This window comes from Pleurodeles waltl, chromosome 1_2 (genome assembly GCF_031143425.1).
Source record: "Pleurodeles waltl isolate 20211129_DDA chromosome 1_2, aPleWal1.hap1.20221129, whole genome shotgun sequence".
Taxonomy (NCBI): domain Eukaryota; kingdom Metazoa; phylum Chordata; class Amphibia; order Caudata; family Salamandridae; genus Pleurodeles; species Pleurodeles waltl.
The window spans coordinates 1,232,833,990-1,233,122,347 of record NC_090437.1 but is presented as its reverse complement, the minus strand read 5'-3'; the positions used below and the strand labels follow the sequence as shown (position 1 = coordinate 1,233,122,347).

Below are 288,358 nucleotides of genomic sequence, written 5' to 3'. Positions count from 1 at the left end.
AGCCCAAATGGCATATGCTTGAATTTGAACACACCATCTGCCGTGACAAAAGAAGTAAGATGTCTTGAGTCTGGGTGTATAGCAATTTGGTGGTATGCCGACGACAAGTATAGAGTGGAAAATAATTTTGCCCCTTTGATTGTCGTCAACATCTCCCCAATATTGCCAATATTGGGTGATGGATGTCTGTCTACCCAGATAGCCTTGCTGAGGTACTGCAAATTCCTAAACACACCTGGGGACATCTTCTTGGTTTACTATGTGAACAGATCCTTTTAATTTCCTAAAAATTCCACCTTCCTTCCCTTTACAAACTCTTGCAAAGTGTCCTTTGCCCTTACATTTTCTGCACATCTGGCCAACAGCAGGGCAATTAGCGTCAGAGACTGTGTGCCCTTTAAGACCACACTTATACCAGATGTTTCTTTTTTTATCCATCCAACTGCTATGTGAAGGTACTGTCTCCTTTCTAGTCTTCACCGGTTGGCATGCACCACATCCACTTTCCCAGCATTGTTCATTGCCATTTATTTTAGTCCTTCCTTAGTGTTTTCTTCTCTTTTAGCAGTGTCAATGGCTTTTACCAGCATTAGTTTATCTGTGTTCAATAGCTTTTCCTGTGTACATTTGTCTCTAATTTTTTGCACCAACTGGTCTTGCAGTATCTCATCCACAAAACGTTTATAATTGCATGAGGATGCTAACTTCCTTAATGCCGCCATGAAATTATCGATTGATTCTCCTGGCATTTGTGCTCTTTCTGAAAATCAGAATATCTGCCACCTCATTTTTTTTCTTGCTCTAGTTTAGATTAGTCTTTTTAAAGCTATTTCGACATTGCCATTGTCAGATTCTTCTTCATCTCCATCTGGAGCAGGTGGTAGATGTTTTAATACTCAATGTAATTCGGCCCGTGAGCAATGCTTCAATATGGCTAGTTTACGGGATGCAGTACATATGTCCCCCCCAATAGCTTCCACGTATGCTTGAAAGCCTTCCTTCCAATCTTCCGATATGACTATTGGTTCACCGGGCATATTTACAAATTGTGCGGGTGCTGACATGCCTTGCATTTTGGTTTTCGTTAAAATTTATAAGATTTATTTTGAGAATTGTTCAGTCATAAGCCTCCACCTCTACTATGATTGGCAGTTTTTTACAAATCAAATGCCAATATGAGTTTGAGCATTTCATGGACATATTACTTTCCCCACTTGCATGTGCTCTGTATATTAGATTCAGAATAGGGTCCCTTCCCTTGTGCATCCTAACTTATAAATGGTCTAATACAACCAATAAGTCCAAGACATGCCCAATGGATTGTGAGAATGAAGAATCTTTGATCCATGTTCTTTTTCAATGCCTTGCATATGCTAAGCAGAGGGCCCTTAGGATTATCCCCTTATGCAATCGTATGGGCCTCAGGAATTGTATACCGGTCTTGAGGATATTCAAATCGGACCCATCTGTGTTACTGGTGTGCTCCGTGGCAAAATTCCTTGAATCTATTTGGCACTTTAGACTTGGAATCTTAAAAGCTAAAATTCAGCCACAGATATTAGTAGCAGGTAATGCAGTCTTATAGTTGTGTAATACAATGTATGGTTATTACTATATCCTAGATAATGCACAACTATTATTGTATGCCTTCACCACATTTGCACATTTAGGTACATTTTTAGGCACTTCATTCTGTCTTTTAGTTTTTAGGACTTTAGAGTACTATTTTAAATTTTAATGCTTTTAGGTTTCATTCTTATCTTTTTAAATGTTTTGTATTGTGCTTTTATGGTATATTTTTACCGGAATAAAGCAGATGATGATGATGATAAGATTTATTTTGAGAACTGTTCAGTCATATTCACTATTTGGTTAATTCCAATTTTGTTTTCACTTAAATTCAGGTTTGCATTTTCTTTTACTTATTTTTTTTATAATAAATCTCGTTGCTTGGGAATATATGGAATCCTCTGTTAATTTTGTTTTTGATATTTACTGTGGTATTTAACTGAAAGGTGTGTGCTTTACTGCAATAAAAATGTTCAGAAACCAATATATGTGGCTCTTTACCAGTTAGAGGTGTGCGCGTCACCGCACTATATATTTTCTTTTCCAATGTCTGCACACCTAGGGTGTTGCTATATAATGGTACACACTTCCTCAACAAAATGGTGGTGTGCATGTCACCGTGCTGGCCACGCTAGGGCTACTAAACACTGCTAGGCAACAATGTGTCTCAACAAAATGGTGGTGTGTGCGTCACTGTGCTGAACACATTGAGGCCACAGAGCACTCCTGGGCAACAATGTGCTTCCCATGTGATGTCGCTCAGTAGAGTGTGCACACTCACACTTGCGCTGCAACTGTAGATGCCCCCAATCCAGGACAAAATGCCCACTAACCTTCTATTCCAGTAAAGCCAAAGTCTCCATGCACTCGGCTGGGTGCTCAATAACAGCAATAACAGCTTCAGCCCACCGTAGGGCAGCACCATGTTGCAATTGTCCTTCAGCGCGCAACACAAGACAAATGCTGCCGGCTCCCTTCACCAGGTGCTCTCCTCTTCACTGGCCACCCTCGTCACCAGTGAAGAAACGAAGGTGACAAGTAAGTCGTTTTAAATGGGTTTTATTTGTTGACATGCAGTAGTGAAGAGGGAGATGCTGGCCAGAAGTTGCTATTTCTCCCTGTCCGTTCCTCTCCTCTTGCACCTCGCATTCTCGAATAGAAACCGCCCTTGTGTCTCTCGCCACAGTGTGTGGCTCGAGACACGAGCACGGGGAACACAACACAACTACTGCAGAACCTGTGTGCAGTCTCACTGCCATCTCGACTTGGAATTTAAAACCTCTTGCCAAGCCCATGTCAGTAAAAGGCAAGACATATACTTTAATGTTTTTTCATGTCCTGGTAATGAAAAACTCCCAAAGTCATTTTTCAGTAGTGTGAGGCCTGCCCCTCTCATGGGCCAGCATTAGGAATTTCTTGAAATAATTTTTAAGCTGTAGTTTGTTATCTGAGAGGAGTAGCTGCATCATGTTTAGCATCATTGGAATGGTAATGATAAACCCTCTTTACTGGTAAAGTCGTATTTATTATTACTATTTTTAAAATGCCACTTTTAGGATGGTGGCATTTCTCTGCTCTCACTGTCCTGTGTGCCTACAGCCTGCTTCAAATACACATCTGACCTGGGCTAGGTGACATTGTTTTGCTTTTCACTAATGACCGAGCTGACAAAAATCTCTGGAATGCACTTCATAGTCCAAAGAAGACATTTATTATTTCACTACGCAAGGTTCCTAAAAGGAGATAACCATGTTGAAAGCACACGTTTAAAAATAGTCACAGCAATGAAATGAAAAGATACCAAAATGATTCTCTAATGCAATATACACAGAAAATATATCTATATTATAATGCAAAGCAAATAATGAATTCAAAATGCATCAAAGTAGGGCCTGTCAGGTGCTTCATCTTTCTTATGCCAACAAGCCGATGACCCCGTTTGACTGAGAGAAAGAGAGATCTCCGCCTTCACGGGAAATCTATATCAGGCATTCTACATCTGAATCCTGATTGAGGCCTCTAACTCTCTCACTGTCGCACTGGGTCTGTTTTATATCTTAAAGAAAACAAAGGAGCTTTCTGGAAAAAACCCTCCTGTTGCGATTCAAACATGCTGGCTAGTTTAGGTATGCTTTAAAAATAACACGTTGGGGTTTGGCCACAATCCCAAGATGTCAAGTCAAAGCAATGCCATTCCCTGCCGTCTGAGTACATCCTTATCAACCAAAGCCCTTGGTGAGAAAAAGCACGAAAACAAGACAGAATGCACAGTTTACAATGTGGAAAATTACGGGCAGCCTTTAACATGGCAGTGTCCAATGCTACGATAAAGTCAATAGGCAGAATAAATCTAAGGCTAAACTGAATAGTCTGTAACTGGTGAACACTGATATGATGGTGGGCAGCTAAGCCAAGTGCAAAGTGGTACAACACAACGTCAGTGGTCAAAACACATTTCACTACAGACAGCTACACTTGTGCATTCCCTCCAGATACCCACAACACAGGATAATCAACTGCATCTGCATTCATCTGCATACTGATGGATCTTCCTGGGGAGGAGGTTTGGAAGGGCTCACACTTACACTTCAAAGGGTAGAGACCAGAGTCCACACAAAAGGGCTGATCACCTCCCACTGATAGTTTGGAGCCGGGCTGAGCTGAAAGGTGGACCTGTGCACTTCACAGAAACCTTCTGAAGCCATTCCCACATGAAAGGCACTTTTTAGTGTTAGCACTGGGTCTCTGACCCACTCAAATGAGGACATTTCTGGACACAAGAAGACTGCTGGATTAAAGACTGCTGTATTCCAGGATCACCACTCTGCCAGAACTGAATATTGCCAGGAACTGTTGCTCTGCCCTGTTGTGCTGTCCTGCTACCTGTTGATCGCTGCCTTGCAACCCAAGAACCAACAACCAACCACCCCCAGTGTGTCTCCATGGCCTTGCTGGCTTGCTGGCTGTTTTTCCACGAAGTCTCAGGGACACCAAAGACCTCGTAAGCTAAAGAACTGCACACCCCTAATGTTGTGGATCCTGCACCTTGTATTGTACTCTGCACAACTTGCCAGGGTGCCAAGACTAGAGACTGGACAGAACAACCTGCATGTCGCAGCCCCTCCCCCAGCTTGGGGAGCCAGCCGGTGGTGTTTGCAAGGTACCAGATGCATTCATCTGGCAGCCCCCCTCCTTGCAGCAGCTGGCCCACCCAACAGTTGCTCAACAATCCCCTTGGATTACCTGGAGGCACATCAGTGCTATCTCTGGCTGGTGTCACGGCATTCCAGGCAACGGCCACTTCAATCCCGTGCCACATGTAGAGTTCTCAGCAGAACCGTATTCCTTGTAGTAGAGGCGCACCAACTTGTCTGATCAACCAACCCCAGGCAATCTACAGACTTCCACTTGCATCTAAGGATCCTCTTGTTTCATCCTCTTGTTTTACTCAGGACCAGGCTGGTCCAGATGACACTATGCTGCTCTTCACACAGCTAACCCCATACAGTTGGCCTGGCCAAGCCTGAGCACCCCAGACAATTTATTTTCATTCCGATCCTCATAATGTATTCTCAAAGGTACCGTAAAAGCTCTAAAATGAGCCCTGCTTCAAGCACTGCTTTGACGTATTGTTAAGTGAATATTACTCGACATCCTGATTGGATTTTTGTTGTTTTTGGTCTTGAATTACTCAGATAAATAATCTCTATTTTCATAAAACCAGTGTAGAGTCTTTTGTGGTATTTGTACTGTGGGTACTGTGTGTGTGTTGCACAAATACTTTTTTTTAAAATGTATTTATTTGGTTTTCAGCATAACAATTAAAAGTTATACAAACAATCAGACAGCATGTCACAATAAGCAATGTACCTTAATCAGTCATTTAGACAGCGTGCATCCCAGCCCGCACCCCTTGATAGTAGAATTTCATCCGCTGAGTGGTATGCAGCGCCTGTATCTGTATTTCTTCCCAAATGCACAAACGTTCATCCATAAACATGTCCCCTACTACATGGATTTCCAATTCTCTCAGTGCTAGAATGGCTGCCCGCTCTCTAGACAATGGGAGCCATGCACTCCAGGACAGGGGCATCTTTGTAGAATATAGCAAAGATCCCGCCTGCCTCTCTCAAAATCTATTCCATGCGCTTAGTGTTGCATTCAGACAGTCTAGAGCTATGTATTTCCAGATTGGATGCTCAAAGAAGAGACTCAGCAGTCTGCACTATGCCACCATCCCAACCTCCCACCCTCCCATCTGACATGTGGAAGTTCCTGCGGAACGTGCACCCAATAATGTGTGAACTGGGCCTGTGCAACTAGATAATATAGTTCCAGGTTGGGTGCACCAAAACCTCCCTTGTCATATGTGAGCGTTAGGGTCCTCCAGCCCACTCTGGGATGTCCACCCACCTGTGCCAATCTGCACAAAATAGTCCGCAGATTATCAAATACTGCCCATGTGACAATTATCGAGCTGTTCTGAAATAAAAATAGAAAACAGGTCAATACAACCATATTCATGATAGCTACTCACCCCAGCAGCTTAAGTGGCAATTTATTCCAATGTTTCATGACTTCAGTGAGATGCTGTATCACTTTTTCATAGTTGTCTCGCAATACACCTTTTGCAGGACTGGAGCCAAATTGTGCTCTGGATATACAGCAGTGTGTCGTCTGCATAGCTCGGCAACCAAGGCATACAGGAGAAGGGAGAGGGGGCAATCTTGACTGGTCCCTTTTTCTATGGAAATGGGAGCAGTCACCCGGCCATTCAGGTGGAGACGCGCCGCGAATCTTACATAGAGTACCGTAACCAATTGAAGAAACGTGTCTGCAACTCCTACTCGGCGCAGAACCATTCTCATTAAGCCCCACTCCATGGAGTCAAAGGCTTTTTCTATATCAAGAAAGAGCGTCAAAGAGGTTCCGGAGGTTGAAGGGCAAACTCTGCCCAGGCACAAAGCCTTTTTGCTCCATCCCAACCAGGCCAGGCAGGGGAGGAGCCAGCCGGTTTGCAGAGTTTTTGCGAACAATTTAGTGTCCACATTCATCAAAGACAGTGGTCTATATGACGAACATGGGTCCGTCACCTTTCCCGGCTTAAGTAGGACAACCAATAAGGCCTGACACAAAGGGGGTTATTCTAACTTTGGAGGAGGTGTTAATCCGTCCCAAAAGTGACGGAAAAGTGACGGATTTACCACCAGCCGTATTACGAGTCCATTATATCCTATGGAACTCGTAATACGGCTGGTGGTATATCCGTCACTTTACCGTCACTTTTGGGATGGATTAACACTCCTCCAAAGTTAGAATAACCCCCTAAGTGTTCGGCATACATCCGTCAGCTGCAATCTCCTCAAAGAGGGCTACTAATTGAGGGATAAGTATATCCTGATATGCTTTATTGAAGGCAACGGTCAACCCGTCAGGGCCCAGGACTTTGCCAGATGGCATGTCAATTTAGTGCATGTTTGATCTCAAGGGGGTCAACTGGGGCCATTAAATGCTCCCTTTGGTCATGAGAGAGCTATGTGTGTGAGGTAATCTGTAACCACAGCCTCATCAAACTGTAATCATGACCTACATAGGTCTGCATAATAGTTGCAAAATCGTTCCATTACCTCCTTTGTGCCACTCAGAACCTGACCAGTATCATCTTGTACCTGCAAGATTACATAGTCCTCCCTTTTGGGGCGCAGTGACGCCACAAGTGTAGCTACTCGCTGTTCCCCTTGTCCATAAACTCGTGCCACCGCATATTTTCCCATATATGTCACCTCATTCTGAGCTGTCTCCTGGAATCGTACTAGCTTGCTTTGAAGAGAACTTAGCTAAGCGTCTTCCCTCCCTCCCTCCAATCTAGAGCCATAGGTGTTAATGGTTTTGCATTACCTAATTTGTGAATTCCTCTTAGGCATTCACAAATTAGGCAATGCAAACCCCAGGGTGCTGGGGGCCCAAGGCCCCCTTTGATGCATCCCCCAAAAAATATTTGTGGACATGTAAAGCGCACACATGCCCAAGGGGCAACATGTCATTTTTAAAAATGCATTTGTTATACATTTGAAAAAACTGCACATGCTTACCACGAAAGTTGAGTTTGTGGTAATTGCATTTCCTAAATGCCAAATTTGCATTTAGGAAATGCATGATACATGTGAATAGGTAATCGCAAATAGGTATTCCCTATTTGCGATTACCTATTTAGGGAATCGCACATCGCGATTCCCTAATCGGAGTCACAATTTTAAGGAATCGGTGTTTTTGCAATTCCTTAAAATTGCACTGCAAATTCCTTTCATAAATCATGAAAGGTGATTTTGCATTCGCAAACGGAGGAATTTTGCGATGCGCACCTTTGCGAATGCAAAATCCTTTGATACATCTGGCCCATAATCTTTTATTTCGGTCTCCAAATGGCCAAGCCGGGCATGCAGCGACCGTAAAACTCCAGCATGTTTTGCCATTGTGACACCCAGTATGTAAACTTTAAGGGCTTCTCTGACTGTGGCGAATTTCGCCACCGTACCCACATTCCGTGTGAATTATTCCTCAATGTCTTGGCCTAGCTGAGCCTGGAATGCCTCATTTAGAAGTGAATTGGGAAGGAATCGCCACAAGAAGGTAGGAGGAGGGGAAACAGCACGATCCAGTTCCATAAGTATAGGGAAGTGGTCTGAGTATGAATAGGGGAGCACCTCACATTCCCTGATGCACGGGGCCAACCCTCCAGATATCAGCCAATAGTCAAGGCAGGTATGTACGTTGTGAACGGTGGAATGGTGTGTGTAGCATGATATCTCCAGAGACCTATAAGGCCAAACATCTATCATACCCATGCGTTGCATGATGTCAGTAATAGCACGCCGAGGGCCACCTCGGAGGGCCTTTTGATCTCTCCCATTCAGGATTAAGAACAGAATTAAGACCCCCCCCCCCCATAACTGGGGCAAATTGTTCCATTGACTAAGTTTAGCATTTAGCGCAAAGTAAAAAACAGGTTTGTCATAATCAGGGCCATATATTCTCACCAATAGCATTGCCTGCCCGTCGATATAGCACTCAGCAATGACATAGCGCCCATTCTGAGCCACACATAACTCCTGCAAATAGATCCCTGCTCCCTTTCTTGCCCAGATAAGCACCCCCCCTTGCATATTAGGTGAACCCTGCCATACATATTTGCCCCTGCACTCTGCGCTGCAGCCATTCCTTGCAGTCAAGGGCAAGGTGGGTCTCCTGTAGTATGGCCACATCTACCATATGTCTTCACAAATAGGCCATCACTCCTCTTAACTTCCGGGCCTTCGTTTAGCCCCCTGACATTCCATGTAAGCTGACGTACCTTTGCAACCTTATCCAGTCCACTCATATGTACCTATCCCGGGTAACCTTGTGAGACATGTGATGTGCATCGCATATCAAACAGTAGGCAATACGCTCTATGCAAAAATTGTAATTGGACATGCTGCTGAAATCCCATAACCCAACCAAACTCCCCTCACCCGCACCACACTACCCACAACTTGCGCAGCTTAACAAACACTTGCCCTAGCCTGCCGTGAAAACCCCTCAGTAACCTCATATGCCATACAAGTGGTTCACACGTGGGGACCGAGATGCCAAGCGATTCATACTTTACAAAGGTGTTACAATGACCTAAAGAACATATATACACTTATATTGCATCCTATACAATACCCCCAGCACAACCCTGTGTTGTGCGCTGAGATGGTGCAACTGGAAATCTTATAAGTACCCCTCGCCATTGTTCGTTAAAAGGCCACGCGAACACTCCAACCATCAGAGTGTAAACATAGCTAAGTCATGTATTAGTGAACTAGTTGCCTCCACCAAAGCCCAACAACGATGAGTTGTATGTAACAACGTTCTTTCCACCACTGGGTGTAGGAGAAGATAGCGCCTAGAATAAGTAGCCTTATTCTACGCCATCCATGGCTATATCCTGTTCAGCTCCTCCCAATGGCTACCGCAGCTATTGCCGCCCCTGTGCCTCTCTTTTCGCGAGGAATTGCTGCAGTTTCTTCAGGTCCACAAAAATCAAGGCTTTACCATCTATCAATACCTTGAGGTGAGTAGGGTACAGCATATTGTACTCAATATGCAACTCCCAGAGTCGTTTTTTACCCTGCAAAAATTTGCGCCTCGCCTCCTGTACCTGTTGAGTAAAGTCTGTAAATAGCAAGATCTCTGCTCCCTCATGCCTCAAATTCCCCAGCTCTCATGCCCTCCAAAGAGTTGCAACTCTGTCCCTGCAACTAAGCAATCTTGCAACAATGGAAAGCGGAGGGGCACCAGGAACCGGGCACGGCACCAGGGAAAGATGTGCGCGTTCTACCACAAATATTGTCGAAAAGGTGTCTCTGCCCAACAACTCAATCAGTAATTGTTCCATGAATTGCTCCATGTTGTCCATGTGGGTAGACTCCGTCACCCCTACGATTCTCACATTGTTTCTATGGGAGCACGCTTCCAACTTCTCTGTTTTGGACCATAGTGCAAGGAGCAATTTGTCTGCCTTTTTCTATGCTGCCGTCAGCGTATTCTGTTCATCTTCGGCCTCTGAAACCCTCCGTTCTACTATATCAAGTCTCTCCGCCTGCTTGTCCATCCTCTCGGACATGCGGTCCACCCTGTTTGTGAGAGCTTCTATCTTCCCATCTATTTTTGTTAGGCTGTGCTGCATTACAGGCAATATTTGCTTTAAGTCTGCATCCAGCCTCTCAGCAGCTCCCACCTGTGTCTCCTCTGGGGCTAGCAACCCTTCACTGCAGGCCTTTGGTGACTTCCGCTGGTCAAACTGCAGTTTGGTCTAGACCCTGTCCTCTTTCCCCATGTTTGCGACTTTTCCCGGCACTTATAGTCTTGTCGCAGCCATGTGCTTCACAACGTTTTTATGTTGGCACTCCCCAAAAGTGCAGTGCAGGTTCCTACTTTAATTCACAGCAGCATCATACATGTATTTTCACCATTCTCACTGCCCCAGTACGGGGGGCCTCCACACACCAAACTTTAGAGGCCCCACGAGGCCCAGCGACCAGCCACCTATCCACACCTGGTGCTAAAGATGTCCACCAAAAAAGCAGGCCATTCCACGCTCTCACCACCTCTCATCAGCCGTTTGTTGTCCTGGCACATACAACAAACTGTGGACTCCTGATCCAGATTACTATGGGAGTGGCCACAACGCTCGGCTGACGCTCGGACTGTTATTAAAGATTTGCGAGTCTTTATCAGTACATCTGCAGTTGCAGCTTTCCACTCAGACCAGGGCCCTGCTTTCACCTCAAGGGTATTCAGGGACATCATGGCTTTGTTAGGGGTCCAACTCCATTACTCGTCTCCATTTCATCCCGAGAGAAATAGTGTCATGGAGCGACTAAACCGTGATTTAAAACGGTCTTTAACAGCCAGAGTCTTAGGTACAGGTCGTAGTTGGCTTAATCACCTGTATGAAGTCCAGAGAGCACTTAACAATCCATCTGCCTAGAAGGTCCCTGGGGGGGTCGTACTTCATATGAGTGCCTGTTCGGAACTCAAGTGTATGTTCCAGATCTTGATGGTCCTGGTGCGGAGGAGGCAGAAACACCTTTTGACATAAATGAACGTGTCACTATCTTACAGGAATTGCAACAGTTCCGTGACTACAACACTTCTGGCAGTGCTGCCTCCACAGGAATTAAGAATGTGCCAGTAACACCTACCGGCTGGATTCCTAAAGTTAGGGATCTAGTATGTGAAAAGGTCACTGTGAAAAAGGAGTTTGGTCCTTCTTATCGTGCAATGGTCCCAGTCTTGGGAATACACGGTACCAGAACTGTCATTCTACCACCGTTGACTAGTGCTAAAGAGAACCGCTTTGTATCTATCGACAATGTTAAGTTACAACATGTGGCCGATCCTGCACAGCAGACCAAGAGGAACAGCCAGTAGTCCCCGAATCCCTCTCACTACTGGTCAAGAAGTCCCTCTACAAGTTCTAAGCAGCAACACGGACACCTCTCCGAGCTTGGGGAGGGTGGAAAATGGTCTTGCCTTGGTTCCACTGACATCTATTTCAACAAACAATACAGAAATAATTGATCGATTTGACACAACTTCAACACAGACGGATAGCGTCATTTATTCTGAACCACTACAGGAAACACCGACTAGTTCTCCATCTACAAACACGGCTCCAGCTTTTGCACGAACTGCTTCTGGAAACTTTGCCGACATCAACGACACCGTTTTGGACTCATTCGCCTCTTCTACATCTGAACTGTCAAAAACACGGAAGCTGATTAACTGGCTTAAAGCAACTTACTTTATTCTCCCATGAAACTATCTGTGGCTTTCCTTAACTATATTGGCTTTCCTACTTTGGATTTCTTTTGTCATAACATTCTTTCTATTCATATAAGGTCATTTTCTTCCTGAAAAATCAACCATTGAACTGGTGGATGAGGTCCTAAAACCACATTTTTCTTCTCACAAGGTCCGCAGAGACTTGTCTTTTGTGAACATTTCCGCTATACCAATTCCTGATGGGATTGTTTGGGCTAAAGTAACATTTGATATATATGGCCCCACAGAGGTAATTCAAATACTATATGTGTTTAAACTTTCAATGAATGATGTAATAATACCCGGAGTTGTTTCTGATAATTGGGATGTGAAAACAGTTGATTCTGTGATGACTTAATTGCAGTATTATACTGTATTTGAAACGAAAATGTTTATCAATCTAAAGAGAACTATGGTGATATGTTTTGCTATAATTATTATGGGCACCATTTCATTCACAGAGCAAGTACCCCAAAGACTGTTTTTAATTACACACAATGGGAACATTGCCCAACTCCACCACAGGGGAGTTCTAAAACAAATTCTTCAAAGTTTGCATATTTCTCTAGGCACAATGTTAAAAATGTTGAGTCATATTATTTTAAATTGCCGTCAATGGAAAATGTACACATATTATTAACAGATACAAAATGTATTTATTCTGATTCTTTTGTTTCCCAGTTGGCTATAGAAGGCTATGAATATTGGCTGAAGTCGATTGACTTAAAAAGTGTATGGGGAACACGTAATTGGCAAATAAGGGAGAAGGAAGCTTTATTTAGACCATGCCTGATACCTGTTCAAATGATATAGTTGTTTAGGCTTAGCAATGCGCTCAGTATTCCTGCCCCTGCAAAATTTCATAAATGGCAAAAATATATAAATGCAACTGAAGATCAGCTCGATGAATGGGTCCAGAAGGGCATGTTTAATGCTTCACTGTCATGTCCTGGTGGGTGGTTATTGTGGCCAATAGATACCAATGGGTGTCATAAATGTTTTATAAACTCCACTGGGATTTAAGAACTAGTAGGCCGGACCCTCGCTATATATCATCCGAACATGCGGGTATAGTAACAACACACAGTGTAGGGAAACTATGCCAGCAATGGTTAAAGAGTTCTTCACTAGATGCGGTTAGAGAACACCTCAGTCTCCTGTCTAATAACACTGATTCACAGGACTTTCTGTTAGGCCCTAGAAAATAATGCAGAAAGCGCTTCTTATATGAAGTATATAATGAAATTTGGAAGATTTCCCAACAAGAAGCTGCTGCCCGGTTAAGGCAAATAGACCAGGAAAACCTATAGAAGGCATTAGCTGTTGTAGATAATGGTATTAATACCCTGTCCGACCAGATATACATCCTAAATAACATTGGTGGTCATTACAACCCTGGCGGACTGTGTTAAAGCAGCGGAAATACCGCAAACAGGCCGGCGGACAAAAAAAGGGAATTATGACCCTGGCAGAAACCGCCCAAAAAGACAGCCACTTTAACACTTCGCCCGCCACGGCGGTACAGACAAGCAGCGCGGCGGTAAACGCCAACAGACAGGCGGAAGACAATGTACCGCCCACACTATTACAACCCGCCAATCCGCCACCTTTTCCGGGGCGGATTCACAGTGGATAAAAACACGGCGGAAACAGCTTTTGCTATGGGAAAACGCTCACCTGAGCATATCCCACGAGGAACAAGGAATCAATGGAGCCGGAAGTCCAAATACTCCCTGCCCTTGTGTTTCTGCTCTTCTACGACCAACAGCTACGTAGGCGCCGCAGACAAAGGTGAGTACTGCACCTACGACATGGGGGAGGGGGGGGCAAAAGTTAGGGGGACACCCACCAAACACCCCCACCCCCACCCTCGCATATTACAACATACACACCAATGCATTCACAAAAATCACAGTAACAACCCACAATCCCCCCGGAGGAATGAATACACAAAGCGACAATCGGTCAAACAATGTAATGTGCCAATATAGATGTCATACAAAAATATACAGATATCTATTTGAAAATCAGCCATAATTTTATACAATACGAGAAGTAGTGCATTTATGTTCATAACAATGTCCGTGCACCATCAGTCCAAAAATACATGGGCGAGGCCCACAAACGATACCTGACCACAATCGGAGAGAACACTGTCGGGGCATCTGATAGAAATACTACAGGTACCTCAGGGGGAAGGGAAAGGGGGGCACCTCAGCCAGATGATTGCAAAGCCAGATCCACGACGGGGCTCCATGCCCATTGATGTATCCTGGGGAGTGCAAAGCCACAGTCTCTCAAGTCTCTACAGCGGGTGGCTTGCCCACTGTGCCATCCTGGGGAGTGCAAAACCACAGTCTCTCAAGTTGATGCAGGTCCCTACTGGTACTGGGGGGGACTGGTGCCGAGACTGGATTGGATGAGTCTCCCCGTGAAAGGTAGTGTCCTGTCACTGTCCCAGCTGCACATGGGATAAGGATGCCTGATGTGGCGGGCCATTCATTCCTACCCGGTGCATTGCCCTGTTCAGCGGTGCTTTGCCATGGCAGTCTTTGCCCTGTTCAGCGGTGCTTTGCCATGGCGGTCTTTGCCCTGTTCAGCGGTGCTTTGCCATGGCGGTCTTTGTCCTGTTCAGCGGTCCTTTGCCATGGCGGTCTCTAGACTGTTCAGCGGTCCTTTGCCATGGCGTTCTTTGCCCTGTTCAGCGGTCCTTTGCCATGGCGGTCTCTGGACTGTTCAGCGGTGCTTTGCCATGGCGGTCTCTGTACTGTTCAGCGGTGCTTTGCCATGGCGGTCTCAGGACTGTTCAGCGGTGCTTTGCCATGGTGGTCTTTGCCCTGTTCAGTGGTCCTGTGCCATGGCGGTCTCTGGACTGTTCAGCGGTGCTTTGCCATGGCGGTCTTTGCCCTGTTCAGCGGTCCTTTGCCATGGCGGTCTCTGGACTGTTCAGCGGTGCTTTGCCATGGCGGTCTCTGGACTGTTCAACGGTCCTTTGCCATGGCGGTTTAGGACTGTTCAACGGTGCTTAGCCAGGGCGGTCTCTGGACTGTTCAGCGGTGCTTTGCCATGGCGGTCTTTGCCCTGCTCAGCGGTCCTTTGCCATGGCGGTCTCTGGACTGTTCAGCGGTGCTTTGCCATGGCGGTCTCTGGACTGTTCAGCGGTCCTTTGCCATGGCGGCTCAGGACTGTTCAGCAGTGCTTTGCCATGGCGGTTCTGATAAGGACATTGGTGTGTGGCATGACGTTCTATACACTGGACATTGGTGTGTGGCATGACGTATTCTACACTGGACATTGGTGTGTGGCATGAAGTTTCATCATTGCCCAGCGGGGCTGTGGCAGCCGGGGCACTCCAGGGCACTGACTCCGGCAGTGGTCTCCTGACCAGTGACGATAGTGGGGCCCTCCTGGGCACTGACTCCGGCGGTGGTCTCCTGACCAGTGACGATACTCGGGCCCTCCTGGGCTGTGACTCTGGTGGTGGTCTCCTGACCAGTGACGATAGTGGGGCCCTCCTGGGCACTGACTCCGGCGGTGGCGGTGGCCTCCTGACCAGTGACGATACTCGGGCCCCCCTGGGCTGTGACTCTGGCGGTGGTCTCCTGACCAGTGACGATAGTGGGGCCCTCCTGGGCACTGACTCCGGCAGTGGCGGTGGTCTCCTGACCACTGATGATACTCAGGCCCTCTTGGGCTGTGACTCTGGCGGTGGTCTCCTGACCAGTGACGATAGTGGGGCCCTCCTGGGCACTGACTCCGGCGGTGGTGGTGGTCTCCTGACCAGTGACGATACTAGGGCCCTCCTGGGCTGTGACTCTGGCTGTGGTCTCCTGACCAGTGACAATAGTGGGGCCCTCCTGGGCTGTGACTCTGGCGGTGGCGGTGGTCTCCTGACCAGTGACGATACTTGGGCCCTCCTGGGCAATGACTCCGGCGGTGGTCTCCTGACCAGTGACGATAGTGGGGCCCTCCTGGGTACTGACTCCGGCGGTGGTCTCCTGACCAGTGACGATACTTGGGCCCTCCTGGGCTGTGACTATGGCGGTGGTCTGTGGACCAGTAACGACGGTGCTGGCGGTTGTGTCTCGACCGCCGGAAATGATGGCGCACTTTCCGCCGTTACACTCACAACAGGCTGGGCAGACTTCCTCTGGCCCTTCCCCACCTTTGGTGGAGTTACAGCTGACTCTCCAATCCCCTTGGAACCCATGTCAGTTGTTTTCCCACCAGGAGTCTTAACACGGTCCCGTCGTCCACTCTCCAATTTTAGAGCCTTTACAGGGGATGGGCTGCCAGTGCCGTGGCTCTGGGTCCTACTGCCTGCCCTGGTGGCCAGTGCACTCCAAAAACCTTGAACAGGCACCACTGGTATTGGAGGCTTTTTGGCTGAGGCACTACGACGGGACTGATGAATTGGAGGGGGGGTGGGGGCAAAAAGGTCAACTTTACAGAGGGACAGTTTCTGACGAACACTGGGATGGGTAGCTGCAGGGGGTCTGGGAGTGGAGGAAGAGGAGGTGGTTGTCGGAGGTGTAACTTTAGGTGTTTTGGGTGCAGGTACTGGAGGCTGTCGTGAGGTGGATGGATGTTGGGTGAGTGATTGCCGGTTTGTGTACTTTGGGAGGGGGCGTCACAGACACACTGGGAGAGGACACAGGGGACGTGTAAATGGCAGTGGAGGTGGTGAGTGCAGGTGAGCGGCTTGTGGTGCTGGGTGTCCTGGTGCGATTCATGGTGCCTGTAGATGTGGTGCATGCAGGTGTGTGTGTAGACGACACTGGGAGGGAGGAGGGAGAAGAGGAGGAGGGGGACACAGTGGAGGCAGTGGATGTTGTTGTGTCTGTATGTGGCTGAGGCTTGTGTGAGTGCTTGTGGTGTGTGTGGTGCCTATGTTTGCTTGAGCTACTTGTGTGTGTTGACTTGTGTGCATGCTGGTCTGTAGGTGTGCTTGGGATGGGCTGGGGTACAGGAGATTGGGTCTGGGTGGAGGAAGTTGGAGGGGGGAGGCTAGACACAGGGACAATTGCTGCCATCTGTGCTGAGGCCAAAGATTGCAGGGTTCACTGAAGGACAGCCTGACCAGAATGAATGCCCTCCAGGAATGCATTACCGTGTTGCAACTCGCGTTCTACACCCTGGATGGCATTCACAATGGTAGACTGCCCAACAGTGAGTGACCTGAGGAGGTCAATGGCCTCCTCACTGAGGGCAGCAGGGGTGACTGGGGCAGGGCCTGAGGTGCCTGGGGCGAAGGTGATGCCCACCCTCCTGGGTGAGCGGGCACGCGGCGAATGCTGAGGGGCTGCTGGGAGGGCGGTGCTGGTAGGGGAGGTGGCGGCTGTACCTGTAGAGGTGGGGGGCACAGATGGTGCCACCACCACAAGGGAGCCCACATCGTCGAACGAGTCCGTGTCGCTGCTTGGTGATCCGGTGGCCGACGTGAAGCTCCCCTCGCCCTCCGTCCCACTGGTGCATTCAGAGTCCGTGGTGTGGCCCTCCATGGCCATGTGGGATGCAGCTCCCTCGTGCTCTGGTGCCACTCTACCTCCACCTGTTGATGCTGATGTACAAAAGGACAGGGAGAGCAGACAAAGGGGGGGGAGACAGAAGAAAGAGGGTTTTAGTGCATGGCATACCGCTACCGTTGGCAGACAAGACAAACGCAGATGCCCCCTGCATTATGCCGTGCTCCTGCCCTCTGCACATGCAATTTCTGGGATATGGCCTATATGGCAATGGTGGACATCGGCGCACATGGATGCCACAGGGGCAACTATACCTCGACTTGGCACTCTGCTGAGGTGGGGTAGAGTGCCACATGGCCTACATTACGGAGGGGCCTTGCCTACCGAACTCGCCCTGGCCTAGGGACACTCACAGCCCACCTCCACCACCCCTACACCTCCACTGCACGCAAAGTCCGCAGAATGAGGTTGTACTCACCCCCTTGTGTCTGCTGTGATGCCCTCAAGCGCCCATCCAACTCCGGGTAGGCCACCGCCAGGATCCGGAACATCAGGGGGGTCATGGTGCGACGGGCACCCCTCCCACGTTGGGAAGCAATTCCCAGCTGAGCCTTCGCAGTCTTCTTGCTGCAGCGGCAAATGTCCTCCCATCTCTTACGGCAGTGGGTGCCCCGTCTCTGGTGGGCCCCCAGGGTCCGGACCTCCTTGGCGATGGCACGCCAAATGTCCCTCTTCTGGTGAGCGCTGACCTACATGACATGCACAAGGAAAGAGGAACAGTCATTACCAACTGCACCGTCGTTGTGAGTGGCCCCCTCCCTACTCTGGCCATGTGGCCCATACATTCCCATGCATTAATGTTCTATGGACTCTGCCCCCTTTCCTCTTCCAACCAGCCCTCTCCACCCAGGCCCAGCCCTTCCAATGTGCTCCCTGTGTACTAACCTGTTGGTCTGGAGGACCGTAGAGTAGCGTGTACTGGGGGAGGACCCCGTCTACCAGTTTCTCCAACTCCTGTGCAGTGAAGGCAGGGGCCCTTTCCCCAGACGCAGCAGCCATCGTCGCTTCCAGACCGTGGTCACAGCAGCACTTGCAGTGTAGGTCCTCTCCTGTCGAAGGTCAGGTATCTAGTGATTGAACAGCACCGCCAGCGCACCTGTTCATTGGCTCCTGGGACCCATAGGGTCCAATGTTAGCCAATGCAGCATTGCGCCGCGGTCTACGACCGCCTACCGCGATGGTGTGTGACGCCAGCGCTGTTACCCCACAATCCCATTGTCCCACTTTAGAGGTCAGGCAGCCGCCATTTCAGGGGCCCACATGGCTCTATTCACTTCTGCGTCACACATAGCTAGGCCTACACTCAACACACATACAGGAAGGGTTTTGTGAGTGGTGTTGTCTTGTGTGTGACTGTGGGTATATACCTGGATGAATTATGACTGGTTCTTCGCTGTTGTCCTTCGTAGGCACCGTCTGCTGGGACATATGAGAAGATGGCGGAATCCTCCGGTGTACCGACCGCTGGTGGACCTGTTGACAATGGAAGAGCGACATGTCATCGTAACCTACCGTTTTGACCGTGCCACAATCCAGGAACTATGTACCCAGTTGGAGCCAGACCTGATGTCACCAATCCGCCATCCGACTGGAATCCCCTCTGACGTGCAGGTGCTGTCAGTGCTCCATTTCCTTGCAAATGGGTCTTTTCAGACAACTGTGGCCATGGCATCAGGGATGTCCCAGCCTATGTTTTCCAACGTGTTGTCCAGAGTGTTGTCTGCCCTGCTGAAACACGTAAGGAGATACATCATTTTCCCTGAGGTGGAGGATTTGCCTACAGTGAAAGGTGACTTCTATGCCCTTGGACATATCCCCAACGTCATAGGTGCTATTGATGGGACCCATGTAGCTCTGGTCCCCCCCCCACAGGAGTGAACAGGTGTACAGGAACAGGAAGAGTTATCATTCCATGAATGTACAAATGGTCTGTTTGGCATCTCGCAGGTAAATGCTATGTTCCCTGGCTCAGTGCATGACGCCTACATCCTGTGGAATAGCAGCATCCCTGATATGATAGGTCAACTCCAGAGGCACCGTGTATGGCTATTGGGGGACTCTGGTTACCCCAACCTGTCCTAGCTATTGACTCCAGTGAGGAATCCCAGGACCAGGGCAGAGGAACGCTACAATGAGGCCAATGGGCGGACTAGGAGGGTGATCGAACGCACCTTCGGCCTCCTGAAAGCCAGGTTCAGGTGCCTCCATATGACAGGTGGATCCCTATTCTACTCACCGAAGAAGGTGTGCGACATCATCATCGCTTGCTCCATGCTCCATAATTTGGCTTTGCAACGCCAGGTGCCTTTTCTGCAGGAGGATGATCCAGATGACGGTGTTGTAGCAGCTGTGGAGTCTGTGGAGCCTGTGGACAGTGATGAGGATGAAGCTGAGGAAGAAGATAACAACAACAGGGAGTCAGTCATACAGCAATATTTCCAGTGAGACACCGGTGAGAACATTTTCGTTTTTAGCATTACATTAGCTTTCACACGTCTACCTCTATCCTGTTTTTCGATTTGAGTCAACATTTGGTAACTGAGTTGTACCCTTCCATTAAGGTTTCACACGTGTGGTTACCTACGTGTCAACTGCTTGCATCCTTCAAGGGCTTGTGATGTGTGACATAGGTATGCTAGCTTTAGAATGGTACACCCATTATGACACTGTCATTGATAATACATTTTTACTGAATCACAGACTGACTCCAGATTGTTTTGTGTTTCAAGGGTGTTTATTGAAGTGCTCAGAAAATGGGAGGGGGTTGGAAAATGGTGATGGGTGATGGTGGAGGAATGTCCATGGCAGAGTCCAGTCTATTAGTCTCACAGGTGCACTGCCCATCTGGGCATAGGAAGTGGAGCTGGGGCAGTTAAAGTATGGACAGGGTAACAAAGTGGGACAGTGTGGGGACAATCAGGGTGGTCTCATTTCCAGGCGGAGTCTTGCCATCTTGCTCTGTCCTGTTCCTGGATCTCAGGGACCGCTTGCCTGATGGTTGTCCGTCTGCAGGGGGTGGGGTGCTGGTGTGGTGGTCCTGTAGCGGGGCGTCCTGTCCACTAGCGCCAGCGGAGGTGGTGGGCAGTTCATCGTCCTGGCTAGTGTCAGGGGCCCCTTGGAGTGCCACGGTGTCCCTCAAGGTCGTCTGTATGTCTTTCAGCACCCCTGGGATGGTGCCCAGGGCAGAGCTGATGGTCCTGAGCTCCTCCCTGAACCCCAAATATAGTTCGTCCTGCAGGCGCAGGGTCTCCTGCAACTTGTCCAGAACCGTCGCCATCGTCTCCTGGGAGTGGTGGTATGCTCCCATGATGGAGGATAGGGCCTTGTGGAGAGTGGGTTCCCTTGGCCTGCCGCCCCCTGTCGCACAGCAGCCCTCCCAGTTCCCCTGTGTTCCTGTGCCTCCGTCCCCTGGACCGTGTGCCCACTACCACTGCCCCCAGGTCCCTGTTGTCGGGGTGGTGGGTTACCCTGGGTGCCCTGTAGTGGTGGACACACCGCTGATTGACCTGTCCTGGGTAGGGAGGTTTGGGCCCGCTGGGTGTGTGCTGTGCTGGTGTTACCAGAGGGTGGAAGGTCGGTGTTGGGCTGTGCCTGTGCAAGGGGAACCAACTGTCCCGAGGCCCACGATGGTCCGGGCTGGTCATCAGGATCCAGTAGGGCAGAGCTGCTCTCGTCACTGTGGGCCTCTTCTGGGGGTGGAGTGGTGTTGTCTGGACCCTCTGGTGTGGTGACGGTCCTTCGGGTTCCTGCAGGGGCATAAGAGCATGATTATTGCATGTGTGTGTGTCTTGGTGTGCAGTGGGTGGGTGTTTGTGTACCCCAGTGCAAGCATTCCGGTGTGTGGGTTTGTGTGGTGATGGTTGGGGGGGTGTACTGGGTATGTGCAGTGGGCATGCTTTAGTGAGGGGTGTCCATGCTTAGTTGTGTCATGCGGGGCTTGGTGTTGGGATGGGTGGTTGGTGTCATGGGTACATTAGTGAGGAGTTGTAGTGATAGGGGAGGGGGTGAGGAAGGGTGTGTGTGATGGCATGCAGGTAGGGTGGGGGATATGATAGTTACGAATTGACTTACCAGTGTCCCATCCTCCACCGACTCCTGCGAGGCCCTCAGGATGCAAGATGGTCAAGACTTGCTCCTCCCATGTTGTTAGTTGTGGGGGAGGAGGTGGGGGTCAGCCGCCAGTCCTCTGTACCGCGATGTTGTGCCTGGAGACCGTTGAACGCACCTTCCCCCGTAGGTCGTTCCACCTCTTCCTGATGTCCTCCCTATTTCTTGGGTGCTGTCCCACGGCGTTCACCCTGTCTACTATTCTGCGCCATAACTCCATCTTCATGGCTATTGATGTGTGCTGTACCTGTGAGCCAAATAGCTGTGGCTCTACCCGGACGATTTCCTCCACCATGACCCTGAGCTCCTCCTCGGAGAAGCGGGGGTGTCTTTGGCGTGACATGGGGTGGTGTGTGTGATGTGTGGGGTGGTGTATGTGGTGATGGTTGTGGTGAGTGTAGTGGTGTGTGGTGTTTTGTGCGTGGATGTTGTGTGGGTGATGGTGTTGTGTGCCTTATGTAGTGGGGTTGTCTATTCTGTGCTCTCTCTCTGGCCTTCGTGACAAATTTTTGGTCGTAGGGGTTTGTGGGTGATGTGGGTGTGTGTTTTATATTGTATTGGGTGTGTGGGAGTGTTGTTTGTATGTGTATCAGGTGTGTGTATTTGTAATTGTCCAATGTGGCGGTGTTTTGTAGATGTGTGTGTATTTGGAGCGCGGCGGTGTGTACCGCCAATGGAATACCGCGGTTGAAAGACCGCCGTGTGGATTCGTGGGTCGTAATAGCATGGGCGTGTTTCTGTTGGCGTGGAGGTGCAGGTTTTGTTTCCGCCAGTTTATCACTGACCTTTGGTGTGGCGGTGTTGTGTGGGTGTCTGAATTTCGGCGGATTCCAAGATGTGGGTCATAATAGCTGTGGCGGAATGCCGCCGCGGCGGCAGTGTATTGGCGGTCTTCTGCACAGCGGTAAGTGCCTTTTACCGCCAATGTTGTAATGACCCCCATTGTCTCCTCTGCAATAGACATAATACAAAGTGATAAGTCTTCTTTACACCATGGACAGAGTCAGCAAAGGTCCATTATGCAGTTGGGTTGGACACATCAAACATTGAAGGTGGGTCACGTTCCCTGGCAACCCGTCAGGTCAAGAGACATATTTTCTACATTTAATTTAACGCGACAACAGCAGTTAATGGCTAAGAAAGAAGAAACGTATGTCATGCTAAAGATCGAAAAGTTAGAAAAGTTGCCTTTTACTGTGGCTGAAATACCATCTGCTGAGTGGTTAATACACAGGGTCATTAATCTACCTATTTCAACACTTCAATTCACATTCTGTTTAAAACACGTTCCAGTAGGCAGATATGAAAGGCTGGGAGATAGTTACATCCATGAGGTGTGGGAGCTGCCCGTCTCGTACAAATGTCTCAGTGGCATGAAAGAGGTCTTTCTTAGCTGTAGTGAATGCAACACTTCTGTCAGCCATTCGATGGTTTGTAAACAGCTGTCCTTGCACGGGGCGTGTAACTCTTTGGCAGCAAACCTGGCTTGTTATCTGAAGGGAGTTACAGTCCCCTTGATTAAACCTACGTTCCAGGGGCATTCAAATGGCAGCTATTTTCTCTTCAATAGTGAAGACTGTTGTGGGATGCGAGCCGCAATAGTTTATGTTGTTTCGGTCTCTAAGATTGTTACATGCTGCGGGAACGTACTTTTTCCTCCCACTAGACAAAAAGAGGTAGCTGATATCTGGCCCCATATTGCTACGTCTAGTTGAGCAGACTCAAGGCTTTATTATTCCAAAAACACATGGCGATCACATCTGCACGCGAGACCTACGCGCTTCAGGTGGCAAGGTCATCAACTGAAATACAGTCCCTTTTAAGTACCAACTTTCCGAGACACTTTGGTGAACTCGTGGGACGAATATTTCATGCGTCCATTACTGGAATCGCAAATTGTCTTAAGGCTGTTAGTTCTGGTTTCGTTCACACCTTCTCCTCATATTCGGTTTCATACCATCAGCCATCCACTCAATATTCTCCAATATTTTTTAGGGATTTCCAATAACTTTAGCTATAATAGTTGGCATATTGCTACTGCTACTGCTACTTTTTCTGCATAATGGCAGTCCCGCCGCAACAAGGAGGGGTGAAAGCGCTCCCACCAGCGCAGCTGTGTCGTGAACGCATGATGCGACACATGACCAACACTCCTGGAGAAATTGGAGTGTGATTGGTCTCTGTCATTCAGACCGGTTTTGCATTGTGTGCAGACCGTGTTTCGGTGCCTTTGGTGCTCGTCCGAACATGCACTGAAAGTTTGTCTTTCTACGCAGCGCTTGCTTTCGTTGGATGCTGATCTGTTGATGTTCTCACTGAGGGTTCATTACCGGATATGCGTGTTGAGGGTGTGTTTGCTATGGGAAGCTGCTTATGAGCTGCCCTTCCTGGAGGATGCAGCTCTGAACTCATTTCTGGGCACACCACGGAATGCTTCTACCTTGGCTGAGGCTCAGGCTATGGAACACAAATGCTCCTTCTTGGCGATGCATTTCCAACTTTAACACCTGCCGAAGTGAAAGATTTCCTGTCCTCCATTGTCCCGGATTCAATTGGCAACTTCAAATTTGGCTTTTTTTTACGCCACAAGTTAGCATTTTAAATTGTCATTTTATATATTCTCATGTGTCTTTTTAACTCGTCATTATTGACATTTTTACATATATATCTTAGGTTGTGTTTTAGTAACTTTTATACATAATTGGGCTTTGAACCACCTTGAACCGGCAAGGGGAGGGTGTTGTGCAGCCATTTTAGTTTTAGCTCCATGCACGTTATTTTAGCACTCTAGGCCTTCCGCTGTGCACTTTAACCTAGATTTATTTTACTCAGCTTCGTTTATTATTTTAACAATAGCCACTTCTGCGGTCTTGTTTTATTTCTCTCTATCTAGCTGTTCTTGCTTAGGCCAGCACTACGTTCTCAAACAAGACATTCTTGTTCACTCTGTGCGTCTTTCAAGGCTGTAGTAAGATAGGTTGCCGGTGAACGTGGTAAAAGATTTGTCTCTGGTATTCATAGAAAAACACAAGTCCTTACGTAGGGACATTTTCTCAGAGCATCAGCTGTTTTATTATTAAAACACTTCCCTGCCCCTTACACGTTAGAGGGAGATTCCAGCCACAGGACCACGACTGTATGCTGATTGCTGAACGCTTCGCTACAGCTGCTTATGCAGACTTCAGGCCTTTGCTCAGGTATGGGGGATGATGTCTTTCCAGGGGAACCTGAAGGGCAGAACTAGAGCTTAACATGCTGTGTTCTAATCTAGGTAGAAATTAGTCTACTTGACTCTAGTGACAATATGGAAGTGTGATTCCTATGCTTTACTCTCCTTGTCACAATTCTAATTCCGTCAAGCTTTATCATCCTGATTATTGCAATACATGCTTTATTGTCTAAGATACAGTTGCTTCATTAAAACCTTATTGAAACATATACTGCTTCTGTTTGTCATTTGTATATGTGAGACTAATGTAACTGAGAGAAACGGATGAGACCTGAGTAACCACAATTTCCTTGAGAAGTCAATTGTGTCATGATCTCGGCTGCTCAATCATCCCTGCCTTGGTTAGAGATGAGGCACTGCTAGTTAGCCGGAGCAAACCCCGGATTAGGGCAACAGGTGTCACCTGTAGTGGGTTAAGACTCAGTCTCCCACACTGCAGGCGATTCTGCCGCTCAAATTCAGTAGTCTCATTAGAATAATGAGAGCCTACGCAACACTTCTTTTCCGCTACACTCCTGCGCCACGCCAAGCAGGCCCTCCACTGCACCTGTCAGGCGTTTCTCTGGCTCAGCCAAACCCAGCCTGCAGGCCGCGATCAAATTCCAGGCACTTCCAAATCGATGGGGAGTGGGCTTCCCCGCTACACACAGGCGGCAGCTCTGCCCACCCCGTGGTAGCCACCAGTCAGCGATCAGCACGGCGCAACTCCGAGCAGCGCCAACCCCAGTGGCCTGACCTGGGCCCTTGTACCTTGAGAGGCCAACTGGCTCTGGGCTACCTCCTGGCACGGCAGGCCGCGTCTCTTCTTGGGCCCACTGTACAGCCCTGTTCTAAGGGCGTACGCCCCAACCGGGGGCCTGTAGTGCCGGGTGGAATTCCAGGAGCCGTTGTAAGTGTGCATTGTGTCTAGGATGCCAGGATTGTGAAGGACCTAGTCCTCAACCTGAGAAGCGATTGGCCTATGGGGCCATTTTCTTCGTTCAGCCGGCTCCGTCCCCATGTTGTACAAATACTTAACACATGGCCTTCTAAGTTAAGTCTGTCTGATTTGTGCAAAGCTACCAGAGGGTGAGCACAAGTTAAATTAGCTTGTGTAACTGACTTACCCTGGCTGCTAGGATTGCGGTCCCTACTTGGACAGGGTTCATACCTCTGCCAACTAGAGATCCAATTTCTAACAGCCAAAAAGTTACAAAAGAATATTCAGGCTCCCAGATCAACAATATAGGACGGGTAAGGAGAATGACAAAACGGTAAAGGGAGAGGGGACATGAGATTAGGGAAAAGGACTCGGTTATTCCTGGGCAATCTTCATTCCTCTACATATCATTTTGGCACACCTTAAACACAATGCTACAGTTGCAATACAGTATTGTGCATCAATTCCCTCCAGAGGAGTTTGACAATAACAAAACAGAGGGTGGTTGAGTCCGAAGATAGAGACAGGAAAAGAAACCCTCCTGAGTAATGTCACGACCATGTGTGGCATAGGAGAATGGGGGTGGACTAACAGCTGGGACAGTGCAAGGTGATGCTAAACATTAGGAATGACACCCCATACTCTATCATACACCTCTAATTTATCATTAAGTATGTAAGTGTTGCACTCATGGAGCACCACCCTGTATAATTCTGTGAACCATTTCTGCGCCGTAAGGTGATTGGGTTGGTGCCAGTGGTGTAGCATGCACACTGGCCTTCGCCACAGATGTTGCCAACCAGTGATGGGTGTGGCCACCCAAGTCAGGAGTGCCAACCATGTAGTGGATGAACATGAGGTAAGGTGAGGGGAAAAATGTTAGGGGGAGTGTAAAGTTGCATTTGGGCCCATACAGGAGGATTGGAGAGTCAAACAGGATCAAAGGATATGATAAAGATCATAGTTATCAGCCCTACATTGCCAACATTGGGCATGTTGATGGAGCCGTGCATGCAAAGCTTCTCCAGTGTCCAATTCCATTAGTGTATGACTTTGAAAAATATAATTTTTCCAAAGGACTCTATATGTGATTGAGAAGCAACTTTGCACAGTTTTCAGGAGAGTAATCTTTGTCCAAAAGGACCTGAAACTGAAGTCTAGGTGTATTAAGGGAGGGGTCTGAGTGCAAAGACTTGATCCAAACCCCATAAAAACCCAAACAACCTCCTGAATCGACTCCAGAGTATTATGTATTGGTAATGGGGGACACCGACAGAAATTTCGGCAAAGTCCAAATACTGTCTAGAGGCAGTGGGTCAATTAGCTGTTTGTTGTAAGTGCATTTATATGATAACTGCTTCTGTGTATGGCTGGCGCCAGGATACTTGTTACGGTGCCAGAGTGCTTTACAAAACACAGATACATACATATGATTGCCAATATTCCCAATGAGCTATTGTCGGGAGATTAAACTGTTCTCTGAAAATCTGGTAGGGTTTAAGGACCTCATCCTGATTCATTTGATGTATCTTATCCCCTCATCATGCTAAGGTGCCGGATAAAATGGTTTGTTACAGTGCTTAATTTGAAAATAAAAATGTGCCGGTGACCAAAGCTCTCTTCTTAAACACACGGCTGCTGTAATTAAATGTGCAAATACAGAATACTGAGGCAGCGCAACCCTGAAGCCATCTAGGGCCTCTTCAATCCAATTACAGCCGCTCCCTGCCCTTTCAGATCACTCTTGCAGCTTTCTGATTTCGCCCATTGTGACGCTTTTTCTTTTTTCTCTTCCTCTGTCTTTCCCATATGTGTCTTATTCTCAACGCAGTGACGCCCAGAAGCTTATGCACAGTGAGTAGAATACCGGGATACCTTTCCTTGTCAAACTAGAAAGTAACAGCTGTCCCGCCCCCGAACTGACGTCACATCCGTTATCGGGACTTCAGGTGCCCCTGAGAGTCTGCCCCGGAACTGACGTAGGTGTAGGGGGTCACGTGTGTTGTGACATCATGTGATCACGTGTTAGTCGTGTGCCTGGGTGCTAACCCTAGAGTCGAGGTCTAAGGGCTGTGTAAAATGGGGCCCTGCTGGTGTGCACCCTGTTTCTGAACCTAAGAGTAAATGTCTGGACATATCAGAGAGTCAGGACCATGTGGCTGCTGGGTGTCTCCTCACAGGGCGGAGCTTTGGAATTGTAAGGCCAAACCTCCACACTGCTGGCTAATCCAAAAAGAGAGACTGGGCAAACGTTGTTTTTGTTAGAGCCAGTCAGTCAATTTAGAAATGTAAACCTAAAACAGATGCTTGCTCCAAAATTCGCAGGAATAGGACTTAAACGTGATTAGCAAAGGTCAAAGTATAAAGTGGCCAGGCAATTTAAAAAGGTTTTGAAATAGACAGAGGACAAGCAATGCAAACCAGGCCCAAGCAGGCCCTCCACTGCACCTGTCAGGCGTTTCTCTGGCTCAGCCAAACCCAGCCTGCAGGCCGCGATCAAATTCCAGGCACTTCCAAATCGATGGGGAGTGGGCTTCCCCGCTACACACAGGCGGCAGCTCTGCCCACCCCGTGGTAGCCACCAGTCAGCGATCAGCACGGCGCAACTCCGAGCAGCGCCAACCCCAGTGGCCTGACCTGGGCCCTTGTACCTTGAGAGGCCAACTGGCTCTGGGCTACCTCCTGGCACGGCAGGCCGCGTCTCTTCTTGGGCCCACTGTACAGCCCTGTTCTAAGGGCGTACGCCCCAACCGGGGGCCTGTAGTGCCGGGTGGAATTCCAGGAGCCGTTGTAAGTGTGCATTGTGTCTAGGATGCCAGGATTGTGAAGGACCTAGTCCTCAACCTGAGAAGCGATTGGCCTATGGGGCCATTTTCTTCGCTCAGCCGGCTCCGTCCCCATGTTGTACAAATACTTAACACATGGCCTTCTAAGTTAAGTCTGTCTGATTTGTGCAAAGCTACCAGAGGGTGAGCACAAGTTAAATTAGCTTGTGTAACTGACTTACCCTGGCTGCTAGGATTGCGGTCCCTACTTGGACAGGGTTCATACCTCTGCCAACTAGAGATCCAATTTCTAACAGCCAAAAAGTTACAAAAGAATATTCAGGCTCCCAGATCAACAATATAGGACGGGTAAGGAGAATGACAAAACGGTAAAGGGAGAGGGGACATGAGATTAGGGAAAAGGACTTGGTTATTCCTGGGCAATCTTCATTCCTCTACATATCATTTTGGCACACCTTAAACACAATGCTACAGTTGCAATACAGTATTGTGCATCAATTCCCTCCAGAGGAGTTTGACAATAACAAAACAGAGGGTGGTTGAGTCCCAAGATAGAGACAGGAAAAGAAACCCTCCTGAGTAATGTCACGAGCATGTGTGGCATAGGAGAATGGGGGTGGACTAACAGCTGGGACAGTGCAAGGTGATGCTAAACATTAGGAATGACACCCCATACTCTATCATACACCTCTAATTTATCATTAAGTATGTAAGTGTTGCACTCAGGGAGCACCACCCTGTATAATTCTGTGAACCATTTCTGCGCCGTAAGGTGATTGGGTTGGTGCCAGTGGTGTAGCATGCACACTGGCCTCTGCCACAGATGTTGCCAACCAGTGATGGGTGTGGCCACCCAAGTCAGGAGTGCCAACCATGTAGTGGATGAACATGAGGTAAGGTGAGGGGAAAAATGTTAGGGGGAGTGTAAAGTTGCATTTGGGCCCATACAGGAGGATTGGAGAGTCAAACAGGATCAAAGGATATGATAAAGATCATAGTTATCAGCCCTACATTGCCAACATTGAGCATGTTGATGGAGCCGTGCATGCAAAGCTTCTCCAGTGTCCAATTCCAGTAGTGTATGACTTTGAAAAAGATAATTTTTCCAAAGGACTCTATATGTGATTGAGAAGCAGCTTTGCACAGTTTTCAGGAGAGTAATCTTTGTCCAAAAGGACCTGAAACTGAAGTCTAGGTGTATTAAGGGAGGGGTCTGAGTGCAAAGACTTGATCCAAACCCCATAAAAACCCAAACAACCTCCTGAATCGACTCCAGAGTATTATGTATTGGTAATGGGGGACACCGACAGAAATTTCGGCAAAGTCCAAATACTGTCTAGAGGCAGTGGGTCAATTAGCTGTTTGTTGTAAGTGCATTTATATGATAACTGCTTCTGTGTATGGCTGGCGCCAGGATACTTGTTACGGTGCCAGAGTGCTTTACAAAACACAGATACATACATATGATTGCCAATATTCCCAATGAGCTATTGTCGGGAGATTAAACTGTTCTCTGAAAATCTGGTAGGGTTTAAGGACCTCATCCTGATACATTTGATGTATCTTATCCCCTCATCATGCTAAGGTGCCGGATAAAATGGTTTGTTATAGTGCTTAATTTGAAAATAAAAATGTGCCGGTGACCAAAGCTCTCTTCTTAAACACACGGCTGCTGTAATTAAATGTGCAAATACAGAATACTGAGGCAGCGCAACCCTGAAGCCATCTAGGGCCTCTTCAATCCAATTACAGCCGCTCCCTGCCCTTTCAGATCACTCTTGCAGCTTTCTGATTTCGCCCATTGTGACGCTTTTTCTTTTTTCTCTTCCTCTGTCTTTCCCATATGTGTCTTTTTCTCAATGCAGTGACGCCCAGAAGCTTATGCACAGTGAGTAGAATACCGGGATACCTTTCCTTGTCAAACTAGAAAGTAACAGCTGTCCCGCCCCCGAACTGACGTCACATCCGTTATCGGGACTTCAGGTGCCCCTGAGAGTCTGCCCCGGAACTGACGTAGGTGTAGGGGGTCACGTGTGTTGTGACATCATGTGATCACGTGTTAGTCGTGTGCCTGGGTGCTAACCCTAGAGTCGAGGTCTAAGGGCTGTGTAAAATGGGGCCCTGCTGGTGTGCACCCTGTTTCTGAACCTAAGAGTAAATGTCTGGACATATCAGAGAGTCAGGACCATGTGGCTGCTGGGTGTCTCCTCACAGGGCGGAGCTTTGGAATTGTAAGGCCAAACCTCCACACTGCTGGCTAATCCAAAAAGAGGGACTGGGCAAACGTTGTTTTTGTTAGAGCCAGTCAGTCAATTTAGAAATGTAAACCTAAAACAGATGCTTGCTCCAAAATTCGCAGGAATAGGACTTAAACGTGATTAGCAAAGGTCAAAGTATAAAGTGGCCAGGCAATTTAAAAAGGTTTTGAAATAGACAGAGGACAAGCAATGCAATCCTAAAACAGATGTAGTCCTAAGAGTTCCCAGGCCTGGGTTCAAAGGGGTTCAACAGATCACAAAGTATAAAGTGATAAGGCAATTTAAAACAGTTTTGAAATAGAGAGAAGACAAGCAATGCAAACCTAAAACAGAGATAGCCCTAAGAGTTCCCAGGCCTCGGTTCAAAGGTGTTCAGCATATGCCAAAGTATAAAGTGACCAGGCAATTAAAAAAAGTTTTGAAATAGACAGAAGACAAGCAATGCACACCTAAAACAGATGTAGCCTAAGAGTTCCCAGGCCTGGGTTCAAAGGTGTTCAGCTTATGTCAAAGTATAGAGTGACCAGGTAATTGTTTTTAAAAGAAAGTTTGAAACAAGCAGATGACATGCAATGCACACTTAAGATGTCTATTTCTGGGCCCCACCTACCACAAAGCCTAGGCATAATTAGCACAATGGGGCTGGTAATAAAGCCCCCCACATTCACAAACCTCTTTTTTCTGAACTACATATTTGAAGTCTGCAGAAAGCAGGTACCATCAGGACCGTCAAGGCTGAAAACATGAAGGGAAGAGCACAGACTGGTGATGCTAACCCTTTTCTACCTAAGGTAAATAACTATCTGTTGCATGTATATTTTGTATAGTAGTTTCACCTTGACGCTACCCCCAGCCTTTCCAACTAAGCCCCATGAGAGCGTAATGCCTGTGTTTTGCACAGAGTTATCAGAGATATACGTTTATATTGTGTTGAAACCGTTGTTTAATTTATAGAGGTGTACAATATTTTGAAAGTAAAAAGAAGAGGATGGTATAAATAGAAGGCCTAAACTTATAGTACAGTAAACATGATAATTAAATGTTTTTCAATATTGTAATCCCTAGCTATGTAATTTAGGCCCACACAATTTTATTACTCTGATGTTTTATAAAATAGGTTTATCAAAGGGTGTTAGAAGGGCTGTCTTTAGGACTGTGCAAGAGGTGTTGAGGCAACGGGTGATGCTCTTGATGGGTCGGCGCTGGCCGAACTGGGTAGCTATGTTTAGCAATAACTTATGAAACTAACAATGTAAAAATACATACTGAAAACTTCCATGGTCCTCCAGCCTTCAGGAAGAATTTATAATGTTGTGATACCTCTTGTAACATTTATGCTTCAGAGATAGAGATGGGTGTTTTGTCTAGATGCAGCTTTGACTTGCCATAAAGTAGCACAGAGGAAATAATATGTAAGCTGCAAAGAACAGCACTATGGCCCTCATTCTGACCTTGGCGGGCGGCGGAGGCCGCCCGCCAAAGTCCCGCCGTCAGCTTACCGTTCCGCGGTCGAAAGACCGCGGCGGTAATTCTGACTTTCCCGCTGGGCTGGCGGGCGGGCGGGCGGTCGCCTTCAGGCCGCCCGCCAGCCCAGCGGGAAAGAGGCTTCCACGATGAAGCCGGCTCGGAATCGAGCCGGCGGAGTGGAAGCTGTGCGACGGGTGCAGTTGCACCCGTCGCGTATTTCACTGTCTGCGCAGCAGACAGTGAAATACATTTAGGGGCCCTCTTACGGGGGCCCCTGCAATGCCCATGCCAGTGGCATGGGCACTGCAGGGGCCCCCAGGGGCCCCGCGACCCCCCCTACCGCCATCCGGATCCCGGCGGTCGGACCGCCGGGATCTGGATGGCGGTAGGGGGGGTCGGAATCCCCTCGGCGCCGCAGCAAGCTGCGCCGCCGTGGAGGATTCAATGGGGCGGCGGTACACTGGCGGGAGCCAGCCAGTGGTGCCGGTCCGACCGCGGCTTTACCGCCGCGGTCGGAATCCCCATTGGAGCACCGCCGGCCTGTCGGCGGTGCTCCCGCGGTCCTCCGCCCTGGCGGTCTTTGACCGCCAGGGTCAGAATGACCGCCTATATGTTTATAGGGTTAGCTGCGTGGATTAGTAAAGCAAGCCCTGACAAGCACAGTAATGTAATGGTGGCCTTGGGACCCGAGCCGTGCGTGGTCCGGGTCCCCAGGCTGCCATTACAAAAGTGTTGTTAGGGAGGGGTCCCCAACCCTGCCCTAACTGTGCATCTGTAATGGTGGCTGAGCACCTTTCCCCAGCAGCCATTACAAAAGTGTTGTTAGGGCCGGGTCCCCAACCCCGGCCCTACATGTACATCTGTAATGTTGGCTGAGGACCCGGGCCTCCTCAGCCACCATTACAAAAGTGTTGTTAGGGCCAGGGCCCCTACCCCGGCCCTAACTGTGCATTTGTAAAGGAGGCCGGCTACCCAGGCCGCGTGCTGACCGGGTCCCCACCTCCATAAAAGTGTTGTTAGGGCTGAGTCCCCAACCCCGGCCCTAACTGTGCATCTGTAATGGTGGCTGAGGACCTGGACTGCCCGCGGCTTGGGTCCCCAGCCTCCATTACAAAAGTGTTAATAGGGTAGGGGCTGGAGAACCGGCCCAATCACGTCCCTAATAGGCATGTATGCAAGGGTGGCCGGGGACCCGGACAGCGCGCAGCCCGGGCTCGCGACCGTCCTTACATAGAGGCCTGTCAGGGCCGGGGTGAGGACTAGGGCCACGTGTTGTCCAGGTCCCCGCCCTGCATTATATACGAATTGTTAAGGCAGGTCAGAGACTCCAACCGGCCCTAACAAATCATTTGTAATGGTGGATGGGGACCTCAACAGTGATTGGTCGGGTCCCTGCCCCAACCCCACCCCACCAATAACACACAGAGCTCCCGCTCACCACAAAGTATGGGTCTAAATATATCATTTAAGCCCCTGTAGGGGCTGGCATGAGTTTTTAATTGTTCCTCTTGGAGTGGGCTTAAAAACTAGACAGCAGTGGGGGGCCCCACAATGGGGCCCTTTTACATACCTGGGCTGCAGCAGTGAATTTGATAGCAAATGGGGTCCCTCAGACGTGTGGGTCCTAGTGGTCTCCATGGGATTGAGGAGACCAGCAGTAACTCCACATGTGTGGAGGAGCAAGGGCTGTGCCTCAGCTGCCCCCTCCCCCTCCTTCCTTCCTAGCAAGACAGGCCTACAGCACTGTCCCCATATGGCTGCGAGCATGAGGAGTGAGAGCAAAAACACGGGACGGATCCTAGGATCAGGCACCAATGCCATTGTGTGTGTGTATATATATATATATATATATATATCATATATATATATGTACATTTAGCTTATTGCTTCAAATTGTTATGCGATGTGTGGTATATTATTTATAAATATTGTAATTCTGTGATATTACAAAGACTGTAAATGATATAGTAATGCTTGTATATATTGCTGTAAAAGTTCTGGAACCATTCAAATAAGGTCATATTAAGAGTTTCCTAGATCTTATGTTATGCATCAGCGCCGCCATGTGTTCCTTTTGATAAACAGCAAGGGTGTTTTAGAAATGTGAACAATAGTTTTTTTCTTTATTGTACTTTCAGAACCTATGTATGGCTTGATAGGATACTTAACAGTTACAAACATGAGAGAGATTGCTTAAAATTAATTTTATTTTAATTGTGTATATAAAAATTATTTTGAAATACAACATGTGTTAGTATATACCTCTGAAAGTATGTGGAACATGTATTCAAACTATGCGCTTGTAGCTCCGAGAAAATAGTGTAAAAGACATTTGTAATCAGACCTTTACGTTTATTTGTGGGGTTTTACTCACCAGCAATGTCTCTAGGAATGATTGTTTATAGGATGTTGAGTTATGGTTTCAGTATTATATTATGCACGCCTAGTATATAATTTAAAATGAATGTCTGGTCTGTAATTATGAACGTAGCGTAAAAAAGCATTAGGGTCTAAAAGTCATCTGTGTCTCTTCTGTACGTAGGATCCCCAAGAGCTAAAGCTGTCCCGAGACGAAATAGATGCCATGCAACAAGGTATATGTAGCTAGAGATTTATAGTTCAGAGAAAATTGTCAGCATCCATCCTAAACAAAGTTGTCTTGATTGTTATTTTTTTTTGTTGCCATTAACCCCTTCGCTGCCAGGCCTTTTCCCCCTTCACGCTTAGGCCCTCATAACTTTTTGTCCACATAAGCTACCCACGCCAAATTTGGGTCTTTTTTTCCAACATCCTAGGGATTCTAGAGGTACCCATACTTTGTGGGTTCCCCTGCAGGAGACCAAGAAATTAGCCAAAATATAGCGAAAATTTAATAATTTTTTTTAATGGGAAAAAGGGCTACAGAAGAAGGCTTGTGGTTTTTTCCCTGAAAATGGCATCAACAAAGAGTTTGCAATGCTAAAATCACCTTCCTCCCAGCTTTCAGGAACAGGCAGACTTGAATCAGAAAACCATATTTTTCAACACAATTTTGGCATTTTACTGGGACATACTTCATTTTTACTATGTTTGTGTGCTTTCAGCCTCCTTCCAGTAAGTGACAGAAATGGGTGTGAAACCAATGCTGGATCCCAGAAAGCTAAACATTTCTGAAAGGTAGACAAAATTCTCAATTCAGCAAGGGGTAATTTGTGTAGATCCTGCAAGGGTTTCCTACAGAAAATAATAGCTGAAAAGAAAAGATATTGAAATTGAGGTGAAAAAAACAGCATTTTTCTCCACGTTATACTCTGTAACCTTTTCCTGTGATGTCAGATTTTTGAAAGCAATATACCTTTACGTCTGCTGGACTCTTCTAGTTGCGAGGATATATAGGGCTTGTAGGTTCATCAACAACCCTAGGTACCCAGAGCCAATAAATGAGCTGCACCTTGCAATGGGTTTTCATTCTATACCGGTATACAGCAATTCATTTGCTGAAATATAAAGAGTGAAAAATAGGTATCAAGAAAACCTTTGTATTTCCAAAATGGGCACAAGATAAGGTGTTGATAAGCAGTTGTTATTTTCACATTTCTGAATTCCGGGGTGCCCATACTAGCATGTGAATTACAGGGTATTTCTCAAATAGACGTCTTTTTTACACACTGTCTTACATTTGGAAGGAAAAAATTTAGAGAAAGACAAGGGGCAATAACACTTGTTTTGCTGTTCGGTATTTCCCCAAGTCTCCCGATAAAAATGGTACCTTACTTGCGTGTGTAGGCCTAATGCTCGCGACAGGAAACGCAACATGGGCACATCACATTTTTACATTGAAATCTGATGTGTTTTTTGCAAAGTGCCTAGCTATAGATTTTGGCCTCTAGCTCCGCCGGCACCTAGGAAACCTACCAAACCTGCACATTTTTTAAAACTAGACACCTAGGGGAATCCATGATGGGGTGACTTGTGGGGCTCTCACCAGGTTCTGTTACCCAGAATCCTTTGCAAACCTCAAAATGTAGCCACAAAAACACGTTTTCCACACATTTCGGTGAGAGAAAGTTCTGGAATCTGAGAGGAGCCACAAATTTCCTTCCATCCAGCGTTCCCCCAAGTCTCCCGATAAAAATTGTACCTCACTTGTGTGGGTACGCCCATGACAGGAAATACCCCAGAATACAACGTGGACACATCACATTTTCCCAAAGAAAACAGATCTGTTTTTTGCAAGGTGCCTTGCTGTGGGTTTTGGCCTCTTGCTCAGCCGGCACCTAGGGGAACCTACCAAACCTGCGCATTTTTTTAAACTAGACACCAAGGGGAATCCAAGATGGGATGACTTGTGGGGCTCTAACCAGGTTCTGTTACCCAGAATCCTTTGCAAACCTCAAAATGTAGCCACAAAAACACGTTTTCCACACATTTCGGTGAGAGAAGAGAAAGTTCTGGAATCTGAGAGGAGCCACAAATTTCCTTCCAGCCAGCGTTCCCCCAAGTCTCCCGATAAAAATGGTACCTCACTTGTGTGGGTAGACCTAGCACCCGCAACAGGAAATGCCCCAAAGTACAACGTGGACACATCACATTTTCCCAAAGAAAACAGAGCTGTTTTTTGCAAAGTGCCTAGCTGTGGATTTTGGCCTCTAGCTCAGCCAGCACCTAGGGAAACCTACCAAACCTGTGCATTTTTGAAAACTTGACACCTAGGGGAATCAAAGATGGGGTGACTTGTGGGGCTCTCACCAGGTTCTGTTACCCAGAATCCTTTGCAAACCCTTAAAATGTGGCCAAAAAAACACTTTTTCTTTTCATTTCGGTGAGAGAAAGTTCTGGAATCTGAGAGGAGCCACCAATTTCCTTCCACCCAGCGTTCCCCAAAGTCTCCCGATAAAAATGGTACCTCACTTGTGTGGGAACGCCTACGCCCACGACAGGAAATACCCCAAAATACCACGTGGACACATCACATTTTCCCAAAGAAAACAGATCTGTTTTTTGCAAGGTGCCTAGCTGTGGGTTTTGGCCTCTTGCTCAGCCGGCACCAAGGGGAACCTACCAAACCTGCGCATTTTTTAAAACTACACACCAAGGGGAATCCAAGATGGGATGACATGTGGGGCTCTCACCAGGTTCTGTTAACCAGAATCCTTGGCAAACCTCAAAATGTAGCCACAAAAACACTTTTTCCTCACATTTCGGTGAGAGAAAGTTCTGGAATCTGAGAGGAGCCACAAATTTCCTTCCACCCAGCGTTCCCCCAAGTCTCTCGATAAAAATGGTACCTCACTTGTGTGGGTAGACCTAGCACCCGCAACAGGAAATGCCCCAAAATACAACGTGGACACATCACATTTTCCCAAAGAAAACAGAGCTGTTTTTTACAAAGTGCCTAGCTGTGGATTTTGGCCTCTAGCTCAGCCAGCACCTAGGGAAACCTACCAAACCTGTTCATTTTTGAAAACTTGACACCTAGGGGAATTAAAGATGGGGTGACTTGTGGGGCTCTCACCAGGTTCTGTTACAAAGAATCCTTTGCAAACCCTTAAAATGTGGCCAAAAAAAACACTTTTTCTTCTCATTTCGGTGAGAGAAAGTTCTGGAATCTGAGAGGAGCCACCAATTTCCTTCCACTCAGCGTTCCCCCAAGTGTCCCGATAAAAATGGTACCTCACTTGTATGGGTAGGCCTAGCACCCCGACAGGGAATGCCCCAAAACACAATGTGGACATACCACATTTTCCCAGAAAAAACAGAGCTGATTTTTGCAAAGTGCCTAGCTGTGGATTCTGGCCTCTAGCTCAGCCAGCACCTAGGGAAACCTACCAAACCTGCGCATTTTTGAAAACTTGACACCTAGGGGAATCAAAGATGGGGTGACTTGTGGGGCTCTCACCAGGTTCTGTTACCCAGAATCCTTTGCAAACCTCAAAATTTGGCCAACAAAACACTTTTTCTTCTCATTTTGGTGAGAGAAAGTTCTGGAATCTGAGAGGAGCCACAAATTTCCTTCCCCCCAACGTTCCCCCAAGTCTCCCGATAAAAATGGTACCTCACTTGCGTGGGTAGGCCTAGTGTTGCCCCAAAACATTATCTGGACACATCAAAATTATCAAATACAAAACTACCTTTTTTTGCGGGGGCACCTGCGTTTTTGGTCGTGGGCTCAGCAGCCAACTAGGGAAACCTACCAAACCCAGACATTTCTGAAGACTAGACACCTGAGGGAGTCCAGCGAGGTATGACTTGCGTGGATCCCCCAATGTTTTCTTACCCAGAATCCTCAGCAAACCTCAAATTTAGCTAAAAAATAAATCATAATTTTTCCCACATTTCTGTGTGGGATCACTGTACCAGGACAAATTTCCTACCACCCAATGTTCTCTTCAGTCTCCCGGTAAAAATGATACCTCACTTGTGTAGGTGGGCTAAGTGCCTGTGACAGGGAAGAGCCAAAAACATGTTGAAATTGAGGGGGAACCAAAGCGGGTCCCAAAGGGCAGTTTGAAAAAACAAAATTTTAGGATGACAAGTACAGCAGAATTTTTATTGGCATAGATGAGACAATGTTGGGTGGTAGGAATTTTGTGGATTCCTGCAGATTCTAGAAGGTTCCATCACACCAATGTGGGGAAAATGTGTGATTTCCAGCAAAGTTGGAGGTTTGCCGGGCATTGTGGGGAAGAAAAAGGTGCGGGTGCATGTGAAGCACACCACCCTGGAATCAACCAGATGTTTCATTTTCACATGTGTCTAGGTCTTGTGGATTATTCTACATGGCAGCGTCCCAAAGTCCAAAAAGTGTAGCCCTCACCATTCCAAGAGGGATTTTGAGAGTTAGCCAAGCTCTCATGGCCCAAATGTAAAACCAAAACCCAAAATAATCAAATATCCTCTTGCTTGCCGTGGGATAAGATGTTTTAGTGTTCGGGGGGAGAGCTGAAAGACTGCTACCCCCTTCAGTTGGGGTGGGGGCATAACCAGGCCCATACTGGTTGGTAGCCTCCACCCCACTATATTTAGGGGGTCATTCTGACCTCGGCGGTAAAAGGCCCTTACCGCCGGTCAGAAGTCCGCCATACTACCGCCGCGGCCGCGGTAGACCGCCACGGGCATTCTGACCACCAACTGTGAAACCACCAAAAATCCGACATCCAAGGAAGGCCGCCACATCAGCGGGCCGCGGAAAACTGGAGATGACCAAACCTCCACCGTCACGCCAACACAAACACGCCCATGCCATTCTGACCCACGAATCCACGCGGCGGTCTTTCAACCGCGGTATTCCATTGGCGGTACACACCGCCGCGGTCAAAATACACACACAGCTCCAAAACACTGCCACATTGGACAATTTGAAATACGCACACCTGACACACATACAAACAACGCTCCCACACATCCAATCAACTATAAAACACACACCCACATCACCCACAAACCCCCACTAGTTGGAAATCGGAGCGAAGGCGAGAGCGAGAGCGAGAGATAGCGATAGCGAGCACAGCATTAGAAAACCCCAACACACACAGGAACACAACTTCATCACCCACACCACATCTACGCACACATCACCACATAGCACCACGCACATCACCACAAACACCACCCCACACCTCATCCACAGCACCCCATGGCACCCCAAAGACACCCAAGGTTTTCGGACCAAGAACTCCGGGTCATGGTGGAGGAAATCATGAGGGTTGAGCCCCAGCTCTTCGGCACACAGGTGCAGCACACCACCATAGCAAGGAAGGCTGAACTATGGCAAAGGATCGTAGACAGGGTCAACGCTGTGGGACAGCATCCCAGAAATCGGGAAGATATCAGAAAGCGATGGAACGACCTACGGGGGAAGGTGCGCTCGATGATCTCCAGGCACAACATCGCTGTGCAGAAGACTGGCGGTGGACCCCCACCCACCCCACCCCAATTAACAGCATGGGAGCAAGAGGTGGTAAACATCCTGCATCCTGATGGCCTCGCTGGAGTACAAGGAGGAATGGTCTCTGGTAAGTAGAATCTCAACTACTTCACCCCCCCCCAAACACCAGCATGCCAACCCCCCCCCCCACCCCCAATCTCACCCCCCAGCACATAACCTCCCTGCCAATGTCTCACCAGCACAACCCACCCTAAACAACACCAACCCCTGAATGCCAACACAAACCATAGACAGCCACCACCAAAGCATGACCATTGCACATACCCATACACCCCCCCCAAACCCTCACAACACCTCCCACAAGGGAATCCCAGCACTGGGGGACAAGGGCACCCAAAATGCACGCCATGGCACACACAGAAACAATAACCATACTCCTTTACCCCTGCAGGGCCCGAACGACAACACACCGCCACGGAGGGTCCAGAGATGTCCATCCCACCCCCAGAACAGGCCCCCAGCGAGGACAGCAGCTCTGTCGACCTAAAACCTGACGACCAGCCCGGACCATCGGGGACCTCTGGACAGTCGGTTCCCCACACACAGACACAGGCCACAGCAGACCCAAACCCCTCTGGGAACACCAGCACAGCTCCCACCCAGCGGGCCCATGCCTCTGTCCCGCGGACGCGTCAATCAGCGGTGTGTCCGCCACTACAGGGCACCCAGGCTGACCCAACACCCCAACAACAACAGGGACCTGGGGGCAGTGGTAGTGGGCACACCGTCCAGGGGACAGAGGCCCGGGGAAACAGGGCAACTGGGAGGGCTGCTGTGCGACAGGGGGGGGGAGGACAGGCCCAGGGAACCGACTCTCCAAGAGGCCCTCACCACCATCATGGGAGCGTATCATCACTCCCAGGAGACGATGGCGACTGTACTGGCCAGGTTCACCGAGATCCAGGCACAGCGGGAGGAACGGAACATGGGGTTCAGCAATGAACTCCGGGCCATCGCTACCACAATGGGGACCATAGTCCAGGCCCTCAACCGCATTGAAACCACATTGCGGGACCATGTGGCACCGCAAAGGGCCCCTGTCACTAGCCAGGAACAGCCTACCACCTCCGCCGGCGCTAGTGGTCAGGAGGCCCCCACAGAACGACGGCCACCAGAACCCCACCTCCTGCTGAAGAACAACCACCTTCCAAGAGGAACCTGAGATCTCAAAGGAAGACAGAGTAGGATGCCAAGACCCCGCCAGTCTAATATCCCCCCGGATGTCATTCCACTGTCCCACAGTGTCACCCTGTCCAACCTTGAACTGCCCCTGCTCCATCCTTCCACTGCCATATGAACAATGCACCTGTGCGACCGAGAACTGGACTCTGCCATGGACAAAACTCCACCCTCACCCTTCACCGTTTTAATATCATGTACCAAAATATAGCACTAAAAATAAATCACTCATTGCACATAAATCATTCTGGAGTCAGCCTGTATTATTTACAAATGTATAACACATTACTTATCAATAATGTTCTGTTATATATGTGTGGACAACATACCGATGTCAATAAGCATTAGTCCATGGGCTAACCAGGCAGAAGTCACGCAGTGGGTCATAGAGCACTGAAAAGGGAAGGGAAAAGTAAACTTCAGCTTAAAAGAACTGGGGGGAAATACACAAAGTAAAGATGCAGGGGGCATTCACTAAATGGTAAATGGCGTGGGTGATTCCTACCTGTGTGCTACTGAAAATACTGTAGGATAACTCTGTCCCTGTTGTCTGGGTCGTCCTCTTCGTCTTCCTCCTCTTCACTCTCCGCAGGCTCCACAGCTGCTTCAACACCACCATCTGGACCATCCTCCTGCAGGAAGGGCACCTGACGTCGCAATGCCAGATTGTGAAGCATACAGCAGGCCACGATGATCTGGCACACCTTCTTTGGTGAGTACATCAGGGATCCCCCTGTCATATGTAGGCACCTAAACCTGGCCTTCAGGAGGCCAAAGGTTCTTTCAATGACCCTCCTAGTTCGCCCATGGGCCTCCTTGTACCGTTCCTCTGCCCTGGTCCGGGGATTCCTCACTGGGGTCAATAGCCAAGGCAGGTTGGGGTAACCAGAGTCACCAATTAGCCACACACGTTGTCTCTGTAGCTGTTCCATCACATAAGGGATGCTGCTATTTCGCATCACATACGCGTCATGCACTGACCCAGGGAACATGGCATTCACATGGGAGATGTACTGGTCAGCCAAACAGACCACCTGAACGTTCATCGAATGGTAACTTTTCCTGTTTCTGTACACCTGCTCATCGTCTTTTGGGGGTACTAAAGCCACATGGGTCCCATCAATGGCACCAATTATGTTGGGGATATGTCCAAGGGCATAAAAATCACCCTTCACAGTGGCCAAATCAACCTCCTCAGGGAATACAATGTAGCGCCGCATGTGTTTCGTCAGGGCAGACAACACTCTAGACAAGATTTTTGAAAACATAGGCTGAGACATTCCAGATGACATGGCCACTGTTGTCTGGAATGAGCCACTTGCCAAAAAATGGAGGACTGACAGAAGCTGCACTAGAGGGGGAATTCCTGTGGGTTGGCGGATGGGGGACATCAGGTCTGGCTCCAGCTGGGCACACAGTTCATGTATAGTGGCTCGGTCAAGTCGGTATCGTAGTATGATGTGGCGTTCTTCCATTGTCGACAGGTCCACCAGCGGGCGGTACACGCGAGGATTCATCCTTCTCCTCGCAAGTCCCAGCGGACGGTGCCTAGGAAGGACAACATGGAGCACAGAGTCAAGCAAGTCACAGGTACGTTCACCACTGCATGCACAGTACACGAAAAGGTATGGATGGCTATGTTTGGATGTGTGGCAATGCAAGGCCTAGGCCTGTGTGACGCAGTTGAAATTAAGCCATGTGGGCCCTTGAAATGGCGGCTGCCTGACCGGTGAAGTGGGACAATGGGATGTGAGGTCAATGCGCTGGCGTGGCACACCGTGGCGGTAGGCGGTCGAAGACCGCTATACGAACCCGTATTGGTTAACATTGAACCCTATGGGATTCAGGAGCCAATGACGATGTGCGCCGGCGGTCGCGGTACGCCCCGCCGCGGTACGCACCGCCGCGGGCGTGACCGCCATTTTCTATCTGCCTAATCACTCGATACCTGATCATCCACAGGAGAGGACCTATACTGCAAGTGCTGCTGTGACCTCGGTCTGGAAGTGACAATGGCTGATGCGACTGGGGAAAGGGCCCCTGCCTTCACGTCTGAAGAGTTGGAGAAACTAGTGGATGGGGTCCTCCCCCAGTATGCGCTACTCTACGGTCCTCCAGACCAACAGGTGAGTACACTGAGTGCACATTGAATGGGTTATGCCTGTGTGGAGTGGGGTGGATGTAAGTTGTTGGGGTGGGGAGAAAATTAGGACTGCAACGCACGACAGATGAGAGAATGGGCCACATGGCAAGGTTGGGGAGGGGGGGGGGCATGTACTCCAAACATGCCGAAATTTCACGTATTCTCTTTCCCACCCTGTACATGTCTAACAGGTGAGCGCCCATCAGAAAATCGACATTTGGCGTGCCCTGGGGGTCTACACCAGACGGGGCACCCACTGCCGCAAGAGGTGGGAGGACATCCGCCGCGGAACCCGTAAGACCGCCGAGTCACTGCTGGGGATGGCCTCCCGACCTAGGAGGGGTGCCAGTCGTACCCTGACCCTCCTGATGTCCCGGATCCTGGCGGTGGCCTACCCTGATTTGGATGGGCGCTTGAGGACATCACAGCAGACACAAGGGGGTGAGTACCTGCACATTCTGCTATCCTTAAGCGCAGTTGAGGCGTCTGGGTGGGGGAGGAGGGCCGTGGGTGACACTAGGCCAGGGCGCTTTCTGTAGTGTAGTCCCCTCCCTTAGACATGGCCCTGTGCCCCCGCCCCCCACCTCTGTAGGGTGCCAAGTACAGCTATCCATGGTCCTGCATCACCCATGTGCGCGGCTGTTGTCCCTAGACCTGTTGGCCTAGTCAGAAGTACTGAGTAGTGTACCCCAATTTCGCGGCTTAGTGCATGAGGCACCTGTGTCTGTCCTCTCCGCCAACGGTATTGACAAGGCATACACTCAACTTTGTATTATTTCTCCCCCCACCCTTATTCTTTGTCTTCTTGTGCATCAGCATCATCAGGCGGAGGAGAATTGGCGTCAGAGCACGAGGGAGCTGCAAGTCACAATGCCCCGGTGGGCACTGGAACAGACACCGAGGGCACCAGTGATCCGGAGGGCGAGGGGAACACCACAACAGGGACCGGTGAAGACACCAGCGACACGGACACGTCCTCGTTTGGGAGCTCCCTAGCGGTGGCGGCAACATCCGGGCCCCCCGCCTCCACAGGTACAGCCGCCACCCAGCGCTCCAGCTCCGCCCTCCCAGCAGCCCCTCAGCCTTCGCTCCGTGCCCGCTCGCCCAGGAAGGCGGGCGTCTCCTTCGCCCCAGGCACCTCAGCCCCTGCCCCAGTTACCCCTGCTGCCCTCAGTGCGGAGCTCATTGACCTCGTGAGGACGCTCATTGTTGGGCAGACTACCCTTTTGAATGCCATCCAGGGGGTGGAAAGGGAGGTGCATCGGAGCAATGCCTACCTGGAGGGCATTCATTCGGGTCAGGCTGCCCATCAACGATCGTTCACTGCTCTGGCCTCAGCACTGATGGCAGCCATTGTCCCTGTCTCCAGCCTCCCTCTTCTAACTGCCTCCACCCTTTCTCTGTCTCCTGTCCCTCAGCCTATCCCATCCACACCATCAGACCAGCCTGCACACACCTCAACACCCAAGGCCAGATCATCCAGACACAAGCACCACAGGACACACAAGCATTCACCCCAGCAACACCCAGATGCAGACATTCCAACAGTCACTACCACCTCTGTGTCCCCCTCCTCCTCGTCTCCCTCCTCCCTCCCTGTGACGTCTACACTCACACCTGCATGCACACCACCATCAGCCAGTGCTTCCATCACCAGCACACCCTCCACTACAGTCCTCACACGTGCAGTCACCACCCCCACTGCCATCTACACGTCCCCTGTGTCCTCTCCCACTGTGTCTGTCACCCCCTCTTCCAAGACACATAAACGCAGGCAGACACCCAAACAACAGCCAACCACCTCACGACAGCCTACGCCTCAGTCACCTGCACCCAAACACAGCACACCTGACTCTCCTACAACCACATCCTCTTCCTCCACTTCCATCACCACTACTCCTACCCTTTACCTTGGTTCTAAGAAATGTTACCTCTCTAATCTTAACCTCTTTCCCTCCCCTGACCCACCCCCTCCATCGGTTAAGAGTCCCAAGAGCAACTCAGCCACCACCAGCCCAGCTTCGAGTGTCCAAGTGGTGAATGGCTTCTGGAGTCCACCCTTTGGCGGCAGTGACACTTCACTGAGCAGCAAGGGGACATCCAGCCCACCCCCAGGCAAGAGGACACGTAAACTGAAGGGCCGCCGTGAGAGGACTGAGACGGCTGCCCCCAAGGAGCCAACAACGGCCACTTCACCTGCCACAACAGCCAGGGGAGGCAAGGGCCCGAGAGCCCCATCTAAGGAGCGAAAGGGCAGCAGGGCGGAGAGGTCATCCATCAGGAGCGCGGAGCTGGAGGGCCCCGCAAGCCCCATCCCGCCTGCAAGGGACGACAGCAAAGGGCCCAGGACTCCGTCCCCAAAGGGGCCTGCCACTGCACAGTCGGAGGGCGAGTGATCAGGGTGTCCAGCCCAGGTCTGGCTCCCTAGACTTCCTGGAAGAGCACCGCTGAAGAGGGCACCGCCGTGCAGAAGAGCACCGCTGAACAGGGCCCCGCCGTGCAGAAGAGCACCGCTGAACAGGGCCCCGCCGTGAAGACAGGCACCGCTGAACAGGGCCCCGCCGTGAAGACAGGCACCGCTGAAGAGGGCCCCGCCGTGAAGACAGGCACCGCTGAACAGGGCCCCGCCGTGCAGAAGAGCACCGCTGAACAGGGCCCGCCGTGAAGACAGGCACCGCTGAACAGGGCCCTGTCGTGCAGAAGAGCACCGCTGAACAGGGCCCCGCCGTGAAGACAGGCACCGCTGAAGAGGGCCCCGCCGTGAAGACAGGCACCGCTGAACAGGGCCCCGCCGTGCAGAAGAGCACCGCTGAACAGGGCCCCGCCGTCTCAAGCACCGCTCCGCTGGGCCCTTCCTGTCAAGCACCGCTCCGCTGGGCCCCGCCGTCTCAAGCACCGCTCCGCTGGGCCCCGCCGTCTCAAGCACCGCTCCGCTGGGCCCCGCCGTCTCAAGCACCGCTCCGCTGGGCCCTTCATCTCAAGCACCGCTCCGCTGGGCCCCGCCGTCTCAAGCACTGCTCCGCTGGGCCCTTCCTGTCAAGCACCGCTCCGCTGGGCCCTTCATCTCAAGCACCGCTCCGCTGGGCCCCGGCGTCTCAAGCACCGCTCCGCTGGGCCCTTCCTGTCAAGCACCGCTCCGCTGGGCCCTTCATCTCAAGCCCCGCTCCGCTGGGCCCCGCCGTCTCAAGCACCGCTCCGCTGGGCCCTTCCTGTCAAGCACCGCTCCGCTGGGCCCCGCCGTCTCAAGCACCGCTCCGCTGGGCCCTTCCTGTCAAGCACCGCTCCGCTGGGCCCCGCCGTCTCAAGCACCGCTCCGCTGGGCCCTTCATCTCAAGCACCGCTCCGCTGGGCCCTTCCTGTCAAGCACTCCCCAGGATATGGCAGTGGGCAATCCAACCACTGTAGAGACATTGAGAGACTGTGGCTTTGCACTCCCCAGGATATGGCAGTGGGCATGGTGGCCCCTTCGTGGGTCTGGCGTCGTGGACTCATGTGGCTGAGGTGCCCCCCCTTCCCTTCCCCCTGAGGTGCCTGTAGTTTTGTCATCAGATGCCCCTGCAGTGTTCTCTCCAAAGGACTCAGGTCTCGTGTGTGGGCTTTGCCCTTGTGTTGCTACACTTTGGCCCACGGACAAATCGTTACTACGTAAAATGTGCAGGACTGATTTCTGCAGTTGTCCACTGCTGTGTATATAGACTTTTTAAATGTAAATATTCTGGCTAGTTGACCAATACTTATCGGAGGCTATTTTGGACATAAATATTTATTGACAATTTTGAAATGTCATTGCATTTTTTACGGGGGTTTGGTTGGTGTCACTGTGACTTGTTGCTCTGCATTGGTGTGTACAGATTGGGGGGGGGGGAGGGGTTGCATATGTGTGTGCCCGTAACCTTTCGTCCTCCCCCCTCCCGTGTGTCGTAGGTGCTGTACTCACCGTTGACGTCTGCGCCGGAGTTCGTACTCGTGGTAGATGAGCAGGTAGACGAGAGCAGGTATGATGTTCAATTCGGGTTCCATGCTGTCCTCCGTACTCGTGGAGTGCGTAGAGGTGAGCGTTTTCACATTCGTAGTCTGTTTCCGCTGTGTTTTTATCGGCGGGGCTCCCGCCCCGGAAAAGGTGGCGGATTGGTGGGTCATGATAGTGTGGGCGGTACATTGTCTGCCGCCTGGCTGTTGGTGGTGACCGCCGCGCTGTTTGTCGGTCCCGCCGTGGCGGTCGGAGTGTTATTGTGGCGGGCTGTGTTGGCGGTTCCCGCCAGGGTCAGAATTCCATTTTTTGGACCGCCGGCCTGTTGGCGGTTTGGCCGCCGCTTTATCACCGACCGCCAGGGTTAGAATCACCCCTTTAGTTTTTTTTTTAATTCCCTGGAATCTAGTAGACTTTCTGACCCCCCCTCCCCCGGGGTGTGCATCGGGGGTATTTGCTTAATCTGCCCACTGGTGGGCAGAACAACTTTGGCCCCATTTATTTGGGGTGGGGGTATGGCCCTCCAGTGATTGGAAGAGAAATGCAAAAGCATTTCTCTTCCGATCTGTGCTGAGGCAGGCCACTGATGAGGTCAGCACGCACGCTGACATCATTAGACACCACAGGGGGGCAGGAGGGGCGGGAGTGGAAGGGGAAACGATTCCCCTTCCAACCCTGACCTGGGGGGGTGGGAGGTGGCCCTTGGGGTCACCAATGGTTACGTCCGTGGTGCCTCAGAGGCGCAGCCACGGACATAACCATTACGTCCGTGGCGTACAAGGGGTTAATGGTTTCCTATGTTTGTGTGCTTTTACAGGCTATAATGCTGAACTACAGCTGGCGGTTGGTGCTGTACAACAAATCCTCAATGCTCAAGGTGGCCCAGGAACACTGGCTCAGAATGCAGCTTTAGCGGGTAAATAAAATGAGTCCTTGTGTAAACACTGTGAAAACCTTTAAAAAAGGAAAACTCCATAAAAACCCTGTAGAAGGTACCCCTCAGAGAGCATGTATGGTCAATGTATTATATTGTAAATGTGACACTTCATTCTTTGTTTTTTTTCTCCAGACCCCCAGGTGGTACAAGTGGACCAAATGCCTGTGATGCAGAATGTGGTAGGGGTCGTTAAAAAGACGGTCTGTAAAAGGAAGTCCCCATCGCCAAAGGACGGCCCACCGATAAAGATAGCCCCTCACATCAGAACACAGCAGGTGCGTTTTAGAAACTGTAGAGCCAGATAAATTCAATCCTTATTTTCTCTGAAACCTGTTTCGCCTCTAGGATATCACTGCTTTAGCAATACCTAATATGTATTTTGTTATCTTTACATCATAGAGTCAGCACAAAAGAGCTCTGGAGGAGGCAGCGGTAAGGCTAAGCAAACGGCAGCTCCTTTAAAGGAGAACACAGTGACCCTTCAAAACACAAAGACTTCAGCAGCATCCGTGATCAACACAGGGCACCAGGACAAACCGTGCAGCGGCTCTACAGACAGCTGTCATAGACCAGATACAGCCCTTAACTACACCACACCATCAGTAACAAAGGCTATGCCCAGAACCGTGAACACTTCTACAGGAACTACATATGTGCAAGGGTCTGGACACTAAGACAGTGGAGCACTTACAGCCTCAGACACACAACACCATGGAATGTGTAGAACAAATGGATGGGACCCAAACCAGCGCAACAAGCCTAAAATAAATTGGTTGTCCTTAAAAAACCGCAAGAAGAAGCTGGCGACCCCTGAGCTACAGGCCATGCCTTTAGACCTGTCTTTTAAAAATACTGTTAAGGCTCGGACTGTTCCACAAAACCCTCCGAGTTATAAATGCTTAACGTTTGTGGTGCTTAATATAGAGGGGCCTCTCACCGCCCTAGCACCAATACCCTGTATAACTAACCCCCCTAGTTTACGGTACACACAATTGGAAAATGATCACCCCATAGTGGATCCTTATTCTGGTTGTATTAGACTTCTTAAGGCACTAGCGGGTATGGTAGACAGTTCTGAACCAGCAGCCGTAGCAAAGCCCAGTGGCACTTCTAACGCAACCCGTGAAGGGCTGCAGTCAACTGACCCTCAATCGCCAGCACCAAGCCACAGCGATTCCTATGCCTCGGAGGATTTGAGTTATTATGACCAACATTTAACATCCCCATATCTGATGTCACCAATTACACCCCCGGGGGCGTACAATCCCACCAGCCTGACATCAAGTGCATGAGCGCATTGGTCTTCACCCTCCTGCTCAACATACCCAGACAGCAGTACAAGCGGTAGCTGTTCACAAAATCAGAGTATTGGAACCCCGTCTAGCAAGGATCAGGCCTCCGAAGCACCAGGGTGTTCACATTAGGGCCCTGTTTTTTTGGCCCGTCCCGACCCCCCCCATTCAAAATGGGCTTATTGAGGTTACAAGTGATCATGCCAATAGGGGTGTCCAGGGGTAATATGCACCACACAGCTAATGACACACATAGTGGCTCAAACTATGGTGCAATGCCTCCAACAGGGTTTTGGAAATATATCTGAAAGAAATACAGCATGCCGTTAGGAAACTAAAATCACTCCTGACCGTCAAGACCTCAAAACTGGGGAAGGCAGGGTGCAATACTGGGTCCTCCAGACCCTCCCAGAGAGCGTTAATCCTGCGGCTAGCAAGGTGTAGAACGGAGCTGGTACTAGCTTGTGAATCAGCTGCGGTAGACATAGACAATATATCAGCATGACTAGGCAACTGTGTCCCCCTGAGGAGTGTAAGATCCGCTTTTTGTAATAAGGGTGTCCAGAGGTCTAAATATAAACAAAAAACCCTAGACATACTCACTAAGGATCTACGGCTCTAACGCGCACTCAAAAGCAAAAGGCCGATGGAACCACCCAACAAATCCTTAAAAGCCCTAAAATCCAATACCTTGACATATAAAATGACCCCTTCTAGGCCTCAAGACATAAAGGGCCTGATTCTAACTTTGGAGGACGGTGTTAAACCGTCCCAAAAGTGGCGGATATACCACCTACCGTATTACGAGTCCATTATATCCTATGGAACTCGTAATACGGTAGGTGGTATATCCGCCACTTTTGGGACGGTTTAACACCGTCCTCCAAAGTTAGAATCAGGCCCAAAGTCCGTAGGGAACAGCACAAACATCGGGTGCTTTAGGGCCTAAAGGGCCAGTGTTCAGAGACTGGTAGTCCCTCAACACCCTGAAGGGTCCTTAGCCATGGCTGTCGTAGCTAAAGTTGCAGGCACATAGCCCATAAATACAACTCCTGCTGTTCAAATAGGCTATGGGCGCTTACTTAAAACCAGGTGGTCTTGTAACAAGCAGAAGTGGGCTAGTAGTGCTAGACAACATAGGTGCCTAGTAAGGAAATTAAAGAAAGCCAAACTGTCTGTTACAAGGAGGCTTAAAAACACACCAGCACAGATCCTTAGTTTGCTTCCCCAGAATGACACTCAAGATATTCCACAAGCGAGTTGTGATCCTCAAGTTGAGGATTCAGAACCTGTGTTTTTAGAAAGTGTTAGAAGGTACAGTTGTAATACAGAACAGTTTAGTGCTACAGAAGATTACGAGGAATTCCGGTTTGTTAAGACTGTATAAATTCCTCCGTTCATGTTTTTTTAGCCATCCACCAAGTGTACAAACGCCAATAGAAAGGTTTGTTACACGATGTGGGTCCTAATGATTACTTCCAACTGCGTTTCTGGGGGAAGGGTATTGAAAGTTCTTTTTTCACACGTAGAACACCCAGGGATGTGTTTGACGTTGTTGAATTTCTAGAGAATCTCTGTAATTTGTTGCAGAGTAAGGCAGGAATAGTAGCATACGGGACCTTTAGAGTTATAGCCCTCATTGTCCAGGGCCGCGAGGGTGGTGTTTCCAGGCCTTTAAAGAGTATCTTGTATAGTCAGATCATTGGTAAGAAACAACAATGGTTTCTCAATTTCAGCACAGGAGCAACCAACACCTGTTTGGCTGCCAGGATACCGGGGATCGTACTACGCCCGATGCTCATATTATGTCAAGAGCTGTTGAAGCACACAGGACTCTTAAAATACCACACGACAGAATGGTCGGTTTCAGGGACATAGGGCTTTTTGAGAACTATTTTGTAGTTACGCTGAAAGTTCTTCACCACAATGGTTCCTGGAAGTACTTCACAACAGGAGAGAGTGCGAAAAACAAGACCATTTATGTTCTTCATCATGAAAACCACTTTTATGATATTTTGAACCTGAAGGGTTTTCTAGTAGCCAAGTACGTATGGCCCCACTGCAACCATATCTACAACACACAGGCAACTCATCAGTGTGAAATGCACAGTAAAATGGGTCAGAGGGATGGTTGTATTGATGCCGCTGAGCAGAAGGTCCAGTGCCGCATGTGTAATCTGTTTTGTCGCTCAATTGAGCATACACACCAGACTTGCGTGTTGCTTCCCTAAAATAGACTGTAGGGTTTGCAGACGTTACATCCTCTATCAGCATTAATGTAAAGGCATGAAATGTCCCAGGTGTAATGTGTATTTTCAGGCTGGGACAGAGCACAGGTGTTACATGGTTAAAGGGCGACCTCAGACCAAAACTGAGGACTACATAGTGTTTGATATAGAGTGTACACAGGAGACCGGTGTACACCAGCCTAATTAAATTTATGCTCATCATCTAACTTCTGATGACAACTGGGAATTTGAAGGGTGCAAGTTCGTGAGCGACTTCATCACCACGTTCATGCAGCCTAAATTCAAAGGGTATACTATGCTGGCTCACAACTCTAAAGCGTATGACTCCATGATTGGTGAAAAGATGGCTGTAGAACTCATAACCCAGGGCTTCAAATTGATGCTGTTAACGGTGGTGCCTTTTCAAAAAAGGTTCATTGATACCCTAGATTTTCTACCTATGAAATTGAGTAAATTATCCAAAGCCTTTGGTTTCCCAGGCTGCAAAGGTTATTTCCCCACTTTTTCAACACATGGGCCAACCAGAATTATGAGGGTCCCATGCTTCCACCCTCCAGCTACAGTGTTGAGTATATGATGCCTGCTGAGAAAGAGAGCTTTCTACAATGGGACGGTGAAAACCGTGAAAATAATATGTGAGCCATCCTGACATTAGTCGACACAAGGAGTCTCAACTGTTATTTTCTAGTAGTATCAGTAGGAATTTTTAGTAGGAATTTGTTGCCCTCTATATGAACAATAGAGATTGTATAAGCTTATAGAGCCTTTTTTTTTTAGCTGAAATCTGATAGGCTTCTTGTTAAAGTGCCCTATATCTAAATGGGAACTCTATTTGTTTTTTGGATTGACGAGGGCCAGGTCTTACGGGAAAATAACTGCACACATTGGTATGTTAGACAAAGTTTTATATCCTAGCTTTTATCTTTTTTCTCTTAACATTTTTAGCCATGTCTTATTTATTGTACTTTTTATCTATGATCAAATACTTAGTCCTGTTGATTTTATTGTTATACTGTCCTGATTATTATTGTTTTTTATATTGCTATTACGTTTTTTTAACAAATATTATCTATCATGTATGATTGTTATCTTTGTTACTCTAAATGGTCTAGATTTCTAGACCGAATGAACTCAAATAAATACATTTAAAAAACTTTCATTTTCAAACCGAGTTGAAAGCGTACTGTCAGGCCGATGTAATGATCTTGCCAAAAGCCTGCAACCTTTTCAGAGATGTAGTGGTGGAGATGACCAAAAAGGTGAAGGTTTTGAAGCCCAACACGCCCCAGATTACAAAGACTGTAGAATACATAGACTCTTTCCAGAATATCACACTGGCTTCCATGTGTATGTCTATCTACAAACACGATTTTGAAACCGTACAGCATCGCCCTAGTACCGCCAGACCCGTATAATGGTAAACAGAAGCGTTATCCAACCACCTCGATCTAGTGGCTCATGTATATCTCGGACATAGAAATATAGCCATTCAACATGCGTTATAAAGTGGTGAATACCGATTGGGGCCTTATTATCTTGACGGTTATGCCATAATTAATGGTGTGCCAACTGCCTTTGAATACAATGGGTGTTTTTACCATGGTTGTCCTCGTTGTTATAAAGCCCATGAGTTTAACAGGCTGTAGGGCACCAAGTTTGAGCACTTTCACCGTCGTACTCTGATGAAGGCGCAATATGTTAAAAACTGCAGCTTTGTAATGAGAACCCTTTGGGAGCATGAATGGTTAGATATGTTAACAACAAATGTTGAGCTTGCGTCTTTCATTAAGAGTCACAAGTTACCAGAGCCTATGGAGCCTCGCAACGCCTTATTTATACAGCTGTACAGGGCTGCGGGCGATGGTGAGAAAATACACTATTACGACTTCAGAAGTCTGTATTAGTTTATGAACAAGCAGAAGTTATACCCTGTAGGTCACACAACCATCATATACAGAGACTTTAAGCCCATTGGCGAATACTTTGGGCTTATTAAGTGCCAACTCTACCCACTCCGCCGTCTTTACTTCCCTGTACTACCGTACAGAGTCGACGGTAAGCTAATGTTCCCACAATGCCGTACATGTGCTGAAAGTAAAGAGATTAGCGTGTGTAGTCACAGTGAAGAGCAAAGGATGCTGACTGGAACGTCGTGTAGCACTGAGGTACAAAAGGCTCTAGAGAAAGGATACAGGCTTGGTAATATAGTGGAAATATGGCACTTTGAAAGGACGACAACACAACTCTTTTCTAACTATATCAACCTGTTTCTAAGAGACTGACAGGAGACTTCTGGGTTTCCAGAGTGGTGTGTTGATGAGGCCTCTAAGCAAAAGTACATAGATGACTACTGCACTCACGAGGGTATACGCTTGAGACCCAAATTGATCGAGGACAACCCAGCCCGCCACCAGTTACCCAAACTATGCCTAAACTCCTATAGGGGAAATTCGCACAGCGTACAAACTTGTCAAACACGACCATAATGGCAGGTCCCAATGAGTTGTTTCAGTACCTTTTGCCCCAGGTTATGAGGTGTCCAATTGCGAGTTTATCGATGATGAGACCGCTGCTCTGTGTTGGAAGTACACTAAAGAGTACCCCACAACGTGTAACAATATAAAAAGCTTCATAGCATGTTTAACAACCACTCACACCCGTTTAGAGCTTTACAGAGCGGTAGATAAACTGCAGGACAGATGTCTGTATCATGATACAGACTCTGTTACATTTGCGAGTAAAGTAAGTGATGAAGACCCTCCATTAGGTGATTATCTAGGTGATTTGACCAGCGAACTACAAAAAGGTGAACACATAGTGGAGTTCACCTCATCAGGTCCTAAAACCTATCCGTATAAAACCTCAAGCAATACAGTGTGCATGATAGTCAAAGGTATCATCTTAAATGTCAACAATACAGTCAGAATGAATTTTAACAGTCTTAAGGATCTGGTGAGCAAATACGCTATGTCCGACACCCGTGAAAATAATAAAATAATTGTTGTACCTCAGCCTCGCATAGTGCTGTCCAGAAAGAGGTGGGAAATTACAACCCAACCTTTACATAAAACATTAATTGTAGTGTTTGATAAAAGGGTCCTGACTGAGGACTACAAAACCCTATCGTATGGTTATTAAAAGGCATTAGATTCTCGAATCCCCACGACTATGGGCACCTGCTTGCAGCATCCGTTCTCCTGCGTTCTATCAGGTCCCTCAAATTGCGGTAAAAGTTATTTTATAAAGAAGTTGTTAGAAAATGCACCCCATGTTCTATACCAAAACCCAAACAATATTGTATGGCTTTATTCATACTGGCAAGATCTTTATATGGAACTATCCCTAAGGTTCCAGCACATCAGATTTATAGAAGGCATATCTGGTAATCTCAACGGCGATGCACTGTTACCTACACACCTCGTAAACATGGTGATTGTAGACGATCTCATGCGTGAGGGTGGGGATCATCCAGAGATAGAAAAAGCTTTTATCCAATATTCACACCATCGTAACCTGAGCATATGCTACATTGTGCAGAAATTGTTTTACAAGGGTAAGAGCAGTTGTTCTATAACTCTGAATGCCTCATACATTGTTTTATTTATAAACCCCAGGGACAAACAACAAATATTGATCATTACTAAGCAGATGTACCCCGGAAACACTCAGTTTTTCCTTAGAAGCCTTTAACGACGCCACCGCTAAACCTCACGGTTACCTGGTGGTAGACTTAAAACACAAGACTCTAGAAGACTACAGACTACGTGTTGATATTTTCCCACCAGATCTCCCTGTAGCTTACACCCATAGAACTAGACCCAAGGCGTATAAAAAGAATTACTAAAAAGACTTTTGTAACATTTACTTTCTAAACCTTATAATATAAGGTGTTGAACATGTCTGCACGTGTAGGCCGTAATTTAGCACTCCTAAAAATGCTGGTCACAGCTAGACCCCAACAAAGAAAGGCCATCCTTTGCTCGGCTTTGGACGACCTAGGGGCCAGATGTAGCAAAGAAACATTTTGCGACTTGCAAATAGCGAGTCATAGCGACTCGCTATTTGCAACTCGCAGAATGTTATGCAGAACGGTGTCTCAGACACCGTCTGCGAGTCGGTATGGGGTCGCAATGATCCACCTCATTAATATTAATGAGGTGGGTCGCAAATTGCGGCCCCATACCGACTATGGGCACTCGCAAACATGGAGGCCTGCTGTAGTCAGCAGACCTCCGTGTTCGTGACTGCTTTAAATAAAGCAGTTTTTTTTTTTCTCTTTGCAGCCCGTTTTCCTTAAAGGAAAACGAGCTGCAAATAGAAAAAAATACCGAAACCTTTTGTTTCGGGTTTTTTCAGAGCAGGCAGTGGTCCATAGGACCACTGCCTGCTCTGAAAAAATAATTTTGTGAGCATTCACAAAGGGGAAGGGGTCCCTTGGGAACCCCTTCCCCTTTGCGAATGAGTTACCATCCACTTTAAGTGGATGGTAACTGCGAGTTGATTTGCGACCGCTTTCGCGGTCACAAATCAACTTAAATCGCGGTGCGAGTCGCAAATAGGAAGGGAACACCCCTTCCTATTTGCGAGTCGGAAACACATTTTGCGAGTCGGTTCCGACTCGCAAAATGTGTTTCTGCATCGCTTGAGGGCTTTTGCACCTCGCAAACGGCGTTTTTCGCCGTTTGCGAGGTGCAAAAGCCTACCTACATCTGGCCCTTAGTGACTGCTATTTCAGAAATTGCCCTCAACACCCTAAAAGGCACTCCTGTGTGCTGAAGAAGAAGCATAACCTTATCAAAAAGCTTAGTAACAAAAGGGCCTCCCTCGTTTATAAGAAAAAACTTGCAAAACAGTTGGGCAGTTTCATAATAGTGCTTCTAGGCATAGCGAGTCCTTTAATTACAAACCTCCTACCCAAGAACTAATGGATCACGCCCAAGAGATATACTTGGTACCGGGCCAACAACTGGAACAGTTGGGCCCTTCTACGAGTGACACTTGAGATATACGAAAAAATAAAACACTACCCATAGATGCCGAAATTAAAAACATTTTAAACTGAACTGATTTAAATTTTTTAAACCTTATGACAAAGCCGATCTTTACTCCAGAGTTTTTCAAAACTTTCCACATTATTACAAGCAATGGCAGTCAGAAAAAAACATACTAACTCTATATAACCCCGTCTCTGATCCGCCACCACCAGCCCTTGCCGTGCCTCAGGCTCAACAGCCCCCACATCCAGTGGTCCTATCACCACCGCCCACAGATGTCTTTCTTGAAGAACTTTAAAAAAATGTAAGTCCGAGGTACAGAGGCGCAGCGCAAATCCTACTAAGTACCATGACTGCTTCTAAAGATCTAACCTCTTGGAATGAACGGGGTGGATTCCTCTACTAAGGGCAAACAGTTGTTTGGTCTCATATGTACGATCTCATCAAAGGTTTCACACACCCCAAAGCCCTACCGCTCCAGAAAGTGCCTAGAGGATGGGATCAGTTTCTACAGGCTGCTGAAGAACTCAACATTCCTTCTACGCTTGTTGGTAATACAGAACACTGTAGGCTGCTTGAAAGTTTGAAAGATCCTACTTACAGCCCGCCAAGTACGCCATCAGCGTTTGTTTTGAAACTGTCTACCCCCCAAACTGTCCCCCTCTTGGAACACCCCCTCTACCTTCAGCGGCTAAAAAGTTGTTGTCAAAAAAGAAAACGTGGTTAAATGTGTGATACTTGTGATCCTATGTATTTTGTTTTACAATGTTTGTGTGTGTATAGTTCTACAGCAGTTAATATATTGGTTGGTTTTCTTTCATCATTTATTTTCTTTAGTATGTTTGTATACTTATTGCTTGTACTAAAATTATGTGTAACAGACACTTTTTTTAACTGATTCATTACTCTTATGTCATTTTTAAAAAAAAAAATAAATATCTTTTTTTTAATGTGTCTCTTGGCGGCTGAATGAAAATGTATAGTCTGATTTTGAGCTTAAATTCTTTTATTTTCGACATTTAACGTTACACGTACATATGCATTACAAGGCCTTACACTTTTGACAAACGGCGTATTCTGTTTGAACAGAGTTTGATGTAGACCTCGCGTTTTCTTTTACATATTTCACAACAATACTATCATTGTTTACTAGATCACTCAAATACAGATTTAGAAAATTTCGAAACATCATACCAGCAGACATTTTACTCAGAAAATATATACAGTGCTCTCTACATGCGATGGCTAGAGGATCCTGCACCCACATCTTATTATACTCGACCTCAATAGCCACTTTCTTTAGATACTTGAATACATGTTTTGTGTAGGTGCTATGCTCTGGGAAAGCTGCTGAAAGGCCAAACACTGTAACCTTGTCGTTATCCAAAATCATTCCCACCCAGTGTGTTCCACCCTTGTAATGTGGATCTGTGTTAAAGACTAGCAATCGAGGTCTTTCTACGCCCATTTCCGAGGGTAGCCCATTGCTTGGGGAAACATCTAAAAAGTATTTCTTTGCATATTTATGCCGTCTTAAGAACTCATGTATCTGTGCAGTGTCCATTGTACAATGTTTTAAGATAGTTAAACATAATCTGGCGGGTGTGGTTGACCTGAATGATGCTGTCAAACTCCGCAAATACAACCATGTTCACATTGGTAGCCAAGGGTTGACTGAAACGTATTTCAGCTTTTAGATTTCTGTTTTTTAACAGATTATAGTGATCCCCGTCTTCCATGTTGGGCGTCAGATCAAAAGCGAAAAGGGTGTGGCCTTCCCTATATCCTTCTCTTGATACGACTCCCGAGTCCCTCAGATGTTTTCCTGTTATCAACACCAGGCCGAGATATTCCCTGATAAAATTAGATGTTCCAAAACTAGGCGTGTATGGCTTTGTAGGAATCACAGCACTCTCATGTACCACTGCCGCGTAGTTGATGTCGTAGTGTTTGAAATTGAAAGGGTTTGCGGTATACAGCCCGGTAAAAGCAGTGTTGTCCACAAACCCTATGATAATACGTTTCAGTAGTTGACCCAGAAATATATTTTGCTGTTGGGTTAATTGGGTACCGGTGGGTATGCTGAATATCTTCAGAGCCACTTTTTCCACGGCATACTTGGCGTTTGATAGCTGTAGCCTCTGCATCAGCCAGTCTGACGCTTGGTGACACTTTCACTCTCTTTACAAACAAACTGGCAGACAGTATAACAAGTTTATACTGTTCCGCATCCCCACTGATAAGACAGAATGAGCCCTTGTTGCGGATTAGTTTGATCTTATGATTGATACCACTGACAAGCAGTTTATCTTGGTAGAAAAGGTCTGAATGTATGCGGCCTAGGAGGTCAAACTGCCTATTACCAGCGTTGAAGTTTGCTCTTTTTATAAAACCCTGATTGTGACCATCCAACGCCGTAGCTTCGAAATGCCCATAAGTATCTTTGTAGAGGAGTCCGTCTGAAAGCTGAGTGACCAGGGCATCGCAGCTGTAATTCATAATACTCTTTATGTATGCCATATACGTGTACATGTTATCACTCTGCGTGATAATCCGATCCCGAGGGTGATGTCCACCTAATTAAACATGGTTGCTACGGGATAAGCGATCGTTGCCACTTTAGCGTCGCTCTCTATGTTGGAAACATCTGCTTTTACAATTTTACAGATGAGGTGCAGCAGTATATTGTTGAGATCCAGATACTTATCCATGGGCCCTGACACATAAAACTCTATTGGTGCCAAAGGCATTAAAGCGGCTAGCGGCGATACCTCCATGAAAAAAAAAAATTGATGCTAGTCTGCGTGGTTTTTAGAGAAAACAGTTCTAACTCCGATTAAGCGCATTCACCCGATGCACAATGTACGAAGGCCATGTTTGCATAGTGTTCAGCTTTTAAAAAAATATTTACGTTAGCACCCCTTCTCTTCCTCTTTTTCGTAGCCCTCTCCCTACTTACGGACCCTCAATACTATCATTGTTTACTAGATCACTCAAATACAGATTTAGAAAATTTCGAAACATCATACCAGCAGACATTTTACTCAGAAAATATATACAGTGCTCTCTACATGCGATGGCTAGAGGATCCTGCACCCACATCTTATTATACTCGACCTCAATAGCCACTTTCTTTAGATACTTGAATACATGTTTTGTGTAGGTGCTATGCTCTGGGAAAGCTGCTGAAAGGCCAAACACTGTAACCTTGTCGTTATCCAAAATCATTCCCACCCAGTGTGTTCCACCCTTGTAATGTGGATCTGTGTTAAAGACTAGCAATCGAGGTCTTTCTACGCCCATTTCCGAGGGTAGCCCATTGCTTGGGGAAACATCTAAAAAGTATTTCTTTGCATATTTATGCCGTCTTAAGAACTCATGTATCTGTGCAGTGTCCATTGTACAATGTTTTAAGATAGTTAAACATAATCTGGCGGGTGTGGTTGACCTGAATGATGCTGTCAAACTCCGCAAATACAACCATGTTCACATTGGTAGCCAAGGGTTGACTGAAACGTATTTCAGCTTTTAGATTTCTGTTTTTTAACAGATTATAGTGATCCCCGTCTTCCATGTTGGGCGTCAGATCAAAAGCGAAAAGGGTGTGGCCTTCCCTATATCCTTCTCTTGATACGACTCCCGAGTCCCTCAGATGTTTTCCTGTTATCAACACCAGGCCGAGATATTCCCTGATAAAATTAGATGTTCCAAAACTAGGCGTGTATGGCTTTGTAGGAATCACAGCACTCTCATGTACCACTGCCGCGTAGTTGATGTCGTAGTGTTTGAAATTGAAAGGGTTTGCGGTATACAGCCCGGTAAAAGCAGTGTTGTCCACAAACCCTATGATAATACGTTTCAGTAGTTGACCCAGAAATATATTTTGCTGTTGGGTTAATTGGGTACCAGTGGGTATGCTGAATATCTTCAGAGCCACTTTTTCCACGGCATACTTGGCGTTTGATAGCTGTAGCCTCTGCATCAGCCAGTCTGACGCTTGGTGACACTTTCACTCTCTTTACAAACAAACTGGCAGACAGTATAACAAGTTTATACTGTTCCGCATCCCCACTGATAAGACAGAATGAGCCCTTGTTGCGGATTAGTTTGATCTTATGATTGATACCACTGACAAGCAGTTTATCTTGGTAGAAAAGGTCTGAATGTATGCGGCCTAGGAGGTCAAACTGCCTATTACCAGCGTTGAAGTTTGCTCTTTTTATAAAACCCTGATTGTGACCATCCAACGCCGTAGCTTCGAAATGCCCATAAGTATCTTTGTAGAGGAGTCCGTCTGAAAGCTGAGTGACCAGGGCATCGCAGCTGTAATTCATAATACTCTTTATGTATGCCATATACGTGTACATGTTATCACTCTGCGTGATAATCCGATCCCGAGGGTGATGTCCACCTAATTAAACATGGTTGCTACGGGATAAGCGATCGTTGCCACTTTAGCGTCGCTCTCTATGTTGGAAACATCTGCTTTTACAATTTTACAGATGAGGTGCAGCAGTATATTGTTGAGATCCAGATACTTATCCATGGGCCCTGACACATAAAACTCTATTGGTGCCAAAGGCATTAAAGCGGCTAGCGGCGATACCTCCATGAAAAAAAAAAATTGATGCTAGTCTGCGTGGTTTTTAGAGAAAACAGTTCTAACTCCGATTAAGCGCATTCACCCGATGCACAATGTACGAAGGCCATGTTTGCATAGTGTTCAGCTTTTAAAAAAATATTTACGTTAGCACCCCTTCTCTTCCTCTTTTTCGTAGCCCTCTCCCTACTTACGGACCCTCAATACTATCATTGTTTACTAGATCACTCAAATACAGATTTAGAAAATTTCGAAACATCATACCAGCAGACATTTTACTCAGAAAATATATACAGTGCTCTCTACATGCGATGGCTAGAGGATCCTGCACCCACATCTTATTATACTCGACCTCAATAGCCACTTTCTTTAGATACTTGAATACATGTTTTGTGTAGGTGCTATGCTCTGGGAAAGCTGCTGAAAGGCCAAACACTGTAACCTTGTCGTTATCCAAAATCATTCCCACCCAGTGTGTTCCACCCTTGTAATGTGGATCTGTGTTAAAGACTAGCAATCGAGGTCTTTCTACGCCCATTTCCGAGGGTAGCCCATTGCTTGGGGAAACATCTAAAAAGTATTTCTTTGCATATTTATGCCGTCTTAAGAACTCATGTATCTGTGCAGTGTCCATTGTACAATGTTTTAAGATAGTTAAACATAATCTGGCGGGTGTGGTTGACCTGAATGATGCTGTCAAACTCCGCAAATACAACCATGTTCACATTGGTAGCCAAGGGTTGACTGAAACGTATTTCAGCTTTTAGATTTCTGTTTTTTAACAGATTATAGTGATCCCCGTCTTCCATGTTGGGCGTCAGATCAAAAGCGAAAAGGGTGTGGCCTTCCCTATATCCTTCTCTTGATACGACTCCCGAGTCCCTCAGATGTTTTCCTGTTATCAACACCAGGCCGAGATATTCCCTGATAAAATTAGATGTTCCAAAACTAGGCGTGTATGGCTTTGTAGGAATCACAGCACTCTCATGTACCACTGCCGCGTAGTTGATGTCGTAGTGTTTGAAATTGAAAGGGTTTGCGGTATACAGCCCGGTAAAAGCAGTGTTGTCCACAAACCCTATGATAATACGTTTCAGTAGTTGACCCAGAAATATATTTTGCTGTTGGGTTAATTGGGTACCAGTGGGTATGCTGAATATCTTCAGAGCCACTTTTTCCACGGCATACTTGGCGTTTGATAGCTGTAGCCTCTGCATCAGCCAGTCTGACGCTTGGTGACACTTTCACTCTCTTTACAAACAAACTGGCAGACAGTATAACAAGTTTATACTGTTCCGCATCCCCACTGATAAGACAGAATGAGCCCTTGTTGCGGATTAGTTTGATCTTATGATTGATACCACTGACAAGCAGTTTATCTTGGTAGAAAAGGTCTGAATGTATGCGGCCTAGGAGGTCAAACTGCCTATTACCAGCGTTGAAGTTTGCTCTTTTTATAAAACCCTGATTGTGACCATCCAACGCCGTAGCTTCGAAATGCCCATAAGTATCTTTGTAGAGGAGTCCGTCTGAAAGCTGAGTGACCAGGGCATCGCAGCTGTAATTCATAATACTCTTTATGTATGCCATATACGTGTACATGTTATCACTCTGCGTGATAATCCGATCCCGAGGGTGATGTCCACCTAATTAAACATGGTTGCTACGGGATAAGCGATCGTTGCCACTTTAGCGTCGCTCTCTATGTTGGAAACATCTGCTTTTACAATTTTACAGATGAGGTGCAGCAGTATATTGTTGAGATCCAGATACTTATCCATGGGCCCTGACACATAAAACTCTATTGGTGCCAAAGGCATTAAAGCGGCTAGCGGCGATACCTCCATGAAAAAAAAAAATTGATGCTAGTCTGCGTGGTTTTTAGAGAAAACAGTTCTAACTCCGATTAAGCGCATTCACCCGATGCACAATGTACGAAGGCCATGTTTGCATAGTGTTCAGCTTTTAAAAAAATATTTACGTTAGCACCCCTTCTCTTCCTCTTTTTCGTAGCCCTCTCCCTACTTACGGACCCTCAATACTATCATTGTTTACTAGATCACTCAAATACAGATTTAGAAAATTTCGAAACATCATACCAGCAGACATTTTACTCAGAAAATATATACAGTGCTCTCTACATGCGATGGCTAGAGGATCCTGCACCCACATCTTATTATACTCGACCTCAATAGCCACTTTCTTTAGATACTTGAATACATGTTTTGTGTAGGTGCTATGCTCTGGGAAAGCTGCTGAAAGGCCAAACACTGTAACCTTGTCGTTATCCAAAATCATTCCCACCCAGTGTGTTCCACCCTTGTAATGTGGATCTGTGTTAAAGACTAGCAATCGAGGTCTTTCTACGCCCATTTCCGAGGGTAGCCCATTGCTTGGGGAAACATCTAAAAAGTATTTCTTTGCATATTTATGCCGTCTTAAGAACTCATGTATCTGTGCAGTGTCCATTGTACAATGTTTTAAGATAGTTAAACATAATCTGGCGGGTGTGGTTGACCTGAATGATGCTGTCAAACTCCGCAAATACAACCATGTTCACATTGGTAGCCAAGGGTTGACTGAAACGTATTTCAGCTTTTAGATTTCTGTTTTTTAACAGATTATAGTGATCCCCGTCTTCCATGTTGGGCGTCAGATCAAAAGCGAAAAGGGTGTGGCCTTCCCTATATCCTTCTCTTGATACGACTCCCGAGTCCCTCAGATGTTTTCCTGTTATCAACACCAGGCCGAGATATTCCCTGATAAAATTAGATGTTCCAAAACTAGGCGTGTATGGCTTTGTAGGAATCACAGCACTCTCATGTACCACTGCCGCGTAGTTGATGTCGTAGTGTTTGAAATTGAAAGGGTTTGCGGTATACAGCCCGGTAAAAGCAGTGTTGTCCACAAACCCTATGATAATACGTTTCAGTAGTTGACCCAGAAATATATTTTGCTGTTGGGTTAATTGGGTACCAGTGGGTATGCTGAATATCTTCAGAGCCACTTTTTCCACGGCATACTTGGCGTTTGATAGCTGTAGCCTCTGCATCAGCCAGTCTGACGCTTGGTGACACTTTCACTCTCTTTACAAACAAACTGGCAGACAGTATAACAAGTTTATACTGTTCCGCATCCCCACTGATAAGACAGAATGAGCCCTTGTTGCGGATTAGTTTGATCTTATGATTGATACCACTGACAAGCAGTTTATCTTGGTAGAAAAGGTCTGAATGTATGCGGCCTAGGAGGTCAAACTGCCTATTACCAGCGTTGAAGTTTGCTCTTTTTATAAAACCCTGATTGTGACCATCCAACGCCGTAGCTTCGAAATGCCCATAAGTATCTTTGTAGAGGAGTCTGTCTGAAAGCTGAGTGACCAGGGCATCGCAGCTGTAATTCATAATACTCTTTATGTATGCCATATACGTGTACATGTTATCACTCTGCGTGATAATCCGATCCCGAGGGTGATGTCCACCTAATTAAACATGGTTGCTACGGGATAAGCGATCGTTGCCACTTTAGCGTCGCTCTCTATGTTGGAAACATCTGCTTTTACAATTTTACAGATGAGGTGCAGCAGTATATTGTTGAGATCCAGATACTTATCCATGGGCCCTGACACATAAAACTCTATTGGTGCCAAAGGCATTAAAGCGGCTAGCGGCGATACCTCCATGAAAAAAAAAAATTGATGCTAGTCTGCGTGGTTTTTAGAGAAAACAGTTCTAACTCCGATTAAGCGCATTCACCCGATGCACAATGTACGAAGGCCATGTTTGCATAGTGTTCAGCTTTTAAAAAAATATTTACGTTAGCACCCCTTCTCTTCCTCTTTTTCGTAGCCCTCTCCCTACTTACGGACCCTCGTTTGTGAGTGCTTTCAGAAGATCGGCGTCTTTTTTTATACGGGGCAGGCGGACCCCTGCGCTTTGAAACACAACGCTTCCTTTTAACGTGTGTGCGAGACTTGTACACCGACCCGCTCCTTCTTGGGGGTGTTTATTCATACGTTCAACAACCGCAGATGTCACTGAACCCACAACATCCTACGCAATGTTCGTAGCAGCCGCTTTGACGTGTGGTTTTACAATTCATATCCTCTTCTCAAGAACAGCATACCTCTTCTGAACACACTACGGAAGAAACCCCACCAACCCTGCCCCATACATAACAGGGGCCTCTTGAAAGTACGGGTTTGGGGCTCCATATCCTGCCTGGTTTCTGTAATAATCCCTATACATAGAGGGGTCCCCGTATGTTTTCATAATCACGATGATGACTCGAAAATAGTCGCTCTTGCGTCGCGGTCTTAAATTAAGCTTAACAATAACTTTCCCATAGTTAAAGGACACCGGCTCAACCTGATCGTCGTAGATCATGAATGTTATGGTGTCAAAATGGTTTTTAGAAATTGATACATAGGCCCTCATTCTGACCCTGGCGGTCGGTGATAATGCGGCGGCCAAACCGCCAACAGGCCGGCGGTCCAAAATATGCAATTCTGACCCTGGCGGGAACCGCCAACACAGCCCGCCGCATTAACACTCCGCCCGCCACGGCGGAACAAACAAACAGCGCGGCGGTCCCCGCCAACAGCCAGGCGGCAGACAATGTACCGCCCACCCTATCACGACCCACCAATCCGCCACCTTTTCCGGGGCGGGAGCACCGCCGATAAAAACACGGCGGAAACAGACTACGAACGGGAAAACGCTCACCTCTACGCACTCCACGCGAGATTCCGGCAGTATGGAACCCGAGCTGCAGGTCATCCCCGCACTCCTATACCTGCTCATATACCAGGAGCACGCCCGGCGGCGCGGAAGACATCGGTGAGTACTGCACCTACGACACAGGGGAGGGAAAAGATTACCGGCACACACCCACCCACCCACACCCACTACAACACACACATCAATGCATTCCCACAGATCACTGTCACAACCCACAAACCCCCCCCCCCCGAAATAATGCAAAGACCAAAAGAAGAGATCATAAACGGGCAGATATATTGAAATATGGACACCAGTAATCCCAATAAATAAATAAACTATGTACAAAATATATACAGCTACTAAATGTAGTCCAACCACTGTCCGTGGACCACAGGGGTCCTGTGCAAAGGGGCAAGGCCCAGTCCCACGACAAGAACTCCACGGAGAGAACACTGCAGGGGCATCAGAAAGAAAATAGGACAGGCACCTCAGGGGGAAGGGAAGGGGGGGCACCTCAGCCACTTGAGTACACGACGCCAGATCCACGAGGGGACTCCATGACCACTGGGCCATCCTGGGGAGTGCAAAGCCACAGTCCATACAGTCCATACAGTGGGTGGCCTGCCCACTGGGCCATCCTGGGGAGTGCAAAGCCACAGTCCATACAGTCCATACAGTGGGTGGCCTGCCCACTGGGCCATCCTGGGGAGTGCAAAGCCACAGTCCATACAGTCCATACAGTGGGTGGCCTGCCCACTGGGCCATCCTGGGGAGTGCAAAGCCACAGTCCAAACAGTCCATAACAGACCCCACTGCCACTGGAGGAGGCATGTTGGCCAGAGGACATCCTGCAGCCCTGCCCGAGATAGATCCTGCCCTGCCACGTCTGCCAAAGGGCCAGCGGTTCTTGCCTGGAAGGGCCCAGTTCAGCGCCTCTTGCCTTGAAGGGCCCAGTTCAGCGGGTCTTGCCTTGAAGGGCCCAGTTCAGCGGTTCTTGAGACGGCGGGGCCCAGCGGAGCGGTGCTTGAGACGGCGGGGCCCAGCGGAGCGGTTCTTGAGACGGCGGGGCCCAGCGGAGCGGTGCTTGAGACGGCGGGGCCCAGTTCAGCGGTTCTTGAGACGGCGGGGCCCAGTTCAGCGGTTCTTGAGACGGCGGGGCCCAGTTCAGCGGTTCTTGAGACGGCGGGGCCCAGCGGAGCGGTGCTTGAGACGGCGGGGCCCAGCGGAGCGGTGCTTGAGACGGCGGGGCCCAGTTCAGCGGTTCTTGAGACGGCGGGGCCCAGGGGAGCGGTGCTTGAGACGGCGGGGCCCAGTTCAGCGGTTCTTGAGACGGCGGGGCCCAGTTCAGCGGTTCTTGAGACGGCGGGGCCCAGTTCAGCGGTTCTTGAGACGGCGGGGCCCAGTTCAGCGGTTCTTGAGACGGCGGGGCCCAGCGGAGCGGTGCTTGAGACGGCGGGGCCCAGCGGAGCGGTGCTTGAGACGGCGGGGCCCAGTTCAGCGGTTCTTGAGACGGCGGGGCCCAGGGGAGCGGTGCTTGAGACGGCGGGCCCAGTTCAGCGGTTCTTGAGACGGCGGGGCCCAGTTCAGCGGTTCTTGAGACGGCGGGGCCCAGTTCAGCGGTTCTTGAGACGGCGGGGCCCAGCGGAGCGGTGCTTGAGACGGCGGGGCCCAGTTCAGCGGTTCTTGAGACGGCGGGGCCCAGGGGAGCGGTGCTTGAGACGGCGGGGCCCAGTTCAGCGGTTCTTGAGACGGCGGGGCCCAGTTCAGCGGTTCTTGAGACGGCGGGGCCCAGTTCAGCGGTTCTTGAGACGCCGGGGCCCAGCGGAGCGGTGCTTGAGACGGCGGGCCCAGCGGAGCTGTGCTTGAGACGGCGTGGCCCAGTTCAGCGGTTCTTGAGACGGCGGCCGGTCTATGGCCAACTGCTCATTGCCTGGTGGTGCCCTCCTGGGCAGCGGGGATGGTGCTCCTTCAATGCCCACCTGGGCTGTGGGTGGTGGGGCCCTCCTGGCCAGCTGCCAGCTGGGCTGGGTCCTCCCTGGGCAGCGGCTATGGGGGTGGTGGGCTCCTCCTGGGCAGCAGGCCTGCTGCCTGACCTCTCCGACTTGCTGCCCTTGCCCTCCTTAGTCGGGAGTCTGTGGCCCTTTCCTCCCTTTGGAGCTGTGGCTGGTGACTGTCTCTGGGTGGTGTCCGGGGGGGATGTAGAAGCCGGGCTCCTGCGGCGCCCTTTCCGCCTTCTGCTCCTCTTCCCAGGGGGTGGGCTGGCTGTCCCCTTGCTGCTGGGCGAAGATCCAGACATGCGGGCTGGTGGGCTCCAATACCCCTGCACCCTTGTCAAGGGGGCTGCAGGGCTGGTGGTGGCTGAGGTGCTCTTCTTACCCCGACGAGAAGGAGGGGGGGGGCTCAGGGTCAGCAAAGAAGTTAGCAGTGGCGAGGAAGAGTTTCTTGGGACAATGGAGAGTGGTAGGTACAGTGGGAATGGGAGTGGAGGGAGAGGATGTGGTTGTAGGTGAGTCACGTTTGCTGTCTTTGGGTGCAGGTGCAGGAGGGATAGGCTGTCGTGAGGTGGATGGCTGTTGGGTGGGTGGGTGGCTGCGTTTGTGTGGTGTGGAAGAGGGGGTGACAGACACAGTGGGAGAGGACACAGGGGACGTGTAAATGGCAGTGGGGGTGGTGACTGCACGTGTGCGGACTGGAGTGGAGGGTGTGCTGGTGATGGAAACACTGGCTGATGGTGAGGTGAATGGAGGTGTGAGTGTAGACGTCACAGGGAGGGAGGAGGGAGACGAGGAGGTGGGGGTCACAGAGGTGGTAGTGACTGTTGACATGTCTGCATCGGAATGTTGCGTGTGTGAATGTCTGCGTGATCTGTGGTGCTTATGTTTGGATGAGCTTCTCTTGGGTGTTGAGGTGTGTGCAGGCTGGTCTGATGGTGTGGGTGGGACAGGCAGAGGAACAGGAGACTGGGAGGAGGGAGTTAGTAGAGGGAGGCAGGAGACAGGGACAATGGCTGCCGTCAGTGCTGAGGCCAGAGCCTGGAACGATCGCTGATGGGCAGCCTGACCCGAATGAATGCCCTCCAGGTACGCATTGCTGCGATGAACCTCCCTCTCCACCCCCTGGATGGCATTCAAAAGGGTAGTCTGCCCAACAATGAGCGTTCGGAGGAGGTCAATGACCTCCTCACTGAGGGCAGCGGGAGTAACAGGGGCAGGGCCTGAGGTGCCTGGGGCGAAGGAGATGCCCGGCTTCCTGGCAGAGCGGGCACGGGGCGAACGCTGAGGGGCTGCTGGGAGGGCGGAGATGGTGCGCTGGGTGGCGGCTGTACCTGTAATGGCGGGGGGCACGGATGGTGCCACCCCCGCAAGGGAGCTCCCTTCCGAGGACGTGTCCGTGTCGCTGCAGGCTCCAGTCGTCCCCGTCGTGGAGCTCCCCTCGCCCTCCGTCTCACTGGTCCAGTCTGACTCTGTGGCATGGCCCTCCTGGGCCATGTGAGATGCAGCTCCCTCCTGCCCCGATGCCACTTCTCCTCCGCCTGATGATGCTGATGCACACAAGCACAGAAAGACAAACAAAAAGGGGGGGGGAGAGAGAAATAAAGGGATATTGAGTACATGGATCTCCGGTACAGTTAGCGGACATGACAGACACAGATTCCCCCTGCACTAAGTTGCGCACTTGGGGTCCGCTACGCATTCCGTGGAACATGCCCTACACGCCTAGAGTTGACAACTGCACCCATGGATGACACGGCCCAGGGATGGCTGTACTGACAAACTACTGAGGGTGGTGGCTGGGGACACAGGGGCTTACGGGGGTGCCCAGCCTACAGATATCGCCCTGGCCTAGGGGGACCCACAGCCCTCCTCCCCCACCCAGACACCTCCACTGCGCGACAACAGAGTAGATAATGCTTGTACTCACCCCCTTGTGTCTGCTGTGCTGCCCTCACGCGCCCATCCAAATCAGGGTAGGCCACCGCCAGGATCCGGAACATCAGGGGGGTCAGTTGACGGCAGGCACCCCGCCTACGTTGGGAGGCCATCCCCAGCAGAGACTCGGCGGTCTTCTTGGTCCCGCGGCGGATGTCCTCCCACCTCTTGCGGCAGTGGGTGCCCCGTCGATGGTGGACCCCCAGGGTCCGGACTTCCTTGGCGATGGCACGCCAAATCCCGATCTTCTCATGGGCGCGGACCTATGTGACACGTACAGGGAGGGAGAAATACCACGTTCAAGTTTGTCTGCATTTTCCTTGCCAGTGGCCCAACGCCCCCATCCCCGCCAGGCCCCCCGCCATGCCCCCCGCCAGGCCCAACATGCCCCCCATCCCCGCCAGGCCCCCCGCCATGCCCCCCGCCAGCCCCAACATGCCCCCCCATCCCCGCCAGGCCCCCCGCCAGCCCCAACATGCCCCCCCATCCCCGCCATCCCCCCCGCCATGCCCCCCGCCAGGCCCAACATGCCCCCCATCCCCGCCAGGCCCCCCGCCAGGCCCCCAAGCCGGCCAGTGGCCCCAAATCCATATTGAATTAAACTCACTTGTTGGTCTGGAGGACCGTAGAGTAGCGCATACTGGGGGAGGACCCCATCCACAAGTTTCTCCAACTCCTCTCCAGTGAAGGCAGGGGCCCTTTCCCCAGTCGCAGCAGCCATTGTCCCTTCCAGACCGAGGTCACAGCAACACTTGCAGTATAGGTCCTCTCCTGTGAAAGTTCAAGTCGCAAGTGGATAAGTAGATAGAAAATGGCGGTCACGTCCGCGGCGGTGCGTACCGCGGCGGTGCGTACCGCCACCGCCGGCGCCCTTCGCCATTGGCTCCTGAAACCCATAGGCTTCAATGTTAACCAATGCGGCTTCGCGCCGCGGTCTTCGCCCGCCGCCCGCCGCGGTGTGCCACACCAGCGCATTGACCTCACATCCCATTGTCACACTTCACAGGTCAGGCAGCCGCCATTTCCAGGGCCCACATGGCTCAATTTCAACTGCGTCACACAGGCCTAGGCCTTGCATAGCCACTCAGACACGCCATTCACTGCATAGAGAATCGTTTACTGTGCTAGCTGTGAGTACGTACCTGTGGGTTGCTTGACTGTGTGCTCCATGTTGTCCTTCCTAGGCACCGTCCGCTGGGTTTGGCGAGGAGACGGATGAATCCTCCCGTGTACCGACCGCTGGTGGACCTGTCGACAATGGAAGAACGCCACATTATCCTGACCTACCGTCTTAACCGTGCCACTATACATGAACTGTGTGCCCAGCTGGAGCCCGACCTGATGTCCCCCATCCGCCAACCCACAGGGATTCCCCCTCTGGTGCAGGTCATGTCAGTACTCCATTTCTTGGCAAGTGGTTCATTTCAGACAACAGTGGGAATTGCTTCTGGGATGTCTCAGCCCATGTTTTCAAAGGTGTTATCCAGAGTGTTGTCTGCCCTGATGAAATACGTGAGGAGCTACATCATTTTCCCTGAGGTGGGCGAATTGGCTACAGTGAAGAGTGATTTCTATGCCCTTGGACATATTCCCAACGTCATTGGTGCCATTGATGGGACCCATGTGGCTTTGGTTCCCCCAAGAGACAGGGAGCAGGTGTACAGGAACAGAAAAAGTTACCATTCAATGAACATCCAGGTGGTGTGTTTGGCTGACCAGTACATCTCGCATGTAAATGCCAAATTCCCTGGGTCAGTGCATGACGCCTACATCCTGAGGAATAGCAGCATCCCTTACGTGATGGAACAGCTAGAGAGACACCGTGTATGGCTAGTGGGGGACTCTGGGTACCCCAACCTGTCGTGGCTACTGACCCCAGTAAGGAATCCCCGGACCAGGGCAGAGGAACGGTACAATGAGGCCCATGGGCGTACTAGGAGGCTGATCGAACGCACCTTTGGCCTCCTAAAGGCCAGGTTTCGGTGCCTGCATATGACAGGTGGATCCCTAATGTACTCACCTAAGAAGGTGTGTCACATCATCGTGGCCTGCTGCATGCTTCACAACCTGGCTTTGCGCCGCCAGGTGCCTTTCCTGCAGGAGGATGGTCGAGACGGTGGTGTTGTGGCAGCGGTGGAACCTGAGGAGAGTGACGAGGAGGAAGACGACGGGGCTGAAACAGACAACAGGGACAGAATCATTGAACAGTACTTCCAATAGGACACAGGTAACAATTCAAAGATAATTTAGTAAATGTGAACTACTCTCCTGCATCTCTGCTGCCTGTCTATTTGCCCCAGTGTATGATGACTGAGTTGTGGCTTTTCCCTCCCTATTTCAGATCTGGGGTCCCCACTACGAGTCCTGTGCTTCGTTTCCCCATGGACTACAGCTTTGTGGCAGCTGTTTGTTGACTTCACCATGTACAAGGACATATTTGCACTGTCATGTCAATTACAATATATTGAAATCACAGCCAGACTCCAGATAGTTTTGTGCAAAATAGGTGTTTATTTAAGTGCTCAAAATGGGATGGGTGGTTTCAAGTGGGTGGGGGCTATGGTGAAGGAATGTCCATGGCAGAGTCCAGAGTAACAGTCACACAGGTGCATTGTCCAGAGGCCTGTGGAGAGATGGAGCATGGGCAGTTCAAGGATGGACAGGGTGACAATGTGGGACAGTGGGATGACATCAGGTGGTATCCATTGCTGGCGGGGGTCTTGACATCCTACTCTGTCTTCTTGCGAGATCTCAGGGCCCTCTTGTGGGGTGGTTCTTCTCCTGCAGGAGGTGGGGGTCTGGTGGGCTGCTGCTGTGCGGGGGCCTCCTGTCCACTAGCGCCGGCGGAGGTGGTTGGCTGTTCTTGGTCCAGGCTAGTGGCAGGGGCCCTTGGGTGTTGTTGAGTGTCCGTCCTGGTGTTGACGAGGTCCTGCAGCAGCCCTACCATGGTAACCAGGGTGGAGGTGAGGGCTCTGATGTCCTCCCTGTACCCCCGATAGTGTTCCTCCTGCAGTACCTGGATCTCCTGGAACCGGGCCAGTACCGTCGCCATCGTCTCCTGGGAGCGGTTGTATGCTCCCATGATGGTGGTGAGGGCCTTGTGGAGAGTGGGTTCCCTGGGCCCGTCCCCCCCCTGTCGCACAGCTGCCCTCCGAGTTGCCCTGTTTCCCTGGGCCTCTGCCCCCTGGCCGGTGTGCCCACTACCACTGCCCCCAGGTCCCTGTTGTTGTTGGGGTGGTGGGTTATCCTGGGTGCCCTGTAGTGGTAGACACACCGCAGATTGACGCGCCCTGGAGACAGAGGCATGGGCCCGCTGGGTGGGAGCTGTGCTGGTGTTCCCAGAGGGGTTGGGGTCTGTAGTGGCCTGGGCCTGTGTGAGGGGAACCGACTGTCCAGAGGTCCCCGATGGTCCGGGCTGGTCATCGGTGTCCAGGTCGACAGAGCTGCTGTCATCGCTGACGGCCTCTTGGGTGGGGGGTGTGGAGAATTCTGGGCCCTCCGCGGCGGTGTGTTGACGGTCGGGTCCTGCAGGGGTATAGAGGTATGGTTATAGTTTCAATGTGTGGCATATGGGTGTATCTGTGGGTTCCCGTGTCCCCAAGTGCTGGCATTCGTGTGTGGGGGCTTTGGTGAGGGTGGCTTGTGGGGGGGATGTGTATATGCATTCGGCATGCTTTGGTGATGGGTGTCCATGCTTAGTGGACGCATGCAGGCCTAGGTTTTGGGATGTGTGGGTTGTGATGGTGAGACATTGGCAGGGAATAGGTGTGCTGGGGGTGGGGGTGAGGATGGTGGTGGGGGTGAGGGTGGGGGTGAGGATGGTGGTGGGGGTGAGGATGGTGGTGGGGGTGAGGGTGGGGGTGAGGATGGGGGTGGGGGTGAGGGTGGGGTTCGAGGATGGGGGTGAGGGTTGGGGTATGATTTGGCATGCAGGTGGGGGGGAAGCAGTAGTGAAGCTTCAACTTACCAGTATCCATTCCTCCGCCGACTCCTGCGAGGCCGTCAGGATGCAGGATGTTCAAGACTTCCTCCTCCCATGATGTAAATTGTGGGGGTTGAGGTGGGGGTCCTCCGCCAGTCTTCTGCACGGCGATGTTGTGCCTGGATACCATGGAACGCACCTTCCCCCGTAGGTCGTTCCATCGCTTCCTGATGTCTTCCCGATTTCTGGGGTGCTGTCCCACAGCGTTGACCCTGTCGACAATCCTCTGCCATAGCTCCGTCCTCCGGGCAATGCTGGTGTATTGTATCTGTGTGCCGAACAGCTGGGGCTCTACCCGAACGATTTCCTCCACCATGACCCTGAGTTCTTCGTCTGAGAAGCGGGGGTGTCTTTGGGGTGCCATGGGGTGGTGTGTATGATGTGTGGGGTGGAGTATGTGTAGTTAAGTGTGTTGAGTGTGGTGGTGTGTGTTGTTTTGTGTGTGGATAGTGTGTGGGTGATGGTGTGGAGTGGCTGTGGCTGCTAGTTTGTGGATGGTGGTGTCTCGCTCTGGCCTTCTTTCAGAATTTTTTGGCGTAGGGGTTTGTGGGTGATGTGGGTGTGTGTTTTATATTGTATTGTGTGTGTGGGAGTGGTGTGTGTATGTGTATCAGGTGTGTGGGATTCAAATCGTCCAATGTGGCTGAGTTTTGTTCGTTTGTGTGTATTCTGACCGCGGCGGTGTGTCCCGCCAATGGAATACCGCGTTTGAATGACCGCCGCGTGGATTCGTGGGTCGTAATGGCATGGGCGTATTTCTGTTGGCGTGACGGTGGAGGTTTTGTCACCTCCACTTTTCCGCCGACCGCTGGTCTGGCGGTCTGTTGTGGCTGTCGGATTTTCGGAGGTTTGCCTTCTGCGGGTCAGAATGACCGTGGCGGGTTTCCGCGACCGCGGCGGGATTATGGAGGATTTCTGACCGGCGGTAGGCGCCTTTTACCGCCGAGGTCAGAATGACCACCATAGTCTGGTTTGTTGTAATGGATATTAACCATTGTGTTATTTTTACCCTTTACCTGGACCCATCTCGGCAATGGTGAATAACTATCCCCTATCCTCTGTGACTCTACGATATCGCTATACACGTAGAGTGCATAGAAACAGCCGTTAATATCGGTGCACGACTGGTCCAGTTCTAAATGACTTTTGATATGCTGCACTGTTCCTAAAACTCTTTTTAATTTTCCCGCACAGTTAAACACCGCCTCGCGATTTAGATCTTCAAGAAACACCTTCCGTCTAATGTTATCTAACACTAACTGAATATTCGTAGACACCTCAATGTTGGCTATGGTTTTGTTGATGGCCGCGACCACCGATGACACAGATGGGTAATAGCCATGAGGAAACCCAGTACTGATGGTCAAGGCGTCCTGAGCACGGTTTATATTAAATACGGCGTCATACATTGAAAGCGTATTCCACGTTCAGGGTATTGGATTTCTGTAAGGGCTACCTCCCAATCACCTTTCAGGTCTACAGGTTTAGCCAATTTCACTGTATAGTTAGAAATTCTATTGTCAGGGAACATGTCCATTGAGGCGTTGGACGGCAAAGTGATATAAAATGGAGCTGTATCCATCTAAGTGTCCACAGCGATCCCCCGTCGTACTCACACAACCTGCACGGAACTGGCCAGTACCCAACTGTTAAATTTCTTGGGCCACCCCTGCCATTTGACAAAAATGTGGCAGTTAGCGCTGCTACCTTTCCTTTTCATAATCTTTTCAACCCTGTACACCCTGTGCGGATCATTAGGTACCTTCTGTAGCTCCTCCTTGTAAAAGACACCCAACACCTTTTCCAAATCATAGTCCTTTAGCCTGTAAATATATACATCATCTTTAAGCTCTGCAATTTCCACTATGATTATCTCGTCACTAAAAATCTGTTGGTAGCCCTTCGTAAAGACCCCTTTCAGTTTTGAAACCCTAAAATAGTCACCTTCTTTTAAAAGTGGCTTCTTTACATCTGCAGTGATCCGACTCCTGTACACAGTTCGCCACACCTTTAACGAGTTATCCGATGTTATATTTATGGGTGACGTTTTGATGGTTCTGTGGTAAGTGGCGTTATAAACGTCTATAAAAGCCTGTAGAACATCCACGTAGCGGTGTTATATGCCGTGAAATATCTCCACAGCTTAGACTTTAAGGTTCTATTAAAATGCTCTATAATGGAAGCTTTTACCTCAATGTGCATTACAAAATGTTTAATATTGTGCTGTTTTAGTAATTTCTAAAACGTTTGGTTTAAAAACTCTTTTCCAGCATCTGTTTGTAGTTTCTGAGGTGTTCGCTCCCAATTTTATCGAATAAGGTTTCTGCATATGCGTACTTAGATAAGACATCTACGACTGCTAATATATATTGAGTACCGTTATTGTGTTTTGCTAAATCTTGAGGACTGATTATGTCCGCCTGCCATTGATAATCTACTTGAGCGTTAATGATTGTAGGTCTTCTCTCAAACAGCTTCCGGGCGGGCTTATGGAGTGAATACGCCTCTTCCCCTGATAACCACGTCTTCACCTGGGCTCTGTTTACTGGCTCATTTTCAACTAGAGCCCTTCTAAACAGTGCTTTGGAACCCCCGAAGCTACCAACACCACTTGTATCGTACTAAAGCTTCCTTAACCCGCCGTCACTGGATATGTTATCAGCTGTTACAATCCATAAACTGAAAGACAAATGTGTTGTGTGAGGCCATTTTATTAAAAATACAGAATATTAGCACAGCATAAACACAACATACTTTACAGTTTCTAGCTATTGGTCTTATGGGAGGCATTGCTGTACGTTATGTTGACTTTTCACTACGCGTACATAGTATGACACATGTTATGATTACTAGGACCCCACCGCTACTCAGGTCTCAGCGTCACCAGTTTTGCTATTTTTATAGATACACAGTCAATAGCTCTAGACCTGACTTCCCTCTCACCCGGCCTATAACTTTGTACACTCAGGATACTGACAGCATTCATAAGCTCGTACAGTTCTAGGCCTGACAATACAACACCCTTATTTGTGAAATAATCATCATTCAGAAGCTCCAAAGCTGTGCATAACACGGTTGTCGGCAAACGTCTTAACTCACGCATACACCCTTTGTACACACTCCAGTATTTATCCGCTGAAGGCATCCACGTGTTGATATACCATCTGTTTAAACATTCAAGAATGTCGCACAGCTCCGTAGTTGAAGACTCAGAAATGTTCAGATACTGCAGTGTTACAGGGTGTATTTCAGCTATTCTTTCTTTAAGCAGCACATATATCATTCTGGCAATGTATATGTATCCAGGGTGTATCTTGCACTGTTTGCAGTCAAGTATGGTCATCATACAGTGGACAGGGCTTCTATTGGCTGTTACTACGATATGTTTTCATTCCCATTGGCTATTCTTTGCTAAGCTACATGGGAATTGTAGTTTTCTTGACTGCTGCTATTTAATTAAAGCAAGACTAGAGAAGCATAACAGGAGCCTTGGGTCTTGACATAAAATGCCTTGCAACCGCTGCTATTACCTGTTTTTGCATGCGCTGCTTCATTTGCTATGTGCATGCTGCGCTTTAACTAATTTGGGTGCCTGATTGTATTTTTATTCTCTTCCTGGTCTGCTTGCACCAAAAGTAAGACATTTTTACTCTACCTTGCTGTGACGCTACTGTTGTCTTGGTATGCATTATTGTTGGGGTCAATGACTGTCTTCCCCACCCCTTTTTAAACTGAACTCTGGCACGCCGAAGTGCTAAAGGCAAGTCCGTCTGTGCACTTCAGTGTCTGGATCACATCCAGTGCCACCCATGCTGCCAAATGCACCAGTGAATCTTCTGGTAAAATCAGTTATGAAGGTAATAAACTAGGAACTTTTAATCATTATCTGTCATACTCTCAGGAGCTGAATGCTAGTCTGGGAGTGAATGCAGCGTAACTGCATTAGCTCAACATTCTGTGATTCTGGGCAAATCACTCTGTGCCTAATTTTTTTTTTTTTAAACGTAATCTGCCCTTGTGTAATGTAACTGGTGTGCGTATAAAGCGATCCAATACCTTTGGGCCAAGTTTCCGCTATATTAAAAAAATGCAAAAGAAAAAGCTGTAGGCATCCACGTGTTAATAGTCAGCCCTTTTTCTTATATTCACTGTTTAAAACTTTCTTTTAGTTTTGCCTGTTCAGGCGCGTTGATATGCTGTCCCCCTGGATATGCCATGAACTTTGCCAATAAGCTGATGGAAGCACTGGCTCCAAGCTGCCTTTAATTTGCCAATTTCACTGTCATGAGTGATTTTAATATACATGTGAAAACCACAGATTGCCCCCAGGCATGCCAGATTATTTTAGCTCTTGCAGCCCTCGACATATTTTAACTTGTAACGGGTCCCACTCAAGCTGAAGGACACATCTTGGACCTTGTTTTTTTCCAACTATGCATCAAAAGAGGGCTCCTATCTCTCTGACCTGGACAGACCTCTTTCTAACACCTTACTCCATTAAATTTCCTTCTATATTTTGGAAGAACAATGTTAGCTTAAATATTTTGCACATTTGGTAGCAGTCTATCTTGTGTGTAATGCAAGTTTAAAATAATGAATTACATATTCACAGTGCTTTCTATCACAGGCTGTGACCTTGTGGCACTAAAAATACACAAGTCACTTTTCTCCACTGTACCAACCAAGGCTTAATTCTGTGGCTCTCTGATTACACGCAGACCACTGCAGTGTATTAACTAAAAGAGGTTTCATAATGCACTACAGCGCATTTCCCAAAGAGTAACAACTCTTTTTTTAAGCTGCATGTTATTCTATATGTAGCTACCTGATGGTGAAAGTCCACATAAAAGTACAGAATCCGCACCCCACTTGATGCGGCATCACAGTGACAGTTTCCATACTTTCAATGCACTTCGACAGCTGGCCTAAACATTGATCTCCTAGGGGTTACGGTCACCTTTAACCCTAACATCTACTGAACGTCTCCTGATCCACTCTTTATCCCTTTACCATACTAGCCTCGCCAATGCAGCCAACCAACACTACCAAAACGGCTACAGAAAAGGGCGTTGCTGAAAGCTAGACTGCGCATGCCTACATCTAACCCATTATCCAATAGTGACGGTAAAGTCGCGGTGGTGGACGTGCGCATGCGTGCTCGCCGCTAGTTACGTGCTTGCGTCCATTGCGTCAATGGCTGCGTCGTCACCGCCGATCGTTTCTTGCAATAGGAACGAGCCGCCTCCGTGTTACAGTCTGTCAAACATGGAGTCGGAGGGGGCGGTGACGATCCCGCAGCTAGTGGAGAGTTTAAGTCAAGCCCCCCCGGCACCGGCAGGGCAGAGGGGCAGTAATAGTAATGTACACAGCACTCACAGCCATAAAGGTGAGTCCCGTCTACAGGCTGGCAGAGCCTAGAGTGTCCCTGATCCCCGGACCGTCCGAGTCGAGAAAACCAGGAAGAGCCGGGGACACGGGTCCCGGGGGATGGGTGCATGGGGAGTAGCAGGCAGGGGACACGAGCACAAACAGCTGGGGGAGCCTAGGCTGCTACGCAACCTCAAAGGTAGTGGAAGACCCTTGGGTGAAGCGGAAGCCCGGACCCAGGGGGGTAGCCATTTATACACTGAGCTAGCTACACGGTTGGAGAGCCTCATATCCGTAGGGATCCAATTACCGGGTAAAATGACTTATTTTTTACCTGTGGGAGCAAGGAAGCAGGCAAATGTCTACCAGCAGATGTTCAGGGACGGGGGTCAGGTAAAAAAAAAAAAAAAGTTACGTTTTAACTAAACGGGATTTCTTCGGCGCGCGCTGTAGCAGTCTGAGGGGAGAGAGGTGCTTTATGTGCTGAGATCAGGCCAAGGGAGCGATTATCTGCGGATGCAAACATGGCCGAACCTACATATTTGCGGAATAAAGGGACATAACGAAGAAAGAGGCCAACCGATAACTAATTCAGAGAGCAATAGGAACATAAAGGGAGAGTTACGAAACCACAAGTGTACATACAGACGAAAGAGTAAAGTACTTTCAATCCACAGGGACCTACAACTAGGGCAGAGAGGCGCACCTCATGGGCAGTGCAAATTAGACGCACTTTTTAATTGGGGAAAATAATGGGACAATCGAGAGCTCTCCAGGAAAGGGTAGTAGAGCAGACGAGGATACGCTTTTTGTCAACGAGGACAAGGGAGAAGGTAACAAAAAGGCCTTATAGATAGATACAAGAGTACAGTTGAAGGTATTGGCAGGTACACTGAAAATATGCAGCAGTGGATGGCCAAATTGTGCGGCGGGGCTGACTCGTGCATCACTTTAAGTGGTAGTATTCGATATTTTGTCACTAATACATTAATACTGTCTCTTCTTCGGGTACCAGTTGAGCTCCTGGATACAGTAATCAGCATCTGAACGCTTACAATTTAATGTCTGCCATTGAACAGTACTACACATGGCCTTTGGGATAACTTTTATTACATTACACGCTACAAACAAAATTGTTTTGTTGAAATCTGCGCCAGGATGTGATCGGTCATGTGGCAAATGTGGTACATCCATAGTTATGGGAGAATTCTGCAGTCACAGAACTGTCTAATTTCAGTGTTGTTATCTACAGCGACATGGACTCTTTATCAGCATTGATTATGCACTTGGTGAGGTTGAGCCCGCAGCGCTGGATGACGCTCTAGTATTTTTTTTTACAAGAGTGCAAACCATGGAGAATTGTTTTTACACCGGCATTAGTGAGCAGGTCAAGGAAGAGCTTACAACCAAATGCTGAACAGGCACTGGAGAGCTCTAGACCCAGAGGTATAGGGATAAGCAAGCTATAGCTTCTTAAAGCACAACAACCTACTATTTTGACTAAATCTTAATCAAATACAGAAGGCACGTGAGAGCTACAGATAAACAAGAGTTAGGGACTTCATACACAAAGAGGGACCCCTCTAATATCACAAAAGGAATATTTGAATAAACAATTCACATTGAAAACTAATTGTACATATTAGTCCATATACAACAGAAAGGTCCTAAATTCAACCAAAATGATAAGTCCAAAGTTTATTCAGATTGTGATTACACATTAGACAGTCCAAAATCCAAAGAAATTTGTGGTTCCAGCCAACACGTGTTTTGTCTTGGGAAATGTTTATATCCCTAACGACTTCTTCATGGCTTGTTATCCACTAGAGCTTGACCAACCAAGCTGTAATGCCAAATGTAATCCAACATGTAACTTATCCAAATGGAGTTTTGATCTGCCCGATCTTCAACAAATAGTATCTGTAATCCGAAACCGGCGTCACCGTGTGCGGACGCTTAGCGAGTGCGCTGACCATGCGCACATGAACACGGAAGTAAATAAACTCCCGGGTTACCACGATCCTTCAAAAAATATAATATCTGTGATCCGAACACAGCGTCTCCGTGTGCGGACGCCTAGCGAGTGCGCTGACCACAAGAGTTAGGGAGTTGTTTTTGATCACAAGGAGGGAGCATGGCTCCAAAGTGTTTCCATGCCACTGGGGCACAAGATTAAAGAAAATAGGTTCTTACCCACACTAAAGAGTTACTCATACACGTGAATAAGGAAGAAGTCAGAAAATAAGCTATTCCTCCGGGCAAAAGGTAGCATTTTGTTGATCAGGAAATGGAGCGCACCATAACGGTAGGCTGGGGTGTATCGAGAGGTCCACAAGATGTGTGCCTTGGTAAACCATCGGCACACAGACGCAGGAATAGTGAGAACAATCCCCTTCATTGGATCTCTTGTCTGAAGTTGTACAGAGTAGGCAAGTGAAATCTTAAGCCAAAGACACACATGTATGAAGGGCAATTGGTGAGATACTTTACCATAGCATAAAGAGAGCTGTTTAAGGGAGAGTGTTTATCCGAAATACTGAGCAGACCAAAGGAGTCTGTGTTATCCACAGGAACATCATAGCACGGAAAACAGATATATTTTTTTTTTTTACAAATGAAACGTATTGAGGGAAAACTTTGATTCCCAAGCAGAATGTAATGTGAAATGGGCAGAGGTAAGCAAGTGAAGGACAAGATAGGTCGTAAAGGAGGATGTCTAATCTAGAGAGAGAAAGCAGAGTGCAAGAGAAAGGAGCACGTCTTATGCAGAAGGACATTAGAACATGCAGAGCCCAAAACTCCGGAACTATTCAAGACGGTTAAAATACTCTCTAATCTGGATACCCCTAATACTCTGATGCCCAGTCTATGTGCCACAGCATTGCAACTTTTGTTCAAGAAAATGTTCAGGAAATATATTGTAAACTCAACACCTGCCAGGTCTCTAACTTGTTGGTTAATGGTCTGGATTGGTTCCAGACATTACAGGCCACGGTTCAGGAGTTCCCTATGCTGAATGTGGATAAAGTTAAATTGCTTATTGAGTCCACCGAATCTGGCTCTCCATCAGATCCCTGCCCACCAACCATCAGCAACTAATACAATTTCAGGTTGCCTCACTATACTTATAAACGTTATTATTCAAGCAGAAATTTTTCCAACTGATTGGAAGAAAGCCTCCTTTCTTCCTTTATTGGGGGAAAAAAAGACCATCAATTGACCAAAAATGAGTTTAAAACCTATAGACCCATCTCTCGTCTTCCCTTTACAGCAAAAATACTGGAAAAACATCTTAACTCTGAACTCTCATCCATTTTGGATGCCAATGACTTAGATGCTGTGCAGTATGGTTTTGGGAAAAAACAGTATAGAGTCAGCATTGATTGCGGCCGCAGAAGAAATAAGAATAATCATGGACAGTGGAGGGAAAGCAGCATTGATTTTATGCAATCTATCTGCCGCTTTTAACACTGTCTCACATACAGTGCGTACCAAATGGCTGGAAAACATAAGTATCAGTGTGTCTGCACATGAGCTTCTAACATAATTTCTCTCAAATAGATAAACATCTGCCTTTGGTTTCTTTATATCAACATCTTTCACTTTGTCATGTGAGGTCCCTCTGGTATCTTCCTTGAGCCCGACCCTTTTTAGATCAAGCGTGCAAGCGCTTTAACCTGTTATAATCTATCTGTGGGCCTTTTACCACTCTCACCATATGCCCATCACTATCAGTCGTTCATGGGGTTGCCTTTCAAAAATCCTTTATCATTGATAAATGCTTTACATATGTAATTGCATGTTTGCTGATACATTTGACTGCAAGCAAACTTCTTTTTCCTTTTGTGTCTCTCCTTCGCGTTCATGTCATGACGGACGTGGCACTTGGAATCAGCTTGCTTATGTCAACTGTTTTACTTACCATTTTCAATTTATGTGGCAAGAGAAGTCCAGTTAGGAATTTACAATCATAATAATAGCTCTAACTCGAGCAAATACGAGACCCACTGCATTGCAAATGCTTGTTAATATTTGTGATGCCATCGGCCAAATTGATTCAGTCTCGGGAGATCTATCAGGAAACACTAAACATTTCAGAAAGTGTATGCTTGAGATTGTATGCAGGATGGGGAAACAACTGTCTTAAGTTAAACTCTGAGAAAACAGAGGTCTGTCTTTTTGGGGAAGAAACAGGCCTTTGGAATCCTACTTTGTGTCCTTTTCGATTTGTGTCCTTTCTCTTCTCCTTTCTCTAAGGATAGAAATCTGGGCATGATTTTTGACAGCATATCTACCTTTTCGGAGCAGATAAATCAAGCCACATCCTGTTGTTTTTATCTTCTAAGGACATTGACAGATATTATTGAGTTTATCCCTTTTAGTTTACAGAAATCAGTAATCACTATGTCAGTCCTTTCTAATATTCATTTCTGCAATGCCCTCTATATGAAGGTGCGGAAAAGACAAATGAACAAATTGTAGCCTCTTCAAAATGCAGCAGCTCGCCTTCTGATGAGAATTCCAAAATTAACATCAGTTTCCTAAACCATCGGGTTACTTCATTGGCTCATGGTTAGAAAAAGAGTAACATTCAGAGCGCTTTGTTAAGCACACAAAGTGCTTCACGCCCTCTCTATTTGAGAAAGTTATTCTGTTGGTATATCCCCAGAAGTACCATCCGTTCTGGCGCCACTATATTAATGGGTAAGTCTAAAATTAGGAAAGCTTCCTTGGGCGGTAGAAGTCTTTCAGATGCAACTATTAAATTGTGGTTACTCTACCCTTATACCTCAGAGCATTACCCGCCCTTCTGCAGATTAGGAAACAACTCAAAACATGGCTCGTTCAACCAAGCCTGACTTAAGTACCACTTTTCTGTTTTATTTTTTTTCCATCTGTTTTTATATTCAGTATTTACGGACGCTAGTGCCAGGAGGCCCCAGTGCCAATTGAGCGCTTTACAAATTGTCAGTATCAATACCTTATTCACTAGTATACGAAGATCAAGTAGCCAATAAAGCACGTCTTATGCTCACGTCAAAGCTTAAAGAATGAAAATACTTGCTACAAGGGAAAAGCAGCAGGCAGTGGAAAACTTCTAATTCATTAGGGCAAGTAATTGCTTCTCATCCAAAGCGATAATGGAAGCAGCAAAGCAATAGTTTTATTTACAGCAACACAATAGTAGGGGATTCTTAACGGGTAAAAAGAGCGTGCAAGGGAGAGATTTTTATCGAAATGTAAGATTGTAGACATGGGTTAACTGAAGTCCAGAGGGGCGCAGAGGAGCCCTAGAGTTTGTTCTTCATGACCAGTGGCGAGCACATTTAGGGACAAGGAAACAACAAACCGGGCATAGCTCCTTGTACGTGAGGCGAAAATCCGACATGAGAGATGGAGAATGAGAATTTACTGATCTCGGGGGTGAGGGTTCTGGTGCAAAATGCTGCGTTTGCTGAGCGAGCAGCTGGCCCAGGAGAGATACTCATATTACCATGGGTTGACACAGGAAGTTTTATATGGCCCCCAATAGGGCGCTGCTTCTTTTCAATATTTGCAAGATATGAAAAGTGGGTGTCGTCACAATTGCATACTTTGAGCAAAGAGTGTTACAGTAAAAGAAGAGCTCAGGGAATGGTGCCATATCATACAGTTCAATAACTCCAACTAAGGTTGTCGTTTTTGTTTACACTACTTGTCATTCAAAGTGGGAAAAGTACACATATGTATTTTAACCATATGAAAGCACTTCCTCCACCTTTTCATATAGTAAGTATTGGGGGTTTAAACGAGAAACCGTACTCTAAAATGAAGTTGAGTTTCTTTCAGTTGTAAGTATACATACTTATTTAGTTGTTAAACACACATTCATTAGCAATTACTAACCTACCTCATCAACCTCTGTAGTCTAATGGAAAAAATATTTAATGGGCACGTGTCGGATGATATTTTCTCTGTTGCTTTTCATGTTGAGGATGTAAAAATCGTGGCCGGATTAAGTGACTTTTCTGCTTTGGTCACAGAGTTCGAGGAAAGGTGAATATAATCAAACATCATTTGGATATCAGATTTTCTAGAGCACACAACTGTACAGATTGGAGAGTGCAGTTAATATTAAGAGTGGAAGGGGATGAAGCTATAGGGTTGCCAGCCTTTTCGCCTTCAGAGTGAGATTTTATTTGTTTGCTTTCATACAAAGGAAATCTTAATCAGGATGACGAAAAGAATGATACAATAGACCTTTGTAACAACTGTCACTGAGTGGAATTATTGGCGATCACACAATATCTGAATGCAGTCTGTTGGTTGCGATATCAACAGTGACGTTCAGGTTTCATTAAATTGCATTAACATTTTTGTGCAGTTAATGCTTCATCATAAGTTTTCAATGCCCCTATTGACATTTAAATACCCTGCCAATTTAATAAGGTTAGCCACAGGGTGTACTTCAATACGATTTTACTGTTGTTTATGATTGTGATGACCATAGATGGGGCAGAGGGTGATCTGGGTACCTAGCCAATGATTTGGAAAATAAAAGAACTGAAATGCAATTGACCTTTTGTGTAGGTTGAATGACTAGTTGTAGCTAAGTCTTCTATTTTGCTAGTAAACATTCAACATCTGGCATGTAGATTTGTACGTTAAACACAGACGGTACTTTGTTTTTCATGCTGAATGATGTACACATAGATGGTACTTTACTCTAGCACTGTGTCTTGTGTAGTTTTTATACTCCTCGTCAGATGACTCCCACCCAAGCAAGAAACTGTGTGCATTCTGAGCTTGACATCCTAGCAACAGGGATTCCAGAACTGGAATGTTTCCTTTTGATGTCAGAGAATAGAAAAGGAAATGACACTTCTCACCTGTAATGTTCAATCCCTGAGCTCTGCTGTCTGTGATGTTACCATCACCTCGAATCACTCCTGACTGCGCAAAAGGAACACTAGTGCACACAATTCCAACTTATAACAATGACCTGATCCCTTTCCACCCAGGGTTGCAACAAACCCTTCTTTAAGTGTCACCAAAAGACGAGTAGTTCAGCGATGCTGTCAAAAGCAGTCAGACAGTACGTCATCAAATGCAGAAGGAGAAATGCTAAGGAGGCATGGTTGGCGCGAGTACAGACACGAGCTTGGGGATGCAGCATTACAGGTAGGTGTTGTTTCTTTTCTCACCCAACTATTGTTTTTGCTGGTTACGCAGCAGAATCACTAAAGTGGATTGAGATAATTGAGAAGAAACATTCTGTGTGTCAGGAAATATTCTGAAGAAGTTTCTAGGCACACCAGCATCACCTTGTTGCCACAATCAACATCCAAATTCACACTGTAATGTTTAATAAAACCATGCTCTGTACTCTAGAGGGACAGCTACAGAGACCTGCTCATGTAGAACTTGTGTGACTAATGCAGTGGAAGCAGTTTGCATCTCAGTGAATCAGTCCGAGATTTGTGAAGTGTGGCAAATAACCCCAGAGGGCCTCAAGGCTCTGGAGAGCCTGCTGCTTCATGGTAGACTGTTCATTCGAACAGCTAGGTCTTGAGTTATTTCCTGAATTGCCAGAGCGATGATGCAGACCTGAGGTGCACGAGAAGGTCATTCCAAGCTCTGGCCGCCAGATGTGGTAAGGAGCGCCCTCCGCTGTTGACTGCATATCTGTGGAGCCTCTGTGAGGAAGAGGGAGGTGAATCGAATGAGTCTGGTCGGTTGGTGGAAGGTAACACTTTGGTATGCTGCTTTGGTATGCTGGTCCTTTGTTGTGCAGGGCTTTGCATGCGTGGGTCAACATCTTGAAGTGGCATCACTTTTAGATTGGGAGCCATTGTAGTTTCTTGAGGTGGAGTATGATGTGGGCTTGTCTGGCAGGGTTGAGTAGAAGTCTGTCTGAGTTTTGTATTGTCTGTAGACTCTTCAGGGGGCGCACAGTGATCCTACATAGTGTGTTGCCGTGACCCAACCTGCTGGTGACAAGGGCTTGCAAGACTGTCTTTTGCTGTTGATTCAGTCATCTGAAGATCTTGCAGAGCATGCACAGGGTGTGGAACCAGGTGGATGAGTCTGCGTTTAGCTGTTTCTTCATGAATAGCTCATCATCCAAGATGACACCGAGGTTGCGGGCTTGGTCTGTCTGGGTCGGAGAGGCGCCAAGTTCATTGTCCCACCATGTTTCATTCCACAGTGAGGTTTTGTTCCCAAAGATGAGGACTTCTATCTTGTCCATTTTGAGCTTGAGGCAGTTGTCCTTCATCCAGTCAACCACGTTCATCATACATTTCTGAAAGTTGGCTCTGGTGGTGGAGGGGTCTTCTGACAATAGGATGAGGTGGATATTGTCCTTGTAGGAGGTGATGTTCAGTCCATGCAATCTGATGGTGTTGGCCGGGGGGTACTCTGGGTTCTTCTAGTGAGGAATGAAGCAATCCATTTGAAGGTGTTTCCCCAGATTCTGATTTGATGGAGTCTGTTGATCAGGATGTTGTGGGAGACAGTGTTGAAGGCAGCTGATAGGTTCAGGAGGATGACGGCTGCCGTTTCACTGCTGTCCAGGAGGGCTCTGCTGTTGTTGAGGCTGCGATCAGGGCCCTCTCAATGCTGTGGTTGACTCAAAATCCGAATTGAGAGGGGTCGAGGAGGTTGTTGTGTTCCAGGTGTTCTTTGACTTGCTGGTTGATTGCCTTCTCGAGGTCCTTTGCTGTAAAGGGGAGAAGGGAGATAGGCTGGGTAGTTATTTGGTTCTGCTTGGTCGGTGGATGGCTTCTTCAGGCATGGCCTTACTTCTGCTTTTCAGTCCTCAGGGAAGGATGACAAGTTGATGAAGGTGTTCAAGAACTTTTTAAAGTTTGTTGTCAATTGTCCTGCTTCTGAGGTTAAAGATATGGTTGGGGGTAGAGGGCCCATGGGTGTTCCAGAGTGTACAGAGTTCATGATGGAGATTGTGGCATGATTCGGGAGAGGATCCCAGTGGGTGAGCAGGTGTTTGGGATTTGTGTTTGTGGGTGTTAGCAGGCTGATGCTGTCTGCAGCAGAGGGTTGGGGATCAAAGTTTTTGTTGATGACTTAGAACTTGTAGTGGAAGAAGTCTGCCAGCATATTCCACAGTTCGCAGGAGGGGGTGATGTTGTTTCTGGTGGCTGCAGGTTTAGAGAATGCCCTCATGATGGCAAAGAGCTCCCTGCTGTGGTTAGAGCTGGTAGCGGGAATTGAGACTAACACCCCATGCTCTTAGATGTTTCCCAAAGACACTTATTGCACCATCAGACCTCAGAAAGAACCTTTTATAAAATGCTCTTCAGGAATATAGACACATTGCTGTCAAGAACAGTACATATCATAGTGCAGTTCAAGGCACGCTTCATTTGGAAGTGTTTCACTTACCTTCCCTAAATTGCAGCAGCTATGAAGGTTGTAGTTTAAGAAAATAGTTTATTCTACAGTATGTTGAGTCAAGGGCATCTTTTCAGCCAGTCTCCAAAAACAGAAATGGGTGCTGACACCTTATACGCAACATGGTCCTCTTTGGGTACATGTTTTTTTTCCGTTCTGTGTATCATAAGGTGTCAGATCTCCTGTAGGGATGAGCAGCCAGGAGGTTTCGTTTATCGGCAACCCTTTAAGCTTTTGTTGACTTTAATTAGAAGGATACTCCCACAAAATAACCCAGTCTCAATGTAGCTACAATTATATTGTGATGTTTTTTTTTTTTTTAATGAACAAATAATGGGACAGCAAAGATCTCATTACACAAGAAACCACACCTCATAGGGTGCTTTAAAATCCAATAGCTGTACATTCCCAAATATTACTATTCTGAAACGGCAACAGTAGAAGGACAGTGGAGTACATAATTGCAGTAACACATTTTATCTGTGTGGCAGTTGCCGCATTCTCCTAGCCACCAACACTTTCTTCCACCTTCCTCTAAACATGTAATAGTGGAAGAGATTAGCAATGTGTCTTGCGACTGGTAAAGCTAATCAATGTGGCTTGCATTTTTTGCTACTTATTATTGGGAAAGTTGTAGGGTCAAAGGAGGGCTCAATCTGTAGGCCATGTCTGCTGTGTTCCTTTCAGTGAAATGTTTAGTAGGGTCAGGTGTAAATCAGTTGCTCTCTTATAGTCATTCCATTTGGGTGCTTGAACTCCAGCTGTCATACTGACAGGACTTAAATCGGGAGACCCCGTAACTTACTTGGTTACTTTCAGGGAGATACAAGGTCTAACACAAAAGCCCACAAGTCAATAGAATCTCATTTCATACGGTTAAAGCTTGTCAGCAAAATTGAAATGGAATACAAAATTTTACGGCTGCAAGTCATTCAAAAAAAAAAAAATGAAGAAAACCAAAAGTAAGTGTAGATTCAAGGTCAACACACGGACAGCGTCTCTTTCCACACAAATCAAGGACACTATTGATCTGGGTACTCAAGACCTATGCTGTTCCGTTTCAGAACTTTTTGTTTAAAGGGGCTATGAACATACAAGCTTTTAGAAAGCTTCCTGGCCTATAAGTCGAGAGTGGAACACCTATCGGCAGGGAATCCATTTACAGGATATTCCTAAGATATCAAGTCTATTAATTCCAACTGAAGTCTTAACCTCGAAGTATACTGTAATAAAAGCACATTAAACAATTCATACTTTGAATTGGCATTGAATTTTGTTTGAGAGTGCTATCATCCCTACTTCAGGGTACATTGTTCATCACAACTACCTGGCATGGTCAGTCCTAGCCGGGATGTCAACACCTTCAATTAATAAGGAGCAACCTTTGACCCTGCTTCTGCAGGCAGGTCGCTCCCCGCTCCGCGCCACCTCTATCCCGTTTCCTTGCTGCTGTTTTCCCGCTGCTGCGGCCCCTCCCACCTCCCCCTCCTCACCGTTTCCTTGCTGCTGTTTTTCCTGCCGCTGTGTCCCCTCCCGCCTCCCCCTCCTTCTCACCGTTTCCTTGCTGCTGTTTTTCCCGCCGCTGCATCCCCTCTCGCCTCCCCCTCCTTCTCACCGTTTCCTTGCTGCTGTTTTTCCCACTGCTGCGTCCCCTGCGGCCCCACCCCCCAGCCCTTTCATATGCCAATCCCCCTGACCCCCCAGCTGCCACTCCCACCCTCCCCTCCTCTTATGGCAGCCGTGACGCGGAAAGGCAAGCCCGTCCGCGTACAGCGCCAGAACCCCTGGCCCCGGCAACAGCCACCCCGTCAGCATTCGCTATAACACCGACACCCTCTGCGCACCCAACACCAGCCGAGACACCACCTGCTTCCAGGCCTCTCCAAAGAGCACGCACGGACCCTTCTCCTGCCACAACTGCAGCTTCACCTGCTACAGAGCCCACAAACCTCCTAAGATCAAGACCAACCACCGCCGTTGCATACTCCTCAACACCCGCTCAGCATGCAAGCACGCCATCGAAGTCTGGGACCTGCTCGACTGCACCTCCCCGGACGTGGCCTTTCTAACCGAAACTTGGTGGAACGAGTCCTCAGCACCCGACATCGCCATAGCCATCCCGAACGGATACAAAGTCGCTCGCTGAGACCGCACCAACAGAACCGGAGGAGGCATAGCCATCGTCCACAAAGCCACCCTCGAAGTCAAAACCACCCTGGACGACTCCTTCAGCGCCGTCGAACTCCTTCACTTCCAAGTCAGCACCGACCCCAACACTACGCTCAGAGGAAAACTCATCTATAGACCCCCCAAGACCCAGGGCACCTTTCAGCAACGCCATCGCCGACCTGGCCAGCACCCACACACTCGCCTCCACGGACTACATCGTCCTCGGGGACCTGAACTTTCACCTCGAAAACAACAATGACACCAACTCCACCACCCTGACCGAAAACCTCGCCAACCTCGGCTTCACACAGCTCGTCAACACACCCACCCACCCAGCCGGTCACATCCTTGACCCCATCTTCTCCACAAGCAACCACGTCACCTTTAACCATACCACCAAACTCTACAGGACCGACCACCACTGCATCCACTTCACCTTCAAGAAACAGACAGAACACCACCTCACCGAACAACCACCACGCCGCCGATGGGGCAAAGTCACCGAATTTCAACTAACCAACGCCCTAGCCCAGAAACCGCCCGTCAACCCCACCGACCCTGACATCGCGGCACACAACCTCAAGCTATGGATCAACGACTGCGCCGACCGCCTTGCTCCACTCACAAAAACCCTCCAACAACCACATCAACAAAAATGCCACCTGGTTAACCGACGACCTCCAAGCCTCCAAACGCCACTGCCGAAAACTCAAGCAAATATGGCTACTCGAACGCACTCCAGACAACCACATGGCACACAAGGATGCCACACGCAAACACCACAAACTCATCAGGATAGCAAAAAGATCCTCCTTCAAAACCGCCTAGAAAACAACGCCCACGACTGTAAAGAACTTTTCAGCATCGTAAAATAACTCTCCAACCCAAACGCCACCGTCAACGACATCACCCCCTCCCAAGAACTATGCGACGCCCTAGCAACTGCCTTCCACCAAAAAATCACAGACATCCACGACAGCTTCAACTCCCCTCACACTCCTGACGCTCCTACCCCACCCACCACGAACTCCACCCGCTCCAGCCGACTGACCTCCTGGACCAACATCAGCGACGACGAAACCCGCAAGACCATGAACTCCATCCACTCCGGATCACCATTAGACCCCTGCCCGCACCACATCTTCAACAAAGCAGACACAGCCATCGCACCACACATACGGAAAGCCATCAACATCTCCTTTGAAACTGCAAGATTCCCAGAAAGCTGGAAACACGCCGAAATCAACGCCCTTCTCAAGAAACCAAAGGCGGACCCCTAGGACCTGAAAAACGTCCGACCCATCTCTCTGCTCCCTTTCCCAGCGAAGGTAATCGAGAAAATCGTCAACACTCAGCTCACTCGGTACCTCGAAGACAACAACATCCTCGACCCCTCCCAGTCCGGCTTCAGGCGCAACCACAGCACCGAAACTGCCCTCCTCGCCGCCACAGACGACATCAGAAGCCACCTCGACAATGGAGAAACATCAGCCCTCATCCTCCTTGACCTATCGGCCGCCTTTGACACCGTCTGTCACCACACCCTAAAATCCCGCCTCCACGCAACGGGAATCCAGGACCAGGCCCTCGAATGGACCGCATCCTTCCTCGCCGGCAGAACCCAAAGAGTCCGCCTCCCCCGTACCAATCCAAAGCCTTCAACATCATCTGCGGCGTACCCCAGGGCTCATCCCTCAGCCCGACGCTGTTCAACATCTACATGGCCCCCCTTGCACAAGTGGCCTGTCAGCACAATCTCAACATCATCTCTTACGCCGACGAAACCCAACTCATCCTCTCCCTCACCAGGGACCCGCACACCGCCAAAACCAACCTCCACGAGGGACTAAAAGCCATCGCCGACTGGATGAGGGACAGCCGGCTAAAACTGAACTCTGACAAAACAGAGGTCCTCATCCTTGGGCGCACCCCCTCCGCCTGGGACAACTCATGGTGGCCGTCCACGCTGGGTCACCCACCGACAGCGCACGAAACCTCGCCCTCACCCTCGACTCCTCACTCTCCATGTCAAAGCAGGTCAGTGCCATCTCCTCCTCCTGCTACAACACCCTCCGCATGCTTTGCAGAGTTTACAAATGGATCCCAACAGAAACAAGAAAAACAGTAACCCAGGCCCTCGTCAGCAGCAGACTCAACTACGACAACGCTCTCTACACCAGTATCCCATCCAAACTCCTCCGACGCATCCACAACGCCTCCGCCCGACTCATCCGCAACATCCGTCGCCACTGCCACATCACCCCCCACCTAAGAGACCTTCACTGGCTCCCCGTCAACAAGAGAATCACCTTCAAGCTCCTCACACACACACACACAAGGCACTCCACAACACCGGACCATCATACCTGAACAACAGACTCAGCTTCTACACCCCCACCCGGGATCTCCGCTCCGCTAACCTCGCCCTCGCCTCCATCCCCCGCATCAGACGCAAATCTTCCGGCGGCAGATCATTCTTGTACCTCGCCGCCAAGACCTGGAACACCCTCCCGCCGGATCTACAACAGACCCAGGACCTTCTTTCCTTCAGAAAACTTCTCAAGACTTGGCTCTTCGAGCAGTAGCAGCACCCCCCCCCCCCAGCGCCTTGAAACCCTCACGGGTATGTAGCGCGCTTTACAAATTGATTGATTGATAAGTAAGTTTCTTTTATAAAGAAGGGCATCTCTGTTCAAAGTTCCAGTGACACACTCTACATCACGCATCTTGAGATGCAAATTGGCAAGTGCAGATGCTTGTGAAGGGAAAGGCAGGCCAACCAGGAGGTGGTGAGCTGTGAATGTAAAATTACACATTTGCAAGTCAAATATAGTTCTGGTAAACTTGATTGTGTTGGAGGCAGAAAAAGGAGCGAAAGTAAAATAAACATGAATCCCAGGGAGTCCAGATAATCTCTCAAAACATTACAAGAAAACTAAATTGGCAGTTAAAAAACACCCCTCAAATCTATTATTTTAACAAAATTAAAATGTAAACTTAAAACCAAATACATTTTTCTGGTCATCAGTCTCACCAAGACGTGCTAAATGCAAAGTGCCAGCAGGCATTGATTGTATGGGCACTTTGGCACAGTGTTGTCAGTGTTTTCTATATGTGTATTAGTATATTTATAAAAGTAGGCTGCATTTTTTTTGTTTGGCTCCACCCCATTGTCCATACAGGATTACCAGTCCTGCGCGCATATAGAGCCTATTGACCTGTTCTTTAGACTCTCACATATAAGGAGAAAAATGCTGAGGCCTGGGAGATCTCAGGAGAGGCTGAATAGATACTTTACCTTAAATAGTTGAGAAGCAAAATGTAGTAACTTTTTCCTTTAGTAGAAGAGCGAGACCTAAGCAGGACCTGAGACCCTTAAGATTGGTTGAGGCTGACAAAATCTATTACTAGCTATTTGGGCCATCACTGAAAGTAAGATATTAAGATTGGCCCCATAAGTTTATCTTGTTCTTGGAAACAGGTTAGGGGGGTGGTCAAGAAACACCCACTTGCGTAACATCTTCTGTTTACAACAGAGTTTTCATACCTGTTTTCCCCACACAGACATTCACCATAAAGATAGCCCAAAAATGATGAGGAAAACAATCCGATCTGTGTTATTTTGGGGCCTTATATTCCATTGTTAACATATATGTTTTACAGTTAGAAATTAACTGTATGCAATTTGCTTTTGGTCCTGCCCAAAACCATCTATTTTCAACTGCTAGGCAATGCACCCCTCACGTGGGGTGGTAAGCAAACCAGATACGTTTCTGCCTTTAAATCCACAAGTGACACTCTAAACACACAGTGGATGGGCCTCACTTGAGAAGAGAGATTCACTTCGATAATGAAAACTCTAAGTTGATTGGCATCCGCGGGACTGCTACCTGCAATAAATGTTCTGACTTTTTTATTCTCTGTTGTCAGGGTCTGTAATGGTTAACACTGAGATAGTTTCCTGTGGCGGTCCCAAAATGTAGATCCTGCACAGCTGATTACGCCCTCAAGCCTCCACATCAGTTAGGGATGCATTCCTCCAGAAGTAGACTGTGGATGGGCTTCTGAACCATCTGAAATGATCCATATATATGTTGCTTAATATTTTGAGTACGAGTCCAAATTTTCATATTTGAGATGCTGACTGTATGAAACGGAGCAAGAGAAAAAACAGTGGCATAGGTGCTTAAATTAATCTTGACTGCTGACAGTGTCTCAGGCAGCATTGCAATACATTATGTTTTGCTCCCTGTGCCATTGTAGAGTAGGTCGGCCATGTGAAAATCAGTCTTGACCCTGACTCAAAGTGGACAGTCAAACCCAAACTGGTAAGCCATATTCCTTCCAACAATAACACAAATAACCAGAGTAATTACCTGAGGTTTACTGATTCAAGCCTTTTCATTGGTCACTTTTATGACATCCAAGTGAGCCACTTTAGGTGACACAAAGTTAGCCAGACTGGCACCTGAAGCTTGCTTTGCCACTGGGAGTGAAGCTGCGCACCACAGATGACTTTCATCCAAAGCTTCATCTAGACACTATTGTTCAGATATTCCCAAAACATTAACCCATTCCAGTAGTGGTTACCGGGTCCCTGTAAGCTTCCTATGAATGGCACATCTGAACTAGCTTATGGAGCATCCTCGGTTACTAGATTTCTGTATTGACGAGTGTCTTGCAATGTTAGCAAGACCTCTTTAGCACAAATCTGAGATGTTTCATGTGGGGAGGTCACACAATCAAAAATAAATTGACATCTTTAAGGCCCTCCGACTAGGATTCTTTTGAATCATAATGATGCTTCAGTTCTGTATATTTGGACATTCCCAGCTCCAAATGCGTGTTCTGCATTTCACAGCCCTGTCCAGGGTTGACAAATTTGTAATGTCTCCTGATCGATCTCCAGCACAACCGCTTAGGATCATTGCATTTTCAAAGGTCTGTATTTTGGTATTGCTTTGAAGGTCCTCCTCCATACTTCAGATAAAGCTACTTTCTAACATGCAAAGTAAGTTTACCTTGCCTTTCTTTCAGTTGAGTGATTATAATGACTGTATGTTATTTAAATAACATTGGCATTGACCATTCTCAACAATAGCCAGCATTATTACGCCTGCCTTGGGCAGCTTCTCAGTCACAGTGGGCCTCCACCTACGTTTCCTACTTTCTGTATGCCAGGGCAAAGCCTAGAAACTTGCCCCGTGCAGGTTCTTCTGGGGAGGTCACTTGGCATTCCCAGTGGGGTGCTGTTCCTTTTGTATGCAGTTATTTGTATCTAAAAACTCCACACAGGGGAAAAGAGCCCTTTCTCAGCAGAGAAATTATTTGTTCGATGGCGAATTCCTTTCCTCTACACCCTCACCAATTTGAAGGAGATCTGGAAAGGGATTGATCAAAGCCCTTGGCTAGAGTAAAGATCTGACCCTTTAGTAGGTGGGAGGAAAAAAACTTGTAAACGCTGACAAATGGGTGTTCACAAACGTCCATGGGTAACCACACCTTGGAAGGTCCTCTTTCCCACCCTATTATTGAGATTAACGGATACACCTCTGAATAGACTGATACCTGCCAGGAACCCATCACTAGGCTAATTCCCAGCAGGTGTTGGTATTTAAATTTGTATACATATGGTTACAACCAAATTTACTTTTGGGAATAGGCCCCATTTTCTCAATGAAGTGCAAAAACGGTGCTTACCCCTGTCTCTGGCACATTTGACTTTACATATTTCAGTCTGGAATTACGTTTATAGACATGGTACCCTATGGCAAAATAATGTAGTTTCCCAGAGGTGTCAGTTAATTTTTTCCATTCTCGATCGAGTTAATTTTTATATTTAGATTGGCAATGTTAATTCTATTACTTTTCCCCACATTTATTTATTTTTATGCTTCTCGTTTGGTTGTTTCCTGTGCGAATTTGTGCTTAGTTTAGATTCTGCTTCTTTATTTTTTAATTTCTTTCTCGTATCTGCCCATGTAGTATAGTGTGAGTGGAATATTGCTATGAATTGTTTTCTGATTTATATTTTGAAAAAAAAAAAACATTCCATGGCAGAAACATCTAACATTCCTTCTCTTCAGTTTTTTTTTTTTTACCAGCAACGTTTCTACTCTATTTTCACTGTACACCAGACTTTGAAAACATTCCTGTTGACTCTTGGGAGCAGAATACTCTGAACTACTATTTGTGTGTAATACAAAGTCAATAAATTAGATAACAACAGGCCCAGCGACGAAGACAAAGTAGATGATTTCCTTAAAACAAATTAAATGTAACTCACAATTTTAAAGCTGAGGACCTTGATGCTCAAAGCCATTTTGCAATTCAAAATCCTACGATTTTCCGAGTCACAAGATTTCTATCCTGCAAAATTGTTTTTTTCTACTTACTAAAACTCATTTTGCAAGTCGGAAAAGTCTTGTGGCTTATGAAATCGGTTTCTTGATCCATTACAGATAGACGTTGGGAGGGGTCATGAAAGTGCTCTTTCCTATTTGTGCGCTGTGGTATGTGTCAGTGGTTTGCAACTACACTTCTGCTTTTTGTAGTAGCACTGGTTGCTTTAAGGAGTATAGCCAGATTAAAAAAAGTCTCCTGTTTAGGAACGCAAACACAGTAATGGTGGTTTGTGTCCTTGCAAGCCAGCATCCCTGTATGTGCAGCCTATTGCAGGGGATCCCAAATAGAGACGTACATAGTCACTATTCATTAGACAGGTTGTTCTAACAGGCAACATTATAAAATTAAAGACTGGTGCAAAATGTTGGTGTGCAATATGTGACCAATATCCGCAATCAGTCTTTTGGTACATCTTGCCCTGAGATCTTTGCTTTTGAATAAGACAGGCTGCTTCATATCTTGTGCGTGAACAGCACTCTTGTAACCAGTTCAAGACTGGGGGCCTGATTACGACCTTGTCGGAGGCGATTACTCCATCCCAAATGTGACGGATATCCCGCCTGCCGTATTACAAGTTCTTCTATCCTATGGAACTTGCCACACGGCCAAGGTGGTAATCAGACCCTTGGTCTTGAGAAGTAGGGATGTATTCTGATATGAAATGGACAGGTCATACTCTGGTCAGATTGATGCATGTGATTACTTGTGTAACTCAGCATGGCAAACCTTGTTGTTTCCGGACAGCCTTATTTAAGAACAGGAGACCGGGCCCGAAATTAATCCCATTCTCCTACAGACAGTTGCTTACTTGATTGTAGGTGCAGGGGCTGATGTATAGAGTGAAGTTCTGGTAGCAAAATTTTTGAAATGCACTGACGTCTGAGATACTGCAAACCTGAATGAAATAACTAAACTGAAATATGTACTTATCAAAGCATCAATATGAATTTTAAAAGTCCCTTATCCCATGTGCTTCGGTGTTAAGAGGGATGATATATATTTTTCATTAAACACTGAATAATCACTGTACAAGTTTTGTGGGGAAACAAATGAATCAGAAAACAGGCTGCTATTCGGACTTGAAAAATACAATTACTCAGAAGTTTGCCTTTTGTCAAGTCTGCACTGGGTTATAAAAACGTTCTCTTCAGTACTCAAAATGGAGATTTATTAAGAAAAAATAGATATTCTGTGAACGTTACAATATTTTTGAAAGACTGGTGTATATTGTTTTTGGCAAAAATGCTTATGAATCTAAAAAATAGAAATTATTCTGTGAACGAGACAATAGTTTTGAAAGGGACTACTACACCACATTTTCTAGGAAAAAGCTTGTGACTGTTACAATTGGGATTCTCAGCAGTAAAACCGAAGGGGGAAAAGTCTAAACTGGGTATTTCATCACATGCCTTTTAAGTCTCAGATGACATTTTTAAATGAGTTTGTCTTGTTTTAACACTACCCCAAGAAACTATATAAATGGCTGTCATCCCATTGAGCAACCAGAGCTCAAACTAATAACAGGAGTTTCTCCACAATTAAATACTTCTCCTGAACGTACATAATTCTTCTTATAAGCTATGTCATAGAAACAATATTTTTTTGTTCAAAGCTTTATGCAAAATCATACGAAATCCACTTATTTGCAATGAGTTACTTAGTCAGAAGATATATATACACACATATAACACACTCTCTCTCTCTCTAGATGCACTTTCACTGAAAAGTCATTTTTTGATTTGCCTGTAGCCTTCTACCCCATTGACCAATTTCCACGAAATTTGGCAAATCACCTGCTAAGTCTGCCAAGATCCAGGATGCCCACGTTAGTGCAGATCGGTGCAGGAGAAAAACGTTAAGTGAGTTCTGTGTTTTAGCTCCCACTTAATTTTGTTTGTACCTGCAGTCTTTAAAGGATTTATACAGAACTTGGCATGATAATAGAAGTTTAATCACAATGTGTGAATTCGTTGGTTTGGTTTAAATCCATAATGATGCTTTCATAAGTTTTAAAAGAAACTGCAGATCAGGCTTTAATGGGTTAATTGTGTTTGCGTATCGCTGCAGTTTGAGGTTCTGGAATTAAAAAAAAGAAGAAAAAAAAATGACGAAGGAGTCGTTTCTCCCGTTACCTCTTTCAGAATCCAGGGTCCAAAATAGGACCCTCAACACTGAGAACTCAGTTTGGCTGCTACAAGCAAAGAAATTCTCTTGCAGCAGCCTTTACATGACACAATTGACAATCCCTGTGTCCTGAACTTAAAATAACAAGCATTTGCAATGCAGTGGGTCTTGCGTTTTCTCGAGCTAGCGCTATTAGCGGTATATATTCCTAACTGGACTTTTCTTGCCACTTACATTGAAAATTAAAAGTAAAACAGTTGACAGAAGCAAGCTGATTCAAAGTGCCACCGCCACCATGAGCTTGAGAGTTGTTGGCTCCCTGCATGAATGTCTAGAAAGGATCACGACTGGGAGGAAAGGCAAACCGGAGGAGGGGCCATCACACGCTGTAACAGGAGGAAGCGTGACATAGTGTGGTGGCCAACAGAAATGTTCACTTAGTTAAATCACCTGGGGACGGAACTCGGCACACAAAGGAGGGACGTTTCACAAAATGCACCTATAAAAATGAAGCATTTAAGACAAGGACAACAAAGAATAAATAGCAAGTGTGGGCGTGGTTAAAAGCCCACAGAGCGATTGTAACAGGCTACAGTGCTTGAGCACTCAACCCTAAAAGAAAAAAAAAAGGATGACCTGGCAGGCAACCTTGACCCTTGAACTATTCATGTTTTGGCAGAAAGTCTAGGAGTTAAGGGTGTATTTGCCTGTTTCACATATAGTGAAACAGACTGAACAAATCGAAGTCTAAGACCTTTTATTGGTCATTCTGAAAATGTCACCTTGCATTTCTCACGCTTTGTCCCAATTCTTCATTTTCATAGCGTCTTTAAGGAAGTGCCACTTCAAGCTGACCATTAACTGGCACAGGAGCTTTCTGAATCTAGGGCTCTAGGATGGTCCGTACTTACAGTGTACCAAGTTTCTGGTGTGCAACTGCAAAACTCACCCAAGAGTGTGGATTGCAATATAAAGTTGAGGGTTCTGACACATTTTGAATGTTAATTTGTTATTCTTTAATTTTAAAGACAACGACTCCATCATCTGGTTTATACAATGGGTCGATTTTGCACAAGATTACTCAAATTTTCCTGATCCCATTTATTAAAATCCACTTGAATTTGGTGGTAGTAAAAGTGTACTTGCCTATGTAAAATCTGTCCTATGCTTGGTCTCTGATGCAGGCTGGGCTTTCGGGATAAAAAATGGAAGGCTTGGGAGGTAACATTTGAAGCACTGCTGAGGCATAGTCCATAAGACACTTCTTTCACCAGTAGGGCTGTGTCATAGAGCATGCAGAAAGGCCAGTCATTTTTTGAAGCACAGGCATGTCTTGGACAGAATGAGTCATACGCCAGGCTCCGATAAAGCTGGGTCAGTCAGTCATATGTCAGTGCCATAACAACAGGGAGTCAGCCAGGTTAGAAAGAGCTACCCACCGCTGTGGAACCTTCTAGAAAACCTTGGGCGGGACCTCTGATGTCCCGAAGGGCTCGGCTCACAAGGTCTGGCTTGCTAATCTTCCTCTCCCAGTCAGGAAGACCACCCAAGCATCCCCAATCACAGGACCAACACTTGTGTTGCACAGGCCCTTAGTAAGGGTACGTGCTGACCTCTCAAGTGCTACAGAATCCTTGCAGTCCTCACAAGCGTCATCATAAAACCCACTCTCTGGATCCCGCTTCTAATAATACCCCAAAGCACCAAGAGATGGGACCCAGGGGTAAAATATTTTTTTTTGTCAACACACCACTTGAAGCTCTCCAACCGCAGACGTCACTGAGAAGGAAAGAGCAATACTGGAGTTTGTTTAGGAATTAGCGGAACAGAAGAGGGGAGAAAGTGCTTTGGGAGCTTACGCTTGACATGAGGCGCATTTGCAGGGGTGTGCTTCCAGCAGCGGGAGTGTGGTGGCCTACAAGGCCCTACTAGGAACAGCTCTCTGTAGGCTGAGCTAGCACCCTGAGCCACTTGGCGAACGGCGCTTAACCCCAGAGTGTTGGGGTCTGCCGCTGTCAAGCACAATGGACTCTCAAAATGGCATCTTCTTAAAGAGATACACATCTTCTGTTTGGAGTTTTACTGGAGGGCGAACGACAGATGGAGTATTAAAGCACCATGAAACCCAGGAATTCCCCTACTACCTGGTCAGGCAACATAATTTCCCTTTAATGAGGCTGACCTGTCGGAACACAGTCCAGGACTAAAAGCAAGAATGCCTGAGAGTTATCATAGGGCCTAGTTTTATATGACCCAATGTTTTCTCCTCCTTTTTTCCTATTTTCAGGAGTGGGGGGAACTTGTAATGCTTGCTATTTATTGTACCTTATAAATCCCAGCCCCTAAGGGTAATGAGAGCCATAGAGTCTTGTTGACTGCGGCGGATGATCATGTGTAAAAACCCTTTGTTGTTTTTAGAAAAAGAAATTACTCAACTCTAACGGAGGTTGGTACCAGACAATTTACTTTTTTATACAGATAGAACCGAAAAAGCTGTATAATTGCATTGTTTAATTTAGCATCTACAGCCTTTCATAGTAAATTATAGATGGTTCTTCTCCCCCCCCCCAAAAAAAGGTTGGATCACCCCATTTATCGATTATCAGATTAATACAGTTTTCAGGATGTATATTTCCAAATCTACAGAAGAAGGGTGCAGGAACCTTTGATCAGATAATAGGAAAGTTGTTCTATTTATGGCCGCAATGGCAAAGCAATAGAAATAATAAGAATGCTGTTACCAGAAATTGCAGTTTAGAGCGCAAGAGTTATTGGCTCCCTGCGTGAGTGTCTGGGAAGGATCGCCGCTGGGATGAAAGGCAAACCGGAGGAAGGGCCATCACATACTGTAACAGGAGGAATCATGATGTAGTGTGGTGGCCAATAGGAATGTTCACTTAGTTAAAAAGTCTGCAGAAGGAAATCAGCACACAAAGTATGGACATTGCACAAAATGCACCAATAAAAATGAAGCATTTCAGACAAGCACAATAAAGAATAAATAGCAAGAGTGGGCGTGGTTAAAAGCCCACAGAGATTACAACAGGCTAGAGCGCTTGTGCGCGCAAGCCTAAAAATTGATCTTTTAAAAAGGCAGGATAGGCACACCTTGAATCCAGGCCACAGTGGGAGGGACAGGCCTATAAGAGCGACATCTTAATTTCTCTCCTTTTTTAAACTTTTTTTTAAGACCAAAAAGTTGTATGATTTTAGAGTTAGATTTCTGCCTTTCCAATCTCGGAAACCTGTCTCTGTAAATGACTCCCCGACTACCTCGGGTATTAACAAGCCAGAAATCTGACTTGCAATTCTGATGCATCAGATTTGCAAAAAGGGGGGTGGGGGGCACAGGAAAGGGGTTTAAAAAAAAATAAAGGGTCTGTCCGAAGGCCGGGCACTATGGGCCAACCTTTGTGCATCAGCTGCCTGAGGCTATGTGCAGATGAGGTTGGCCTATCCTATGGAAGATCGGAATCAACCAGAACTATATTTGAGCCATCTCCAACAGTATAACGTATATGTAGTTGCCTATCAGTTTAGCACTATTTGAAAAATCTGGACAATAATTAGCAGTAGTTTAACATTTTTAGCTGTGACACACATCGGCATGACATTTTAGAAACCCGTTGCATGTTTATTTTTCTCCTGATATGCCAAGTTCTATGAAGTTTAAAGGGAGTGGGGGGGCACCTAATGTTTGCTATACTAAATAATTTTGTGCCTGATCATAATCTACATGGAGCTTGTCAGGCTCTTATCATGTTTAGCTTATGCTTGATCTATTGAGTTTCATGGCTGAGTTGAATTGTGAGGGGTGAAGGGGAGGGGGTGGGCCTGAGCAATGGCCAGCTGAGAGGAGTAGTGGAGGGAGTGGTGATTCAAGGCCTGTGGTGCCTGGGGTGGGCCCAGATTATAGCAACAAGCCTACCACCTCTAAAGCATAGGCTGAGGTCGCAAGCGACGAGTGGCTGGCCTGCAGTGATGCCTGGGTGAGAGACCCAGATGCTGACTACGTGAGGCCCGCTGCAGAAACTGGAAGCACTCCATGTCGTTCAACAACCCTGATATCGTTGCAGCCCCTAACAAATTGGGCAGTTAGAGGTAGCCCCATGGAGCAGCGGTTGGAAGACGGTCAGGGCCTGCCGGGGATCGCCAAAAGGCCTGAAATGATGGTTAGTGAGTGAGCATTCCTGGGGGCCTTAGCACACCTTCCGTACCTCAGTGTTACCGAGATGGGGGTAGTGACGCCCCAGCGACTCACGCCCCTGGGAAATTGACCTGGTTCGTGACACTCGCTCGGACAGATGTAGCCCATAGATATTAAGCGAGTAGACGTAGGACAAGTGTAAACCCTCCCACAAGGTTGCTCTCAATGGGGAGGCGAGGGATAGCCCCCATAATGTCCAAAGGTCTGAAGGGGAGGTGGCCCCTGAATCATCAGCACAGGGCACCAAGCGGGGTGGCCTAATTATGGGCAGGATGGAAATGATACTCCGTGTCATCTGGGACTCATGCACAGCCCTAGAACAGAAAAGACTCCATCGCCATGGATGTGGACCTGCTCCTAGAAGGCCAAGGGAAGCTCTTCAACATGGTGGGGGAAACCTAATCTACTCTTGCCTCAGCCCTACAACTAAATATGAACAAGATTCAAAGAGAATTATATACTTTGCAGGAGAGAGTGGAGGACACAGAAGGACATGCTCAGCACAACAATATCAGAATGGTGGGCCTGCCTGCACCGATAGACGGCCCTTTGGTGGAACTGTTTGTTGAGGACTGGTTGTTTACAGCAGTGCTCACGAGAACACAGTCCAGGGTATTTACAGTTGAAAGAGCGTACAGAGTCCCTTTCTAACTGTTCCCCCCACATCAGATTGTGACCCAGTTATTAAACTATTGTGATCAATATGTTGTAGTACAAAGTTCCTGTGCGTATGGCTCCTGGAATCTAGAAGGACACAAAGTACACATTTACCCTGATTATTTTGTGATCAATATGTTGTAGTACAAAGTTCCTGTGCTTATGGCTCCTGGAATCTAGAAGGACACAAAGTACACATTTACCCTGATTATATTGTGATCAATATGTTGTAGTACAAAGTTCCTGTGCTTATGGCTCCTGGGATCTAGAAGGACACAAAGTACACGTTTATCCTAATTATACAACAGTGGTACAGAGGAAGTGACAGAGCTTCATAGAGGCCCGTCTGCGCCCGTCCGCGCCTGGACCGCGCCCAGCGCCACACCCCCTGGCCCTCGCGCCCCCCGCATCCGCTACTCAATCGACGAACTCCGCGCCTTCAACCCCGGCCCCTCCACTGAATGCTGCCGGGCATCCCCGAAGCACACTAAAGGACCTTTTTCCTGCCGTACCTGCAACTTCTCCTGCATCAGAACGACCAATCCAACTACTGAAACATTCAACCCCAACCACCTGAACTGCATCCTCATCAACACCCGCTCCGCACGAAAACACGCCATCGAGCTCTGGGATTTGCTCGACACCACTGCTCCTGATGTGGCTTTCCTGACCGAAACCTGGTGGAACGACTCCTCGTCTCCGGACATCGCCATCGCCATACCGGACGGCTACAAAATCACCAGAAGAGATCGAACCAACGGAATCGGCGGCGGAATAGCCATCGCTCACAAAGCTACCCTCAAAATCCACACCCACTCGGACGACACCCTCAGGACAGCCGAACACCTCCACTTCCAGATCCACACGGACCCCAACACGACCCTCAGAGGAACCCTCATTTACCGCCCTCCAGGACCAAGAGCCCCCTTCAGCGACACCATCGCCGACCTTGCAAGCACCCACGCCCTCGCTTCCCCGGATTACATCCTCCTGGGAGATCTGAACTACCATCTGGAAATTGCCAACGACGTCAACACCGCATCACTGACCTCCAACCTCCTCAACCTCGGACTCCGCCAGCTAGTCAACACGCCCACCCACATCGCCGGACACACCCTTGACCCCCTCTTCACCTCAAGCAACCACATTTCCTTCAGCCACACCTCCGAACTCCACTGGACCGACCATCACTGCGTCCATTTCACCTATAAGAAAACCACAGAGCAACACCGCATCCAGCTACCTCCCCACCGCCGCTGGGGCAAAGTAACCCAAGACCAACTGACCAGCACCCTCATCAACAACCTTCCACCCGACGCAACCGACCCGAGCACAGCCGCCATCAACCTCCATCAATGGATCCTCGACTGCGCCAACACCCTTGCCCCTCTCAAGAAACCCACCGCCATCCAAGGAAAGAAAAAACCAGCCTGGTTCACAGACGATCTAACCACCTCCAAAAGCATCTGCCAGAAGCTCAAAAAGAAATGGATCCAAGAACGCACACCCGACAACCTCGCCGCCCTCAAAAACGCCAACCGCGAACACCACCAACGGATCCGCATCGCCAAGCGCGCCCACTTCACCGAACGCATCAACAACAACGCCCACGACTGCAAAGAACTCTTCGGCATCGTGAAGGAACTCTCCAATCCAAAAGCCAACTCCAACGACATCCCGCCCTCCCAGAAACTCTGCGACGACCTCTCCACCTTCTTCCACCAGAAAATCGCTACCATCCACGACAGCTTCAACACCGGTCCACCGCCAGACCCCACCCCCGACGTCTCCTCCCGCGACTGCCGCCTCACCGCCTGGACCCACGTGGACGAGGCAGAAACCATAACAACCATGAACACCATCCACTCAGGCTCCCCCACGGACCCCTGCCCACATCATGTTTTCAACTCAACCAACGCCACCATCGCCCCCGAACTCCGCAAGATCATCAACCTCTCCTTCACTTCTGCCACCTTCCCGGACAGCTGGAAACACGCAGAAATCCAACCCCTCCTCAAAAAACCCAAGGCCGACCCCAACGATCTCAAAAACTTCCGTCCGATCTCTCTCCTCCCTTTTCCAGCGAAAGTCATCGAGAAGATCGTCAACACTCAGCTCACCCACTTCCTCGAAGACAATTCCATCCTGGACCCCTCACAATCCGGATTCAGACGAAACCACAGCACTGAGACTGCTCTCCTCGCCGCCACAGATGACATCAGACATCAAATGGACAACGGCGAAACCTCAGCCCTCATCCTCCTCGACTTATCAGCCGCCTTTGACACCGTCTGCCACCACACCCTACTGACCCGCCTCCAGGAAGCCGGCATCCAAGATAAAGCCCTCCACTGGATCTCATCCTTCCTCTCCGACAGAACGCAGAGAGTCCGTCTCTCCCCTTTCCGCTCCAAAGCCACCAACCTCATCTGCGGCGTCCCCCAAGGATCCTCCCTCAGCCCTACGTTGTTCAACGTCTACATGGCCCCCCTCGCTCAACTGGCCTGCCAACATCATCTCAGCATCATCTCCTACGCCGACGACACCCAGCTCGTCCTCTCCCTGACCAAAGACCCGCTCACCGCCAAAACAAACCTCCACGAGGGACTAAAATCCATCGCCGATTGGATGAACAACAGTCGCCTGAAACTCAACTCCGACAAGACGGAAGTCCTCATCCTCGGGCGCACTCCCTCGGCCTGGAACGACTCATAGTGGCCCTCCGTCCTCGGACCCCCGCCCACGCCTGCCAGCCACGCAAGAAACCTCGGCTTCATCCTGGACTCCGACCTCACCATGTCCAAACAGGTCAGCGCCGTCTCCTCCTCCTGTTTCAACACCCTTCGAATGCTCCGCAGAATCTTCAAGTGGATTCCAACAGAAACCAGAAAGACGGTGACCCAAGCCCTCGTCAGCAGCAGACTTGACTACGGCAACGCACTCTACACAGGCATCCCAACCAAAGACATCAAACGACTCCAACGTATCCAAAATGCCTCCGCCAGACTGATCCTCGACATACCCCGCCGAAATCACATCTCCCCTCACCTAAAGGAACTCCACTGGCTCCCGGTAGACAAGAGGATCACCTTTAAACTCCTGACCCACGCTCACAAGGCACTTCACAACACCGGACCCTCCTACCTCAACACCAGACTTAACTTCTACACTCCAACACGTCAACTCCGATCCGCCAACCTCGCCCTCGCCATCGTACCCCGAATCCAGCGCAAGACATCCGGCGGCAGATCCTTCTCCTTCCTCGCCGCCAAGACCTGGAACTCTCTCCCCACATCTCTTCGCCAGACCCAGGACCTCCTCGCATTCAGAAGGCTCCTCAAGACCTGGCTCTTCGACCGCTAAATCAGCAGCGCTCCCCCCCCCCCCCCCCCCCCCCCTCAGCGCCTCGAAACCCTGACGGGTACATAGCGCGCTTTATAAATGCTATGATTGATTGATTGATTGAACACTTAGAGGATATTTTTTGGGTTGCTTTACCCAGCTAAGCTGCGAGACACATTGAATAAAAAAAAATGCTTTTTTTTTCACCATGCAACGCAGTTTGGACATGGCTAGTGAACAAGCGCCATGGAATCTCCCGTCTACGGAAAGACAGGGGTGACATCAACCAAGGATGTCGACCTAGGCAACGGAATCCACATCTGCTATCTGGAGCCCCCACGAAGGAGCCAGCAGCACCAGAGGAAGGGTCCCTGATCTCAGACATCCACAAGAGGAGAGGGGGATGTACCCAGCAATGCTGAGATGACCAGAGGCGAACCAGAGACAATATATCAGAAGGACAGACACCACAGATAAGAGGCCCCCCCATCACTCGTTGTTCGGCAGACAATTTGATCTGAATTTTTCTAGTATACCTTCAGGGAGGTGCTGCATTGAGCAACCTGTGGTTGGACAGAAGTGGCAATGGGTCGGGACACAACCTTTGTCTTTATATTGGTGAAGAGGTTGAGTCACTGCATTCAACATCAAGATCACCCCACAACACTGCAGACATGCAAGTATGCATGGACAAAGTTTGAGTTGTTGCTTTTTGTTGTTGGCTTTAGTTCAGGTGGCCAAAGCAAGTTTCACTTCATCTGGGGTAGATAAAGGGGAACACCCATAGTTGGATACTATGTTACTTTTACTGTCCAAGGCACACATTGGACAAGCACATTCTGTTCAACACATCCACTCAGCTTACATACACAAGGGGTGCAAATGTACACCTCTCTCCTTGCTGAGTCAGCGCTATGATTCACAGATTTAACTTTATCACCTTGAATGGAGACACATATGACAGCCTAAGAGTTGGGGAAGCTGGAGAAACTGTCTTTTTCAGGGGCATATTGATCTGGGTGGCACCTTAGGTCCCTTTTAAGATTCATCAAACAACTATAGACCCTAATGGCAGATTTAGAATATTAGATGGTATATTTGCTGGGACGTCTGTATCAATAACCACAACCTAATGCCAGACAGCTACAGTTCATTGACTTCCCTTTGTATGCATCTTGTCAGATATCTAGGAACTCACCAGATATGGGGGCTGGGACTTCAACCGGGTGCTGGATTGCACCTTGGTCTGTACTGTACATTCGGAGGCACTGCCTGTGACTTGAGAATACTCCTACTATTCAGATGTGCATGGACTACACACACTCACACTCACTCACACTCAGTGGCACTTATACCATGCTTGCACAATAGAGTACTTGTATCGCACTGTCCATAGTCCCCTTCTAGTGAAATTAACATTCGGGACGGCGCTGACAGTCATACTGATGTGAAGACTGCAACCAGACGCCCTTTGAGACCCCACCCTCCAGAGCAATGATCAGGGGGCAATAGATTACTAATTCAGAGACAATAGCACTGTCTCCCACTCAAATATAGAATAGGGCACATTTGAAGTAGTCATTGGAGAGCTATGTATTAAGACCTCCTAAGGCGTTAAAATGGCGCTTAGGAATGAAGTCTTGAATGTGAAGCGGCATCACCATGAACTTGAAATCTCTGTGGTAGAGTGCCTGCCAGATCCTGCCTGCTGGAACCGACAAAAAAAACACACCAGTCACTGATAGAATGACTCATGTTTACACTCTAAAGAATAGCTCATGGGTCAATGTGGGGGAAGTGGACAGACTGGGCCTCTTTTTTAAGGCCTGGCTGGTGAGGTCAGGTACACCACAGAAACATGGGTCACGACAGACAGAAATCAATAGAGTATTTGGTGATAATTATAAAACCTTATATGCGACACAGGACTCCTCAAACCCCTCCCCCCCTCCCCCCCACACCCTCCCAAATACTTGAATCGCCCAATTGTGGCTCGGGCACAGTTATTGGTCTTCATAGCCTCTCAAAGAGCGTCTTTGAATGGAGATCTAGAAGTGCAGGAGGTAAAGGTGGCTGTAGATCATCTAGCGAAAGGCAAGTTGCCAGGGAAGGCCTCCCCCTTGAATTTTACATTGCTTACCAGTCCAGACTAGTGTGCTGCTTGCACACTATGCATAACTGGGCACTAAGCACTGGACTGCTCTCTGACTCAACTAGGGAAGGCACTGTTCTGGTCCTAAAGAAACAAGGTTGAGGCCCGCTACTTGTCCGATCTTATCTCTCCCTCCTAACCACAGAATATAAAATATTATGGCAGGTTATAGTGTACCGATTGCTTCCTTACTTACTGGGACTGGTAAACCCTGAGCAATTGTAGATTTGTCCTAGGCTGCAACACACATTAACATCTGTCGACTGCTGCATATTATGGTCTCTGTTGATTGCCAACCGGGTGCCCCATCCGCAGTCTTCATGTGTATAGAAAAGGCCTTTTGTTCCGTACTTTTGCCATACCTGTCCGAAGTGGTCACCGCTATGGAGGATTGGAGGAAATCATGTGCAGTGGATATGCCTAATATACTCAGAACCTTTGGCCAGGGTGCGCAGCAGCAGGGTTTTCTCAGATACATGGCAGCTACACAGGCAATCCCGATAAGCGTGGTCCCTATCCCCATTTTGTTTGTAATGTTCCTCAAAGCCCTGGCGTGCCTTCTATGAGCCAGGGTCCCAGTGTGGGAGATTAGAGATGGACAGAATGCAGTGGCATGGTACGCAGATGAAGCATTAATGTTTCTGAGAGACCTGGAACACACATTACCCCCAACTTGAACTATTACTGAGTGAATTTCGGAAAGTGACTGGTCTCTAGGTTAACTGGAAGAGTTCTTGCCTGTTCCCACTTAGGACCATGAACCTGCAGACCACCCATCGTATCTAGGAGACTCCTTGAAGTGGGAGCCTACCACTTTTAAAAATCTTGGAGTCCAAATTACCACACAGATCTGGACTTGAGGGAGGTCACCCTAGATAAAGGTGTCACCAAAGGCCATAAGGTTCTACCCTTTTGGCATCATCTGATACTTTCCCCCTCTTGGATGAGTGACTATAATACAAATGATTTTCTGGGACATCAGGCATATACCGGATGCCGGGAACCTTATAAAGGTGCTATACACTAGAATGAGGGCCAAACATGTATCCTCAGGCAAGGCAAACTATAAAGACCTGCTGGGATACCTACACCAGCAAACTGGGAACAAATACCCTATATTCACCAGTATTCCTGCAGTGGGTGACACCAGACCTAGCAACTTTGGCTGACAACCTTGCTGCACAAGCGTGACACCATGCTGCAATCACTACAATGGGCAGTTTATATACCGAGGGTGAGCTTTGCGCATTAGACAATTTAGTCTAAGAGTATGGTTTACATAAGGGCAAATTCCTGACATCCCAAACACTACAAAAAGTGATTGATACACGGGGAAGGGGCACAGCAGAGCCATTGAAGTCAGAGGCTTTGGCTGCATTACTGACACACAAGATACAATGCAAGGCACTGCGTTCTATGGACCATGTCCTGGCCCCCATTACATGACCTCTGGGGGAAAAATGGAATAAAAAATGGGAGAAAATATTTCTCATAAAGAATGGGGGCAAGTACTGGAATGTACCAAAACTATAAAAAGGAATCTCCACTGTAAATATGTACAATTTAACCACCAATACTGCATAAATGTGTCCCCTGCATGTCTAGACAAAATATACCTAGGGCTTCTATCAGAATGCCGTAAATGTCAGACTATACTGGCAGACTTTTTCCATATGTTGTGGGATTGCCCCCACATACGTACTTACTGGATGCCCCTATGTGGCCTACTGGCAGGACTACTGCTACCTACTACTATGGCGGTGTGTTTACTGGGGCAGTTCAGTAGACCAGTGAAAGCCAAACACCATCCAAATTTATGGACCTGGCCCTGTTCCTTGGGAAATGGCACCTAGCAATACACGGGAAGGCATTTGCGATTTTGCAATTCCCCTGGTGTTGGCCTGGCTTCAGGATCTGATCAAATGGAGCAGAGTGAAAGTCATTGTTGCGACTTTTATATACAAAGAGATGGGAAAAAAGACCCAAACTACCGAATAGGATAGGATAAAACTCCACAAGCTAAATCAGACGATATGCCCTCTTAAATATAGGTCGATTATTCTACAGCTGACCTTTGGTAGAGAGAGGGTAACTGACCACATACTATACAGTGGCTCCTGGGGTTCCAAAGGATCCCATGATCCTGAACCATACCACCATTTCAGGCAAGTCAACTCGAAAGAGGAGGGAGAAGGCAGTACTAAGATAGTCTGACCTATGATAAGGTGTTGCTCTTACGACCCGATATATATTGATATGAGAGAAGGATGTTACTGGAAAAACAGAAGAAGGGATGTAAGATGCAGGACAGGGCTGGTAAAGCTTGGTTGTACAATTTCTGAACTACAGTTCAAATGTCATTACCTTATTGTTAGCTGTACTAAAAATCGTGATCAGTGCATGTACAAATAACCAATTTCTTGTTTGTTAAGAATGACCAGTTGGATTGTAAAGTTTGAAAATGTAACTGGAAACTACTGCTACCATGACAAAACCCAATAAAGAGCTATTTAAAAAAGTGCCATAACATAGACCTGTGTGATATTTGCCAAGTATATCTTACTCATAGAATATTATGTTCACCGTAAATCCATCAATATGGGGCACAGCTCCAGGAGGTGCACAAAGTGTTAATTTGCAGATAATTTGCTTTCTTGCTTCAGACTGCCAACCACGACTGCACGTCAAACATGCATAGCAAAGGCTGGCCATAGGGCCTGGCCAGCAGCATGGGCTGACATTTTATCCGTGGACCCTGTCATAATTGGTTTGCAGACAAAGCTTTGGTCTTGAGTTTTGAAACAGACTGCAGGAGTTAAAAGTTTTTTAATCATATGGGAGCTTTTATGTATAAATGTAGGTTCTCTGACGCCTGCAGATCCTTGTTCAAGGACTGTTTGCACTCTAATGGTCCAGCTATCTCTGTCTTTTAACCCTATCAAGCCCTCTGACTTGTTAAGCTAAGGTTTTGAGATCTGTCGAAATGTATCTGCTTCAAACCAAGCCATAGCACTTCCCTGAGTAACTCTTTAGTTTAATTACAAGTCCGTAGCGGAGAGCAAAGATTCCTATGGGAGTTAAAATGGGAACTGCTGCTTTTTTTTACTACCCCTTTGAGTGTGCCCCCACTACATGAAACTTAGTATAGCAAGTGAAGTTAAATATGGTAAGTATCTGCAGATCTGTTAGTGTGTCAACGGTATTAGCGAATTGCACCCCTAAAATTTTTTCAGATCTCTATGAAATCGGAGATTCCTGCACTGGTCTTAACCTACTAACAGCCTGACAAATTTCACGTAGATTGATTTCAGCACTCCAAAGTTATTAGCACATGAAATTGTTTTTTCCCTCCTTCAACTGTCCCCCAGTGGATCTGCACAGAATGTGTCATACCCACAGAAGATTAAACATCCTAAATATCTGCCACGTTTCTTGTGGATTCATCAGATAATGCGATAGTTATTAACAAATTAACAACATTTCTCACCTTCATTTTTTTTTTTAAATTGCCCCTTTGACAAATCTGTACAAATTTAAAACTACAAACAGTAACCTAAACATGCTGAGCATCTGCCACGTTTTGTGCAGATTCATCAAGCAGCGCTAAAGTTATGAACCAGTTAGAAAAGCAGATTTCCAACTGTCAAGATATCTCTAAAATTTAAACTTTCATGCCCAGTCAGAGAACATATGTAAATGCTATTTTCTTGACAATTATTGAGATTTTACACCATACCAATGAAAGTATAATCCTTGTGTAAAGGTCTAACTTTGTGGCAAATTTGGTGTAATTCCATTCAGCCTTTTATTTAGTGTAGAAGACCAACAAACCCTAAGGGGATTAAAAAGGGGAAATCACTCATTAATTCGCAGGGGTGTGGAATTGAATAAACTATCTTCTTGTCCATGTGACAGGTTACTTCTTAAATCTGCTTGTTCAGTAAAAAAAAAAATATATACTTGCCCCTTTAGCGCCATTTAGTGCGGCGACACATAATGGCAGCATTGTCATTATGTAAGAACTCTGATAATAGCCTCCGATTATGCCAGAGCTACTACTGTAGTAGTGCTTAAATACTTGCATTTTCAATCCCTGCTATGGCAATTTCCTTATTTTGCCACCTTTCCGCAGATCTACGTACTGGGGCTGGAGAAAGCAGTAAGCAATAGTTCCAGGCTTGGAATGCCTTTGAGTCTGAAAACCTATTAACTTGCATGTCTTAAGGATTTTCTCCAGCTCTTCTCTAATCTTTTCCCGTAATGAGAAAGATTAGAAATTTACTCCTGTCAAGGGCAGAAGTAGAAGTTCTTCCAGGATTGGGAAAAAAGTGGTTGGAGAGAAAGTGAATTTGTTAACACTTAATAGATTTTCACATGAGCAAATCTATACTTGAATATTTGCTTGTTCTTAAATACAGTTCACAAATTTCCTGGTCTACTTCTGTAAGTTCTTGTGAATTCATGAAAGCCATTAGTTCAAAGACATATACCATGGGTACACTTTGGTGACTTTCTTTAAGAATTGGGTCCCTAATTATGTCTGGCGTTAACAAAGACATTTTGTTTTTATTACTTCTATTTCATTATGCTCTTCCACTAGGAGCATATTGGCACACAAACTAGTTTTGTTTAGTGCCAGGAACCACTGTGGCAATCAGTGGTGTAACGAAACTTGGGGGACACTCCCCCCCCCCCCGCAAGGAACATGGAATGCCCCCCTCCAGACTCAGTCAGGGCAGGTACTGTGCTGAGGGGGCACCCTGAAGGGGGACTGCTGGGCCTTTGTTACACCACTGGTGGCAATGTGTGCTTTTTGAGACCAAAAACTTTTTTTTCTTTTTTGCCAGCGTTTGTTACAATGGTGAAGGCCTGGCAGCTCTCACAACAATATAGTGTTACAAAAGCCATGTTAAAACAAGACACACATTGGCGATACCAAAAGACTCGCAAAAAATGTCTGATCGGTTGGCTTTGCTAGTGCTTGTTTATTTTCATGCTTCCCATAATCTTGTTGAAAATGGTTAATCTGATTTTCCATTAGGAATATTTTTTGGAACAACTAACATGCAGCAACACATTTTATTAAATGATGTTGCAAAGAAATAGCGTCTAAAATTTCATAGTAGTGAAACTTTTTTTCCAACTTTTTTTTTTTTTTCTGAACATTTTATTTTGAAAGCAAAGAATAATCACTCTTGCTTACAAGCTTCTGCGAATACATGCATCAAATCAGAGAGCATTCTGGGAGCATTACACTTAGCCTCATATTGTTAAACTTTTCAAACGTGTGTGTACGATTTTTTTTTTTACTTTAACCACTGTCAGTAGTGCAGTGTAACCTTAAAACGTTTATTTATAGCGCTCACCCTAATAAGGAAGGCTTTTAATTAATGAACCATAAATACAATTTTGAACAGCATCAACATATGGACACGCATATCACCTCAACTGCATTCAGTTCCCTTCTCTGTAAATTGGCAGCTAAAGGGTTTGTGCTGCAGGGGGTTGGGCCGACTTGTCTCAAGCACAAAACAATCATGAAAATGTATTGCCCTTGACCCCAAACTTTGTGTCCCGGGCGTAGGATATATAATTCAACATCTCTGTAATACCTTAAATCTAACAGATTTAAGCGTATTTACCATTATCTTCTCACACTAGAAAAGACTAAAGTCTTACTCCTGACAATGGCAGGAGCAAACCTGTTTTCAGGGTGGTGGAAAAGGATGTATGGTAAGAGAATCTACAGTATTTAAGCAGATTTTTACATGAACAAATATAGATGCTCTATAGATGCTCTTAGAAGCAACTTGCAGCAGCACCTGATGCTGCAAAACTATGCCGTTAGCGTAGTAGCAAATATCCTTCAGCAAGAACTCATCTCCTTCATTCTTAAGAGATTGCACTGGCTTGCTATTGATAACTGAAACGTTCACGGAACTTGCCTAAATACCTCAAATCTTTAATTTGAAGGTGTGTATTCTAAAGAGAGATCAGCACTCCTGCGGTCAGAAAAGCTCTCGAATCACAAGACTTTTTCATCAATTTGTGCAGGATATTGCTCATGTGCCTTTCTTGATAGAGAAATCTGAAATCCATTACCAGATGAATTACGATTGATGTCTTTTAGGACGTATGTTCTGACTGTACTCTGTAGCGGGTGGAAACTGAGAGCATTTTTGGCCTTTTTATAAATATTATGATCACACGTAACTGCTCATACACGTTGCCACGTATCGGCCTCCGTTGTCTCAGGGCAATTATTCCTGACTGGTAATCCAGAAACTGGCCTGGCCATCTTTCTGTTACTTTCAACATAACCCTTTCAGTATAAGAAAAGGGGAGCTCAAGCCAGCTGTGACTGCAGCAAGATCAGACAAATATCCTTATTGTACAAACTTTCCACTAACCACAACACTAGCCCTTTTCTTGACATCTGTGTTTTCACTTCTGCTTAAAAAAATCATGTTAACAAGGGTAAACCAGTAATTCCTAGAAGAAACGAGTTTACCTTTTAGTGGTTAGATTGTATGGGGGTGTTTTAGTAGCTCAGTCATAGTTCAAGTCCACACTCTGGCCTCTGCTTCTTCATTTGTGTTTTTTTAATTAATATTTTTTATAGCCTAAAGTGAGGAGAATAGATGGTTTGCCTCGGAGCTGGAACCATTGTTAACAGGGAAACACAAAATACCAGGTTTACATACACCTTCAAATGGAATTTCATTTATTTTTTGTATATTTTGTTAATAACGAGAATGGACCAATGTAAGCAGATTTATATTTTGTGGTAGGTTAGTGTTTCCTACAAATAGTGAATTCCTCCCCTACATACAGTGAGGTGCTGGCATGCCCTCTCATTTGTCATATGCTGATGACACCTTTTAAGTTTATTAGATTGTAGAATCCACTTAACATTAATTGTTAAAACCATGTAAGATAGTGTTGGATAGCTTTGGCTGAGTATTTTGCCACCACGTTAAGTGTAGAAGGTTAATATTAAAATTACAAACACAGAATCATTACACATTGCAAATACCATACAGAGAAGATTCGTTTTTTCAAGCATCCTACGGGTTTTCTGCCCTAATAGACACTGGGATTTTTTTCCTTAACACGATAACTGTCACCCTCTCCTCTCGGAAGCTAGCAAACACTCTATTCATTCATTGACTGTTTTCATTTCTTTGGCCCTGTACATCATTAAATTGACTATTTCTATTTCTTTGGCCCCGTACAGCATTCCACTGTGTTTTGATTGGATTGGCACCTTACAAATACCACGGGAATGTTGTTGTCTTACTCTGAGAATGCATGTTTTCCAGCATTCTTGGTCTCATCTCTCTTTGCTCCCCACAAATGCCCATCCCCACACGGTTGTTTAACCCTTGTGTGCTTCTCCCTTTCTGCCTGTATTGATTTCACTTTTTTGTGCTCCTTACTCTCTGTTGCTTTTCCTCCCCACCCCTATGCACTCTTATTCTTCTCTTCGGGTGTGCCTCCCCCTCAACAGCTCTTTCCCTTGAACATTGATTTTTCTATCTCCACACCTACTTCCCCATTTGTTCCCTCATTAACTCCCAACCCCCACAATCTTTTGATTTGTTTTTATTTTAATTTCCATTTTCGTGCTAAAAAAATCATAATTTTTTATTTACAAAGCCAAGTGGCATTTGCGATCTTGGATTGGTAAAAAATAAAGCAAATGGTGTCTACGTCATTCCAGTGGCACACGCACGTCATCAGGCAACTACACATGAGGGTGGTGACCACCAGCAGTGTTAATGTCATTGCATATTTTTTAATTTAGTTGCTTTAGAGCGTCACTAAAAGGCATAGGGGAGGCATATTGCGTTACTGTTGATTAAAGTTAAGGTGGAAGGTGTTTACTTTTTTGAATTGCATTACCTTTTGTACTATTAACAGGGCTGTCTTCTGGGTAGGTCTCACAGTAGTAGTTGATGATGTACCACAGTAAACACTACAGTAATTAGTATCTCAGTTCATTAGAAATGTTTGCATTTACAAATTTTACAAGGGGATCCTACAACCATGACCAATGGGAGATATATTTCAGTTATTGTGGTCGTAAGTGTGAGTTATGGTCCCAGATGCAGTAAAGTAGATAATCGGTATGAAGCAGCGTGCACACAGTAATAAAACACCAGTGATAGAGCATAATCACATACATTGCATAGTTACTAATACCTAAGTTACACTTGTTCAGTTTTACCACACAACCCACAAACTGTGCAGTACACATATGGAAACAAATGAAAGTGCAGAATAGGAGCTACTAATTGTGTTGAAAAAATAGCAGCCCCAACTAAAAACAGTTATCTGATAGTAACAAAATACCAACCCACAAAAAACAGTTCATACTAGTCGTTATTGTTGAACCCTTTATGGTGACTTTTTCATCTAGGATGACTTTAACCAAGAACAAACCTAGAATGCCTTTTTTTTAATTATTTTATTTTTTCAGCAAAAACATCTTTGTGGTTGTTTTATTTTCATGTTATTATTGTTTTTTTTATTGTATCTTGTCTTTCCTCTATTCTCAGTTTTTCTTTATTTTCTTGTGGGATGTTACATTTCATCACCCCTTTAATCTCTCCCATACAGCTATTCCCCCTCCTCTCTTTGCTGCACTCTCCCACCCCTAACCCTCTGAGGATGGTGCAGCCCTCTCTGTTGCAGTGCTCTAGACATAGAGGAAAGACTACCACATCCCATTTTTCTGAATTTTTGCATTCATTTAGTCTTATAATTTATTTTTTTTAACTTGTAATTTGTTTATGCACATTTACTGGAGATCCAGGATTCCACCTTGGGTGCAGTATCCCTAGGCTATTCTGTTTTAGGTTTAAACTTATTATAGTTGATAAAACACTACTGAAAGGGAAACATCAGTGTAAACTTAAAAACTGATAAACACTTGCACATATGAGAGAGAAGGAGTCATTTTCTGAAGGTGACAACACAGTGTAACACCAGGTACAAGCAAAAAAAGGCAGGTCTAAAATTATTCAGTTTGAAATTTGTTGTTGAAGGATTTCAGTAAAATATTTCTCTTCCTTTTGTTTACTCCTGTTTTGTGAACTTTGATTAAAGTTGCAGGGCTTAGAAGCATGCTTTAGGTCTCATCTAATGATTTCATACACTGTAGAGTAATATTAAAATCAAATTTGATCTTTTGTTAGTGCTTCATTCTTTGATAAGCAACATGATTGGCTCATAAGAATCTTGCCCAGTTTGTACTATTACATTTACCCACAGATACACAATGGGTAAAACCGTTATATAAGCCGCTATTTTTAACAAGTCAGTATTGACAGCAGGTCACCTGCCAAACACCCTAGGCTTTAAACATCATTGCAAAGGTACCATTGTAAAGTGTACCATCTTGCTCATGACTAGTGGTGAAAATATGGCACATGACTTTCTACATACAAACAAACTTAATCGCCACCAGGTGTCCCATTGTTATGCGTGATACCTTTTTACCCAACTGCACCTTACTACTGGTGCTTGTGAACCCTTAGTTATAATGTTAACCGCAACGTTTCTAGTTTCAGAATATGTGACGTCTGTGTCAGGCCTGACTTCAAGTTAGACATTTGCCATGGGGACAACTTGGCAGCTGTGAATGTCCACACAACAGCAGCACCACCTTATTGTAGTCAGGCAAAGAGTGCAGAAAAGCAATGTTAAGCATGCTTAAAGCATCAAGTTTCAGGTGCCTTAAAATGCAGGGTTACAAATTAATCTAGTGTAATTGAGACTTTCATTGATTTAACCAGGTACTTTGTTGTTTGCAGGGTTAACCGCCCACCCCTCCCCTCTCCCCCCCCCCCACATACACACAGTGCCATAATATTCAGTAGGTGAGGGACACCCAACTCTCTCCAAAAATGTGTTAATTAAATCATTTGAATACAGCACTCAATTGTTTAGTTCATTAGTTGTTCTGTAAATCAGACAGAATCCTGACAGTGTGTGTGAAAGGTAATGAGACATGAGAGAGGGCAATGAGATATGAGTACAATACAATACACATACTTTATATGCCTAAAACAGTCATACACCCATTGGACACGCCCATTTGACACACTGCCAATGGGAAGACACTACATACCTTGTATTACTTCTCATTTAAATTAAAAATTTGCTTTATAACAATTACTCCGAAAACATGCTTTGTAATCACCTAAAAAGCACAGTTCTGTCTATTATGGTGGTGAGGTAGATGAATAAACAAAATCAGCATTGATTACAAAATGTTTTGAAAACACTAAGAACCACTAAAAAACACTAAGAAGGATCCACAAAAAATACTGAAAACTGGGCAACTTAATGGTATCTTTTCACAAAAACTATTTTATTTTCATAGAAAAGGTCTTTTGTTATAACATTTCCACAAACTGGAGTTTCCTTATCCTAATGTCAGGCTGATGTTCTTCATTTTGTAGATTCACTATAATGACAGACTCCTGGAAAGTGCTTTTCAAACACTAGTCAAACCAATGTAGTCTCTCCACAATTCATAAAATATGGTTGGAGCTTCGATGAGGTGTCAATTTGAATATGAAGTCAAACAAATTGTGTGCTAAGTAAACTGCAGCAGCTGTACACCCGAGTGACTATGTAGTTGTTGTTAGTGCCATATTTTTTCCTACATATTTTGACTAGATAATTAAAATTGTTAAAAAAAAGAACAAGAGGCTCCTAGTTTTGCGTTGTGCCCAGAGTCACCACAACAGCAACAAAGCCTAAATAATATAGGGACAGCGTCTTTAATTTACCCTCTCTCATGAGTACATTTTATAGTGCGGTAACCTCCCGTGGTGCTTAGAATTCTGTAAGGGAAGCCATCATAGTGTACGAAAAAACTGAATCTAAGCAGCAATTACCGACCTCAGCTAAGCTGAAGCACTGGTTTAATCAAACGTATGATGTAAGATCAGAATAGCAATACAGGAAACGAAACATGACTAAGAAAAAACACATTGACAGTTTATCGTCGTCTGACGGGCAAAGATGCAAATACTTTTCCTTTCTTTTTAATATACTGATTTGTTGGACACTCCGTCTACAATAACCCTAGCTCAGTCTCACAAGTGAAGTCTCACATGCAGCTTCACTGCGTATTCAAATCTGTGCTGTCTGCACATGCCTCCACTTTAAGGTTTTTTAAAGGACTGATTCAGTCATTCGGGACATTTAAGCACTAGAGAGATTTATCTAGTCACTTAAACCAAACATTTTCATAACTTGCAACTTCATTGAGAAACCCAATTCCTGCTTTTTAACAAACACGATTTGGCAAAATAAGGTGTGTGTGTGTGTAAGTATTCAGTGAAAAATTGCGTTAGATATATTGGCGCATCACCGAACAGTGCTGTGTGATCGTAATCGTAAAAAGAAAGCGTGATCTGACAGGGAGCCAGTGTACCTTTCCTGTAAAGCAGAGGCATGAGCTGAGTTTGGCAAGCGGCATCAAGTGATAGTTTGGTGACTGACCAACGGGAGTGCAAAATCATCAGTCGAAGAACACGAGTGTTGGATACCAGACTTGGGTCTGCCGAAAGAAGCCACTAATTGAAAAGGGTCTTGAATGTCACAGTGCATGCAGAATGACTGGGATGACCATGGAGAAAAGGCGTCAGACATTGTTCGCTAGCGAGCCCTACCAAAAGGCATCACTGCTTTCATTTTGGGATCTGCCCCCCACCCTTTGGAGAATTGACAGCGGAGTATTTATGTGGTGGTATTAAAGTGTGGATCGATAAAAGAGCCCTTGTGGTCTTGAAAAAACAATTGATGAAGCATCCGGTCTTTGGACATGCTGAGGTGGTGGAAACTGCCATCTGCTACCTTATTGCCCAGGCCTCGAATATGCTGCCTGGATCACCCAGTGTAGAGAACAACAAAGAAGAGCATGTGCTTCAAGGGGATGGCAGCTAGAGACTTTGGCTATGTGCCTTGTATGTGGTTATTATGACATATTATAGACATGTTTATAAAGAACAGAATTACAAGGTTCAAACACGCTCATGTGGGATCTTATTGCAGAGACTCGTGCCAAGGACTCCAGGCGACCACTCTTCTGCTGACCCTTACCCACCTGACTGCCATAACAGCCTGAGTACATGGATCGGACCCCAGGATGAAATATTGGAGTAGTCCCAGGAAGCCCCATCCGTTCTGAGATCGAGTATTACAGGGCATTGTCTGTACGGCATCCCAGGAGAGAATAATCTTGTTGGTGTAGCCAAGACCATTCCAGAGGTTCTAGGCCTTGTGGTGTCTAGGACACTTGGTAATAAATGGTGAACCAGCAAAGACGTAAAGTAAGCAAAGGAGTACCTTGCTCACGGCAAGCTTTCTTGCCGATATAAAGCTTACAGGGGCAACGTTTCAAAATGCATGTAAAAACTGGTATCATACTTCTTTCCAACTTGAGAGGTTGTTCATCCTCTGCCCACCTGAACAACTCGCAGTTGCTCAAGAATGGATAACACCAATCTGAACCTAATGTCAGGTGGTTTAGAAAATGTCTGCAGACTGAACTATTTAAACTTGCTTTCATCTGACATCTCCGCAGATCAGGGGGTATGATTGAAGAACATCCGACACAGATACTTAATCTATTTCTAACTACTTTCTTTTAACGGTATTTTTTATCTACATATTTTGTGCTCTGGAGTAACAGAAAGGCTACACAGCACTTTATGCAAAATCTGTATAAAGAAATAGTGAAGTTTGACACGTGGTAGCTTCAGGGCATAATCCACAATATAGTCACAAAATTCCGAATTCTGGGATCTGGTAACCTGTCATCAGACTTTTGTGATCGACAATGAAATCCAGGCTCTCCAGGATGATGTACGGCTTATCTAGTATGCACAAAGTATCTGCCCTCTGTGCAAATGAGGGTGTCGAGATATATGATTAGGTAAATGCCAAGCTCAATATGAAAAAAATAATTTGGCGTAGGACGTTGTTGAGGCACCCAGTGTCATGCAAGAAACTGAAGGGACGGCATGAGAACTGCCACATACCGGCTTTTCAAAGTGTAGGAGGCTGCTGTAGGTGAAAAGTTGATAGAAAGGTAAAATATTTTGGACCAGAACAGGCAAACTATTCTTTCAGAGAGATTAAATTGCTTAAGGTGGATATCTGTTATCTTTAAGTAAAAATACATCATCCACGTCTTTAGGTTCCTGAGGTAAGTAACGTGGGGACGTTTTTTATCTTCAGTGTGAAGATGTTGCTGAAAAAACACCTTGAGATGGATTCCACACACATTATAGCTGATATCCTTTTTTCTAAGATAATTAGAAAACTATTTTCCAGCTTGCGGGTTCATAGTGTGGTGTAGAAGGGGAGCTTACCAAAATAGTCTTTTCCCTGGTCACTGATTCACAATAAAAATCTAACAACCTTGTTTGATCAGGCCTCTTGATGAATATCTGTCTAGAACAAGCATATGATTTAATGGACAATGTAGACTCCTCCTTGCCTAATTCTTTCCTGTTAGTAAACAGGGCCCCTCCTTGAGCAGATAGGGGTTAAATAAACACTGCATACTCTGGAGCCATCAAGGCCCATCTGTTAGGTTAGGTTCATCATCCTTCCCCTGAGAAAATGCCCCTCTTCCACAGAACTGGCTTCTGGTGGAATACCTTTACATTATAGTCCAGTGTCTCCACTCCCCCAGATGAATATGTTAGCTTTGCCTGTGTAACTGAACAACTTTTCATAACTTCCCAATCTATGCCATTGATGGGTTACAGGTCATGTCTGAAAGGAACTGAAGCTAGAGGGGTCCAGTGCTGTGTGCAACAGGTATCTTCCACTGACTGTCATAGACCCTGGGTCTGAGTTGTCTCCATCTGGTTCTGCCCCCACTGGTGTCTGCTTTGGGAACGTCTTTTGCAAACAAGTTAGGAGTCTCTTCCTTCATTTGTCTTCTTTTCTTTGGTTCTGGGGTTCCCATGGTGTAATACCAATACCCTCTTATGGTGGTTGGGATGACCTTTTGATGTCTTTTTACTCTGCTGCCCAGTTCCTTGCCACTTCTTTCATTTGAAATATTGTTTTCACATTAAAAATAAATTTTAGTTTAGCTGTAAATATGAGTTTTTATTCCGGTTGATGGCTCTTTGTTTCTTGTTTGCCTTGTGGATTGTTTTGTATCAGTTTGGTGTAGTCTGGAAAAAATATCTGTGAGTACTCGTATAGCATGTATCTCAATCTACACACATTCTGCAAATCTTCTTCTAGAATTTAGGAGGTTAGCTATCATCTGTTATGGGGGTAAAGGAGTTCGCACCCAGCAACAGGTGTGCAGTTAGTGCCCTGTGTGGATCTGTCAGCCTTTAAGTATGGGGGAGATGTTCTCCACCATGCGTAACCTGCGCAGCCACTACCCCATGAGACCCAGTGCTCCTAGTTGAGCCCCCTCTGATAAATCTGGCATTCCAACAGTTTTATTCCTTTGCTGCATCTCTCTACATCTTCCACCTGCTACTCCAGTGTCTTGTAACATGTGCATCAACTGCATCTTGATGGACTTAGCATTACCAAGTGTGCCTTTGAGATTCAAGACTCTCCCTCCTGAATAATCCATCCCATCATACTATGAAAATTTGTTTTCAGCAGCCCACAGCGACTCCCACTTATCTAGTTCTAACCACACGGGTCTTTGTCTGTTGGTTGACTTCCTTATTACAGATGCAGATGATGCTGATATCTCTGAGTCCGCCCCCATGGGTTGAAGGCACTCCCCTTTGTGGCTTGTTTTTTGGATTCTGAGGTTGGTGTTTTTAATTTTTAAAGCTTCCTCTGATTTGAGAGTGTCCTCCCTTATTTTTTGTCTCTTACTAGGTCACACCAGTATTCTCATTTTTTTGGGCCACAGTGATACTCTGTATATGGAGCACCAACCCACTGATCACTGTCCAAGGCAATTTCTTCCCTGGGTGGAAAGGGAGGGGGGTATTCAACAGTCCAGAAGACTGTTACTGAAGTTTGATTGTTGGATTTTTTTTTACAGTTGGGTACTCACTGTGCAGAAGGAGAGAGAAGTGTCACATTGTAGTTTCTTACCACCTCTGGAGCCTGAGGAGCTCCAGTCTCAAAATGCCAGCCTGCACATATGTTACTCTATGAGGATCCAGCCACGGTCAGCCCTAGGACAAAAAGGACAGCTACTCCTTGGTACTACCACTGCGAGTGTAGTGTAGTGCTTAAGATGCAGGTCTCGGGAGGCAGAGGAGGCCATCACCCCCTCACATCTGTTTGCTCCTGGGGTGATGAGCTTTTACCTCTCCTCTTCATGGGGGAGTGAGTCCCGGGCACTTTCAGGAGCCCCTCACTTCCCCTGTTGACACCTTTCTTCTCCTCCCACAACTTCCTCGTTCTACCCCTTCCCACCCCTTTGAACATCCACATCCAGACCTCTCCAGTCCTCCCTTGGCCACCTTCAATAAGGAACCAGGGCCCTAATCTTTTAGGCACTTCCTGTGTAGCACTCTCCCTTCTCTATTTGTAGCTGTGTCTTTACCCAGGACAGCCTGATGCCTCCTCTAGTGGACAGTGCCTCCCCTTCCCCCCTGTTTTTAGGTTACAAACACAGGGACTCTGTGGGCTGTCCAGCCTGTCCCCAGCTTGATCTGCAACGCCATGCCACCCAGCAGGCTCCTAGTGATGTCCATCCACCAGTGTTGCGTTGGGACCATCTAAACTTTGCTGCGGGCAAGAGACACAGGGGGAGCTATTCTACCCTTTGGCCACTCTCACCATAAAATCTACAGTGCCAAAAAATGTTTGCCTGCCCATGTATAGTGGTTCAGGTTGTTAGGCCAGGGATTACTCACTTTGCCAAGATGGTTACTGATTACAATGAGATGCCTCAAGAGCCTCAGCAGCACGCTTTTATCATCTTACATAACTGGATGCTTGGCCTGAGCTTTAACAGAGCCATTTTTAGGTCGCAGTCTACCAGACAGCAGAGCTTTCTGGTTTCAGACAGCGGATCTTTCTGGTTTTCTAATTATGTTTTGGGGTCATTCACAAAGTTGACCAAGAAATGCATTCTGCCCCTTGCTTGCCATTGGCTCTGGGATATGTAATTCACATTTACTTGCTTTCCATTTGTTGGCTGTATTTGATTTAGGCTGGCCTGCTTAAGTTCAGTCCTTCCCTTGCCAAAACCTTATTCACAGTATCCTCCATTTGCTGGCTGAATTCATTTTATCATGACCAGCTTGAATTCAGTAATTCCCTTGCCAAACCCTTATTCACGGAATCCTTCCAAGTGGTCCTTTTCTGTAAACAGGGATGCAAATCTTGTTCTTATCTTGTCACGTTCCCCATCTCTCTTTCTGTGCATTTAAAGACTAGATCAAATGCCAGGTGCTGTATTCCAAGGGAGCTTGTTTACCCTTCTTTCTCTGACTTCAGAGTGATAGGCTTAATGTGATAATCTTGCTGGATAGTGGGGGTACAAAATAGTTTTCTTCTAGCACAAAACATTTAAATGAATTGTGTAAGTATTTGAGAATATATCAGAATTATTGACGCATAAATGGGCATTTTTACTATTGCTGGAGCGTGTTGGAAACAAATACTTTAATATGATCAAAACAAATCATTAAACTAGGTAATGCAATTTCCACACATTTTCATCTATGCACTGTATAGTTTTGTTAGTAAAACTGTATGTCAGTGCAGATATAATGGTCATTTCAATTGAAAATGTGTTGTCTGTTATGACAGTGTACTACCACACCATGAATGCTCCACTCTAGGCCACTGCACTCTACTCGGCGCCACTGCACGCTACTCCACTCCACGCCACTCCTTTCTACTCTACAACATACCACTCTACTCTACGGCAATGCACTCTTCTCCACTGTACACCGTTGCACTTTTCGCCACTGCACTGCAGTCTAGGCCACCCCAATCGCCTCTGCACAACTCCTCTAAACTGCTGTACTCTACGACACTCTGCAACACTGTACTCTGACGGTACCCTCCATACCAATGCAATTTACTCTGTAGCTCTCAACTCTATGCCCCTGCACTCTGCCCCAGTCCACTGATGGTCACTCTAATCTACTCTGCATTCTGCACCACTTTACACCACTACACTCTGCCACTCTAAGCTACTGCACTCTGTTCTGCACCACTCAACTCTACACCACTTCACACTCCACTCTGAGGCAATCCTCTCTACGCCGCTGCACTCTAGGTCACTACTCCGCTCTGCACCACTCCACGCATCTGCACTCTTTGCCACTCTATTCTTAACCACTGCACACTGCCAATGCACTTTCTAAAACTGCACTCTAAGCCATTGCACTGTACTCCACATCACTGTACTCTACAACCAGTGCGCTTTACACCACTCTTCTCCACTGCAGTCTGACATTATACTCTGCAACACTGCACTTTCCACCATTGAACTCAACGCCACTCTTCTCTGCCATACTCCACTGGTCACTGCACTCTTTGCCACTGCACAGTATGGCACTATACTCTTCTCTGCACCATTCTATGCTACTGTACTCTGGACCACTCTTGTCACTGCACTCTGCCGCTCGACTCTATGCCACTGCCCTCTAATTCACTCAACTGTCACTCTACTCTATGTCACTACAATCTATGCCACCGCACTTTACACCACTCCACTTAAATCTGAGACACCAGTCTGCACCACTCTAATCTGTGCCACTCCACTCAGACGCTGCATTGTAAATGGCTGAATTCAGTGGCACTGCACTCTACATCAGTATACTCTGCAACATGCTATTCCAATGTATTCTACACCAGACCACTCTACTCTATGCCTATACGTGACTCCACACAATCCCACTCCAATGCACCACACTCTCTGCCACTCCACTCTACAGTACTGTACTCCACTCTTCACCATTCCACTCTGACACTCCACACCACTCTTCTCCATACCACTAACTTTTAGCCATTCTGAACAGCAATCACACTGTTGTACAACATGGCTAAAACACATTCACAAAGCCAATACCTGTTGCATAGGCAAGATCAATTGGCTTTGCCAATCCTTGTCTTTAAAAGAGGAATTTTCTCTTTTAAATCTGGAGGACCTTGATGGGCTCCTTTGACTGCAATGGGGAATTGCAGGGCCTTGCTCCTGAGTTTGCAAGGTTTAGAGAAGTGATTATACTTCAAACAGCAGCAGGGATTTGTTCAATGATTGACCACATCATGAAATTGATGAAGCAATGGAGAAAAGCGCACGTTAGGGTCAGCAGCAGGGGCTGTGCTCAAGAGAGATGGGGAGCTGAACAAGAAATGAAGAATCTAAATCAGCTGGGAAAGAAAGCTTTAAAAGGTGCATCCTAGCATCTGAACAAAAAAAGAAACTGTGTGATATCTACCTTATCTTGTGCAACCAGAGGGCTAATACCTTTTATTGTTTAACAGTTTAGAGACGTGCATTTTGCCAATTAAGGTGACTGTGCAACCTTAACTCTCGCCCTAAGCATGCATAGCTCATGACCACACCGGACATATAAGCCTCCACGCGCATGGAAAAGAGCCTGAGGGAGCAAAGTTGGAGCTAGGTTTCCTCCTCAATCTCGGTCACAGACTGGGAAAGGGAATGCAATACCGCTTCCCCACCCTTGAACAGGTTGTGGAGTACACAAACCCATCAGCCCTTGCCATTGAGAAAGGATGGTGAAGTTTCCTCTAAGGATTCTCCCTGCCGCTGTTTATTTCTGGAGAAGGGTAAGTTATCCTTCCATGACCATTCCTTGGCTAAAACAGCATGTGTGTGTGTTTTTGAGGGGGATTAAATGACCGCATTCCCCATCCTTCATTAAGAACATCCATGTGCTTCTGATTTCAGGGGGAATTTATATTTTAGCAGGACCCTTAGGCAGGACATTTTGTTCTTGCTTCAAGTGAGCTTTGAGCCCGTCTGCCGCTTACCATTGTTTGACTTTGTCACTCTCATTTGCTTGGTTCTTACTTACTAGTTTGTGTGCGGTTTCTTTGCTCTTCTTGTGTTACCCCATCACGTGGATTTATTACTTGTGTACTTCCACTGCTTACATTCCAAGCACTATTTTTTTCTTTTTGTTTAAGCACTGCACAAATGAGAATATTTTCCCTCTGTCTTCGTGAACTCCTTCTTTCAACACACTCCATGTGTCTTTCGCTCACCCACTTCTCCCTACCAGCTCCTTGCTGCTCTCTTATTAGTTTCCTTTGCTACCACTCGTACCCTCCATGTTGCGTCTGACATCCACCTTCATCCTCCATGTTGTTTCCACCACGCACTCAGTGTTGCTTCCTCTCCCGCACTGTCTGTGTTACTCCCTCCTCACCCGTCTTCCCTCACCTGCTTTAAAAAAATAAAAATAAAACATTTTTGCATGTTACCTTCCTTTTGGTTATAATCCAATGTGGACCGGTAACCAAAAGTGAAAAAAGTGTATGCGTAATTTTGTAGGCTTACGTGTGTGGTATGAATGCCCTACAGAGTGTCACAGCTGGTCGCGGCAAGGGCTTTTTTCCTAGCCATGCTCCACAGCATGAGGGTGCTGTGCAGCGTGGCTAAAAACACTGGGAGCCCCAATAGGTCCCATAGGCAAGACTTTTGCCAATGTTTCTGTTGGTGAAGTCTCTGATCTTTCTTTCCCAGCCTGTAACTACAGCCAGCAAAGTGGGACGGCCGCTTTTGCACTGTGCAGCAGTTTGGCTTCTGTAGTGATGCAGCTTTTTAAAATCTTGTTCCCAGTCTTTCTTCTAATGGAGGCTTTTTAAGTGACAGCTGCATCTTTTTACGAACAAAATCATACACTGTATCTTCTTCAATAATCTTTAGTCAGTCATGAAGCTGCTGTTTGCTCTGTGCCATTTGTCAAGATAATTCAACCAGTCAAGTAGCTTATTTCCTTAATAAGTCTCACCTTAGACAGCACATGCACGGTCACTTACAAGACATCTTGTATGCTCAAAGGGGGATTAAAATCTACCCATTGGTTTGCATTTCCTTGCTTCTTTTTTGTTCAGCATGTGCTGTCTTCATTTCCTCTTCTTGTGTTTGTCACTCCCCTGTAGCATTGCCCAGGCACTGCTTCCTTGCCCAATGTCTTTCTACTGCTCACACTTTCAGGGCTACCTTATTCTTTTAGTTGCAGCACTCTATAAGCGTGCATGTGTTTGCAGGTTGTCTGTTCCCCCGTCCCGCTCCACATTGTTCGCCCTTCCCTCCAGCTCCCTCCTGCATTTTTTGTTGCCTGACCTGTCCTACCCACCCTCTTTTCTGTTGTTGTTGCTTGCCCTGTACATCCCACCTTGCCCCACCTGAGTTGATGTTGTAGCTCATTCTCTGCTTATGACTCCCAATATTTACACTAATAATTAGCAAGACTAAAAAGCATAATTTAATACACAGACACTCAAACAATAAATACTACATTCATAGTTGTCTCTTTTCTATCTGTAAGATTATTTTCAATTGTAATTGCTTGCTGTCGCTGCACTCTGTCCCGCTGCACTCTGTCCCGCTGCACTCTGTCCCGCTGCACTCTGTCCCGCTGCACTCTGTCCCGCTGCACTCTGTCCCGCTGCACTCTGTCCCGCTGCACTCTGCACCTGCACACTGCACTCTGCACTCTGTTGCTGCACTCTGCACTCTGTTGCTGCACACTGCACTCTGTTGCTGCACACTGCACTCTGTTGCTGCACACTGCACTCTGTTGCTGCACACTGCACTCTGCACCTGCACACTGCACTCTGCACCTGCACACTGCACTCTGCACCTGCACACTGCACTCTGCACCTGCACACTGCACTCTGCACCTGCACACTGCACTCTGCACCTGCACACTGCACTCTGCTGCTGCACACTGCACTCTGTTGCTGCACACTGCACTCTGTTGCTGCACACTGCACTCTAATCTGCATCACTCTACTCTACGCCACTGCTCTCTACACCACTCTATTCCACTCTTCTCCACTGCACTCTGACACTTTTCTCTTCAACACTGCACCTTCTGCCACTGAACTCTGCCACTCTAGTCTGCACTGTGCTGTGGTACTCCACTCTACGCCACAGCACTCTGCTACTGCCATGTATAGCACTATACTCTGCACCTCTCTCTGCTACTCTACGCCACTGCAGTCTATGCCACTCAACTCTGCTCTGCACTCTGCTCTGCACTCTACTCACTCAGCTATGCGCCACTGCCCTCTGCATCACTCAACTCTGCATCACAGCACTCTACTGTGCACCACTCTAGTATACGCCACTGCATTCTATAATTCTGCATTGTATGCCGCTGAATTTAATGCCACTGAACTCTACACCCCTATACTCTGCAACATTCTCTGCCAATACACTCTACACCAGTGGACCCTACTCTATGCCACTCCAGTGTATGCCACTCTACTCAACTCCACACCATCCCACTCCTGTACCCCGCGCACTCTGCCACGCCACTCTACAAAACTCTACTCTGCTTTTCGCCTTTCCCCTCGTAAATACTCTGTCCCACTCTTCTCATGCCATTAACTTTTAGTCAACCAGACCAGCAGCTTCACTGGTGTACAACATGGCTAAAACACATTGGCATAGCCTTTAGCTCTTGCATATGGGATACCTATTGGCTTTGCCAATGATTGCTGAAATTTGCTGTAAAACCGTTCAGAGGTCTTGCAGTTACCAAAGGAAAAAGAAATATAGATATCTGGTGATGCACATCCTTCGTGGTCCACTCGCAGAAGTTGCTCAGATCCAGGGGAAAAACACGGCACTGATTGGTTGGTGGCAACCTGAGAGAAAAGTTGTGTCTGCCATTTTATTTCCCACATCGGGCTGGGGGGAGGGAAGGAATGAAACATTGACTTGAGGGGTCAGGAATGAAACATTTACTTGAGGGGTCAGGATACAGGTATCCTAACCAAATAGGACAGATGGAGGGGTCTCAGGAGGACCCCTTGGGAACAAATGCCCCAAAAGTTTTTTGGGGCCTATCAGCTGGTCCACCGCGTCGCTCAGTGTGAACCACCTAACTCCCCCCATGTAATTCCAAGAGGAATCAGCGGATCCAGAATCCAAGGAAAACAAATAAAAACACACCCACTCACACACCAAAACATGCTGCGCACAGCTAAAGTTGGATGTATGCAGAGGGTTGGCCATAGGCCCTGCGCCAAGCTGTGGTTGTATTAACGTACACAATTGTATATTACTATACTTTACAAAAAAAAAAAGCATACAAATTCCCTGAAAAAAAACCAAGGTTGCACAAACGTTCTCGTTAGGTTGACGTTTTACCCATACCCAAATAAAACTATAGAAATTCAGCAGTTACAGTGATACCTATAGCTATACTTATATGAAGAAACTATTATTTGTCCCATTAAGTAACTTTAGGCCATGAGTTATAGTTTCTTAACATAAGTATAACTATAGGTATAACTGCTGAATTTCTTAGGTTTTGTATGGGCATAATGTCAGCCTAACTGCTGATCACCAGGGACTCACCTGGCAGTCTGCAGCTGGTGTTAAAAGTGCATGTTTCAATCTGCATGTCAGAATGTTTTAACCCCTTGCCAGCCAAGGATATAACGGTTAGGTCCTTGGCTGCGGCGCTGAGGTGCCACGGACGTAACCGTTACGTCCTTGGACTGGCTCATGGGGGGAGCACTAGGATTTTCTTTTCTTCAGTTTCACGTGAGGGGAGCGACCCATTAGGCAAGGGTCGTTCTCTTGGGGGGCACATTTATTTTAGGCAAACTCTACTAGATGCCAGGGAGTAAAAAAATAAAATTGTGGCGTGGTGGCTACCAACCAGTATGGGCCTAGTTATGCCCCCACCCCAACTGAAGGGGTTAACAGTCTTTCAGCTCTCCCCCGCACACTAAAACATCTTATCTCACGACAAGAAAGAGGACATTTGATTATTTTGGGTTTTGGTTTTACATTTGGGCCATGAGAGCTAGGCTAACTCTCAAAATTGTCCCACTTGGAATGGTGAGGGCTACAGTTTTTGGACTTTGTGATGCTGCCATGTAGAAAATCTACAAGACCTAGACAAATCTGAAAACTAAACATCTGGGTGATTCCAGGGTGGGGTGCTTCACATGCACCCCACCCCATTTTCTTACCCACAATGCCCTACAAACCTCCAACTTTGCCGGACATCACACATTTTTTCCACAATTTTGTGATGGAACCTTCCGGATTCTGCAGGAATCCACAAAATTCCTACCACCCAGCCTTGTCTCATCTGTACCAATAAAAATTCTGCTGCACTTGTCAAACTGCCCTTTTGGACCCGCTTTTTTCCCCCCTCAATTTTGACATGTTTTTGGCTCCTCCCTGTCACAGGCACTTGGCCCACCTACACAAGTGAGGTATCATTTTTACCGGGAGACTGAGGGGAACGTTGGGTGGTAGGAAATTTGTCCCAGTGCGGTGATCCCACAGAGAAATGTGGGAAAAATGTGATTTTTTTTTTTGGGTGCTAAATTTGAGGTTTGCTGATGATTCCAGATAAGAAAACATTGGGGGATCCAGGTAAGTCACACCTCCCTGGACTCCCTCACGTGTCTAGTTTTCAGAAGTGTCTGGGTTTGGTAGGTTTCCCTAGATGGTTGCTGAGCCCAGGACCAAAAACGCAGGTGCCCCCCCCCCCCCCACAAAACAGGTAGTTTTGTATTTGATAATTTTGACATGTCCAGATAATGTTTTAGGGCATTTCCTTTCGCAGGCACTGGGCCTACCCACACAAGTGAGGTACCATTTTCATTAGGAGACTTGAGGGAACCCTGGGTGGGAGGAAATTTGTGGCTCCTCTCAGATTCCAGAACTTTGTCACCAAAATGTGAGGAAAAAGTGGGGGGTAGGGGGTTGGGACAAATTTTGAGGTTTGCAAAGGATTCTGGGTAACAGAACCTCGTGAGAGCCCCACAAGTCACCCCATTTTGGATTCCCCTAGGTGTCTAGTTTTCAAAAATGCGCAGGTTTGGTAGGTTTCCCTAGGTGCTGGCTGAGCTAGAGGCCAAAAGTTACAGCTAGGCACTTTGCAAACAACACATCAGATTTCAATGTAAAAATGTGATGTACCCATGTTGCGTTTCCTGACGCGAGCATTAGGCCGACCCACACAAGTGAGTACCATTTTTATCGTGAGACTTGGGGGAACATAGAATAGCAAAACAAGTGTTATTGCCCCTTGTTTTTCTCTACATTTTTTCCGTCCAAGCGTAAGACAGTGCGTAAAATGGATGTCCATTTGAGAAATACCCTGTAATTCACCTGCTAGTATGAGCCCTCCGGAATTCAGAGATGTGTAAATAACCACTGCTTCTCAACACCTTATCATGTGCCCATTTTGGAAATACAAAGGTTTTCTTGATACCTATTTTTCACTCTTTATATTTCAGCAAATGAATTGCTGTATACCTGATACAGAATGAAAACCCATTGCAAGGTGCAGCTCATTTATTGGCTCTGGGTACCTAGGGTTCTTGATGAACCTACAAGCCCTATATATCCCCGCAACCAGAAAAGTCCAGTAGGCGTTACGGTATATTGCTTTCAAAAATCTGACATCGCAAGAAAAAGTTACAGAGTAAAGCGTGGAGAAAAATGGCTGGTTTTTTTCACCTCAATTTCAATTTATCTTTTATTTCAGCTATTTTCTGTAGGAAACCCTTGTAGGATCTACACAAATGACCCCTTGCTGAATTCAGGATTTTGTCTACTTTTCAGAAATGTTTAGCTTTCCGGAATCCAGTATTGGTTTCACACCCATTTCTGTCACTAACTGGAAGGAGGCTGAAAGCACAAAACATTGTAAAAATGGGGTATGTCCCAGTAAAATGCCAAAATTGTGTTGAAAAATGTGGCTTTCTGATTCAGGTCTGCCTGTTCCTGAAAGCTGGGAAGATGGTGATTTTAGCACCGCAAACCCTTTGTTGATGCCATTTTCAGGGGAAAAACCACAAGCTGCCTTCTGCAGCCCTTTTTTTCCCCCATTAAAAAAAAAAAGACATTTTTGCTGTTTTCTGGCTAATTTCTTGGTCTCCATCAGGGGAACCCACAAAGTCTGGGTACCTCTAGAATCCCTAGGATGTTGGGAAAAAAAGGACGCAAAGTTGGCGTGGGTAGCTTATGTGGACAAAAAGTTATGAGGACTTAAGCACGAACTGCCCCAGACAGCCCAAAAAAAGGCTTGGCACCTGCGGGGAAACGCCTGGCAGCAAAGGGGTTAATGACATAGAAGAGGAAGATATTTGAGAACTCACTTAAAACATATCCTTATTTTTTCTTTCTGCAGCATTAACCATAATTTCTATGACAAAATAAACCCCCTCATTTTGTTTCAAAATTAAAGGTTGTAATTTTTACCAGTTTGATTCGATCAAGATGCTTTCGGGTGTGTCAAACATTTGTCATAATTAAGACTGTTAGCAATTTAGTTGTTCATCAGAACAGTCTGGGAGGCTGCAGCAGAACACAAGGGAATCAACCAACAGGCTGCTCCTGTTGGAAGTACATATTTTACTGATAATGTCAGGCTTCATTTTACTCTGGCTGAGAAAGATAGTGTGACTTTACAGAAAATATGCTATAATTTTAGCTTCCATAACCCCAATAGGAAAATCATGAAAAAATAGTTTTCTCTCTAACATGATTCATTAATTTCCAGCAGAAGTCTTTTTCACAGGGTAAAATCACCTTAGAACACAGCACAGTTCCTAGAATTAGTATGGTATTACCAACAAATGATTTATAGTGTAACTAAAATCTGTTATCACCCTTCATACATTCTCCTTTTTGTGACCATCAAAACCTGCCATTCACTACAGTGCATTTCAATGGGGCCCATGTCCCAGAGTCCTGTAATGGCTGCCACGTCATTATTTATATTTATCGCCAGTAGGTAGTTATAGATAGTACCTAGTTTCCCTAGAAAAAGTGTTTTTTTAGCATCATTTGATGAATCAGCATGAACATTTCCTCAAAAAGTGTGCCGAAGAACCATGCTGTGCATGTGATGTTTTGGAGTGATCCGTCAAACGGGGGCCGGGAAAAAAAAGGGGGAGGGAGGTTTTTAAAAAAAAAGTGCATTTCCCATTTTAGTTCCCATAGAGATTTTAGACATGCCTACAGCCCAAACTGCTGGACGGAATTACACCAAATTTAGTAGGTAGGTAGCTCTTGGTCTTTTTATTTTTTGGTGTAAATCCATTCAGTAGTTTTTGAAATGTTGAAAGAAAACCAAATTTGTATATCTAGAGGTGCGGATCCGCCTGGGATCCTTCGCTAATCCAGGGGAAACGAAGTCCCTTATTAGCTGGCTGCAACCTGACAGAAAAGTTGCACCTGCCATTTTGTTTCTTGCATTGGCTGGGGGTGGGGGTAAAAACAGTGTAAAAACATATAAGGGAGCAGGATACAGGCATCCTGACCCAATAGGACAGATGGAGGTGTCCCATGGGCTAAGAATAGCCCACATTTTATTTGTATTTTTTTTAGGATCCATGGATCCTTGGATTCTCCTGGGATCCTCCTAGTAGCCTGCTTTGAACCAGGGGAAAAGGAAGGCCCTTTTCTTTCTAGCACCTGCTGGGGGGTGGGAAATATGTGTTTGTGTGTGTGTGTGTGTATATATATATATACATATATATATATATATATATATATATAATGTGTTTGTGTGTGTGCACCACCACATGCTGTGCAATGTGGTGGTTGGATTGCCGTAAATAAATTAAAGCAATTCAAATTAGTTAACATTTGTAAAAATAAAGTAGAAATTCACAAAAAACAAAGGTTACAGGGACATTATAGTTAAAAGAAATCTAATTAAAAAAACATTGAAATTCACTTGTAGTTGTTTCCAAAATCTCAATGGGAAATTGAATGGGCAAAACGTGTTTTGGGACCCCTCTTTTTTCCCAGCCTCTGCTTGACAAATCACCCCGAAGCTTTCTAGACAGCAGCTGTAGTGAAGATTTGTCAAACAGCACCAAAGTTAAAGCAAAACAAAAAACACTTTTTTCTATGGAAGCTAGGTCCTAACTATAACTACCTACTGGCAACTGCCAGTGGGTTATGGATGTAGCCCAGTAACATGTTAATTAGGGCAACTGTACCTGTAAACATTTATTTCTGCAGTGGAAATGTCAAATTCAATGTTCTTACCACAATACAGCATTGGAATGGAAAACAATTCTGTTTGCACTTTTACAGACTGCTTACAGTAATTTCTTTACAAAGAGAAACAACTCTGTATGCTAATGAAGTGTCTTCAGTGTCCATTTACCTTATTGCACACATTTAATCTCTTTCACCCTGGTTTCAGTTAAGTAACTTTCATTAAACAAACATTAACAAATTCCATAGCCTAAACCATATATGCAGATATGCATATTATAAAAGGGATAAAGTACCCCCGGCTCGTACATTTAAAGGATATTGGAAGTCAAATCAATGCCTTTGTGCATCACAAGTTGCTGATAATAAAGAAATTAGTTACTGCTGTTTATACAGGAATTACAGATTACCATGTATTTTAATGTGACATTACCATTATTGAGGGATGGGGAAGCATCATAACCAACTCAAGTCTTCATTTCTCATGACTCATGGCCCTTCCAAACAATGCTAAGAAATAACATAGTACATATGTTGTACGACTCCATTTTACATGTATATAATCCAAAATCCTAATTGCCCATTCAAAAACAAACGCCAGCACACTCCTTTAAAGTGCTTGAAGTGTTTATTGCGGTTACACCCCGCCTAGCTCAGTGCATTTCGCCTTGGTCACGATAACGGGTGCCATCTTGAAAGCGCAATATATAGTTATCACGTGTTGCAGACAAAAAGGAAGTACTTTGTATTAAGATCCCAGTTGAATCAGTGGAAAATAAATTTGACATTATGTAGCTGCACAATCTTAACTGTTAAAATACAACTAGTAAATAGCCTTGTATCAAGAAATTCATAGTTAACTATCACGGTAAAGTAATTTAAGTAATGATTGAATAATATACAGTGCAAATCTTTTACGACTACATTAAAGCTCACAGCTGATTTGAGAAAATACCGATTAACGCCTCACTCATAACATTTTAGTATTACTTTACTTAAGAGAACAACTGTGACTATACTCATTAGCCCTAGTTTTTTTATTTTTAGCTCGCTGCACGGATTCAACCATTTTCTTTTTTTTAACATTTGTGTATGGCTACTGTACATGAATAAACAGCGTACATGCATATACTATGAAGTGCCATTTAATACTGTTGTTGAGAGGAGATGGGCATCTTGACCCACTTGCAGCTTCACTACTCCTGCATCATGGCATCTCCCACCCTCATCAGTGACACCACATTTCGCAAAGTCAAGCTATGTCAAGTACCACACTAAAAGAAAGCAAGTTGTGACGTAAAAAATTAAACTGCAAATTCAATCATTAATTGAAAATCAGGCGAACATGTGCATTTGTAAAGAGCAAGTTCACCCTGCAGGGTATTTTGGCGCTGAAATAAAGGATGTTTATTGAATTGTAGGAGAAAATGTATGATGGACAAAAAAGTAATACATCAGTGGTTCCCAACCTTTTAACTTCTGTGGACGCCCACTTTATCATTACTGTAACATGGGGACCCCTCTGAATCATTATTGGAATCTGGGGATCCCCCACTGAGTCTTTACTAGAAGCCGGGGACCCAGGCCTAAACATTGTCGATGATTTGAACTGTAAAACAGTACACATAAAATACAGAAACAAGCATTCCGTGAAACACACATGCAAATAAGACATTTTATTTATTTAATTTGCAAACAAATAAATTTAAAAAATAACTATTGTAATTTTAATAGGAAAGTTAGAGCTTTTCTAAATTCAAATGAAGCTACGCATTGTCCATACTATATTCTGTTTGATGCACCTGCACTGCTCCCACGAATCAGTGTGAGGATACTAATTTAATTTTTAGCCTCCAGTCCCAAATTCCTAGACATTTACAGTACATTTTAAAATGTTCAGTTGTACATTTAGCCACTTTATGTACACTTTATTAATCTGTTGATATTAGTTAATTTTCTAAGCGGTCACAGGCCCCTTGAGGAGGCTTTGCTGGCCCTCGGGGTCCCCAGACCACAGGTTGGGAACCACTGATCTACAGAAAGGTAGCGCAGGCACAGAGAGCTACATATCCGCTGAATGGGCAGCAAGAGAAGAGGGCTTAATGAGGGTTTCTCCGCACTCCACTTTTCTGGCAGCGTCACAGAGCATTTTGACCTTTTTGTGTATTGCTGACTGTGCAGCAGTTAAATGACAATAAAATACTAGGAGCCTCTGATCTGGACATAATATTGTTTGTTACTAATGAGCCTTAGGTATTCCTAGGAATCTATAGCTCTCTTGATCTAATTAAACTGTGTTCTGTCCACATTGTGAAACTGGCACTGCTCTTTTTGGATTGAGTGAACAGTATCTGCTTTCGTTGATTCTAGCAGTCCAACGCTGCTGATTTTGCTTAAGTTACCTCTTTGATGCTCTGGACAGTTCCACTCTTCTTTGGCGACCATTTTGTTTTGTCGGATCTCTGGCATTACTTAGCCATCAAACCACTGCCGACTTTGACTACTTCTCTTTAATAAACACTAGTATGGCCTCAACTGTTTGGGTTACTCTGATACTGAATTGTTCAGGGGTTCAGTTTGGCAATATTATCCTACCTCATTGCCATCAAGGCGGACATGATTTTCAGTTGGCAACAACTCAGTGGGTGGAAACGAGTGCAGTTCACTAGCTGTGTCATATGTTACTTCTGTTCAAGGAAAGTAATTTTTCTCATCTCTGTGGAGAGACAGGTTCTGGTATCATTTAGCAGCTCAAGGCTGATTACAGTATTGTGTTTAGACGAATCCCAAAAATAGATTTACAGACGATCAATAGCTCAGACTGTCTGGGTCGGAATTGAAGCCGACTTAGGGAAAAATGTTATCCTCACTGGCAACAAGGGTTCAGTTGCATTAAATATATCTGTCTATGCATGTTACATATGTTTGTCCCATGGTGCCCTTTGATATAAAAAGGAGTCAAATTAATCTGAGTAAATGTATTCTCACACCAACTAATAAAGACTTTCTCTTCTCCTTTTATTTGGATGGCATCAACTTTTTGTTTAAATGACTGACTTTTGCTGCCATTATGACCATATGCGTTTTCTAAATTCTAACCTAGAAAGCTCACTTTTCTTGTTGTAGTTGAAGCTCTTTTTAGAGTGCATAGTGACACATTTATTACATATGTGTATTAATTAGAGGCCACAATCACCATTAGCATCTTTGCCTGATAGAGACTTCTAGTTGCAGATTCCTTACTATAGGAAAGTAGCCAGCCTCTTTTTAGCTTGGCTACCCCCCACTTTTTGCCTGTTTGTCAGTGTGTCTGACTGTGTTAACTGGGATCCTGCTAACCAGGACCCCAGTGACTCTGCTCTCTCCTCTAAATTTGGTTGCTGGTAACTTTTTCGTCCCACAATTGGCATACTGGCCCCCCTATGTAAGTCCCTAATGGTACCTAGGTACCCAGGGCATTGGGGTTCCAGTGGATCCCTATGGGCTGCAGCAGTTATTCTGCCACCCTTAGGGAGCCCATGAAAAGGGTTCTGCATGCCTGCCATTGCAGCCTGTGTGAAACTGGTGCATGCACCCGTTTTCACTACAGGTCACTATAAGTCACCCCTATGGTAGGCCCTCGCAGCCCATAGGGCGGAGTGCAGGTACCTGTGTGTGAAGGCACCCCTGCACTAGCAGAGGTGCCCCCACAAACTCCAGATCCATTTTCCTGGACTTTGTGAGTATGAGGATGCCATTTTATGTTTACTGGACATAGATCACTACCTGTATCCAGCTACATAATGGTAACTCCGAACCTGGGCATGTTTGGTATCAATCATGTCGGAATCATACCCCAATACTGTTGCAAGTATTGGAAGTATGATTCCATGTACTCTGGGGGCTCCTTAGAGGATCCCCAGCATTGCTACCACCAGTGTTACAGGTTTTTCCGGGAAGCCCAGCTGCTGCCACCCCTCAGACAGGTTTCTGCCCTCCTGCTGCTTGATCGGATCATGCCCAGGAAGGCATAACAAAGGATTTCCTTTGGGAGAGGGTGGTAATACTCTCTCCCTTTGGAAATAGGTGTGACTGGCTTGGGAGGGATAGCCTTCCCAAGCCACTGGTTTTGCTTTGAAGGGCACATTTGGTGCCCTTTGTGCATAAACCAGTCCACACCGGTTCAGGGACCCCCTCAGTCCCTGCTCTGGTGCGAAACTGGACAATGGAAAGGGGAGTGACCACTCTCCTGTTCATCACCACCCCGGGGGGGTGCCCAGAGCTCCTCCAGCGTGTCCATGGGTTCTGCCATCTTGTTTCCAAGGTTTGCAGGGAACTCTGTGAGCATCTGAATGGGTAGGCCAGGTAGGTGATGTCAAAGCCCCCTCCTGATAGGTGCTTACCTGGTTAGGTGACCAACCCCCTTTCAGGGATATTTAGGGTCTCTCTCTTGAGTGGGTCCTCATATTCGTCTTGCAATATTCCAGCAGAACTTCTCTGCAACCTCTGCTTCGACTTCTGGCCTCCAGGACTGCGACTGGAACCTCCAGGACATGACAACCTGCTTCCAAGAAGAAAGGACTCTTCAGCAACATTGCTTCCAGGGCTCCTGCCATCTTTGCAACATTTCCCTCGCCATGCATCCTCAGAAGACTGCAACTCTTCCACCTGCACAAGAAGAAGGAATCTTCCTTGGAGTGAAGGAGTCACTTCCCTGCAACCGCAGGCACCTACAACAAGAGACGACCGGCTGTGTGGATCCCTTCTCCTGCTGAGCTGCGTCGATCCTGCATCATGGGTGGTGGTTCGGAGTAGTCCTCTTGGTCATCACTGCTAGCTGTCTAACTTTGGTGGAGGTAAGCCCTAGCCTTCCAACGCAGGACAGTACACCCGTGCATCGCGTCTCTTGCAGCTGCCAAGGCTTGTTTGCAACTCCTCTAAGAGATCTTCAGGCAACGTGTAGCTGCAGCCCTCCATCCTGCAAAGCACAGCCTCCTGCGTGGATCTCCTGTGGCGTGGAATCCTCTTTTGTAGTGCTGGGTGGGCTCCTTCTTCGACTCCTGTGTCCCCTTCCTGTGGGACTCCTGTGGGTGCTGCCTCTGCTCCTGTGGACTCTCTGCAACGTTGAGGGTCTCCTGTGACTTCCCCCTTCTGGGTTGAGTCCTCCTGGCCCTTGCTGGTCCCTGGCAGCACCTCTTTTCCACTAACCGCAAGTTTGCCTTTGCCAGGGCTTGTTGGTGGAATTCCTGCACTGGCACCCGTCTGCAGTCTACCTTCCAGCATGGGGCTTCATCTGCATCCCTCAAGAACTCTTCTCCGGCTCCGGGCTGCAGTGCTGACCTGTTCTTCATCGCCGTCGACCAACTCCTGCATCCACAGCTGGGTGGGTAGTAGCTCCTACTCCTCTTGGACTCCACTGTGACTCTTGGACTTGGTCCCCTTGCTCCACAGGGCTTCTTTCTTCAGAACCCACCGCTGGTTTTCTTGCAGTCTTCTCTGGGTGTATTCTTGTTCAATGGCATGTTTAGCTGCAGATTCACATGCTATGCATTATTCTGCCTTCTAGTGTTGGGCTTGGGGTGTTTCAAGTTGTTTTTCTTCGAAGAAGTCTTTCCGGAGTCACGGGATCAGGTGACTCCTCTCGATCATACTGCACATGGACATCGACTCCATTGCTAGATTGTTTTCTTTCCCGCGGTCTGGTTCAGATATGTTTCCTCTTGCTCCGAGATTTCAAATCGGAAACTTTGGAAAAATCCCTTAATAGCCGGAATTGTTTCGATCGCGTTTCCACCTAGCCTCAAACCGATAGTACCGTCTGAAACTAGATTTCGTCCTTCTGGGCGCATGCGCCGGGCTCTGGCCTGTTCGGGCCTCCTGCGTCGAAGCCTGATGGATCGGACTTCATTTTGATTTTGTCCTTGATGCCACGCAAAATTTCCCTACACAGACCAACACGTTGTTTGTAATCTGTGCCTTTCTCCCGATCACAAAGAAGAAGATTGTGAGGCCTATCGATCATTTCGATCCAAGAAGACCCTGCGTGATCGGAGAGCCAGAAGATTGGAAATGGCATCGAAGAGTATGGAACATCTCGACATCATGGAGGAAGAACAGGCGGAGACAGCGGTCTCCATCAGAGACACCGATTCCGAACAAGAATCTGAAGAAGATAGGCCTATCACTGCTGGACAGCACTTGAGTACATCTGCCCCTATGCCCACATATAAAAAAAAAAACATCGAAGGCCTTGGGTACACCAATGCCAGAGAGCCATGGTTCGACCTGTAAAAAAAGACTAACGTTGACCGACCTTCGGGTTCGGCGCCGAAAAAGACCACTCCTCCGTCGGTATCTGAGTTGAGTAAATCCATGAAGAATTCTATTTTGGCCTCAACCCCTTGCCTTGGAGCCGAAACAACCATCTGCATTTTCGGGACCACAAAAGCTGTCATCTTCGGAACTGAAAAAATCTTATTCAGAAGAGCAAGGACTTTCGAGCCATCTTAAACAGAGCTCAAAATCTCTTCATGAACAATCTTATAGACCTTCTGATGAGGAAACTGAGATTCAGCCTGTCCTTGAGGTTATGCATGAAAGACAATCCAGAATTCACATCCACAAAGAGACTGGCAGAATAGTTACTACACCTCCTCTGCAAACCAAAAGGAAGCTGGCCTTTCAGGAACAATTAGACACTGCTCAACCACCAGCAAAAATTTATAAACAGAAGGAGAAGCCAACACCTGCCCATACTTCTCCCACTCATTCACCACAACTTTCTCTTTCGCCTCCACCCACTAGCCCACCACCTTTACCTTCAGCAACTCATTTGCAGTATTCACATGGTGATACAGTGGATCCTTGGGATCTAGACAACCCAGATCCTATTCCTGACAATGACCCTGAGTTATACCCTTCCAAGCCTTCTCCACCAGAGGACACTACTGCATACATGCAGGTTGTTTCCAGGGCAGCAGCATACCATGGGGTGCTCATGCACACTGAGCCCCTAGAAGAGGATTTTCTGTTTAACACTCTATCCTCCACCCACTCAAGATATCAGTGCCTTCCTATGCTACCTGGCATGGTTAAACATGCACATCAAATATTTAGTGAGCCAGTCAAAGCTAGAGTAATTACTCCACACTTTGATAAAAAGTATAAACCTGCTCCTATAGACCCCGATCATAATGCACACCAAGTTCTTCCAGACTCAGTGGTAGAAAGTGCGGCTAGAAGGAGGGCTAATAGCCAGTCATCAGGGGATGCTCCTCCCCCTGATAAGGAGAGTAGGAAATTTGATACTGCTGGCAAGAGAGTGGCCACACAGGCGGCCAACCAATGGCGAATTGCCAACTCGCAAGCCTTGCTAGTGAGATACGATAGAGCCCACTGGGATGAGATGCAAGACCTCCTACATCACCTCCCAAAGGAACACCAAAAAAAAGCACAGCAAATTGTAGTGGAGGGTCAAGCCATAAGCAATAATCATATACGGTCTGCCCTTGATGCTGCAGATACAGCAGCTAGAAATGTCAATACTGCCATTACAATACGAAGACATGCATGGCTATGTTCTTCTGGTTTTAAACCAGAAATTCAGCAGACAGTGGTCAACATGCCTTTTAATAAGAAGCATTTGTTTGGCCCTGAAGTCGATACGGCCATAGAAAAACTGAGGAAAGACTCAGACACTGCCAAAGCAATGGGAGCATTATACACAACAGCCTGTACAGGCTCCTTTCGCAGACAATAGTTCAGAGGAGGATTCAAGCCACAATCCACTGAGGCTTCTACCTCCCAGGCAAAGCAAGGGCAGCAGCAGCAATACCAGAGAGGGGGATTTAGAGGGTCTTACAGAGGCGAAACTTAAGAAACAGAGGCAAGTTCCAAACTTCAAAACAAACCACTACCCTGTCTAAACAGTGACTTATTTGCCATCCCTCAACCCCGCATATCTTTTGTGGGAGGAAGACTGCAGCACTTCGACTCCCACTGGCAAAACATCACCACAGACCATTGGGCATTGTCAATTATCCGCAATGGCTATTGCCTAGAATTGATTTCTACCCCTCCAAACATTCCTCCACATTACCACAAGCTGTCCTCGGAACACTATGTTCTATTACAGCAAGAAGTACAATCGCTACTACTAAAACAAGCAATAGAATTGGTCCCACATTGTAAACAAGGAACAGAAGTATACTCACTATACTTCCTCATTCCCAAAAAGGATGGCACTCTCAGACCCATCCTAGACCTCAGATCTCTAAATCTATATATACTGTCAGAACACTTTCACATGGTAACTCTACAGTACGTAATTCCACTACTACAAAAATAAGATTACATGACTGCATTAGACCTCAAAGATGCGTATTTCCATATACCCATCCATCCAGCTCACAGAAAATAACTCAGGTATGTGATATCAGTTCAAAGTTCTACCATTTGGCATACCAACAGCTCCAAGGGTATTCACAAAATGTCTAGAGGTAGTGGCAGCCTACCTAAGAAGACAACACATATATGTCTTTTCAAATCTAGATGATTGGCTAATAAAATCAAGCAATGTAATACAATGCCAATATCACACTCAATACGTAGTAGAGGCCCTACAAACACTAGGGTTCACTCTCAACTACCAAAAATCTCATCTTCAGCCAGCACAGGTACAACCTTACCAAGGTGCTATTTTAAATATGCAAAGAGCCTTAGCCTATCCAAATACACAAAGGATAGAAGCTTTCCAAAATCTATACCACAAATACAGGAAAATCAACCATACACTGTAAGATGTATCATGAAAATCTTAGGCATGATGGCATCCTGCATAGCAATAGTACCGCATACAAGACTGAACATGAGGACACTACAACAGTGCCTCTCACAGCAATGGTCTCAAGCACAGGGTCAATTGCAAGATCTAGTGTTGTTGGACCGCCAAACGCACAAGTCCCATTAATGGTTGAATCTCAGCAATTAGACCACAATATCAACAGATGCACCTTCTAGCCCAAACAATATGTAAATGGGCAATTCACAATCACATTAGTCTATTAGCAGAATACATTCCAGGAATACACAATCAGCTAGCGGATCTCCTAAGCAGGAACCACCAACAGACACACAAATGGGAGATTCACTTTCAGGTACTTCAAAAGTACTTTCAAAAGTGGGGAACACCAGAAATAGACATATTCGCAACAAGCGAAAAAGCAAAATGCCAAAACTTTGCATCCAGACACCCACATTCTCTATCCAAGGGCAATGCTCTGTGGATCAACTGGTCAGGGATATTTGCTTATGCTTTTCCCCCTCTCCCACTATTTCCCTTTCTGGTCAACAAACTACGTTAGACCTCTATAGCCCCAACGTGGGCATTACAACATTGGTACACCACACCCCTAGACCTGTCAGTAGTACCTCACTCCAAACTTCCAAAAGGACCTGATTTGTTAACACAAAAGAGAGGACAAATCAGGCAGCCAAACCCCAGTGCTCTCAATTTAGCGACTTGGCTCCTGAATTCATAGAATTTGGATACTTAAAACTTAATTTACAATACATGGACGTGCTCAAGCAAGCACGTAAACCTACAACTAGGCAATGCTATGCTAACAAATAGAAAATATTTGTTTATTACTGTCAATCGAAAAATACTGATCCACTTACAGCATCAAAACAAAATATTGTATGCTAGCTACTTCATTTTTCAGAAATCAAATCTAGCTTTCTCATCCATTAAAATCCATCTTACTGCAATATCAGCATACTTGCAGACTATTCAACACACCTCTCTCCAGAGTTCCAGCTATAAAAGCCTTCATGGAAGGGTTAAAATGTATTATTCCCCCTAGAACACCACCTGTACCTTCTTGGAATCTAAATATCGTACTCACCAGACTCATGGGCCCACCTTTTGAACCCGTGCATTCTTGTGAGATTCAGTTTTTAACAGGGAAGGTCGCCTTCCTAGTAGCCATTACGTCATTGCGAAGATTTAGTGAAATACAAGCATTCACTCTTAAAGAACCTTTGTTCCAATTACACAAACATAAAGTTGTACTTAGAACAAATCCCAAATTTCTGCCAAATATGGTATCTCCTTTTCACATAAACCAAACAGTGGAATTGCCAGTCTTCTTTCCACTGCCAGACTCAATTGCAGAAAGAGCCCTTCATACTCTTACCTCAAAAGAGTTCTAACGTACTATGTAGATAGAACCAACGAATTTAGAAAAACAAAACAACTTTTCGTTGCCTTTAAACAACCATATAAAGGCAATCCTATCTCTAAGCAAGGATTAGCAAGATGGATTGTTAAATTCATACGAACATGTTACATTAAGGCAAAAAGACAACTTTTGATCACACCTAGAGCACATTCCACTAGAAAGAAAGGTGCATCTATGGCATTCTTAGGAAACATACCAATGGCAGACATATGTAAAGCTGCCACATGGTCTACTCCTCATACATTTACAAAACATTATTGTGTAGATGTATTTTCAAAGCAATAGGCCAGTGTTGGTCAACCTGTCTTAAGAACATTATTTCAAACAACTTCAACTCCTACAGGCTAGCCACTGCAATTTTGGGGAGAGTAACTGCTTTGTAGTCTATGCATAGAATGTGTATCTGCAGCTACACATGCCATCGAACGGAAAATGTCACTTACCCAGTGTACATCTGTGCTTGGCATGTAGTGCTGCAGATTCACATGCACCCTCCCTCCTCCCCGGAAGCCTGTAGTCCTTGCAGTTTTAGTATTTGTACATATGTATATACATTTACATTTGCATGGACATCTACTTTTACTTACTATTTTTATAGAACATTTATATTCTTACACTCTATCACTCCTTCCTACACCCTTTTGCGGGAAAACAATCTAACAATGGAGTCAATGCCCAGGTGCAATATGACTGAGAGGAGGAGTCACTCGATCCTGTGACTCCGAAAAGACTTTATCAAAGAAAAACAACTTGTAACACCCCAAGCCCAACACTAAATGGCGGAATAATGCATAGCATGTGAATCTGCAGCACTACATGCCACGAACAGATGTAAGTGACATTTTCCTTTCTTCTTTTCCTCCTTTTGGTTGGTTTGGGGAAAATCCAGTGTTTTACTCCTGCATTCCTGGTTGCTGGGGGGTATTGTTACTTACCTTTGTGGTTTTCTGATACCCCCAGCACCCCTCTACACATCTGACTTACCTCGGTGGGGGTACCTTGTTCCCATTCCTTTTATTAGTATATGGTTTGTGCTCCCCCTAGAGTCACTATTGGTTATTGCTATTTGCACTGTTTTCAAACCTTTTTTATGCCCGTTTCTGATTGCTAGTGTACATATTTAGTGTGTTACTTACCTCCAAAGGGTGGGTCACCTGTCTAGTATTTTGTGGTGGTTTGTGTCAAAAGTAAAGTACATTTATTTTTGTACAACTGAGTGTGTTCTTTCATGTGTGTAAGTGCTGTGTGACTACAGTGGTACTGCATGATCTTTGCACGTCTCCTAGATAAGCCTTGGCTGTTCATCCACAGCTACCTCTAGAGAGCCTGCCTTCTAGAAACTGCCTACACTTCACTAAGAGGGGATACCTGGACCAGGTCCAAGGTGTTAGTACCGTAGGTACCCACCACACACCAGGCCACCTTCCTAACTTATTTTAGAACTTTCTGCAGGTGTTAGACTGGATCCAGAGATTTTTCTTCGAGCAGTACCCATGTGCGCCGTCAGGTAACATTGGTTGACTCCACGTCCGTCGTTGGCGTCACAGTCACCATGATGATGTCGGGGTCATACATAGGCGCCACCTCAGCGACATCAGTTCCTTTTTTTCCGTGCCACGTGCTGATCCGGAGAGAGCTACCCTAGTAGTTTATTGACGGAATGCGTTTTTTGTGTGTTTTTTTTTGTGTGACTTTAGTTGCGTCAAGGGATGTCCCTAAAGACCGGTTTCAAAATATGCAAGGACTGTCACCGCATGATGTAAGTGACTGATCCACACCAGGTCTGTTTATGGTGTTTGGAGAGCGACCACGATCCGAAGTCATGCTCCGAGTGCTGGGCCATGCACCCGAAGGCTTTGAGAGTGCAGTCCCTGAAGCTCATGGTGACCCGGCACTCGACTCCGTATAGCTGCAGGTCTTGCTCGAGAGGAAAGTCTCAGGACTGCTCACGGAGTCACCACCGCTCGTCTTCCTCAAAGTCTTCGGGTCATTCGGGTAGGAAAAAGAAGTCTGCCAAGCGTACTTTGTCTTCACCCAGTCGCTCAGTTAATGCGATGCAGGACAAGCGTTGACGCTCAAGGCCTACTTCCGTGGAGCCTACTTCTGGGTCTGCTCTGCGACTCCCAGAGTTTCCGGGAGCGACCCTGCCCAACTAAAGGGGTTCTATGAGGCCATATGTCTTCGTATTTGGGGAGTCCGACCCCCCTTCAGCACCATCGGGTTCTTGGGGTTCAGATGGGGGTCCTTCAGGTTCCGCGCTGGCGGCCTTGGTCTCGGCCTTCGAGGGCCCTGCCGGATCTGCTATCGGATCGTGCCGATGCCCGTCGTACCATTGCGACCTTGCCTGGCACCGGCTAAGTCGTCTACGCTCATGACGTCTGTTAGGCCCACGATCGATGTCGACCCAATCCTCATCCACGATGACCCAGAACGCCGTCAGCCGGCGCGGCTTGCGACTTCGATGGGGCCTACTCACCCAGGTTGGATCCAAACCCTTTCTCTTATGAGTACGAATATTTGGAGGGGTCGCTGAACCTTATGAATACCAGCTGGATGACCCTAACATGGACTGGACACAGGAATTGGGCGAGGCTAGTGGTCTGGATACTACTCCGGACTCTGGCATGCTTTCTCCTCCTAATGGGGCTATGACAGAGGGAGCCTCCTACTCAGTGGTGGCCAGTAGGGTGGCTTCAAACTGCCCTGTCTAGCAGTCAGGACTAACCTCCTGACAGAGGTGCTTCAACCTGGGGCTTCCATTTCAGAGCCTTTACTCCCATTCAATGAAGTCCTCACTAATGTCCTTCTGAGTACTTGGTCCAGACCCAGCACAGGGGCTCCTGTGATCAGGACAATCACCCACTGCCATTGGCCCACCCGGAACGACCCTAAATTCCTGTCCCAGCACCCCCGCCTGAGAGCCTTGTGATGCAGGCTTCCTCTTCTCCTGGGGCATTCCCTTCTGGTCCCCCGGATCAGGAATCAGAGACTGGACCAACTTGGGAAGAAGTTGTTTTCTTCCTCTAGTCTGGCGTTGCAGTCAGTGAACACCGCATGCCTTTTGGGCGGCTATACCCATTTATTGTGGTATACGGTTGCACATGCTTTGCTGCAGATCCTGGAGGAGGCCGGGGCTATCGTCTCTCAAGCTGTTGCTGATGGGAGAGGTGCAGCGAAGTTCACTATTCGATGTGGGCTGGACACGACCGACTTTCTGGGTTGATCGGTTGTGTCAACAGTGGCCTTGAGGTGCCACACTTGGTTGAGGACATCTGGTTTTTCGAGGGATGTCCAGGAAACCCTTATAGACATGCCTTTCGTGGCACCTGTCTCTTCGGAGACAAGGCGGACTCGGTACTCGAGAGGTTCAAGGAATCCAGGGCCACGGCTCGGTCTGTTGGCCTTTCGACTGCTCCTCGTCCACAACAGTCTGTCTTTCGCCCCTTTTGTGGCCACGGGAAGGGCTCCCTATCGCGTCCCTTCCCTCCCAGCCATCGTGCCATCCATGCTAATCAGCCTCTGCAAGGCTATTGATGCAGAATCCCACAAGCTCATGGGACAGCGAACCCGAGGTCTGCCGAGTCCATCCCCCACCCCTGCAGCAGCCTCCAAGCCTTCCTATCCATCCCCCCATCTCAGACCAGTTGGAGGCAGGATTCACCATCACCTGCCCCACTGGGAATCCATCACGACTGACAGGTGGGTCTTGAAGCTCATCCGAAGGGGCTACTCCCTTCCCTTCAAGACTGCTTCTCCGGCCATGCCTCCATCCTACAGCCACTTACTGGAGAATCATCTGGCACTTCTCCACAAGGAAGTCACTGTTCTCTTGGCCAAGGGTGCCATAGAGAGGGTCTCTGCGCCAGAAGTAGGCTATTCTCGCTACTTTCTGGTGCCCAAAAAGGACAAGGACCTACGTTCTGTCCTAGATCTTTGGTCCCTCAAGCTCTTCCTCAAGACAGAAGTTCAAAATGCTCACTCTGGCTCAAGTCCTATCTACCTTGGACCCAGGATACTGGATGGTAGCGTTGGTCATGCAGGATGCTTACTTCCATATACCCATCCTACCTGCCCACAGACATTACCTTAGATTTCATGGTAGGTCACGAGCACTTTAAATTTTCTGTGCTCCATTTTGGCCTTACCAGCGCCCCTCGGGTGTTCACAAAAGTGATGGTGGTAGTTGCAGCTCGTCTGTGCAGGTTAGGGGCTTCTTTCTTCCGGTATCTCAACGACTGGCTGCTGAAAGCAAACATGCCCCAGAAAAGCGTCTCCCACCTTCAGAGTATGGCAAACCTTCTGCACACGCTGGGGTTCACTATAAACATAGCAAAGTCACACCTGACTCCCTCTTGGATGCTCCCTTTCACCAGAGCTGTTCTGGACACAGTGCAGTTTCGGGCCTATACTCCAGAAAAGCAAGTCCAGGATATTCAGGCTATGATTCTGATGTTTCAGCCCCTATCCTGGGAAGGTGAGAATGACTCTGAGGCTGTTGGGCCTCATGGCCTCATGCATCCTGCTTTGATGGCATATGCGGGCTCTGCAGTGGGACCTGAAGTTTTATTGGGCACAGCATCAGGGGAATCTCTCTGACATAGCCCATATTTCACAGGGGACTGCAAGAAACCTGCAGTGGCGGCTTTCGCATCAGGATTGGGTCAACGATAGATCTCCCTTCCACAACCAGATATTACAGTAGTGACAGACGCATCACTTCTTGGATGGGGCGGCCACATCCAAGAGGAGGTGATCAGAGGTGTCTGGACTCCACATCAATCTTTTGGAGCTCCGGGCGATCAGGCTTGTATTGAAAGCATTCTCAAAGGGAAAGTGGTGCAGGTGTTCACAGACAACACTACCGCCATGTGGTACTGCAACAAACATGACGGAGTGGGTTCCTGAACCCTTTATCTAGAGGCTCTGTGCCTGTGAACATGGCTGGCACATCAGGGCATTACCCTGGTAGTTCAGCATCTGGTGGGCTCTCTGAATGCCAGAGCAGACAAACTCACCCATCAATGCATATTTGATCACGAATGGCATCTCTACCTGGATATAGCGCAAGACCTCTTTCAGCAGTGGGGAGAGCCTTGGGTAGATCTGTTTGCCTTTGCAGAGAACGTGCAATGTCAGCTGTTTTGCGCATTGGAGTTTCCAAGACGGCATTCGCTCAGTGACGCTTTTTGTCTCCAGTGGAACTCAGGCCTCCTTTATGCCTTCCCTCCTATACAATTTCTGTCCAGAGTTCTGAAGAAGATCAAGGACGACCAAGCCCAAGTAATCCTTGTGGCTCCGGACTGGACACGGTATCCATAGCTACTGAGCATAGCCACAGATCCTCCAGTCAGACTGCCTCTTCTGTTGCAGCAACAGGGGACAGTCCTCCACCCGAACCTGTCCAATCTTCCCCTTCATGTGTGGAGATTGAGCGGCGACAGATTACAGCTTTTAACCTTCTACCTGAAGTCTGTGACGTTATCTTGGCAGCCAGGCATCCCTCCACCAAAACGGTATACGCCTGTCGTTGGAATACATTTGTGTCATGGTGTACCAACATGTCTGTTGATCCCCTCTCTGGCTTTCTCTTTCTGAGGTACTCTTGTTCATCCTTTCTTTAGCCCTGCAGGGCTTTGCTTTGAGCACCTTTAAAGGTTACTTGTCTGCTGTCTCAGCCTTTCTTAGGTTGCCAGACCAACCTTCCATTTTCAAGTCTCTACTGTTGGTAGATTCAGTAAGGGACTCTCCCATTTGTTTTCTCCAACCCCATTAATTGTGCCCCAGTGGGACTTCAACCTGGTCCTCACTTATTTATTGTGTGCCCCTTTTGAGCCATTGCACAATTGTCACTTGTGGCTCCTTACTCTCAAAATTGCTTTTCTTGTTGCCATCACCTCTGCCCGCAGAGTGAGTGAGCTTCAAGATCTTTCTACCAGGCCCCCATTTTTGTCTGTTTACCCTGACAAAGTGGTGCTTCGTACGAGGGCCTCCTTCCTCCCCAAGGTTGTTACGCTTTTTCATGTAGGCCAATCCATCACTTTGCCTACTTTTTACGCACCCGCCATGTCCTTCTCATGATGAGGAGAGACTCCACAATCTGGATCCAAAAACAGCGTTGCCGTTTTACCTCAATCGTACTAAAGATTTCCGGGTGGACGATCAGCTCTTTGTTGGATATGTGGGTGCGAAGAAAGGGAAGGTGGTGCAGAAGCGCACCATTCCATGATGTGTACTACTTTTCATCAAAATGTGCTATGCTTTGGCAAAGAAGCAACCCCCTGAGGGCTTCCGCGCTCACTCCACCAGAGCAACTGCTGCCACATTGTTAGCACACCGAGTTCCTGTCCCGGATATCTGCCAGACTGCAACGAGGTCATCTCTGCACACGTTCACAAGACATAACTGCCTGGACAGTCCGGTCCGCAGAGACAACTACTTTGGTAATTTGGTCCTGCAGGACTTTTCAGTATGATCTTGATTTGCAGCCCACCTCCGAGGATTGGATTGCTTGGGTATCTATTCTATGGTAAGGAATCTGCAACTAGAAGTCTCTCAGATGAACAAGTTACTTAACCTTTCGGTAACAATTGTTCTGGTAGAGACATTTTCTAGTTGCAGATTACTTACCGATCCACCCATCCTCCCTGCTTGCGAACTGATTTCTAGGGACAGGGATTCCCTCTTCAGGACTTTAGCTGTGGCGCACCATTTTCAGTGTTCATGGCTCGGCGCTTTGGCATGGAAAGTCATAAAAAAAAATACTGAGGTTGCCAAGCTGGCCCCTATGTATGACCCCAGCGTCATCACGGCTACCACAACGCCAACGACGGATGCAGAGCCTACCGACGCCACCTGACCGCGCACAAGGGTACTGCTCGAAGAAAAATCTCCAGATCCAGTTTGACACCTGGGGGGAACTCTAAGGTGAGGAATCCGCAACTCCAGTATGTCTCTACCAGATAAATCGTTACCGAAGGCAATTAACTTGTTCTTCACCACTCATACTAATTTTAAAAAATGAACAGCGTAAGCCACCTCAATTTTTTTTTATTTGTGCAGCGTTTTCACACGGTATAAAGTGATGATAGAAACAAATTAGGGGATTAGCATTCTGTTTTACAATTGTCAGCTTGCTTTACCTTCATACTTTCCCACTGGTCTGTTCAGGGAGTTTTTTGTGCCTGTTCTTCTTTTACACTCATTCACCCGATTCATCTACTGCTCAGAAGATTCCTGAGCACCATTGTGGCCTTACCAGTTATTGTTTTTAATACCTGCTCCTCTTGCAGAACAGCTCATACCATCTCGGTTCTAAATCTGTATGCCCAGCAAAGAGGGTGGGTTTGTCACCCCTCTTTCCAGTGCTCAACTTCTGAGTCTAGTTCCTGAATAGATACCATACTTGCATGTTTGTTGTTTTTAAAGGATATATGTATCCATGTATACATGTGTGCAGTCAGAAAGGAGTCCGTCAACAGGAAAGGGAGAAGCAAGCGCCACATTTATGAGCACTGGTTGACACTTAAATACTCTTAAAGCTGTTTCTTTCTGCATTTTACCACCTATTGGGTTGGACAAGGAATTTGAATTGATTTGCAGGTATTACTTGCCACCTTTTCTTCTCTACTTCAGTCAATTTTATGGATTCTTAGATTGTCCATTAAGGAATCCTCCTCAGGGCCTGTACATCTGGCCTTAGCCTCTTTAATGTTCAAACAACTTCAATGTATGCTTTGTGACAAGGATGTGCTGCCCTCCAATCTGCTGCATTTGTACTGGTTACCGTGACATTTGAGATCCTTCCCTCAATACAGCCTTACGTAGTCTTCCAGAAGAACAAGTTTGTCCTCTGGATAGTACTTTCATTAACTCCAAGCATCCTTGCTGAGTTTCTTTTAAAGTAGGGAAGTAATGATCCCTTTACAGAAAGGTGTTTCCTCTGTTGAGGAGACACTGCATAATCCAGAGTGCCTTTTAGCTTTTAAACATCTGTTCATTACATAGAGTCGCTCCCCTGGCAGCAGTGTGGCTAAAGTTACTGAGGCAGGCGGTCTCTCTCTTTTACAGCTCTTTAGAGGCTTCAAGCAAAGCATAGTGAGCATCGGTGGTCTTCGAATGACAGACTATTGATCGACGTCTGCAAGGAAGTGTGGCCAGCTCTGTAGTCTTTATACAAGCATTACTCACAGGACACTTCACCCGGAAAAGATTTCAGTTAGGAAGTTCTGTGCAACTTATTCGCTTGCAGTCTGATCCGGCCCTTTTTATTCCTTCACCCTACTATAGTTATAGTCTCCTCAGTCAGATTCTAACCGAGATGAGAAGGAAAATTATCCATGTGTGATTCTCGTGCTCTTGCACCTGGCATAACCACCGCACTTGGCCCACTCCAATTAGTGCAGTTCCCCATATACATTTATGAATAAACTCGCATCAGACGTGTGTTTGCATTTTTCTGTAGGAATACTTGGCTGCAGTTTTATTACATGCATGGACTCTTGCGATACATCATTGACCTTGTAAATCACAATGGTCAGTCATGAATCAAGATGACAAGGCCATAAAAAACATTATTACAGTGTCCTAATTCATTCTGAGTGCCACATAATGATTTATGATCATGTCAAGAACCATAGTAGGAGACAGGTCATTATTGACAGTCGACAGGTCATAAACCCTCTCCGCCACACATAAATCATTTTGCCAGGATCATACATTTCACTGCATGACAGGTCACAAACATCAATGGTTGATGTGTCCTAAATCATCTCTGCTATAAATCAATCAAATCCTTGTCATTTGCTTGTCATAATTCTGACCCATTTGTTGTTGAGCCCATTCTCCATGCCGCTTTTGGGGTCATCCATTTTTGTTGGTCTTTTGTTGGTTCTTTCTCTGATTGTGAGGGGGTGTAGCCGCTTACTGCTATTAGGCCCAAGATACCTTGTCTCTCCATTTTGTGCCCTGCCAACCGGTGGGTCTGGGCTGCGAGTGTCGTACTCCCCTTAATCCCCCATTGGTCTACTTACCCTGCCTGTAAGGCATTACAAGGTAAGTGGCATTTCTCCCGCACACCGCCCTCTAGTGTGCCTCTTTTACCAACCAAGGTACCCCTTTCACCACCGCACGTTTGCTGTCTTAGCCCTGAGACAGTGCTCCTGTTATGGTGTGGGTGGGTGGTTCTCTAAACTCCTGTGCGCTGCCACTGACCTGCAAAGTACCTTCTGTAGGGGCAGCACAGTCCTTTTAACCCCCTGTTTCCCAGCTGAGGGTGCGTTGGGGCATTTAAAGGAATCCTTTTCCTTGCTGGGGCCCTCATTGGCGTGCTTTTTCTATCCCCCGAGGGGGGAGCGGGATGTCCATCCCTTTGTTGTTTTGCTGCTGAGGTGGCTTGAGCCAGTAATTTCCAGGTCCCTGGCAGCTGTTAATGCGCCGCTCTCAGATACCCTCTTCGGGGGCGGCCTCTGCCATTCTTTCCTTCAAAACATCCACCCGACTGAGCTCCTAGAAACACAGTTCTTCGGCCTGACATGCCCTAAAGAACATGTAGTACATGTGTGTGGAGAGCTGTGCCCATGGATGGGTGAAGGCTGAAGCCTCTTGGTGCAGGCTTGCGCAAGGTTACCTCGAGACAACACCTTTAAACACCTTCTAGTCCTGCCTGTGACATACAGGGAATCCCCAAACTGTTGTGAAGAAGCGGGATCAAGAACTAAAAGTCCTGGAAGCCTCATGGATGTATTTTATCTAATGTCACTATTCTTTAAAGGTGCGAAGCTGGTGACCGGTCAGTAATAGTTCACTTACGAGGCAAATCCCTTAATTTGGTATAAGCAGCAAGATGTGACTCACTACCAGATACTTATAATGCTTAACGCCCCAAAAGTTACATTATTAGTTTAATACTGTATTCTAGCAGCATTTGCTGGAGCGACTGGGCTGCATTGAAGTCAATTAAATATATGTGTACCGAGTGTATTCACCATTTTATAACATCCTGCTATAGTACTAAAAGGATCAACAGGCGCATATTCCACACATTATGCTCTTGCCGCTTTATAACCACACCCAGTAAACACATTAAAGTGCAATAAAGCAATCGCACACTCCTAGCAACGCCTCCCCTTGAGTACATACACAGCAATGTACTCTGTACATAAAATCTTCATGTTTAAAAAATACAATGTTCTTTGGATGAACCCAGAGCCTGGTGAAATGGCTTTTCAAGTGTTGTTATGCTATGGTGCCCATTTCGTTTTCTGGAAGCAAGATGTCTAACAACATTTGTTGTCACTCTACACGTATGTATTTCACCTGCAGATCTCTCAATTTAACACATCTTTTGTGAAAGGTGTAGGTGCCTGCCTGGAAGTATCTTGCAGCTTCACAAAGGTTTCTTGAATGAGTGAACTAATAACCACTTTTAGAGCACAGTTGTCCATTCGAAAGGGCATCTTAGTGTAAATTATTTCCTTCACTTGTTTCTGTTTCCCTCCATTATGGGAGGCTTTCAGGCCTAATACAGTCTAAGATTCTATAGTAGGTTGTTACCCCAATTACTTTAACCACCCAATACAGCTTTTTTGGGGAGCATGTAGGCTCCTTGGTCGACCTATTTTCTTTCTTTAAGGCTGAGCAATGGTCCGCTCAGCTAATCCATTGCACAAAACTGAGTGTGACTCACATTTCCTTCGCCTGCTCTTTGAATGCAGTCATCAGCTTTAAATCAGCTCCTCGCTTCACCCTCCTTAAGTGAAAGTTTACAAAAACTTAAGAACAAGTTAAACATCATTAAATTGTGAAATCAATAAGACTGTGAAACTTGTCAAGTGCCCTACCGCAAATTACATAACTATACCCTGAAAAGTGACGTCAACAGCCAAACCGCTGCATGCTTAGTCAAATAAATTTAGGGTATCAAGTGAGGACCAGGACTTAGGCATGCGAAGTGGGCTGAAAAATCCCTCCTTCGTTTGGTTGCCCCTATTTGATGGTAGTAGGGAAAGGTAGGCTTCCTGATGACATGTCTCCACCTGATCCACCATAAGGAACATCATGTGGGCGGTGTCAGCGTGGCTTCCCATGCTTCTTGATGACATGCCTCCACCATCGGGAACATTATGTCATTATGGCCACCAATGCTTCCTGATGACATGCCTCAAACCTCACCCACCATCAGGAAGATCGTGTGGGCTGTGTCCAGAGTTGCCATCCATTTTGAGCTGGCTGTTGGTCACCACTTTCAACTTAATCTACCTTGTACAAGCCCCTCATGTAAATTGTAGCAGTCTTGCATAGAAAACATACAGCATGCAGTGGACGTAGGTTTGAGTGTGCTGTAGTGGTACTCTTGCTTTGGGTACGTTTCCAGTGCAATTTTTCTTCACCAGGTGGAAATGATGAGATTGTCGCTACTTTGATTTTCCCAAACAAGCTGGCTTCTTTCATGATAGCGGAAGCTGTGTAAGCTGCGGCAAAGTGTAAGACCTACAGGTTCAGTGGCCACATGTAGATATGGTAGTCCTTCCTCCACTGGTATATTCGTCTTATCCTACTATGAGTCTGAATTAGACCTCACAATAGTGGAGAGGATGTTCAACTCAGTCATCGTAGCTCTGAAGGAAGCAGTTTTTTTTTTTTTGTTTTTTTTTTGCAATACTAAAGTATTTCTAAATTGGAATGCGCCATTCTTCACTGTCTGTTCTATACCAGAAGTCTTCAGTTTGTTGAGTCAGTGAAAAGCATGTCAGTGTGCTGGTAATAACTAGTCTGTGCCAGTAAAAACAATCGGTGAAGTTTATTTGGTTATCTCTGAGATCCTGAGTGGTACTGACACTCATGAGGTTCAGCCTTCATTGGACTTAGTTGCATTGTTTAGTCCCACCCAAGCCAGGAGTGTTTTGTGGTTTAGTAGGAATCCTTTTCCTAGAAATTAAGCAGAATGTAGATGAGTATTGTATTATGCATATTAAAATGAGAATCCAGCAGCAATTGTATATTAATGCAATTAGACTTTACGAGAGTGTTTATCTTGACCATTGCATATAGCAATTACTTGTTAAATGCTTGGCATTAGGCTCCTGTGAAATTACATTCCATCAGAGAGGTGTATTCCGCAATAGGAACTTCTTGCCTTAAGGCCCTCTTTGTCCCGAGTCCTCTTATAATATTGGACAGCATAGAGGAGGTAGTTGTTTGGATGAAGAGTGTGGCTAGATGTATTTAACATGTCTGTCCAATAGAAGTTGAGAGCCAGTAAGCTCTTCTCCACTCACAGCCAGTGGAAGTTACCTTGGAGTGATGTAACATGGTCCCTGCAACAGATGATGGCCACAGTCATGTAGCCACGTCCTGGACCCTGTGGAGCCCTATGGATAAGCCATTAGCATTGTAGGTATGCAACAGAATTAGTGCAGCCAACATCTTTACCTTCATGGGAGTATGCCGGAAATGGAAGAAACTGTCTAATACCCTTTTTAAATGCTTCAGTGATATAGGGGGACCAGTGAATGTTAATGGACAGTAAGTAGTACCATGGGTTCTTTATCACTGGTGAAGGTTTAGGACACGCTGGAAATATTACTTGCCAAATTGTATGCGATGGATTAGCCCTCTATTAACAACTTTGTTGGGTTGTGTTTTCTAACCCTTTGTGACCTACACACAACTGTTAGTTTGCATGAATCGGTAACTTCTGCAGAACGCACTTGAAAGATGATTTGTGTATCATATGTGTTGTATAAAAAATTAAAAAAAAGCCCACCAGTTTTTCAAGGGACAAGAGATGTTTCTAAAAAAAAAAATAGATGTATGAGTTAAGGCTAGTAGGACCATGGACATGAGGGCATGGAGACCAATTGGAGTCTGTTGGCCAAGTATTTGAGGTTGGGCCTGAGCCTCCAGTTCCCAGGTGGGTTAACAAACGTTGGTGGGTAACGATGTCTAAAGTCCCCTCACTGATCATCAAGAGCTGTTGTTGCCACGTCATGGTTTTACTGGCTTGGACAAAATCGAGCCTCCGCGTTAACAAACATCTTAAAAATGCCCTGAAAAAGATTTGTCTTGACCATATATTTCCTCACCTAGGGCTCTATGGGTTGAAGTTAGTGCTAAAAAGCTGCATAAGCAGGATCAAAGAATTCACATTCTCTGTAAGAGGTCAGAATTGCTCTGTGCTCCCATCCATCAAGCTAATCTGCTTGGTTCATATTCAGGAGGATTAGTCCGTGTTCTGCTTTCACTAATGACCTAGCTGACAAAAATCTCTGGAATGCACTTCTTAGTTTAAAGAAGACATTTATTATTACTTCACCACGAGGTTCCTGAGAGAGGAGATTAGTAGGTTGGAGGCACACGTTTAAGAATAGTCACAGCAATGAAAGGAAAATATATCAAAGTGATTCTCAACTGCAATGTACACAGCAAATATATGTGATTATATTATAGCATAACTGCCAAGCAAAGAATAAAGTCAAAATTAATCACCGTAGGGCCTATCACTGCTCTTTATCTTTCTCATGCCAGCAAGTTGATGACACCTGTTCAACTGCGAGAAAGAATTTCTCCACCCTCACAGGAGGACAGGCAGTTGACGTCCACTCCTGACTGAAGTCTCGGAAAATTCCCCTCACTGCTGCCAGGGACACCTTTTATAGATTAAATAATCATGGGAAAAAAAGCCTTCTAAAAGGCCTTCCCTCTCAGATGTGAATTATTCAAAAATGCTGGCTTGTTTAGGTAAACCTTGTGTTGAAAGCTGGCCACCGTTTCGAGACACGTCTTTCAATGTCAATCTGTTTTCTGCACTAAAGAAAAACACAAAATATGCGCTTCCTTATCATGCTATGGTGTTCGGTAGGAGAAAATACGAAAAACACAAGTTTAGTTTACCATGTGGAAAAACACAGCTCATCTGCAATGTCTCAACTGCAATGTCAAACGCCACGATAAAGCCAACAGGCAGCTAAACTGAATACAGAATGTAATGTCTAATGCATTTTAAAGCCAATAGGCAGCTAAGTTGAATACAAAATGTAATGTGCTACTGGTGAACATTGAACAACTAATATCCACAGTGGTGAAACAGTCAGTGGTCAAACATACTTATTTTCACTACAGTCCGCTTGTTTCATACTCATGAGGGTTACTCTGCTTGGTCCATACTCATGAGGGTTGGTCTGCTTCATTCATACTCAGTAGGGTTAGTCTGTTTGGTTCATAATCAGGAGAGTTAGTCTCCTTGGTTTGTACTCACTAGGGTTAGTCTGCTGCTTCATGCTCACTAGGATTAGTCAGTTTGATTCATACTCATCAGGGTTGGTCTGCTTGGTTCATACTCTGGAGGGTTGGTCTGCTTGGTTCATACTCAGGAGGGTAGGACTGTTTGGTTCATAATTACTGGAGTTAGTCTCCTTGGCTCATACTCGGAAGGGTTCATCTGCTTGGTTCATACTCAGGAGGGTTAGTCTCCTTGGTTCAGACTCAGGAGGGTTAGTCTACTTGGTTCATTCTCAGTAGGGTTAGTCTCCTTCCTTCATATGCAGGGATGGCTGGCAGCACTAGAGTGACGGGCGTGCAAATGTGTGGTGGGTGGGTGACTATAGATATATAGATAGACTCATGCTCCCACTCACACACCAACAAAGACACTCATGCACCCACCCAGACCCATTCATAAACTCACACATTCACTTTCAGACCCGCTCAGCCACTCATGCACCCACTCACAGATCCACTGACCGAGACAGGCCCTGGAGCCAACCTCTGCTGCGCACGACCAAAGGCCGTGGTGCATGGCTCTGGGTTTGGGTGGTTATAAGGACTTGGTTGCAGTGCCTGGCCGTAGGCGAAGCCCTGGCTGTTGGAATAAGGTATTGTAATTAAAATTATTTTACGTTAAAAACAAAAAAAACATAGAAATTCAGTGGAAAAAAAAGAAAGGTTACAGGGGCGTTATAATTAGGTTCTGAATTTACTGAAAACATACAAAACCATATAAATTCAGCAGTTATATTTAGTTACTTCAAGTAACTATAACTCGTACCCTAAAGGTAACTATAACTCGCGACTTCGATATGCACAGCTAATTACCTCATATATTATGTCATTGATGGCATCTTCTAGGGCATCTTTGATATGATCACTGCAACATTTGCAATCATTCTATTGATAAGAAAGCTGTGGATGGCGAGAAGGCGAGTTACAGTTACTTGAAATAACTTAGTATAACTGTTGAATTTCTATGGTTTTGTACGAGTAAATTTAGCACCTGACTATAACGTCCCGGTAACCATTGTTTTTTTTCAGTGAAAAAAATAATATATATATATATATATATATATATATATATATAGAGAGAGAGAGAGAGAGAGAGAGAGAGAGAGAGAGAGAGAGAGAGAGAGAGAGAGAGAGAGAGAGAGAGAGAGAGAGAGAGAGAGAGAGAGAGAGAGAGAGAGAGAGAGAGAGAGAGAGAGAGAGAGAGAGAGAGAGAGAGAGAGAGAGAGAGAGAGAGAAAATAAATGGGCACTTTCCTTCCTCCGCGAACGTCTTCCTCGCTCCGGTTTTCTTCTTCTCGGCTCTGCCTCCTGCGCAGAAGAGGTTTTAAATGTGCATGCATGTCTGGCTGACCGGTGCAAGACAGCCGACCAAAGAGACAGGCACACTTTACACTTGAGTGCACAGCACTCGGCTGCCACTCAGCAGCAATGGCCCAGTCCGGTCCTGACACAGGTTGTTGAAAAACAAAATGGTAATAAAACAACCTTATTTCCATTTTAATTCTCATCTCTGGGACTTTTCCCGGAGGCATTTTTAGTGGGGCGACGCTCCTCCGCTTTAATGAAGGAGCCAATCCTGCCCATACAGTCCCACTCAACCAGTAATATCAACAAGGCAAATAAGATGGTTTTTAGTGACATGTCCAGTCTTCACCGCTAATTGAGCTGGTCTGTTCACATCGTGTGGTTGTAGGCCAAGTCAGTGACCTGTTAAGAGGCAGGAGGGGGAAAGGTGGAATCCCTCTCAGAAATGTCATGGGCGAGGACAAAAGGGGTGATTATTGTGCAGTAAGTGTTCTAGTCGGAAACTTAAGTTTGACGGATAACCTTCTTATATTTGCCCTGTATGTCAGAACATTATAAGTTTGTGTCACTATCCAAAGTGCTTTCCACATACGTTATGACATGTCGTTATTACTTAGACGAAACTGGCAGTCTTTTTCCCACCCTGGAAGGAAGAGGTGAGTCGCAGCTAGCAGACCACACCTAATCTTAGCAGTGAGTTTTTAACCTGGGGAACTTTATTTCTGAATTGAATTCTAGATGTTTAGGAAAACTCTCTGTAAGATCGGACCACTTGTCAACACTTTCGAGCGCAGTACATTGAATAAACAGGCTTTAGATACTATTACATTGTATTAATGAAGTCATTATTCTTTAAGTTAATGTAAGCAATTTATTCACGTTTTGCTTATAGTTTGTTTTTTTTTTTTTTTTTTACACATTTTTTTACATTGACTGTCTGCTGCTGGTCCATATCCGGTCATGTCATTGTTTCTTTAGTTCACGTGACATTGCTTCTTATAAAACAATCCCTATTAAATCTTGTGTGAAGTCACTTCCTGTGACGTTGCCAGTTGTTACTTATGTTTTTTTCAGCAAGTGTTGGAAAACCAGCATTTTCAGGTGCTCACTGCTAGCGTCCTTTGCAGACAATCTATATTGTATGAGCTTCTTCCCAAACATGTTGCTTTCCCACATCATTTGAGGAGAGAGACGTTTCTTCAAGAACAAGAAACTTTTTTAGCCTAACGATATTGACCTGGCACGATAAACAAGCATTGGCAAAACCAGAAGGTCTGACTGTAATTTTGAGTCACCATTAAAACATTAAAGGAAAGCAAGATGCAGTGAAAAAAAAGATTGCTGACCGTACACAATGCATCTATACATAAAATAGCCAATAATACCAAGAGAGAACAAAACACCTCTATGTGCCAAGATCCAGGCTATGTATATTTTGAAGAATAGTTAACAAAGGTCTTGCAACATCTGTACTGCTATTCCAAGACCAAAGGCGTATGTCGTTTATGTTGATAATAACTTGGCTATTTAAAGTCACAGGAAAAATACTAAACATTTGTGCGGTGCAGCAATACCTTTCTCCACCTTGCTATGACCATAAATGAAAAGATTTCATCACTCGCCTGCCTTCTGCAGACAGTTGCTATCCGGATAAAAGGGCAGTGTGCCTGATGCATTCTAGCAAAGGCTGCTCTGCTAAGGCGTATTTAGCATGACTGACTCTGCCAGAGGACACTGTTAATGCCAGCCGCCTCAAGCCACCATACCCGATCTGCCGGTTTCCAACAGTGAATGAAACGGGGGCTCAATGAGTGACTGATATATAATTTAGTTAAAATTATCTTTAAATTATTCCCCTGCAAATCTGCTAGATGGCCCAGTAACTGAATACTTTTATACCGGCCTATAGAATGTATTATAATATTATTAACTTTGCTATTTGTTGAAGACACTTGCAAAAAAGACTTGCAGTCCATGGTGACTCTTCCCTACTCTCCTATTTCTCATAAACGTTTAAGGGAAGAAGTTATTTTTTTAAATTGTTTTTACTCAGAAGAGAAATTAACTCGTAGAAAAAGAAAAACCATTCCTGTTAAAAACTTGAAATTAAATGGTTAGACTGTAAAACATCAAATAACTAAATTTGACCAGCATAACTTCTCACAATGCACTGCTAATAATCTCACACCTCACAGATATTACAAGTGACATTAATGTGACCGGTGGTACCATCACTGAAGTTGCTCATTAGTGCTAACTTTTGTATTGAAGGCTGAATTTGCACAGTCCCTCTTTTGAATGTGAATGGCTGCTGCACCACAACCGTTTTTTGGCAGTAACCAGCAGCACTGAGTGCAGGGCATGGCCAAAACGCACAACATCCCTACCCCTAGAGGTCACTAGGCACGACATTCCACTTATCCCATTTTACTCAGTCCGATGACCTGATTGCACTGAGCATCTATACTTCCAAATCCCCGTAGACACAACCTTCAACAGTGTTCTGTAATGTATGGCTACAAACACTGGCTTATAGTCAAGCCTTGACATTTAGCTCTACCATAAAAGCCTCTTTGTGTTGCTTGTGGCATTGCCGTGCAAACGCAATGCAAAAATACACTCAAGTCTAATGTTTATCAGCCTTTCCCCACAACTAAATGCACTCGCCCCTTTGACAGTATCAAGTACATTTTGAGCGCATGGCCTAGCCTTCAGCCTGGTCCTCTTCTGAGTTCCTAAAGCAGCTTTATTATTTTTTCAACATAAGGGACACACTTAGCAAGAAATATATTCTTAATTCTGAAAAGTACAGGCAGAACTTTATGGACAGCCAGAAGTTGCCCAAACAGCCCGGGGTGGATTTCGTGGACTTCTTTTGTAAGGCACTGAAGGGCAGTAAGGTAAACACTTATGTGGGGTGTACAATTTGGTTGCAGAGCACATGTTCGGTCATTGTTTTCCAGAGCTACGTCAACATCTGATTGGCTGCAGGCTCACTGATTCCAGGGAGCTTGCAAAGGAGGCAGACCTCTGGACTAGTGCCAAAGTGTCTGAGAAGGTGCCTTGGGAGGACTGTAAAGGGGGTCATCCAGCCCCCCTCCCCCTTTCAGAATGAGGGAGAGGTCCACAATTACCCAGACAGGTCCTAGAACAGTGTGGGGGATGGAAGGAAGAGTTCCCACATGCCCCTTCTAAAAGTAGTAGGAGAAGTTCTGGTGGACAGCAGTTCAGGGTGCCCCATTTTCAGCTGTTTGAGTGTTCTCAGGGCACAAGCACAGGAGCTCTTTCCTAAGAAACTACACACTGGTGGGAGCTCCACTTAGATAGGTGGTCCCCAGATGCTTAGTGACTGCTGTCTGGGTGATGAATTACCTCCAGTGTTAGCTGAGCTGGGGGGTTGGCCGCCCCTTAACACCCCCCATAGGCTTACGTTTAGTAGGGTACTACTCCCACAAGCAGAAAACTGAGGCCGGATGGAAGAGAAAGCCTTACCTTTGACTTCCACTAAGCATTGGGGTATACACATCCTTGTACTGGTGGAAAATAGAGTGGAAGTATGGTGCCTGACATCTGGGGCTGTTGGTCCCACTCCAATAAACTTCAGAGGTCAGAGAGCCCTGGATGGTCCATGGCCTGGCTCTTGACACTGACAATTGTCAGTGGCCTCTCTTGGTTGCTGTCCATATGGACAGAGATTTCCTTGGGTTTGGGACAATCCAAGTGTGATCCAAGGGTTGGAATGGGCCATATCACTTTGTTGGCGATGGTGATACTGTCTGCCTACTGGGATGCATCTCTGAGCAAGTTAACATTAGGAGCTTCATGGATGGGGTCCACCAGTAACGAGAACAGTCCCTTGGGGGTCAGACTAGTGACTCGGGAGAGTGCTGACAGATGGATCCAACTGTGTTCAGAAGGAAGTCGAATCGACAAGTGCCTCTGAAGCGGGCCATAATCCATGTTCTGTCGCCAGAGCAGGGAAGCCCGTAAAGTTATTGATTAGTTTACCCTGACGTTAAGCTAGAGGAGGTTGTGTTGCACCTGACCCTCTCTGCAGTGTCACCCAAAACTTTTTCCTGTTTTCTAAACCCATTTTCATTGGCTTTTTAGGAGTCTTTGCAATTCTCAACTGTTATCCAGTGCTAAAGTGTCTCCTCTTTTAAACATGGTACAATTGGCTTGCAGGCAATTGTTACATTTAACTTACTTGCAAGTCTTAGTAAATTGGCACATGTACCCAGGGTCTATCAATTAAATGCTAATAATGGGCCTGCAGCACATATTGTGCCACTCACTTAAGTTGCCCTTTTAAACATATGCCTGCTGTTGCAGCCTGTGTGTGTGTGTGTGCAGCTTTAAACTGCCACTGCGATCTGGTAAAATAAACCTTTTTCCAGGCCTGAGCCTTCCTTTTTACTACATACCAATCACCCCTATGGTAGGGCCTAAACCGATCATAGGGTACTGTGCAGTGTATTTAGAAAGGTGGGCATGTACTTTAAGTTTTACATGTCCTGTTAGTGAAAAAATTACACATTTGTTATAGTTAGGGCTAGGGGGAACCCAGTCCTAGGTCCCCGGTGTTCCTGTTCAGGGAGGACCTGGCCTGGCAGTTCGGGCTGGACTGTTTCCATGAGGCGCAGGGTCACAAATGATTTTCATATGGCTGGGTCCAAATTGAGGTGGCATGGTGGGCAAAAGACAATGAATTGGAATGTGGCCCGAGTGATTGTCAGTGACTGAGATTCATTCAAGCATTCCATTCTTCTACTTGTTGTTTTTGCACTTTTAGAAATTTTACATTTTCTTTTAGCCATTTGGTGCCTGCAGCCTGTTTCCTGGGTCAATGATTGAGGTGCTGTTGGCCTTTGTATATTCCATCCACACAAGCCACACAGTGGGTGGTCTTGGTTTTGGAAGGATGGGTAGCCTGACTTGAGTGGGTGGAGCTGTCACCTATCACACTTGCACTTCAAAGACACTGCTTCAGCTCACACACAAAATACTTCACGCTAGCCTGTTGTGCCCCCAGACAGACTGGGACCAAGGCAGGGAGGCAGGGGATTCCAAGCACTTATGTAAGGAGAAAACCTTCTCATCTGAAAGGGGGGCACTATGTAGAAACATAGGACTCTCAGACACACTCCTGGACCTATGGATACTATAGAAGATGGACTGCCCTGCTGCTCGAGGTCTGCCCTGCTGTCTAAGAAGAAGACTGGGCCTGCACCCTTCATCCCACGCTACCAGAGGCACTTCAAGGATTAGTTAGCTGCCCTCCTGCTCTATGTTACAAGAACACAACAAGCTCCAAATGACTCCCTGTAACTGCCCAGCTGACCTGCTGCACTGGACCTGCCTGAGTCTTGCTGGCCTCTGCTGGAGTGAGTTCCTGATCCTCAAGAGGTGCCTCCTTTGTCCTGGACCCTTGCGTGCATCAGTTGAGCTCCTCCCAGAAGAAAAGGACACATCCTAAAGTTTTGCAACCATGACTGAGCCCATTTGAGCCAAGATCTTGTTGCCCATGGCAGCTGCCAACGCGAAGCTCAGGTTAACTCGACTCTTTGCGCTACAGAGTCCGCCTGCGACAACCGGCAACGCAAGATCTGCACTTTGTGCTACATCATCGACAGCCCGCGATGACCGCCAGTCAAAAGGTCTGGCAGTGACCGTCCACGACAGCCTTCTCTTTTTGCTACAGGGATGACCATCCACGACACACTGTCTGCTCCGCACGATCTCCTCCATGGTGAATGGGACTCTTTATGGCGAACGTTGAGAAGTTAACTTTTTCTGCAGGATTAGCCTGGTCCCTGTACCTGGCCCACGCTCCATCACAGTAAGCCTGAACTTGATACTTTCACCAGGTCTCACACAACCAGAACTGCGAGTGACACTTTGCGCTTTTAGGAACTATCCTTACCTTAATTATTTGAAATTGCATATCTCTGATTCTATTGATTAGATTTTTTGTTTTTGTTATGGTGACAAATAATGTATTATATTTGACTATAGTTTCTAAATTGGATTGGGAATTTCCTTGTGTTGTGTTTTCACTTTATTACTTCGTCTATTGCCTCTAAGTTGAGCCTGACTGCTTTTGTGACAGACTGCCAGAGGGTTAAGCACACATTAATTTAGTTACTTTTGTGGTTCCCTGTTAAAAGGATTGTGGCTGTTACTTGAGAAGGGCTCATATCCCCTCAACTATCAACTCATCTTCTCACCCCAGTGCTTCCCACCTCCGCTCTTAATCTCTGTGTGAGTACCTTGAGTGTGCGCAGATCCCTCCCATTGTGTAATGATGGCCATTGCAGTCACCAGTTCATCTGCAGACATAGTGACAAGCACATTAATTATTTTCTTATTTTGATGACAGAATCAGATCGCCTATATCCAGGAATGCTCCAGAAGGCCCCTTATAGTATGTGCATTTTTCTCGGTGAAATAAGATCTGCTAGAGCTGCACTCTTGCCAGGGAGCCCACCTTTAGCAGCAGAACTCTGTTTTGTATGTGGCACAAAGGCTAGGAGTGCCCATCGCCCCTCCTCGTCCTAGGACGGAGGTTGGTTTTGCTGATGTCCCCTTAGCCTCCTCATTCCCCCACACCTCCACCGCTACACTACCAACCACTCCGACCCCAGCACATTCAATACCTTATAGCCTTGGCTAAGAACTAGGTGTCTGTATCCATACACTGCCTCTTCCTTGTCCTTCTGCCACAAAGAGTGCTCCTTCACCTTAACCAAGTTGCAGGGAGGGAGTTGTTAGGATCGCATTTGTCTTGACAATGGGACAGCCATCAGCTGCCCGGGTCCTTCATCTCAGAGCCCAGCAAGCAACAGTCTTGGTTTCCCATTGGGAACTGTGAAATGGACGCTGCCCTTGCTGTCAGCAAAAGCTACACTCTCATACTCGTAGTTCCAGAGAGGATACTAGGGATATTGTTAGTTGGCCCGGTGACTGCTATCCTGCTTCCAAGGGTTCTTATGTATGAACTGGACACTTAGGCAGTGGTCCTCCTGCAAAAGCATGCAGTAGGTTGAGAACCAGGACAGCTGGGTCTGTGTCCAGTTCGCACTGAGAATACAAGTAACGGCTGTGATCTAGCCAAATTGGTGACTGGGCTTTAGATCTCTTCTTATCCTTGAGCAATGATGGCAGGGTGGCACAGCCATAAAAACCCTCCTGACCTTTGGTAAGGTCAGGATAGTTGAAGAGCCATCGATCGGGATCATGTCATCTCTATTGGTGCGTGTGGAGAACAAGTGGATTATACGTTTTTTCTTTAACTTGTTTTTCAGTGGGACCTTTGATGACTGGTATTCTATGCAGCGAGTGCCCAGTATTGATGCATGTTACTCACTGAGTTCACTAATACTAGCTACTCCCTGGGACTAGTGATGTTCATTGGGGTCTTCAGGACTTTGATGCTGATTTCTGCTCAGAAGATAAGCCTATTGATCATTAATGCCAGATACCATGGAGACTTATTACTTACTGGGGACATTGATGCACATTAGTCGTTGAGATTACTGAAGCTCATTACAGTCTTGGTCCATTTATGTTCATTGCTGGACCTACGATTTTTTATGCTCTGTTCTTTCTGGGGAATTAATACTAATTAGTGTCTGGGCTCATAGCTCATTATTTCTGCTTGGGACCATTGATAGCTTCTACTTCCTGGGGTCATAGATGTTTATTACTGCAGAGAAATTGATGCTTGTTTCTGCCTTGAGCCTTTGAGGTTTGTTACTGCCTTGGGCCAATGGGGTAGTTCTAGAACTGCCTTTTACCACTGGGAAGTTGCTGGCACATGCAACCAGCACATTTCTAGCAGTGAAGGCCATGCCTGACATGTTTTTATTTTATTAAAAGTGTAGGCCCCTTTCAGCCCTGTGAGTGCCTTATGTTTTTTGGTGGCCCTTGACTAAAATTGTTTTGTTCCTTTGGGAAATGGCAACCAGCAAATCTGGCTGGTGTTGCAGGGAGGATTGCAACCGGAAATTAAGCCATACTGTACTTCTGCAGCATACATCCTCCCCCTTCAGGGATTTTGTTTTTACAGTGACTCCACCACAAACATTTCTTATATTTTTTTTAACCTCACCCTGCCTGTATACGTCCAGCCTCCCTGCACATTTGCAGTAGGTGTTTGTTGTGGCCAACTGGGTAAAGAAGAGCAGTATGTGCTCTCCGTGCTCTTTGACCTTGGCTACAGGGTAGGGAGGCACCTCAAGTTCATGCACTCTGGCCTTTGGCAGGGACCTAATAACCAACATGTCCCCCCTTGGACCTCTACCTTTCCTGCACACTCTGGGGCATCTCTGAGCCCCTGATATCCCTCAATCACTGTGTCTGTTTACAAATGTGGCTGTGATTCCAGGAGAGATGTCACTACCCCGGAATTCATCTTGCCTTTATAAGCAGTACATTAAAAACCGAGGCAGGTGAATGCTGTCCTTGTTAACTCTATGGGATGTGGACATGTATCCATCTCAGTGGTATAACAAACAAGCATTTGCAATGCAATAGGTCTCGCATTTGTGAAAGCTATAGCTATTAGTGTTGAAAGTAGCATTTTAAAACTTTTTTTGTATGCAGTGGAGTGATGATGTTTGCATAGCGATATTGTCATTCGTATGATGTTGCGGCGCTGTAGAACCAGAAAATGGGAAATAGGTTAGGAGGGAGGGGAGACAAGAATATCATGCCTTGTGTGAAAAAATATAAGTAATAACCCATCGTAGAGAATGCAAGATTAAGTAAAGAATGTGAAATGTAAGCAGGAACATCATGGGTACGTTAACACTTTTACATTTCTAATATGCTGGCTGAATAAAGCCTGAAACATTTACAGTTCTACTGTGCACAAAGCAGGGAAAGGGAGCAGTATCACTGGCTGTCACTAGGTGTTCCTTGGGACCTCTTTTGGCCCCATAAGGTACTGCACCCTGCAATCTTGAAATCAACACACCCCCAGTGACTTTTGGCCGCCATGCTGGAAAATGAAGCGCAGCACCAGTTTTGAGTAAAGTTTTATGCTATGCATTCAAGTTATAAGGGTGGAGAGAAGAGTAATATGCTGGCTGAAAAAACAAAATAGGTAACATCCTGGAAAAACCAAACAATCCTAGAGAATGCAGGATTAAGTAAAGCTTATGAAATGTAAGCAGGAACAACATGATTACGTTAACGCTTTTAGACTTCTAATATGTTGGCTGAAAAAGGAGCGCAACATTTACTGTTGTAAAGTGCACGAAGCAGGGAAAGGGTACAGTACAACAGGCTGTCACAAGGTGTCCCTTGGGTCCTCTTTTGGCCACATAAGGTACTGCACCCTGCAATTTTGAATTCAACACATCCCCAATGACTTTCGGGCGCCTTGCTGAAAAATGAATTGCGCCACCGTCTTTGAGAAAAGTTTTACACTGTGCATTCACGTTATGAGAGAGGGGAGACAAGTGATATGCTGTTTTAATTTTTAAATGCTATATGCAACTTCGCGTAGTCATGTAAAACGTTCTTCCGATCGAGTTTGCACTATATGAAACTTCACATCCTCATGTAAAGCGCTTAGACACCACAAAGAAACATCGGCATGCCCAAAACAAGTAAGAGGAAAAAACAACATACAGCCACGCAGCGCGAAACTGTGAGGCAAAAGAAAAAAAATAATGCACTACACTAAGCTATATGGCCGATCATGCAATAATCCATGTAACAGGGTCAGTCTGCAACGTGGTAACAAAGCAGCCTCAAGGCGGGATAAACATGAAGCATTTATCTATGAAATCAAGGGAATTTAAAAGGCCAGGCCAAGGAAGCAATGAAAGTGATGGGCGTGGTTAAAGCCCACAGATGTAAATTAAAACATGTCAAGAGACAGTGCTTGCGGGCTGCCTAGTCTCAACCTAAAAATAGGGTTATTGGGCCCTGGCATCTGCTGTAATGTTAAAGTAAATTAAGCAATTTACAGGATTTTCGGCACGTCTCTTAGATCGGTACACACGTTAAAGAAATGCAGAACTTATACACCATACATTCGGAATATACACCATATATTCGGAAATCTTGACTTCCACCATTTGAAATGGTGATGGTTCATTGCGGTTTGAGAATCGTAGTTTATATAAAATTGAAAAAATATGCTATGAAAAGTGGCACAGTCACAGGGCATTGTAGAATGCCACACCTAGTCCCCACTGCAAGGACAGCCGCCGAGTATGGCCTAAAGTTAAACCCATGCACAACATACTGTGCAAGGCCAAATACAGTGCAGGGTTTCCAGGTGAGTGGGGTGTGGGCACAGATAATGATCAAGGTCACACTCTACTCTAAGTGGCTACTGCATACATCCAAAAGCAGTGCTCAGTGGTTCAGAATGCACTGGTAGTGGGCACCACGGCCAAGCCCATGACTTGCACCTATTGATCAGTGCACATGGCTAAAGGTAGTGCACAATGGTGCAGGATGACAGAGTATGAGGCATGGCTGAAGGCCAGACTAAGGACAACTGTGCCACAATGTAGGCCATGTTCATATTAATATTGCAGTGCCTAATGGTGTGGTGCTTTGTATCAAAATTGTATCAACCATTATTGTTTGAATGGTGATGATGTAAATAGTAAAGTGATAATGTGATTTAACCTTCGGTTCAATCATTTGTGATGTCATCTACGCCCAGAGGATCACTGTACAAGGCCAAAGGCCAGGTGCAGCTTGTTTTGCTGAAGGCCGTACATAGTGGGTTGTGCCCACCTGGGGAACCCATCAGGTTTTTTTTTTTGTATTATAAGTGAGGTGCCTTGAATGCGACTTGCTTGTCCAGACGGGGTCTTCGCTCACTCTGAATTTGAACTCGGGCTGCATCACCTGGTGAGGCATAAAATGCTGAAACTACTATGGGTTGCTTGTGTTTTCTTCTACAGAGGACCTGGATTAGCACTTTGAAATCGACTGTTCTATTGGAGCAGCACGAAAACTAATTTGCATATGGCTGGTCTCTTTAGGGTCGAGCCTGCGTCGCATGCTCTTGCGCATGCGTATCGCTAGTGAGACGCTTTAGGGATTAGAAAAGGGCTCAGAGCCCTGTCGGCGTCACGTCAGTGTCTTTCATTGGCAAGTTGGCTTGCCTGTTAGAATCCGCTTCTTTTTATTAGTGGAAGGCACGCATAAGTCATGCTTTTTCCGGTGGTTAGCCCTCCTCGCGCGCAGCGACCAAGTACAGAAAACATGCGAGGCTCGCTGGGTTTGTGGACTACTTTTTCTCTGTTTTCGCAGTGCGATCTCGCTGGGCAGAAGTCCAGCGCTTCCCATACTATCCACCTTGTTACTTAGTTAATTGCACTTTTGCCGATACTTTTATTAGTGTGAACTGTAGCAGAGTGATCTCACTGTTTGTGTTTTTTTTTATGCAAGAAAAATCCGGTTGGGAGTTTACAACTGTGAACAGCTGTAACTCTGACAAATGCAATACCCTAGTGCATTGCAAATGCTTGTTCTTACTTGGCAACGTGAGCAAAAAAGATGATCTATTATGCCTCACAACAAATTACCAGACCCTAAGATTAATTCAGGTTTTACACCGATAATTTGTTTATTTTTTTGTAGTCACGCAGAGGGTTGGGTGCAGCTAGACCATGTGCCCCCCCTCGCTTCCCTCACACACACACAATGAAAGGCTACAAACAGTGGGTATGTCCAGATTGGGATGGATGAAGGATGTGTAATACAGTCTGTGGAATTACCTAGATTGTATCAACCTGAGTCTGGCCTTTACCTGGTCCTCATCTTCTTATCTCCCAATGACTTCCACAAACTGGAACCACAAGCTGGAAAGAACAAGTTGGTATGTTAACTGTCTAGAGAATCCCTTCCTGACCAGGGACTGAATTGTCAGTTTGGTCTCCTGGGTGTTGAATTCAGGCACCTGTTATTTGTCTTTGTAGGGTTCTAGTGCATGACAGACCTGCCAGTAACAGAAAAAATATGAATTAAAGAGTCCAAGTTCTTCAGTCATTTGCTCAGATGATTAAACTTGGGTCACCAGCCACACGTTCAAGTTTTGAGATTGCAATGAGGTCCCATTCCATAAAGCCCTCTAGACACCTGTGACAGACGAGTGCCTCACCAAAGGAGAGTCTCACTCGTTAGACTCTTCCTCCACCCCATTCTCTTCCCTGGTGTACTACAGTGGCAGTGTGATGAAGGCTGGGAGCGCATGTGGCAGAGTGGATCCCATAAAAGGGAGTGTAGCTAACGTAACTTGAGCAGATTCAACTACAATCTGACCCCAGTGTCGTCTCCATCACCAAAAAGGCAGTCATTAAGGAGGACCATCAGGGAGGCCCATGTTTAAGACGAATTTCTGGGTTTTCCAGAACTCCATTGTATTGTAATTGCATATACTTAGCCAAGGACACCCGAGGAATGCCTCATTCCCACAGGAATCCTCTCAAGAGGGACTGCAAGTTCTGAAAAAACTGTGGCAGCAAGGGGAATGGGGACATTCTTAAAGGTAAACAGAAACCCTGGCTGAGCGATCACCTTGAAAAGGGCCTGTGCCCCATATTATTGATCGGAAAGGAGGTCTCACCCTTCACATCGCAATTAGTGCATCTGAGAAGTGGAAAAGTGTTCAACTCACTACTCCCATTTGTGTCCCCGGTAACCCTCATTCCCATTTACTTAAAGCACCTGTGATTTTAACTGGAAGACAGTTCAGAGTGTTTGGGAGATTCTCCCCTTCTGGGGCATACGCTGTTTTGTCCCAGGTTATATTCAGTCCTGGGGCATCCTCATATATTCTGAGCAGATGGGCCACCTTGGGCAGAGAGTCATTAAGGTGTTGCAGATGTAAGAGGCAATCGTTTGCATGTAATGAGACCCTGTCCTCTCGCCCATTTGGCCAATGAAAGCCACTCAATTATGCAGCGGCATAACTGTGCAACAGATCCACCTCGCCAGGAGCTTCATCACTACAGTAAATAGAAGGGGAGAAAGAGGACACCCCTGGTGCATTCCTCTTGCAATTCCAAAGGGGGAGACCGCACTCTGTTGACTCAGACTCAGTCCCACGGTTCAGCATAGAGCGCTTTTATCCATGCACACTAAGGTAGGGATGAAAATAAAGCCTGTGCAATAGCAAGTGGATAAACGCCAAATGGAGCTTGTCAACGGTCTTCTCAAAGTCCAGTGACTCTAGTGATGCATCCCCCTGAAGCTCATGGCCCTGAGCCAGTGCCTCCAGGCCTGGTGCAACGTGCCAGCATAAAACCATTTTAGTCTGTATGGATGAGGGATCGCATCGCTCAGACTAACCAGTTCATCAGTTTCCTGGCGAGTACTTTGACCTTCATTTTTATGAGGAAAATAGGACAGTAGGAGCTGCACTCTTGTGTTTATCTTCCATACTTTAGTAAGTGCAGGGGAATGCTCCTCCTCCCCAGAAAGGCTTCCTCAAATATACTAAGCAGGTGCAGCACCAAAAGGATGTGAATTTTTTAGGAATTTCAAAGGGGAAGTCATTCGGAGCTGGATTTTTGCCCGAGGACATTTTGGATATGGTCAACTGTATTTCTTCTACCAGTGCAGTGGGGGAGGTCTAGCTCCAGCCTTTCCTCATCTGAAAGAACGTGCAAGCGGAGCAGCATTGAATGGTTCTTCTCTATCTGCAGGGGGTGGTAGCCCTGTAGAAGCTTAGTAGCACAGTTCTTCCTGTAATAGTGATTTATAAGTATTTACATCCTGTATATGAAGATCTTACTACAGGTTGCGGATGATCAATGTTTTAGTTTAAACTTTTATGACTGATGTCAGTTGTGTGAAGCTGTATGATTTATTTTGTTTACTACTGCAGCTTACTTGGGTTATATAACTTAAATTGTTAGGTAACATTTTCAATTCAGATCTTGCACGATATAAAGAAGTCAGTAGGAGCACCAGAGAGTAGGCTTATTTTTCCCTGACCATAATGCTTTTACCCTGGCCAGCAAGAGATACCCGATGGACCTCGTAAGGGGAATTAAGGCATGTAACCTCAGCGGCTTTGGTGGGGTTCCTGATGAGGCTCAGATGAGAGTTCTATAAGAAGCAGTATGTCATGTAGGTAGACTGCACCATTTTGGAAGGTGTACAACTGGAGGTCAGCTGAGTGAGTTTGAAAATGAACTGCTTACACAGTGTCTTTCTCTTGAGGGTGGTTCATTTAAAGAGATCGCCTGGGTGTGAGGTAGGAGAAGGCTTCTCTGGGGGATAGCCACAGTGCACCGTAAGGGACCTGAGAAAACATGTATTGTCTCACAGGTTACATTCGAGTCACTTAATAGAGAACAGAGACACCGAGGCCCAGGTTTGTTGATTCGATCTCCTTGCACACGTTTTACCCTTTGTGCTCTGGTTATAAATGGCTTTATTCATAAATACTGCACATGACAAGTAGCACGGCATAAACCCTGTTAGCAGGTGCACAGGGTGTAATGCTATTCCTTTCCGTTCACTCAACTCAGGCTATGCCTCTTGTGAGTTAGGCCTCCTCCTCCCTCAATAATGGGAATTAAAAAAAAAACCACTGAATGTGTGCATTATGATGAGTAATGCAACATACTGCTCGCACCTTATGTCACAGATGAAATCAGAGGCACCACTGGTGCTACCACAGTGACATCCGTGACCTCACTGAAGCTGCTATGGGGCGGCTTGAGTGGAGGACTTGGCTAAAATTCAGACTCTTTTTACGACTCTTCATCCTGAAAGAGCTGAAGATAACCAATGTGAAAGCCGAGAGGACTCTGACCGAAGAGGCATTTTATGCATAAAAATGTTCTACCTGACCCACCTTGAAATATGTTAGCGCATAGAAAATATACTTCCCCTTAATTTTGGGGGTGCTATCCACATTCACACTCAACAGGAGTAAATATCTGTTTCCAGGGTGGTGTGCAGAAAGGAGTATGTGAATACCAAAAGCTTTCACTACTGTGGATGTTCTCCACTTTTTGCAGGTAGCAGCTCCTTTGAACATTAGAGAACTGGCTCTATCCCTAAATTAGAGCCTACTTAATTTTTCCCAGTACTTTCAAGATTTCGGTATTCACATTCCATTTGTCAGGATACAGTTTAACTAGTTATAGTTTTGCGAATTAGGATTGGGGAATTCCCCCACACAAAGGTTTATTTTTGCAAACTAATTTAATTTTGGGTGAACAATGTTTGTGAATTAGATCTCACATATGCAGACAGCATTAATAGATGGCATCACTCTTAATATTATTACATAGTTAATTATCTTTGCCGTCACTGATAAAAATCATTGGAGCGCCAAACAATTGTTAGTTAATATGTCTGTTTGCTGAAAGTGAAAATACTGGTTTTTGTTTATATATATCTTTTCATGGGCACTTTTCTGTGGCAGTGCAGTCCTCTACCTACGATTAGTTTTTATTACAAGGGCAATTGTGTTTTAAAAATTTATGTAATCAGTGTAATATTGGTAGAAATAGGGTCTCTGGTTGGCAATCAGTTTGCACTCTGTCCAAGCAGGGACCATCACCCCAGTCAGGGCACTGGAGATGCACACTTAACCCCTGCTCTCCCCCTTGGTAGGTTAGCACAAGCAGTCAGGCTTACCTCAAAGGCAATGTGTAAAGTATTTCTACCAACACACACAGTAATACAGTGAAACCACTACAAAATGAACACCACACCAGTTTAGAAAAATAGCCAATATTTATCTAAATCAAACAAGACCAAAACGACAACAATCCAACATACACAAATCAAGATAGGAATTTTTAAAATAATAAGTCTTTTTCCATAGAAAACAATGGAAAAGTTGTTACACAGTGTACCTGGGTTGTGTCAGAAATAAAGCCGCGCGGGCGAGTGTGTGTCGAAAAAGTCAGCGATGCGTCGATTTCTCTGTCGCAATCAGGACTGTGCGTCGTTTCCTTCTCCGGTTGGATAGGCGCTGCGTCATTTTTTTTTCTCCCGCAAGAAAGCACTGCGTCGACTTCCGGACGGGCACCTCGGATCCGTGCAGGCTTTCGTTGATTTTTGACGCCTAGCGATGATGTGTGAGAAATCTGGCCACACGGTGTTGGAAAACTGTGCTGCGTGGGTTTTGCCTCATCATAAGCAGTCGCAAGCGGGTGTTGCGTCGTTTCTCCAGCTGCAATGTAGCTGAGCGTCGATTCTAGCCGCGAAGTGGGTGATGTGTCATTTTTCAGCCGCGTTGCAGGTGGTGCGACAAAATTTTCCCCATATGGCATTCTGTGCGTGGATTTCAGTCCTTGTTCTGCCAATGTCACCTTTCAAGGGCCCAGGGACTAGAATGGGCACCACTTGGCAGGGCAGAAGTCTCGGCAGGGAGTCCAGATTCTGGCCAAGAAAGTCTTTGATGGCCCTGAGACTTCAAAACAGGAGGCAAGCTCAGGTAAAGCCCTTGGAGATTCTTCACAAGCAGGAATATACCACAAAGTCCAGTCTTTGTCCTCTTTCAGGCAGAAGCAGCAACTTCAGGCCAACCCAGCAAAACACAGTCACAGGCAAAAAGGGGCAGTACTCATCCTCCAGCTCTTCAGCTCTTCCTATTGGCAGAGGTTCCTCTTGAATCCTGAAGTAATCCTGAAGAAATCTAAAGTCCGGGGTTTTGGGTCCACTACTTATACCCCTTTCTGCCTTTGAAGTAAGCAAAGACAGCCCCCATATTAACCTGTGAAAGAGATAGGACTTGCACAGTGAAAACCGAATTTGGTAGTATTTCACTGTTAGGACATGTAAAACACATCAGTACATGCCCCACCTTTAAGATACACTGCCCCCTGCCTATGGGGCTACCTAGGGGCCTACCTTAGGGGTGACATCTGCAGGAAAGGGGAATCTTTGGGTCGAATTGGCAGTACCAGACTGCACACACTCACTGCAATGGCAGGTCTGAGACATGATAAAGCGCTACTCATGTGGGTGGCACAATCAGTGCTGCAGGCCCACTAGTAGCATTTCATTTACAGGCCCTAGGCACCTTTAGTGCACTTTACTAGGGACTCACTAGTAAATCAGATATGCCAATCATGGATAAACCAATCACCGGTACAATTTACACAGAGAGCATATGCACTTTAGCACTGGTTAGCAGTGGTAGAGTGCCCAGAGTCCTAAAGTCAACAAAAACCAGTCAATAAAATTAGGAGGAAGGCAGCAAAATGTTTAGGGATAACCCCGCAAAAAGAGCCAGGTCCAGCAAAAATCTTACGACTGAAATGTAGCATCAATGCATAAGTAATTCATCACTGTCAAAGGATGGGGTCATTTTGTTGCCCCCCCATACATGATAGTTGAAGGGAGAGGCACAGTTGAAATGTCTTTTCTAGTGGTGCCCCTTAAGGAAGAATTCCTATTTGGTGATTACTACGGAATTGCAATCACTAAACAGGGATTTTTCCCACTAGACACCAGAGGCTTTCAGTACACTACGCACATGGCTAGCCTCCCTCAACCATCCTTCTTACTCCCTTGGAGGTACACTTTGGGAGGGCCCGCTGATCTCCTCCTCCGCAGAAAGACGTAACAATTGTGACACCCTGGGCAGCAGTAATTAGGAAAGAACCATGGTAAAGGGCATCATCTTACTTTTTCAGTGGTGTCCTTCCCAAAATAATTCCTATTTGAGGATTATGACAAGAATCTTTCCCACTAGATTCCACCGACTTTTAATTGAGAAGCGCTCCCACTGCTATGAATAAGCCCCTACCTGCAAATATCCTCTCTTCTAATCTAGAGGGACTGATGTGGTGTTTACTCTTTTCTAAGAAGGGGTGAAAGACCACTGGGTGTACTTATTGTTTTTTCATAATATGCTGCTCCAAACAAGGTGGCTGCTCTTTTAGGGCAATGCGGTTCTGCCCCTCCAGATTATTCCCCCCGGCCCAAACGTATGCCCCTCCAGAGCCCTCTATTCAATGTAAATAAATTATAATATTTTTTGTCTGGCTGCAGTAATCAGCTTTTAGCCGCGAGACAGTTGCTGTAAATTCCTGAATAGGGCAGTTAATGGGGGATGGGGCTTGAAATTAATAAGAACAGATGCACTGCTGCACACACTAAACAGGTTGCTCGAGTTCACCTTGGTAAGTGTGAATGTCTGGTTGGTTGGCTGCCTTTTTGTGGATATCCCGGCATGTGCACTAGAGGCCTCATCACTTCAGCAATAAGAGAGTTGGGGAGAAGCACAGCCGGAACTCCCCCCCCCAATGGTACCTCACATGAGCTTTGAGTTCCAAGCCAATCATGGAACTGCTCTCATGCTGTGCTGGCAACACTACAGCAAGGGAGCAGTGTCTGGATTGACTGAACAGATGGGGTTAGGCCTCTCTGGTGCAGTGCTCCTGCACTGGACGCACTGCAGGAGTGGGAGGTTTATGTTGACAGAGCGTCCAATCACTGTATGACTTTATTATGAATCTGTGCAGTGATTGGTGTTTTTCTGCCCTTGATCTCGGAGTCTCTATTCGTGCACATTTGCCACCAGTAGGTCCGCATTGCACAATAGGAAGCACTGAGTGGGGACGTCGACTAGAGGTATTCTCACTCCTTTTTGGTCACTGTGACCTCGCACTGTAGCAGTGAGTGTTTGGGGCCTGGCAAAAACAGAAACTAAAGGTGTCAGAAGCCCTCAGCATCGTCGTTGGAAGAGCTGTGTAAAAAATAAGACATAAAAACAGATACATAAGTCTAAATTGACCCTTTACCAACTAACAAAATGTTAGATTTTTTTTTTTTTTGTGTGTTACTGCCTGTCGGCATTAAAAGTATGGGTTAATATTTCTTCATCCCCTGAATATGATGTACAGTGCCTTGTAGGGTGCCCTACTGCCTTTTGCTGTTTATTCCTTGCAGTTTCATTGTGTCCAGTCCGACAAATCACAATAACTTGTATTTCCTCAGTAGATTTCGTTTGTAGAGGTATGTCAGTAATGAGATATCTGAGAGTTACTCAACATTGTTATCTCAAAGTCTGTTATGAAGTTCTGTGGTTACACTGATTAAGCGGTTGCCTATGTCATTATCATATGAAATCTCTTTATTGTTGCCGTAACTGTACTTTTACAGTTGCTTTATTAATCTTCTTGCTTTCTCACATTTGCTTGAAAATGCCCCATTTGCCACTTTTTTTCAAAATTTTCCTGAGGAGAGCCTCCACCCTACAATCCTCCCTTAGGACAGTCAGACACTCGCCACAGGGCACTCATCCCACACTTTTATGCCCCACCACTTTCAGATATCATCAGCTGCCACTGGCTCCAGGAAAAGGCTGCCCAGTGACAGACCCTTGGTCATGGACAAATAGCAAAATCTCCTCTTTGCGACGGTGTCCTTTTTTTAATTCGGTTTTCAAATGTTTGTTGTATGTAGAATAATAATTACATGTGTTGTTAAAGTAGGTTGCGAATATTAAAATATCCCAAAGGTATAGTTGCATACAGGTCAGTGGTTCAACCAATCATTGTAAAAGTGACATAATATTCCTGTTTGGAGGTTGCAGCAAGACCCTGATCACAGAGCAGGAATCCTCACCAAAAGGCATCACATGATCACAGAGCAGGAATCCTTACCACTAGGCATCACATGATCACAGAGCAGGAATCTTTACCACTAAGCATTATGTGATCACAGAGCAGGAATCCTTACCACTAAGCATTATGTGATCACAGAGCAGGAATCCTTACCACTAGAATCAGAGGATTTCAGTAGAAGGACTGTCCAATCACTCGGCATAGGTCTAGATTCTCCAGCCACCAACCGCCTTGGCCTTTCATGGAGGGCATATATACTCACCAGAAGGGAGGGTAGAGGCATTGGGATTATTTGACGCTATATAGTTCCAGAAAAAGGGGACCAGATTGCTGCAACAAGGGTATAAATCACTATTAGATAGGCACAGTTGAAAATGGGAGTTTCCCCATGACTTGTCTGCAATTCCCAAGCAGGTTGCCTTATCCTAGCTACCATGAAACTAAAGTGGGAAACCTCCCGATCCCCAGCTCTGCACCACAGGACTAAACAACTTCCACCTGTCCAGAACCAACATATTTTCTCTTCTACAGGGGAGACCCAAGCAAAAATGTGCATTCTTAAACATCCCTTGAAACCCCAGGATGTAAGGCTTCCTGGATGTCAGGCGATCCCTTGGCCAAACCTTCCCCCCCCCCCCACACATATGAGGGGTACCGAATTTTTCCAGGAGAATTGTGAGAATGCACAATGTTAGTAATTCAAAGCCAGTGTCAAATGTCTTCTCTTTTAGAAGACGAAAATGTGTTTTTTTAAATCACTTGGGGCCTGATTCTAACTTTGGAGGACGGTGTTAAATCGTCCCAAAAGTGGCGGATATACCACCTACCGTATTACGAGTCCATTATATCCTATGGAACTCGTAATACGGTAGGTGGTATATCCGCCACTTTTGGGACGGTTTAACACCGTCCTCCAAAGTTAGAATCAGGCCCTTGTTCTTTGTTTACATAGTGTGGCATAAACCATGCACGTCTGCGGGATCCTGCCCGCCAGTTGGTAGATTCTCTTCAGTATCAGTATCAGTATTCAGTGAGTGATAAGAAACTCTAGGTGTGTGGGCCACTATCTGGGAGACTGTAGGTATGTGGGCAATAGCCTGCAGCCATCGTCCCTGATGTGGAACTCAGTGGTGAGAACCGCAGTCAGGAGGGCTAGTGCCCATGATGCCCCTGTCTCTAGTGAATCAGAAAGCACAGACCCATGGTTTTTACTTCCATTGAAAGGGCCTGGAGGAAGTAAGTAAATATTACAAAGAGCTAAGAACACCCAGTGTTGCCCATGTGATTTGTTTGTGTGGCCACATTCGTATTCTCAAGAAACATCTAGTAAAACATAAAGGAAGGTGGGGGTGATCCCACTGCATTACATCCCTAACAATTGCTTTGGTGCATATTGGAGTTGTGCAACCAATATATAGTACCCTATTGAAGCACTTCTAGGTCCGTGAACCTTAATTTATGCCCATGTCCCGATCCTGAAGATATCTGAGTACTAGCAATGAGGATCCTGTGGTGCACACTATTAACTGACCATGGGTGTGAGTGGTTGGATGCTAATGAGATCTAGATAGTGGCTTTTGGTGGGATGGTGAGTTGAGTAGCTTACTCTGCCCTCTTCTTCATTTAGGTTCACTTCAAAGCAATTTCTGTGGTTAGCTGTATTGAGTGTGGTGCACTTGATAACCAAGTGTGTTTCAATAAGTTGATCTGTAGAGTAGGAACGCACTGTTAGTTTCTGAGTCCTAGGACTAATAATGTATAAGGTACAGTATACGCTGTGACGTAGTGTGAGAGCACAGTCACAAACATTGTTCTACAACAAGCTACTTTGTTATGACACAATTTTAGTGCTGTGAAAGAATACTTTACGATATGAGAAAGACATTTTAGAAAAATAATTTTATCCTAGACAAACGTACAAGTTGTGACTCGTGCAATGGTTTTGATGGCAATCTCTTCCATATTTAATGAATTCTTGGTACGGAATGCCATTCCTTTATTATATTTATCAAAGCTCCTTCTCGATGTATTCATCTGCAGCAAGATTTGGCTATTACCTCATGTAACCCCTGGCTTGATGGATCAGAGAGTCTTTGAGTCTCATGGGATAAAATGTTAATATAGAATGCCTCTTCTCAAGAACATCCTCCTCATTTGGGTAACCAGTTCCACAATTCCTAGTTTGTTGCACATAATAAAAGCCATTCGAATAGTTTAGTTCTTCAGAATCATTTTCTGAGTCAACTAGCAAAGCTCTGTTCTCTTCCTGACTGGAGTGAGGTGATACTACCAAACGTCTCACCGAGGGTAGAGGATAAAAGAGACATTAATGTAAACATGGGTGTTAATAGAGAAATGTGTTGATCACTATCGGAAAGGGCAGCTCTTTTTAAGATAATCTCCAATTTGCATATTGGTACCTGGAGGAGTTCTTTCAGGAAGTGAAGTGGGAGTTATGGACATTACTCTATAAAGATGGAGCTACCCCATTTATCTTTGACGTGGAGTAGCACAGCATTTGAAGAAGGGGTATGTCCTGATGCACCTTCCTCCTCTGGAAGGCTAGGCTAGTGTTTTGTCAGTTGAAATAGGAGGAATGGGCAAGTCTCACGTACGATTCTCATCACCGGTTAGCTAGGGGACTTGGAGGAAATTGTGTTTCAAAGCTTTTCATGAAGAAAATCAAAAGTACCATATTCCCATACTAGTGCTGGTCAGGCAATTAGAGGCAGCATGGCCCTCCGAGTGGCTCCTTAGAAATGTGGTATCAGAATATGTAAGGTTTACAAGATTCCCTAGTATTGGTGTCCAAAGAAACATATGGTTGTTGTCCATATTGAGGCTTTGCAAAAGACTATTCGGATGAACCACTGTTTATGTGCATATGAAGGCAGGAATATTTATCTGCATATGCATATCAAGAATATAGACTCAGATGACCCTAGAGAAACAGTTATCTGGGTTTACCCCGTCTAGCTACTAATGTCCTGTATGGGAGAACCCACATATACCACTCTGCTCCATTGGAGTTCTCTAAATTGGCACATGACCCCAAAAGACCTAAGGGGAACACATATCTGGTCTCACTTGCTCCACTACTAATGCCCTAATATGCTACACATATCTCCTTGGGAGTTATGAGAATCGGAAATGCATGTGTGTGTTCCTGGTAAGCCAATCAGGAGCAACAGAATCCACCGCCTACAGCTAAGCAGGATTGTTTTGCTGTGCTTTCTTTTACGTGGTTGTTCTGAATCTATTTTAAGGAGCATTAAGAAGAGTCCTTGATTATTTGCAGGTTGATAATCCTTACTTACATTCATGTTTCTTGTATCCAGACAGTTATGAGATTCAGAAGAATTAAGCAGGCTTCGCCTAGCCCATCCCTTTGTCTGTGCATTTACTGGTGCATGTCCTTTGACCACGCTCAGCCCTTTTGGGCCCAGCTCCAGTCCTTTCACATGGCTCGACACCCCGACCTTCTCTCTTATTCTTCTTAGACCTGTTCTCTTGCAGTCCTGCTCTGTGTCGCTCTCCCACTCTCTCTGCTTTTCTGTCTCTGGATCTCTTTCTTACTACTTAAATCAATCATCATTTGTAAAGGGAAACACTATCACCCAGAGGGGTATCTGGGTGCTGAGGTTGTTGCATCTGCTTTAATAAGGCAGGTCAGGTCTTGAGTTGCTTTGTGAAGTCTGCTAGGGAGGGTGCCGTCCGGAGGTGGAGGTGGAGGGAGAGGTTATTCCAGGCTTTTGCGGTGACTTAGAAGAATGTGTGGCTCCCGCTGCAGGTGCGTTGGATGCGGTGGACTTGTGCGAGGGCGAATGAAGAGGAGCAAAGGTGTCTCATGGAAAAATAGAAGTTTAGCTGGTGGTTGATGTAGGTCGGTCCCAGTTTGTGAAGGGTTTTGTAGGTGGTTGTGAGCACCGTGAACCTGCATCTTTTCTGGACACAGAGCCAGTGGAGTTTCCTGAGGTGAGGAGTGGTGTGGGTATGCTTGTGGAGGTCCAGGATGAGTCTGGCTGTCGCGATCTGGATTGTATGGAGTCTTCTGAGGAGCTGGGAGGGGATGCCAGTGTAGAGCATGTTATGTAGTCGAGGCGGCTGGTGACGAGGACCTGTGGGACGGTCTTTCTGGTATTTACTGGGATCCATCTCAAGATCTTGCGGAGCATGCAGAAACAGGACTGCATTGACTTGTTTCATGGTCTGTTGGCTGTCCAAGTTTATGCCGAGGTTGCGAGCGTGGTCAGCCGGTCGACCAGCTGTGGTCCGAAATGGAGGTTTTCTTTCCAAAGGTCAATACCTCGTTTTTTTCGAAGTTCAATTTAAGGTAGCTGTCTCATCTAATCGGCTACGTCGGTCATGGCGTTGTGGAAGTTGGCTTTGGTGTCAAAGGGGTCTTTAGTAAGTGAGAGGACGAACTGGGTGTTGTGGGTTTAGGCGATGATGTGGAGTTATGGGCTCTGACGATGTCCGCGGGGCGGGGGGTTCATGTAGATGTTGAACAGCATGGGGCTGAGCGATGATCTTTGGGGCATGCCACATATGATGTTCTTGGCAGTGGATGAGAACTGAGGTAGACGGATGCTCTGGGTACGTCCTGAGAGGAAAGAGGTGATCCACTTGAGGGTATGTTGTTGAATTCTGATGTTGTAGAGTCTATCGATGAGAATGTAGTAGATGATGGTGTCAAATGCTGCAGACAGAGGAGAATCAGAGCCACTGTTTATCTTTGGTCGAGGAGGTTTCACATGTCGTCTGTTGCAGCAGTCTCGGTGATATGGTTGGCACAGAAACCTGATTGTGATGTGACGAGTAGGCGGTTCCGTTCTAGGTAGTTGGTGAGCTGTCTGTTGATGGCCTTCTCAAGTACTTTGGGTGGGTATGCAAGCAGGGAGATCGACCTGTAGTTCTTGAGGTCTTATGTCTGCGTGCTTCCATCTGTTCGGGAAGGATGCTGTGGAGATGGAAATGTTGAGGAGGTTGGTTAGTTCAGAGCTGATTACGTTGGATGTAAGATTGAGGAGGTGGTGGGGTAGGGGTTGGTGGGTGCCCTTGAATGGGTGGAGGACATGATGGTAGCGGTGGTCTAAACGTCGAGTGAGGACCAGGTGGTTATGGCTGGGCTTTGCTGGTTAAATGAGGTTGTCGGGTCTGATCGAAGTGGGTTGAGGGTTAAAGTTGTAGAAGTTGGCAATCTTGCTGTGGAAGTAGTCGGATAGTGAGTCGCGGAGTTGTTGAAAGGGGTGTACTATGTTTTTTTCGTGGCAGTCAGGTTGGATAATTCTTTGATGATCTTGAAGAGTTCCTTGGTGTTGGTGGTTGCGGTGTCAGTGATGGCTGTTCTTTTGGCCTCATTGATGCGCTGTTGGTAGTCGTTGAGTGCTGTTTTGTGTGTGGCTCTGTGAGAGGCGTCCTTGGAGATGCGCCATCGCTTCTTGAGTAGAAGATAGTTACGGTTGGTGGTTCTGAGCTCCATGATGTACCAGCTGGCTTGTTTTGACATTTTTTTGGCTTTTGACGGTTTCAGAGGGGCGACTTTGTCAGCGCATTTGCTAATGCAGGCGGAAAAGTTGTGGATGGCCTGGTTGAGGTTGGTTGCTGTGTCAAGTGATGTGGTGCTTAGACCCTGTGTCCATTGGTTTTCAGTTAAGTTTCCCCAGCTGCCGTGGTTGGTTCTTCTGAGCTTGGTGATGGTGTGCTGGGTCTTTGAGATGGTGAAGTGGACAATTGTGTGGTCGATCCAGGAGACTTCCATGATGTGGGTGAATTTGATTCTGTCGCTGGAGAAGAAGATGGTGTTGAGGGTGTATCCGGCTCTGTGGGTGGGCTTGGAGACTAGTCGGGTGACTCTGATGCTGTTGAGCTTCTCTAGTTGGGATGTGGAGTTGGGTCCTTGATGTGAAAGTTGAGGTTGCCGAGCATCATGGAGGGAGTCAATGGCAAGGGCAGGGGTTTGATGTTGCTGATGGCATCACAGAAAGCTAGTCGGGATACTAGTGGTCTTGGGGTCTATGTGTTGTAGGAAGATAAGCGGTTCCATGACAGGCTTTGAGTCGTCCTTCATCGCAGAGAATTAAATGGATTTCCTTGAAGATTATGGTGATTCCTCCACCGTGTCTGTTGGGGTGGTCCAGATGTATCATCTTGTATCCATCTGGACTGGCAGAGGCGATGTTGGGGTTGGAGGCTGGGTTGAGTCATGTTTCGGTGATGAAGGCGACGTCTGGGCTGAGGTTGGTGATGGTGTCCCAGGTTTACATGCCGTGTTTGCTGAGGGAGTGGGCGTTGAGCAGGATGCAGTGTAACGGCTCTAGGCTGGTGGTGGTCTTCTGAGAGGTAGTGGTGTTGGGTCCTGTGTGGGTAGATGGTCCTGCGAGGTAGGAGAAGCGGCAGTGGTGGCAGGTTAAAGGTCTTTCGGTGGAGCGCGGGGAGGCCATGCAGCAGCAGGAGTCTTGGCGTTCAGTGGTGAGGACGAGGAGCTCTTCTGCAGAGTAGCGGCGGATGGTGGGGGGACCAGGGGTCCTGGCACTGGGCACAGTCCTGGCGTTAACAGGTGCAGACGGGCTTGCCTTTGGCGTGCTGGTGGCACAGTCCCACAGCAACGGCCATTAAGTAGGTCCTGGAGAAGGAGGGGCGCAGAGGCGGGAGGGGGAATTAGAGCTTGGAAAACGGCAGGGGGCAGAAAGAGTGGGGAGAGCGCAAGGGAGGGGACAGGGGCCTGAAAATAACAATCCAGGAAGCAAAAGCAGCAGGGGGGCAACAGGAGGCAGAAGGCACCATGGTGCAAGTGCTATAGAGCGCTTAGCAGTAAGTGCCAGGGGAGCAGGAGGAGCGTGCTCAATGGGGTCACTCAGCAACCTCCATTAAGTAGGTCCTGGAATGGGGGTGGGAGTTAAATTAGAGCGCGAAAAACAGCAGGACCTGGGGGGCCTGAGCGGGGTTGGGACAGAAAGAGCGGGAAGAGCGCAAGGGAGGCGACGGGGGGCTGAAAACAACAAGCCAGTAAGCATAATCGGGATAGGGGTTGGGGGTGGCAACCAGGAGGCAGAAGGCAGCAATAGGCACTATACTACAAGCAGTATGGAGCGCTTAGAAGTAAGTGCCTCTCTTTGCTATGTTCAACCTTTTTTTTTCTCAGCTCTTTTGTTAATTTATCACTTATTTTTGCTTTGTCCTTTCTTTGCCTTCTCACTTATTCTTTGCCTCCTGTCGAGCTTCTCACTTACTGACTACCCTTTTCTTTTGACTTTTATACTCTTTCTTCATAGCTTCTACTGGACTTTCTCCCTAATTCTTTGCCACCTCTTCTGGACCTTCTCACTTATTTGCTGCCTTTTTTGACATTCCCAGTCATTCTTGCAGCTTTAGTATTGATTTTCTCACTCATTCTTTGTTTCTGTTTTCTAATTTTCTCATTTATTCCGTGCTTCTCAGTCATTCTTTGCCACTTTCTGATTGCCTCCCCCTCTTTGCCCATTTTTGCTCTTTCTTTAATTTTGCACATTCTCAAGTTTATCTGCTGCTCTTATCTCCTTCTTCCTCTTTGTCCTGCTCTTTGCTTCCCTTTGTTCCCTTTTCCCACTGTAGCCGCCGTTCTGCCACCGCTCCTGCGCTGCACTCCCTCCCTGCTTCCCACTGCTCGCGCCAGCCCTGCCCTTATAGCTCCCCCTCTGCCACTCGTACTTCGTCTGCCACTTATTCTGTGCTCCCACTCTTCTGCACACCCATACCCTCTCCTCTTGACACACACTACCCTGCAACCCTTACTCACTCCCTGCCTCCTGCACTTCACTGGTTCCCCCTCTAGGCAGGCTGCCGAAGTCTGTGACCTCCTCCATGATCTCTCACCAGACCTGCTGGTCCGGACCAAAACCTCGTTGACACCTCCTGGCCCCCCCACCTACAGCAACCTCCGACATTGCTACAGCATTACCTCCAGGATACAGATCTTAAGCCAGGAAGAGACAAACAGACCCAAAGGAGGAATTGCCATCATTTTAAAGAGCATCACTGCACCACCACCACGGCAAGCAACATCATGGAACCCCTGACCTTCAAACTGCACAACACCAGTAACTATGCCCTTAGTGGTAGCCTCATCTAGGACCTCCCAGGCCATACATCATCTTTGCCACCACCATTGTGGACTTTGTCACCCCACCTGGTACTCAACTTCAGCACCTTCATCCTCTTGGTGACCATCTACCACTTGAAAGACCACAGCTACCCCATCACAAACAACTTCCTGGAAGACATGACCACCCTCCGACTCACCCAGCAAGTGAACACACCCACTTATACCAGTGGACCCCATTTTCACCAGCTTTAACAAAATCTTGGTAAACTAGCCCACTCCACTCACATGGACTGACCACACCTTCATCCATTTCAATATGCCTATCCTAAATCGCACCCTTGAAATCTACTCAATGAGATTTTAACAAGATCCCAGAAGAAACCTGGTCCTCAGAGTTCCAAAATGTCCTCCCTCAGCACCACATCAACCTTGCTGAACAATTTCACCTGGCTCTCCTCCTGCACAGTCACCCTGGCTCCACTCAAAACCACCAAGACTACCAGAACAAGGTTTCAAACAAGTTGGGTTACAAAGAAAATCAGTCACAAACTGCCAGTGAGAGCAGCTCATCCTCACTGACAAAATACCAAGCACCCAGTCTTACTTCACCTCCTGCATCAAACTCAACACACGCAAAACATAAGTTGCACTCTCCGGCAGAAACACATTGCTATGAAATTCCACTTGATGGCTGGTACAACTCACACATTCGTTTCTCAGGCTGGCAACCCAATTAAAGAACCGTGGCATAATGATTGATGACCAGCTCACAGTCTCCGCTTCCTGTTTCCACACCCTCAGAATGTTCAAGAAAATCTTCAAGTGGCTACCAGTCTGCACACTCTGGAACGTCACCCAGGTCCTCATCAACAGCAAGTTGGACAACAGTAGCACACCCAACTGACCAGAAGACTTCAGACCATTCAGAACTCAAATACCAATGCCCAGATGCTCACTGTTGCCAGTTCCCAATGACTGTGGCTCACACCTGCCAGTTAATTAGCATGCTGGCACTTCTCTGGAGTCCACTGTGGGTGTTCTGACACTTTCCAGAGATCCCCTGAGGAGATTTCCTTTCGCTTCTCCGGTTCTCCACTTCTCCACTGTGGCCCTTTGTAACAGGGAGAAGGATTTCTTGGTAGATTGTGTCAGACGTTGGGAGAGACTGAGCGGCTTTTACAGGTGCCTCTACCCTGCACAGCTCTTTCTGCTCCAGTGAGGAATCAAAGATCTGGGGGAGGGATAGGTTTGGCCAATACCGGTAATTTATCTTTCAGTCCTTTGTGTCTGGAGTAAAAGGACAGTGGAGGTATTTGATTCCTTCATTTTTTCCTCTCCCCAGCTCTACTCCAGATTCAAACCTGTACGTCAGCAGACAGGGATGAGCAGAGCCTCCTGAATGATGAGGTGCTGCAGGCCTGGTGTTTTCTGCATAATTATGGATTTGCCGCACTTGCTGCAATTCTTAATCTGTTGCATAATTTGCAGATTTTAACATACACAAACCAGTTGCTAGCACTGACGAATCCACTGCTACTAAAAAGGCTGCCACACATGTTGCGTTATTGGCAGGCACTTTGCAAAGATTAACTGGCCACCTTTCAGAGCTGATTAATGCATTTAGGTGTTAAACTGATACTAATGATGTAAAACGTTCCCATAGAGTGTTAGCTCGTAGAATCCTGAATGAACTAATGCTGCTGCAAAACGGGTCGCATTGTGCCTCATAATGTACCTTTTCTTGCTGCATAATATAGTCAAATCTGCTGCTTTATTTGATCCTCTTCTACTGCACTATTCCATTGGTCCCAGGTGTAACCAATAGATGGACTGGGATCCGCTCACTAGGAGAGGTATCCTTGTGTTGGCGCCTCCTTATTAACGTTTTCACTGTGACGTCAGCTGAGCAACATTGAGTCAGTCGTGCATCGACTAAGTAGCGCAGTGTAATGTGAATAATTGAAAAGGGTGCACCAATTCTGAGATATAACACTGTTCGATTCTGTCCAATGCATTCTGCATCCCTCGCATGGGACCACAGAAGACACATTATTTTGCATTACTAATAGGATCAATTGGGATTTTGCAGCACCAGATTATCTGTTAAGGTAACTAAATTATGAAGCAAGAAAAGGAATATTCGTTGACATGATTATTTCAGTGTTTTGTCATTTGTATAAACATTAATTATCTGTGTGCAAAAGTTTCACCTCATTACACCGGATTAACTCCTGAATTCAGTAGTCCGCAACTTAAAGGTGGCCAGTTAACCCTTACAAAGGGTCAGCTACTGCATAGAAATACCTGTAGTGTTTTCTAGTATGTTTTAATCAGTTTGAATTAGAAACAAAATGGGGGTGGAAAGGAGGGGTTATTTGTTTTTTATTTTTTAGTAACAAACACCCGCTTTGAGAGTTTGTAAGAAACAAAATGTTTGGTGAGCAGCTGCTTGAAAGATGGCGGTTACACACCAGGCTTTCAGTGCCTTCATAAGAGCTGCTGTTTGCTCCACTCCTGTGAATACACAGAGATCACCGCTGTGTCCGTTGGGGATATTGGCCAGGTGCTCACGGCAAATAGCCGTAAGGCGCCATTAGTTGCTTCAGGGGCAGGAGCCAGGGAAGGAATCCCTCGTCCGTTTCGCCAGGAAGGCGGGTCGCCCTTGACGTCATTGGGCGGTCCCTAGAAGGGCAGCATTTAAGCCATTGTGAAGCGAGGGATCAGCCTCTTTTTTTTTTTCTTCTCCGCGCACCACAACCCTATGCGGCAACATAATAAATAATGTTTGCCTAACCATGGATATAATTTCTTTCCGATACTATGTGACTATACAAATAAAAGGCTATGCCACGGTCAAACCACCTTAAGTGCAATGGTCTGTCTCCTGGGGAATTGTTTCAGTAGGGGGCAGCGACTTGCACGTTGGGTGCGCACTATTAAAAATGGAGTCTCCTGTCCGTCATGGTGGTAGACGTAATGTCCCCACGTCCTGACAAACCGAGGTAGAATTGCATACTATAAATCAAACCCTTAGTTTCTATAGCTCAGGTGGATCACAGAACTGGGTCACGAGATCTGCCAATGATAGAAAGCTAAATGAGACTAAAAATAGTATAGTTCTAAATGTAAACTAGCAGTTATTACATTTGTGTCCATTGGGGCCAGGCACACCTTTATTATATATCTTTTAGTTAATGTGAAGTATTTTCTTTTGCCCTTGTAGGATCTGCTGCAACAACCAATGGGTTAGTGAAGACTAACTAGAGTTGTACGGCAGCCTGTAGGAGGCAGATATGGGGCTCAGTGGTGTACGCAAAGTTCCATGCAACGGATGTGGGGTGAAAAAGACTACTAGAGGAAAAAAGATCCCTTGTGCGGCTGGAGGCTGTTGTATGTTCTGACCGTTCTCTTTGTCGGCTAGAGCTTGCGGCACGTCTCAAGCCTGTAGAAGCTGAAGCCAGAGCAGACCTGCACAAGAGGTTTCTTTATTCTAGTAGCACTGGTGCCCTGTTGTATGTCTTCTGTGCATGTGAGGGGAGCTTACACTGCCGTTTGCCATGGTGTAGGAGCTGCGCCTGCGCTTTTGAGGCTGTGTGGGGCCACAGAATGTTCTATCTGGGTACAGGGTCCTGTGTTAGGTCCTCACGCTGAGGGTGTATTTGGACACTGGGGGCAGTGCCTGCTCACTTGGGACTGTGGCTTGCCATTTGAACATGTGCGTATGCTCATGAGGATGGGTTTGGGCATATGATGACTGGCATATGATGACTGTATCAGTGGAGGGGGCTGATCCACTCCTGACAGACCAGGCAACACCTCTAGTATATGACGTGTGTATCCATGCTAAATGATAGATGCAACCTAATTCATACTTTAGTTGTAGGTTACATACAATTTTATCTGTTTTCACTAATCTTATTGTTTAAACTTGCACTTGTCTTATAATGTTTAAAGACAATGGTGAAACTTTGTCATTGAGTCATATGACACCACTAACAGTGATGACTCCTGTGTTAAAAGGTCATGTGATGTTACTTCTGCTGCTCCTGGAATTTTGGTGAATCAACGTTCATGTGAATAGCACCATAAGATCAACAAGAACTCAGAAAGGCATTACTACCCTTGGCCGGCCAGACGCTTGGAGCGCATTGTGAACTGAAGCTCGTGTTTTTGTGGTGGACTCTGTCCAGCACATGCAGTAGCTTGGAAGATTAAGCCTGCACTGGAGAAATTGATTTCTATTCCATTGGTGGATTTTTTATTTGGGATGGTGCTGGGGGTATAGTTCAGTGCGTAGCTCCAGTCTGTGCTAGATGCAGCCAGTATACATGAACTCCTGCATATCTCAGCGCTATGTACCCAGCTCCATAATGCAACCCATCGTTTTTTAGGGTTGAGCCTGCGTTGCATGCGCATGCGTATCGCAGTGAGACGCTTTAGTATTTAGAAAAGGGCTTGGAGCCCTGTCAACTTCACGTCAGTATTTTTTATTGGTTCGTGGGCTTGCCTAATAAAATCTGCTTGCTTTCATTAGTCGAAGGCACGCATACGTCATGCCTTTTCCGGAGGCTAGCCCTCCTCGAGCGCAGCGACCAAGTACAGAAAACATGCGAGGCTCGCTGTTTTCCATCGGGGCTCGTGGACTTCTTTTTCTCTAATTTACGAGCGCGATCTCGCTTGGCAGAAGTCGAGCGCTTTGCATAGTTAATTTCACTTTTTCGGGTTATGTACATAAATGCACTTTTGCCCGATAGGTGAAAAGTCGGGTTAGGAGTTTACAACGCGATCAGCTCTAACATGAGCAAACGCGAGACCCGTTGCATTGTAAATGCTTGTTTAGTTCTGAAGCTATTGTTCATTATTAGATCTGGAATTAATGCCCCTTGTGGCCTAAGATCAGGAGTGTATAGTTCAACTTGCTATTCTTGATTCATTCTTCATGTTGTGATATACTCTAAACATATAGAAGTCTTTTCTTTCAGGGCTCTCAAGTGAGATTTTTCAGATACAAAATAATTGCACAAAATTTGCCTTGCACCAAATCGATGTCTGGTGTCCTGGCCAGACCAGGGTAAGCAGGATACATATCTCATTCACTACAACATTGCCTGGCATTCTTCGAAGTGCTTACTTTTTGTCTCCCTGAAATATTACTCCCAAATAAAATGGATGTGAAAATGTCTGCGAGGGAATCAAAAATTAAGTTTTGGACTTGTATGGAGGAGTGAGGACAACTCAGTGACCTCACCTGTTGTGTTCAGGCAGAGCATGCTTGCTAAGCATTTGATATTTCATCCGGGCAAGTGCAGGGTGCCATTCTTATAAGGGTTTTAGGCATTGGGACTATTAGATTTACTGTGATTAGGCTCCTTCAATGCAATGTCACGCAGCACTTTGCTGTCCCTCTAAAATATTGAAATGCAAGTGTGATACGCAAAACACTCTTGACCTGAAACTAAACATGCATTAGACATAACTTCCTTCATGCATCCAGCTCATCACTGGTATGCTACAAGTTTGGCTATCATATGGCTACAAAACACACCACAAACATCAAACATTAGCACAGCAAAGATGCCACGCAGCCAGCACACTGGGTCTAGGCTATCTAATCATCAGTCACAGGGCTTGTTATTATCGTAGGATAAGTAAGCAATTGCTAACATTTCTCCAACACGAAAATGAAGCACACACATGGCATTGAGTAAGATGCTGTCACCCAGCCAGAGTTTGAGCTGAACAAGATACCAGACCCATCATCAGGAGATGGGTCTGGCTGCACTAGAATTGGATTGTGGGGTACTCTATCACACCCCGTTTGGTGGGGCCACAGGGTGGACGAAGGCTACTGGTCCCCAATAGTGGTATTTGAGGTCGTTTGCCACTGGGGTACTGATGCCCGTAGTACTGTGGCTCTGCAAACGTGGCCATCCTACACCCTTTCTGGACTTGACTCTCAAGGTAGCTAGGTGAGCAGTCCAAAGCTTCTCAGAGAGGAAGTATGGCGATAGAACTCAGCACTCATTCACACCATAAATGCAGTAATGAAATGTCCAGTCGAATGCTGGTCTTTTTAGAAAAATCTAAGTGTTTTAACCACAACAGATTTCATTATAGGTTTGGAGTAAGCAGCTCCAAGGGATGCACTATAGGGTCTACATGGTTCTCTACAGAAGAAAAACACGGCAATAATAACGATTACAGTTCAAGTGTTTGTTCACTCTTTTGCAGCAAAGCCGCTTCCTAGCGCTCTGCGACCCTTGAGTCAGTCTGTAGGTAATCACTGCGAGTACTTGTGCGAGGAGAGCAATGTTCGATAAATTGTCGCAAAAAACTCTGTTAGCCAAAGTTCACAACCAATATCTTTCAGTCGTAGGGAATTAACAGATGTGGTGTGCGCTCACAATTATCAAGCACGGGTGTGTGGGTGGACGGGGGAAACTGTTGCACTCACCAGACCTCGCTCAGGCATCTTCAGCACATCTGTTAGCGCTCATCTAGCTGGTATAGCAGCCGCCCCACAAAGACCCTCCAGCAGTCTGCTCCAGCGGTTGCGGTGGAAGTATCTTCCTCCTTCAGTCAGGGGCACTGGTGTATTCACTGAAGTACAGTGAAGGTACAGTCAGCCCAGGGCATCTTTGTCTTTCTCCACTGGCTTGCCCTGGTGTCTTATCTAGTTCCGAGGAGTGGGAGGAACCTCTGAAAAGGCACAGAGCTTCTGTCCACTGCATTGACTTGGGGCATAAATGAGATCTCCATCTTGCATGGCTCCCAGGTTAGTTGCAGTGAAGTAGGCTTTTGGTGCACTTGTGCTAAGCGGTCATTCGAAGGGTGGGGCCTTGATTTCTGTTCTGCATCCACCACAAGTCTAAAAAACATAGGAACTCCTCCAGCCAGTGGAATATATCTTTCAGTTGGAAAGTTATGTTGGCCTTGCTTGAAGGCATGTTTTCTACCGGATTTGTGTATGCTCTACAGACATTTTATAGGTTCACCTGCTGCTGTCTAGGAGTCAGGCCAGAGGACGTCAAATATATTGTAATTGTAATTGTAATCGTATTTATATAGCGCTTACTACCCCAGACGAGGCGTCGAAGCGCTTTTCGATGAGTAGCACGCTACTCCGGAACCCAACAAGAATTAGTGATTAGTGATGTTGAGAAGCAAACCGTATGAGGCACTTGGCAAAGTATGATGTGGGATTACAGTATTAAAACTTGCCAGCAGCAGTGAGGGGAAGGATAGGATCCACTCACTCCAGTTTATTTAGGAGGCCATATGAGTAGTGACCTAAAACCTTTTCCTCGAAGTAAAGAAAGTGATCATTTTATATGCAGTGCAAAAATACCCAGTTGGTATATTTTTTTGTGAAGCTATATTTAATTTTAGAGTCTACATTTCTGTTACTTGTGCCATACAAAGCACTGTCCTCACATCAGTAGTTTCTTATGTCTGGATTTGCTCCTCCAGTCTCCACTTGCAGCCCCTTGTGTCATGAATTGCTTAGTCTGCTGCTTTTCTTTAAGTTTGTGCCATAACCCCACTTTCTCTCTCTCCTCTTGACTTTATAAAAGGCTCGGATGGGCGTCCAAATGCTGGGAGAGAGAATGGAGTGATTAAACACAGAGCAAAGTTATGATGTTCCAAACGTTTAGTAACTTGATAATTCTATTTTTTTTATTTCTGTAGGTTCTACTTCTTCTGAAAAATTACGAAAGGAACTATTTACGGACACATACTGTAACGTTTGTGGTGCAAAACTGCTGTACGAGTCCCAGCGAATTTCTCATTATGAGGTACTATGTAGTTATAGTTACACCTGTAAGAGACTGTATTTCTAGTGCCGTTGCTTCTTTTGTTTACGCATTTGCTTAGTTGAATGTTTCCTACAAGAAAATGGCAATCTAATAACGTCAGTAGGTTGTACACTAGTTTCTGTATTTCTAGTCGTTGTGTTAGAAGAAAAAGAGCGCAAGCAGCAATCACATCAAGAATGTTGCTGTTGTTTGTAATGACTTTGGGCCTCATTACGAGTTTGGCGGAGGGATTACTCCATCTCAAACATGGCGGATATCCCGTCCACCGTATTACAAGTTCCATTATATCCTACGGAACTTGTAATACGGTGGACAGGATATCAGTCACGTTTCTGATGGGAGTAATCCCCTCCGCCAAACTCGTAATGAGGCCCTTTGTCAGCTGCTGGCTCCATACTTGTTTGTGTCCAAGATGGTATCTGAGCACAGGCCAGCTCTGTGATACCTATCAAATCAAATCATGGTTTATAAAGCGCAACTACTCACCCGTAAGCGTCTCAGGGAGCTAAGGGGGTTTGTCCTCTGAGCTTCAGTCGAACTGCAAGGTTTTAAGGTCCTTCCTGAATTGGGGTAGCGATGGTGACTGCCTGAGGTGCAGGGGGAGCGTGTTCCAGCTCTTTGCCGCGATCCATGCAACCTTTCATCCCACCACTGTCGATAAATAAATAAAAAAATGCCACTGGCTTGGTTCATAGTAGAAGGCTTTATATCTCCTCGATACGCTTCACTACTTAATGGGTGCTATCTAAAGAGTGAGTAAAAAAAATAGATATAGTAAAGTAACAGCATTCCCTAAAGAATCGAGCGAGAACAGGGATAACGATGGGCATACACAACAAAATACAGATGTTCAAAACAACACTTAAAGCGATTATAAGGTGGAAAATAGAATATTGACAGCGAGTTTTGGCGGATGTTGTGAGTAATGTAATCTGTTTCTTAAAGTAGCTGTTTCCCTCTCTTTTGAGTAGAATCACAAGTGCTTTCCATGTAGTTTTCCAGCAGCACAAATGAAGTGAGTAAACTCGTTGCAGTGTGAGTCTACTCTGCCTTCATCATTTTCTTTGCCCCATTTATGTTTTCCTGCTGTCAGAAGGGTTCCTCCCATTAAATCATTCAAAAGAACACGAGGGAGATAATAGCTGTGGCGCCCCCATGACATGAATAACTCAGTTCAGTGAGCTAGTACAGTGAAGTGCATCCAAGCTGTTCCAATAAATGCCTGACCTCAAAATGAATTCTTTGAGGACCGGACGCCTGTGAAATGCAGCACCTAACTTCCAATATCCATGGATCACATTAGCTTTTCCAGTGATGATTCAGTCACAAATTGTACATTCTTTTGTCACATATCACGCTACATTCGTTGCGCATTTATATCCGGGATATCTGGACTTGACAGCATAGCTGTCCAAACAGACATATTAGTGCCACTACACAGGCAGTGCCTTTGTGTATGCCGTCTTTCAACCATTGGCTTGAGACTTTGTCAGTCACGGTTTGGCTCAGCCCAGAGGAGGAGTATTTCCCAGATAATGCTGTTGCTTGTTTGGTGTACCTTTACGCCTCCGGTGGAGTGCATGCGTTTCAGTGCATGAGGAACTATGTTACTTCTATCTGTCTCTCCGTCTGTCAAGGTCATATTGAAAACGCTTGCTCAAATGCACATTTGTGCTTCCTTGTTACATGCAGATCTATTGACTTTACCAGTGCTTGTTGTATATTGAATATATTTGCTGTAAATGGCTGTATAATAGAATTCATTGAGTCAAGCCCTAAAGAAATGGTGTAGGGTGGAAGAACGACCCATATTTGTACACATCACGCATACAAAAGGATATTACCAGTCACTTCCTTAACCTACTAAGATACTCTGTAACTCCTCAATGTACTAAGTGTCCTTGTCACATGACCTACAGGTAGAGCTAGGAGTATAGACCTTGCTACTCTCTAGTGAACTCTCTTCGCTGTTAGTTAATATTTACTGACTGAGCTATTAAAACCTTCTTATATTATTTATTTTTATCTACAGGGAAAGAAACATGCCCAGAAAGTTCGCCTTTATTTCCAAATGCATCCTGAACAAGAACCAGTGGAAGCACTTGTTAAGAAAACAAAAACGGACCATTTAACTTTTCAGGTGAGGTGTCCACTCTGACTTCATAACCAAAGAAAATCTCATATGAAAAGTCACGCTTTGCCCAATATTAATGTGAGATTCTGCGTGATTTCAGATGGACGGAAATGAAGTATCTGACGAAAACAAATTTTGCAAGCTTTGCAGTATGGTTTTTAGTTCAGCCGTTGTTGCGGAGTCACATTATGTGGGAAAGATCCACGCGAAGAAGCTGAAGAACGCGACTGGGGAATATGTATCCAGTAGGCCTCCAGTCGCGCCAGCCATCCAACAAATGAAGGAGCAAGAAAGTGTTACAGGTAGGACCTTGGTTTAAATGATCACATATACCTTTATATGCATGTCCTCCATCTTATACCACTGTGGAGTTGTACTTAATTGTTTTGTTAGACGTATTGTGTAGATGTTCTCAATAGGTAACTTGAGATTGTGTTGAAGTCCTTCCTCTCTTGTACAATCGATACTCCTTTGTCCATTTCATTTCTGTTGGGAATTTGGAAGTATGACACCTTGTTGAGAGAACCCATAGCTAGAGTCGTCAGATATGCAGAACCAAAACCTGGACCTGTAGAGGCGTTTGCAAGTACTACCCTGTAATTTAGTGGACGCTGACCTGACCTGGACTCGCACACAGGAGTGTATATTTTCGGGGCGCCAGGACAGTCCTTGAAAACACGAACTTGAGCAAATTCTGAAAAAGCCCAATTAAAGCAAGTAAAGAATAGGCCTGGCAAGGAGCAGGGCATCCTCTGCTGCCTGTCTGTTCCAGTGCGTGCCTCTGGTGACCTGTGAGGACTGGAGCCTGGTTTGTGCCTCAGGGCTTGACTGTGTTAGGGCCTGTGCTGCACGCAGCGCTTTAAATAGAAATGGAAAACTGCAGGTACCCACTACCGCAGTACACCTGCTTGCTACTGCGAAGCGCCGGGGAAAAACAGTAAAAATCACCAGAAAGTGACAGCCTTTTGGCTGAATGTTATGACACATATGCATCTTAGGTGACCCCATCCTTGTTGGAAATATATAGGAAGGCCAAAGCAAGGGGGTCTTTTCCATCCATGACTAAAGAATCATTAGTTGAACAAGTTTGATAACTTCATGAGGATTCAATGGTGAAGAGCTCGTACAGACCTCTGTTCATGTTAAACCTGGACTATAAGGTGATGGTGAAAGCCCTGACCAGCAGGGTGGTGAAGGTTTTGCCGCACCTGGTGCATCGGACATTACACTCACTCCGGCTGGTTGTGGCGCATCAAGGCTGAAGACTATCTAGGTCGTACAAAGTCACGCACTGGCCTGTGCTCAGGTCCTTCAGATTTGGTGATTTGCAGAATTTACAAAGCTAATGGGAAAAGTAAATGTGTCAAACTGGCAGAAGACAGGTATGATATCCTGTAAGGACTGTATAAGAGTCAACAGATGAGATCAAGTGAAGACCTTCATGATTTAGAGAGGTTGCCTGTGGGCCTGTTCCTAACCTGTGGTGCTCTTGTTCGGGTGATTAAGACATTGTGGAAGTGTGGTTATGAGAAACCACCGATAAATATTGCGCTTCAAGAAATATTGGCGCGTGGGAGATGTTGGAAGCTCACAACAGCCATTGCAGGCCGAACACAAAATTTAATTTAGCTGGCACACCTAATTCCACATCGGTTGCACAGAATATACCCAAATGCAAGGAATGTATGTCAGAGATATAGTAATGTGGACGCTGACCTAATGCCCATCTTTGGCATTTTACTGTGCTCACACCACTATAGAGGGAGGTCCCACATACTTTATCTACAGTTACCAGGAGGACAGGGTTGTTACAGTTAAAGAGATGTATGCTGGGTTTTGGGGGTAAACATAAGAATGGCAAACTGGAAATTAGAATTGTAGATTTGGTTTTGTTGTTGGTACCTCAACAGATAGCCATGTTGTGGAGCTTCAAACAGTAGGTCATGGAAATGCTGAAATGGGAAGCTGCAGAAGGGGATTTTTTTATTTACACACAACATAGGATGAGGCGCTCATCGACTGTAAACATGTGGGACAGAACAGTATGGCCATGCAGAACAAAAATGACCTTCTATAAATATTTGCAGTCGGAACTGATATGCCCATGGTGCGCTAACATGGTTGTTGTTCCTTACTCCTTAACCCCTTTGCTGCTAGGCCTTTCCTCTCTTCTGTGCCAATCTTTTTTTTTTTTTTTTTTTGCATTTTGGGGTAGTTTGCGCTTAGGCCTTTATAACTTTTTGTCCACATAAGTTATCCACACCAAATTTGCGTCCTTTTTTCCCAACATTCTGGGGATTCTAAAGATGTTTGTGGGTTCCCCTGGAGGAGACCAGGAAATTAGCCAAAATACAGCTAACATTTGGGTTTTAGGGAAAAATGGGGGGAAACTACTGCAGAAGAAGGCATGTGTTTTTTTCCCCTGCAAATGGTATCAACAAAGGGTTTGGGGTGCTAAAATCACAATCTTCCCAGCTTTCAGGAACAGACAGACTTGAATCAGAAAACCAAATTTTTCAGCACAATTTTAGCATTTTACTGGGACATACCTCATTTTTAAGATTTGTTTGTGCTGTCAGCCTTCTTCCAGTTAGTGACAGAAATGTGCTAAACATTTCTCAAAAGTAGACAAAATTATGAATTTAGCAAGGGGTCATTTGTGTAGATCCTTCAAGGTTTTCCTACAGAACGTAACAGTTGAAATAAAAATATTGAAACTGAGTTGATAAAAAACACCTATTTCTGTCTACGTTTTCTTCTATAACTTTTTCCAGCTATGGCAGATTTTTGAAGCAATATACCGTTACGTCTGCTGGGATTTTGGCCTCTAGCTCAGCTGGCCCCTAGGGAAACCTTAAACACAAGGAGTATGGGGTTCACTTATAAGGTAGAACGGCTGGCAAAAGATTTGCCTAGGGCTCCTCAATCTCACACTATGAGTTCCGTATTGACTGCTGTGGAAAATTATGTGGTAAGGGAAGTTTCCTTTATGGACTAGATGGTCTCACACTATATAGTGTCTTGCTTCATCATATGACCACCAAGCCCCATCCTGGTAGGACAGTGCCACTTGGGCGGACTCAACCTCACCACTAAAAGAACAGGAGGGAGTGCAGAAATTCCGATTGTCTGGATGTATTTGGGATCCAGCTATGCTAGGGAAAATATAAAAACACCTAGAGAAGCCTACCAAACCTATACATTTCTGCCAACTAGGCACCTAGAGGAATCCAGGATGGGGTGACTTGTGGGGCTCTCACTGGGTTCTGTCACCCAGAGTCCTTTGCAAACCTCAAAATGTTGCCAAAAAACACTTTTCCCTCTCATTTCGGTGATGCAAAGTTCTGGAATCTGAGGGGAACCAAAAACTTCCTTCCAACCCTCATTCACCCAAGTCTCCCGTTAATAATGGTACCTCACTTTTGTGGGTAGGCCTAGTGTCCACGACAGGAAATGCCACAAAATGGATTGTAGACACATCAAAATGATCTATTACAAAACAACCTGTTTTTGCCAAGGTAGGGACTTGTGTTTTTGGTCCGTGACGGTCATCTAGGAAAACCTACCAAACCCAGACATTTTTGAAAAATAAAGAACCAGTGGAGTCCGGAGAGTTGTGGTTTGTGTGGATCTTCCAGCATTGTCTTACCCAGAATCCCCTACCTTCTGCTGCCATCCCTGCTGGGGAAGGGTGGGTGTGTGACCCACGGAGGAGCGCTAGCCCTTCCTCCGTGGATGAGCGCTGGGACGTAATGGTTACGTCCTTGGCACAGCGCAACCATGTCTGCGGACGTAACTATTACGTCCTCTGCACGGAAGGGATTAAAAAGAAAGTCTGAAAACACTCTTGGGGCTAGGCAGCTATGGGCAAAGTGGGTATAAAGGAAATACTTCACCCTCTAGTCAATGGGCTGTGTTTCTATAATGTTGTATGCAATGTAATATCCTGCTATCTGTGAAAATGGCAAACTGAAGAAGAGGAAAACACCCTGGCCTGGGGAATATTTGTAGTGTTTTGCACATAGGCGTATAGCCTTCTATGTCAATGATGGCAGTGGAATTGTATTGATAATTGATCAAGTATATCATCACATTGGGATATTACTTTGGCTTGATCTATTGCAATTTTGCGTAGATGTAGGATGCTTATATTCCTCTAAGGTGGTGAGTTTAACCCTCTTTCCACATCGGTTATTGAACTTTGCTCAGTGTGTGAAATTCTTATGGTCCAATCTGGCTACCTCTTCTATGAGATTTGTAGTTTTCTATGGGCATTTTATAATATAGATCTTTGATGTTTTGTTCGCATCTAACGTATCTTGTGATGTATGTTTTCTCCTAGCTCTGCTGTGTAGGAGGCTGGACTGGCTTGTATTGAGTACCAAGGGGTACTTACACCTTGCACCAGGCCCAGGTATCCCTTATAGGGGTGTCTAGCAGCTTAGGCTGATAGAAAATGGTACCTTAGCAGAGCAGCTTAGGCTGAACTAGAAGACGAGTGAAGCTCCTACAGTACCACTAGTGTCATATGCACAATATCATAAGAAAACACAATACACAGATATACTAAAAATAAAGGTACTTTATTTTTATGACAATATGCCAAAGTATCTCAGTGAGTACCCTCAGTATGAGGATAGCAAATATGCACAAGATATATGTACACAATACCAAAATATGCAGTAATAGCAATAGAAAACAGTGCAAACAAGGTATAGTTACAATAGGATGCAATGGGGGCACATAGGGATAGGGGCAACACAAACCATATACTCCAAAAGTGGAATGCGAACCACGAATGGACCCCAAACCTATGTGACCTTGTAGAGGGTCGCTGGGACTGTAAGAAAACAGTGAGGGTTAGAAAAATAGCCCCCCTCCCCCCAAGACCCTGAAAAGTGAGTGCAAAGTGCACTGAAGTTCCCCAAAGAGCACATAAGTCGTGATAGGGGAATTCGGCAGGAAAGACCAACACCAGCAATGCAACAACGATGGATTTTCAGACGAGAGTACCTGTGGAACAAGGGGACCAAGTCCAAAAGTCACGATCAAGTCGAGAGTGGGCAGATGCCCAGGAAATGCCAGCTGTGGGTGCAAAGAAGCTGCCACTGGAAGGTAGAAGCTGAGGATTCTGCAAGAACGACAAGGGCTAGAAACTTCCCCTTTGGAGGATGGATGTCTCACGTCGTGAAGAGTCGTGCAGAAGTGTTTTCCCGCAGAAAGACTGCAAACAAGCCTTGCTAGCTGCAAAGCTCACGGTTAGGGTTTTTGGATGCTGCTGTGGCCCAGGAGGGACCAGGATGTCGCCAATTGCGTGAGGGGACAGAGGGGGCATCCAGCAAGACAAGGAGCCCTCTCAGAAGCAGGCAGCACCCGCAGAAGTGCCGGAACAGGCACTACGAAGTGGAGTGAAACAGTGCTCACCCGAAGTTGCACAAGAGAGTCCCACGCCGCCGGAGGACAACTCAGGAGGTCGTGCAATGCAGGTTAGAGTGCCGGGGACCCAGGCTTGGCTGTGCACAAAGGAAATCCTGGAAAAGTGCACAGGAGCCGGAGTAGCTGCAAAACACCCGGTTCCCAGCAATGCAGTCTGGCGTGGGGAGGCAAGGACTTACCTCCAACAAACTTGGACTGAAGAGTCACTGGACTGTGGGAGTCACTTGGACAGAGTTGCTGAGTTCAAGGGACCTTGCTCGTCGTGCTGAGAGGAGACCCAGAGGACCGGTGATGCAGTTCTTTGGTGCCTGCGGTTGCAGGGGGAAGATTCCGTCAACCCACGGGAGATTTCTTCGGAACTTCTAGTGCAGAGAGGAGGCAGACTACCCCCACAGCATGCACCACCAGGAAAACAGTCGAGAAGGCGGCAGTGTCGCAGTAGTCGTCTTTGCTACTTTGTTGCAGTTTTGCAGGCTTCCAGCGCGGTCAGCAGTCGATTCCTTGGCAGAAGGTGAAGAGAGAGATGCAGAGGAACTCTGATGAGCTCTTGCATTCGTTATCTAAGGAATTCCCCAAAGCAGAGACCCTAAATAGCCAGAAAAGAGGGTTTGGCTACTTAGGAGAGAGGATAGGCTAGCAACACCTGAAGGAGCCTATCAGAAGGAGTCTCTGACGTCACCTGCTGGCCCTGGCCACTCAGAGCAGTCCAGTGTGCCAGCAGCACCTCTGTTTCCAAGATGGCAGAGGTCTGGAGCACACTGGAGGATCTCTGGGCACCTCCCAGGGGAGGTGCAGGTCAGGGGAGTGGTCACTCCCCTTTCCTTTGTCCAGTTTCGCGCCAAAGCAGGGCTGAGGGGTCCCTGAACCAGTGTAGACTGGCTTATGCAGAAATGGGCACCATTTGTGCCCATGAAAGCATTTCCAGAGGCTGGGGGAGGCTACTCCTCCCCTGCCTTAACACCTTTTTCCAAAGGGAGAGGGTGTAACACCCTCTCTCTGAGGAAGTCCTTTGTTCTGCCTTCCTGGGCCAAGCCTGGCTGGACCCCAGGAGGGCAGAAACCTGTCTGAGGGGTTGGCAGCAGCTGCAGTGAAACCCCTGAAAATGCAGTTTGGCAGTACCCGGGTCTGTGCTAGAGACCCGTGGGATCATGGGATTGTGCCAATAATGCCAGGATGGCATAGAGGGGGCAATTCTATGATCATAGACATGTTACATGGCCATATTCGGAGTTACCATTGTGAAGCTACACATAGGTAGTGACCTATGTGTAGTGCACGTGTGGAATGGTGTCCCCGCACTCACAAAGTCCGGGAAATTTGCCCTGAACAATGTGGGGGCACCTTGGCTAGTGCCAGGGTGCCCACACACTAAGTAACTTAGCACCCAACCTTTACCAGGTAAAGGTTAGACATATAGGTGACTTATAAGTTACTTAAGTGCAGTGGTAAATGGCTGTGAAATAACGTAGACGTTATTTCACTCAGGCTGCAGTGGCAGGCCTGTGTAAAAATTGTCAGAGCTCCCTATGGGTGGCAAAAGAAATGCTGCAGCCCATAGGGATCTCCTGGAACCCCAATACCCTGGGTACCTCAGTACCATATACTAGGGAATTATAAGGGTGTTCCAGTATGCCAATGGAAATTGGTCACTAGCCTGTTAGTGACAATTTGGAAAGAAATGAGAGAGCATAGCCACTGAGGTTCTGGATAGCAGAGCCTCAGTGAGACAGTTAGGCACCACACAGGGAACACATCCATAAAGGTCACAAACTTATGAGCACTGGGGTCCTGGCTAGCAGGGTCCCAGTGACACATAACAAACATCCTGAAAACATAGGGTTTTCACTATGAGCACTGGGCCCTGGCTAGCAGGATCCCAGTGAGACAGTGAAAACACCCTGACATATACTCACAAACAGGCCAAAAGTGGGGGTAACAAGGCTAGAAAGAGACTACTTTCTCACATGCTGTAGCTCTTCAGTTTGTCAGCTTTGGTAGTTATTGTTGTTTAGACTTTTGGAGAGCACGGCATATGATCTTAATGTCGATGTTCTGTTATCAGCCATCATCTCTTTAGATTAACTATTTCATAGTGTGGAAGAGTTCAAAGGCATGTTTGTTGTGCGGTGAATACACCTGTCAGTTCCAGACCCTCCATTCCCAAAGGCCTAAATCTTGATGTTCCGTCATGTCACCATGAGGTATTGGGATCGTGACAAAGTTCATTGATGCCCTCAGTGTGAGGACACTCCGAGATTGAAGACTAGTTTAGGTTTTGTGTGTTGGAACATGTATCAGTTTTAGAAAACTTGCTCTGAATGATTTCGGTCTGCTGAGTCACTTGAGGGAGATATCAGGAAAGGTCTCAGTCAATGTAGCGTCAGCCTTTGGACATAATAACTGGTGGATGCCAAGGTTCATGGCAGTGTTCAGACGGAAAAAGGGACGAGAGGCGTCTTCAGGGTTGGAGATGATCAAGACGGAGAAATCAAAGCTTACCAGGGTCCGTTCTTGGTGCCTCTCTACGAGTGTGTGTCACTCCCACTCAGCACTCACTTCCATATCAAAGGGGTCAGTAGTCAACCTGCTAGTTTTTGGAGCCCCTCAGTTGAGGTTGCCAGGCTGTGGGATTTCTGGTCGTTAGTGTCTGGTCCCTCATTTGTGTTTATATGTGGCCAGCTAGGGCCCAGGTTTCCCTAAGAGACCTTCTTCCAGACCACACTGAACCTCCCAACTCAGCATGGCGTGTCTTCCTTTCTGGTCTCCAGACAGGGCCACAGAACGACAACACTTTGCGCGGCTTCAGTCTCTGGGAACGCAGGCATTTCTGGATCGACCTGGAATGGCTCACGGGTCTGATAGCCATCGAGACGTGTGGGCCACAGAAAACCGGGCACTGGTTGTACATCCTAAAGAATACAGCAAGGGAATAGAGATGTTGGTCCAGCCCATTGAACCAGACCGGCGAGGAAGGCTGGCGTATGCTTCCTCCGCTTAAATGACGTCACTGAAATGGGGAAGTAAGACCAAGGATAGTTATGGTAGGAAATCTGTTGTGTACTCCGAGTACAGACAAGACAGGCTTTGCTGTCAAATGCCTGTGAAGTAGTGAGCCAATGGTAACGCACACCGGTAGGGAACACGCAGTTCATATAAATTGTCCACTTCCTGGTGGTTACTTTGGTGCTCAACAGTGGAAGAACAGACGCTCCCATGCTCTTCACAGTTGTATATGGAGTGCCAATATATATTACTGTTGTTGCAATCACACCTCTGCCAATGAAGTTGTCATCTCCGTTGGTCTAGAAAGTATTTTTATCCAGATTTTTCAAAACTAAATGTTCTAGAGAGTCAATACGTGTTACTTCAAACAGGTGTAACCCACTGACTGCATCAGGCCTTAACGCAGTAAGGTGTGTGCATAAAATTCAGACTGGATGTTACTGATAATCTGTATAGTGGGTGAATGCCGGGCAGCAGGGCCATTAAGCGGCGAAAGTGTATTATAAATGAAGGGAATCCTGCAGTGTGGTAATCCCTGATATCTTGGCTTCATATCCCACATTATGCTACGTCCACACTTTGGTGTGTAAAGCCCCAGAGAAGTCATCGGGTTACGCCCTTTTGATGAAAGGCGGCTTAGCCGGCGGAACCTTTTACAATCTCAAGAAATCTGTTCTGATGCATAGAATATACGAGAACGGTAGAAACAGTTGGAAAATAAGGCGCTAGTAATCTTTTCGAGATTCACTATAAAGATTTTCTAAAATGACAAAATCAGGATGTCGAACTTCTTTTTGAGAAATGCTAGAGGGCTTAATACCTTTCCCACAAAACTAGTATAGTGATTTCATGTGCGAGGTATTCTGGTACTTTCATGAAGAAAGGAGATCACCACTCGGGTAATAGCAGGTGGTGGTTGTGGGGGGGGGGGTTAGAGAGGATGAGTGTAGTTTTTTAGGGGAAATTACATTAGTTGTTGGGTCCCAAAAAATACGTTGTTGCAAAAAAAGAAAACGGAGCAGCCAAGGTGCTTTAGTGGAAGGGGGTGGGTGGATAAAATTGTGATGGGGAGTTCAGAGGGAAACCCCACCTTAAATGGAAAAAAACAGGAGTTTGATGGGTTTGACAGAAAAAAAACAATTTCTTCTGTTGTTTTTCGTTGACAATATGGCACGGGCTACCAGCTTTACATAGCTTAAAATGTGAAAGGTCATTGTACAATGTTTATTTGAAACCTCAGTTACTGTTACCATGCCAGCATATGTAATGATAGTTCAGCATCAGACCTTTAGGCATGTGCGAAACATTGCATTACATTCAGTTGGAAAACAAATAAAAAAATATGTAAGTTGAAACGTATTTCAACACTCTACGTACCTGCTGTCAGCTAGGAATGTTACCCCTTCTCCGCTTGCACCCCCTCGTGATTTAACTCATTTTGTGTCTCTTTGCATTACCATTAAACGTCGAAAGTGCACCATCGTATGGTTTGTAGCGTGTAGTAAAAAAATAGAAAGAAAGAAAAAAAGAGTGCGGAAATATAAAATAATAACAAACTATCGCAGTCTGTTTGAATAAGTTCTTAATATCACACAAGTGCCTTCTATGCAATCATGATTGCTTTGTCCATTCAAAGGCAAATTCAGATAGACCATATTCAAATCAGTTTTAATAACTCATGCTGGCTTCTGAATTTCAATTCAGAAATAAATTAGGTGATCGAAATTGGTAATCCCAGCACTGCCTATTAGGTTTTTAACTTGCTGACAAGTTTGTGGAGCTCTTTAGTACTTTCAAGATCAGGGCATGTGGAGAGGATTACGCCCTAGCCTTGAAAGATGAACCACATCTAGTCCTCTGATAATGTCATCTCACCTATTTCATATAGCAAAACTACCTAATTCATTGTCTTCATCTTATTCTCAGGTATGCCTGATCCCAACACACCTTCAGAGACTCTTTCCCCACAGACAGAGAGGCCCAAACAAGATGTGAAGGTTGACTTGAATTCTCTTTCTGAGAATACTATTGATTTCAATGACCCTGACAAGTACTGCAAGCTTTGCTCTGCTCAGTTTAACAATCCACTGATGGCCCAAGATCACTATGTTGGCAAACGGCATGCAAGAAGTGAGCATCGCGTACGGATGATGGCCGAGATGGAGGAGGAGGCAGTGCTCTCAGATTCCAGTAAAGGGGGTAAGAAATCTGAATCAATTTTGTTCTTCCAGGTGACAGGTGTAAGGTCCAGTTCACAAAGGCATTTATGAGTATTTCAAGTAGTACTCCTTCGTGCCCTCTTAAATTATGCATTTGTGATTTTCCCCGGAATGTAATTGTAGAAGTGCTAAAATAGGCCTTTCTTTGTACTAGCTGTATATAAATATTCATGTTTTGAATACCTTTTTGAGCTGGCCCCAAAACTTCTGAAAGCATGTGAAGTTGTACTGCAGGAAACCTGCTTCATGTACTTACCAGTGCCTTTGAGAACCGGCCTATAATCAGTCGCGGCTCACTGCGCGGTGGAGGGAGGGCTAAACATTGAATTATAAACATTTTAAAAAACGTACCTACCTCGCTTCGTCGCCAAGCAGTGTTATGATTGGCTGGAGCACCCAGGCAGGAGGCTTCCAGGCAGACGGGGAGCCTGTGCCTGGTCTCTCAAGCCTGGCAACACAGTGCTGGACTGGAGAAAGCGCTGTGTGCATGTGTGTTTAGCCAGCCGGAGACGGCAGGCCAAACATGCGTGCACACTGTGGGGCGTGCTACTTGCACTCCCGTCATCCCCTATGTCCGCCCCTTTAACAACGAAACGATAATAAACATGGTTTATTACCGTTTAGTTGTTAAAGGTTTGCAGAGGGTTCTGCTTTGTGGGGGGACGACGTTACTCCATCATAGCGCGGGAGCCGCTGCTGCCTATAAGTAGATGCCAGTTGGCTCTTTTTTTTATAAATCATGTTGTTTGTACAAATCTGTATTTGATATACAAATCTGTATTTGATGTGCACTTCCTCAGTACACCCGCCTAATCCTCGTGAAACACGAGCAATGATTATTTGGGTAGAAACTACAGGAAGTTTCGCTGCTTGTTCTTTACCGTATTTTCATTAGATATTTCCACCAGAATCACTTCGTCCAGGACTGCTATCGTAACAATAGAACTTCACTGGCACAAAATGGTTTATTACCCTTAGCGTGTCGGCGTCATATATGTAGCATCTTCGAAGCGGGCCCTCACTTCGTGGTCCATCATCAGGAGTCACATAAGTGATGATCGGTCTACTAAATTACCATGTAGTGCCACAACCCACCCAAAAGGTGCTCCTCATGTATGTGGAAGGCATTTTTAGATGAGGTTTAGTTCTAAATTTGAGCCTTTGGTCGCAACCGAATTTAAAATGATGCCCTATGTTTCTAGTAGAACCCTACCCTCTACAATGAAAGTATTTCAATAATTTAGCAGTGTGGCTTCCTGGCTCTAAGGAGATCTCTAAGGTAGGAATTCACTCAAATACACCTAGTAGTGACGGCGATCTCCGCTCTGAGCGGAAGGCTTTTAGTGGGGGGGTGGTGGAATGTAATATTTTCCACTTAAATAAGTGGATAATAATGCCTACCTTTTGTGTATTGTTTGTTTTATGTGATTTCTTGGGGTACTAGTTATGAGATACTTGCACATTAATAGAGATAATGATTTATTAAATCACCTTCCCAGATAGCCTAACTTAATGCGCCATAATCAACTCCTGCTTGAATAACAGCAGCCAAAAATGTCGGTAAGATGAAAGCTCAGGCACCTACATCACTCTAGGTTTGTCTCCTGTCCGCGTTGCCCGGGATTGTCTCCAATTTAGAAGGGTCATCTTTTCAAAAGCTTTGTAATCAATCAATCAGGAATTTGTAAAGCGCACTACTCACCCGTGAGGATCTCAAGGTGATGAATGCTTCAGTGGGGACTTCGACCAATTTCCTCTTTGACCCAGAATGCTCTCTTTGTAACTCTCAAGGGCATTCTAGCATCTGCTAATCAAAACGCTATTGTGTGCTTTGGGGTGCAGAAACCAGACTTTCAAACTGTTTGTTAGTAAGATTCTCGTCTGGGTTTTACCTGCCGAAAACTTGTGGGTGAACACGTGGTAGGCAACTTGCTTATGGACCAAATACCTCATGATGTGGTAACTTACACCTGAAACGTAAATAGCAACACGGTTATAATCAGGCCTAAATCTCTTAGCTGCCCTTGAAATGAAAACATTCGCGTTGCGAACTGCCAAATAAAACATTTATTCCTCATATGACAAAATATCTTATATTGTCTTTTTGTGTGATTGTTACATACCGCTTTCTTCAGAAATAGTCAAGTTTGTGTTATTAAAACGTCAGTCATAAAATAAGCAACAAATAACAAAGAAAACAATTCATGAGTAAATGTGCCTGTTTTACAAAGCAGACGGAGAAGTGAAAAGATTTCAATCCAGTGTTTATTTCAGTCAGGCTATGTTATGTTATGGTATGTTATTTTTTAAAGCTGCCTGCTAACAATTCACGCGTATCCCACCAAAGGGAAGTGGTGTAGAAATGATCAATTTCTTTTTTCTACTATCTGGTTTCTTCCAGAATAAGAAGTTCCTTCTTGATATGTTCTACACAGTCTGTTTCAGCGCCCTCTGTGGCTGGCGAATATTTATGCAGTATTCCTTCAGACTAGTTGGTCCATTTATGCCTCTCGCAGAGCGTGAATTCATGGTTAGTCAACCAGGATGTTTCTTTTCCTGAGGTTTTGATCATCCTTGGTGCTATGCTTTATCTGTCATTCTTCTAGTTTCTGTTTGGTCGATGACACAGCTTACATTTCACTTGCATGTCTCCACCCACAGTCACTTCTACCAATATTATTGAAAGTTGGGAGTCAGTGGCCAGTGAGGTCACCTTGTATTGACAAACACATGGTACTGGCTCTGCTTCCAAAGCTGCTGTGGGCCATATCCCGTACTGGTTTGGGTCATAGTTCCTATAAGCAGTGCACTTTAGTTTGAAACTTGCCCAAGCTGACTGGGAGTGTTTCCTAGGACCTTAAGTGAGAGTCCTGCGTATGGCCCCTGCTGAAATATCTAAAGCATGTTAACATTTTGCATCTTTATTTCTTGATGGCACTTTGACCTATAAATGGTTTCCAGTCTCCGGAACTCAGCTTGTCCTAGAAGGAAGCTGAAACAAATAAGCTTGTATCTCTCCAGCATATTGGTCCAGCAGGCCCCTACTATGGCTCTGCTAAGCAGTGTGAACGAGCACCCAGCAGGCCTTGGACACCTTCACCAAAGCTCCTATCAACCAAGTTGATGACATTTATATTTGTTTCCGGAGAAATTTGCTGGATTCTGAAGCAATTTTACTGTGCAAGTGGCATGGTCTTTGCTGTGATACCCTTCAGGGCTTTGGCACCTTTCTTCAATGACCAAGGATCTGTGTAATTCCCAACCCAGAAATGCAGCACTGTAACAATTACAACTGAGATTTTAAAGGAACAGTATTGTTGCTGATATCTGACATTTGAATATTAGGACATTTGTATAGAGTATTGTCAAATAGGAAACCAAACTAGGTCTGACAGACTATGGGTCTGATTTGGAGTTCAGAGGGCAGCACATTATATCCAGTGGCAATTCTAATACGGCGGACGGATAGCCATCACTGATACGTTTGAGTAACTACCTCCCAGACACTAAACCAGGCCCTGTGTCTTTTAGGCACATCTCTGGTCCTGTATTTTTCATTTACCTACATACGGCAGGTTTAAGTACTGTTTTTCTCATTCCCATCTAATAATTTTAGCTGCTACTGTAAAACTTCAGTTAGTAACATAAAACAGTTATTTCCATACCTCTTTGTTATTGAAATCGGTGGGGACCTTACTTTGAGTTTGAAACTCTGTCCAATGCATCATTAAACCCCCTCTTTCAAACCTCTCGTCTTTGGAAGGTAAGAAGTCTCACGGTCAAAGCTTTGAATGACTATTTGTGTAGCACAACTTTCCCACGATAGGGGTGTTGCCAATCATTGTCTCCCGATGGGCCATAAAGGTGAGAATTCATAGCTCAGTAGGTTCCCCTGCTTCTTCACTGGTCGCAATCAACAGCACATCTACCTGCTTTTCCACTGGTCATCATCTCAAGCACCTTGTCTGCAGACCTGCTAGGCCCCTTCATGTCTTGAAGGTCTCCCCACTTGCCTTTCCCATTCATCTCCCCAGTGTCTCTTAAGCTGTGTCATGTGGAGGTGGCCTGGGAACCTAGAATTAACAAATTCGTAAGAATGTATTATGTCTCTGCATTTTACCAGGGAGAAGAAATGCTGAATGACCCTCTTTTGAAGATTGTATTGTCATACTGGTCTTCATGCCTAGCACATCATCCCTCTTCCACTTGCTCTGCAGTAGATATGTTTGTAATTTTGGAGTTAATAGTTGAATAACATTTAAAAGCTTAACTCTTAGCTAGTTTGAAAGCAGTAATCAGATGTCTGCAAATAAGTGTTCTTTTTATCTTCTAGTTGACATAAGCCCATTAACACACAAATACGAGGTTGAATTGCTGTTTGGTTTCAAGTGCTTTACCCTTCATATTCCTCCTAAACACAAGTAGTCAAATTTGTTCATTTAGTTAAACAATTCCTTTGCCAGGCAATCCATTTCGTCCCGATGGGGAATTTCTCAAGGCTGCAAATGGCAAACATATACACAGAAATTGTAGTACAGTGCTAAAAACATTTACGAATATATTTATTTACACACTCAACTGCATCAATATACATGGCATACAGTGAAGCACGTTCTCTTCCATATCTGCCTGGACCAATGTTATATTTTTATCAATTTCCTGATTGCAGTCTCTATAGTAAATCCTGCATCCCTGTTATAGTAAATCCTTCATCCCAGTCATAGTAAATATTTCACTCCTGTCATAGCAAATCCTGCATCCATCACAGTAAATCCTTCATCCCAGTCATACTAAATCCTGCATCCGTCATAGTAAATCCTTCATCCCAAGCATACTAAATCCTGCATCCCTGTCATTGTAAATCCCTCATACCTGTCATTGTAAATCCTGCATCCCTGTCATATCCCTGTCATAGTAAACCCTTCACCCCTGTCATAGTAAACCCTTCACCCCTGTCATAGTAAACCCTTCATCCCTGTCATAGTAAACCCTTCATCCCTGTCATAGTAAACCCTTCATCCCTGTCATAGTAAATCCTTCATCCCTGTCATAGTAAATCCTGCACCCCGTCAGTAAATCGTAGTAAATCGTAGTAAATCCCTCATCCCTGTCATAGTTCATCCCTCTCATAGTAAATCCCTCATCCCTGTCATAGTAAATCCCGCGTCCCTGTCATAGTAAATCCCACGTCCCTGTCATAGTAAACCCCGCGTCCAACTCATAGTAAACCCCGCGTCCAACTCATAGTAAACCCCGCGTCCAACTCATAGTAAACCCCGCGTCCAACTCATAGTAAACCCCGCGTCCCTGTCGTAGTAAATCCCGCGTCCCTGTCGTAGTAAATCCCGCGTCCCTGTCGTAGTAAATCCCGCGTCCCTGTCGTAGTAAATCCCGCGTCCCTGTCGTAGTAAATCCCGCGTCCCTGTCGTAGTAAATCCCGCACCCCTCTCGTAGTAAATCCCGCGTCCCTCTCGTAGTAAATCCCGCGTCTCTGTCGTAGTAAATCCCGCGTCCCTGTCGTAGTAAATCCCGCACCCCTGTCGTAGTAAATCCCGCACCCCTCTCGTAGTAAATCCCGCGTCCCTCTCGTAGTAAATCCCGCGTCTCTGTCGTAGTAAATCCCGCACCCCTCTCGTAGTAAATCCCGCGTCCCTCTCGTAGTAAATCCCGCGTCTCTGTCGTAGTAAATCCCGCACCCCTCTCGTAGTAAATCCCGCACCCCTGTCGTAGTAAATCCCGCACCCCTGTCGTAGTAAATCCCGCGTCCCTGTCGTAGTAAATCCCTCATTCCTGTCATAGTAAATCCCGCATCCCTCTCATAGTAAATCCCGCATCCCTCTCATAGTAAATCCTGCATCCCTCTCATAGTAAATCCCTCATCCCTGTCGTAGTAAATCCCTCATTCCTGTCGTAGTAAATCCCGCGTCCCTGTCATAGTAAATCCCTCATTCCTGTCGTAGTAAATCCTGCATCCCTCTCATAGTAAATCCCGCATCCCTCTCATAGTAAATCCCTCATCCCTCTCATAGTAAATCCCTCATCCCTGTCATAGTAAATCCCGCGTCCCTCTCGTAGTAAATCCCGCGTCCCTGTCGTAGTAAATCCCGCGTCCCTCTCGTAGTAAATCCCGCGTCCCTCTCGTAGTAAATCCCGCGTCCCTGTCGTAGTAAATCCCGCATCCCTCTCATAGTAAATCCCGCATCCCTCTCATAGTAAATCCTGCATCCCTCTCATAGTAAATCCCGCGTCCCTCTCGTAGTAAATCCCGCGTCTCTGTCGTAGTAAATCCCTCATCCCTGTCGTAGTAAATCCCTCATTCCTGTCATAGTAAATCCCGCATCCCTCTCATAGTAAATCCCGCATCCCTGTCGTAGTAAATCCTTCGTCCCTATCGCATCTTTGGCCAGACATTTATGCATAATTGTTCCATAAAACTCGTTTCTGCATTTACTTTTTTAAATTGTATCATGAATTGATTACAATAATGCGCAGAAGGACAGTGTGCGTGTTGTATCTATTGTGTATTGTATGTTACATTTTCATAACTGTCACCCTTCAAAATATGAATGGAGAAACACAGAGAGAACAACCATGTGCTGCAGCGAATTCATTGTTAAAATGTTATTAAGGCTTCCCATTCAGATCGAAAATCTGCACATCCGTGCATTGATGAGGGCTTTGTAGTCTATCCAAGAACTCTTCACCTGTGGGACTTCTGAGAGAGAGCGGCAGCGATTCATGATTACTCAGATCTTGACAGCGACTGAATGGGTCTGTGATATCAAAAGAGGCCGCTGGCTGGATAAACCTGGCTATTGAAAGGGAGGAACTTTGCGACTCACTCAGGCCTCTGAAGGGCCAAGCAGGAATCTGTTTCTCGGGGTGGGTTTGCTCGCTCGGGTGTTTTCGCCTGTCCCCCTTATAGCGGGTTGTTTCTCATGTGCTGGGACAGTGGTGAGTGGTAGCTGAACAGGTATTAAAGTCTTCAAGGCGACTTCCCCCAGGGATGGCACCAGAATATGGTTTATTGCCTCATTGGAGGTAGTAGTACATCATCTGCCCCCAGCGGGATGTGGGCAGTACATACATGAGATACATCCTCCCAGGCTGTTTCTCAAGTGGTTCGCTTCTTGCATCCTCCGCTCTAGGGATCCCCAAGTCCACGAACGTCAGTGCAGTTTTCACCAGAGTGGCTTTGGTTGCATTCCTGAGCCTGGTGCTGATTCCAGAGGATTGCAGGGCAGCTTCCAGGGGCCCCTTCTGCCCGTGATGTGCAACAGATAGTTTTCCCAATCACACACAACATTTACATTGCTGGGGGCGGACTGAACTAAAAACAAAGTGAGACTTGACAGAATGCATGGAATGATTTGCTTGACGAACAAGACTAATTCCAATAGAAAACCATACCCAATAACACAGGACTAACCGTTAACCTTGTTTCCAGAGCAGCCAGCATAAAGCGCTTCGACGCCTCTTCCAGGATACTAAGCGCTATAAAAATGCAAATACAATTTCAGTTACTGCTTGCCATTGAATCACAAACAGAATGACATTGTGGATACCTTATGTAGCCACCAGATGTCTTCCTTGCGCTACAGATTATTCTAAAACAGTCGCTGGGTGGGAAAATAAGACAGGACTCGCAGGGAGTCAAAATCTGCTCTCTGTCGCTCACTGGTGCAAGTTTAGGAAGAAGCGCCCATCTCAGCTTCCTGCGTGTATTACTACCGAGTCGTGTGATTTTCGTTTCATTTTTGTATTTTTCTAAAGGTTACTATTTCCCCGATATTCGGTTTTACATGTTGTATACATGTGCAATATGAGAAGTCATCCCAGTGTGGTATTTTTTTTTGCTTTGTGCCCCCCCCCCCCCCCCCCCCCCCCCCTTTGATAAGACCTTTCAATTACAACCCTCCACATTTGGGGATGATTCATTCACTTCTCCCGGAAGGCGAGTTACCCTGACCAGTATGAGAATGGGAGAGTCAGATACGAGTTTGTCAATGACCACAAACTCACAAGGTTGTGGGCATTTAGAGACTTTGAAGGGAAGTGACCTAGATCTCATGTAATACGTTTGCTTTTGTAACAGGATCACTTGTAAATCTTCTCCTCTTGTATCTTTACTTTGCCTATTGTGAAGCGCTCTGACACCTTCGGGTAAAGTCCGCGCTATATAAAAACGCATTAAATAAAAATAAAAATAAATAAAAGATCTGCTCACTTCCCAACCCTTTCTGGGTGTTGACTGTACTGTAGGTCTAGGCAGTTGTGGCCGAGGATTACACAACATTAAAACCATTTACACATGGTTCTTTTGTGGGTTTCCGGTCAGTCCTAAATGGAGCCCCCCCCCCCCCCCCCCCTTCGCTGCCTTAATCCTAGGTTTATGGCTACAGTTAGTTTTTAGGTCTCGCGAGAGACCACAAACGTACTGTCGTCTGCTACACTCTATCATTTCCTTAAAAAATGTAGAAAAACTTAATAAAGGAACTTTTACCCTGCCCTTTAGTTTACCATTGGTTGTGGGATTGTGGAACTTTTTTTTGCTTTTGTTTCAAGACAATTTGAAAGTAAAACCATCGGAAGCTCTACGTCCCGGTATTTCCAAGAAATTAACGCAGACAACTAGCAATAAGGAAACTTCGGGGCATGTGACCAATTTCCGAAACACATCTTGGCTGCCTATTGCTTTTAATCATGATGAAGCTTTAAACTTGTTTTTGTTCTACTGTTTCCAGACACAGACCTGCCAACTAACATAGTGCCGCCGTGTGGCACACGATATTGACTCCCTTCACACGGTCGCCCGGTGAGGAGCCAATATCACAAGGTGGCAGAGAAAACGAACTGAAAACCGCTATAAATAGTGGTTTTCAGCTTTTTTCAGAAGCTTTTAACTGCTGGTGTCCATTAATGGGTGTGAAACCACCCCAGGACATCGGCAGCAGCCTCAGCAAGCTTCTTTTTTTATTTTTATTTTATTTTAAAAGAAGGTGGTTTGGGGTCAGAGTGGGGCGCATCTTAGGTGCTTCTCGGCACTAGGTCATGCCCTTCCAAGGCCCCCACCCCCTCCTCACACTGTAATATTTTTGGTGAAGGGGGCAAGTCTGCAGAAAATATGCAATTTTCTAAATAAACATTTGCCGCTGTGTCACATTTACTTTTTTGTCAGTTTCTTCTTTTAGAATTTAGAGGATGTTTTATTCATCAATAAACACACAGTGATTTCAAAGGGTTTTTCTTTCACCTTTACCGCTACCCACCAGCGTCCCATAAAATCACTCTATCCTCCCTTTATCACTATCCATGCCTGAACCCTAAATTCGCCCTACCTCACTTTACTTGTACCCACCCTGAAACACTATAATCATGCCCCCCTTTACCTACCTCGAGCACGTCACCCTCACCAGTCATGCTTAACTTGCTTTACTTCTGTCATCCCTGAGCCCTCAGGCCACCCTCATCTTCCTTTACGTCTATTCACCCTTAAAGCCTTGTCATCCTACCCTCCCTTTACTTCTACCCTCCTCGATCTCTCAGGTCACCCACAGCTCCCTGTACCCTCGCCTGATCCCTCTAGTTACTCTCACCTCCCTTTACTTCTACCCACCTCTGAACTGTCACCCTCACCTCTCTCTATTCACCCCATAACCTTCAAGTCACCTTCCTTTAGCTCTGCCCACCGATGAACCCTCAATCACCATCACTTCCCTTTCCTTTACCTCTACCCACCGCTGAACCCTCAGCCATCATCACTTCCCTTTACCGCGACCCACCGCTGAACCCTCAAGCCACCTTCACCTCCCTTTACCTCTACCCACACCATCACCTTAGTCTCTCTCATCTCCTTTTACCTCTACCAATACCTGAACTTTTGTCACCCTCACCTCCCTCTGCCATTGCCCACCCCGAAGTCACCTTTACCTCTACCCATCCCCGAACCTTCAAGTCACCCTCACGGTCCTTTACCTCTATTCACCCCAAAATCCTTAAGTCATGCTCACCCATGAATCCATGAATCCTCAAGTCATCCTCACTTCTCTTTACTTCTACCCACCCCTGAGCCCTCAAATCACCCTCACCCCCTTTACCTCTAACCACCCCTAAACACTCAAGTCACCCTCCCCTCTCTTTACCTCTACTCTCCCCTGAACCACCCCCTTTACCTCTAACCACCCCTAAACCCTCAAGTCACCCTCCCCTCTACTCTCCCCTGAACCATCAAGTCACACTCATCTCCCCTTACACCGACACACCCGTGAACCCACCTCCCTTTACCTCTACCCACGTCAAACCATAAAATCACGTTTTTAAATCAAATAAAAGGTATGTTATTTAAAACTTACTTGCCTGGTAAAGTATTGCGTGGTAAAGGTAGAAATACTTACCTGTATGAGATAAAGGCTGTTTCCCCTCAGCCAGGACACATCCCCGTCCTTTCCTTAAACACTCTTCTGCCTTCACTGTAGCACCCCTAAATGTTTTTTGAGCACTGTCCGTTGTGTTGTGCCCTTCAGTAAAATGGTGGACACATTCGCCTCAACAGTTTGCCTCCTCCATCCATCCCCCCCAACACTCGCTACTTTAGGCCTCGCCTGAGACAGTGCATGGACTGTCACTTGTGAGGCATTTTGTTTACTTACGGGGGCTATTAGAGCCTGCCCATTGCTTGTTTTTTTCGTCACACTCATTTCCTTACTTCTCCTCGGTCAGCGAGTGCCGGCTTCACTTTCTCTTTGTGTGTTTGTCCCTACCCTGGAGCATGACCTGATCGCCGATTTCAGGGTTGCTTTTTTCCCTTTTATTTGTACCCAGTCCTTCCTCCTCTCCTAGTTTGATGCTAGTCCTGCCCCTTCACCCTCCTCCTTCATTGCAGCTTTGCCCCATCTATTCTCCTCCCTTTGTTGCTTGCTTTCTTCTTATCCAGCCTGAAAAAAGCACCCAAAAGTCAAACTAGTAGATTTCAAGGTGCTTTAAAGATGCAAGCAGTGCTGGGCTCCCTGCTCTGCGTGCCCTGTTTGGTGCCGTCTTCATGTGGGGTCAATACAAGGAACTTCAGTGCAGACATAAGACAATTAAACGTGTTTTTTTGTGATAGGAGGGAATAATCCCATCCTAAGGGAAAAAAATCAGTGACTCTGTCAGCTCTGGCCACATCATATCACTTTAAAAAAAAAATCTTTCAGCCATGCTGCACAGCAACTGCGCTGCTCTAAAACATGTCTAAAACAAATTTGACAAATACAATAGGTCTCCGTTAGGGGAGACATATTGGCTCTGCCAGTGCTTGTTTGAATTGGGCCCACAGCTGTTGGGCTTTTTTTCCAGGTCTTCAGGCAGGCACTGATTATTGGACAGTAAAGGATGTTAATGCTGTCTTTTACCACTGGTGCATCACTCTTTCCCAGGAGTGTAGCCTAATCAGTATGATTTGGGGATGTGAATCTCAAAGTTCCCAACCAAAAATAAAAACAGCGGGCTGCATGATAAAGCATTGAGATGACCAAGGTTTGGGTTGGAATGTTTCCATGAGGAAAAGGGTCAGAACTGATTTGCATTTGGTGGACTTCTTTTTTGAGAGAGACAATGCACAAACAATGATGGATTGGTATGCTACGCCTAGGGATTGCCAGTGGCAACACTGTTTGCAAGCATTCACCTTATTATCTTTTGGGTGTTTGATTGTCAGTAGTATCCCTTGAATCCAGAGATGGGCAGTGTGTTGATAACCTACTGCTGCCAATGTTTGTGAATTCCAAAACGTAGTTAATTTGCATCCATTTGAGGAGTACTGCTATGAGGGCAGATTTACTATTAACCACAAAGAAAAAAGTAGTGACCTAACAGTGAGCAGTGGAAGGATACAAGTCAGCCAATGGTTAGATTGGCAAATAAACTATGCTCTGTAGGAGAGACAAACCAGATGGGACAAGGAAAGCCATTGAATAAGAATCAAGCAAATAAGAGTGACAATAAACCAACCAATAGTAAGCAGTGGGAGGTTATAAGCCCACTGTACGTTTTTGGTAAACACCCAAAAGGTCTTTTGCAACTCTACAGCTTGTGCTTTTGGTAGGCAAGACCTAAAAATGGGAATATATATATATATATATATATCTTCAAATAAATGCGCAGCACTCCAAAATACTTTCTTTTTCTCTTTAATGGTCACCAGAGCATGTGTGTGTATGTGTATGTATGTATCTGTGTGTGTGTGTGTGTGTGTGTGTGTGTATATATATATATATATATATATATATATATATATATATAGAGAGAGAGAGAGAGAGAGAGAGAGAGAGAGAGAGAGATAATTTTATTCATTTCTATCCCCTCTTATTCTAAATATTGTGAGACTAGTTAAAACGAAAACCAGAATTGCAAATAACCCACAGTCTGATGGGTCTTTCCGAATGCTTTGTCCAGCAACCTCTAGGGGCAGAGAAACAGGGCTCTGTAAATGGCATTCAGCTAGCTCTTCAGGTGGTGGGAGCAAGGGGAATGACGCGTACTCAGCTGGTTTTTAAGTAAGGAAGGTGAGCACATGGTGCATAGTTGAAAATAGTTTCATGCAGTCTTTGGGGCAGGTGAGTGGCTACAGGCCTGACTGTATCCTAGTCCCAAATCACACAGGGACAAGAGGTCTGTGCACTGAGTCACTGACCATGGCAGAAAGCTGTGCTCAGAGCACGCTGACCATGGCTGAAGGCTGCCCCCTTGGGTTCTGGAAGCAGGGGGTAGGAATGCTCAGGCTGTGGCTAAAGGCCATAGAGGTAAGACAATAAGGCTATGTAACAAAGTGTAACATTTAAAAAACCAGCAAATATGTTTACTATTTATTGTGGTTATAATCTCTAGCCAAAAACATTTGCAAGTGCTAATGAGCTGTAACTGCCTCAATGCACTATTCATTATCCAACACATGATGCCACAGATGATACACATCACTATACGCATCATCAATTGCATGGCATGCACGATCAGCTCGTTGTGGGTTCTCCGGGGCAATGAAGGGTGTAAGGCAGTAAAAAAAATGGACTTTGTCCACTGCGTTTAGATCTGCTACCTGATGGCTAAGAAGCAGCCTCTCAAAGGGTTTGAGGGATTATTCCACAAAGGCCAGGGCTGCTTTCACTACATTTGCATGCGGGCCTGTCCTAGATAATTGTCAGGCTGCAATATGGGCATCAGGGCTGATGCTCATGAAATATTATTGCCTGGGAGGGGCATTTTGGTAGTTCAGTCCTTCAAGACTTTTTAGTCTGAATCATTCTACTGCCCACCACCTAGGGAGCTACTGCCTTGGTATCTATTCTACAGGTGAGGATTCTACGATTAGAAGTATCCTTCAGAAGATTCCTCGCCAAAATCCTGCACTGTTCTGTGGAATGGGCTCTTATCCATCTAAGAAGGTCCCAAGTTTGAGATCTGCACACCGTCACAAACAATTGGTTTTTAGGCGGCACATAAATGAGTGTGAAGGTGTCCAGATGGAAACTGACGTCACCGCGTTTGGGTGACGCCTATATGCGGCTCCAGCCGTTACTTTCGGGGCAGTGCAGAGTCGGCGTGGAGCAGTACAGCACCACCTACTGGCACACGGGCTGTGCTGATGCTTGGGGATACTGTGGAGGAGAGGCATCTCCGGTTAGATAGTTTCCACCAGAAAGAGCGTTATCAAAGGTAAGTAACCTGTTCAACAGTACCACTGCGGGGATTGCTACCTTTTACAAGGAACGAGTGTGCCGTGCACAGTAGATTTTATGCTTTGTGAGACTTGTAACCAACTATCAGACCAGGGAAAAGGTTGTTAAACTATGGAACTTGTGAAGAAGTGAGGTCAGAGTTCGAGAAAATGGGCTGTCCACACACCAGAGAACAGTGTCACCAGTGAAAAGCACTAAAGATCCCTCTTATCGACTACATCCAGCAGCTTCCTCAACTACAGCTGAAACACTGTACCTCGAGATAGCTCATCTCATGGTCAGAGTATCAAAATAAAACTTACGAACATCACCCTAGCAAATCCTTTGCCTCTCTGTCGCCTCCCCCCTAGTGGAGGGAAATAATTGTATACCCCACTATTCCACCTCCACTCTATTCCAGGACAAAGTTAAGTCATAAAAAGTTAAGGGTAAGCGCTGCTTAATAAAAATTAGGGTTAAGGTAACTTAAAATTATAAGAGTCTGGGGTGATCTAGTTTCAGAGACGATACCATGCCCAAGATGTAGTGGCCCACTATAAAGCAATAAAAAACAAGTAACATACAACCAGAAAGAATGATTATTTTGTACTTCAGAACTTGTTGGCCTGTCACATGTTTTGCTTATACATTTGAGACAAGTACAAGCTGCTGTAAGGGATGTTCTGGTGGACAGCATTAGTAGCGGCTTTGTTCTCATCATCTGGTATTGTCCCACTGATTTCTTGCTTTCACACATTATTGTTTTTGTGATATTACAACAATGAGGGCTTAAAAAGTATAACTGTGATCCCTTATATTGCGCATCATTTCAGCAGAATGGACATGATTAGCAGTGTTGTTTCATGATTAACCCCACAAATCTTTTCTTTTAATAGCTTGTCCCGGCAGCTTCATATGTCCCATATGTTCCATGACTTTTACATCTATTGAAATGTACCAGTCCCATATGCAAGGAAATAAGCATCAAACCAAGTAAGTGTGTTTATATACTTTAACTTAGATATCTCGAAGTTGACATTGGTGTTTCAAGGAAGAACGAGGATTTATTCTGACCATTGATAGATGGCTCCTTGTGCACTAGCCTATACAGGGAGTGCAGAATTATTAGGCAAATGAGTATTTTGACCACATCATCCTCTTTATGCATGTTGTCTTACTCCAAGCTGTATAGGCTCGAAAGCCTACTACCAATTAAGCATATTAGGTGATGTGCATCTCTGTAATGAGAAGGGGTGTGGTCTAATGACATCAACACCCTATATCAGGTGTGCATAATTATTAGGCAACTTCCTTTCCTTTGGCAAAATGGGTCAAAAGAAGGACTTGACAGGCTCAGAAAAGTCAAAAATAGTGAGATATCTTGCAGAGGGATGCAGCACTCTTAAAATTGCAAAGCTTCTGAAGCGTGATCATCGAACAATCAAGCGTTTCATTCAAAATAGTCAACAGGGTCGCAAGAAGCGTGTGGAAAAACCAAGGCGCAAAATAACTGCCCATGAACTGAGAAAAGTCAAGCGTGCAGCTGCCACGATGCCACTTGCCACCAGTTTGGCCATATTTCAGAGCTGCAACATCACTGGAGTGCCCAAAAGCACAAGGTGTGCAATACTCAGAGACATGGCCAAGGTAAGAAAGGCTGAAAGACGACCACCACTGAACAAGACACACAAGCTGAAACGTCAAGACTGGGCCAAGAAATATCTCAAGACTGATTTTTCTAAGGTTTTATGGACTGATGAAATGAGAGTGAGTCTTGATGGGCCAGATGGATGGGCCCGTGGCTGGATTGGTAAAGGGCAGAGAGCTCCAGTCCGACTCAGACGCCAGCAAGGTGGAGGTGGAGTACTGGTTTGGGCTGGTATCAAAGATGAGCTTGTGGGGCCTTTTCGGGTTGAGGATGGAGTCAAGCTCAACTCCCAGTCCTACTGCCAGTTCCTGGAAGACACCTTCTTCAAGCAGTGGTACAGGAAGAAGTCTGCATCCTTCAAGAAAAACATGATTTTCATGCAGGACAATGCTCCATCACACGCGTCCAAGTACTCCACAGCGTGGCTGGCAAGAAAGGGTATAAAAGAAGGAAATCTAATGACATGGCCTCCTTGTTCACCTGATCTGAACCCCATTGAGAACCTGTGGTCCATCATCAAATGTGAGATTTACAAGGAGGGAAAACAGTACACCTCTCTGAACAGTGTCTGGGAGGCTGTGGTTGCTGCTGCACGCAATGTTGATGGTGAACAGATCAAAACACTGACAGAATCCATGGATGGCAGGCTTTTGAGTGTCCTTGCAAAGAAAGGTGGCTATATTGGTCACTGATTTGTTTTTGTTTTGTTTTTGAATGTCAGAAATGTATATTTGTGAATGTTGAGATGTTATATTGGTTTCACTGGTAATAATAAATAATTGAAATGGGTATATATTTGTTTTTTGTTAAGTTGCCTAATAATTATGCACACCTGATATAGGGTGTTGATGTCATTAGACCACACCCCTTCTCATTACAGAGATGCACATCACCTAATATGCTTAATTGGTAGTAGGCTTTCAAGCCTATACAGCTTGGAGTAAGACAACATGCATAAAGAGGATGATGTGGTCAAAATACTCATTTGCCTAATAATTCTGCACTCCCTGTACAAAACATGGTCACACGAAAAACCTATGGTAGAAACATTTCATGGGATTATTGAGAATTGTGTGCATTGTTTTAAAAGAAAATTAGTAGAGCTTTTACAAAGAGGCAATTTCTCTTTTTGGGCTGAGGGGCTGCGCCCCTCTGAAATTCTTACACATTCATATAAAAAATATTAAATAGATTGATTTGTTTAGAGATACGATCGTATCTTTAAACAAATCGCTGTATTTAGGTCTGGGCTGTCTGTCCCACCTCCCTTTGAAGCATGAGACGGAAGCCAGGCAGTACATCGACTTTCTACACTGTGACATTGATGCAGGGCTGACTGCTCTAAAGCCTTTCATTTCCATTGTGGTCTATGGTAGTATCCACTATAGGCCAGTGATGCCTTTTGCATACATGCCACTCTTCCCCCATTCGTCACACAGTAGGAGTGAATGAAAGCCCCTGCGATTTAATGCCTTGTCTTTGGCAACAATAAGTGTTATAATGCTAATCTTGTGTTATTTTTATTGTACTGACAGCATTCATGCATGAACATACAGCATTCATACTGTACATATTCCCATGCATTCGGCCTTCTCTCCATTCAGCCACTTTGCTGACTTCCAAAAGGCAACTAATATTTTGCATCTTAGCAACAACTGACAGTTATTAAATAGAGTGCATAAAGCACAGCCACAGCATTGCTTGTGGGTGCATGTCCTTCCTGAGACCTTCGCTTTCTCATCCGAGACAACTGTAGTTTCATTGACATCAGTCGTGCCCCAAAGTCTAGCCTGCTAGGTGAAAATACTCTTGAGGCACAGGTGTGTGCGTGCGAACACAGTTTTGTCCACACTGTTTGTTAACCTGCTGCAGGGCAGTGGTTGATGTGAGCTTGTGAAATATGACCCTGTACTTAAAACTCCTGGATTCTATACTAAGCAAAAACGTAGAACTGCATTAATTTAAGTAAACAAATGATGTTAAATGTACATGAATTTGTGGAAAATCTTTGTTTACAATAATAAGTGACAAAATAAAACTAAATTAAACTAGATTATTTTATTAATTAGTTGTTAAAATATGAACAATAAACTGGTATCCAACTTTTATGTATAGCAGAAGATCAAAAAACACAAAACATTGCAGTAGCTTATTAAAACTGGAGTATCTTTTAAGATCAAGAAATAGGTTACCAGGAAAAGATGGTTTCAAGATTAACTACATTGTGTTTTGTTGTTCTGATGTTTAATCGAAACCCTATTTTCCGTATTGAGTATTAACAAGACTTTCAACCGAGTGTGAGAGAGCTGAACTCTTGCCTAAAATAATGCACGCTGAGAAGTAGACTAAAACATGAGCTGAAGATTGAAACATAGATTATTTCAGCTGTACAATAGATCACTTCTACTGGTTATTAGCTAAATCAATAATGTTAATAAAATGTGATGCTTGCAGCACTAAGAACTGTCAGGAAATGCCCTAGTAACTTACATTACCTCTCGCATTGCTGCATTTTAAGTTAGGCAATCTGACTATCACAAGCCTGATGTTTCAGTTAGGCAGCACCACATTATTTTAAGTCTGTGGTGGCAGGTCTGGCACGGTGGATCTGTTGTCACTGAGGTTATTCATGGAGATAGGTCTCTAAACTAGGGGTCTGGCTTCACAAGTAATATAGTTAGTGTATTTTTGGGGTGGTAAAATGAGGGCGATGCAAGGGAGTGCATTCAGGGGAGAGGGGAAAAAGGGTGCTGAAGAGGAACGAGAGGAGGTTGAAAATGTGCAGATGGTAGAGATGTGAAGAGAAAAAGGGAATACATATCTAACGTAAAGCACGCACAACTGAAGGCCTCAATCATTTTTAACTCAGTCTCAAAACTTCAGAAGTGAAATATTTCGAATGTTATCTATAGATAATCATTGTTGTTACTCATTTATTTTAAACAGCTAATAATCTTTGACAATAGTACTGACAGGATTTAGTTGTATATCAGTAGTTGTGTTTTATTTCTGGATGCAGTAACATCTCAGAGAGAAACCAAAATGTAGGCTACGTGGCACACAGAAATGTATTTTACATGTTCCCTTTTAGAGATCCTTCACCTTTTTTCATCCCACTTAAAGATCTGTCCGCACATATTTCTGTATGATTATTTGCAGCCAGCAGCTGTAGATGCTTCCTGATGCCTGGTTAGAGCATTTTCTTCCAAAGTTGATGCTGCATGCAGTGTAAGACACTGGGCAAGCACACACTTTAAAGGGCCTGAAGATACCCCACTGTACAATTTGCAGATTAAAGCCAGCAGTGAGATACGAAGCAGTTTTTAATGTGTTTAGTATTTCAAGAATATACGTTCCCACTGCTTTATTAGTCTTGCTTTCTCACTAAATTCATTATCTTGGGAGGAGAACTCACCTTCGACCCCACGTTTGTCCATTAAGCTTGCTTGCTTCACTTGCTACATAAGTCATACCTAAATTTTACGCCCCACCATTTTCAAATGTCACCAGGCTGCCACTGCCTTATCATATCTGAAGAAAAGATTTGCTTCTAAGACTGCCTTATTATTATTTTTTAAATACATTGTCCCTTTAATAATGTCAGTGTTGGGGGCAAATGAGAGAAAAAGAAAGATTCTAAGCAAGAGGAAAAATCTAGAAAAGGATGGAGAAGAACTGTGTAGGCAGTATTTGGGGATCGGCGACCAAAGTACCATGAGGCGAGTGATGGAAAAGCACTTTGTAGTGAATTGTTAAGTGTAGGAAGTTGGCTCTGTATGCACTATTTCAAAGTAAGGAATAGTATGCACAGAGTCCAAGGGTTCCCCTTAGAGGTAAGATAGTGGCAAAAAGAGATAATACTAATGCTTTATTTTGTGGTAGTGTGGTCGAGCAGTAGGCTTATCAAAGGAGTAGTGTTAAGCATTTGTTGTACACACACAGGCAATAAATGAGGAACACACACTCGGAGACAATTCCAGGCCAATAGGTTTTTGTATAGAAAAATATATTTTCTTAGTTTATTTTAAGAACCACAGGTTCAAATTTTACATGTAATACTTTAAATGAAAGGTATTGCAGGTAGGTACTTTAGGAACTTTGAATAATCAAAATCGCATACACTGTTTTCAAATAAATCACCTATAGCTATTTTAAAACTAGACACAGTGCAATTTTCAACAGTTCCTGGGGGGAGTAAGAGTTAGTTGGTTTTTGCAGGTAAGTAAACCACCTACGGGGTTCAAGTTTGGGTCCATGGTAGCCCACCATTGGGGGTTCAGAGCAACCCCAAAGTTACCACACCAGCAGCTCAGGGCCGGTCAGGTGCAGAGTTCAAAGTGGTGCCCAAAACACATAGGCTTCAATGGAGAAGGGGGTGCCCCGGTTCCAGTCTGCCAGCAGGTAAGTACCCGCGTCTTTGGAGGGCAGACCAGGGGGGTTTTTGTAGGGCACTGGGGGGGACACAAGTTAGCACAGAAAGTACACCCTCAGCAGCACGGGGACAGCCGGGTGCAGTGTGCAAACACACGTCGGGTTTCCAATGGAAATCAATGGGAGACCAAGGGGTCTCTTCAGCGATGCAGGCAGGCAAGGGGGGGGCTCCTCGGGGTAGCCACCACCTGGGCAAGGGAGAGGGCCTCCTGGGGGTCACTCCTGCACTGGAGTTCTGATATTTCAGGTCCTGGGGGCTGCGGGTGCAGAGTCTTTACCAGGCGTAGGGATCTGGGAAGCAGGCAGTCGTGGTCAGGGGGAGCCTCGGGATTCCCTCTGCAGGCGTCGCTGTGGGGGCTCAGGGGGGGCAACTCTGGCTACTCAGTCTCGTAGTCGCCGGGGAGTCCTCCCTGAAGTGTTGTTTCTCCACAAGTCGAGCCGGGGGCGTCGGGGGCAGAGTAGCAAGTCTCACGCTTCCGGCGGGAAACGCAGTTGTCTTGAAGTTGCTCCTTTGAAACAAAGGTGCAGTCTTAGGTGAACAGAGCCGCTGTCCTTGGGAGTTTCTTGGTCCTTCTAGAGCAGGGCAGTCCTCTGAGGATTCAGAGGTCGCTGGTCCCTGGGGAAAGCGTCGTTGGAGCAGTGTCTTCAGAAGGGGGGGAGGCAGACCGGTAGAGCTGGGGCCAAAGCAGTTGGTGTCTCCGTCTTCTCTGCAGGGTTTTTCAGCTTAGCAGTCCTCTTCTTCTTAGGTTGCAGGAATCTGAGTTCCTAAGTTCAGGGGAGCCCTTAAATACTAAATTTAAGGGCGTGTTTAGGTCTGGGGGGTTAGTAGCCAATGGCTACTAGCCCTGAGGGTGGGTACACCCTCTTTGTGCCTCCTCCCAAGGGGAGGGGGTCACAGTCCTATCCCTATTGGCGGAATCCCCCATCTGCAAGATGGAGGATTTCTAAAAGTCAGACTCACCTCAGCTCAGCCCCTTACTCCTTAGGGGCTGTCCTGACTGGCCAGTGACTACTCCTTGTTATTCTCATTATCTCCTCCGGCCTTGCTGCCAAAAGTGGGGCCGTGGCCGGGGGGGGGGGCAGGCAACTCCACTAGCTGGAGTGCCCTGTGGTGCTGTAACAAAGGGGATGAGCCTTTGAGGCTCACCGCCAGGTGTTACAGTTCCTGCAGGGGAGGTGTGAAGCACCTCCACGCAGTACAGGCTTTGTTACTAGCCACAGAGTGACAAAGGCACTCTCCCCATGTGGCCAGCAACATGTCTCGAGTGTGGCAGGCTGCTAAAACCAGTCAGCCTACACTGGTAGTTGGTTAAGGTTTCAGGGGGCACCTCTAAGGTGCCCTCTGGGGTGTATGTTACAATAAAATGTACACTGGCATCAGTGTGCATTTATTGTGCTGAGAAGTTTGATACCAAACTTCCCAGTTTTCAGTGTAGCCATTATGGTGCTGTGGAGTTCGTGTTTGACAGACTCCCAGACCATATACTCTTATGACTACCCTGCACTTACAATGTCTAAGGTTTTGCTTAGACACTGTAGGGGCACAGTGCTCATGCACTTGTGCCCTCACCTATGGTATAGTGCACCCTGCCTTAGGGCTGTAAGGCATGCTAGAGGGGTGACTTATCTATACTGCATAGGCAGTGTGAGGTTGGCATGGCACCCTGAGGGGAGTGCCATGTCGACTTACTCGTTTTGTCCTCACCAGCACACACAAGCTGGTAAGCAGGGTGTCTGTGCTGAGTGAGCGGTCCCCAGGGTGGCATAAGACATGCTGCAGCCCTTAGAGACCTTCCCTGGCATCAGGGCCCTTAGTACCAGGGGTACCAGTTACAAGGGACTTACCTGGATGCCAGGGTGTGCCAATTGTGAAAACAAAAGTACAGGTTAGGGAAAGAACACTGGTGCTGGGGCCTGGTTAGCAGGCCTCAGCACACTTTCAAATCAAAACCTATCATCAGCAAAGGCAAAAAGTCAGGGGGTAACCATGCCAAGGAGGCATTTCCTTACACAAAGTCATCCAGAGAGTGTTTCAGAGGGAGGTATACTGAGGCTGACACCTTGGGAGTATTAAGAGTAGAATTCCAAAATGCTCCCAAGATGTGGTTGCTATCAGCTACTGTTCATTCCGATGGGTCACCATCAGCCAAAACTGTTTTCTGGGTTTAACCCCATTTACACAGGCCCTAGAAGTGGGCTCTAGCAAAATGGCCCCAAATAACCTACCTCAGGCTCAGCAACCTTTTAGTAGAAGAGCAGTTTAAATATCCGAGTACAATTTAGATTATGAACAGTTGACATGTTTTCAGTGTATAATGTGGGCCTATGAGCCAAGTACTCATTCACCTTTTTACTGCAGGTGGCCCTGTATACCTGTACAATGAAAGTGGACTGGGCCAGGGACAGGTACCTTGGGTTCCACTCACCCAACACCAGAAGGGACACCATCACTCCCCAGAAAGAGTAGGGATGGGATCATACTACAAGGGTTCTGAGATTTCACAATGGCCTGTCCAAAATCTTAGAACCATATAGAGTGCAATACAATATTAAATGTGAAGGAAAATAAAGTCTGGGAATGAAGTGACTGAACTAGCACTTTGTGTGTAATTTAGAGTGTACCATATCTGAATTTCTACATTCTACTCTTCTATAAGAGTAATCCTGTTCTAAACCTAAAATGTAGGTGCATATTGGTTCATTGAGTATCTGGTTTCTGTGGTTCCATGCAAAACAGGTCATATTTATCGCATGGATTGCCCAGATGCCCTGTGGTGTCAGAGAACCTTCCGGGCAATCACTTCCAAAGTCCCTTATAAAGTCAACTTATGCAGGAATAGTTTTTTTAAGAATTTAGTTTTAGCTTCGAATTTATTGCTTGTTAACCATTACAAGTTACACCATTACCTCACCACAGTCGTGGTGGCACAGCTGTTTTTTGTGTTACCTCAGAGGGACACACCAGCTGTCATTTGGAGCTCCTAAGCCATGCTTTACGTCTTTCTGGCTTTTGCTGGCATGCAGAGGTGGGCTCAGCAGCAGTAGGTGGACACAGCATTTTGCTGTGTTTACCGATTTACTTTAAGGCCATTTTGTGGACTGCTCTGCAAGGTTAACCCTGTTGAACCTTCATTTATCCTATATACAGTTTATCATTAATTTGCTATTTTTGTGTATTTCCTTGCACTTGTGTTTTTTACTGTGGCACACTGTCTGCCAGTCTGCATTGGATAGAGAATTCAGGCTCCAGTAGTCACTTAACTTCTACAAGATAATTGTTTTGAAAAATAATCCTCTTTTTTAAATATAGTGAAACCGTTTTTATTTTGGCACCTTTTAATTCTGTTCCTTGTATATTTATTGCTGATGGAGATTTCTAACTTCAGATTCCACCCCTTCCACCCTTTATCTACCTCTGGTGTCTTGGATCAGAGTCCTGTGAATCCTATTGGAGCCTGCATTTGAAGGCCATCAGAGAGCAGGAGGCTAAGTTCTTCATGGCCAGGGACGAGAAACTTAGTCTGTGTCGTTCTAGGCCTCGATCACCCATCACCACCTTTTATCCTGTCAAATTGCTGTTGTGAACCAGGGCTGCTGTCCTGTCAAAAAGTGTGACTCCCTTCCACCTCGGTCATTTCATCACCCTCCCATCCTTTTATTCCCAGGAAGGTGGAGGAGCAGTTGTACAGGTTGGATCTTAGGTGGGTGGTCAACTAGTACTTGGATCGTACCAAGAGCATACGATTGGATGTTGCTGTGATGCCAAAAAAGGCAGTGGTGCAGAAGAGGACTTTTGTCCAGTTGGATCATCCTCTGCATTAAGACTCATAATGCTTTTGCCAAAAAGGAACCTCTGGAAAGGATTAGGGTCCATTCCATAAGAGCCAAATCGAGCAGTTCTGCTCTCTCCAAAAGCCGAGATTTTCACAGCAGTGACGTGGGCATCTCTCCACACTTTCACCAAGAAATATTACTTGGATTCTGAAGTGCATAGGGATGGCAACTTTGCCAGATCTGTCCTGCTGGTTTCCCTAGTCTAGCCATCCATCGACCCTCCTACTGGGCAGGGTGTTGCTTTGAAATGTATTCTACAGGTGAGGAATCCTCAGGCAGAAGTATTCATCACAACAATCTTTCTGCTGGATATACAATCTACCTACTGATTTCTCACTGACCAGCCCGCCCCGTTTAATGGATGTGTTATAGGAAAATTGAATTAGATTCCAAGTAACTTTTGGTACAGCACACCTATATCAATGTCATTCCGTCCACTTGCCTCAGGCTGGGTAAAAAATAGATATAAAGTGACGCCTCTACCCTGGAGTGGGCCCTATATCGCTTCAGTGATGTCATCTGACTCCACTTTCAGCATTAATACAAATCGAGCGCTTCTTACTGGCAACGTGAGAGCTTTGAAGTTTCCAGATTCAGTCTGATGTATGGGATTATTGTTCAGGTGAAGAAACTGCAAGATTGTTATTGCAGGTAAATAACTTTTTCTTCCATTTACATGTGTTAGTTTTAATGATTGACTCAATAGTTTTTCACTGATGTTATTTGGTTCATATTGACAACTACTTCGTCTTGGCACTGACCAACCTTTCTCTTATTCTAGTGCAGCCCATTAATTACTGTGAATTTATATACAATTTGTCTTTTCTTGCAGAGAAAATTTGGTAGTTAACTTAATAAAAAATTCAAAGAAATCATACGACTCTTTTCAAGATGAACTAGCAGATTACATTAAAGTTCAAAAAGCCAGAGGCCTGGTGCCTAAGACCAGTTTACGAAAAACCGAGGAAAGTTTTGAAAATTGTGGCTATGAGGACAATGATGAGGGCGGACCGCCAGGAGATTTTACTTCTCCACGGAGGTTGCCTTATGAGAGGCCCCGAACTATCCCACCATACCGCTCACGAGCAGCAAGTAACAGGTTACCTTACCGGTCTACGTTTGAGAGAAACTATTCTCGAGGACAGTACTTGAAAAACAGTCAATACCGCATGAAGTATTTTCCAGAAGAGCAACACACACAAGCGACTCCCCCAAAAAGCAACAATGTTGTCTGTCCGCCAGCCGTGGATTCTAGCGAGGATGGGAGGCACTCCTCCTCTGACGACAGCAGTGGTTCCTATCACAAAGAAAGGAGGCAGAAAAGGAAACGGCGAAAAGAAAAACGACACAGAGGAAGTGAGGATATAAAAAAAGAGGAGGGACGTGTCGCTAAGAAAAGAAAGATGAGTAGTGAAGATGCAGATTCAGGAAAGGATGATTTAAATTGTGAACTTCAAAAAGAGGACACAGACACCACAAACATGAACACTGTAAAGCACAGAAAGGAGAAAAAATGTAAAGCAGAGACACATGCTGACAAAGAGAGTAAAAAGCACAAGCGAGTTAAGAAAAAGAAAGACGAGGATTCAAGAACAGAGGAGGAGAAACTTTGGGATGAATCTATTTTGGGATTCTGAGAAGATAATTCTGGATTTGCAGTACTTTCTTTCATAAACCACAAATTAACAGAGTGTGTATTTGAAACTTACATTGTTCGCCCTGAACATATATTTATGTTGTACTTTTTGTTCTTTCTTCTTTGTCTTTCCCGGTCATTGTCTTAAATTAAGGCCTATCTTGAAAGTTTATGATCTGATAAAAGCGGGCAAGAATTCAAAGATGATTTTAACATTAATTGGTAAAAGTAAAACTCCTAGAATTAACTATTTTCAAACTGTTTTTCCTTTGAACTTGTTTGTTTTTGTTATATCTATGGCATGTGTTTTGTTTATTTCTGGGAGAGTAACTTTAACAGAATGTATTTTTTGAGCTAGCTTATTAACTATCTGATGGACAGACATGCCACAAATAGAAATGCAACTCTTAAAACACTGAAAAATAAAAAATATATATCATTTCTAAGTTGCGGGTTTTGTGGTGAAATTGCAATATAATGTGCCATTTAAAACGTTCTAGGAAGTAGATGCATTGGAATCCCACTACTGCATATGGTTCTAAAGTTGATGAAATGTGCCTCCCTTCCAAAAGAATATATTTGTACAAAACGTCAACAGGACTGCTTCATAATAGAAACCGAACAGCTGTTATCTGAATGACACATCCAAATGATGTGATGCTGTACCGTACTCTTTAATCTTTTTCTGAAAATACATTGTTGATTTCAATTTATGTAGCAACAAGTAGAACAATGTCATTAATTGGCAACAACTACATACATACTCTTAATAAAAGGATATCAATAAAATGATTGAGACAGGTGGCTTTCAGGGAAGAAGTTGAAAGAGGGTGTGTAGGGATGTACATATCCGGCAACAACCAAGCTGCAGTTTAAGCCTAAATAGGAGAGATTACTCAGACAGGTCAAGGTGTCTTCATCATATTTTAGCAGAAGTCTGCTCTTTATGTTTTAACCTATTGTTCACTGTCTCTAATTAAACGTGTGATTAGGTTGCTAAACCAATATTCAATCCAAGTCTTTTGATGCCCTCAGAGTGATGGTTTTTTTTGTGTTCATGAAGAATAATTTAGTATAAACTACTGTGGTATTAAAAGATCTGGACCTGTAACTAGTTCTATACCCGAATAGGTGTGTCCTTCACTACTTGGTTGTGTCTCCAGAGCAGTGAGGCATCTTTATAGTTCATCATGTGATACTGGATATAGTTTTTTTATATTCATAGGGGGAGATATTGAATTAGTAGAAGATGAAAAACTGAGCCGAGTGTTGTGTACCTTATGATGATAGACTTTTAATTGAACATATGCTTTTAAATTGATTGATGATCCAATTCTCTTTCCCTTTTCAACATTATTACAATCCTTGTCTTTTAAGTGCAGTAAATATTAAAAATTGTAAGCTTCTTCCTTTTGGGTGTTTATTGGTAGTTGAACAGACTAGAGCAAGTCTTGGATGCCAAAAGTTCTGCTTGTGTCAAGCTTTACTTTTTACAGAGTTTGCTGAAGGTTATCATCTTTTTATCACGCCGGACCTGGTTTAGGCGTAAGACAGTAATTGGCTCAAACCAAAGGGTTCAGACCTCTCCAGTGATATTCCCTGTTGCTACCAGCCCTGTGTAAATAACATGTGAACTCGCAGAGCAGCAGCAGACAGAGAGGGGGTCTTATTGAGTCACCCTGAGCTGTATCACGGTAAGATGGATTAGTATTGAGATTGCTTCTGATTTGCCAGAAACTGTTGCTAGTTTGTGGGAAAAAAGAGTCCTATTCAAAAGCATTTTTTTCTCATACACATTTGGCCACCCTGGGAGAGTAGACCGCTCCATTTTCAACATAATAGGTCAAAAGAAATTTGTATTTTTCCTGAGATGCTACAATAGTGATTCCTCAGGCATAAGAAGGAACGCTGCTCCCCAGACCAGGTGACCAAGGAGTGAAATACATTGGCACTCTTTCTTGAACTTTGACTATTTGGCCTTCAGGAAGGGCCCTTAAGACTACTTTATAAGGCAAGTAATTTTCGATTGCTCCCCAACCCCTTCTCTATTAATAACAATCAGCTTTAACACCAGGGCACACTTGGAGTAACAGGTGCACTTTGTAAATAAGACAGCCTAGGTGGAGGACTAAAAGAATCATTTATTCAGTTACATTCTCTGCCAGTGTCTAGATATGTATCTCGGCCCCTCCATACCTTTTCAGAGGCTAGCCTAGGAGAACGCTGCACATTTGTTGCCAGTTCTGAGTTCATGCAAAGAACACTCACCAGTACATCATCCAAGACTTAACTAGGAGACATGCAAAGCTTATGCAATACCACTATAGTCACACAGCACTTACACACATGAAAGAACCACACAGTGTTACAAAAATAAAGGAACTATATTATAGTAACACAAATACTAGAATACTGAATAGGCAATCCCCCAACTAGAGATAAGTAACACACTTGTATATACACATTAGCAATCAGTAAGTAGCATAGAAAGTGATAGGCATTGGTAAAAACAATACCAAATAGTGAGCACCCTAGGGGAGGGCTAAACCATATGCTAAAAAAGTGGAATGTGAAAGGCAGTCCCCCAACCAAGGAAGTGGAATTGGTAGAAGGGAGCTGGAGGAACTAGGAACCCCAAGAGGTGAGTACTAGAGTGACCCCCCGCGACCAGGCGAGCAGAGGTAAGTATGTTGTTTTTTGGAAAAGAATTATGCAAGACCCAACCAAGACTGGAAGAACCCAAAGGTGGATCCTGACAGAAGAGGACCTGCAAAGGAAGGGGACCAAGTCCAGTTCGCATTGGAGTGTCTGGTGGGGGCAGGCGCCACTATCCACTCTTCTGGGTATGCAGGACCAGGTCGATAGGGGACGAAGAAGGTCAGCAGTTCTGCACAGGAGCTGAAGAGGAGTCCCACAAGTCATGCAGGTGATGTCCCACGTCAGCGGTAGAGATGCAGTTGGTCAGTGGTGCAATATGCCTTTGCAAATGCAAGAGAAGGGAAAGAAGGTTTACAAGGCTGAAGAGGACCAGCAAGGTCCAGGGGACTCGACCCAAGGAGGGAAGTCTGGGGTGACCCTCAGCAGCTGGGAGAGTCACAAGAAGAGGCGGCAGCTCCCACAGGCAGACCACTGGCAGCAGGCACAGGAGTCTCAGTGAGGCCCACTCAGCACACCTAAATAGGAGTCCCACGTTGCTGGAGCAGCAGAGAGGTGACTGTGCTATACAGGAAGAAATGATGGGGGCCGGGGCTACACAGTACCTGAAGGTCCTTTGGAGGCGGAGGTAACAAGCCTTGGTAGCTGCAAGAGTCGCGGGGCATTGTCCTGCAAGGAGAGGCAAGGGCTTACCATCTCCAAAGTTGGCCAGCTGGTAGAGAGGACCAAGGGGACCACTCCAGACCTCCACCTGTGATGCAGGATCCACTCAGTTTCAGAGGAGAGCAGATCCACGTAGCCGGTCATCGTTGCAGTTGGTGCCTGCAGATGCAGCTGAGTGACTCCTTCACTCCAAGGGAGATTCCTTCTTACTTCTTCTGCAAGCTGAAGACTCACCGCCTTCAGAGGATGCACAGCCAGGTAAATGTTGCAGTTGCTGGAAGGAGCTGGAGAAACAAGGTTGCAGAGCAGAGTCATCGCTGTAGTTGCAGATTGTCAGTTCCTGGAAGGTCCAGGTGCAGTCCCACTGGCCAGAAGATGAAGTAAAAGATGAAGAGGAATCCTGCTGTAATCTTACAACTCGAATCTGAGGACCTACCCAAGAGGGAGACCCTAAATAGCCCAGGAAGAGGGAATGGTCACCTAGCAGGGTGACCACCTATCATGAAGGGGCTGTGACGTCACCTTCCTGACCTTGCCACTCAGATGCTCCCAGGGGCATCTGCCTACTTTGGTTTCAAGGTGGCAGAATCAAGTAGCCACCTGGAGGAGCTCTAGACATCACCCCTAGGGCCGGGTGATGGGCAAGGGAGTGGTCACTCCCCTTTCCTTTGTCCAGTTTTGTGCCAGAGCAGGGACTGGGGATCGATGGACTATTGCAAACCGTTTTATGAAAGGAGGGCACCAAATGTGCTCTTCAAAGCATACCGGTCGCCTGGGGAGGCTACTCCTCCCAAGCCTTGTAACATCTATTTCCAAGGGAAGAGGGTGTTACCTTCCTCTCCCACAGGAAATCCTTTGTTCTGCCTTTCTGAGCTGGTCAGCAGCAGAAGGGCAGAAACCCATCTGAGGGGTGACAGCGCGGGCAGCCTGGAAAACCCCAGGAGACTGGTATGAGCAATTGTGGGGGTCCTCTAAGGAGCCCCCAGAGTGCATGCAATCATACAACCAATACTGGCAACACATATTGGGGTATGATTCTGACATGTTTGATACCAAACATGCCCAGGTTCAGAGTTACCATTATATAGCTGAACACAGGTAGCGACCACCATCCAGTACACAGGTAAAATGGCTTCTCCGCACTTACGAAGTCCAGTATAATAGAGGTGGGGTTCATAGGGGGGCACCTCTGCTCATGCAGGGGTGCCGTCACACACAGGCACCTGCACCCTGCCCTCTGTGCTAGGAGGCCCTACCATAGGGGTGACTTATAGACCTGTTGCAGTGACTTGTAGTGAAAGGTTGCATGCACCTTTTCATGCGGGCTGCAATGGCAGGCCTGCAGACACATTTTTCATGGGCTCACATGGGTGGCACAATGCATGCTGCAGCCCATGGGGAACCCATGGTGCCCCAATGCCCTGGGTACCTAAGTACCATATACTAGGGACTTAAATGGGGGCACCAGTATGCCAATTGAGGGGGGAGGGGGGCAAAGTCTTAGGCAACCAAATTTAGAGGGAGAGAACACAATCACGGGTGTCCTGGTTAACAGGATCCTAGTCAAAACAATCAAAACATACTGACAGCAGGCAAAAAGTGAGGGTAACCATGCCAAAAGAGGGTACTTTCCTACACACTTGTAACTGTTCATGGAGAACCTAGACCCCCAATACATGCAAGACCTACAAGGAGGCTAAACATGTTCCATATGCATACTCATTAGCAGTAGAGAAGTTATAGCAAATTTGTTTTAGCTGTAGCTACCTAATACCTTTCAGTGTCAGAAGTGTATAGCAAACTGTCACCACATCTTATGGTGTCACATGAGAGGTCATCCATCAATGATGCAACTGAACATGTCATGAGTGATATATGCGAGGGCAAAAGGCAGTGCATGGCAGGGTGCAAGTTACAGTTAGCTCAGTAAACTATAACTGATAAATTTCAATGTTTTTGTTTAAAATTGCATATTTTAACTGAAGTAACAATAACGTCACTTTAACCTTTGTTTTTTTCAGTGAATTTCTAAGGTGAATTTTTTGAAGTAGAATAAGATAGTATTACCAGACCTAACTATCATGTATCATTTTTTTAGTAGTAAGGAAGAAGCAAGGTCCCACTTTAATAGGCCAAATGTTTGGAATATCAGAGTGCCAATAGTTTGCTGATTTTGCAAGGATGAGATTACACTGAGAACTTTGGTTGCTCCACTTTGGGTTTTATTGCAGAAAACAAGTAGCTCCCAATTCGGGTACAGCAAAAAGGGGATCCCATAAAGACGGAGAAGCTCAGCCAACACGTGTTTCGCCCTTCTGGCGCGTACGCCAGGGCTTTCTCAAGGCTGAAAAAAAAGGAAACAACAAACAACTAGAAAAGTCGACTAAAGGAATAATTAGGGTATATTGTAATAAAGGGAGAGCAAACAGAACCGAAAAGTGAAAGCCCAGAATCCATGGGAAAAATCGTTCGACACTACGGTCCGGTGCACAAGGAACATTTACAAGTGATTGAGAAACCAAGAGAGACAAAAATGAAGAATAGTTAAGGGATGATAAGCATAAAGGATTGTGATTATAAATATTATTACTGGTGCCCTTTACAAGCTAGAAGGTCTGGATTTAATATTAAAAAAATATGAAGAAATACAGGAGAAAACGTGCGGAGATTGCCTACAAAGTATAAGAGAAAGTATGCAACGAATAATTGTCAGTAGAGTCAGGGATTAGTAGTGTCCTAACTAATAGGAAGGAAAAAAGGGATGTAAATAAGGGTAGTAATTAGTGTTGCGTGAATATAAAGTTTGGGGTATTCTAGAAACCATATTAATGGTACCGGTCCTACGGATATTAGTAAGAGTGGGAGAGTCAGAAAAAAAATGGGATGCTAAGTAGTCTTCCACAAGCAAGGATACCGTTGTCAAGAATAGATTAGAAACGCTGCATATAGTTCCAAACCTACCATGTTATGTAGATCAAGTTCGGCTTGCACAGACAATCAACTGTATAAGTATCAATTCATATGGTAAATCTGCAGAATAGACAAATGTACATAACATGTAGCATCTAAATAAGATTGGCTAACCCATGGATACAGATAAAACAAAGTCTATATGTCTCATTGTTGGAGAGCTAGCTAGAAAGACAATGTCTATTTGATAATTGTAACAGAAGGAGCAAGAAAAGAAAAACGAAAATGCAATTGGTCACAATTATGTAAGGACACTCAAAAAAAATTAATTACGAGTATACTCCTCATTGCATACTCCAAGGCGGTTCGAGAAGGCTATTTTTGATCCTATAGAGGGATGTCAAGTATAAGGATGTTGTGTACCTGTAGGGTAAGTTTAACAAAAATATGGCGTATTTATTAAAAGAGCGGCGTTTAGTATATTGGAGTTGGGGGTTAACTGAGATAAGACTGAAAATGACATAATGTAAGGGTTACTAAATCAGAGCCCCCCGTCTCACCTGTTTATTATCGTTGCACGCATAAAGTGCAAGCTTTTCCCGTCTGTCGCTGCTATGTTAAAACGAAGGTGTGCGCGCCGGCATAACACCGCTTTTTATATTCAAGTGCAGTGAGATTTGTGTCCAACCTCAGTGTTGTAGATGAGGTAGAGACGGGACTAGGAGTACAGGGCATCGTAGTATGCCTTAAACATGGGTAAACAGTGCCATAATGAATTTTAAAGGAAACTGGCGCCATCTTGTAACAATGTCACCCTCGTCCGAGATGAAGGACGCTGAGTGAAAAAATAGGAGAAAGAAAGTCTTTAAAATTAAATAGTGGAACTAATATGATAAACACCAGTCTAATTCTGTAAAGAACGGTGTAATAAAAAAAGGCCTTGCTCAGGACCATCTTGCAAAATTGTCAAAAGTGTGACAGCCCTTGTCAAGGGAGGACTCCAATTGAGAACGCACTTTTTAAAGAGGAAAAAAAAAAAATTCTATAAACAAAACAATTGCCTAAAAGTGTAAAGTATGAGAAAGAAAGTATGACAGATAAGAACATAGAGAAACAATTGGAGAAAAAGTAAGAAAATAAAGAAAAACAAAGAAACAATAAGGGACAAGCAACAGAGACTGTTTGAGAACTAGGGGAACAGTAAGCTCATAATAGTAATAGGACATAGGTAGTACTTTACATTAGCCAATAATGCCATTCATGATCTTTATTAAGTCAATTGTTCACTGTGTCGTATTTAATTATCAGTCTGCTTTCCTCCTGGCGAAGTCGTACTACAGTATTACCACCTCTTGGGGAAGCTATGATTCGACGGAGGCCACAGAAAGTGAAGGTGCGTTGATGAAAATGACATTCTGCAAAGTATTCTGCTAGTGGTGCCTTCATTTCCAATTTCTGGATGTTGCGATAGGGTTCCTGAATCCTAGTTTTGAGTGGACGAATAATGCTACCTATGTAGGTACGATGACAAGGGCACCATATTGCATAAACCACGTTAGTAGTTTCACAGTTTATAAAGTCCTTAATATAGCAGCTTTGGTCATTTATGATGGTACCTATGGATTTGGAAAGGCCCAGCTTACAAATAGAGCATTTGCTGCAGGTATAAAAAACCTTGTGGTTTTGGGGGTAGAAATGTAGGATGAGGGATGTTTCGGATTGTACTGGGAGGATGACCGCTAGTGGCATGAAGAATGGAGTTAGCCGCTGTCTTTTTGCGAAAGAAGCGGGTCTGAAGTTTATTAGTCTTGAATGAAAATCAGGAGATCAAGGTACTAGACTTATGAGTTAGATATTTGGTATGTGATATCAATTCCACATTTGTTGGGTACTATTGTCAGTAAGAATTGGTTGAGGAGATCTTTCTGGCCTTGCCAGATTAACAGAATGTCATCAATATAACGGCCCCAAAAGATGTTGTGAGAGATGTTCAGTTCTATCATTCCATAGCCAGTTTTCCACTGCCCCCATCAAAATGCAGGCATACGGTGGTGCAAATTTTGCCCCAATCGCTGTCCCCTGAAGTTGTGGATAGAATTGACAGTCGAAGAAAAAATAGTTACTTTCTAAGCAGAATTTTAGCATATCCAAAATCATGGAGTTGCGTGCCATAAATTTCACAGATTTGGTAGAGACACATTTTCTGACCGCCTCTAGGCCAGCACTATGTTTTATGGATGTGTAGAGGCTGACTACATCTATGGTGACAAGAAAGTAGTCTGGTTGCCAATCAATATTTTTTAATTTTTTAAGAATATCTTTAGTATCCCTCACGAAAGAGGGTAAATTAGTCATGAAGGGCTGTAGCTCCTTATCAATCAGAGTACCCATGTTAGAACACACTGAGTTAATGACTGATATTATTGGTCTGCCCTTTGGTGGGTGGTTGTCTTTTTTATGTATTTTGGGCAGGAGATTTAAGGTAGGGATAGTAGGAAACTGAAGATAAAGGGCATTTTTTTCCCGGCTGGAGAGAGTTTGACTAGAATGCCAATACTCCAGGAGATCAGACAGTCTTTTTTGAATTTCAGCTGTTGGATTGTGGGAAAGTTTTTTTTTTTTTATAGCATTTTCTGTCCTGTAGGTGTTGCTATGCTTCCTGCAAGTAGTCATGGGTATTAAGAATAACTGTATTTCCACCTTTGTCAGTGTTACAGTGGGCCAGGTGATAATAAGGACTCCGATGCTTGATTAAGTGTGAAACCGTGAGTTTATTTATAGTTCTTAGGTTTGCCAATAGTGTAGAGAGTGGGTGTACTTCTTCCCATAGAGTGACTCTTCTTTCTCCCGTTCCCCAGGTCCCCTCTTGACCTGCAAAGATGGTCTGCTGTACTCCCCAGCCGTACCGGAAAGAGGAATGAAAAAGGAAGGTAAGTCAGGGTTATAGAGGGTGACCATCTTAGCTGAAGTAGATAGGAGGGGAGTGAGGGAGGTAGGGAGAGAGATAATCTCCCGGTGTGCAAGTAGTGTTCTATAAGAATGAGTGTGCAAAGTCACCTCCTTATACTTCACCCCTTTAATCACTCTTTGGTTGTAGGACATTTAAATTTCAGCTGCCCTTCTTTTATTCTCCCTTGTCCTCTCCCCTCGCTCCTCCCGTTCTGTGAGCCTCGCGTTTCCTAAAAATACTGTCCTTTACAAAGGACCGTACCTTTGCTAGCCACGTCCCTCCTGGGGCGTGGCGGTCTGCTCGCGTCTCTCCTCTTTCTTCGGTTCCCCCCTGCTCGGTTGGTTTCATGGGAACTGCGGGGTTCCCGATCCTGCTGTCGTCGATGTTCGTCTCCTGTGCCTCGTCCTCGGTGCGTTCTCTGTCCTCCTCTCGTCTTCTCTCTTCGGCGTCTTCTTCGTCCTCCGTGTGCACGCTTCCCGGAAGTCCGTCTTCCTTTTCTGGGTTGGTGGGAACCCGGATATCCGGGTTCCCGCGGGAGGTTCCGGCGTCCCTGTTGTCTAGACAACAGGGCAAGCCGTCTTCCTTGCCGTGAACGCCGCGCGGTAGACGCCATTCGGAGGCGTCATGAGTCGGATTTCCTGACAACCGGCTACAGTCAGCCTCTTTTATGATTATTTGACTATTCTTGTGCAGTTTTGTAATTGCCAGTGATTGATCCCAGTTCATATTAGACGGTTAGTATTTGCATTTATCATAGTAGTGTTTGTATTCTTGATCAAGATACCTCATTACTGCTGTCAAAAAGAGATCAATAGAGTTGCCTGTCGGGAGGATAGGGGTGAAGAGAGATTTAGGTCGTAAATCAGAGGGGTGATATTGGTTGATGTCAAGATCAAGTTCTTGTGCTATTGAAGAAAGTGGAAGATCTGGTTCATCAATATTATATAAGTTATGTAAAAGGCCAATGTCCTGTAGGTCTTGAAAAGATAGATCACTCTGGTTATGTACAGAGCATGGTGGGATAGGAGGAGGGGAAGCGGTAGAAAAGAAAGACTTAAGTTTAAGGTGACGTATGAATTTAAAAAAATCTATTTTAGTTTGAGTAATGTTCCAATGTTTGGTAGGGCAGAAAGAGAGGCCTCAATTCAGAATGTGTTTATCTGTTGAGGAGCGTTCATAATCTGAAAGATTGACAATCAGTTGTTCATCTACTGTCATGGTCTTGGGGTTTTGCTGCGGGCTCTCGTTTGTATGCTTGATGTACTTGGTACTTCCATCAAAGTATCTGGTGGTTTTGCTCGTATGTCTTTTAGAGTTCCCAAACGATAGCGCCTTGCCTCCTCGGAAAAATGTACTTGAGGTCTACTAGATAAGCCTCTATCAGAATCATCAGAAGATTCAATTTCTGAAGACGGTAAGGTGTCTGGGCAAATTTGTGTGTCCAAAGAAAGGTTAGAGTCTTTGATGTTATCGTACTTTTTGCCAAAGGTGTACACTCTCCCATGTTGATAATTGTGGAGATCCCTTCTAAATTTACGGTTCTTTCTTTGAATTATAGCCTCCTCATAACGATCAATTATACTGTTGAGAATGCCATAGTATTTTGTTGTAATTTCACCCCAATTAGCTTTGGGTGAGGCTGTCAACCTCTTTACGACAGTGTGGACCCTCTCCTCAACCAATTTTTACTGACATTAGTACCCAACAAATGGGGAATTGATATCACATACCAAATCTCTAACTCATCAATCTAGTACCTTGATCTCCTGATTTTCATTCAAGACAAACTTCAGACCTGCTTCTTTTGCAAAAAGACAGCGGCTAACTCCATTCTTCATGCCACTAGCTGTCATCCTCCCAGTTCCATCCGAAACATCCCTCAAGGTGAATATAGGAGAGCTAGGTTGAACTGCACCAACAAATCTGATTATGACATCATTTCCACCCAAATGACTGAGAGACTTACAGCCAGGGGGTATGACTGTACATCACTCAATCACATGAAGAACAAACTGAGAGATATGGACCGCACCACGATGCTCAACACACCCCAACAGGCCAGTAAGAACTCTATTATTCGTTTTGTTACCGAGTTTCACAACGGTAATCACCTTATCCGGAAACAACTGAGAAAACACTGGTACCTACTACAGAATAATCCTTCCATCAGTAAACATATTACTAATTTTCCCCAAATAGGTTTCAGACGGGCTCCTAACTTAAGAGACAAACTATGCTCATCTTTTTATCATGCCAAGCTACCTACTACATTTCTACCCCTGAAACCACAAGGGTTTTATACCTGCAGCAAATGCTCTATTTGTAAGCTGGGCCTTTCCAAATCCATACGTACCACCATAAATGACCAAAGCTGCTATATTAAGGACTTTCTAAACTGAAACTACTAACGTGGTTTATGCAATATGGTAGCACTATTCATCCACTCAAAACTAGGATTCAGGAACCCTATCGCAACATCCAGAAATTGGAAATGAAGGCACCACTAGCAGAACACTTTGCAGAATGTCATTTTCATCAACGCACCTTCACTTTCTGTGGCCTCCGTCGAATCATAGCTTCCCCAAGAGGTGGTAATACTGTAGTACGACTTCGCCAGGAGGAAAGCAGACTGATAATTAAATACGACACAGTGAACAATGGACTTAATAAAGATAATGAATGGCATTATTGGCTAATGTAAAGTACTACCTATGTCCTATTACTATTATGAGCTTACTGTTCCCCTATTTCTCAAACAATCTCTGTTGCTTGTCCCTTATTGTTTCTTTGTTTTTCTTTATTTTCTTACTTTTTCTCCAATTGTTTCTCTATGTTCTTATCTATCATACTTTCTTTCTCATACTTTACACTTTTAGGCAATTGTTTTGTTTATAGAATTTTTTTTTTCTCTTTAAAAAGCGCGTTCTCAATTGGTGGTCCTCCCTTAACAAGGGCTGTCACACTTTTGACAGTTTTGCAAGATGGCCCTGAGCAAGGCCTTTTTTGACCATACCTTTTTTGATTACACCATTCTTTACAGAATTAGACTGGTGTTTATCATATTAGTTCCACTATTTAATTTTAAAGACTTTCTTTCTCCTATTTTTTCACTCAGCGTCCTTCATTTCGGACGAGGGTGACATTGTTACAAGATGGCGCCGGTTTCCTTTAAAATTCATTATGGCACTGTTTACCCATGTTTAAGGCATACTACGATGCCCTGTACTCCTAGTTCTGTCTCTACCTCATCTACAACACTGAGGTAGGACACACATCTCACCGCACTTGAATATAAAAATCGGTGTTATGCTGACGCGCCCGCCTTTGTTTTAACATAGCGGCGACGAACCAGAAAAGCTTGCACTTTATGCGTGCAACGATTATAAACAAGTGAGACAGGGGGCTCTGATTTAGTAACCCTTACGTTATGTCATTTTTAGTCATTTTCAGTCTTATCTCAGTTAACCCCCAACTCCAATATACTAAACGCCGTTCTTTTATTAAATACGCCATATTTTTGTTAAACTTACCCTACAGGTACACAACATCCTTATACTTGACATCCCTCTATAGGATCAAAAATAGCCTTCTCAAACTGCCTTGGAGTTTGCAATGAGGAGTATACTCGTAATTATTTTTTTTGGAGTGCCCTTACATAATTGTGACCAATCGCATTTTCGTTTTTCTTTTCTTGCTCCTTCTGTTACAATTATCAAATAGACATTGTCTTTCTAGCTAGCTCTCCAACAATGAGACAGATAGACTTTGTTTTATCTGTATCCATGGGTTAGACAATCTTATTTAGATGCTACATGTTAAGTACATTTGTCTATTCTGCAGATTTACCATATGAATTGATACTTATACAGTTGATTGTCTGTGCAAGCCAAACTTGATCTACATAACATGGTAGGTTTGGAACTATATGCAGTGTTTCTAATCTATTCTTGACAACGGTATCCTTGCTTGTGAAAGACTACTTAGCACCCCCTTTTTTTTTCCTGACTCTCCCACTCTTACTAATATCTGTAGGACCAGTACCATTAATATGGTTTCTAGACTACCCCAAACTTTATATTTACGCAACACTAATTACTACCTTTATTTACATCCCTCTTTTTCCTTCCTGACAGTTAGAACACTATTAATCCCTGACTCTACTGACAATTATTCGTTGCATACTTTCTCTTATACTTTGTAGGCAATCTCCACACATTTTCTCCTGTATTTCTTCATCTTTTTTTAATATTAACTCCACACCTTCTAGCTTGTAAAGGGCACAAGTAATAATATTTATAATCACAATCCTTTATGCTTATCATCCCTTAACTATTCTTCATTCTTGTCTCTCTTGGTTTCTCAATCACTTGTAAAAGTTCCTTGTGCCCTGGACCGTAGTGTTGAATGATCTTTCCCGTGGATTCTGGGCTTTCACTTTTCAGTTCTGTTTCCTCTCCCTTTATTACAATATAACCTAATTATTCCTTTAGTCGGTTTTTCTAATCGTTTGTTGTTTCCTTTTTTTTCAGCCTTGAGAAAGCCCTGGCGTACGCGCCGGAAGGGCGAAACACGTGTTGGCTGAGCTTCTCCGTCTTTGTGGGATCCCCTTTTTGCTTTACCCGAATTGGGAGCTACTTGTTTTCTGCAATAAAACCCGAAGTGGAGCAACAAAATTTCTCAGTGTAATCTCATCCTTGCAAAATCAGCGAACTACTGGCACTCTGATATTCCTAAAATTTGGCCTATTAAAGTGGGACCTTACTTCTTCCTTACTAGTGCACCCTTCTTGGAGGACTTGGGCCCATGTCCTCCGGTTAAGCTCCCACGCTCACAAAAAACGGCATTCTACACAGGAAGCATACTGTGTGGACCCTCTCCTTTTTTGGAGAATTTTTTGTTATCATTTTTTCAGTGAATTTCTTAGTAATTCTGGGCGACAGCTCCAGTGGCCCATTTTTTCTTACAAACACCATAACCCTTTCAGGACGTCATGCTGTATACACCCAAGGAGAATATGGTTATATTTCATAAATGCACTCCCTGCAGCCCTCACAACATTTTGAAACATACTGGTGGTACACCTACCTAGATAGGGACACCACAAAGCAGGGAAACACATGCAAATTAGACCACAAAAGGCATTATGGGGTAGCTTATGCCCTGTGCCTCGCCTCACTCCATGAAGCATGAAGGTAGGTACTTAGGCTGCTTTTGAACCACTGCAAAGCCAAGGGTCGTTCTTAGTGCCAATGTAATAAAAAAAGACATCAGTACGAGCCACAGTACATGTTGTCCAAGGGCGCTTCATCAAGTGCCTGGCTACTTAGCTTTGCCACTGTTGCTGACAAGGGACTGATTTCACCTAACTACACGTCTGTGTTCAGTCAGAAATCACAAGCCAGTTACCGTCGTCGTTCCATGGCCTGGGAAAAATCAAGAAAGTGAAAGTACAGCTTTATATCAATGAAGACATTCACCCTGTTGCTCAGCAACGCCACAGGCTTGCTTTCCATCTTCAAGAAGCTGTAGAGAAAGAATTGGAAGCCCTCTTAAACATGACTTCATCCAACACTCCACAGGCCCCACACCATAAGTTTCACCCATAGTAATAGTACCAAAAAAGGACAGTAATGGAGCAGTGTGCATTTGCATTGATATGCACTAAACAAAGCCATTGAGAGGGAGAGACGTCCTGGTTCAGACATAGCTGACATGGTCATGCAATTAAACAGAGCCAAAAATAAAGATTGACCTGAATAAAGGATACCATCATCTCGAGCTTGAGGAAAACTGCAGGTATATCACTGCCTTTTAAACTTATGTTGGTTTGTTCAGGTACAAGCAACTTAGTTTTGGTGTGTCTTCAGCTGCTAAAATGACAAAGCCCTGACCCAAGTGTGCCAGCTACTCACTGATGCAGGCCTCACTCTGAGTGCCGCAAAGTGTGAGTTTCAGAAGACCAAACTAAATGTTTGGGCACATATTCTATGACAGAGGGATGAGCCTAGTTCCAGACAAGGTGCAAGTATTATCATTGTTAGAAATGGGGTTTTTGGTTGGCAGTCAGGTTACCCCCTGTCCAAGCAAAAGCCCTCACTCTAGTCAGGGTAAGTCAGGCACAATCCAAGATTATCCTGTGCCCACCCTCTGGTAGCTTGGCACGAGCAGTCAGGCTTAACTTAGAAGGCAATGTGTAAAGTATTTGTGCAATAAATCATACAATACCACCATATAGCACCACAAAAATACACCACACAGTGTTTAGAAAAATATATGATATTTATCAGGATAATTGTAGGTCAAAAAGAATAAAGTTGCAATGTGAAATTGTAGAGATATCACTGAAAAGTGAGATAAAGTGTCTTAAGTCTTTAAAATATAAACAAAGTCTCTTTCAAGCACAAGTACCTGGTTTGGAGTGGAAAAATCTCCTCAGAGGGCCACAAAAGAAGAGGTGCGTGGAAAAAGGGTGTGTGCGTCGATTTCTCCCCAGCACACGGGGAATTGCGTCGTTATTTTTCACGTGGGGAAGTTGTGCGTCGTTTTCCAGCGCGCGGACAGTCTCTTTCTGTGGATCGCGGGGATTACCAGATGTCCCGGGTCTGTGCGTGGATTTTCCTGCTTGTTTTCCGGCTGCGCGTCGTAATTACGATCTCACGGCAGGCGTCGCGTCGATTTCTCCTCTAGAGGTCGGGCGGCGTTGTCCTTGCGAAGCCGTGCGTCGGATTTCCGGTCGTCCCGAGAGCGTCGCGTCGATCAGCGTCGGTGTGCGGCGTTTTTCTCGCCGCGGAACAAGCTGTGCGTCGAAATGTTTGGCGCACGGAGCGTCCAAGTGAAAAAGAGAAGTCTTTTTGGTCCTGAGACTTCAGGGAACAGGAGGCAAACTCTATCCAAGCCCTTGGAGAGCACTTTCACAGCCAGACAAGAGTTCAGCAAGGCAGCAGGCCAACAGCAAGGCAGCAGTCCTTTGGAGAAAGCAGACAGGTGAGTCCTTTGAGCAGCCAGGCAGTTCTTCTTGGCAGGATGTAGTTTCTGGTTCAGGTTTCTTCTCCAGCAAGTGTCTGATGAGGTAGGGTAGGGGCCCTGTTTTATACCCAAATGTGCCTTTGAAGTGGGGGAGACTTCAAAGAGTGGCTAAGAAGTGCACCAGGTCCCCTTTCAGTTCAATCCTGTCTGCCAGGGTCCCAGTAGGGGGTGTGGCAGTCCTTTGTGTGAGAGCAGGCCCTCCACCCTCCCAGCCCAGGAAGTCCCATTCAAAATGCAGATGTATGCAAGTGAGGCTGAGTACCCTGTGTTTGGGGTGTGTCTGAATGGATGCACAAGGAGCTGTCAACTAAGCCCAGCCAGACGTGGATTGTAAGGCACAGAAAGATTTAAGTGCAAAGAAATGCTCACTTTCTAAAAGTGGCATTTCTAGAATAGTAATATTAAATCCAACTTCACCAATCAGCAGGATTTTATATTACCATTCTGGCCATACTAAATATGACCTTCCTACTCCTTTCAGATCAGCAGCTACCACTTCAATACTGTATGAGGGCAGCCCCAATGTTAACCTATGAAGGGAGCAGGCCTCACAGTAGTGCAAAAACGAATTTAGGAGTTTTACACTACCAGGACATGTAAACTACCCAGTTACATGTCCTGTCTTTCACTCACACAGCACCCTGCTCTAGGGTTACCTAGGGCATACATTAGAGGTGACTTATATGTGGAGAAAGGGGAGTTTTAGGCTTGGCAAGTCCTTTTAAATGCCAAGTCGAGGTGACAGTGAAACTGCACACACAGGCTTTGCAATGGCAGGCCTGAGACAAGGAAAAAGGGCTACTTAAGTGGGTGGCACAACCAGTGCTGCAGGCCCACTAGTAGCATTTAATCTACCGGCCCTATGCACATTACTAGGGACTTATAAGTAGATTAATAGTCCAATCAGGTATGATTCAAGGTTACCATGTTTTAAGGGAGAGAGCATATGCACTTTAGCACTGGTTAGCAGTGGTAAAGTGTGCAGAGTCTAAAAGCCAGCAAAAACAGTGTCCAAAAAGTGGAGGGAGGCAGGCAAAAAGTTAGGGGTGACTACCCTAAGGCTGTCAGGTCTAGCATGTGTCCCCCCCAGCTGAAAGTGGGGAGAGCTACCCGACCTCCTGGGAGCTCTCATCGCTAAGGCGGAAGTATCTGGAGAGACCATCAGCATTGGCGTGGTCAACCCCTGGGCGATGTTCCACCGTAAAGCCCATCCCCTGTAGGGAAATGGACCACCTCAAGAGTTTTGGATTCTCACCCCTCATCTGCATGAGTCATCTGAGGGGCCTGTGGTCTGTCTGAACCCGGAAGTGAGTCCCAAACAGGTAGGGCCTTAACTTCTTCAGTGCCCAGACCACAGCAAAAGCTTCTCTCTCAATAGCACTCCACCTCTGTTCCCGTGGTAATAGCCTTCTGCTAATAAAGACTACCGGTTGGTCTAGGCCCTCCTCATTTAGCTGTGCTAGAACTGCCCCTATGCCATGCTCTGAAGCGTCTGTCTGCACGATAAATTCCTGGGAGTAGCCAGGGGCCTTGAGCACGGGGGCCGTGCACATGGCTTCCTTCAGGGCGTCAAAGGCTTTCTGACAAGCGTCTGTCCAATTCACCAACCTAGGTTGTTTCTTTGAAGTGAGTTCTGTCAAGGGTGACACGATGGTACCATAGCCCTTGACAAATCTGCGGTAGTATCCTGTGAGGCCTAAAAAAGCTCTCACCTCAGTCTGCGTTCTAGGTGGTTGCCAGGCCTTGATAGTTTCAATCTTGGCCTGGAGTGGCTGCACCTTGCCACCACCCACTAGGTGTCCCAAGTACACCACGGAACCCTGCCCAATCTGGCACTTACTAGCCTTGATGGTCAGGCCTGCCTGTTGCAGGGCCTGAAGCACCTCCTTGAGGTGAAGCAGGTGTTCCTCCCAGCTGGAACTGTAGACAGCTATGTCATCCAGGTAGGCTGCACAGAAGGCATCCTTGCCAGCTAGGACCCCGTTAACCAACCGTTGGAAGGTAGCCGGGAGCATTTTTCAATCCAAACGGCATCACCCGGAACTGGTAATGGCCCTCATGGGTTGAAAATGCTGATCTTTCTTTAGCCCCCTCAGTTAGGGCGATCTGCCAGTACCCTGAAGTAAGATCAAACGTACTCAGGAACTTGGCAGCGCCCAGCCTGTCAACGAGCTCATCAGCTCGGGGGATGGGGTGAGCATTAGTCCGGGTGACTGAGTTGAGACCCCGGTAGTCCACACAGAACCGGAGTTCTGGCTTCGCTCCTGGGGCAGTAGCCTTAGGGACCAACACCACTGGGCTGGCCCAGGGACTACTGGATTTCTCAATAACCCCTAGAGTCAACATCTTGGAGACCTCCTCCTTGATGTTGGCCTTCACCTTATCCGATAACCTGTAAATTTTGTTCTTCACAGGGAGACTGTCACCGGTGTCAATGTCATGAACACAGAGGTGGGTCAGTCCAGGAGTAAGGGAGAACGGGGGAGAACTGCTCCAACAGCTCATAGCAGTCTCCTTTCTGGTTTAGAGTCAGGGAGTCAGAAAGAATGACCCCGTTCACTGACCCATCACCTTCTTGGGCAGAGAGGAGGTCGGGGAGAGGTTCACTCTCCTCTTCCATTCCTTCATCTGTGACCAGAAGCATGTTGATCTCCGACCTCTCAAAATGAGCCTTTAGTCGGTTAACATGGAGCACCCTTAGGGGATTCCTAGGGGTTTGGAGGTCCACTAGGTAAGTGGCCTCCCCTTTCCTCTCCTTTACTTCAAATGGGCCAGACCAGCGGTCCTGGAGAGCTCTGGGCTCTACTGGCTCCATTACCCACACTTTGTCTCCAGGTTGAAACTCTACCAGGGTGGCCTTCTGGTCATACCAGCGTTTCATTACCTCTTGACTGGCCTCAAGGTTACTTTGGGCCTCTTTCCAGAAGCGGGTCATCTGGTTGCGGAGGGCCAACATGTAGCTGACCACATCCTGAGGGGGTGCCTTTGGAGCTTTCTCCAATCCCTCCTTGACAATGCTTAACGGTCCCCTGACAGGGTACCCATAAAGAAGCTCAAAGGGACTGAACCCTACCCCCCTCTGGGGGACCTCTCTGTAAGCAAAGAGAAGGCATGGTAAGAGGACGTCCCACTTACGCCTCATGGAGGCCACCAATCATGCCTTTCAAGGTCTTGTTGAATCTCTCCACAAGACCATTAGACTGGGGGTGATAGGGTGTGGTGAACTTGTAGGTTACACCATACAAATCCCACAGAGACTTCATGTATGCAGACATGAAGTTAGTGCCTCTGTCAGACACTATCTCCTTGGGGAATCCCACACGGGTAAATATCCCCATCAGAGTTCTGGTCACCACCGGTGCAGTTACGGTCCTCAGAGGGATTGCCTCTGGGTAACGGGTTGCATGGTCCACCAAAACCAGGATGAACCTGTTGCCCAAGGCAGTTTTGGGGTCCAAGGGACCAACAATGTCGATGCCCACCCTTTCAAAGGGGGTGCCAACGACAGGAAGTGGAATCAGGGGGGTTTTAACCCTTTTTCCTGCTTTACCACTGGCCTGGCAGGTAGGACAAGATCTGCAGAACTTATCTGAGTTTGTCCTCATTCTGGGCCAATAAAAGTGGGTGACAAGCCTGTTAAAGGTCTTGCCTTGCCCCAAATGTCCTGCCAGGGGAATGTCGTGAGCCAGACCCAGTAGGAAGGTTCGGTAACATTGGGGGACCACCAGCGTACGTGCTGCCCCAAAGGCCGGAACCTTAGGCTCACTGTAGAGGAGATCATTCTCCCAATATAGATGGTGATCGCCAGAGGCTTCACCTGCCGCCTGGTTTGAGGCTTGTTTCCTCAGACCTTCCAGAGTGGGACATTCTTTCTGCGCCTTTCAGAATTCCTCCCTGGTGGGTCCACCCTCAACTTGCCAGCCAGCAAGCTCAGGTAGGTCACCTAGGGTGGCAATGTCTTCCCCAGTTGGCTCAGGAGCCTCCTCCTCAGGAGCCCCGTCAGCCACTGCGGGAACTTCTGGGGCCGGTTTCCCGCGCCCCTTGTCCCTCCTCTTGGCAGCTCTCTGGGCCATCGTTCCAGGCTCCAGACGCCCTTGACTTCCCTCTCGGTCAGCCATGGACCGTGTGGTCATGCAGACCCACTCAGGTAACCCTAACCTCTCCAGGTGAGACCTGAGCTCCACCTCTTTCCAGGCAGTATGCTCAAGATCATTGCCTAACAGACAATCTACAGGCATGGCAGGACTCACAGCTACTTTCAGAGTACCAGAGACCCCCACCCCCCCACTCAAAGGGAACCAGAGCCACCGGTAGGTGACTCTCACGATTGTCAGCGACTATGACCTGGTGGAATGTATTAGGGACTATCTGCTCTGTTGACACCAGCTGACTCTTGATAGTAGTCATACTGGCTCCTGTGTCACGCAGAGCCTCCACCTTCTGCCCATCAATGGTGACCCACTGCCTGTACTTGGAAGTATTTTGGGGCATGTGGGCTTTGGGCACCATTTCTCCTTCTCCGAGGGACACTAGGGAAATCTCTACCTGTTCCCCAAAGCTATCTGGGTCCATCTCCCCCCGAGCGCTACACTAGTCAACCCAGGTGTCTGTCCGGTAGTGGACGGTGCTCTCTTGGAGCACTGGAGGTCGCCTTTATAGTGACCATACTGGTAACACTCCATGCATTTGGGGTTGGATTTTCCTGACTTGTCATATGTCCCTGGCTTTTTCCCAAATCTGGAAAAGGAAGGGTTGCCACCCCCTCCCTGGGAATTCTTTTGGGGGCCTTTGGAGAGTTCCTTATCTGTAAGTTTATCTTCCCCCTCTTTCTTCTGTTGGGAACCCTGACCACCTTTGTGGGTGTCCCCCCCAGGTACCTTCTTGGACACTCTGGTGCTAACCCAGAGGTCCGCCTCCTCACCAAGCTTCCTGGGATCAGTCAGCTTACTATCCACTAAGTGCTGGTGCAACTCTGTATAAGTAGTATTAAGCATATGCTCTCTCAGAATCAAGTCTAAACCTTTATAATCATCTACTTTGTTGCCCCGCACCCATCCATTCAGTGCCTTACTGGAGAAGTCAAAGAAGTCTACCCATGTTTGTGTGGTTTGTTTGGTGCTGTCCCTGAACCTCTGATGGTATCCCTCAGGGGTCAGCCCAAACTTGGCAAGTAAAGTGGCTTTCTGAAGTGGGTATGTGTTTTGATCAGGTTGATCCAATGTGAGGAGTGGGTCCCTCCCCAATGGCGGTACATAACCCCACATAGCTACCCCCCATTGCCCTTCAGGAACCTCTTGAGCCCTTAGTGCAACATCATGAGCAGCTAACCATTTACCTATGTCATCTCCCACCACAAAACTGGGCACCACATTTTTGGGTATACAAACCTTCTTTTCTCCAGCAGGTCCTGTCAGTATGCTGCCACCATTATTGCTGGATTCAGACTGCTTTGCCTTGAGATCCAGTTCCTTGAGACTCAGTTCATGTGCCAATAACAGTTTCTTTTCAGCCAAGGCTCTCTCAGCTGCAGCTTCAGCTCTTTCAGCTTCAACCCGTTTGGCTGCTCTTTCAGCCTCAGCTTGCTTGGCTTCTCTTTCTGCCCTTCTTTCCTCCTGTTGAGCCTCAATTTTCAGTTTTGACATTTGCAATTGGAACTCCCTTTCCTCTGCGGTCAGGCTTTGCACAGAGACACTGCTCCCTGGTCTGGAAGGGGGCACAATTGCAGTGGTAACACCATCTACAGATAGTGAAAAATCCTCTGAGGGGCCATTTTCTGGCTCCTCTTCCTCATCATCGTTTTCTAAATGGGCTTCTGCCCAGGCTCTCAGTGCCACTTGAAAGTCCTCCTTTTTGGAGGCCCCTTGGGTGGGTACCCTCATTGCCCTGCAGAATCCTCTTAGTTGTTTGACCGTATATGTATCCAACCGGACTAGGTCAAAGTCTCCTATCTGAGACCCAGTCAGAGACATGTTGAGTGAGGATTTAGTTTTTGAAAATTGTCAGGAAAAAAATGAATTTGCAAAAAGAGATAAAAATTAAGTTGACCTTCAACTGTGGGTAGGTAGTGAGATACTTAGCTATTTTATGTCACTGCACAAATACAAGTCCTATCCTCACCGCTGATCACCAATGTTAGAAATGGGGTTTTTGGTTGGCAGTCAGGTTACCCCCTGTCCAAGCAAAAGCCCTCACTCCAGTCAGGGTAAGTCACACACAATCCAAGATTATCCTGTGCCCACCCTCTGGTAGCTTGGCACGAGCAGTCAGGCTTAACTTAGAAGGCAATGTGTAAAGTATTTGTGCAATAAATCATACAATACCACCATATAGCACCACAAAAATACACCACACAGTGTTTAGAAAAATATGATATTTATCAGGATAATTGTAGGTCAAAAAGAATAAAGTTGCAATGTGAAATTGTAGAGATATCACTGAAAAGTGATATAAAGTGTCGTAAGTCTTTAAAATATAAACAAAGTCTCTTTCAAGCACAAGTACCTGGTTTGGAGTGGAAAAATCTCCTCAGAGGGCCACAAAAGAAGAGGTGCGTGGAAAAAGGGTGTGTGCGTCGATTTCTCCCCAGCACACACGGACTTGCGTCGTTATTTTTCACGCGGGGAAGTCGTGCGTTGTTTTCCGGCGCGCGGACAGTCTCTTTCTGTGGATCGCGGGGATTACCAGATGTCCCGGGTCTGTGCGTGGATTTTCCTGCTTGTTTTCCGGCTGCGCATCGTACTGCGGGCCTTTGCTGATGCTAAGTTTTGATTGAAAGTGCATTTGCAGTTTCTAACATTGAATCGCACGGACATGAATGAGAAGAGGCACTTTCACTTAGAAGTTAGTCAGGCCAGTTGCTTTTGCGAATTCTTGTTTATTGTTTTTGTAACTGCCTGCCCCATGTCCGGATCTTGAACTTTTGTCAATGATTTTAATTTCATGTTTAGCAAAAGGCTGTTACGGCATCTGGTAGCTGTTAGTTGTTACTCCCTGTATTGGCCATAATCATTAAGTTATTTTTGAAGTCCTCTATGTATAGGAGGTGTTGGTACAAGACGTTACATTCTGGGAAGTTTCTTTTAGAACTGGGATGACATTATCAGTATATACATTAAATAGTAGTGGAGCTAGGAGAAATTCCAGCTTGACCGATCCTTCTTGAGAGTTTTTCATCAGTTGGGCTTCTGTGCCATATCGTACTTGAGCCATCAGTTCTGAGTAGACCTTTTCCTGGACCTTGGATAAGTGAAGAGCCTTCATTGACCTCCTTAATTTTTCTCACATTCTGCCAAGCTGAAATCCAGCATGCACTTCAAGCTCAATTTCGCATGCAACTTGATTAAAGCAAGAAGAACTCGTACACAATGGGCACAATGATGGATGCACTGTGGACGTCATACACAGGGCTGCATAGTCAATGTGTATATTGAAATTCACAAGCAGTGATTGCTTCCCAGCTGCTACTTTATGTAGGTAAATAATCAGGAGCTAAGCTATACTCACACAGTTACACTAAAACAGCATATATTTTAGGGACATGCTTACAATTGTGAATTAGGAATTAAGAGTGGTTCTGTACAAATTATCACACTGTAAAACGCGTACTTGGTACAGTAATGAAAAACATCTAATTTTTTGTTTTCTCTTGGCATCATGTTAATCGATGCACCACTATGATGAAGGTTATTGGATAATCGTTCAACTTCAACTTGATTTTGGAACAATGTCCAAGTGACATTTGTTGTTCTGTTTGCTTAACTTTCTTTAAATCATGAACCTCTTTGCAGGTAGCTAACCCCACATGTGCATGCCATATTTTGGTGGATATCATTAGTGCACGTTCATACTCTACACTAACACTTGATAGTGATGTTGAACCTTTATACGATGAGCTCGATGACAATTGATTTTGCCTGGTTTCTCTTTGTCATAGTTGATGTTGCTTCTTCTTTTTGTGGGTGAGGTGCGAATGCTTCTGAAACTCTCTTGTGGCTATTTTCTCTTGCCGACGTGACACATTCAACATTTCTTTGGCCAGCTCACAGTTACAAAGTGGTTGTCTCTTCTACACCCTTTGCAAACTTCTCCCTTAGTGAGACATTTACCTTCATGGGGAAAATAAAATCCTCAATGGAAGCATAGTTTTGTTTTCTTTGACGACGTTGACCTGCGTGTGTCCTGCTTATGTTTGTGCCTGCTTTTCACAGTCAACGCCAGTTCATAGTGTGGTGTTGCTGCTTCATGTCAGCAGCTTGTCGATCTGCTTGCTCTTCTGCTGTTGCAGTGATCAGCATTTTCTCTAGACTGTGTGTTTCTCTTAGCATGCACCTTCTAAACTAGTCCAAAAGGCAGCAATCAATCATTGAGGTATGTTAGACTTTTCATCCTTGGCGTGGTCTCCCTTAACTTTTTGCCTCTGTTCCCCAGGTTGTTGATGTGTGCTGGACTCTGATTTTGCTGTTTTTGTTACTCTAGGCACTTTACCACTGCTAACCAGTACTAAAGTGCAAGTGCTCCTTTACAAAATGTGTATGTAATTGGCTTATCCATGATTGGCATATTTGATTTACTAGTAAGTCCCTAGTAAAGTGCACTAGAGGTGCCAGGGCCTGTGAATCAAATGCTACTAGTGGGCCTGCAGCACTGGTTGTGCCACCCACCTAAGTAGCTCTGTAATCATGTCTCAGACCTGCCATTGCAGTGTCTGTGTGTGCAGTTTTAACTGTAAATTCGACTTGGCAAATGTACCCACTTGCCCTGCCTAAACCTTCCCTTTTCTTACATGTCAGACACCCCTAAGGTAGGCCCTAGGTAGCCCAAGGGCAGGGTGCAGTGTATGGTTAAGGTAGGACATATAGTAATGGGTTTTATATGTCCTGACAGTGAAATATTGCTAAATTCGTTTTTCTCTGTTGCACGGCCTGTCCCTCTCATAGGTTAGCATGGGGGCTACCTTTAAATCTTATTAAAGAGTAAATTCCCTTTGGGAGTGGATGGACATGTGGAGTTTGGGGTATCTAAGCTCACAATTTAAAAATACATCTTTTAGTAAAGTTGATCTTAATATTGTGTGTTTGAAAATGTCACTTTTAGAAAGTGAGCATTTTCTTGCTTATACCATTTCTGTGACTCTGCCTGTTTGTGGATTCCCTATCTGGGTCAGTTTGACAGTTGGGCTGGTTGCACCTCACACTAGACAGTGACACAAATAGAGCTGGGGTGTAGCCTGCATATCCTTATGAGCCATCTATGCTGGGAGGGAGGGGAGGAGTGGTCACTCACACCTGAAAGGGCTGTGCCTGCCCTCACACAATGCAGTCTCCAACCCCCTGGTTAGTGTCTGGGGTGTGGCCTGGGCAAGGCAGGATTTCACATTCAAAAGAGACTTTACTTTGAAGTAGGCCTACTTCAAAGGAGAAATTGGGTATAAGAAGGGCACCCAAAACTACAGACTTTAGGAACACTTCTGGAAACAAGAGGAACCTCTGCCTGGAGAAGAGCTGAGGAAGAAGAGCTGCCCTGCCTGTGACTGTGCTTTGTGGAACTATCCTGCAGTTGCTGCTTCTGCCAGAGCAAGAGGGCAAAGACTGGACTTTGTGTGCCTTCCATCTTGTGAAGATCTCCAAGGGCTTAATTTAGAGCTTGCCTCCTGTTGTTTGAAGTCTCAAGGACAGCAAAGACTTCTCTCTGCCAGCACCTGGAGTCTCTGGAGAGACTCCTATTCTGCCCTGTGGTGCCCATCCAGTTCCTGGGACCCTGAAAGGAGAAGCTGGCAGCCCAAGAGGAGGAAATCCATGTACAGAGCGCCGTGTGGGGAAAAGATCAACGCAACTCCGATCTGCGGCTGAAGAAACTACGCACCGCCGGCTCCGCGGCTGAAAATTGACGCTCACCGGAAACGTGACCGAAGAATCTATGCACGGAGCTGGAGAAACAACGCGCAGCATCGCTGACGGAGGCTGGGAGATCACAACCCGTGCTGTGTGCTTTTTGAATCATCGTGCGGCTGGACTTCCGACGCAAGTACCACTGGGTGTGTAAAAACAACGCAAGGCCTGCCCAGACCCAGAGTGCTGACCGGATCGCCGCATCGCTCTCCTGCAGAGAGAAGGAACGACGCGCCCGACCCAACAAAAGGAGAGACAACGCAAGGTCCCACTCATGAGTGGAATCAACACATCGCAAGCCCTTTTTTGACGCACACTCGCCCGTTTGGGGGTTATTTTTTTACACACCCAAGGTACATTTTCACGCTGACAGTGTTGGTGTGTGTTTTAAACTACATAAAGACTCTTTTTGCTTTTTCATTGATAACTTGACTTGTGTATTGTGGATTTTTGTCATTTTGGTCGTGTTTTGTTTAGATAAATATTTCCTATTTTTCTAAACCTGCGTTGTGACATTTTGTAATGTTTTTATTAAGTTACTGTGTGTGTTGGTACAAATACTTTACACCCAGCACTCTGAAGTTAAGTCTACTGCTCTGCCAAGCTACCAAGGGGGTAAGCAGGGGTTAGCTGAGGGTGATTCTCTTTTACCCTGACTAGAGGGAGGGTCCGTGCTTGAACAGGGGTTAACCTAAATGTCAACTAAAGACCCCCTTTCCAACAAGGTGCATGGCTTCTTCATCAGTGAAGTCGCAGATCTTGCCATCTTTGATAAGTGCATTGAGTCTTTCAACAGCCTCACCCATTGTTTCACCAAACTGTTGTCATGCTTGTTGGAAGATATACCTTTCATAATCAGCATTTGGTATTGGATTGAACTTGGCCTCTAGAACTTCTTTTAACTTTTGGTAAGATTTCGCATCAGTCTGTCAGATTTTCTTTAGTACTTTTACTCCGTCACCTGCAAGTAGTTTAAGATATTTGGTCTTCTTGTCATCTTCTTCCTCTGGTGCATCTATGAAGTCATTGAATGTTTCAATCCATGTAGCCCAACTGGCACTGATGTTTTGCTTCTTAGAAGCATCTAAAGTAGGTGGTGGCTTCAGGAACATGGCTGCATCATATTTTGTGCTCCCTTCTGCCATTGAGAGCACTTCCTGTTCAGACAGAGTTTGTTGCGCATAGTGGCACCTTCAACTTCTGCAAGCAGAGATTGCGGGATGAGCGTGCTTTGCTGGGTGTTTTAGTCACTGTTTACAGTGAGTAAATTGTCTTTCGTACCTTGCTGATGTGATTGTTATTTCGTGCTTCGTCTAAATAATCGTTCTGTTTTTAATGCACAGTTCAGCATCTCTACCAACCACCCCCGCTGCAGTTTTGGTGGTCTGTTGGGCATGGTCCTTCTTAGGAGATTTTCCTAAAGCCTTTTGCTTTTTCATCTCTTTTTTTGCTGACTCTTTTTGCGTGGCCTTATGACTCTGAGCACTTTCCCTCCGTACTGCAGTGGGAAAGTGCACATGCCCTTCCTACCCATGTCAGGAAGGGGCGCTTACGTTATTGGTTTAGGTGCTGAACTCAGGAGTGTCCACCACATACAGCAGGTATGGACCTGGCTAGTGGTGGGACGTGCCACTGTGCCCACCACCAGAATACCTGTCAAACATGTATCAGGCGCGCCACTGCAGGCCTGTGGAGGCGCAGTTGTGCTTGTACTTAGGTTGGCATGACTCACTCCTTAGCCAACCCTCAGTGGGCCTTCCACTACCGCTACTGCACCCCCTGAAGGATGGAGCAGTTGGTAGATGAAAGGCTGGGCAGGTACACCTGGGTGTTCCATGACCTGGTAGTGAAGAACCCCCACATGCGTTTTCCCTACCTAGAAGATCGGCTTGTCTCATAGGTTTGGCTGATTCTCTTTTAGTGGCTGTAGGGCTCTGGGAACCTTCCTACTGTAAGTACAGTGTGAAAGTGCGTGTGCCCTTTCTACACATTTTCGGAAGTGGTGCTTACAGAGTGTGCGCACTTGCACCAAGGGTATTTTCAAACGTGTGCTAAGCCTGCCATTGCAGGCCTGAGTGAGCACGCTCGCACCATGGTGCTTCAATCATGTGTCCAGCCTGCCTTTTCAGGCCTGTGTGATCGCCATTGCATGTAAGCTCTGATTGGCATTCTAAATCCCCAGCCAACCCTGAGGAGACCTTCCACTACAAATAGGACACCCCTAGGGTAAGTCCTGAAGGGGTGAAGCGAGTGGTAGGTGAAAGGCAGGGCAGATACATAGAGGAGTTCTCTGCCCGGGTAGTGAAGAATATCCATGTGTGTTTTCCCTTTCTCTGAAGGTTGCTCGTCCCATAAGGCTAACATGGGGGACTGATTGAAATCACTCCAAACAAAAGAAAAAGTAGATTGCAGTTGATTAGCCTCATATGTTTCCTATCATTGTACTCACAATGGCAAACCCCTTCCTATAGTAAAGGTGGTTTTGTTATTACTAGCTTAGAAATGCCACCTGGGAAAGTGGTTATTTCTCTGTTCTAAAATTTGTTGTCTGCCTTTTTACTTAGCTCTATCCACACTGGAGGCTGGGAGAGCATATCTGTGCCTTCCCCCAGTGACAGCTATAAACATTGGGCATGCAACTGAAACAACAGACCTCTGCCATTTGAGGGCCTGCCTGGACAATTTGTATATAGAGGTTTTGACACTTGGCCTCTAGGAGCCATATCATGGGCCCACTATAAATTAAGATCTTCATTCCCTGACCCCATGGCAGACAGGACTGAAATTTAGGGGAGACATCTGTGGTTCAAAGAGAGAACTTCTGAACCAACCCTAACTTCAAAGGCACACTACGGTATAACCACAGGTGCCATACTTCAGCGGGGCAGTGATACACTTGCAGGGACGTGGGACCAGAGAACCTGATCCACTGTGCACGCTGCTGGACAGGACTGAAATTTAGGGGAGACATCTGTGATTCAAAGAGAGAACTTCTGAACCAACCCTAACTTCAATGGCACACTACGGTATAACCACAGGTGCCATACTTCAGCGGGGCAGTGATACACTTGCAGGGACGTGGGACCAGAGAACCTGATCCCCTGTGCACACTGCTGGAGGAATCTGTTGTGCACAAGGACAATTTCCGTCTGTGGAAGGGACGGCACACCCTTCCCAAATAGTGGCTGGCCTGGGTGACTACGTGCTGCTGTGTGGCACCCTGAAGCATTGCCGGCATCTAAGGAGTGAGGCCTCAATATGCATAAGCGTCTTGTTAGTGGTGAGCGGATTCACCGGTTTTGGGACCCTGTGTAGCCCACTTCTATTGTGTGGCATCTCACGTGACTGCACGCTTATTGCGTGTGGTGTCCTACTCACTGTGGGCGGGTCTCGGTGGTGAGGATGCACCCATAGTAGTGCCTTATACTACTTAGTGCAGCATTGCTGAACTTGCGCCTGTGCGTGGGTCTGGAACTGTCTGGTGTGACCCGTATCAACCCGCACTGGGTGTTGCGCCTCATTTCCAGGGAGGCATGAAATTTGAATCACTTTGTTGTTTGTTATGAGAACTGTCTGGTGCGACCCCGATCAACGCACACCAGGCGTCGTGCCCGGATTTCCTGATTGCAACTCTGATCGATGTGTACCTGACGGGGTTCCTTTCTCTTCCAAGAGGTTCCCTACTACATTACCCTTCATTGTTGGTTCCATTTGGGCCCTCCTTACGGTGAACTACCTGCCCTCTCTTCACCCTGCCCGGGTCAAGAGACTGCGCAACCTTCTCCCTTGGTGTTTTGCGTATTTGGGCTGGTGTCAGAAGGTACATTATGAAATCTTTGGGTTGAACAGACTATTGCCCTCAGCCACTTCTGTTCTGCATCCTGGGGGGTGAACTTCCCAAGTGGTGGCCAAACCCACAATTTGCCAACGGCCTCCTATTTATCAGTCCTGCTACCTACCCATCACCTTCTCCCCTGGGTGTGACTCCAGCCATGATTGCCCTAGTCTCGGGGGAGGGTGATTTCTATCCAGCCATGGGTTTGTCATAGTCTGTGTGAGCTGGAGGAGGGTTTGGACCACAGGGTATGCATTGTGGTATCAGTTGACCTCCTGGATATCAGCTGCACGGCTGTGTGTGTTCCCTGTGAACCTGCCTGATATCTGGGGCACCGCGTATCAGTGCTGAGTGAGTGTATGTGTGTGGGAGTGACTGCCTGAGGACAGCCTGTTAGCAATTACATTGACCGGTGGTTTTGCTTTACACGTGTAGTAGTATGGACTCTTGCTCTGAGCAAGACTGCTGGTTTAAGGATGACAGTACTTTTGTTTGTAGGCGACTGCGTCTTTCCTACAGCAAGTCGCAACTGTTATCCCAACCTTACCGGCTCACTAGCAGCACCTCACCAGAAACACAGTAGTAAAAGGTGATTTATGGCAGCTGTTTACGCATTGTAGGAAAGTACCATCTTGCCTGGCATGTTACCCCCATATTTCACTGTATATATGTTGTTTTAGTTGTATGTGTCACTTGGACCCTGCCAGCCAGGGCCCCAGTGCTCATAAGTGTGCCCTGTATGTGTTCCCTTTGTGATGACTAACTGTCTCACTGAGGCTCTGCTAACCAGAACCTCAGTGGTTATGCTCTCTCTTTGCTTTCCAAATTGGCTAGTGACCAATTTACATTGGCATACTGGAACACCCTTATAATTCCCTAGTATATGGTACTAAGGTACCCAGGGTATTGGGGATCCAGGAGATCCCTATGGGCTGCAGCATTTCTTTTGCCACCCATAGGGAGCTCTGACAATTCTTACACAGGCCTGCCACTGCAGCCTGAGTGAAATAATGCCCACATTATTTCACAGCCATTTTCCACTGCACTTAAGTAACTTATAAGTCACCTATATGTCTAACCTTTACCTGGTAAAGGTTGGGTGCTAAGTTACTTAGTGTGTGGGCACCCTGGCACTAGCCAAGGTGCCCCCACATTGTTCAGGGCAAATTCCCCGGACTTTGTGAGTGCGGGGACACCATTACACGCGTGCACTATACATATGTCACTACATATGTGTAGCGTCACAATGGTAACTCCGAACATGGCCATGTAACATGTCTAAGATCATGGAATTGTCACCCCAATGCCATTGTGGCATTGAGGAGACAATTCCATGATCCCCCGAGTCTCTAGCACAGACCCGGGTACTGCCAAACTACCTTTCCAGGGGTTTCACTGCAGCTGCTGCCAAACCCTCAGACAGGTTTCTGCCCTCCTGGGGTCCAGCCAGGCTTGGCCCAGGAAGGCAGAACAAAGGACTTCCTCAGAGAGAGGGTGTTACACCCTCTCCCTTTGGAAAAAGGTGTCAGGGCTAGGGAGGAGTAGCCTCCCCCAGCCTCTGGAAATGCTTTGATGGGCACAAATGGTGCCCATCTCTGCATAAGCCAGTCTACACCGGTTCAGGGATCCCCCAGCCCTGCTCTGGCGCGAAACTGGACAAAGGAAAGGGGAGTGACCACTCCCCTGACCTGCACCTTCCCTGGGAGGTGCCCTGAGCTCCTCCAGTGTGTTCCAGACCTCTGCCATCTTGGAAACAGAGGTGCTGCTGGCACACTGGACTGCTCTGAGTGGCCAGTGCCAGCAGGTGACGTCAGAGACTCCTTCTGATAGGCTCTTACCTGTGTTGCTAGCCTATCCTTCTTCCTAAGTAGCCAAACCTCCTTTTCTGGCTATTTAGGGTCTCTGCTTTGGGGAATTCTTTAGATAACGAATGCAAGAGCTCATCAGAGTTCCTCTGCATCTCTCTCTTCACCTTCTGCCAAGGAATCGACTGCTGACTGCTCTGGACGCCTGCAAAACGGCAACAAAGTAGCTAAGACGACTACTGCAACCTTGTATCGCTGATCCAGCCGCCTTCTCGTCTGCTTTCCTGGTGGTGCATGCTGTGGGGGTAGTCTGCCTCCTCTCTGCACTAGAAGCTCCAAAGAAATCTCCAGTGGGTCGACGGAATCATCCCCCTGCAACCGCAGGCACCAAAAGACTGCATCACCGGTCCTCTGGGTCCCCTCTCAGCACGACGAGCGTGGTCCCTGGAACTCAGCAACTCTGTCCCAGTGACTCCCACAGTCCAGTGACTCTTCAGTCCAAGTTTGGTGGAGGTAAGTCCTTGCCTCCCCACGCTAGACTGCATTGCTGGGTACCGCGTGATTTGCAGCTGCTCCGGCTCCTGTGCACTCTTCCAGGATTTCCTTTGTGCACAGCCAAGCCTGGGTCCCCGACACTCTAACCTGCAGTGCACGACCTCCTGAGTTGTCCTCCGGCGTCGTGGGACCTTCTTTTGTGACTTCGGGTGAGCTCCGGTTCACTCTTCTTCGTAGTGCCTGTTCCGGCACTTCTGCGGGTGCTGCTTGCTTCTGAGTGGGCTCTTTGTCTTGCTGGACGCACCCCCTGTCTCCTCACGCAATTGGCGACATCCTGGTCCCTCCTGGGCCACAGCAGCATCCAAAAACCTTAACCGCGACCCTTGCAGCTAGCAAGGCTTGTTTGCGGTCTTTCTGCACGGGAACACCTCTGCAAGCTTCTTCACGACATGGGACATCCATCCTCCAAAGGGGAAGTTCCTAGTCCTCTTCGTTCTTGCAGAATCCACAGCTTCTACCATCTGGTGGCAGCTTCTTTCCAACCTCAGCTGGCATTTTTGGGCATCTGCCCACTCCCGACTTGAGTGTGACTCTTGGACTTGGTCTCCTTGTTCCACAGGTACTCTCGTCTGGAAATCCATTGTTGTTGCATTGCTGGTGTTGGTCTTCCTTGCAGAATTCCCCTGGCAAGGTAACAGGACATCCCATCTCCTTCGGAGTTTTTCAGGGAGTCCCATTATCATTCCTTTGAGAGTTTTGTTAAACCTCTCAACCAGTCCATTTGTTTGTGGATGATAGGGTGTGGTGAACTTGTATGTCACACCACACGCATGGACTCAAAAATAAGACATCTCAGGGAGTGTTGTGGTTAAACGGAGATTACCCTTTTCTCACAGATATATTATGTCTCATACAAACACAGGCAATGACACAGATGCAGTAAAGTTATAATAGCTTTTTATTTAACATAACTGCAATTTGCGATAATTTGCATGGACTGCAATGTTTAGGATAATGAATATAGCAAGTAACAGTATTGTGAAGACGAGAGTCATTGTTACGAAGACCCCCACCATTTTGCAATACATAGAAAAGATATATGAGATGTAAGATGCCCTACTATCCTAATAGAAAGGCCTAACCTCCTACCTAAAGGAGAGCTGGGTTCGTTAAACCTAATCTGCCAATGCCGTGTCCATGAGAGGAGCCCCCAACCCTCGTTACCTTGGAATAAGGTCTCTATCTCAGACTCCGCAGGGACACGAAGACTGGGTCAGCGTCAAGACGACTGCAGCATCGGTATCAGCGATGGTGGCGATGCCCTCTGGTTGGAATCCCTCTGATTATCTGTCTAAAGTGTGATGTATTTATACAGATCTACAAGGTCCCCTGACATAGGTGTATTCCTAAACAATAGATAACAGGCATGCTTGGGATGGCAATTAATATCAACAATCCCTCGAAAGTATAGAGAGGGAAAATCCCTAAGTGTGAACACCTACTGTTTGTTTGTCTTTGGTGCTTGATCTTGACGCCTTGGCGCGGTGACACTGATAATGTAACTCATAACAAGTGGCTTAACTATAAACAAGGCAGCCATCGTAAAAGAAATAAATAAATAAATGGGCTAAGACAGAGTAAGCTAAGTAGGTTAAAAGTCACTAGGTGACGGGTGCACGATTCTACAAGCCAGAGGCTAAGCTAACTCCTGTTATCCCATTAAAACGAACTAGGATTCACTACACACGTTGATTTCTTGCCAACAGAATACTACATTTGACATTGGTTTTACCTGTGCAGTCTTGGCCCACAGTGCTGCTTAAGTGTTGTCATTATGTGTGTGTGTACACATTGCTGATACCGCTGTGATCTGTGGTGCACTCTAAACTGTGTGGTATTGCATTTTACATCCAGGGCGGGCCTAGAGTTGGCAACGTTATGCACCTCATAAGGGTGCTAGGGGGTTAACGTAGGATCTCTCCCTAGTGTGCATACTACTTTTGTCATTTTAACCCGGGTTTGGGCCTAGTACTGCTAGTAATATTTCTGAGTGTGATATATGCCCAGATGTTCACTTTGTTCATATTGTGTTAATCAATACATGTTGAATACAATCTTTATTTACATACCACATGCGTGAAGTCTCTTTTGTGACACTCACTGTATTTATTGTGGAAGTGCGGTGCCAATGCTTTATAAATTGCTTCTGTGATAAGCCTGAGTACTCGCTACCCAGCTACCCAAAGGTGAGCATAGGTTACACAGTGAGTGTAATCACTCACCCCTGATGGTAGTGGTAGGTTCTGCCAGACTGGGACTCAGCCACCCAGAACGGGCTGCTTCCAACACGGGCGTTTGGTAATGTGCTTCTTTGCAGGCCCTTCTATTTTTTCCACATCTTTGTATGGGCTGGAGCTGAGCTTAGACTCCACATGTGCCAGTCACAGACCACTATATACTGATTTGAGCAGTGTCACACACAAGCAGTTTGCTGTATCGTTGTAAGCTCTCAAAGGAGAGCAATCTTGTCTTTTTGGAACACTTATACACTACTCGTTGCCAGTTGTAGCATATTACTCGCCCCTGGAGCAATCACATGAATGACACCACACAGGAGCTGTGTTCAAAAGTTACTTTATTCATCACCATACACTAGTATACTGTGCTGTACATCATACTGTCTAACCACATCTTAACACCTCCCATCCATTGTTTGTCTGCCCATAGCCACGATGGTTCTAGTGCCCATCGCTTCGAAAAGCTACAGTTGGTTTCTGTGATTGCTTGATGCAGGTGTCCCATTTTGATTACAAACAATCAAACAATCAATCATGTTTTGTAAAGAGCAGCTACTCACCCATGAGGGTCTCAAGGCTCTGAGGGGATGGGGGGGGGGGGGTTGTTTTGCACTAATGACTGAGCTGAAATACTCATGCACTGACAAAAATCTCTAGAATGCACTTCTTAGTCCAAAGAAGACATTTATTATTTCACTACGCAAGGTTCCCAAAAGGAGATTAGCATGTTGAAAGCACACATTTAAAAATAGTCACATCAATGAAAACATACATGACTGATTGTCCACTGTAATATATACAGCAAATATATGTATCTATATTATAACGCAAAGCAAATAATTAATAAAAATGCATCACCATAGGGCCTGTCAGGTGCTTCATCTTTCTCCTGCCAGCAAGCCAATGACCCTGTTCAACTGTGAAAGAGCGATCTCTACCCTCATGGGAAATCTATATCAGACATCCGACATGTGAATCCTGATTCAGGTCTTTGAATCTCCTACTGTCGAACTGGGTCTCTTTTATATCTTAAAAAAAAAAACAAAGAAGGAGCTTTATGTAAAAACCCCTCCTGTGGCGCAAGAAGTATTCAAACATGCTGGCTAATTTAGTAGGCTTTGAAAATAACATGTTGGGATTTGGCCACAATCACAAGATGCCAAGTCAAAGCAAGGCTGTTCCCTGCCATCTGAGTACATTCTTATCAGCCAAAGCTCTTGATGGGAATTAATACGCGAACAAGATAGAATGCAGTTTACAATGCAGAAAATTACAGGCAACCTTTAACATGGTAGTGTCTAATGCTGCGATAAAGTCAATAGGCAGAATGAAGCTAGCTACGGCTAAACTGAATACGAAATGGAGTCTGTAACTGGTGAACACTGGACAGCTAAGCCAGGTGCAAAGTGGTGCAACACGAAGTCAGTGGTCAAAACACACATTTCACTATGGAGGGGGGTGGCCTCATCCGAAGAGCCATGTCTTGAGCTTCTTCCTGAAGATGGTGAGCGATGGACTTTGTCTGAGGTGCAGGGGGAGGTTGTTCCAGCTCTTTGCTGCGACGTAGGTGAAGGATCGTCCTCCAGCAGTGGTTTTACGAATGCAAGGAATAGTGGCCAGGGCCATCTGGGCAGAGTGGAGGGATCTGGCAGGTGTGTGGCAGGAGACGCAGTGGTTCAGGTAGGCTGGTCCTGCATTGTGTAGGCCTTGTTCGTGTGGGTGAGTAGCTTGAAGGTGATTCGTTTCTCAACTGGGATCAAGTGGAGGGTCCTCAGGTATTTGGAGATGTGTTGTCGGCGTGGGCAGTCCAGGATGAGTCTGGCAGGAGTGTTTTGGATGAGTTGTAGTTCTTTTTTATGTTTCTAGTCGAGGTTCCAATGTGTAGAGGGTGTTGCCATAGTCGAGCTTGCTTGTGACTAAGGCGTGGGTGAAAGTCCTGCAACAGTCTGCTGGGATCCATCTGAAGATCTTCCGAAGTTTGCGGAGTGTGTGCCATCAGGAGGAGGCGACTGAGCTTACCTGGTGGGTCATGGATAGAGAGGAGTCGAGGATGATGCCTAGAATGAGGGCATGCTCAGTCAGTGCAGAGGGGGTGCTGAGGGATGTGGGCCACCAGGAGTCCTCCAAAGCTGAGGTGGCATTTCCGAAGATGATGAGCTCGAGGCAGCTTTCTCTCATCCAGGTGGCGACTGCTTCCATTCCTGAGTGGAAGTTCCTTTTGGCCGTGTCCGGGTCTTCGGTGAGGAAGATGAGTTGTGGGTCATTGGCATTTGACCCAATATTCATACCGTGGCTTCTGACAATGGCTGCGAGAGGGGCCATGTATATGTTAAACAGTGTGGGACTTAGTAGTTGACTCCTGTGGGTCTAGATGTGTAGAGTAGGAGTCTGACCCTCTGCGTCCTCCGGGAGAGGAAGGAGTGGGTCCATTCCAGGTCTCTTCTGCGGATTCCTATGTCATAGAGGCTGGTGCGTATAGTGCTGTGGAAGAACGTGTTGAAGGCTGCTGAGAAGTCGAGGAGTATGAGCGCTGTGGTGTAGGAGGGCTGTCTTCATGCTGTGGTTGCTGCGGAAGCTGGACTGGGAGTTGTTGGCCTTGAAATTCCGTAGTTGTGCGTTGATTGCTTTCTCCAGTACTTTGGCAGGGTAGGATAGCAGCGGGCCGGAAGTTCTTTAGTTCTGATGGGTCTTCTCTGATTTGGCTGTTCCTCCATTTTTTTCTCTAAACGTCTGCAGGTGCGCTTTGATTCTTGGAGTTCGGTGGTGAACCAGCCGGCTTTCTTAGGTACACGTTTGGCTGATGTCAGCTGGAGGGTGGCTAGAGTGTCTGCATGTTCGGTGACCCATGTGTTGAGATTGCGCGCTGCTGTGTTAGCGTCATCGGAGGGAGTGATTTGGCGAGAGATGAGCTGAGTTGCTTGTTGGTGATTTCGTTCCATTTCCTGTGAGGGGGTCCTAGGGGTACGGGTGCGGCTGCTGGGTGCAGTGATTGTGAAGTGGATGCGGCGGTGGTCAGCCCAGTCTGGGATGGAGATGGTCTTGATGGTGATCTGGTTGCTTGAGGAGAAGATGGGGTCCAGTGTGTGTCCTGCAATGTGTGTTGGTGTGGAGACCAGCTGTCTGTGGCCGAGGGTGGTGAGGTTGTCAAGTAGATCGTTGGTGTTTGGATTTGTGCGGTCCTCGAAGTGGAAATTCAGGTCATCGAGGAGGAGGTAGTCATCTGACGCCAGGACCTGGGGGGGGGGGGAGGGGGTAGCGATGTCTACAATATCGTCTATGAAAGCTGGGTGGGGGCCGGGTGGCCTGTACACCAGGGTGCCGCAGATGGAGGAGTTGTGGTTGGAGTGGACGAGGAAGGGAAGGTGTTCCATGGTGGTGCTTTGTTCTTCTGGGGCGGCCTTGACACGTAGTGAGGACTTGTGTACAATGGCGAGTCCTCCGCCCGGGCGGGAGGGCCGGTCCCTCCTTAAGATGCTGTATTCGTCGGGAATGGCCATGGCGATGTCTGGTCCAGAGGTGGGATTGTGGTCTTGGTAAGGAAGGCAATGTCTGGTCGGGCGGTGTTGATCAAATCTCAGAGAATCTCAGGGAACGGATGTTCAGGAACAGGCAGCTCATACGGTTGTGGAGGTTGTTGGTATCTCTGTGTGTGAAGAGTACCTTCAGCTTGTTGAGGCTGGCACTGAAGTTGCAGTTCCTGCAGGTGAAAGGTGCGTGGGTGTCCTTGGGGGAAATGATGCAGCAGTTGCTGAGACGTCCGGTGTTGAGGCAGAAGAGGGTTTTGGTGTCGTAATGGAGTCAGGCCAGGGTGTGGTTTAATGGAGATCCAGGGTTCTGGAGCCGGGTGTGGACGCGCTTGCCTTCGGCACGCCAGCGGCACACCCGCTGTACGTGGCCACCATTAAGGGGGCGGGGGAGCGGTCAGCTGGGAGGCAGGAGGGCAGGAAAGGTGCTTCATGGGGAGAGGGGTAGGACTGGAGCGGCGCGGGAGGGGCAGGGCTGGAGCGGCGCGGGAGGGGCAGGGGAAAGGAGGGGAGATGGAAAAGCAAAGGAAAAATGAGTGAAATAAAGGCAGAAAAAGCAGGAGTGAAAGAGGGCAGAGGAAAGGAGGAGAGATGGAAAAGAAAAGCGAGTAAAAGAGGGCAGAGGAAAGTAGGAGAGAAAGAAAAGGAAAAACGAGCGAGAAAATGCAGAACAAGCAAGAGTGAAAGAGTGATAGAGAAATTACTTACTTGTAATGGCATTAAACCACCAGGGATGAGGCGCAGGGACAAGCCTGCGGGGTTGGAGGAGGGCCTCGAACTGAGAGTCAGGATGCTCTGAGTTGGTCCCAGGCAAAAGACAGAGGCAGCAGCTTCTCCTATGTGGTAAGCAATATAGTCAGAAGATTTGAGGAGGATTGGACGTCACAATGCTGTTTGTGTTTTAACCGCTTTTTTGGAATTGCTTTAGTCCTATTACCTTTTCATTGTGAACTCGTGGCTTCCGTCACTGATGATTCTGGAAACCACCATGATAACTTTATCAGACATTGTTACAGCAGATAAGTTGGTGTCACTGATGGTTCTGTGGGTGCTTTTCCACCTTTGAGATGACAGGTTTTTTTGTTGTTTAAATATCCTGGATATAGATTGCTGATGTGGCACATTTACCTCTACGTTGCTGGATACCATCTGTGCCTGAATGGCGCCTTCTTACAAATTGTTTTTGCTGTCATCTTCCGAATTAGAACTTCCCCAACCAAAAGTTGTTTCTTCAGTTTATTGGCATTGTATAGGACGAATGATGGTCCCTAATATCTTGGTAATCCAGAGCAGTTTATAGGTCATTTTTAAACCATATTTTGTCAGAATTAACTTTCTTTGACTCTGGAAGTTATTTGGGAGTCCTTAAGCTGTGCAGGCTAGCTTGCATTATTTATTGTAGATGTCCATCTGTCAGTATTTGTCCTGTTCTCTGACTGTCTTCGTGTGTTGCTGCTGTCACTTTCTAGTGTTGCTATTGTTGACCTTAGTGTTTTTCTCTCATTGGTCTGCAGCTACTCAATTCTTCCTTCTTGCTGTTACTTCATCTCAGCCCAATAACATTTAGTATTCTCATCCCTTTCTGAATGTGCTCTCATCTAATAACATTCTGAGTTCCAGTTCTATACTCTGTCTAGCTCTGGCCTCACAGGTGTTGCAGTATTTTGTGATAGTATTAAGGAGATATGTAGTCATTCAATTTTTCATTCTCCACAGACAAAAGCAGCTTGCTTGTATGTGTTCAATCTGCTCTCCAGTATTTTTACGTGATGAAGTCAGTGTGTTGCCTGCCTGCTTGTTTGTGTGCCTGTTCCCATGCATTGCTGCATGGATTTTCGCAGTGTCATACTGTGATTATGTACGCGTAGTCTTATGTGTAATACTTATGTCTAGGTGATGTGAGCAGGGCTATGTTGCGTATATGCGTAGGCTTTGTAGTCTTTGAATGAATTTTTGTGTGAGTTTTCTGCACATTGTTACTTTCATCCGGTTTATAGATCGAGGAAAATGCTCCAACCGGTCAGGAACATCTGACCCGTCCATGTTTGGATACTAGAAATCAGCCCAGTGATGTGCCATCTTCTGGCTTAGACTGCCAGAAATATAACCTCTCCCCGTTAGCAAACATCGTATGTGAATTAGTAAAGGATTCGTAAAGTGCTACAGCTGCCCAGACTAGGGCACCCTGGCGCTATGTAAGAAGAACACGCAGCAGCTAAAGAAAGCACAAGGTAGATAGTTTGAAGATAGAAAGTTTTCAGTTGTTTTTTGAAACAAGGCTCATAAGTTATCGCAAGGAGAGAAGCTCGTTACACATCTTGGGGAAAGAAAAGAGCAGGAGCGACCTCCTTCACTAGCCCTTCTAACCTTAGGAAGCTCCAGAAGAAACAAATTGGAGGATCTCAGAGACCACCACAGATGATAGTGCATAAAACTGTCCATCACGATATTTTTGTTTTTTCTTGTTAAGTGCTCTGTGTGTCAGCAACAAACTTCTGAAACTGATTCTCTTCTGCACAGGAAGCCAGTGAAACATGTTCAGAGGAGGGGAGATTCACTGCCCGTCGAGGGATCTTCAGTATAATCCTAGCTGCTGCATTTTGCACCTGAAGCCAGTGGTGAAATATTGATGGAGTCCAAGATATAAAGTATTTGCATAATCCAAACCAACCATAATAAACTAATGAATAATTGTCCTGCAAATATAAGATAAAGGGTCAGATGGATCTCCTAATTCATTAGGCCTTCAGACATTGGGCCATACTTAATGTGTTCCTACGGAAAACAGAATTTCAATTTTGTCCAATTTAAGCTTCAAGCAGCTATTTTTCATCTAGTCTCAACCCTGATGAGACAAGCTTTGAATGCTTCTTGTATGTCATCCTAAGAGTTTTCAAAGGAACACATAAGCTGTGTATCATTTACATAGAAAATCATCTTGATGTTGGACAAGTGGGTGATTGCTGCATGGGAAGCAATATAGACATTAAACAGCATTGGGCTCGATGAAGAGCTTACAGGAAACCATGCCTCAGTGCTTTGGTTGATGATGAGACAGGTGGAAGAAAGACCATATGACATCTGTCCACATCATAGTGCTAGACCACATACACCTATATGGTCAAGGCATTCCAAACAAGAGTGGGAAACTGTCAAACAATACCGAAAGGTCAAGCAACACCCAACAGGCCGATTGACCCTGGTCCAGACTAATTTTGAGAAGCTCAGACACCTCAAGAGGTACAGATTGCGTGCTCTAGCTCGGTGACAGAACTGTAATGAGCAAAAAAAACAGCCATATCATTTGCATCACTCTCAGATTCAAAATGTTGTTGTGAGGCATCTGTCAGTTTGCACAGTCCTACTGCTCATCTCCTCCTGGTAACTATACAGCAACAGCTAGGTGTGTTCAGATCCCCACCAAAGTAATGGATGTCCCATATTTGATTTCCACCATTCCATGAGAGAGTAGCCAGATTACCACTTTCACCGACTGAGATCTTTGAAATGGATGGTCCTGTTTATCTGTTTCATGCATGTTCCATCACTTACACCTCATGTTACTACCAATGCTAATAAGGAATATCATTCAGTTGATAACCATGCTTGAGACCTCCTGATCGCTGTGCTGAATCCCTGCGTATCAGCTAGCTCTCTTGCTTCCCAGCTAGATTTGTACTATAGAATTACACTTATGTATTTTACATACATGCACACTAAGCTTGGACGGCTTATTCCAACACTTGACAGGATGAGAGCTACGGCACTGCTGTACCTGCACCAATTCTCACACTCACTCACAATGTCCCTATCAATGCTGCAGAACAGCTCAGAGAGTGAACCGCCCCAGAGGAAAGTTGCATTTTATAGGTCTTACCTGTTGAGTTCCTTGCAGGAGGAGCTTCATTACAAAGGTGGCTGTGGGAGCTCTGACATCAATGCTGCTGCAGCCCGGGAACGCCCTAGCTAGGTTGATAGGACTATGACAAGCACGTGACTTGAATGGCTACAGGTGGGCGATCAAGTCATCTAGCTAAAACCGAAGCATTACCATGGCACCAGGTGTGCTAGACCGGACTGTGCTGGAATAAAGTGGCAAGGATATCAGTCTCATGGGGCTGAATGGGTCATGAGAGATCTCTCAAATTGAACTAGTCCAAGGCACTGCAGATCCCACAATCTTTGAGGCTTTATGCATTAAGGAAACTTCTGTTCCATTTTGTAGGTTGACTGCATGTCCTGTGGGCATGAGGGTCAAGAATCTCCTTGGATATATTGCCCAGGAATGCATTCTAGTCGTTCAATCTGTGTGAAGGAAAGTGAACTGAATATATATGTAAATGAGCATACATGGAAATGCTCAAGTGTTGACTTTTATACCTGTTCATTATGAAGTTGCAACTACCAAGGCTGTGCCTCTGTCCTACTCAACTATGTGTGGAAGAACTCTTGAGAATGTTTTCAGGGTGGTCATGGTCAGACACAGGAGAAGCTACAGACGCATGACTTCAAACTACCTTCACCTTTTTACTGAGAGAACATGGTCTGGTTCTACCCCAGGAAGATAACACAGAAGGATGCTGGACGGAGTATTGAAACTTTTTAAACACACAACCCCAGTTTGGACCCAGCCATATGCAAATCATTCTTGGCCAAGTTCCCAATGAGAGCAGTCCAGCCTGAGCTGTCAAGACTGATTTACATATGACTGGGTCCAAACTGGGGTGGCACGGTGAGCAAAAGAACGATGGATTAAACCTAGATCTGTGACTGAGGGTGAGTGAAAAGTTTCAGCACTCCGTCCATCATCCTTTTGTGTCCCTCCCACTAAGGCCATGTAATCAGTCAGAGGGAAGTGGAACTTATGACTAGCGGTACAAGAGCCACTACAAAAGACTAAATTGTACTTTTCTTACAAAAGAGACGAGGTTTAGAGAGGCAAAGAGAATACGTGTTCCAGAGGATGGGTCCTCCAGAGCACAGTGCCTTCGCCTGCCTGAAGCCAGGCAGGGCACGTGGTACTGCTGGTCTAGAGCGCATGCGCGGAGACACTAACCGCATCAGTGGCTCCACAGTCAGGCTGGCAGCTGAGACTGAGCAGTTCGCCTCGGTCTGGCACGGCGTACAGAAAGTCACGAAGTTAAAGCTCAGTACACAATAATGTTAATCCCATTTAGTTCTCACGATGCTATCTGGGTCAAAAGCCACAAGATAAGTTTCCTTAATCTGAGTCCTACATGATATAACGTGATTTTGGTGATGTCATCATAGGGCCAAAGATCATGTGATGTAATTTATAGTGATGTAACTATTATCCAAATTGGTCGTTTTCAAACCATAAAACTAACTCTCTTTGACCACTGAATATTGGCAAGAATGTGTCACATGTGCGTTCTAAGAATAGGCCCCTCCCTGTTTGTCACAGACTGGAAAGGAGGTCTTGGAATATATGCATCCCTCTCTGCAGACTAGTTTCCCTTTCTATCCAGGTGCCCTCATAAATTGTTTAGGCAACACCTATTATAACCTCTTCTCAAGCTGCTGATGGTAACTTACATTCTCGGTCTTTCCCAGCCTCACCCTTGAGTGCCCTGACACCTAGTTACTATATTGGAAAATCTTCTAAAACTATGCATTCAGAACTTTGCGTGCCTGCAACATGCATGCATCATCATCGGGCCATACACCTTTGCTGGGAATATGTGCACCCCACTCACCACTAGCTTTTTCCCCATTTATTACCATTTTATTTTTCAGCGCTCTGTCCTGAATCGAGTGTCAGGAGGGGCAATTGCTGTTGAGTGGCAGCAGGGAGCTGTACACTATGTTTAAAGTGTGCATGTCCCTTTGGCCGGCTGTCTTGCGACTGCCAGCCAGACTTGCACACTTTAAACATCTCTAACCCAGCTGTCTTAAGACAGCTGGGTTAGAGAAGGCACAGACGTCCAGCGCTCTGGTGAGCGCTGAGAGCCCGCTCCCACCAATCCTGACGCTGCTTTCATGCTGCTTACCAGCTTGAAAGCAGCGTCCGGTTTGGTTAGTGGCGTTTCTTGGTCCTGTGCGTTGAAGCTTCAAGGAGCAGGAGGATGGCACGCAGAAGAAGGTAAGTGCCTTTTTTTTTTCTTTTCTTTTTCTTTTCTTTTTATTATTGTGTTCCCACTCACTTGCCTTAAACATAAGCCAGGCCACTGGCTGCTTTAAAACTCCCGATCTCTCTCTATTCAGCACGAGTAGCTTATGATGCAGCCCTCTGACCTAAAGCTGTGTACTTTACATCGCCGGCCATTTGCCTTTCTTGACCTGCACAGTTTGTGTCTCTTGCTTGGGTAACAGTCATGCAGTAGGCTCCTGTTCTCTGTGTGCTTCCCTCAGCAGAATAACAAAAAACAGTAATGGACGGAAATGCTTGAATCAATCTGAATAACTGTTTGTTCCTGTGGTCACACTTCATACCAGTTTTTGTTGATGTTTTTTTGTTGTTGTTTTTTTAGCTCATCAACCCACATTCCTGTAGTCAGGGCAACTGGAATTATGCAGCACGGGAGGCCAAAATTATGTGGCAGGGTTTACTATGTTGTGTGTTATAACTTAAATTATGCAACATAATGCAGGACATTTTGTGACAGTATCACCTCATTTTGTCATACATGGTAACACTACCTTAGCAGAGGTTTTAACTTATTAGTGCCTTGCCCCCAAAACAGCAATAAGCAGAGCGACGAGTCTACCTTTTGGAAGGGCTTTCCACTGTGCAGCAATACGTTGCTTTATTTTAGTAATATTTGATCTGTTTGAGCTAGAAACATTTTTTTTTTTAATCTGCAGATTATGCGAGCAGATATGGATTGTGTGGCAAATCCATAATTATGTGGATAACGCCGGCCCCAAAATCGGATAATTTTGTCACCCTTCTTAAGGGTAACCGCTTAAAGCAGGGATGCATGTTAGCAAATTTTCTCTCTTCTCTTCTTCTTTATGATCTCCCAAAAGCTTTGCTAAATTAAAAAAGCTGCCCCCTAAAGTAAAAAAGCCAAGTATTAATGTGGTTACACATTAACGATTTAGTGGGACAGAATCAGCCCTCAGCGCCACACAGTACTGCCATAAGTAACAAGCTGGCAATTGATATAGACATGCTTACATTCAGAAAGACAAGGTCGCCTTTTGATAGTATCTGGAGTGTAGGAAATGTACAAGCAATTAAAAAAAATAGAAGAATATTGGAGTTACCTTGACAACTTTTCTTTCATGGAAGGCCAATAGGGATTATGGTACTATTAACACTCAAAGGTCTACAAGTGCAAAGTGCTGGTACTCTCAAATTGAAAGCATTGGAGCAGAGCTGAGAAGTGTCAGTGATACCACTTCTAAATAAAGCAGTACAGGTACTGAGTACTTAAGTCTCCCCTATACTTATCATCCATAGATCTTAAATCAGCATTTGATCTGGTGAAGAGATAAATACTGGAGAAGCAGGAGGTGGTAAAGCCCATCTTGCAAGCTGTTGAAATCCTACATGGAGAAATGTGTCTGTTTTAGAAGTATAGGGCAATGTTCCCTGTATTTTAAAATATGCTTGTGGGTTCTGCAGGGATGTGTACTTGCCCTGCTACTGTTCTTCATCTTTTTGAATGACTGAAGAATTTCTTTGCATGGGTAACCCAGACACCCCAAAGTAGTGTAGCAAAAGGGTAGTTCTCGTTTTTGTTGATCAGGCTGTAATATTGTCTTGCATTCAAAACGACGTGCAGAAGATACTGGATAGTTTCGAGAGCTTTTGTCGTCACAAGGACCTAGGTATCAATACAATAAAAGCCACTTATAGAGCGCCCAGGTGCCTCCGCAGAGGCATCTCGGCGCTAGCGGTAGAGGTCTGAAAAGAGTGCGACGCATAGCCGGGGGCTTAAATGCCCTCCAGATAAGAGTCAAAGAGCAGAGTTTTAAGGCTCTTTCTGAAAACAAATTCCAAGGGGCTAAACCACAAACTGAGAAGAAGAGCATTCTACAGCTTGGAAGAGAGAAAGGCAAAATCGACTGCCTCGCCTGGCCTTACCCATGTGAGGCAGTTGGAAAAGTTTGAGGTTATTGGATCTCTGGGATCTGACTTGACAATAGGGCTTAAATCTCCTACTTAGATAGAGGGCACCTTTTTGCATAAATGCCCTATCAACGCACCAAAAACAAATTTAATGCCAATGTTGATACATCCATATTTGAAAAAACTCTGCAAGGATAGTTCAACAAATGCTCAAAATTGTTAAAAAATATGCTTACCTGGGGATTTGTTTTAAAAGAAAATTGACCTGGCGAGACCACGTCAACGTGACAGCTAGTACTTTGCAGCGGTCAGTCAACGCCATTCTGCAGGTCAAATATAAAATCAGCTATCAGGCCTTGGGGATCATCCTGTTAATGTACATGGGAAAAGCATTGCCAGCATCCGTCTGTGCTGCACAGCTGTGAGGATATAGTGACTGCTAGCAACTCCAAAAGATAGAAAACTCTTTCCGGAGATCCTTACTGAACCTGAGTTAGGGTATGATACTTCTTTTATTCTTGGAGCTGGAACTGGTGCCTATCTCTGATATTGTCTCCCTTCTCTGAGCTTGTATTTGGTGGGTCTATATAGAATCCATTATGGGGTGTCATATCTGAGGGCAGTACTTAAAGAATCAGTTCCAGGAAAAATACAGCATACTCCCTAGTCAATTCATGTTCAAAACTGTCCATAGGAACTCGGACTCTGTCATTTGTGGTCGGATTTTGCTTTTATTGTTGGCGCCAGAGCTGCTATGGTTCATTTTCATGGGTGCTACATTTCATGAGGTTTTGGCTGGAGGCTTGACGGGCTCACACTCTGAGCGGTAGCACACATCGTACAGCACCCTCTCCACTGACTCCAGCTGACCGACTCCCGGGACCGCTAAACCGCTGCCAGGAGTTCAGGCATTGCAGCAGGAACACTCACTCGATATCCATCAGGGGGAATGCTGCGTCATCCTCCACTCCCTCAACCGAGTGAGAAACAAATGCATGTGACACAGACAATGCCAAGTTCCCCTACCTGACATAAAGCTGTTTTGGTCCGCGTGGACCACCGACAGCATCACTGCGCCCGTCCAAGTAGCCACCATTTTGGGCAGAATTTTTACCTCCAGGTTGATTAGGGAAATAGGGTGGTATAACTTGCAGTCCTCTAGGGGGTTATCTGGTTTCAGGATAACCATGATAGCAGCGCCCCTGAGGTCTTGTAGGAGGCACCTACCGGTGTACACTTTTTCATAGAATGCCAACAGATGAGGGATCAACAGGGACTCATAGTGCCTATAACCTTCCAGTGGAAAACCATTTAGGCCAGAGGCCTTTCCAGAGGGCACTGCGGAGAGTGCCTGTATGATCTCCTTCACAGCAAAAGGTGGATTGAAGTCCCCGCTGTCCTGGGCCACTAGCTTCAGCACCGGCAGGTCCAGGATTAAGGGCTTGTCCCTCTCATGGTGAGGGAGCTCCCGAGCAGCCTGTAGGGCCCGAAAATGTGAAACGAAACCCTGTGCTATGTCATCCGCCCCCATCAGTATCTCACCCGGCCATCTGCAACTCCATCACTATGGTGCAGGGGCTGTATGGCTTCGCCAACAAGTAAATCAGCTTACCCGTCTTGTGTCCAAGTTTTTATATTCTGCCCTGAGAGTGCAACCAACTCAATTTCGCTGCATCTGTTTTGGCATTTGTATGTTGCTCCCAGACATTGATACAAAAAGGGAACAGGTGTTGGAAAGATGGGCCATCTCTGACTTGATGAGGGGGAGGGGCTGTCCCCTACCACACTTGCACATCACAAAGGCTCCCCCATCACACTTACAAAGGGTTTTGAAACTAGTCTTTTGTGTCCCCAGATAAGCTGGGCCAAGGAAAGGAGGCAGGAAATTCCAAACACCTCTGATGGTGGAAGCCTCCAGAACCTTCTCCTACTTCAGAAGGGGCAATAGGTATAAATAGTGGAGCCTCAGACCCAACCCTCCAGCACTCCCCTGGATCTGTGAAAGACTCAAAGGGGCTGCTGTGCTGCTCTGCAAGAAAGACTGCTACTATGTTGCCCTGCTGCCTGAGTGAAAAGGACTGCACCTGCATCTTGATCCTAGGACCACCAGATCATCCAAAACCTTTGAACCCAGCACCTGGACTCTATCTGCTGTAAATCCTACCCCCCAAGTGATGCCGTCCCAGTCCCGGCCCCTTGGAAGTGGGCTTGAAGGTGCTCTACCAGCCCAGCCATGGTCCAGTGGGCAGAACCGATGCAGAGCAAAGCATCTCCTCGCAGTTCTGTTATGAAACCACTGCAGTGCAAAGCATCTCTGATGCTAGACTTGGCATTGCAGTCCACACTCTCAGAATTGCTGCTGTGCAATGCATCCTTGACGCAACCCATGGAATCACAAGCCCCTCATCTGCAATGCAAGACTTCACACCGCAGCCTAGCAGTATCTTCTGAACCGCTGGTGCGCGATGCAACTTTGACGCATGACTTCGCATCACAAGCTTCCCGCCAACGGTATCTTCAATGACCATTGCAGTCCTGTAGCTTCCTCCGAACTGCCGCTGTGTGACAAATCCACGCTAAGGATCTTACAATGCTCTGCAAACCAAGATTTAAAGTGCATTGTTTAACGGGCCCAGCTCGGTCCCTGTACTCTGCCTGCATTCCATTGCGGTCAGCATAAACCTGTGACTTTGACCCAGTCTGGAGCGACCAGATAGCCACAGTTGGCGCTTTGTGCTTCTGAGCGATATTTTCACTTAAACCTTTAAAATTGCATATCTCCGGTTCTACTGATTGAAGTTTTGTAGTCTCAACTAATTTATAAATGTTTACCCTAATTTTCTAAATCGTGGGATTTTTCATGTGCTGTGTTTTCACTTCATTACTGTTTGAATTGCTGATGAATACTTTACCTATGGCCTCTAAGTTAAGCCCAGCTGCTTGTGTCTGGCCACCAGAGGGTTAAGCACAGGTTGATTTGGGGTTCTCTTGTGACTTCACCCTGACAGAAATGTTTTTTTTTTACTCTATAAACTGATACCTGTGGCCAGGTTTCATTTTTGTGGCATTCTTTCATTAAACTATTGTTCCTGCTTGAAACTTGGTTTGGATGTTTTATTTTCTTTTTCACTTATCTGTTTTATGTATGGAGTTTCATGTAGCACTTGATTAACCGGAGGAAAGCTTTGCTGTGTGAACCAAGCAACAGGGGGTAAGCCAGAACACAGAGTACTGATGCTGCAGTGTGAAGGTACTGGGTGAAGTACTGATCTCAGAAAGAGGAGAACACGTCCCAAGAGGAAAGAGGGAAAACACGTCACAGTAGCCAGTAGGTATTTTCGTAAGATTACATCTCCTATCAAGAGTTTGGCCTCTCTCTCTATCTAGCTCTCTCTTCCTTCCTTTCTTCCTCTTTCTGTCTTCCTCTCTCTTTATCTCTTTCTTTGTTTCTTTCTTTCCTTCTCTTTCTTTCTTCCTTCTCTTTCTTCCTTCCTTTCTTTCTTTCATGTCTTTCATGTCTTTCTTTGTTTCTTTCCCTCTTTCTCTCTTTCTCTTCCTCTTTCTTTCTTTCTCTTTCTCTCTCTTTTTCTCTTTCTCTCTCTTTCTCTCTTTCTTTCTCTCTCTTTATCTTTCTTTCTTCCTTTCTTTGTCTCTTGTCTCTCTCCTAGCTTAACAAGGACCCCTCGCCGCCTCTCCCAATAGCCCCTGCCTAACAGGGCAGATTTGACATTTTTCAATATCTTCTTTGCCAATGAATGCTCTATAGATATTTTGTCTCCCTCGCTGAATTAATCTGATTAGATTGAAATGCTAATCTTTTATTGTTGGATTCAGATGCAACATCTTCAGATTTTTTTTAATCAAATTGATCTCTTTGCTGCTTCAACAAAAACGTATTTTATTTCACTTTATTCTTACTTTTGCTTCCTTAGGCCGTCAGTAACACCTGCGTTTCACAACTACTGCCACAAAACGACAATCTGACCACAACCATCTTCCACTCTCCACAATGGCTCCACTCTGGTCAAGAGCTAAACATCTCTGTTTACTGCGTGGTCAGGGCGCCACTGGCATCTACAGCAAGTATGATTTTTTTTTAAAAGTGTTACAAAAATCTTTTTTTAAAGTCTTGGCATTGCGCGGCGCTGTGTAACGACGTGTGTCTTCGCCTGCACTGCACACCTGCAGACTGCTGCTATTCATGTGGTAAGCTATGTAGGGCACACTGTGCAGCCTCGCCCTGGAGCTGGCAGGGAAAGTGAAGCACATACTCACTTTACAGTGGAAGGTTACTCTGTAGCCTGCTGCTCTGATAGCAGTCACAATATTCAAATTCTAAACTAGCACATAATCGAAACGAGGTGAGAGATTCAAATTAGCCAGAGGTTTTGACTATTTGCTTAGGCGACTTTCACGTATACGTTTTACAGCTCGGGCTGGGAGGTTTGCAGGGCACGCTGGAGGGTTACCTCTCGTCATTCAGAGCTCTAACCTAGCAGAGTAATCATTGAAAAGCAGCAGAGTGTCATCAGAGAAATATGCGAGTAGATTGAATGTGTAGCACAACCTCGGCCCCGGAGAATGAAGATCACGACGCTGTCCTCAGCAGTGCTCCGTACCAGACATGTATTGATACAATATATCTTGGCAAGGCCCTCTTAGAATTATGGTCATGTTAATAGTTTCGATGGTAGGGTAATGCACGTGATCATTCTTGTTGTTGGCTCACAGGGCGCGTAATATCCGGTCCAGGTTTAGTACTAAAGGGCTTTTTATGAGAATTAGACGTGACGGCTCGGGTAGTCTGTGCTTATTTTGGGACAATGTGCTCCTTGAAGGTGCATTTGAAAATGTTCATCTGTGTTTTTTGTGGGAGGACATCTAAATCCTCCGAGCGTGTCCCGAGATGGAGCGGTCGAGCATCAATATGCCAAAGATGTCGTGGACCATAATGAAAGCAAGGAAAAGGGGTCCTTAGCAGACTTGTTGGGGAATGAGACAGCTATACTGGGGGGCGGTGGGCCCCTCGCATCCCTGCACACCAGTGCCACTGCACCTGCTGCACTAACGTTAGCTAAGCACCTGTGGGTGAGAATGGGGTTCATTCTACAGTTCTTTTTTTCTGGGTACCATTAGTCTCTGCTTCGCATTCATAGCGGTCGCTCTAAAAGGGTTACGTTAATAGGGGTCTGATGTGCTAAGATAAGGTTGCAAACCAGTCTGCGTGTTTTGCACACTGACTGGTTTGCGATCTCACATTCAGTTTGCGTGGGGCTGCTATACTAATCTGTCGCAGCACAAGATGCCCATTTACAGGGAGTCACGAAACCCTTTTACCACTTCAATATTTGTGAGGCATGAGTCTGTGTGTTACACTGCGAATGGCAGTGAAGGGGGCAGTGCTTAATTTGTAAATAAAAACGTGCTGGTGCCCAAAGTCCTCCGCTTAAAAACGCGGCTGGTGCTATTAAATGAGCGAGCACGGAATACCGAGGCAGCGTAATCCTTAAACCATCTCGAGCCTCTTTAACCTATCACAGCCACTCCCTGCCCCTTCAGCTCACTCTTGCAGCTTTCTGCTTTCTCCCATTGTGACGCGTTTTCGTTTTCCTCTTCCTCCGTCTTTCCCATATGTGTCTTTTCCTCGCAGTAAATGCTTGAGGCAGAAAAATAAGCGCCGGCCCTGAAAAATAACTGCCGGTGTTCCGCACCGGAATCAACAAGCACAAATTAAGCACTGGAAAGGGAGGTTTAAGGGGCAGCGGACAACAGGGACGTCTTCACCCAGGGCAGATTGGGAGCGAGGCACAGTCTAGGACTGCCATTTTGTTTTGGGCTCCATGTG

General features: G+C 46.0%; 1 protein-coding gene across 1 annotated transcript; it reads left to right on the top strand.

Moving 5' to 3' along the window:
• The first annotated feature begins 79,327 nt into the window (after positions 1-79,327).
• Positions 79,328-237,834, top strand: KRCC1 (lysine rich coiled-coil 1). The gene is made up of 7 exons (XM_069204465.1): positions 79,328-79,522; positions 198,269-198,375; positions 200,429-200,536; positions 200,631-200,832; positions 210,896-211,168; positions 225,776-225,872; positions 235,625-237,834. Exons 1-7 carry the CDS (start codon positions 79,330-79,332, stop codon positions 236,427-236,429), a joined length of 1,785 nt encoding a protein of 594 aa, XP_069060566.1. The 5' UTR covers positions 79,328-79,329; the 3' UTR covers positions 236,430-237,834.
• The last annotated feature ends 50,524 nt before the right edge of the window (positions 237,835-288,358 follow it).

Coding starts and splice junctions, on each gene's coding strand:
- KRCC1 (XM_069204465.1), top strand. CDS start 79,330: ATGGCTGCGTCGTCACCGCCGATCGTTTCTTGCAATAGGAACGAGCCG. Junction 198,376..200,428: donor AGCGAATTTCTCATTATGAG/GTACTATGTAGT, acceptor TTTTATCTACAG/GGAAAGAAACATGCCCAGAA. Junction 200,537..200,630: donor CGGACCATTTAACTTTTCAG/GTGAGGTGTCCA, acceptor GCGTGATTTCAG/ATGGACGGAAATGAAGTATC.